Source organism: Narcine bancroftii, chromosome 8 (assembly GCF_036971445.1).
Source record: "Narcine bancroftii isolate sNarBan1 chromosome 8, sNarBan1.hap1, whole genome shotgun sequence".
NCBI classification, from domain to species: Eukaryota; Metazoa; Chordata; class Chondrichthyes; order Torpediniformes; family Narcinidae; genus Narcine; species Narcine bancroftii.
Genome location: NC_091476.1, coordinates 97,605,849 through 97,894,206, shown reverse-complemented (window position 1 = coordinate 97,894,206; position 288,358 = coordinate 97,605,849). Strand labels below are relative to the sequence as shown.

Genomic DNA, 288,358 nt, shown 5'->3' with positions numbered 1-288,358 from the left:
ATCGACAATGAGATAGACAACAGACTCGTCAAGGCAAATAGCGCCTTTGGAAGACTACACAAAAGAGTCTGGAAAAACAACCAACTGAAAAACCTCACAAAGATAAGCGTATACAGAGCCGTTGTCATACCCACACTCCTGTTCGGCTCCGAATCATGGGTCCTCTACCGGCATCACCTACGGCTCCTAGAACGCTTCCACCAGCGTTGTCCCGCTCCATCCTCAACATCCATTGGAGCGCTTTCATCCCTAACGTCGAAGTACTCGAGATGGCAGAGGTCGACAGCATCGAGTCCACGCTGCTGAAGATCCAGCTGCGCTGGGTGGGTCACGTCTCCAGAATGGAGGACCATCGCCTTCCCAAGATCGTGTTATATGGCGAGCTCTCCACTGGCCACCGTGACAGAGGTGCACCAAAGAAAAGGTACAAGGACTGCCTAAAGAAATCTCTTGGTGCCTGCCACATTGACCACCGCCAGTGGGCTGATATCGCCTCAAACCGTGCATCTTGGCGCCTCACAGTTTGGCGGTCAGCAACCTCCTTTGAAGAAGACCGCAGAGCCCACCTCACTGACAAAAGGCAAAGGAGGAAAAACCCAACACCCAACCCTAACCAACCAATTTTCCCCTGCAGCCGCTGCAACCGTGTCTGCCTGTCCCGCATCGGACTTGTCAGCCACAAACGAGCCTGCAGCTGACGTGGACTTTTACCCCCTCCATAAATCTTTGTCCGCGAAGCCAAGCCAAAGAAAAGAAGAAAGCATCCGCTACAATATCAACAAGTGAGATGGAGAATTAAACTGACAGGCAACTGGAAGGACAGGATTAGCTAGCTGTTGGGGAGGGTTTAAACTAGTTTGGCAGGGGCGTGGGAATCAGAGTGAGAGTACAGAGAACACCTAGGTTGGAAGGAATGGAGTGAACTAAACATAAAAATAAATGAAGGAGGGAGGAAGGTAGGGTAGTTGGTAACAAAAGGAGTACATGTGGAGGACAGATTCTCAAGTGCATACATTTTAATGCAAGGAGCATTGTAAATAAGGAGGATTAGCTTAAGGCATGGAAATATGATATTGTTGCCAACTGTGAAATCTGGTTGCAGGAAGGGCATGTTTGGCAGTTAAATATTCCAGGATTCCTTTGTTTCAGGCATGTTGGAACAGGGAGAGATAAAAAGTGGAGGAGTTGCATTGTTTATTAGTGAGAACATTACAGCAGAACTGTGGCAGGATGGTTTGTGGGATCGTCCAACAAAGCTATTTGGGTAGAATTAAGGAATGGCAGAATCATTAATACATTTTTCTTCAGTATTCACTAAGGAAAAGACTATTTAGCCAGATGAAGTGAAGAAATATGGTAGGGAGCTCGTGGATAACATAAGAATTAATGAGGAGGTAGTGTTGGTTATATTGAAAAAAATCAAAGTGGATAAATCTCCAGGTCCTGACAAAATATTCCCTAGGACCCTAGTGAACAAATAGTGGGACGTTGACAGAAATATTTAAAATGTCACTGGTCACAGGGGAAGTGCCGGAGGGTGGCTCATGTTGTTCTGCTGTTCAAAAAAGGATCCAAAAGTAAACCTGGTAATTATAGACCTGTACGTCTGATGTCAGTGGTGGGTAAATTAATGGAAAGTGTTCTTAGAGATGGTATATGCAACTATTTGGAAAGTCTGATTGATTGAGAGTAGACAGCATGGTTTTGTACGTGGTAGATCATCTCTAACAAATCTTAGTTTTTTGAGGAGGTTACTGAAAAGGTTGATGAGGGAAAGGTAGTGGATGTTGTCTATTTGGACTTTAGAAAGGCTTTTGATAAGGTTCCCCATAAGGAAGATGGAAGCATTAGGTATTAATGATGAAGAAGTGAAATGGATTCAACAATAGTTAGATGGGAGATGCCAGAGAGTAGTGGTGGAAAATTGTTTGTCCAATTGGAGGCCGGTGATGAGTGGAGTGCTTTATACTGGATCCACTGCTGTTTGTCTTATATATGTATTAATGACCTAGATGATAGGGTGGCAAATTGGATTAGCAAATTTGCAGATGATACAAATATTGGTCATGTTGTGGACAGTGAGGAAGATTATCAAAGCTTATAGGGTGATATAGGACAGTTAGAAGAGTGGGCTGAAAGATGGCAGATGGAGTTTAATACTGATAAATGTGAGGTGTTACATTTTGGTAGGACTAATCAAAATAGGACAAACACATTTAATAGTAGACAGTTGAGGAGTGCAGTGGAACAAAGGGATTTAGGCGTCATGGTGCATTAATTCTCTGAAGGTTGAATCACATGTGGATAGGATGGTGAAGAAGGCATTTAGTATGTTGGCTTTCATAAATCAGAGTACAGAACAAAGAAGTTGGAATGTTATGTTGAAATTGTATAAGGCATTGGTGAGGCCAAATTTGGAATACTGTGCGCAGTTTTGGTTGCTAAATTACAAGAAGGATATAAACACAATAGAGAGAGTGCAGAGGAGATTTACGAGAATGTTGCCAGGGTTTCAGGGTTTGAATTACAGGGAACAGTTGAGTAGGCTGGGACTTTATTCCCTGGAGCGTAGAAGGTTGAGGAGTGATTTTATAGAGGTATTCAAAATTATAAGGCGATGGATAGAGTCAATGTGGATAGGCATTTTCCACTAAGTGTGCGGGACATTCAAACAAGAGGGCATGGATTGAGAGTAAAAAGGGAAAAGTTTAAGGGAAAGATGAGGAGGAATTTCTTCACGCAGAGGGAGGTGGGGGTATGGAATGAACTTCCGGCTGTGGTGGTAGAAGCAAGATTGATGTTAATATTTAAGGAAAGGTGGGATAGGTATATGAATGAGAGAGGAGTGGAGGGCTATGGGCCAAATGCAGATCAGTGGGACTAGGTGGGAGAAGATGTTCAGCACAGACTAGTAGGGTCAAACTGGCCTGTTTCTGTGCTGTAAATGGTTATATGGTTATAATAAATGAATCAGAAAACAAATGCTCCAATGAAGGGCATAAGTCTCTGTTAACCCAGATACCAAATTAAACTTGCCTCTACATTATCCATATTTCTTTCCCCCACCATATCACATTCTAGGCACTGACTACTCCTTAGTTAAATAATTCTTCCTCCCACTTTATTATTTGACATTTCCACCCTGGTAAAAATACAATCTGCTGTATCTCTGCCTCTAGATGCTTCTGTCTGATTTCCTCTCAGCTTTGATTCCTGAGAAAGTTTGTCCAACATCTCCTGACAACAAAAACACTTAATTCAGGCAACATTCTGGTGAACCTATTCTGTACCTTCTCCACATCCTTCCTGCAACGAGGTGACCAGACTGCATGGTTAAGCATTTATTCCCATATTAAGTGATTTGCTCAGCTTAAGTTTTATATATTTCCTCAATGATTATGCAAATAAAAGAGGAAATGAAAATGCATATCACATTCCAAGGAAGCCTCATTCAAACAGGTGGAAAAGCACTTTTTAGAAGGAAAGTCATATTTGCAACAAACTAAATTTAGACACAGATAATAACTGCCTGACTTTTCTTCCAAATGCGGCTACAGGGAAAGAAAACATGGGGTTATGGTCCAATGCCTCATCAGAAATTAAACCCCTTGCTCTATAAATAATGAAAGAGATACAAAAGAAAAATAGGGCATGCAACTGATCCCAGCTCGCTAACTCGCTTGTGAATCAAGCTGCTGACAGAAAGTTTAGAGGAGGTTATGGGCAAAGAGCCAGGACAAAGAAAGATAAGCAGCAAACACAAGAGGGAACCCTGGATTAATATTTTTTATTAAATTTTGCAAGAATAACACAAAATGCTCAAGCCATGTTTAGCAAAATATAGAGGTAAAAATGAAAAAGAAAATATACAAAACAAAGACATGTAAGAAAATCTGTTAAATATAAACTAGATATCATAACAACCAAAGAGAAAAAGGAAATTAAAAAGGTAACTGAAAATAATAAAACAAAATAAATTGATACCATATTCCAAATTCTACCCCCTTCGCTTCCAAAGTTATTTGGTGATTATATTCAATTTCACTACCATTAAAGAAATCCACAAACTCACAAGATCTAAATGATCTTACAGATGATGAAAAAAAAAAGACCTGCATAAGCTTGAAATTAATTCCACTGAATTAAAACATCCACTATTTCCCCAAAGTTAGACACACCATCACGTCATATAATCACTGAGTGTGAGGAGGAGAGACAGCATCTTTCCATCTCATCAATATTGATCATCTAGCAGTAAGGGAAGCAAAAGAGATTACGTGGGATTGAGACCGCAGTTAATTTCAAATCAATTTCCTGAGCTGATCCCAAAAAAAAAAGAGCAATTAGATGATTAGGTATAAGATTTGCATTTAAGAGCTGAAGATATGGTATGAAAAAAAATTTGAAAATAGAGGAACAAGACCAAATCATATGTAATTAAAAAAATAGTTGTGAACAAAGTGAAGCCAATGAGAGTAAAAATACACTTGCTCATAGAGGCAGAGGGAATGGCTGAGGTACTGAGTACTTTACATCAGTATTTTCCCAGGAAATAAAAGATATAATGACTATTCTGGATGGGTTGAAAGCTGGTAAAGGTGGAGGTACAAAAAGGGCCAGCTCTGCTTATGGCAGATAAATATTCTGGCCCAAATGGCATGCATCTTTAGTTCTGAGGGATCGAAGGGTCGAGACTCCAGAGACCTTGGCTGTAATTTTCCAAACATCCAAGATTCAGGAGTGGTGTCTAAGGGCTGGAAAAGTGTAAGTGTTCCAGCCTTGTTCCAAAACAGGATGTAGAAATAAACCCAATTTCTCCAATACCACATTTATTTGCATGGAGAACTGACCAACAAACTGACATACATTGTAGTAGGCCCGAAATCTCAACCACAGTCCACATTGAAATGCGTCATCTACTGAAAAATACACACAGTTTGCCAAGGATAATGTGAACTTTGCACTGAAAAAAAAGTGATGACTTTAATAAATAAATCCAAGATCTCTGAAGACCTATCCTGGCGACTCCATGTCACTGGAATCGTGAAGAGGGCACACCAGCGGTTAAATTTTATGAGGTATTTGAGGAGATTTAGTATGTCACCAAAGACTCTTGCAAACTTCTACTGGTCTACCATGGAAGATGTTCTGATCGGCCACATCATCTTTTATAACCCTGCATGGTGGTGGCCGGTGCACAGTGAACTCGACCAGCGTCATCACTACCAGGAGCAGTTACTCAAGAAAGCAGCCTCCAGGACCCTCACCACTCTCTTCTCACTCCTACCATCAGGAAGTACAGGAACCAATGCCCAGCAGCACTTAAAACAAAAGTTTCTCATCTTCCCCTCTACCGTCAGATTTCTGACTGGGCAATGAACCACCTCACAGTAATTTATTTTGCTTTTATAAATGTAAATTATAGCGATTTGCACCTGCAATGGGGCAAAACAACGTCGTTTATGACAATAAAATCTAATTCTGACTCAGTCAGTGCAAGTTAAAGCGATCAGGACACTTCCAGAGAAGTCCCATCCCACTCCAACTCGCATCAGGTGACATCCCACCACCGATCATTTAGTCGTGGGGGGTGGATGAACACATTCGAGCAAATCAGTTGAAGGTTCTCGACCCTTTAAACCCCATTGTAGAAGAATGCCGGTCACTTGGGTGGCTTCCCATTAACACAATCAGGTCACACCTACAGCCAACAAACTATTCAGACTGAACTTGGTATCTTTCGGAGGTGGGAGCTTAAAAAGCGGATAAAGGGTCAGCATTGCGGTTGGAAGAGAGTAGGGAATGTGAGAGAGAGGGAACCCGTATTCCGAAACACAACGCTCGGTGGGGAGAAAGGAGTGGGGTGCGGGTTGGAGGGTTTCTTTGGCAAAAAAAAAAGGGTGCAGAGAGGATGGGGAACACGAGGAGTTCGGGGGAAATCTGCGGAGGGTGTCCGAGACAGGGGGCAGAGACCCGCAGAGCAGCCGCGGTTGATCGCACGGAACAAAGCGAGGGCGCCACTCCCATCCGTGGGACAAACTGCACGGAATCGATCACTTTTTAAAAAAAATATATAAAAGAAAATTGCGCATTTTTTAAATGAAACGAACCAAACAATGAATGCACTAACGAGGAGAGCATACCGTCAACTGTCCCGCTGGCCGAGCCTGCACTCCACCCTGCAGCGCAGGACGCTATCCTTCTCAGGCGAAGAGCTCGTCCGTTAAGAATGAAGCGGCCGGCTGCCCCCGGTTTCTTATCCGAGAATTAGTCACCCGATAAAGCAAGGCTACTCCCTGCTTCCCACTCCTCCGTAATGGATCGTTGCAATGCAAAACCACAGCATCTGGCTGTAGATGAGTCCGGAAAATGGGATGTTCTAAATGTTCACCACTGCCTCCCCCCATCCCCCCCTTTATCACATGGTATTGAAATACACAAACAAAAGGAGACTGTCCATCGTATTCCTTATTTGAATAGGGAGGATCGTGGCGGCTGTCGAACTGAAGGCACGACTTTCGTGGTCCTTTTCCAGTTCTCAGTGAATCTGCAGACGCTGTGATTTTAGTTGGAAAAAAAAACACACCGAAATGCTGGAGGAACTCTTGCAATGTCTGGAGGAGGGCAAAACTCGATTACTGAGGTTTCTCCCAACACAGGGTCACTCTAGGACACACATGTCAAACTCTGGCCCGCGGGCCAAATTTGGCCCGCCATATAATTATATTTGGCCCGCCATATAATTATATTAGGCCTGCAAGATCATTTCAAAAATGTATTAGAGGTGGCCCACCCTGCAGCGAGAGCCGATGCTGTTTTTTGGTAATGTCACCCCCACCATCCTCCCCCTTCATTGCACATCCTTCCCCATTGTAACACGAGAAATTGTAACACGAGAAGTCTGTCGCTGTCATCAGCCGACAAGCCAGTTGGAAGGCTCCCTGCACAGCCAGTCACTTCTCCCACCTGTCGAGCGGTGCGGCGGATGGGCGAGCGCCTGTGATTGCCTGTCAGCGCGACGGACATGGCAGGCTGCGCACGGCCCCCGGGCAGCGCGAGCCCCGCGTGACTGGCACCGGACGGCCCTTCCACAGCGCGAGCGCACTTCTCCCGGTCGCCACGGCCTTCAGCGCTTGCACCCGCGCGGACCCCAGGGACGGCTGGTTCGGCCCTGCACGTGAAGAGAGAGATGGTGGATGTCCGCAAAGGCTGGTCGGCAGCGCGCTGGGCCTGAGTGGGTGGGTAAGCAGGGGTGGGCAGAGGGTGTAGGTGAGGAGAAATGGGCAGGGGAAGTTATGGTGGTGCGAGGGGCAGTTAGAGGGAGGGATAAGTAGAAGGAGGGGTGGATAGGGAAGAGGTAAAAGGAGAGGGGCAGGGCGAGTAGGGGAGGGGTGATTAGAGGGTGAGAGACGGGTAGAGGGAGGAACAGGTTGAGGGAAGAGGCAGTAGAGGGGCGTGTATAGGATGGGGTGGGTAGAGGCAGAGCGAGTGGAGTGAGGGGTGAGTAGAGGTTGGGTAAAGGACTGGTCAGGTAGAGGGATGGTGGGTCGAGGGTGAATAGAGGCCTAGAGCCTGAGGAGTGAGCAGGAAATGCTGAGTCCTGATGCAGGCCAAAATGGACACAGCCTGTGAATGCTGACTACATCTCCACAGGGACCAAATATGTTTCCCTCAGGTCAAGCAAAGGGTGAACTTGATCTACCTACTCCTGACCTGTAATATTATCCTCCTAAAGTTTAACATTACATATGTTGAAAGAAGAGAAAACATGCAGATGTTGTTGAAAATTTTCAATAAATATTTAGTTCGGCCCTCGACTTAGTCCAAGTTTTTAATTTTGGCCCTCCGTGAATTTGAGTTTAACACCCCTGCTCTAGGACAGTGGTTCCCAACCTTTTTCTTCCCACTCACATCCCACTTTAAGTATTCTCTATGTCATTCGTGCTCTGTGATTAGTAAGGGGTTGCTTCAGTTGGGATGTGAGTGGGAAGGGAAGGTTGAGAACCACTGCTCTAGACCCAATTGTTACTGAAATATTTTGCTTGAGAAAAATTGTCATTGCCCCATTTCCTTTGGAGTCATGAAACCGTGCACATAACGAGTCAATTAGGTATGATTAAAACAGTGGTTTTCAAATTTATTTATTTACACCCACATCCCACCTGTCGCAATCCCTTACTAATCACAAAGCACCTATGGCATAGGGAATACTTCTAGCATGTTGGACAGCAGGACTGCAAGCTCACCCCTTGATGTGGAGCCTCTGCCAGCAGAGCCGGGACTGGGAGGGACGAAGGATGTGGTCAAACTGACCCGATGCTATGGTTGAGCTGTGTGAATAATACTCGCCTTGAATTATTATTTCTCTGTTGGACACACCCAGACAATACTGTGGCTTTGACTTCAGACGCTGGCAGGAAACCCAAATTGTATTTTGCTCACGCAATCTTCAGTTGTGCCTTTGCACTAACTCGCCAGTCCCCCAGTCTCATTCCATTTACCCTTGTGTTGTCTCTGAGTGACGTTACCCAATGGTGTTGATACAGTGGTTCTCAACCTTTTTCTTTCCTCTCACATACCACTTTAATATTCCCTGTGCCATTGGGTGCTCTGTGATTGGTAAGGGGTTGCTTAGCGTGGGATGTGGGTGGGAAGGGAAGGTTGAGAACCACTGCTCTAGACCCAATTGTTATTGAAATATTTTACTTGAGAAAAATGGTCATTGGCCCATTTCCTTTGGAGTTCTGAAATCAAGCAATTAGGTACAATTAAAACAGTAATTTTCAAACTTTTTCTTTCTGCCCACATTCCACCTTAAACAATCCCTTACAGAGCAAAATTTAAAATTTAAATCTTACTTTATCAACTTTTCCAAAACTTCTGTTATATTTTGCAGAAAAACTATTGACTTTTATTCAAAGATGTTAAGGAAAGAGCATAATGCATTTTAAGCCCTGAACCCTAATGGATGCATCAATATTTTAATTGATGCATGAACAGATATAATTTGCTTTAAGCATTGGCGTCACTAGGGGGGTGCGGACCGCACCGGGTGACACCATCATGCATCAATGAGGCTAAAACTCTATGTTAATTAACTTTTTGAACTTTTTAATGGGCTCCGGCCAGAGCCGCTACCTCATCCCCGCCCCCACCCTCCAAGCTCAGCTCCGCTGCCGCCACTCCAGACGTACAGGAATACACACCTTCTACGCTCAGTACACTTGTACACTTGGGCCATGGTGGGGAGGGGGATGTGGGGGGTGACACCATGAGTTACGTGGTGTCACTAACCCTAGTGATGCCTCTGGCTTTAAGCAAGATAAATATTGCGTATTTCAACAGCTGCTGGTTTTAACATAATAAAAAAAACCCTTCCCTTGAATAGTCCTAATTAAATATCTTCAGCCCCACCCCTACTACATGCAATTCTCCCTCCTCTGAAGTCTTTGTCCTGATCATTTCTGATTCATTCCTACCTTCTGTCTCTTTCTCCTCTATTGCTGGCTCCATGATATTTCTGTTTCTCCCCTTCCTCTCTTACCACTCCAATCCCCTACCTCCCCTCCCCTCACCTGTAGTACTTTTGCATTTCATGTTTGAACTCTTGTTTGATTTGAATATGAAAATAACATGACCAATGTTAACTGAATAAACAGCGTATGAATTTAAAAAGGTATATGAACAGGAAACGTAATCAGACAAGTTGCAGATTGTCTGGGGATAAAAGGTAAAAAAATGAAAACAAAACAAACACTGCAAACAAGGTCTCAACCAAACACAGTAAAAGTCCTAAAATCCAAATTGCTCGGGTATTGGGTCGGTCAGGACTTTCAGGTTTTCTGGATTCTCGGCGGTACTTTGAAAATACAAATTTAAGGAGAATAAAGATGAAAAGGATGTTTTTTTTAATATAAAATACAAAGTACAAAAAAAAAACCCAAAGAAATATTTATTCATTCATTTCCATGACACCTGTGTATCTATGGCACTATGGTACGCACAGAAAAGGCTGCTAAATCGAAGAAGTTTGAGAGTTTTTGAGATCCAGATTTTCGGATGGTCTGGATTTCTGGACTTTTATTGTATAAAACTTCACATCTGCAGCCACTAAGATCCAAAGTTAGAAGAATCGGTGCAGTTTTGAGAGGAAGAATTAATTATAACCAAAGACTTGTTGATCCAAACCAAGGCTTTTATTAGCAAAAGACAGGAGCTCTTCACAGGTGGCCGACCAGTCCGGAATGATCTGACCTGACTAGGGACACAACTCTTTAAGGCCCAGACAGTAGGTGTAGCTAAGCTCTCAGCCAATCGCTGTAAGCACAGTCATTACATACTCTAGATACTGTAACTATATACATTGGTGATAGGTCTGTACTATCTCAGTGGCTGAATTCTTTTCATTCAAATGCAATTATCCTAAGGAAGGTACATAATTTATGTGAACAGCAACCACCCTAAGATGATAGCAGCTGGAACAATTGAATAAATATGCACATCCTGAATCCTGTTCAATCATATGGTTGTAATATGAAAGTTAATTAGTAACAATAAAGCAATAAAAAATAACCTGTATGGTTGGCAATTATCAATACCAATATACATTTAAAGCAATGAAAAGTGATACTATACATTGTTGTTCTCAAAAAAATTAGGATATAGTTCTTGACCTTTTAATATATTCACCAGTAAATACCCAGGGGATGTGTGGCTCAGCTAGCAGATGTCCTCACCGGCATCTTCAACATCTCCCTGAGAGGTGCCATAGACCCAACCTGTTTCAAAGCCACCACATTGACTACCCGCCTGTCGCGCTCAAGTCCATCGTCCTGAAGTGCTTGGAGCACATTGTCTTGGGGCACATCAAGCTCTTGCTGCCCCTGTTACTAGACCCCCTGCAGTTCACATACTGACCCAACTGCTTTGCCATCGCCACTGTCTTCCATTTAGCCCTCACCCACTTGGAAAACAAGGACTCGTATCTTCAAATGTTGTTTATTGACTTCAGTTCAGTATTCAACAATCATACCTCAGTATCTGATAAGGGAGTTGAGCCTGATGGGTCTAAACACCTCCTTCTGCAATTGGATTCTTGACTTCCTGTCAGGAAGACCTCAGGTAGTCTGGATCAGTACCTCTAAGACCATCACACTTACCACAGCACCACCATCCCCCCCACCAAGGGTTGTGTTCTTAGTCCACTGCTGTTCACTCTTCTGACCCATGACTGTGCAGCTAAACTCAGCTCAACCACATTATCAAGTTCACTAACAACACAACTATAGTGGACATGATCAGTAAGAATGACAAGTCAGCGTACAGAGATGAGGTGCAGTATGTAACGGACTGGTGCAGAGCCAACAACCTGTATATGAACATTAAAAGAAAAACAAAAGATATGGTTGTCGACTTCAGGAGGGCCCGGGGAGATCACGCTCCCCTGACCATTGACAGCTCCACGGTTGAGGTTGTCAAGAGTATCAAGTTCCTTGGAGTGCACCTGGGGAGAACCTCACCTGCTCTCTTAACACCACCTTCAAAACCAAGTAAGCCCAGCAGTGTTTCTTCTTCCTGCTTCCCACCCTCCATCCTCACTACAGTCTACAGAGGATGTATTGAGAGCATCCTGTGCTATTGCATCACTGCCTAGTTTGGAGGCTGTACCTCCTCACAAGTCACTGCAGAGGATAGTGAAGTCAGCGGAAAAGATAATTGGGGACTCTGTTCCTACCAGAAAGGATATCTGCAACACTCCTGCAGGTGAAAGGCAATAAACATTATAAAAAAACTCCGCACACCCCTCATATAAACTGTTCTTCCTTCTGCCATCTGGTAGAAGGTACTGTAGCACTCAGGCCCGTACGTCCACATTGGGCAATAGCTTTCTCCCCCCAAGCCATCCTGAATTCCCAGAACATTTGTGGATAGAGTACTGTCCCTGGACTGTGGAGTTACTGTATACGTCTTAATATTTTAAATGTGTTTAACTTCTATTCTAACTTATATTTATGCAAATATACTCTGTGGTTAAGGAGAAATGCTACGTCATCTTTAGCATGTGAGCAAGATATGAATGATAAATAAAGGTGACTTGACAGAGTTAGCTGAACAACGTTGGTCAGAAAGATTCTGTGTGAATCAGGTTGAAAAAAATAAAGATTTAGCTAATTAGGTCTGAAGTAGCAGTTGGTCATAAAAAGACAGTAATCTAACAAGCAATGATGCAAGTTGAACCAGCATCCTAGCAACATATCCACCTTTGATCCACAGTGTAACTATTTCTATTGATAACAGAAGTTCAGGCCACATTACATTCGTGCTCAGAGGGACCTTAATATTTTTTTATATGTGGGGGAAAAAAAAACACAGGTACTGATAACTAATAGAAAGTCACACCGTAAATGTGATAATTAGCTTCCACTGTTTATGCTGGACTGTGTGGTCCCAACTCATAGACTAAAAGTTTTCAATGCCATCCCAAGGAGTTCTTCACCTGTTGGAGCATTCTTTATCCAAGGATTCACGTGAACTCATGGTAATATTACATTTTCTCAAGAAAGCTTTAAATCCTTTCCTCTGCACACCAGGACAATCACTTTCCATGACATAGCTCCGAATAAAGTGTCTTTATTTGGACTCTGTGAACAATGTGGTCTGCTCAATTGAGCTGACCAACTGCAATAAAGATCTCAGTGCCGAGAACGATAGCTGAGAGAGGACACAAAGTTGATATGTTATGCCAACCAGCGAATCCAGAGGATTTTGCAGACTTGTTTATGATATCCTTCCATTGCTTTGAAGTTGGAGATGTAACAGACAGCAGATGCTGGAATTTAGAACAAAAGAATAAAGTTCTGAAAGAGCTCTGCAGTAGAGCAGCCTCCGTAGAGGTTCCGTGGTCAACATTTTGGGTTGAGCCCCTAGGGCAGGACCCTACATCGCACAGATGCTGCTTGACCCGCTGAGTTCTTCCAATAGTTTATTTTTTGAGTGACCTGAAAGGCAGGACCCACTGGTACATGTTAGACCATTAATTCTATGTCAGGTTTGAGCTCCTCGTCTTCAAGCATTCTTTCCCTTGGACATCCAAGGACTGTTCTGATCCAGTGAAAGAATGGTGAATTTAAAATCAATATCTGCTTTCACTGCCACTGGCCCAAAGACAACCATTCCTTTCTCTAATGAGGCTTGCACTGCTCTTTCAATATGATTATTTCAGAAAATAAAGGGCATCAAAAATAAAAGTGATGGATGATACCCTGTCATGCCCACTTTCTGAGAAATGAATCATTGTACCTGGGCTTGTCAAGCTGCCGGCCATTTTAGGTGATTATGATTGCAAGCACCCCTCAGTGAAATATCCCATGGGATGATGCTTGAATACACTCTGTTGATCTACCATGAGATAGAGGTTGGCATCAAGGAGGATATTCAGCCATTTTGAAGAGAGTTCATGATTGAGGCTGTTCAGAGGAAAGTTATTGGTGTAAGAATGGAATAATATTCCAAGGACATTCCAGTTAATTTTTTTTTTGGGAAAGGTTTATGCCTATTACACATGCATGGTCCACATGAAGCTGCAGCTTAGTACGTCATAATTTGGTTAGGTGATGATAAAAACAGAGAGGACCTCACCAATCACAGGGAATAACCATTTGGAACCCCGGTACATATGTGGAGATGGCCAGCTCATCGGTTCCAAACATTCTTTATTATTGTTCTCATTCTCAATATGGTTTGCTATACTGTAAATGACAGCATTCTCCTCACAGAGAAAACCATGAAGACATCAGGATTAGTTTTGCAGTGCATCATCTCACAGAGGAATTGGCTTCCAATGACATTATCTATCTATTTATCTATCTCCCCAACTATATATTTATCAACCTTTTTTATTTGTTTACTTATTTATTTGTTGACATATCTATTTGTTTGTTTTTAAAATGTAATTTATAGCAATATTTGCATTTGTAATGTTGCCGCAGAACAACAAATTTCGTGACATGTTCATGACAAAAAAAATTCTGATTCTAACATTCTGCAATTCCAGAGAATTTAGTTCACAACTTTAGTTTTTGCACACTTGTAGCATTTCGAAATTTTGAAGTCACCTTGAAACCCAATGTCTAATCCAAACACTGAAAGAATTTTTTTTAAAAAGTAACTCTTGGACAATTGATTTAATTATTCAGTAAGTCGCTGGATTGCATTGATCCAGTGTGTGTTCAATTATCGAATGCAAGAAACATACTCGTCCCTTGTTCGATTTCCTCTCATTTTGTCTTACTCATCCTGCTTCTACTAACCTAATATGACTTTCAACATGTGGAAACCATTCATTCTATTTTACTGGTATGATGAATTCCTTTGATAATTGAAGTTGGGACATCACTGTTGTTAATATCCCATCTTCTAACAATATTAATGAGAGAGAATCAAAATGAAGGATCAAGTCTGCTGTTTAGTCTTTGTTTTACCTGTGTGTTTATTGCAGGAACTTTTCAATGTTCTTTGCCTCAAATGGGGCAAAACCATCCAAGGGTGATGGAGAAGGATTCACATAATCTCTTTATCCAGTTCCTGTTTAAAATGCATTTTCTTTACTTTTCGATTCACTCATGCTTTTGCAACATGTTTCAACGATTTCCCATTACTGGAATTCCTGCTCAGCAGAAAGATATTAGACAAGAGTAATGAGTTCAAAAGAAGGGTGATGACTGATGAAAGTTGGATGAGTTCATTTTTTAAAAAAAAAACCACAAACCATTAAACTCTTATGTTGCAACTTTCCCCATGCTTCTGAATCATTATTTTTATGCAGGGAATCCAAGAACACAATTTTCGTTTTCTGCACTTGATTTAACCAACTGTCAAGGCCCTACAATGAGATCCAATGTCCTGTAGGAAGATGAAAACCTGGAAGGGGTTTTCTTCTGGTCCAGCACCAAACCTGTGGCTAAGGACATTCTGAATATTTCTGCCAGAGCCCCTGCAATTTCTACACTAGCCTTCCTCAAGGCCCCAGGGAATATCTTGTTAGGCCCTAAGGATTTATCTATCATTATTTTCTTTAAGACAGCAAACACTTCCTTCTCAGCTCCATGACCTCACTTGTTTTCCTTACTTCCCACAACTCTGTGTCCTTTTCCTGAGTGAATACTGGTGAAAATAAAACCATTTAAGACCTCTCCCATCTTTTTTGGCTCCACACAAACCGACCACTCTGATCTTCAAGGGGTCCAATTTTGTCCCTTACTATCCTTTTGCTCTTAATATACCTGTAGAAACCCTTAGGATTTTCTCACATTGTCTACCAAAGCAACATCATGCCTTCTTTTAGCCTTCCTGATTTTTCTAGAGATTTTACTTTCATTTTTGTACTCCTCAAGTACCTCATTTGCTCCATGTTGCCAATACCCCTGTTATACATCTCTCTCTTCTTCCAAACCAGATCCCCAAATCCCTTGAAAACCAAGATTCCCTATGCCTTCTAACTTTTCCTTTGATCCTGACAGGAACATACAAACTCTGTACTCTCAAAATTTCACCTTTGAAAGTCCTCCACTTATCTCGCACATCCTTGCCCAAAAACAATTTATCCCAATCCACACATTCCTGATCCTTTATCATATCCTCCAAATTGGCCTTTCTCAAATTTATAATCTAAACCCAAAGCCCAGACCTATCCTTCTCCATAATTAATTTGAAACAAGTGGCAATATGATCACTGGACGCAAATGTTCCCCTACATACACTTCTGTCACCTGTCCTCTCATTCCCTAGCAGCAGATCCAGTATTGCACTCTCTCTAATTGGAACTTTTATATTGATTTAGAAAACTTTCCTGAACAAATTTGATGAACTTCAAGCCATCCAGCCCTTTTACAGTATGTGAGTTCCATATGTGGAAAGTTAAAATCTCTTGCTATCACAATCTTATGTTTCCTGCAACTATCTGCTATCTCTCTACAGATTTGCTCTTCCAATTCTTGCTGACTATTGGGCTGTCTATAATACGACTCCGTGAGTGTGGTCATACCTTTTCCATTCCTCAGATCCACCCATATAGCCTCAGAAGACAAGGCCCCTGGTCTGTCTAGCCTGAGCACATCTGTGATATTTTCCCTGACAAGCAATGCCACTCCTCCCCCTCAACCATTCTGTTTAAAGCAATGGAAGCCCAGAACATTGAGCTGCTGGTCCTGCCCCTCCTGCAACTGAGTTTCACTAATGGTCTCAATGTCTTAATTTCACATGCCAATCCAAGCTCTAAGCTTGTCTGCCTTTCCTACAATACTCCTTGCATTGAAATAGATGTACCTGAGAACACTGCCACCACAGTCAACCTGTGGACTTCTATTGGTACATGCAATTTCAATATCATCTTTTCCCTCTACCACTCCTCTATCAGCTCTGCCACTCTGGTTCCCCTCCCCCCTGCAAATCTAGTTTAAACCCACCAGAGCAGCACTAGCAAACATTCCCACAAGGATATTAATTCCCTTCCAGTACAGATGCAAATTTTCCTATCGGATTAGGTCCCACCTTCCCTGGAAGAGAGCCCAATGATTGAGAAGCATAAAGCTTTGCCTCTTGCATTATCCTCCTATTTCTAACCTCACATGCACATGGCATGGGTAACAACCCTCAGATCACTACCCAGGAAGTTCTGTCCTTCATCCTAGTGCCTAACTCCCTGAACTCTCCTTACAGGACCTCCTCACCCTTCGTACCCACATCATTGGTCCCTACAAGGACCACAACATCTGGCTACTCGCCCTCCCTCCTGAGAATGCTGTGAACTCGATCTGAGATATCTCAGACCCTGGCACCAGGGAGGCAACATACCATCCGGGATACTCGATCTCTTCCACAGAACTTCTTATCTGTCCTCCTAACTATGGAATCCTTTATCACTACAGCTCACCTCTTCTCCTCCCTTCCCTTCTTAATCACAAGACCAGACTCTGTGCCAGAGACCTCATCTCCGTGGCTTGTACCTGGAATGTCCGGCCCCCCTCCACCCTGCCACCAACAATATCCAAAATGGTATACCTGTTTTTGAGGGGGACTGTCACCCACCTACCTTCCTCCTGTCTTCTAGGTGTGATAGTCTCCCTGCAACTCCTGTCTATTATCCTCTTTGCTTCCCGAATGATCCAGAGTTCATCCAACACCCACTCCAATTCCTTAACTTGTCTTGTCAGGAGCTGCAGCTGGATGCACTTCTTGCAGGTGAAGTAGTCAGGGATACTGCTGGCTTACCTGAAAATCCACATTTTGCAAATATGAGCATTCCCCTGCCTTGGCTGTCATTCCCACTGTCTATGACTAGATGAACACAATATTTGATATTTTTAAAACATGCACTTACCTGTGCCTACCTGCTGAATCATTTTTGCTCCTTGAATAGGGTGGTCATTTCTGACATAAGCTCTGACTATTCTTGGCCACTTACCTGTTCTCACTGAAGCCTGTTGAGCCAAAGCCTTACCATTCTGACTCAGTCCACTCTGACAATGGTCGCTCCCCCCTTTGTCTTCAACTGTTGAACTCAATCGAGGTGGCCTAGCGGTTAGTGTAATGCCTTTACAGCACCAGCGATTGGGACTTGGGTTCGAATCCTATTCCAGCTGTAAGGAGTTTGTATGTTCTCCCTGTGTCTACGTGGGTTTTCCCCGGAGGCTCTGGATTCCTTCCACTGTTCGAAACATACTGGGGGTGTACGTTAATTGGGTGTAAATTGGGTGGTACAAACTCATATGTCAAAATGGCCTGTTGCCATGCTGTATGTTTAGATTTAAAGTCTACATTGTTTAAAGAATTAAAAATTTCATTCACCCAGTCAACTGCCATCTGCTGAGTCTCTCCTTTTTCAATTCCTCTGTCTTCAACTGTTGACTTGATTGCCTGATCATCCATAGGATGTCAGAGGACTAGAGGGTAGCTCACATTGCTCTGTTGTGAAAAAAAAAGCTCTAAAAGTAACCCTGGAAATTATAGGCCTGTGAGCCTGATGTTAGTAGTAAGTAAATTATTGGGAGGTGTTCTCAGAGATCAGATATACAATTATTTGGATAGCCAAGGACTGATTAGGGATAGTCAACGTGGCATTGTGCGTGGGAGGACTTATTTAACCAGTCTTATAGAGTTTTTCGAGGAGGTTGCCAGGAAAGCTGATGAAGGAAATGCTGTGGATGTTGTCAACGTGGATTTCAGTAAGGTCCTACATGGGAGATTAGTCAGGAAGGATCAGACGCTCGGTATTCATTGTGAAGCAGTGAACTGGATCTGACAATGGCTGGATGAGAGAAGCCAGAAAGTAATGGGTAGATGATTGCTTCCCTGACTGGAGGCCTGTGGCTAGTGGTGTGCGACAGGGATCATTGCTGGGGCCATTGTTGTTTATCATCCAGATCATTGTTAGAGATGACAATGTGGTAAATTGAATCGGCAAGTTTGTAGATGGCACCACAATTGGAGGTGTTGTGGACAGTGAAGAAGGTTTTTAAAGCTTACAGAGGGCATAAAAATGGCAGATGGAATTTAATGCAGACAAGTGTGAGGTGCTTTGTATTTTGAAAGGATGTACCCAGTGAATGGTAGGGCACTAAGGAGTGCAGTAAGAACAGAGGAACCTAGGAATATGGATACATAATGTGGTGGAACATGGTTATACGGGCATGTTCCCTACTGAGCTAGCCAAGCTGGCCCGCCTGCTGAACCAGTAGCCCCTCCCCTTAAGACCCTAATAAAGGCTGAGGGCCCTAGACTCCTTCTTCAGACCTGCCCTTGGATTTGAACCAGGAGTATGCTGAGGCATGCTTGGATCTTTAGATCAATAAAGCCTTTGGTCATTGATTGCGCTACAATTTATTGATCTAAAGTTTTAAACGCTATGGACAAGGTAATTCAGTTGGAGAAGCTGGAGATCGACCCAAAAGACCCAGAGGTCTCCGTGAAATTCATCATGTGGCTACACTGTTTGAAGGTCTACATGAGGCATCACAAATCACAACAGACAACGATGAATATGACCTACTATTCACAGCAGTAGGCCATCGCGCATACCAATTGATCCGCAATTGCAAAGGGTATGAAGAGGCAGAGGTCCTGCTCTGGCAACAGTACGGAGCACTGAGGAATGCTATGTACGTGCACTTCCAGCTTGGCTCCCGACGCCAAGGCACAGGTAAGTCAGTTGACGAGTTCGTGAGGACCATGTGGGAGCTGGGATGAGACTGCGGGTGCCGGGATATGACGGTGGTAGAGTACCAGGAGGAGTTCATTCGCAACGGGCTGGTCACTGAATTCCTCTCCCAACACATTTGTGAATGACTCCATGAGAAGGGCGATTGATCCCTACAGGTGGTCGCGCAGATGTCCCGGGCCATGGAGATAGCTTAAAGAATCCAGAGGCCTACACCATGGGCCGCATAGCCCCCAGATACACAGAATGGGCAGCACCATCTTGGGATTCGTGGCCCCTGACCCTGATGGCCGTTACAACTGCTGAGCACACGAACTGCAACTACTGTCGCCACCGTGGCTCAAGCATCTCCAGTCATTATTTCAGGTTGTGGAGAACCAAACTTCTGGGCCCACATCATGCCAAGGAGGGACATCACTGCCGGCTTCACTTCTGGATCCCACCTCATGCTATCCATGGGGACGGCCATCTTCACGATCTCCTGGGTGGTCATCTTGGCAGTCGCCAAGTCAACGACACGGCAACAGCTGGTCAGACAGCAAACCTCAATCGTCGTGGACCAGAGTCAACCACATCAGCTGGGACGTTCCATGATGGACGTAGAGGTAAACAGTCAGACCACGGGTTGCCTGTTTGACACGGGGAGCATACCGAGAGTTTCACACCCATGAGCACTGCCAAACACTACTCCCTGACTGTGTCCCCCCTGCGAAGTGCCGCGTAGCACTAGCCTCCGAGTCCCTCTCAACAGAAATCTGCGGGAAGTGCTCCATGAACCTAACCGTGGGTGGGGGGGGGGGGGTGATGAAATACAAAAATTTCATGCTGCTGGTGATGCTCCATCTCTGTGCCCCTGTCATTTTGGGACTAGTTTCCAGTGCCAGTTAAAAGGGGTGCTGATGCATTTTGATGAGCCCCCCATTCCCCGCTCACTGTCAAGAACGACTTGTTCCGAGAAGTCCCGCTCTACCAAAAGGGGACCAAGAGGGAGGCTTTTGGAGAGGCCCAATCGTGCAACTGGAGGTGGGGTACCACTACCCACTTGCAGCCTGGCCACCCTACAGGTCTCTCTTCCCCCCACTGTTCCATGATCTCACCCTAGGCTGTAGGCCAATGGTCACTAAGAGTAGATGGTACAGCCTGGAGAACAGGGGATTCATTAAGTCCGAGGTGGAATGGTTGCTGAGGGAGGGTATAATAGAGCCCAGTAATAGTCAATGGAGGGCACAGGTGCTGGTGGTAAAGGGGGCAGAGAAGAACCGGATGGTGATTGACTACAGTCAAACCATCAACACGTTCACCCCACTGCACACCTACCCCATGCCCCAAATTGATGACATGGTGAATGAGATCACAAAATACAAAGTCTTTTCGATAATAGATCTCAAGTCAGCATACCATCAAATATCAATCCGCCCAAAGGACTGGCCCTACACAGCATTTTAAGCCAACTGTCGACTGTACCAATTCTTACGGGTCCCTTTTGGCTTCACAAATGGGGTGTTGGTGTTCCAAAGGGAAATGGGAGAATGACAATGGGTTAAAAGCCACTTACCCATACTTGCATAATGTCACTATATGCAGCCATGACCAGAAAGAACATGGCGACAAACTGCAGAGGTTCCTGGCCACTGCAAAAGCCCTCAACCTAACCTACAACTGGAAAAGTGTGTGTTCAGCATGGAGTGGCTGGTAATCTTGGGGTATGTGCTGGAGCATGGTGTGATTTCCCTGACCCTGAGTGTATGTGCCCCTTCCTGGAATTACCTCTACCACAGAACCCCAAGGTTTAAAAAGGTGCCTGGGTCTTTTCATATTACGCACAATGGGTCCCCAACTATGCCGACAAGGCCCAACCCCTAGTGAAAACCACGACCTTTCCCCCATCAACGGAGGCCCATAAGGCCATCGAGAGCATCAAGGATGAGATTGCCAAGGCAGGAATGCACGCCATCGACAAGTCAGTCCTGTTCCAAGTGGAGAGTGATGCCTCCAACTTTGCCCTGGCCTTCACACTGAACCAGGCAGGCAGACAGGCCAGTGGTATTTTTTCACGCATTCTGCAGGGCCCTGAATACAGGCACTCTACCGTGAAGAAGGAGACACAGGCTATAGTGAAGGCCATGCACCACTGGAGGCACTACTTGGCCAGCAGGCCATTCACCCTGCTGACAGACCAGAGAGCCATCATCTTTATGTTTAATAACAAACAGCGGGGTAAAATTAAGAATGACAAGATCACGTGGTGGAGAATTGAGCTGCCACCTATAATTACAAGATCTTGTACCGGCCGGGTAAGCTCAACGAGCCACCAGATACTCTGTCCAGGTGAACCTGTGCCAGGGTGCAAATAGATTGCCTCCACACCCTCCACGATAGCCTCTGCCACACCAGGGTTACAAGACTCTCCTGCTTCGTGAGGGCCCATGACCTTCCCTACTTATTGGAGGAAGTCAGAGAGCTGACACATAATTGCCTGGTCTGTGTGGAATGCAAGCCGCAATTTTACAGGCCAGAGAAAGCGCACCTCATCAAAGCCACTTGCCCCTTTGAACGTCTCAGCATAGACGCCAAGAAGCCCCTCCTGTCTATGAATCAGAACAGCTATTTCCTGAACATTGTGGACAAATACTCGTGCTTCCCATTTGCCATTCCCTGCCCAGAGATGTCCACAGCCACGGTCATTAAAGCACTCCACACCACATTCACTCTGTTAAGGTATCCTGCGTATGTGCATAGCGACCGGGGTTCAGTGTTCATGAGTAAGGAGCTGCAATGTTGCTTTCTCTCCAGGGGCATAGTGACAAGTAGAACCACCAGCTACAACCCCCGAGGGCATAGCCAAGTTGAGATGGAAAATGGCACCATTTGGAGGGCAGTCCTGTTGGCCGTAAAGGCGAGAGGAATGATGTAAGAGGTACTTCCAGAAGCATTGCATCCTACCAGGTGTCTACTCTGTATGGCTATGAATGGAACAACCCAAGAAAGATTGTTCTCTTTCCCTAGGAGATCGGTGTCAGGAACAATGCTGCTGGTCTGGCTGACGGCCCCTGGGCCAGTGCTCCTCTGGAAGCAGGTTAGAACCCACAAGGTAGACCCACTGATGGAGGAAAAGCACCTCCTGCATGTGAATACCCAGTATACACTGCTAAGGTCCTGAGATGGATGGGATGGCACAGTGTCCATTCGGGACCTGCTGTGAGCAGGAATCCCAGTGCGGGTGAAGCACCCTTTTTGGCAGTCACCACCCAGGTTGAGGACATGGAGATCCCACCCCTAGCACAGCCCCCAGAATGTTTCCCCATGCTGGAGTATTCCCCTCCCACGGACCTGGGAGACATGGCCTCCAAACAGCCAGCCCAGTGACCGAGTGATCAGGCCACCGGAGCAAGAGGCACAGCCAACAGGACTGCGGAGGTCCCAATGATTGGTAAAACCACCGGAGAGACTAAACCTGTGAACATTACTGTGGAACTCATGGACTATAAAGACAATGCCTTGCATCACCCCGCCAGACTCTATCTAAAAAGGAGGAATGAATGTGGTGGAACATGGTATTGCAGGCATGTTCCCCACTGAGCTGGGCTGGGTGGCCCGCCTGTGGAACTGGATGGCCCGCCTGTGGAACAGGAAGCCCCTCCCCCTGACCCCTAATAAAGTCCAAGAGCCCTAGTCTCCTACTCCATGCCTGCCCTTGGACTTGAGCCTGCAGCATGCTGAGGCATGCTTGGATCTTTAGATCAATAAAGCCTTTGGCCCTTCCTGTCTGTGAGTGGTTATTGATCGCGCTGCACTTAATTCCCTGAAAGTGGTGGCACAGGTGGATAGGTCTGTAAATAGAGATTTTGGCATATTTGCCTTCATAAATTAAAGTATTGAGTATAGGAGCTGTGATGTTATAGTAAAGTTGTATAAGATGTTGATTAAGCCACATTTGGAGTATTGTGTGCAGTTTTGGTTACCCAACTATAGGCAAGATATCAATAAGATAGAAAGAGTGCAGAGAAGATTTACTAGGATGTTGCTTGGACTTGAGGAACTGAATTACAGGGAAATATTAAACAGGTTAGGACTTTATTCCCTGCAGTGTAGAAAATGAGGGAATATTTAATAGAGCTATTTAAAATTATGAGGGAGGTTAGACAGAGTCAAGGTAGATAAGTTTTTTCCACTGAGGGTAGGTGAGACACAAACCAGAGGGGCAACATGAGGAACTTCTTCACACAGAGAGTGGTGGGATTGTCAAATGAGCTTCCAGTTGAAGTGGTAAATGTAGGTTCAATTTTAACATTTAAGAGGAATTTGGGGGGGAGAAAGCAAAATTATGCCACTTACGGGAAGGGATAATAGTCAATGTCAAAGAAATACTGAATTTAAGTGGATGCAAAATGGGATAAAATATCTATATAATAATATCTATATAATAATTTACAGAATTTATATCAAATTTTCTCCCTCTGCTTCGGAAAATTGAAGAAGATTTAAACAAGTGGATGACTCTGCCAATAACATTAGTGGGCAGAGTTAACTGTATAAAAATGAATGTGATGCCAAGACTTACTTTTTTTTTCAAAATTGCCTATGTCATTACCTCAGATTTTTTTTCAAGATTCAAATAAATATGTCATTAAGTTTCTTTGAATGGTAAGGTGGCGAGAGTCTCCATTGAAAAATTAACATGGGATTATGCTTTGGAAGGATTATGGCTCCCAAACTTTAAAAAATATTATTGGGGAGCCCAGATGAAGTTTATCTCCTCTCTCTTTGAGGAAGCAGGTAAACCACCCTGGGCAAAAATTGTATTGCATAAAGAAAGGGAGAGGATAGCAGGATATTTTATATATAAATGCGACATTAAATTGTTAACTGGAGTAAAAGGCATCCCTCTATTGAAACATGTAATTACTGTTTGGCATAAACTAAATCAACAGATTGGGTTTTAGGTGGGGTTATCACCAACACTGGCTCAAAATAGGTTAATACCTGGACAGCTGGTCTCAGAAAGGGATCAGGTGTATTGAAATTGTTATGAGCAGTGGCAGTTTATGTCAGTTAAAAAATAAATGTGGTTTGTTAATTAATTCTTTTCTCTGCTATCTTCAATTAAGATCTTATTTAAGGGACAAATTAGATACATTAATGGCCTTACCGAAATGCAGTGACATGGAGAATTTGATTCGAAAAGGGAACGGAGAGAAATTTATTTCACCAATGTATTTTTGACTTCAAGCAGAAACCCCTGAACAAAGGCTACATAAATCCAGACAGAGATGGGAATCAGACTTGGATATAATATTGGTGAACAAAACTGGTCCGATTTATGTCGAGACATCATGACAAATGCAATAAATATAAGGTTATAGACTGGTGCAAAATAATTTTGCGCATTAGTTTATATCTGCCATCGCAAAAAATAAATATATTTAAATCAGAAATATCTGATCAATGCTTTAGGTGAAGCTTAGAGATAGGAACCCTTCTACATTCAACCTGGTCATGTCCCAAAGTGAGTACTTTCTAGGAAGATTTAGGAAAATTCTGAGAACAAATTGCATGAATTCAATTTCCACAAAACCCAGAATTGTTTTTACTGGGCAATATTGCAAATATAACACCTAAAATGAGGCTGTCTAAATTCCAAACAGAATTTGTAAAGATCTTATTGGCAGTGGCCAGGAAATATATAGTACTTACCTGGAAGTCTGATTCCCATCAAGGAATGAGCCTCTGGAATGAAGAAATGCATAGTTGTGTTCTCCTTGTGAAAACAGCTTATAATCTGAGGATAAATATGACATTTTAAAAAACTGGCAACATGTTTGCAGCATATAGATGCAACTCTTTAACTATACCCCCCTCACCTTCAAACCCTTCATCCACACTTCTCTCTCACAGATCCAGGAAAGTTCAATATTAAAGTCTGTTTGGTAGGTGGTGAGCTCATGACAAAATTTTCTTTTTTTTTTCCTCTTCTATTCTTCACTCTTGCTGTCTTTTTTTTTCCCTTTTTTTCAAATCTATTTTTCCCTTTTTCTGTTTTTTTTTAATATATTTTTCGTTTGGGAGGATGGGGAGTGGGGAAATGTATGGTTATAGTCAAACATGTAAAATGTGATATATTGACTAATATGAATCTTTGATATTGTATAATTTTCTTTTGGTTATCATGTTTGACTTTAGAAACTATAAATAAAAAATAATTTGGACAGTGACATGGATGGGAGTGGTATGGACTGAGTGCAGGTTAGTGGGACTAGGAAAAAAAATTGTTTTGGCACAGATTAGAAGGGATGAAGAGGCCTGTTTCTGTGCTGTAATGTCCATGTATGCTCAAAAACCACAAAGAGAAGATGTGTGGAATTGGACTGAAAATTGAAGATCAGGTGGAAAACAGAGAGATGGAGTTATTGGGTCTCCATAAGATTGGAAGGATGGAGGGCAGAAGAGGAGTCGAGGCCTAGGGTTGATCAGCCATAATCAGATTGTATGATGGAGAAAGCTTGAGGAAACTGGTGGTCAACTCCTACCCAAATTTTCTTATTGCTATCTGGTCTGGCTGTTATACCACCCATAACTTGGCAACATTTTGAAAGGTAATTTCCTATCCAAAATGGTTGGTGTAGTGGTTAGTGCAACACATTTGCAGCGCCAGCAATCAGGACCAGAGTTTGAATCCCATGCTGTCTGTAAGGAGTTGGTATTCTCTCCCTGTGTCTGCATGGATTTTCCTCAGGGGCTCCGGTTTACTCTCACCATTTGAAACATGCTGGGGGTGCAGTATAACTGGGTGTAAATTGGACAGCATTGGCTTGTGGGACAAATTGGCCTGTTAAGGTGTAATATGTCTAAATTTCAATTTATAAATTTACATTTATAAGAATTGGTGGAGGCAAGTTAGCACAAGAAGCTATTTTGCTCTTATAAATCATAGCTGATTAGAATCTGAATTACTTCAATCTACAATATGTCAAGGCACCAATCAGAGAGAGTACAATACTGGATCTACTATTAGGGAACAAGACAGGATAGATGACTGAAGTATGTGTAGGGAAACAGTTTTTGTCCATGGATAATAATGCAATTAGTCTCAAGATAATTTTGGATAAGGATAAGTCTGGTCCACAGATTGAAATTCTAAATTGGAGAAAGACCAATCTGTGGAAATAAGGAAGGAACTAAAAGTGTGGATTGGGCTAGGTTGTATTCTGGCAAGGATGTGTTCATTAAGTGAACAGCCTTCAAAGGTGAAATTTTGAGAGCACAGAGTTCCTGTAAGAATTAAAGGCAAAGTTAATAGACATAAGGAACCTTGGTTTTCAAAGGATATTTGTGAATCTGGTTGAGAAAAAGAGAGAGGTGGACTGCAGATATAGGCGACAAGTAGCAAATTAGGTACTTGAGGAGTATTATAAAAAGTGCAAGAAAAAAATTTAAGAGGGAAATCAGGAGGGCTAAAAGAAGACATGAAGTTGCTGTGGCAGATAAGGTGAAGGAATATCCAAAGGGTTTCTACAGGTAAATTATGAACAAAAGGATAGTAAGGGACAAAATTGGTCTTCTTGAAGATCATAGTTGTTGGCTATGTATGAAGCCAGAAGAGATGGACGAGATCTTACATGTTTTTTTTTAATTTTGCATCTTTATGTGCTCAGGAAACTAGCACAGAGTCTAAGGAAGAGAGGCAAACAAGCACTGAGGCCATGGATCTCATACAGATTAAAGAGGAGGAGGTGCTTGTGTGTTAAAGGTGGATAAATCCACAGGCCTGACAAGGTATTCACTCGGACCTTGAGGGAGGCTAATATAGAAATTGAAGGGAGCCTGTCAGATATATTTAAAATGTCCTTAGCCATGGGAGGCTAGCTCATATTGTTCTGTTGTTTATAAAAATGCTCCAAAAATAACCAAGGAAATTATAGGCCAGTGAGCCTGACATCAGTAAATTATTTGCAGGTGTTGTAAGAGATCAGATATACAAGTATATGGATAGTCAGGAACTAATTAGGTATAGTCAACATGGCTTTTTGCATGGTAGATCATGTTTAACAAATCAGAGTTTAAGAGTTTTACAGGAAAGTTGATGAAAGAATGGATGTGGATGTTGTCTTATGGAGTTTAGTAAGGCTTTTGATAAGGTCCCATATGGGAGGTTAGTCAAGAAGTTGCAATTGTTCAGTATTCATGGTGAAGTAGTAAATTGGATTTGCCATTGGTTTTATGGGAGAAACCAGAGAGAGGTAGTGGATGATTGGCTCTCTGACTGCAGGCCTATGACTAGTGGTGTGAATTAAGTATTGGTGCTGGGTCCATTGTTGTTTGTCATCCAAATCAATTATCTAGATCAGGGGCGGGCATCTTTTTACTATGTGTGAGCTGGATGGTAAGTCAGTGGATGAACGGTGGGCCGCGCTGATGCTACCATAAATGAAGTAAATGCTGAAACATAGACATTATGTAAGTTTTTGATTGTTTCTGCTTGAAGTACGTAATGTACAATGTATGAACATAACTGAAGATAATTTACCAAAAAAAATCCACAAAGTTCAAGCAAGAGATCAAGCGTATTCCTTCCAAAACACGACAACAACGAATTTCAGGTCTGGAAATGCACCAAAAATCACAAGTTAGTCATTAAAATGACACAACATAAAAAACACAAAAAAGTCAAAAAGGATAAAAATTGGTCACAATGAAAACAAAATAACTAAAATAAGGTGGAGTCATTAGGTATAAATAAGGAGGTAGTGAAATGGATTCAGCAATGGTTGGATGGAAGGTGTCAGAGAGTAGGAGTAGAAAATTGTTTGTCCAATTGGAGGCCGGTAACTAGTGGAGTACTTCAGGGATCGGTCCTGGGTCCACTATTGTTTGTTATATATATTAATGATCTGGAAGTAGGGGTGGAGAATTGGATAAGCAAGTTTGCAGATGATACAAAGATTGGTGGTGTTGTGGACAGTGAGGAAGATTACCGCAGATTAAAAGGTGATTTAGGAAGGCTGGAGGTGTGGGCTGAGAAATGGCTGATGGAATTTAATACAGATAAGTGTGAGGTGTTACATTTTGGAAAGGCAAATCAAAATAGGTCATATGCATTAAATGGTAGGCTATTGAGATGTGCAGAGCAACAAAGGGATTTAGGAGTGAGTACCCTCAAGGCTGATACTCAGGTAGATGCTGTGGTGAAGAAGGCATTTGGAATGTTGGTCTTCATAAATTGGAGTATTGAATTCAAGAGTAGGGGGGTTATGATGAAATTGTACAAGGCATTGGTGAGGCCAAATTTGGAGTACTGTGTCCAGTTTTGGTCACCAAATTATAGGAAAGATATAAAAAAAATAGAGAGAGTGCGGAGAAGGTTCACGAGAATGTTGACAGGATTTCAAGGTTTGAGTTACAGGGAAAGGTTGTCCAGACTAGGTCTTTTTTCTCTGGAGCGTAGAAGATTGAAGGGGGACTTGATAGAGGTGTTTAAGATTTTAAAAGGGACAGACAGAGTAAATGTGGATAGGCTTTTTCAATTAAGAGTGGGGGAGATTCAAACTAGAGGACATGGTTTAAGATTGAAGGGGGAAAATCAGTGGGACTAGGAGGGTGGGAATTTGTTACGGCATGGACTAATAGGGCCGAACTGGCCTGTTCTGTGCTGTAAGTGGTTATATGGTTATATGGTTAACCCCAAAACAGACAGCAGCTCAAATCATTGGGAAATTTGATTTCATTTGTTGTTTCAAAGCATTTTGATATTTGATATTGGGTGACATAGTTGTTGATGCCAATAGCAAGATATCATCTCAAGGAGTTATGGTATCAATCTTCCCACCGGTATGACAAACTACTTAGAGGGAGTGATAACATCATCCCTTGATGGATATAAATGTTTCAGACATGCCTTTGGAGTCCTGCAAGCTGTCATTTAAACAGGGTTGCTTTTAAATAATTCTAACAATAGTTCTGGAGTTTTAAAAAATAAAGAGTAACAATAAATTTTGTTGCAAAACTGCAGACATAAATGCATTTGTTGAATACAGCACCTTGAATCTTTCCCAGCAAAAGCTATGGTGTATTCCTCTTAACTTCTGCCTTTGATCCAGACCTGACGCTTCTTTTTAATTTCTCTGCACTTTTAAGGTGTGTTCTGAACTATGACTATGAGTTAAATCCCATTGCTGAGTGAACAAAATTTGCTTTCTGCTAAATGAGTTTTGCTTGCAGCCAGAGTCGGATGAAAGAACCTTGCAGCGTCCCACACATGAATATCTGGCTTTGCACCTTTTTTAATGGCTCAGGAAGAGAGGAGGGGTGGGAGTGGGGAGAAGGGACTTGGGGGAGCAGGGAGAAGGGAGAGGAGGTGGCTTGGGGAAGAGAGAAAAGGGAGAGAGGCGGCTCAGGGGAGCAAAGAGAGAGAGTGGCTCAAGGGAGTGGGGAGATGGGGTTGGGTGGCGATGATTCAGGGGAAGGGAGGGGATCCTCGGGGTCACTCCAAAGCATTTGCCCGGCTCCATATTCACCGGTGGATGAGTGGCCTGGGACTAAGAGGAGGACAGCTGGCCACTGATGCCCAGCTTGTCTCAGGCCCATCTTGAGGGTGAAGTATGTTCCTAGGAGGGCCAGGGTGAGTTATTTTTCCAGGGGCAGGAAGTGATATGGTTGATGATCGATTCCTTAATTTTAATATTTTATTTTTGGGTTTTTTTCAAAAATACACATAAACATTTTTAATATATGGTATATTAAACTTTTTTCTTACAAACACCATAAAAAAAAAACAGTCCTTCCCCAGCCCTCACATACATGCACTGTTAGAGCTTACATATGTCTTAAGTACATATAGTACAGTAGGGGAAGCTACTTTTTATATATAATATTTACTTTTATAACTTTTTTCCCCTTTATAATACTGTATCTGGTCCCCTATGGGGTCCAGGTATGGCTGCCAGTCAAGCGTCACATTTATTCTTTAAGTTATATGTGATTTTTTTCCATATGTATACAGCTGTTCATTTCCACAGTCCATCGTGCTACAAGAAGAGGGGAGTCAGACTTCCAAGCGATCACAATACATTTTTTTCGCTGTGGTCAGTACTACTTTTATAAATGAGAATTTGTTGATTTCTATAAATTTTCCTAGTAGGTATTGCTCCGGGTCACCCGTGAATGCCACTCCTATTACCCTGGTTAATTTTTCTGTGATTTCTTGCCAAAATGGAATCGCCTTCATGCACAACCATGTGGCATGTAGAAAAGTTCCTGTCTCAGTTCCACATCTGAAGCACATCCCTGAAATTTCAGCTATTGATATCTGTAACCTTTGTGGGATAAGATATAATTGGTGTAAAAAAATTATACTGAACCAGTCTATATCTTGCATTTATGGCCACTGGAATCACAGTGGACACGACGAAATACCACACAAGGCATTTGCAGAGTAAATCAAACGGATTTTTTCTTCACCACTCGGGAAACCTTTTAAAAGCCAAAATCATGCGCTTGACACACACTGACGTCATAATGCGCGGACTTCACATGGCCAGTTCAATGCCTCCTGGAAGTTGTAGTGCCACCATAGTGCCACTACACATTTATAATTGATGTGATGGTGTCCTTAAACGAATCTGATCAGCTTCTTTCTGAAATCACCACATCAAAGCCCAACTTCCATCTTTCTCTTAACCTCTGCAACTCTGGTTTTAACTTTCACTCTGGAGTGCATAATACATTTTTGTTATAAATTTGGGTATATTCTCCATCCAGACTGTTTGTTCAGTTAGGGACAATGTTGGTCCCCATCTTTCTCTTAAGAACGATCTAAGCTGGAGAAAACAGAAGAAGGTCCCATTAGCCACTCCATATTTGTGTTTTAATTGTTCAAAGGACATAAGAGTTCCTTCCATGTAACAGTCCTCAATATTTATCTTGTACCTTTGTCATACCACAAATTTAATATTCTATTGGCTAAATTCACAGGCAATAACACATTCTTACAGCAGAAGGTTCTGGGAATACAGATACACTCTGAAAGTGAGAATTCTCATAAAGAGAGCTTTTGACACATTAACTTCATTAATCAAAGTACTGAGTACAGGAGTTGGATGTTATGGGAAAGTTGTATTAGACTTTGGTTATGCCAAATTTGAAGTATTGTGTGCAGTTTTGGTCACCAAACCACAGGAAAGATATCAATAACATTTAAAGAATGCAGAGAAGATCTACTAGGATGTTGCTCGGGCTTGAGGAGCCGAGTTATAAAGGTTAAACAGGTTAGGATTTTATTCTCTGCAGCGTAAAAAAATGAGGGGAGATTTGATAGAGGTATATAAAATTATGATGGGTATCGATAGAGTAAACGCAAATAGGCTCTTTCCACTGAGGTCAGGTGAGACACAAACCAAAGGACATGGTTAAGGGCAAAAGGGGAAAACACAAGCAATCATGGGGAGAAAATACCAATTCCTACAGTCAGCTCCGGATTCGAACCTGGGTTGCTGATACAGTAGGCATTGTGCCTACTGCTACAATATTGTAAATTAGTTTTTTTCTTGAAACCAGCATCGGGAGCTAATTGGGCTGATCCACTGATTTTGGGGGAACAATGAAATTAACTATTATAAAATCTTGCAGCGGTTAAGAATAAGATAGTATGATCAAAATGAGGGTTTTCATCTATCACATTCATTTTTTTTACATAATTAAAAGAGAATTCAAAGCTCAGCAAGGGGTCATGGATAAATTCATCATTCATGCTCTTCCAACTGATGTTTTAAATTTGGAGTGGATTATAAAAAGTTGTGTATGGGAGTAGAGTTTGAAGGAAGCAATGTGTTGAAGGGGATGATGTGGTACAACAAAACATTAAACACTCATTGGGTTGTACCTTTTGTGATCCTTGATCAAGATTTTACTCATACACAAAGATTCATGCCAAACTCAGAAATAATGTTTTGAAAATACAGTCAAAACCCTGGTATCTGGCACCTATGGGGATTGGTGGATATCTTTTTTTTCTGGTTGCTTGAGACTTACTCTTTCAATGCCTAATGTACCATCATTTTAACTGTTTAAAAGACAAAAATACTATAGTGTATTGACACTGAACAAACTTCACTTGCATGAATATATAAACCTTAAAGCATTTTACTTTTTTTGGTCGCATTCTCTAAAAATATTTAACCATTGCTACATCTGCAGGTTTCTCAAAGACAAGCAATAACAATAATGAAACCCACCTCTTCCCACCCAAGTTTACAGATAAAGCCTCAGACCGGTGACTCTTACAAAGCAGACATAAGGAGACACTTTAAAAGAGTCTTCCCAATGGTGAATGGCATCAACCAGTTCTTCATTCTGGGTGACACCATTGTTGTTTCACACAACTTTATTTAAGCAGCTGCTATGAGCAAAACTCAACCAAGGCACTCCGCTGGCTGAATATTTGCTCCCATCTTCACCAAAGGTCTATGTGTTACTTCAAAGAGCATTCATTTTCAAAAATTTAAACATATATTTTCTACTTCTTTTCCTCAATTTTTTTTTGCCGATTGCTTGAGGCTGCAAGTTGCTTGAATTCCGGATACCAGGAGTTTTATGGTATTCTGATTCAGGTTAAATGGCAAGATTAGTAAGGTGGGAAAAATAGTCAGAAGGCATTGACTAAGTTATTGAATATTCATACTTCTGAATAGAACTCATGTTCATTTGGACAGGTACTTGAAAATCAAGAACAATCAAGATCAATACTTTATGAAATAAACTGCAAGATTTATTTTTTTAATTCTGGTTTACCATGTACAGAATTAGTCTGATTACAAGTTAATTAAAAACTAATTGAAATGAAGTAATGGAATATTATAACTTGGGCATGTTTTTTCCCGGCTGATGTTTCGGTCCTATTTCCACTTACAATTTCCCTACTTAAGCTATTTACATCAGCTAATTGGCAGTAGGCACACACGATCCATTCCCAAGAGAAACATGCAGCCAATGAATAATGGACCAAATGCTGCACACATGCCCAAACAATTATAATGAGCAACATGAATATTGCATCAAGATCAGTATATAGATACCCAAGGGATGCTTGCTTTCAGAAAGGTGGCCTTACCCATGGTTTACTTCATCTTCTTGGGGAATTTCAGTTTGTTCTTTCCAGAAGACTGCCTTTTGTTGCACTTCTTGCAAACACTCTGGCGTAGAAAAGCTAAAAGCAATAAGGAATTTACTTGGACTAAATCGATTGAAATTACCTATGCTTGAGTTTGATATGAAGGCTGATGTCCAGCAAATATGTAACTTGTTTTTTTTTAAATATTTTATTTCAAATTTTCTCCACACATGTAGTAGTCAAATTTAATATAATAGTACAGATTACAAAGGGGAAAAAAAACAATCACTTTTAATACCTGTTCCAAAAACAATTTAACTTGTATCCAAAAAGTCTTAACTTTAGAACAGGTCCAAATTAAATGAAAACAAGTACCTATCTTTTCTCTACATCCAAAACACAAATCCAAGAAATTAAATTAAATGTCTTTAATTTTTGAGGGGTTAAATATAATTGATGTAGAAAATTATATTGTACTAATCTATATCTTACATTTATAACCTTAGTCATATTATCATTTCATAAAATTTCTCCAAACAATTTCATTCATCTTCCTATTTAAGTCAGATTCCCATTTTAATTTTGATTTAGAACATTTAACCTAGACATTTTATTTTGTAATAACTTATACATTTCAGAAATAAACTTATTTGTTTCTTCCTTAGTAAGTAATAATTCCAAAGCAGATTGTCTAGGTAATTTTAAACTATGACCTAATTTTTCCAATAAAAAAAGTTTTTACCTGATAATATCAAAAATGAAGTATTACTGGGAACTTGAAATTTCTCCTTCATCTGATTAAAAGATACATACTTCCCTGCTTCAAAACAATCTTCAACTTTTTAAATCCCCAATCGATTCCATATCTTTAAAAACTAATTATTCATCGTAAAAGCAAAAATTTTATTTTGATATAGAGGCATCTTTGCTGAAATCTTTCCTTTTCTACTTATCTGATAATCAATTTTATTCCATATTTCAATTAAATGTTTCAATATTGATGGATCTTTACCAATTAACAATTTTGAATTCCATTTATAAATAAATTCTGACATAGACATCTCATCAATTTTATCCAACTCTATATTTGCCCAAATTGAAGGTTTATTTAAATGAAACATTTATAATAATTCTGAAAATGTGGAAGTTGTAAATCACCTAATTCAAATTTCCAAGTTAATTTCTCTAAAAGTACCCTATTCATTTTCCCTTTCCATAACAATTACCTGACACTTGAATTAAGATCTTTAAAACATTTTTGAGGTAATAAACAAGAAATAGATTGAAAAATAGTGAATCCTTGGAAAAATATTTATTTTTATACAGTTAACTCTGCCTATTAAGGTAATAGGTAAGTCATTCCAACTATTTAAATCATCCTTAATTTTATTAAATAATGGAACATAATTTAACTTGTACAAATTATCTAAATTTATATCAGTTCTAATACCTAAATATTTAATTGGATTTTGCATCCACTTAAATTGAGCTACTCATTTACATTGATCATAATCTCCTTCTACTATTGGCATAACTTCACTTTTATCCCAATTAATTTTATAACCAATGTTATGACCCCAAAACCCAGCAGCAATAGATATTCACCAAGACAAATGATTACTTAAATGAAAGTTGTTTTTAATTTTCTTTAAACATGAAAACAGAATCAGACTTTAACTTATCACTATTAATTAACCTAACTTAATCCCCTTCTAATTCTAAGCACATGTGTATGTAATGTGTGTGTAAGTTTATAAAAGTTCTTTGATTCACAGTCCAATCTCACTTCTCTTTCCTCCAAGTTTACTGGTTGCAGGCAATTCTTATACTGTGCACAGAATTTAATCACCAGGCTTTGGTGTTTGAAAGATAAATGATTACCAGTCAGGAAGGTTCTTGTTGGTTTTCAGAGAAAGATTTGTTGCTCATTGAACACACACAACTGATTCTGTTTATTCAGCCACTTTATTGTCTTGCCAAAGAAACTTGACCTATCAGGGTTTTCCAGATGATAACCTTTTTCTTTCAGGTCATCACAGATTTCTTTTTTGTTTTTCTTATTTAAAGTGAAACATTAGCCAACCAGTCCTCTCCTCTTGCATGAACCAAAAGAGTTTGACCAGGCTGAATGAAGCACTCACAACCCATCTTCTAAATGGGGTTTTTCAACAAGATTTCCAGCTTGTCCTGTTCAGGTCCCAACTGCTGCTGGCTATAGCAGTACAGAACTGATCTCTCTCTCTCTCTCTCTCTCTCTCTCTCTCTCTCTCTCTCTTTCTCTCCCCCTCGCTCTCTCTCTCTGAGAAAAAGCTGTTTAGCTCTCTCTGCTTGTAAATCCACATGACCCTCTTGGAACAGCCAGCTGCACACCCAGACAGCCAACAGCTCTGAACTACTCCTCCAATCTCTCTCTTTCATCTGTTGCTTTTCAAAACAGCAATCCATTAGTGAAGTTTCTTGGGCACTACCCAAAGCTTTTGCAAAGGCCCCTAGAGGTTGCCCTGTCTGGCTTGAGCAGAGCTCCAGTATTTTAAATGAGATTGTTTTGAAGTGTTTGTATGTGACCTACACTAAAAATTCTGCACCATTTATCTCCCAAAAACATATCTATAATGCATCACACCAGATATTCTGTCATAATCTTGTAACTTTTTATATAAAGGAATTAAATAATTTTCAGTATCTGTAATATAAATCAATACATCACCCGCAAACAAACTAATTTTATACATCTCCTTATTAACTTTAATTCTTTTAATACTAAAATCTTGCCTTATTGATTGTGTCAAAGGTTCCATTGCTAAAAACAATTAAAGCAGAAGATAAAGGACATCCCTTCTAGTTGATCTGGATAATGAAAAAGAAGAAGATACTTGTCCATTGGTAACTACTCGAGCCAAAGGATTTATATTTTAAACTTTAATCTAGTTCATAAATATTGGCCCCAAATTGAATTTTTTGTAAAACCTTAAATAAATAATTCCATTCTAATGTATCAAAAACCTTTTCAGCATCTAACAATAAAACTAATGCTAAATCCGATTTCTTCCTCAGTACTTTCTTGATAGTGAAGTGATCTGGAATTTCCCAGATGAGGAAAAGCATGACAAAAATTTCAACCTTTTAGATGCACTGTTGGATTTTTCAACAGCTGACAGGCCATCCAGCATAATGTTCTTTACCTCCTCCACCTCCTCTCACTCACTTTTCTCTTATTTTATCCAACCTCCCACACCATCACCACCACCCCCAACCCCACAAAGAGGTCTATTTGGTCCATCTCCAGCCCTTCTCACCCCCTTTTAAGTTTCCTATCTCCCTCTCCCACTTCAGTTTTGAAAAAGAGTCCAGAACTGTTTGGTGTCCATTTCTCCCCAAGGATGCTGCCTGACCCCAGGAGTCACGTGATGGAGTAGTGGCCGGACGGTGAACTCCAGCCCTCTCCAGAAAAGTCGGGAAAAACAAGAGAAAATACAAAGGCACAGAAATAAAAGTTAAAGAAAAGTGAGTATAAAGGTGGAAAGAAGATGGCGACAAAAAAAGAAAAATCAAAATCAACGGTAAGAAGAGAGGAAGAGAAGACAACGGAGGAAGAAAGAGAAGGCCTTACCTGTCCGAAGAGGCCCGATGTGGAGAGAGAAGCCCGCTTCCTCAGGTCGGTAGAAATAGGACTACAAAAATGGCTCGCAGAGCCGAGTAAAAGTGCGCAACCACGCATGAAAAAAAACACACCGACGGGAGGGGGGACCAGCTGGGGAGTCGATCTCCACAGCCGGCAACGACAGCTGCAGAACACCTGCAGCAAGAAGAGACCACAGAAAACAATGAAAACAAGAAAGAAGAGAAGAAAAGGGCAACAAAGAAACAACAGATGGCCAACCCAGAGGAAGAAGAAGAGGAAGAATACAGTGAAATAGATGAAGGGAAAGGCAAGGTAAATGATATACTTTCTCTTGTTAGAGGATACATGGAGTCATTTAAAGAATGGCAAATGCAGGAATTCAATGATTTAAGAAGAAGAATAAACAACACAGAAGAGAAAGTGAATAAAATAGATATGACCTTAACAGAAATGGGAAAGAAAATGGACAAGATGGAAGAGCGGGCAGTAGCAGCAGAAATGGAGGTAGAAGACTTAAAAAAGAAATTGGAGGAATCTAATAAAAAAACTAAAGAGACACAAGAACTACTAGCTCAAAAAATATAATGGAAAATTATAACAGAAGAAATAACATAAAGATAGTGGGCCTTAAGGAAGATAAAGAAGGCAAGAATATGAGGGAGTTTATAAAAGAGTGGATCCCTAAGACCCTAGGATGTCCAGAACTACAGCAAGAAATGGAAATAGAAAGGGCACATAGAGCATTGGCCTCTAAACCACAACCACAACAAAAACCAAGATCTATTTTAGTAAAATTCCTAAGATATACTACAAGAGAAAAGGTACTGGAGAAGACAATGGAAAAAGTAAGAGAGGGCAACAAACCACTGGAGTATAAAGGGCAAAAAATCTTCATTTATCCAGATATAAGTTTTGAACTCCTAAAGAAGAGAAAAGAGTTCAATACAGCAAAGGCGATTTTATGGAAGAAAGGGTATAAATTTATACTAAAGCATCCAGCGGTATTGAAAATATTTATTCCAGGACAACAAAACAGACTATTCTCGGATCCAGAAGAAGCACGAAAATTTGCAGAACAATTACAAAAATAGACTGAGGGATGAAGACGGGTAATGAGAGTAAAAAATGATCACAATTGATATGTATGTGGGTAAAGACAAAAATAGACTGAGGGATGAAGACGGGTAATGAGAGTAAAAATGATCACGATTGATATGTATGTGGGTAAAGAGGTATAAGAGTGAATAGAGACAATGTGCATACGTGAATGTATCTGTACTTAGAGGAAAATATAGATAGTATAGACAAGAATTAATAAGGGAAGGTAATGGAATAGAGAGAATAAGGAGGGAATTAAAAGAGTGACCTTTGTGACATATGAAAAGTGAAATCTTTTCTGGGGGGGGCTGGGTGGGGGGAAATAGCGGTCACTGCAAAATCAGTTGACGCTTGCGAGTGGATTCGCAAATCCAAATGGAGAGGGGAGATGTGGTTGTCCGACAAGGGATAAAGGACAACTCAGGAGGGGAAGGGGAGATTGGGGATAAAGAAGATAGAAATAGGAGAAGAAGGAAAATGTTGGATGTTGTAGGAATGTTGTCTTATAAAGAGTTGAAAATAAGAAAACAGAAATGGAAAAGGAGGAAAGGTAATGATGGAAAAACGGAAAGAGAAGATAAACAAAATATAAAATGGCTACGCTGAACTATATGACTTTAAATATTAACGGAATACATAACCAAATTAAAAGGAAGAAACTACTAAATTTACTGAAAAAGGAAAAAATTGATATAGCATTTGTCCAAGAAACACACTTAACTGAATTGGAGCACAAGAAATTAAAGAGAGATTGGGTAGGACATGTAACAGCAGCATCGTATAATTCAAAAGCAAGAGGAGTGGCTATATTAATTAGTAAAAAGGTGCCATTTAAAATAGAAGAGGAAATAATAGATCCAGCAGGGAGATATGTTATGATAAAATGTCAGATATATTCGGAGTTTTGGAATCTACTTAATATATATTCACCTAATGAAGAAGATCAAAAGTTTATGCAAGATATCTTTTTGAAGGTAGCTAATACGCAAGGGAACATACTAATAGGAGGGGATTTCAACCTGAATTTGGATCCAAATATGGATAAAACGGGGAAAAAAATTAACAGGAAGAACAAAGTAACCAAATTTATAATTAAATCAATGCAAGAAATGAAACTTTTGGATATATGGAGGAAACAAAACCCAAAAGAAAAGGAATACTCATACTACTCGGCTAGACATAAAACATACTCAAGAATAGACCTATTTTTGTTATCAGCTAGTATGCAGGATAGAGTAAGAATAACAGAATATAAAGCGAGAATGCTATCGGACCATTCACCCTTAATATTGACAGTAAAGCTAGAGGACATCCCTCCAAGAATGTATAGATGGAGATTAAACCCCATGCTATTTAAAAGACAGGATTTTAGAGAATTTATTGAAAAACAATTAAAAATGTATTTTGAAGTAAATACGGAATCAGTGGAAGATAAGTTTACACTATGGGACGCAATGAAAGCATTCATTAGAGGGCAAGTAATAAGTTATGTAACCAAGATGAAGAAGGACTATAATCAGGAAACAGAGCAGTTGGAAAGGGAAATAGTAAACATAGAAAAAAAATTAGCAATGAAGGAAGATACAACTAAAAGAAGAGAATTGGCGGATAAAAAAATAAAATATGAAACATTACAAACATATAAGGTAGAGAAGAATATAATGAAGACAAAACAGAAATATTATGAACTAGGTGAAAAAACGCACAAAATCCTAGCATGGCAGCTTAAGACAGAGCAAGCTAAGAAAATGGTATTGTCATCAAGGAAAAAAGACAAACAAATTACATATAATCCAAAAGAAATTAAGGAAAACTTTAGAGAATTCTATGAACAATTATACCGAACTGAAAACGAAGGGAAAGAAGGGAAAATAGATGAATTTTTGACTAAAATTGAATTACCAAAACTACAAATAGAGGAACAAAATAAATTAACAGAACCATTTGGAACAGTAGAAATACAAGAGATAATAAAAAAATTACCAAATAATAAGACACCAGGAGAGGATGGATTTCCAATAGAATTCTACAAAACATTTAAAGACTTATTAATACCGCCCCTCCTGGATGTAATCAACCAGATTGATGAGACACAAAACTTACCAGATTCTTGTAAAACAGCAATAATTACAGTAATACTAAAACAAGGGAAAGATCCACTCTCACCAGCGTCATATAGACCAATATCTTTGCTAAACACAGATTATAAGATAATAGCTAAACTATTAGCAAACAGATTAGCAGAACAGGTGCCGAAAATGGTAAATTTAGACCAAACTGGATTTATCAAAAAAAGACGCACAACAGACAATATTTGTAAATTTATTAACTTAATTCATGCAGTAGAAGGGAATAAAGCACCTACAGTAGCAGTTGCTTTAGACGCAGAGAAGGCCTTCGACAGAGTAGAATGGAATTATTTGTTCAAAGTATTGCAAAAATTCAGTTTACCGGAGAAGTATATTAATTGGATTAAAGCATTATATAAGGGACCGTTAGCGAAAGTGACAGTAAATGGACATGTATCAAAGCAATTTAACTTAAGCAGGTCAACGCGGCAGGGATGCCCACTATCACCTTTATTATTTGCGCTAGCTATAGAACCACTAGCAGAATTGATAAGAATAGATAATAATATAAAAGGAATAAAAATAAAAGACAGGGAATATAAAATCAGTCTATTTGCGGATGATGTTATAGTGTACTTAACAGAACCAGAACTATCAATAAAAGAATTATATAAGAAATTGAAGGAATATGGAGAAGTGTCGGGTTACAAGATAAACGTAAATAAAAGTGAAGCAATGCCTATGAATAATGCGGATTTCTCAAAATTTAAGAAGGAATCTCCATTCAGATGGCAAATGCAGGCAATAAGATACCTAGGTGTACAAAAAAACAAAAATCTAGGCCAATTATATAAACTCAATTACAATCCACTAATGAAAAAATTACAGGACGATTTAGAGCATTGGAAAGATCTACCACTAACACTGATAGGAAGGATAAACTGTATTAAAATGAAAATTTTTCCAAGGATACTATACTTATTTCAGGCATTGCCAATACAACTGACAGAAAAATTCTTCAAAGAATTAAAGAAAATAATAAGGAAATTTTTATGGAGAGGGGGGACACCGAGGATAGCACTAGATAAATTAACAGAATGGTATAAACAAGGAGGCCTACAATTGCCAAACTTCAAAAATTATTATAGAGCCGCACAATTAAGATACCTATCAGATTTTTATCAAACAAGGGAAAAACCAAACTGGACGAGATTAGAATTAGATAAAATAGGGGAAAAGATACCTGAACACATATTATATAAATGGGACGAAAAATTGGTACAACATAGAACTTCTCCAGTATTACATCATCTCCTCAATATTTGGAAGAAGATTCATGTAGAAAGAAATAAAATAAATTATCAATTACCAAAGCTAATATTGACGCAAAATAAGCTACTCCCTTTTATAATAGACAACCTTTCCTTTAGAAAATGGGAAAAAAAAGGGATTAAAAGAATAGAAAATTGTTTTTCAGGAAGTCGATTCTTATCCTTTGAACAAATGAGAGATAAGTACAATATAACTGGAGATACAGCGCTGGCATATTACCAACTGAGATCCTACTTGAAAGATAAATTAGGAAGCAATTTGAGTTTACCAGAGGGAAGTAACCTTGAATATGTGATTACAGATACAATGTTAATCAAAAGATTTATAACAAATATGTATATTAAACTGCAAGAAAAGGAGAATGAGGAAACAAATGGTAAAACTAAACAAAAATGGGAACAAGATTTAAATATAAAGATAAAAAAGGAAACATGGGAGAAATTATGTTCTGGAACGATGAGAAATACAATAAATACGAGGCTACGTATGATACAATATAATTGGTTACACAGACTATACATTACACCGCAAAAGTTAAATAAATGGGACCCAACAGTATCTGATAGATGTTTTCGATGTAAAAAAGAAATGGAAACAACAATTCATGCAATCTGGACATGTGAGAGAGTAGAAAAATTTTGGGACGATCTCAATCAGATATTAAATAAAATAACAGAAAACAATATACCAAAGAATCCAGAGATCTTTCTCCTAAGTAACATAACAAACAAAGAATTTGGAATTGATTTGGAGGATGCACAAAAAAGATTTGTTAAGATAGCCCTAGCCGTAGCAAAAAAATGTATTATGTCAACCTGGAAATTGGAAGATAATTTGAAAATACAACTATGGTATATAGAAATGAATAAATGTATTCCATTAGAAAAAATAACATATAGTTTAAGAAATAATATTGAAATATTCGAACAAGTATGGGAGCCTTACATTAAATACAATAGCGAAAACCTACCGGGGACAAACATTACCTAAGTTGATGGAAGGAGAAGAAAAGAAAAGAATGGACTCAGTAGAATTTCTGGTGTATTTTTGTTGAATGACAACATTGTCTGACTGGCTTAATGCAACCTAGATTGTATACCTAAAATGGATGAGAGGGGGTGGTGGGGGGTGGCTTGGGAGGAGGGAGGGGGGGGGGGGGAGAAAAAGTCACTGTATATGTGTGAAAAAGAAAAAGTGTATATCATGGCTAATGTGATTTATGGTGTGAAAAAAAAAAATTAAAAAAAAAAAAAGGATGCTGCCTGACCCAATGTGTCCCTTTTCTTCTCACTGGTGCTCAAAATTGCAGCATCTACAATTCCTGGACTTCTCTCAGCAGCTTGCTTGCTTACTGCTGCCAGTAACAAATAGGACCATTTGGCTATTGGTCTGCAGGACCATCTTATGGAGAGTAGGATAATCCATTAAACATTCAGATATCAAGAGTGAGAGTATCTAATGTGAACGTTTCAATTATGCCCATTTAACATTTCTTAATATTATAGCTGGAAGTTAAAGATATTTAATTAATCCAATGCAAGAACAGGAAGAGATAACTGGAAACTTACGGTGCTTCTAAATATCAGAAGATTAAGAAAGGCGGAGTCCATTTGGCCCTCTTTACTTGTTTACCAACCCATGTGCCCACATTGACATAATAACCAAAAAAAAATTGATTTCCTTTCTGAAATTACTCAGAGAGTTTAGTTCCAACAGCAATTGTGATAATAGAATTTCAAAGATTCACTACCTCTCTGGGGAAAAAAATCTGCTCTGAGTCTGAAAAGTATTACCATTCTGAATATAAAACAAAATTGTTTAATAGGATTGCTTGTTTATTCTATAGAGTCTTTCTCATAAATATTAATGTCAGTTTATTTCCATTCTATTTAATGATATTGCGACTCGCAGTTGAAGCATTTATTAAAGCGTTTACAGGTATGATCAGTGGAATAACTAAGCATTTTAAACAACCAGAAAGCAAAACATGGGCATGAACTATCTCACCTGCATATATTTTGAGATATTAATTGGCAGCTACCAAATGGAGACTGAAGGTTTACATTTTACAATAGATCTGCAGGTTATTTTCAATTCATTTATTTATAGATTCTGAACATTGCTAAGGGAAGCATTTATTGTCCATCCATCATTGAATGCCCTTGAGAACATGATGGTGATCCATCTTGTTGAATGCCTGCAAATTATTTGGCTTCTGTGCAGCCACGACCAGAATCTTGACCATCAAGGATGAATGAAGTATAAAACAAATGATTTTTTAAGATTATGAAGAACACTGCAGTACTCTATCATAAGGTATCTTTTTGCTCTGGATTAAATGTTCTGGCATCTAAATTCTTTCTGATTAAAGATCCAAATTATAGGCATTAGAGGAATAAATCCACCCACATAGAGTTCAGGGGAGTCATTGCAAGTGGCCCTAAAACCACTTGCTCCGTATGCAGTGCATGCTATCAACAAAGTACATTGCAGTTACTTATGTAGGCTTCCCTGACAGCAGTTACCAAGCCTGTAGTATTAAGTACCAAAGAAAAGGGCAGCAGGTACATGGAATGCTTTCTTCATGACTCATTCCAATCACAACCATCCTGACTTGGAAATATATCATCATTCCTTTATTAGCATTGGGTTTAAATTCTGAGTTGCCCTTCCAACACCACAATAGAAATTTCAACAACAGTTCAAGGTCAATTCATCACCATTTTCTCAAGGGATAATCAAGACAGATAACAAATACTGACTTTGCCAACAATGAAAGGTAAAGGCAAAAAAGGGAACAAATTTAAAAAAAAATCAATCATCCCACATTTTGAATGGACTATGCCCCTGCCTCTAACTGTGTCCTGCCATGGCTAAAGTAAAATCCAGCCCAGAATTAAATATTGCGTATTTAATACTGTAATAAAATCATCCTAAATGATACAACAAATCTCCCTTTTGTGCATTACCTTGTTCTCATTGCCTGCACTGGCCTAATGTTGCTGCATTTTGCTATTTCTTTGGCTGTAGTTTGATGGGTGGTGGTGGGGGAAGAGATCACACAATTTCAGTGGGAGAAATGGCCTCATGCACCTCCAGGTGTGCCTTTCATGCCTGATTAATCACATTCAAAAAGATTACAGCTCAACAGGGAGGTCATTCAGCCCATCAAGTCTGACTCTATACAGAAGCACTCAGCAATCCAACTCCCCAACCCTTTCCAGCTCCTTTCTGAATAATGCCATTACACTTTTCATATGTCAGGCACTTTAGATGCCAGCTACATGCTATGTGGAAAGTATTTCTCATATTTTACTGTATCTAGCACTCATTTACATGAATCCTCTATTAATTCGATCTTCTATTTAACCACATCGTTTTCAACAATCTCCACCCTTCCCACCACTCCTGATTCTATCACCCCCCCCCCCCCCCAAACACACTAAAATGAATTTACAGCAGCCAATTTATCTGTTTATCTGCTTGCTTTTTGGGATGTGTGAGGAAACCTGAGCAGCCGAAGGAAACCCATGGGGTCATGAGGAGAACATGGAAACTCCATACAGTGGTCAGGGCAGATGCTGCATGGTCAGGCACTGTGCAGCACAATTTGTCAGACCAATCACTTCTACTCTCCATCTCCTGGCCTCATGAACATTCTGCTCTCCATCTAAATGCAGCATGGTGTAAGGTAAAACATCATGAGATGGGAATGTGTAGGGAGTTACCCGGTACAGGGCTGTAACAAGAAGGGGAGGTGTCCTTGTACTCCTGTTAGGTAAAACATCATGAGATGGGAATGTACAGGGCTGTAACAAGATGTGAATGCATCCTTGTACTTACAAGATAAGAGAGACATTGATGGATTGAGAGGCAGGAAGCTAGCAGGGAAAGGATAGCAACAGTTTTAGTCATTGGACAAGTAATGATATGATGATGTTCTAAGCACATATCCAAGGGTATAAAAAATCACCATTTTGCTGATAACGGCAGAATGCATTCTCCGACTAACAAGGTTGGTCACAAGTGTTACAATCCGGTAATAAAGCACAAAGAACCCTGATTTCGACTCAGCCTGGTGTTTGTCTCACTCATTCATGAACAAAGCAGACCTAACAATGGCTAGCCTCTTACAGCACCTGCCACCGAATCAGCTGCTGACTGTATAAAAAGTTTGTACATTCTCACTGTGACCTGCATGGGCTTTCTCCAGGTGCTCTGGTTTCCTCCCACACTCCAAAAAAAAAAGTACAGAGTTGGTAGTATGGTAATTGGGCGGCTCAAGTTTCATGGGGGAAAAGGGCCTTCGTTCATGCTCTATCATTAAAATTTAAAATATATAAAAAAATAATAAACCCTTCCTGATTTGAAATAATTCTCTCAGACTCCAGATCCAGAAAGAACACTCCAGCTTTTCTAAACTATCCATATAACTGAATTGTTTCAAGCCTTGCACTGCTCTTCAACTCACAATCATTTCTGCTCCCATCACATTTTCCTGTGATCTGGCAGCCAGACCCCATCAAGGACTGAAACCATTTGCAGCAGTGTGAACTGACTGATTTCTAGGTTACAGCAAGGGTAACTGGGGGAATGACATAAGCTGCAAGCTGAAATGAGTACTATGGATCTATCCTCCACAGATGCCCTGAGCCATTGCCTCCATAATTCTTTGAGCTCTGGTGTTCACACTCACAGTGGGAGGAGCTGGAGCTTCTGCAACAGCATTCTGTGTATGGAATTGAAGCTAGAACATTGTTGAGATTTTGCATGATGGTCACATCCCCAACCTGGTTCAGAGCAAGATGAAAGGGTTGACTAAATAGAGAGAGATGCATTCTTACATCCTCTCCTGTTTGTAAATCGGAGCAGATTCGTAGACGTTGTGTCAAGTACATAATCTGGATTGAGAGAGGTTGTTAATCATTGTGCATTGGTATTGCAATGCTTTGAATTTATCACGTGACCTTTTGACACCGAAACCTGGGCAAAATTGTTCTTGAGAAAACATCAATGTTAAATTTTCATTCACATGACAGAAAGAAGGAGGGTGGAATTCTTCACATTATATGTGAGACAAAAAAAATACAAAAGGTTCTCTGAAAAAATTTGCAATATATTTATTTTCTCCAGTAGATGGTGATATTGTATTCTGTAAAATTAAAGAGTTGTCCTTCATGATGCTGCCACCACCTGTACATAACAGAATTCAGTTGGAACAGTGTTGTTAATTTTGCTATGAAACAAGAAAGTCAGCAGACAGTGCAATTGTAGTTAATGCACTAAAAGGCTGGAGGAACTCAACATGTCCCTCGGTATCCACATTAATCTTGTTCCATTTTTCACAAAAATCTTGTGTTTGCACCTTTCTCACTGTATATCTTTGCGTAAAGCTTAGAAATATTTTCACTTGAGTAATTAATGAAGTGTTCAGTGAGATGCTCCAGCACAAATCCACCATCATCGATCTGCTCGTTTATGTGTCAGAAGATGTGCCCAGTTTTTTAACCGAGCTTTCTTGTACCAATTGTAACTGAGTTGTTAAAAAGAAAGAAAAGAAAGAACCCCCCTTAATTAATGTATCACTCTCCATTTTGTTAATTGAAGAACATAACTGCACAGTACAAGCCCTTCCGCCCATAATGTTGTGCTAACCTATGTGAAACTGCTCCAGATAATCCAATTCTGCCCAACTTCACCCGTAACCCTCTATTTTTCTTACATCCAAGTGCCTAGCTAAGTCTTCTGAACTTACCAGCCTCCACCACCACCCCTACCAAAGCATTCCAGGTAACTACTGTGGTGATATGTAATTACACCACTAAGTCACCGGTGTCATCCAGGTGACCTTGTATATAAAGCAGTCCAGAGCTAGAGTCTAGCCTTCCAGGTTCGTCTTGCAGAGAGAAAAGACCTCTTAATGTACAAATTAGTTTATTAAAGCTGTCTTCTACTCGCACTGCTGGTCTGGTTATTGTCAGTTCAATTTAATAAAATAATATCATAGCTACTAGGATTGAAGCTGCTTCTGCTCCAATGTGCATTCCCGACCACCTGGAGACTCTTCCTGAGGAATGGAATCTGGGGACGACCAGCACACACATGCATCCGAGGACAGAGACAGCAAGGGACCGCTGTACTGGAACCGTGGTGGAATGCGGGGAAGACCACAGAAGTACGATAGGGCAGGTAAGAAATGGCTAAAAGCCCTGCCTGCCCATGGGTTCACCGGTACAGGTGCCGCCAACCCTAAACACCGGTCTGATCAGAAAGGGGCCACCACAAGCGCGGGTGGAAGGATCTCCACAAGTCGTGCAGAATTCCTGACCACTTCAGAGCCAGGGAAAGCAGACATGGCTACCGTCACTCCCCCAGCAGCAGTTTCCCCAGTACCATGGAGACCTGATGCTACCACTGGGATCCCCCCCTAAGCCCGCTGTAAATGTCCCAAAGCCAGAGATTCAGCCAACAGCCCCAAGCATCCAGGTTACTCCTCCAGCAGACACAAGCCCCACAGAGGCTCTACCAGCATCTCCAAGTACCCCAGGGTCCGCCCTTGCTACACCTAGACCCAGAGATCACGTGGAGACCGGGAACAACCCCTGGTGTGCCCCCACATTACCTAAGGGACCAGAGACTACAGCTTAGCCATGTGATGCGACCAGGCAGCAGAAATATATTGCAAACTTCAGAAATCCCGGAGCCGGCACGCACTTCGGCCGCTGGCAGAGATACTTTCTGAATTACGTGGAGGGTGCTGAGGCATCAGATAAAGAGCTATTAATGCTGCTGTTAGCGCAGCTGGGAGACCACCCTTACTCCCTTATATAGGATGCCAGGTCCTACCAAGAGGCAATGAGCATTTCACAGAGGCATTACAGTAAGGGGCATAGTGAACTCCACTCCCAGTACAGACTCATGACCAGGTCACAACAAGTAGGGGAGTCTGCCAGAGATTTTATACTCTCTCTGAAAGACCTGGCGAGAGGCTGCAACTTTAAAACAGTATCAGCTCAGGAATATGCGGAGGACCTTATTACGGACAGAATTGTTGAGGGCATACGGTCCACTGAGACGAGACATTGATTGCTGGAGAAAGGAATGGTGGGGCTAGATGAGGCAGAGACTATTGCAGAAGCTTTAGAAAGCACCAGGAAAGAATTGGAGGAGTATTCACAGGACCCTTGGGCTGGGACAAACATCACACTGCTGGACCCTCTAGCCCCATGAAAAGAAAAGTTTGCTGCCTCACAGGAATTCACAGCAGCAGCACACCTTGAGGGTCCCAAGTGCTTTTTCTGTGGACAAAGAAAGCACCCCAGAGCCCTCTGCCCTCCCAGAGAAAATGTCTGTTCCAACTGTGGAAAGCGTGGGCATTATGCAAAAGTCTGCAGAAACCCCAAGGCCACAGCCAAGGCCCATTCTCATGCTAATGAGAGGCGGGAAAGCTCTTCTTTCTCCAGAAGAAGAAGAATGCCATGTGCAGCTGGCCATCTTGGACAAATGCTACAGAGCATAGGACACAGTCTTCAGGAGATGAATATGACGCCGAGTACTATCGGATGGAAGGACACGAAGGACACGCCAGACTTACTTCCCTACGCATGAATTAGGCAAGTCCACACAATTTATCTGATGCCACTGTGTGCATCAAAATTAACGATGTGAGGGTAAATTGCTTAATAGATAGTGGAAGCACTGAAAGTTTTATTGACCAGGGGTTAGTCAACTGCCTTGCCCTCCCCACATGCCCGAGTGAGCACCGGATCCTGTTATCTGCCAGCAGCCTTAAGGCTGAGTAAAACAGTTTTGCAGGGTTACTCTAGAAATCCAGAGCACAAAATACAAAGGGTACAAATTACTAGTACTCCCTCACCTCTGTGCCCTGGTACTATTAGGGTTAGATTTTCAGTGCCAGTTAGAAAGCATTACAATAGTGCACAATGGGCCTCACCCCCCACTACGCCTTACGAAGAAACAACACTGCAGCCTGTCTGTCCTGAACATAGAATCCCCTCCGCTGTTCACACATCTGACCCCAGAATGCACACCAATAGCCACAAATAGCAGGAGGTACAGCCCGAGGGACAGAGCCTTCATTAGGACAGAGGTGCGCAGGCTACTACAGGAGGGCATCATAGAGCAGAGCACCAGCCCCTGGAGAGCCCAGGTGGTTGTAGTCAAGTCAGGAGAAAAACTGTGCATGGTAGTGGATTACAGCCAGAAATTTATGCCTACCCCCTGCCACGCATAGCAGACATAGTCAACAACATTGCGCAGTATAAGGTGTTCTCCACCATAGACCTGAAGGCAGCATACCACCAACTGCCCATTAGAAATAGCGATCGCATTTACACGGCATTTGAGGCAGACAGCAGGCTGTATCAATTTCTGCGACTCCCCTTCAGTGTCACCAATGGAGGATCCCTGTTTCAGAGAGAAATGAACCGAATGGTAGATGAGTTCCAACTGAAAGCGGTGTTCCCCTACTTAGATAACGTGACAATCTGTGGTCACACTCAGCAGGATCATGACATGATTTTAAAACGCTTCTTCCAGGCAGCCGAAGAAAGGAACCTAACATACAACAGGGACAAATGTGTCTTTAGCGCCAGGAAGTTTCCAATCCTAGGCTACATAGTACAGAATGGGGAAATCAGCCCAGACCCAGCCCATATGCATCCTCTCCTAGACCTCCCAGTGCCACACATGCTGAAAGCACTAAAAAGGTGTTTGGGACTATTCGCTTACTACGCCCAATGGGTCCCCAACTACGCCGACAGGGCCCGCCCACTTATAAAAGCCTCAGTTTTCCCACTGTGCCCAGCAGCCACCAGAGCATTCAGGGACATTAGGGACCATATCGCTAAAGCTACCATGCGGTCCATAGATGAGTCGATCCAATTTCAAGTAGAAACGGATGCATCCGATGTGGCTCTTGCAGCCACCCTAAACCAAGATGGACGACCGGTGGCCTTTATCTCGCGAACCCCAGAGGGGTCAGAGGTAAGACACTCAGCAGTAGAGAAGGATGCCCTAGCCATTGTGGAAGCAGTAAGGCACTGGCAACATTATCTGGCGTGCAAACACTTCACCCTGTCACGGACCAATGGTCTGTGGCTTTTATGTTCGATAACCAGAACAGGGGGAGAATTTAGAATGACAAAATCCTGCGCTAGCGGATAGAATAGTCTACATTTAACTGTGACATTCTATAACGCCCTGGGAGACTCAACGAGCCCCTGGACGCACTGTCCAGAGGCACTTGTGCCATCCTTAACTACATGTCCCAGTTGCAGAGCTTACACAATGAGCTGGGCCACCCAGGGATCGCTAGACTGTTTCACTTCCTTAAAATCCAAAATTTCCCATTTTCGGTAGAGGAAGTGAGGTCAGTGAACAAGAGCTGCCCCATCTGTGCGGAATGCAAACCGCAATTATACTGGTCAGACCAAGCCACCCTGATAAAAGCTACCAAACCTTTTGAGGGCCTCAGCCTCGATTTTAATGGACCGCTCCCGTCCAATAATAGAAATATCTATTTCCTGAATGTAATAGATTAATATTCTCATTTTCCCTTCGCAATCCCGTGTTCTGTTTTATCAGCCATTGTTATAAAATGCCTTCAACCCATCTTCAGCATATTTGGGTACCCGAACGACATACACACAGACAGGGGTGCTGCATTCATGAGCTCAGAAGTACAGCAGTACCTGCACGAGAGAGGGATTGCTACCAGCCGCACTACAAGTTACAATTCCAGGGGGAATGGATAAGTCAAAAGGGAAAATGCTACTATCTGGAAAACGGTCCTCTTGACTTTAAAAGCAAAAGACCTGCCTGTTACTAGATGGCAAGAAGTGTTGCCAGAAGCCCTACACTCTATATGTTCTTTGTTGTGTACTGCCACTAAAATGACCCCACATGACCGTATCTTTTCTTTCACAAGGAAAGCCACGACGGGCCCAGTGCTGCCTAAATGGATGAGGACACCAGGACCTGTTCTTCTCCGGAAGCACTGCAGACCCCTCAAAGCGGACCTGCTGGTGGATCAAGTGGAGTTAAGGCACGCGAACCCTCAGTTCGCCTTCGTCACATTCCCAGATGGAAGAGAAGACTTGGTGGCCACCAGGGATCTCACGTCGGCCGGATGTGTGAACAACGCAGAGGAAACACAGATGTCTACGGATCAACAAGGAGCGCAGCAGCAGTCACTAGAACAGTCGTCCATCGAGTCACCCCAGAGGACTATACCACCCACCCCGGAAATCAGGACCCTGGGTATGCCTGCCCCACAAAATATCACCACCCCAGACTTGATGGCAGGACTTAATCCCTTACAAGAGGATCCCCAGCCCACACGGCCACATGGCCATCTATTACTTCCCACTCCCACACCTCCACCAAGAAAGGCAGACCACACTCCCCACCCCTATACCACTACTGAGGAGGTCCAGAAGGCAACGGAAGTCACAAAAAATTTTGGACTTATGAACTTACAAAAAATGGAAGGAGGATGGGGGCGTGGGGGGGGCAGGGGGAATAACTATTTTTTAAGGGGGGATGAATAAGGTGATATGTAATTACACCATTAGGTCAATAAGGGTCATCCCAGTGATCTTGTATATAAAGCAGTCCAGAGCTACAGTTTAGCCTTCCAGGTTTGCCTTGCAGGGAGACAAGACCTCTTAGTGTACATATTAGTTTATTAAAGCTGTCTTATATTCACACTGTTGGTGTGGTTATTGTCAGTACAACTATCATTCTCTCTGTAACAAAAAAAGTACCTCGGACATCTCCCCTAAAGTTTCCTCCAGTCACCTTAAACAGATATCTTCAGGTATTTGCTGTTGTCACCCCAGGAAAGAGGTGCTGGCTGTTCACCTGACCAATGCCTCTCATAATCATTCTGTCCCCGCTCATTCTCTGTCGCACCAAGGAGAAAAGCCCCACCTCAGTCAACCTTGCTTCAAAGGAAATGGATAACATCCCAGATCTACATAAGTTCAGTTATGAGGAGAGAATGAATAAGGTGGGTTTATTTTGCTTCGACTGGAGGAGGCCGAGGGGGAATGCAATATTAGGAAGGGGATAGACAATGGGAAATTTCCCTTGAGCCAGGAAAGCTGGGTTTAGGGTAAGTGGTAAGAAATTTGGAGGGATCTGATGAGATTGTTTTTTCACTGTGAAGAAGTTTAAAATCCGGAATACGTTTCCTGAATGGGTGTTGGAGACAGGTACCTGCACACCATGCAAGAAGTTTCTGGACAAGCACTTGAATCATTCAGGGATTGATGCTGCAGACCAGGTGTCAATAGACAGTTGAGAATTTTCATGGTGGGACTGGAAGTCCTGCTTCTGTGCTGCATGACTCTATGATCCTGTGACTTGATATGGTTGATGCCATTTATTGACTGAGTTAGTTACTGCAATGAACCCAATATTTTTTTAACCCATCTCAGCAAATAAAACATAATGATTGGCAGCACGGTTAGTGCAAAGCTTTGACAGCTTCAGTGACCCAGGTTTGAATCTGGTGCTGTCCGTAAGGAGATTGCTCGTTCTCCTGTGTCTGCGTGGGTTCCTTCCAGGCGAGCTGGTTTCCTCCCATGTTCCAAAATGATACAGGGCTGGTGGGTTGATTGGTCACATGGATGTATTAGGGTGGTATGAGCTCATGAGCTGAAAATGTGCTGCAACTCTAAATTTAAAAAAAATTATGAAAATTATGCTAAACAAAATATTTTCACTAATTGTTGAAAATAGTGTGCATAAATTTTAATATTCTTTATTTTATTTAAATATTGAGATATTTAGTAAAAGGGCTTCAATTTAAAACAGAGATGTGGAAACATTTATTTAGCCAGAGGGTTGTGAGTCTGTGGAACTTGTTGCCACAGGTGGCTGTGGATGTGATTTTGTTGGGTGAGATTGACAGGTATTTGATTAGTCAGGGCATCAAGGGTTACAGGGAGAGAGCCGGGGAGTGAGGCTAAGTCGGGAGGTGGATCAGCTAATGATTAGAATGGTGGAGCAGATTCGATGGGCCAATTGGCCTACTTCTTTTCCCATATCTTGTCATTTGTTTCATGTTTTATAAGTATCAGAGATAACCACATTTTGGAAGAACCAATGAGAATGAATGTTGTTTCTCTTACCTGAAGGACCTCAGTGCTGAATGTTTATAACAATTCCTAGTCACAAATGTCAAAGTCTAATTTCCTTACATTCACTGAAAGTCTGAGGCATTGAATTTAATTTCACAAAATGTCACAGTGGGATTTGATTCACATACCTAATGCTAATGTACTGCACCTTCAATATCTGTATGTCTGGTGCATAAAACCCTCTCAAAGAACAAAGTGAACAGGAACATTGAATGAACAAAGATAAACTGGAGGGACTCACCAGGTCAGCCAACATCCAGGGAGCGAAATGACCCGTTGTCGAGATCCAAGATTCCTTTATTGTTATGAAATGATACAAAACCTAACACTACAGGAAATTTCCTTCTCCCTGCCGTAACCATATAACCGTTTACAGTGCGGAAACAGGCCATGTTGGCCCTTCAAATCTGCACCAGTTCACTTGAACAACTCTGCTAGCTCCCCCCTCCCGCTGTCCGCCCATAACCCTCCAACCCCCTCACCTCCATGTACACATCCAACTTTCTCTTAAATGACAGAAGGGACCCTACCGCAACTATCTCTTTTGGAAGTTCATTCCATTCTGCCACCACTCGCTGAGTGAAAAAGTATCCTCTAATATTTTTCCTAAAGTTTTGCCCCCTTACCCTTAACTCATGCCCTCTTGTTCCAACCTCCCCTGTTCTCAGGGGAAAGAGTCTATTTACGTCTAGTCTATCTATTCCTTTCATAATTTTAAATACCTCTATCAAATCCCCTCTCATTCCAATTTATTCATTCCAATGAATAAAGTCCCAGTCTCCTTAATCTCTCCCTGTAATCTAGATGCTGTAAGCCAGGCAACACACTGATAAATCTTCTTTGCACCCGCTCCACCTTATTTATATCCCTTCTATAATTTGAAGACCAGAACTGAGCATAATACTCCAAACCTGGCCTCACCAATGCCTTAAACAGTCACAGCATCACTTCCCAGCTCCTATACTCTATACTATGATTTACGAAGGGCAGCATACCATATGCCTTCTTAACCACCCTGTCTACATAGGAATCCACTTTCAATAAACTCTGTACCATAACCCCCAGGTCCCTCTATTCCTCTGTGGACCTCAATGCCCTCCCCTTAACTGCATATGTCTTATTCTGGTTATTTTTACTGAAATGCAGCACCTCACACTTGTTTACATTGAATTCTATCTGCCATCTTTCAGCCCACTCTTCCAAATAAACCAAATCCTTCTGTAATCCAAGAAAACCTTCCTCACTATCCACCAGCCCACCTATTTTTGTATCATCCACATATTTGCTTTCCCAGTTAACCACTCCCTCCTCCAAATCATTTTTTTCTTTGGCTTGGCTTCGCGGACGAAGATTTATGGAGGGGGTAAAAAGTCCACGTCAGCTGCAGGCTCGTTTGTGGCTGACAAGTCCGATGCGGGATAGGCAGACACGATTGCAGCGGTTGCAAGGGAAAATTGGTTGGTTGGGGTTGGGTGTTGGGTTTTTCCTCCTTTGCCTTTTGTCAGTGAGGTGGGCTCTGCGGTCTTCTTCAAAGGAGGTTGCTGCCCGCCAAACTGTGAGGCGCCAAGATGCACGGTTTGAGGCGTTATCAGCCCACTGGCGGTGGTCAATGTGGCAGGCACCAAGAGATTTCTTTAGGCAGTCCTTGTACCTTTTCTTTGGTGCACCTCTGTCACGGTGGCCAGTGGAGAGCTCGCCATATAACACGATCTTGGGAAGGCGATGGTCCTCCATTCTGGAGACGTGACCCATCCAGCGCAGCTGGATCTTCAGCAGCGTGGACTCGATGCTGTCGACCTCTGCCATCTCGAGTACTTCGACATTAGGGGTGTAAGCGCTCCAATGGATGTTGAGGATGGAGCGGAGACAACGCTGGTGGAAGCGTTCTAGGAGCCGTAGGTGGTGATGGTAGAGGACCCATGATTCGGAGCCGAACAGGAGTGTGGGTATGACAACGGCTCTGTATACGCTTATCTTTGTGAGGTTTTTCAGTTGGTTGTTTTTCCAGACTCTTTTGTGTAGTCTTCCAAAGGCGCTATTTGCCTTGGCGAGTCTGTTGTCTATCTCATTGTCGATCCTTGCATCTGATGAAATGGTGCAGCCGAGATAGGTAAACTGGTTGACCATTTTGAGTTTTGTGTGCCCGATGGAGATGTGGGGGGGCTGGTAGTCATGGTGGGGAGCTGGCTGATGGAGGACCTCAGTTTTCTTCAGGCTGACTTCCAGGCCAAACATTTTGGCAGTTTCCGCAAAGCAGGACGTCAAGCGCTGAAGAGCTGGCTCTGAATGGGCAACTAAAGCGGCATCGTCTGCAAAGAGTAGTTCACGGACAAGTTTCTCTTGTGTCTTGGTGTGAGCTTGCAGGTGCCTCAGATTGAAGAGACTGCCATCCGTGCGGTACCGGATGTAAACAGCGTCTTCATTGTTGGGGTCTTTCATTGCTTGGTTCAGCATCATGCTGAAGAAGATTGAAAAGAGGGTTGGTGCGAGAACACAGCCTTGCTTCACGCCATTGTTAATGGAGAAGGGTTCAGAGAGCTCATTGCTGTATCTGACCCGACCTTGTTGGTTTTCGTGCAGTTGGATAATCATGTTGAGGAACTTTGGGGGACATCCGATGCGCTCTAGTATTTGCCAAAGCCCTTTCCTGCTCACGGTGTCGAAGGCTTTGGTGAGGTCAACAAAGGTGATGTAGAGTCCTTTGTTTTGTTCTCTGCACTTTTCTTGGAGCTGTCTGAGGGCAAAGACCATGTCAGTGGTTCCTCTGTTTGCGCGAAAGCCGCACTGTGATTCTGGGAGAATATTCTCGGCGACACTAGGGAATCACGTTGCTCTCCATTGCAGGCAAAATCTTCGCTAGGATTCTACTAAATAGAATAATACCTAGTGTCCAAATCATTAATATAGATGATAAACATCAAGGGACCCAGCACTGATCCCTGAGGCACTCGCTTGTCACAGGCTTCCAACCTGACAGACAGTTGTTCACCATGACTCTCTGCTGTCTATCTTCCAGCCATCTCTGAACCCATGTCACAATCTCTCTACTGATCCCTAGTGACTGAACCTTACTTATGAACCTTACCTGCAGAACCTTATCAAAAGTCTTACTAAAATCCAAATAGATCACATCAACCACCCTACCTTCATCCACTTTTTTTGTCACCTCCTCAAAAAACTCAACAAGGTTCGTCAAACATGACTTTCCCTTCACAAACCCATGCTGGGTGCCCCTAATCAATCCAAATATGCATATATACTATCTCGAAGAATACCCTTCATAACTTTCCCTACCACCGAAGTCAAACTTACTGGCTGATAATTACTTGGCCTGCATCTAATGCCTTTTTTTAAACAACGGAACTACATTTGCAACCCTCCAATCCGACGGTACCACACCCTCCTCCAGTGATCTTTGAAAAATCACTGTCAGTGTCCCCACTATTTGCTGCCTGACCTCCCTTAAAGTCCTGGGAAAAATCCCATCAGGACCAGGAGACATCCACCTTTATTGACCCTAGAAGCTCCAAAACCCTCATTTTACTAATCCCTATCCTCTCCATAACTAAGCTATTTGCCTCACTTATCTCATACATCCCAATGACCCTTTTCCTCGTGAATACAGACGAGAAAAAATTGTTCAATATCTCTCCCATCTCATACGGTTGCTCACAGGTCCCATCATCCAGTGAACCTACTCTATCCTTAACCCTCCTTTTAAAGTTCACATATCTGTAAAAACCCTTTGGATTCACCTTCACCTTAAGGCAGATAAGGAGTCACCATTGGTGTAGCCTGGTAGCCCTTACAGTGCGAAGGAAAGAGAAGCAAAAAAGAATCCCTGCAGAGTCACTGAGTGTCCATTCGTTCCCGCAGCCTCTGCAGCTGCACAGAGTCCTGTTCGATCCATCAGCCGCTTGAGCCCCAGATCCAAACCAACAACACAATCAGGAAACCTTCAATGCCCCATGCACTTTGAGGGCTCTTCATGCTCTCGTCATCCTCTTGAATCCTGACTCTGATACCCTGTTCCCAAGAGCCAATCTCCAGCAGCCTGCTGCCCGTGTGGGCCCACCGACCCGAAAAGTTGCTCACGGCCTGTGTGGGTTCCTCAGCCACTTGCTGGTTTGCTGCTGTGGTCACTATCCTGTCGGGTCGTCTTTTCTGCTCCTCCTTCTCAATGTGGCATGTTCTTCCCTCTCACCGCCACCGCCCCCCCCCCCCACCCAAGTTTCTGGTGCTCTGCGCTGGTCTGCTGCTCCTCAGAGACTGCAACTCCTTGTGGCTGCCGCTGTTGAGGACAAGTGCTGCCATCTTGGGCACAAACACGTGATTTTAGTTTAAAAACTGCGTCGACTCCTTTAACGAGTCATTTAAAGCCTTTTCGGAGTCACTGATATTTGGACTGGATAATTGAACTCTTCAGGGCAGCGCTACATCTCTGCTGTCCCGAGTCCACACCAGCGGCAGCGCTGCCACTACAGGGCCAACATTTTTTTTGTGACTGCTTTGAACAGGAGCATTACTGGATTAGATAGCATCTCGGGAGAGAGAAACAGAACTGATGTTTCAATCAATGGTATTTCATTAGAGCTTGTTGCTTTTGTCCGGTTAACTCAAGTTTTCTCTTTCCAAAGATATTGTCTGAGATTGCATGTGCTCCCAGCATTTTCCTTTATTCCAAATTTCCAGCAACTTCAGCGACCTGTACCTCATTATTCCAGCATTGTCTTTCCTCCCTCCTCTCCATTCATTCATCTCCTCTATTTATACATCCCCAGTATAGATGGGACACAGTTCGGAATCCTTAGCCTCCCTCTCTCAGCCATTTGGAACACTGTCTCTCCTGGTATCCACCTTATCAGAGACACATACTTTGTTATACTTATCCCACCCCCTTCATCAGAACTTAAAACATATTGGTTTCCTCATTTGGCCTTCTTCCAATGAAAAATCATCTACCTGAAATGGTAACTCTGTCTGACCATAGATGTTTTCTGACCTGTTGTTTCAGAATTTTCTGTTTTTATTTCAACTTTGTTGCATCTGCAGTTTTTTTTCTGCATCTCAGGTAAGATGAGTGCAACTCAATTCTCCATTTAACACAGTCTTATCTCTCTTAATAGGGAGGACAAACAAGGCACAATTGCCTTTTCATTTCTTTTCCTTGCACTCTTTCATTTTGTTAGTGAAGTAATAATCCGGAGGGGTGAGCAACTGAGTTTTTTGAGTATCACGGCATTTATGGTTTTATCGTGTTTTAACTGCTTCACTTTCTCATGAAGTCATTTTCTCAGCTGCTTTAAATTTCAAGATTCAATTTATTGCCATGTAATAAAGGCAGTGTCACATTACACAAAATTGCTTTTGCCTGCTGTAAGGCAGACAGATTCGCCTGAAGCTCCTGTTACTGTCGGAAAAAGAGAAGCAAGAGTCACCGAGCGTCCGTGGATTTGCCTCCAGTGCTCCCGCAGCCTCACAGATTCAAACCATCGGTAAACTGAGCTTGAGATTCAAACCTCTGATGTTTCGGAACCCTTCTGCATCCTCCACACCTCTCGCATCCCTGTTCCGATACTTGGTACCACTTCAGCCAGTTTTGAGCCAGTCTCCGGCAGTTCGCAGACTGGTACAAGTCCCCCTGACCGCAGTCTCCAGCAGCCCATGTGTGTCTCTCGCCTGTGTGGTCTTTTCAGCCGCAAAACCCCTCACCGGTCCGCCATAATGGTCACCATCCCGTGGGTCATCTCCTCTGCTTCTCCTTCTCAGACAGGGTTGGTCTCCCCATTTTTATGGTGCCCTGCACCAGTCCTCTGCTTCCCTGGAGTCTGCAAATCCTGGTGGCTGCTGCCAATCATAGCCACTGCCATCTTGGGGGCAGATCCTGCAGTCGCTGGATTTTAAATAAAATCACCTTCGGCTACTTTAGTAGGCAATTCAAAGCCTGTATGGAGCTGGCAGCAGTCAGACTGGGCAGGAGCGCTGTGTCTCTGCTCCCCACTCCCCGTGGTTCCACACCAGTGGCAGTGTCCAGCAACACCACCAATTTAGGGTTTCCTCAAAACAAAACTAAGCTCAACATTGGTCAATAGAATCTCACAATGGCTGGGAAATGGGAGGTGCAAAATACCTGCTCAGGGAGTTTCAAAGTGGAAGGGATCTCACCTTGACAAAGCAAGAACACTGAATCAATCCACTGTACTATTGCACATTGAGGAGTACAGTTCAACAATCAAGTGGTTTGCACCATCTATTACAGCAGCAGTGACCCTGTGCTGTCTCAGAATCAGAATCAGGATTTATGGTCATGAACAAGTCACAAAATTCGGTTTTGCAGTGCAAACATTCATATAAACCTCTCTTACAACAATAATTTTTTTTTAAATAATGCACGAAAAGTAAGGCAGCGTCTTTGGTTCACTGATTATTCAGGAATCTGATGGCAGCGGGAAAGAAGCTGTCCCTGTACCCCCGAGTGATCGTCTTTAGGCTCCTGTATCTTTTTTTGATGGTAGCAGAGTGAAGAGGGCATGGCCTAGGTTGTGGGGGCTTTGAGGATAGAGGCTTAATTTTTAAGACACTGCCTCATATAGATGTCATTGATGGAGTGAAGTCTGGTGCCTGACAACCCTCTGGAGTTTTTTTCTTGTCCTGATAGTTGGCACCTCCATATCAGACCAGCCAGAATGCTCCCCACGGTACATCTGTGGAAGTTCATGAGAGCCTTCGGTGACCTACCGAATCTCCTCAAACTCCTCATATAGTTGCTGGCGAGCCTTCTTCATGATTGCATCGACATGGAGGCTCCAGAACAGATCCTTGGAGACGTTAACACCCAGGTATTTGAAATTCTTGACCCTCTCCAGTATGAGGCCTCCATGAGGTCTAGGATGTGCTCCCCTAGCCAACAATCATCTCCTTGGTTTTGCTGACGTTGAGTGCAAGATTGCTGGCATGACACCATTCAATGCGCTGATCTATCTCCCTCCTGTACGCTTCCTCATTGCCGTTTGTGATTCTGCTGACAACTGTGCTCTGATCATCAAAATTGTAGATAATATTGGAATTGTGCCTGGCCACACAGTCATAAATGTATAATAAATAGAGCAGTGGGCTAAGTACACATCCTTGAGGTGCCCCTATGTTGATAATCAATGAGGAGAAGACATTGTTTCCAATTCATACTGTCTGTGGTCTTCTGATGAGGAAGTCAAGGATCCCTGTGTCTGTGTGGGGTTCCTTCGAATGCTCCAGTTTCTTCTCACCCTTTAAAAATGAATGGGATTTTGTAGGTTAATTGGTGAATTTGGGTGGCACAGGCTGGAAAGGCCTGTTACCATGTTGCATCTCTAAATTTAGCATTTAAGTTAAAAAAAATATATATAAACGCAATAAAATCAACATTAAATACATTTGCCATGAGGTTATCTTCTTTGTCTCAGTTCCCTCTGGAATTCTATTATTCTTGAAATCTCACAAAGTCCAGCAGGGCGACTAATTGAACATAGTGAAACATCAAAGTCTGCAGATACTGTGATTGTAGTAAAAACACACAGAAAGGCAGGAGGAAATCAGCCAGTCCCAACATGAGATGCCTGCAAAAATATTTGTGGTTGCAGAGATGGTTTGAATCACCCTTCAAATAATCTCTTTTCCCTTTTATCTGCACAGGTGCGCTCTGGAGATAAGAGTGTTTGCAGATAGAATCCTTAAACCTGCCAGAAGATTTATGATCTGCAGCAATCCGTGACCCTGTTTTCTTCTGAGACATACACGAGCTGCAGCAATCACATCGAAGACCTGAAGATATAACACCGATGGTATTTCTGCAAAGTCTCCAAATATGATGGCAAAATAAGTGAATCAAGTCCATGCCCTCTCCCACAACTGTCTTCACAGTCAGCTGACTCACATCCACAAGACTTCCAAAATAGAAACTCTATACTGTGATCTGGCATGGGAGGAAATTGCCAGGTGGACATAACAAAAGATTCCAGGATGATCTCAAAACCTCACTGAAAAATGCAGCGTCTCCACGAACTCATGAGAATGATTGTGCCCCAATGGTTCAGAGTGAAGAAGAATGGTTCAGATTGGCATGGACAACTTAGAGTTCATGTGTTAAGTGTGCACACAAGCCCAGCATAAATGCTAGACAAAGTACACCACCTCCTAAACTATCCAACCACTTTCCGGGCCAAGCATATCTAACTCCACCTGAAAGAGTGTCTAATAATATCCTAGACTGAGAGAAAGAAACATGTAATCCTCCATCCCAGATGACTGCTTGAAAGAACCAGAAGGTGGCAACAATTAGGGACAGAAATAGCATGAGCTCGGGGCACTACTGCATGGGGAGGCGCCGCTTGAAGGGGGGGGCACCACTTGAAGGCTTCCCCCCCAGCGCCAACATACATCTGTTTCTTCTCCACTCAGTACACTCATCCTAGCATTTGCGCTCAATTATACAATGCCAAATACAACGTGGTGGCCACCAAGGCCAGCTCTGGCAAGACCTCCTTGTCACCGTATATTTTGACACATTGGCCACCCCTGTCAAAGCCGTTATTTTCCGTAGATATTCCCCCTGCACAGAAAGGACCTACAATTTGTCAAATACTTTCTTTCATGGCATGTGGGCAATAAAGACAAAGGCTTGTATTGGATGCTTCTATTTGCCCTTGGAATGAGAGACTTGGTGGTCTAAGAGTTAAGCGTATCACCGATAAACTGGATGGATAAGATGACAGTTGACCTTCCCATGCTAAATTACTTCATTTTCTACATTGGTCATAATTATTGATATAATTTAGATACAGCATGGTAACAAGCCCTTTAGGTGAGCTCATTGACTTTATCCACTTTGCTGCCAACTTCCACCCTGACCTCAAATCCACTTGGTTCATCTTGAGCAACACTCTCCCTTTCCTCGATCTCTCTGTCCCCATCTCAGGAGACGTGCTCTCGACAGACATCTTCTATAAGGCCACCAACTCCCACAGCTACCTTGACTCCCTCTGTGACTCTTTTGTCCACCTACCCCTGCGGCCACGGAAGATGCTCCTTTCCACCCAAACATCCTCCCTCACCACCATTTGCGTCCCCAAACAGTCCATTCAAATGAAGCAACATTTCACATGAATCTTCAGGAGTCATCTACTGCATCCAGTGCCCCCTCAACGTCATAATTCTGGGTGCGATTGGAAGATTGCTTAGTTGGGCACCTCGGGTCTGTCCATTGCAATATCATGGATCTCCCGATTACACCCTTTGCAATTCCCTGGGTTTGAATTCAGTGCTGTCTGTAAGGAGTTTATATGTTCTCCGCATGTCTGCGTGTGTTTCCTCCGGCTGCTCCCCGTTTCAAAAATGAATGGGAGTTGTAGGTTAATGGGGTGTATTGGGGTGGCACAAGCACATGGGCCAAAAGGGCCTGTTACTGTGCTGCATGTCTAAATTTATCTAAATTTTACAGCAGAGCACCCAAAGGAAATTCACATGGTCACAGGGAGAGTGTCCAAAGGTCCTAACAGACAGCTTCGGATTTGAACCAGGGTTGCTAGCTGGCACAGATATTGCTTCGCTTCCTGCTTCATTGAGCGAGGTTAAGCTCCTCACCTGCTTGTGTCTCCGGATTGTGAGTCCAGCCATGTAGCTACCCTGCTAAAGTGTCCCACAAAGGAAAATGGATTTGCGCAGTAAAGAGTGCTGAAGAATGACGGGGAAAAAAATATACTTTGTGCCATAGGGGTCACTGGATGTAAGAGTAGGACTCATGGCTTCGTCTGGATCCTCCATGATCTTTCCACTCCTAATATGGGTTAAATCAACGTGATCCCAACAACTAACTTGACAGGGAAAAGATTGAGTGAAGTCACAACAATATCCTAATGAAGCTTTGTTGATGGCTTGGCTGAAGCTGTGGACGAAAAATTAGAAACTATTGCATCAGACTATCAAACTGTAATCCATTCTATTCTCCTTTATCTGTGCTTAAATAGAAATATTTTTTAAAGAATGTTTCCTCCCAGATGTTCCAGTTTCCTCCCACCTTCCAAAAACAACCACAGTTTTTTGGTTAATTGTTGTAATTGGGCGGCCAGGGCTTGTGGGCCAGAAGGCCTGTTACCGTGCTTCATGTCAAGATTGAATTGAAAATAGACACATTTGCGGAGAAATGGGTTGTGCATTCATTGAATGGGCTGAGAGCACATTGCAGTAATTGTGCAGCATAGACCAACTCCTAGGTTGTGGAGGCACTCCTGATTCTTCAGCTCACTTCCTGTTCTGGCCAACTCTCTCTCCATATTAAACCCAGCTTACTGTCAGCCTGTAGCTTTCTGCATCTTAATATTTCAGATTCACAAGTGAATAGTTCTTCAACATGGCAGCGCTGCCCATGGAGAGTGGGGAGCGAAAACCGCACCCTGCAGACTGAGACCACCCGCAAATTGGAGGAACAACCCCTCATTTTCTTTCTAAGCAATGGATGGGATTCTTCAGTTTCCTTTCAAAACATGCCTCCACCTCCCCCCCCACCTCGTTCCTCTGTCTCCTTTTCTCTCATTCTGCCCCCCTCTTTCTCTTCCTTTTCCCTCAGAGACAACATCAATTCTCCCCTTATCACATCCTTTTGTTTGTTGGTGGGGACTCCTCCCCCTCCCATTGTTCCCCTTTCTCTCTCAGTCTTTATTGAGATGCCCTCCTGCTTTTTGCTTATACCTTGAAGAAGTGCTCAGGCCTGGAACATCGGACATATACACTGCAAAACCAGCTGAGTCCCTCCGGCATTTATTGTGTGTTTTCACTGCAATCACAGCATCTGCAGTACTTATGATACGTGTTTCACTGATTGTATTGAGCTGAGATTGGCAAAAAGAGAGAAAAAAGCAGAAAATGTTTGATATTCAGCATCTTAGCCAGCATGTGTAGAGGGAGATGAGGCTTCATATTCATCCTTTTTTGATGAATGCTAAGTATTTCCAACATTTCTTATTTTTTTCCAAACCCCAGCATCAAGAGTGTTTGTTTTTCATTCCCCCAAATGAGCAATGTTATTTCCTGGAGCGATGCTCCCTCTGCTGGATATGTACAAGATTACAACACAACATAACAAGTTGGGCAAGTGCATCATCTGGAAGGAGTGAATTTTGGAAAATACCATGTTTTTATACAAATCCAAAGAAATACACTTATGTTACATTCTTGTAGCAAGTATTATTTTGGAAGCAATAATATAAATGGGCCAGTAATCCAGATATGAGTTCTAATGTAATCTATAGTATCCTGGGATTTATAGACAGTTAATTAATCTCAGTAAAAGTGCATTTATAAATAATCAGCTCTTCTTTAATGTGCAGTGTTTAATATCTGGGAAAGAGATTTAGTTAGATAGGATAGAACTCGATAAGTTCTGGAAAGTGTATGCTGATGCAATCGTGAAGAAGGCTCGCCAGCAGGTATATTTCATTATGAGTCTGAGAAGATTTGGTATGCCACCAAAGACTCACAAATTTCTGCACCTGTACCATGGAGAGGATTGCTCCTGGTTGCATCACTGTCTGACATGGAGGTGCCAATGCACAGGACAGTAAAATGCTGTGGAGTTGTAAACTTGGCCAACGCCATCATGGACATTACTCTTAACTCCATTAAGGAAATCTTTAAGAGGTGGTGCCTCAAGAAAGCATTCTCTATTATCAAGGATTGTCACCACTGAAGCTATTGTCACTGCTGCCATCAGGAAAGAGGTACAGGAGCCATTGTTACAAAAAAAAAATCAACTTTACCCCTCTACCATCAGATTTTAAATGGACGAAGGATCTATGGACACTACCTCACTTTTTTCTCTTTTTGTATTAATTATTTACTTTTTAAACATTGTGTTTACGAAACTCTCATTTATAGCAATTCTTCACCTGTAATGCACAATACTGTTGCTGCAAATCTACACATTTCGTGATACGTTCATAACAATAAGCCTGATTCTGATCTGCTGACTGGTCAAGAAGCCCATCAAACAAAACCTCAATGACCGTTCATTACTGTTCAGTGTTCACCATTTGAATACAAATCCCACAGCAAAATGATCCATAGCTAGTCTGGGTCCACCAAAAAAATAAAGATAAAACTTTATTTTACACCAATTTAAATTGTGAATATTTATTTATCTATCTATCTTTTGTGTTTATTATTTCCTTTTCTATCTTGACAGATTGTTAATTTAACGTGGGCTATTGTAGAATTCTTACTTACCCATTTGGCTGTGGCAAGTATGAATTTCAGAGCATCTCTTAAGACTTTACATAAACTCCAATCAGGAAATGGTCCATGTTGCCAAGTGAACGAAATAAAAATATCAGTCAAACCTGAAGAAAAGACTTTTCACACAGGAGCTCGAGATGTCCCCTTTAGCCATGACCTCCATATCTATTTCCCAGACCTCTGCTCTCCTCCCAGTTGGAGAAGGAGTGAAGTGCCTCTCCTCCACACCTTCCACCCCACGAGGTTTTGCATTTAATGAATCATCCTCCGCAATCTCCATCTTTCCTTTCATTCTCCTTTCAGCTTTCCTTTCTTTTTTTAAATACTTTTGATAATTTCAGTAACTATAAATGTATACAGTCGAATTATGGAATGTGCCATGGAACAAAAGATTTTTAAAAACCCTAAAAGCATAATCATCCTAATGAATTCAAAAGGACAACCATAATAAAGAAATGACATACTGTAATAAATTTAAATTTAGCAAAACCCCTAAACCGTACAGTTATATTTAAAATGAAAAAAGAAAAAAAGGAGAAAAACCCTGTCATTAAAACCCCTTCCATTTGACAAGATATTGGTATTGAGTGATGACAACACAGAAACCCACAACACAACATCAAGGTTTAGAACTGTCTTAAAACTTTAGATTATGGTAATGGTCCATAAAAGGGCCCATGCCTTTGAAAAATTAGCATTTGAATCTTAAATGGCATATCTAGTTTTTTCTAAGCTTAAACAAGACGTAACACCACTTATCCATTGTGTATGTGTAGGCGGAGTGCTATCTTTCAATTTGATCAATATTGTATGTCTGGCTATCAATGAAATAAAAGATAAAATTCAGCCTTGAGATGAAATCAATGAAGCATCATCATCGGATATTCCAAAAAGAGCAATTAAAGGCAAGGCTCCAATTTAAACTTAAGAATCACCGATAGTGTAAGAAAAAAATATCTTTTCAAAATTTTTCCTTTCATCTTTCCATTGCAATCCCATGATCTTTTCATTCATCTGCCCCCACCACTTCTCACGGCACTTGCCCATGTCACCATCTACCTTTGGGTCTTTCTCCTCTTTCATTTCCCTCATGAACTGACCATCAAGATGATTCTGTAAATAATGAAATCATCACTGGCCCCATCCAATCATAAATACAGGTAGTCTCTGAATTATGACTGTAGTGAGGAACCGAAAGATTGGTTGTAGCTGGGGTTCGTTTGGTCGAAAGTCAGGGAACGGGGACCTTGGGCTGCTGCGGGGAATAGGGACCTCGGGCTGCCAGGGGGAATGGGGACCACTGTATATAGTACTTTTAATAAAATATATACTTGTACAGTAGTTTAATTTTAAAAATTTTAAATTAATTTTGGTCGTATGTGCAGATGGACTTAACTTGTGTAGGTTGGAAGTTGAAGACTACCTGTATTCTTATTATCTGGCCAATCTGTTCCACACCCCTTCTGCAACTTAAAAGATGTTCCACTTTCCTGGTTCTACTGAACTCAACCTGAAATCCTAACTCTGTTTATCTTTCCACCTGCGCCACCTGAATGACTGCATTTCCAGTTTAGTTGCTTTTATTTTTTGTATCAGGGAAACTGTGTGGTCAAAGATACCAACTGCAGTCAAAGATACCATCTGCACTCAACATAAGCAACACCAAGGAGATCATTATGGAGTTCAGGAGGAAGTCAGGGGAACATGACCTCATTGAGGGCCTCAGTAGTGGTGGTTCAAGAACTTAAAATTCCTGGGTGTCAACATCTCCGAGGATCTATCCTGGAGCCTCCTCATTGAGGCAATCATAAAAAGGCTCACCAGTGGCTATACTTGGTGAAGTGTCTGAGGAGGTTCGGTATGTCACCGAAGCTTCTCATAAACTTCTACAGATGTACCGTGGTGAGCATTCTGAATGGTTGCATCACTGCCTGGTACGGAGGCACCAACTCGCAGGACAAGAATAAACTCCAGAGAGTTGTTAACTTGGCCTGCGACATCACAGGCATCAGACCACTCCATTGAGGACATCTACATGAGGAGGTGTCTTAAAAAAGCAGCCTCTATCCTCAATGACCCCCATCACCCAGGACATGCCCTTTTCACTCTGCTACCATTGGGAAAAAGGCTCAGGAGCCTAAAGATGAGCACTCAATGGCACAAGGGCAGCTTCTTTTCTGCCATCAGATTCCTGAATAATCAATGAATCAAAGACACTGCCTGTAGCTTCGTGCTACTCAAAAGAAGACACACACGTAGTGTAGTCAGGTTAAGCTCTGAGTTTTATTAGGGCTCAGGCCCGACTTTTATACTTGCACTGTTCCCGCCATGGCTCCCTTTGGCTGATGTCACAACATGTATATCGAAAGCGGATTTCTTGCGCGAGGATACTTTCCTGCATAACATTGCCCTTCTTCCCCATGTGCTGTCAATGTGTGTTAGCTGCGCAGCATGGCCAGTGCCATTTTGTGATCACGAGCCTTGAATCTGCCCTTGCTGTTCACCTGCCGGTTCACTTGTTGGGGCCAGTGCCACTCTGCGGGCTGCTGGCCTTTGGTCACACTCACCTCCCGTAGTGCTGGCTTGATTTTTGCGGTGGTAGGCCGCCACATGACCCCCCCTGAATTGGCAGTATTGTTCTTGGTGCCCGGAGGGAAAGTCTGTGCAGCCTTCGGTGGCCTGCCTCTTCAGCGTGGTGCTGGTATCTCGACCAGACCTGTTGGGTCCAGGTGTGACAGCTTCAGCCTAACTGTGGTGAAGACTTCCATCTTGCCTCCAACCTCCAGCTCGAACATGGCCCTGTTATTGTGGATGACCCAGAATGGACCCTCGTTTGGCCTCCTTGGGTGCTATCCGGATGCCGAATAGTACCCATGGTAGCTCATCTACCCAGTTGGGGCCTTAGAGTCTGGCTGCCATCCAGGTATATGAAGGTGCCGCCAGGTCTCGGCCCACTGCATCCATGGGTCACTGAAAGGTCTGTGTGGTGTTCTTCAGCCCGAACAGCATTTGGAGGAATTCGAAGAGGCTGAACAGGTGTACTAGGATCTGATGATATCCCCACGAGGTCCACCTTGGAGAAGATTCTTGTCTCATGTAGGATAGCTGCAAAGTCCTGGATGTGTGGCACAGGGTACCAGTCTGGTGTTGTGGCCTCGTTCAGCTGGCAGTAGTCACCACATGGTCTCCAGCCCCAGTTGCTTTGGGTACCATGTGCAGGGGAGAAGCCCATAGGCCGTCTGACTGCCGTACGTTGCCGAGCTCCTCCAGCTTCCTGAATTCCTCCTTCACTAGCTGGAGCTTCTCCAGAGGAAGGCGTCTTGCCCGAGTCAGGATGTGGTGCCATACTAGTGTTACGAGCCCAGAGGACCACAAAACCCAGCAGCAATAGAAATTCACTAAGACAAATGGTTACTTAATCAAAAGTTGCTTTTAATTATTTTTAAACATAAAACAGGATCAAACTTTAACTTATTACTATTAATTTAACTTAACCTTACTTAATGCCCCTTCTAGTTCCAAGCACACATGTATGTAATGTATGTGTAAGTTCAGAAAAGTTCTTTGATTCACAGTCCAATTTCACTTCTCACTCCACCAATTTCACTGGCTGCAGGCAATTGTTATACTGTGCACAGAATTTAACATTTATGAATTTCACTGACTTTGGTGCTTGAAAGGTAAATGGTTACTGCTCAAGAAGGTTCTTGTCAGTTTTCAGAGAGAGATTTGTTGCTCGTTGGACACCCACAACTGATTCCTTCTGAACAACCACTTCAGCGTCTTGCCAAAGAAACTTTCCCCATCAGGGTTTTCTAGGCGATAAGCTCTTTCTTTCAGGCTACCACAGAGTTCCTTTTTGTTTCCCTTATTCCAAGAGAAACATCAGACAGATAGCACTTCCAGCCATCCGTCACTCTGGAGCTTCTGTTTCAGTTCCAACCAGCTTTTCCTGCTTGTTTCAGCTGTGACTTTCTCTTTCCATCTCTCACACTTGCCCAAAAAACCCTCCTCCTAATGAACCGGTATATCAACAGGCAACAGTCTCACCTATAAAAGCCAAGGATTCAACAGGATTCTGCGGCAAAGTTCTTGCTCCACCTTCAAATTAACCACCAGAGCATAGCTTAGTCCTTTTGTTCTTCAGCCACCTTAATTTAAAGCAAACTCCATTTCAATTTGTGATAGGTTTATTTTGGTTTGCATCTCCCACATTAAACCTAGTCAAGTGAAATGCAAGTTCAGTCTTGATCTGGGAGCATCCTACTGAACTCTCAGCAGCAAGAAGAGAAGATTGGATGGGACAGAATCTCATTCTGCAAGGATTCAGCAAGATATTTTCATTGCAACAAAATGAAGAATGCTGAAACTGTTGTCACGTCTATTTTCAACATTATTCCCTCCATAGGAAACGGTAAATATGTCGGATGGCCATGTGGTGAAATTAAGTGAAAAAGATGAAGAGTGCCTTATCCCTGGAGCCAGGATTCTTCACCACTATCTGAATGGGCACTTCCATTGGCTGACTGTACCTGTGGCTCCACCTACAGGCTCCTGAATAAAGGTGACTATTCCACAGCCCCCTCCCCAGCTGAGGACAGTCGACCAGCATGGAAGCACCTCCATTCTCTTGTGAATAAAGGCCTGTCAGTTTTGCATAACTTCCAGTCTTTTGGAATTATTGATGGTGCATCAATTTTATTCACAATAAATTTTGACAGTGGAGCAGACCCTGAAGCAAGAGAAGTGGGAAATCGACCCTCAATCGCCTGAGGCCTCCACCAATTTCAAACTTCGGCTGCACTGCTTCGAGGTGTTCCAGGCATCATCAGCCATCGTTTATTCAGAGAACAACAAAATACAGGTACTGCTCACCCAGGTTGGGTGACCAAAAGATGATCAGGGATGCCATACGTACCTGGAGGCGGTGGACATCTTGAAAGCCCAGTACCCGAGAAAAATAAATAGTCAACACAAGGCACCTCCAAGCACTGAGTATCTCAGGGCCCTGCGAATGCTTGGACGGGCCTGCGAAGGCAAGGATGTGACGGCCACCTATGTCGCAGGCGTCAGTTCCAGTTACATCCATCAGAGACTGTTAGAGCAAAGTGAGCTCAACTTGCCGAGGGTGGTTGAATTGGCAGGCACACTGGAGGTGACCCTCCAGAACATGGAAGCCTACTGGTCGACTACGCGGCGGCCTCATATTTGCCCTGGGCACTTCTAATTTGGGATACATCACCACTGTCACATCTCACCAGTGATCCAACCATGGCAGCCATACACCACGAGTGCCAAATGCCACCGTCGCCATATCCCGGCAGCGACTCAACCGTGGCCACTGTTTTCTGTGAACACCTTAAGAGCTACTTCTGCAACCTGGGAAAGGACCCGAGGAAACGCTGCCCAACAAAAGATGCCATTTTCTCCAGCTGCAGGAAGAAGGGGCACTCTGCAAAGGTGAGTTGATCCAAACCATCCCTACCCAGCAGTGCTGTGTGCGGACCATGAGGGCTGCCATTGTGGATGCCACCATCCCCAGGAACCAACAGCAGCATGTGCGAGTCATGGGGCCACCATCTTGTGCACCATCTTTGAGACCCAGCAGTGCCAAATGCGAGCCATCAGGGCTATCTTCGACGTCACCCCTCGACCAAACACACAATTACTCCACTGCAGTGACCCGACATTGAAGAGTGCCCTATCCCTGGTCCATCACGTTGGACCAGGGCAGTCCTCATCAACTCGCCAGGTCAATGACGGACATTCAGGTAAACAGCCACGTGATGGGTTGTTTGTTCAATAGTGGGAGCACGGAGAGCTTTTTTCACCCTGACGTGATACAACGCCTCTCTCTTGTGGTACAACGACTTCTCCCTGGCTGCCACACCTAACCAGGTGGACAGACCCATCGCTTTCTTCTCCCGGATCCTCCAATAAACCAGGTCTCCTTGGCCTCAAAGTCATTTACAGCTGATGTCCGCGGCTACTGTGTTGTGACCCAGACTGTGAGGACTTCAAACTTCTAGTGATGTTGCAGCTATGCGCTGCCATACTACTGGCACTGGACATCCAATGTGACCTTAAAAGCATGATAACAGAATACAGTGGGTTCCATCACCCCCTCACCATTTGTAACCAGAAGTTTTTAAACCTCCCCCCCAACCCCCACCCGCCAACAACCCAACCAGCCAGTGTGCATGAACTGTGGACTCTCAACCCCCAAAATCACCCCTCCACCGCTGTTTGCCAAGCTCACCCCTGACTGTAAACCCATCACCACCAAAAGTAGATGCTCCAGTGCTAAAGATAAGCCCTTTATTAGGGCAGAGGTGCAATGGCTACTCAATGAGGGATCATTGAACCCAACACTCACCCTTGGAGAGCACAAATGGTAGTGGCAAGAAACAGGGAGAAAAGTCGAATAGTCATCAACTACAGACAGACCATTAATAGATACGAACAGATGTGAACCCCCTCCTCTCCCATATATCCAACATGGTGAATGAAATTGTGCAATATCTGGTATTCTCAACCATTGACCTAAGGTCAGCATAACCACCAGTTCCCCATCCACCTGGAGGACCGCCAATATACAGGTTTCGAGGTGGATGGCTGCCTCTATCATTTCCTCAGGGTCCCCTTTGGCATCACCAATGGGGTCTCAGTCTTCCAGTGGGGGATGGACTGCATGGTAGACCAGTATGAGCTTCAGGCCACATTGCTGTATCCATACAATGATGCCATCTGCAGCCATCCCCTGGAGGACCATGAAGCCAACCTCCAAAAAATCCTCCAGACTCCTCAGCCTCCACATACAACAAGGATTAATGTGATTTTCACACTACCCACCTTGCCATCCTCAGCTGTGTCATTGAGAACGGAGTCATTGGCCCCAGCCCTGACCATATGCACCCACTTTTGGAACTCCCCCTCCCCCACAGCCTTAAAAGCCTGAAAAGGTGCCTGTTTTTTTTTCTCTTACTCTGCCCAGTGGGCCCCAAACTATGTGGACAAGGCCCACCCTCTCATTAAATACACCTCTTTCCCCCTAACACCGGAGGTCCGTGCTGCCTTCATCCCCATCAAAGCAGACATCACTAAGGAAATGATGCACACCATGGATGAATCCACCCCATTCCAGGTGGAGAGCAATACATCCGACTTCTCCCTGGCTGCCACACCTAACTAGGTGGACAGACCCATCGCTTTCTTCTCCCAGACTCTCCAAGGCCCTGATATTAGACACTCCTCTGTTGAAAAGAAGGTCCAGGCCATTGTCGAGGTGGTACAGCATTGGAGGCGCGACGTGGCCGGCAAACAATATACCTTGCTGATTGACCAACATGCCATCCTGTTCATGTTCAATAATTAGCAGTGAGGTAAAATCAAAAATAACAAGTTATTGAGGTGGAGAATTGAACTTTCCACCTACAAATATGATATCTTGTACCGACCTGAGAATTTCAAAGAGCCCGCAGATGGTCTACCCTGCAGAACCTGTGCCAGCGCCAAAATTAACCATTTACAAGCCCTCCATAATGATCTCTGCCACTCTGGAGTCAACACATTATTTCATTTTGTCAAGGCACGCAATCTGCCTTACTCCATCGAGGAGATCAGGTCAATGACCAAAAACTGCCAGGTCTGTGCTGAATGCAAACCACACTTCTTCCGGCCATATAGAGCGCAGTTGATAAAGGCCACCTGCCCATTTGAACGACTGAGTATCAATTTGAAAGGATCCCCCTTTTCCTTGGACAACAATGTGTACTTCCTCAACGAGTACTCACATTTCCCATTCACCATGCCATGGCCAGACATGACAGTGGCCACAGTCATAAAGGCCCTACGCAGACTCTTCATCCTGTTTGGCTTCCCCTGCTATTTTTATAGCGACTGGGGGGGCCTCCTTTATGAGCGATGAGCTGTGCGTGTACCTGCTGGCTAGCGGCATCGCCACAAGCAGGACCACTAGCTACAACCCCCAAGGGAATGGACAGGTAGAAATGGAGAATGGTACGATCTGGAAGGCTGTCCTCCTAGCCCTGTGGTCTAGAGGGCTTCCTGTCTCCTGCTGTCAAGAGGTCCTCCCACATGCGCTCCACTCGATAAGGTCACTCCTATGTCCTGACACTACTGAATAAATATTTTCATACCCAGATACAGGGACCACGCTACTGGCATGGCAGAGGTCCCCAGGGCTGTTCCTACTCTAGAAACATAATTGAAAGGGTCCATCTCCTCCATGTCAACCCCCAATATGCCTATGTGGCGTACCCTGATGGGTGCGAAGACACGGTCTCTATTAGGGATCAGGGGCTCCACAAACAATTTCTGATCACCCCGCACCCCTTTCACCTCTCGCCACCCACAATGCACCAGGGTCATGGGCAGGTTACCTCAGCCCCAATGGATGGCATACTAGACTCGACGTCACGCACCCACAAAGCCAACGCTATGACAGTCGCAGCGGCAAATCAGACTGCGCGAGAATCTTAATTTGTGATTGTATCTCATGCACTTCCACCTTGTTGGACTCTTTTTTTAAAAACAAGGGTTGAATGTGGTGGACCACAAACTGTGTATTAATCTGTTGGGGCACACCCATTGGCTGACTCTACCCGTGGGTCCACCCACAGACACCTGAATAAAGGTGACTGTTCCACGGCTTCCTCCCCAGCTCAGGGCAGTCAACCAGCATGAACGTGACTCCATTCTATTGTGAATAAAAGCCTGTCAGTTTTGCATAACTTCCAGTCTTTTGGTGCATCGATAACTGTAGTCATTACATTCATAACCCTATGCAAACCCAGATAAGTGATCAAAGAATATGCCGTACCATCTTAAATTAAAATGGAACGAGGCAGACTGTCAGCAGCCAAGGAAGGGAGGCAATGTTCGCATTGGCTCCCTTTGCTGCAAAGAAAATAAGTAGAACACAAATTGAACTGAGATCGCTTTAGCAGGATTCGGTTATGTATTTTTTTAAACTGTTGCCCAAAACCATGTTCAGAAGAATGAGAAACAGCAGGTGTTTTCTTGGATTGCAACCACCCCAGGCTGCTACTAATCTAAAGAAAATAGATTGATGCCTTAGAGCTTCCCAGACAATGAAAAAGAGGGTCACAATCATTAGTAGCTGGCAATTTAAGCCATTTAATCACACATCCAAATTATTTACTGAAGTGCATTTTTGGGAGCAAAGTGAACAGGTTAATAGCACCCACATCAACCGTCAGTAAATGCAGGTTGAGATGAAATGGCTTATCAGGCAGGTGGTGCTGTTCATCCCTGATCCAAGCTAGTTATTAATCATATTGTTTGGATTCTTTATTTCTTGTAGCCCAGAGGGAAGATTAAAGAACCAGAGAGAAGCAAGGTGAATGCAAGCAATTATTCAAGATTTTAATTACTTTCAGTTCATGCTGAAACCTCAGAGATTGATGTCAGTAGCAATAAGAATGGAACTTGAATTCCAAGCTATTTGATTGAAGAAATAATTGCTGAATCTTGGTAGACTAACGCTTAGGTTCAGTTTGTGTGCTACTTTTGTATTTTTAAGCCAACATGAATCATGTGCCCATTTTCCGAAGACTGGGGAGCTGAAATCAATGGAAGTGTGATTTCTGTTATTATAGAAAAGCACAAAGAAGAAAGCAAGAATATAGGATGGGAACATAGATTGAGAAATTCAAGGGACAGGCAGCAACCATGGAGATAAGTGGACAATGTATCGGGTTTGGGACACTCTTTGAGCACTAAAGGATGGAGATATTGGCGGGGAGGGACAAAGAAGTGATAGGATATGTACAAATGAAGGTGGGTAAGGTGAATAGACAAGAGGGGAAGAGACTGAGGGATAGAGAGGAGAAGGGCACTGAAAATATAGGAACAAGTAAAGGACAGATGGAAAGGGGTAAGAGTTTTCTGAATCAGGAAATGTCAATGTTTGTGTTGCCTGAATGGAAAAGATGTGTCCTTCCTCAAGTTTATGGTTTGCCTCACCTTGGCAATGGCTGAGGCAAAGGACAGGCTGTCCAAAAGAATTGAAATGGCTGGATCTGGGACCTCCAGCCAGTCCCTACAGATGGAGACCAGTTGCTCAGCAAATCAGTTGCCCCAACTTGCAATTGGCCTCATCGATGTAGACCTACAGGCTGGTAAAGCTCAATGTTTAAACCTTTCGGCTTTGAATGAGTCACTCTGTGGAATCAGAACCAAAGAACAATTGCGGCCTTTGAATATGAAAGCATAAAGAAAGTTAAAACACACAATGCTGGAGAAACTCAGCAGGTCAAACAGTCTCTTTTATATAGAAAAGGTATAGGCAAAGGTTTGAAATCCTGAAGGTATGGAAAAATGTTGGCAGGTGTCCGAGCAAAAGAGTAAGGGGGGGAGGTGTGGTCAAAAAAGGCAAGAGGTTATAGGTGGAGAACGGAGGGAGGGGTCAGCAGTGATCAAGGGGAGGATGAAGGGAGGGAGAAAAACTGGAAAGGGGAAGAGAAGTAGGGAGGGGAAGAGGAGAGCTGGTTAGCTAAAATCAGAAAAGTCGATGTTAATGCCACCTGGTTGGAGAGTGCCCAGATGGAAAATCAGGTGTTGTTCCTCCAATTTGTGGGTGGTCTTGGTGGGATAATATACAAGACCATGGACAGACTTGTGAGTAGGGAAGTGTGACACAGAACTGAAATGGTTGGCTACTGGGAGGTCTCTATCACTGGTGCAGATGGAGTGAAGGTGCTCAATGAAGCAATCTCGCAGTCTGTGCCCAGTCTCTTCAATGAAGAGCGACCACAAAGAGAGCACTGCATGCAGTAAATCAGTCCTGTGAATATACTTGAAAGGCCCGTTTGGGCCCCTGGACCACGGTGAAGGGAGAGGTGTGGGCACAAGCATGGCACCTCCTGCAGCCACAGGGGAAGGTGCCGGTGGGGTGGGGGGGAGGGGGGGGAATGAGATTGATTGGGAGGAATGAGTGGATAAGGGAATCCCTATGGAAGGAAGAGAGAGGAGGAGAGGGCAAGATATGTCTGGTAGTGGGATCCTGTTGTAAGTGTTGGAAATTCTGGAGGATAATGTGTGGGATGCAGAGGGTGGTGGAGTGGTAGGTGAGGATAAGGGGGATTCTATATTTACTGAGGGGGCCAGGGCAGATGAGTGGGAAATAGATGAAATGCGGGTGAGGGCTGAGTTAATGGTAGTGGAGGGAAAGCCACGTTTGTGGAAGAAGGCAAACATTTTGGAAGATCTGGAATGGAAGACCTGATCTTGGGAACAGATACGGCAGAGGTGGAGAAATTGAAGGAAGGGGATAGAATCCTTGCGGGGACAGGGTGTCAAGAAGTGTAGTCAAAATAGTTGTGCGAATGAGTGAGATTGTAATGTATGTCAGTGGAAAACGGATCTCCTGAGATGCACACAATGCTGGAGAAACTCAGCAGGTCAAACAGAAGTTGATTGGGATCTTACTGACTGGGATCTTTTGCAAATATCAGGGAAGTGTAAGCTCTCACGACCTCTGCCCCCAGCTTTTGAGCAACTGAATGAAATTCTGGACTCTGGTGAAGATTGACATGGAAGTGAAGTATCAGTATACCACTACCACTAAGACACCAAATGATTCAGATCACCGTCAAGAGAGAAACTTAAAAATAATTCCTCTGATATTATGAAACGTAGCATTCAGTTAAGATTTCTTATTCTTTGTAATTTAAGTATCGTTGGAATCAGGCCACTGAAATTCTGCAGAGGCGTTATTGTCTTTGGAGTTGCATTCATAGTAACATGGAGAATAATGGAAGATTTTTATTGTAAATTGCAAATATTTTTAACAGTCATTTAAATGCCAGGATGTGACTGCTGTGAAATCACTGTAGGCTGCAGGTTATTTATAGGGCATGCTGTTTTGGTTCTATGTTGCAGGATTCCTTCTGTTTTCAGACCAGCTTGGTGCAGAGGGAGGCTAACCATGCACTTCCTATTCTTCATTGATGAATTAATCTCCACTGCAGCCTTACTGATTACAGTATTATCAAAAAAAAAATTTTCTGAAAATTTGAAAAAAATGAGTCAATATAATCATGAAATTATCATGCACTATTCTATTTAATTCAATAGTACAGAGCTGAATTTAAATATAATTTATATCTTTATCTGCTTCTCTGCTGCCAATGTATAACCTAATTGACAGGTAGATGCATTGTGTTTTGCAAAGCTGAAAATGTCTGGAGTAATAGGCTATTTAGAGGAAAATAAAATGAATCTAAACAGTGCCAGAATCTCAAGAGATTGTGCAAATCTCCTATTTTGATTATTAATTTACCCCTTCAAGCGATGTAATCTATTTTAGTGTACTGTTCTCCTCTTCCAATGTTTTCTTGCCTGTTTATAGCATTCAACCTTGGGCAATGAATGCTTTTCTGTACTTCATCTGGAAATACCCTGGTAATCACTGTTAATTGGAAATGAATAAGGTTTGAGCTTTCTGTGCAAACAGTAAGGATTGAACTTAGTTTTCATGTGAATGCACCGAGATCATGTGATTGGCTCCCAAAATAAAATGGGAGCCATTATCTCTACATATCATAGCAGTTGTCTTTGTCTCCAATGCATCATGTGTCACTCTTTAGAAAAACAATGGCATTGTCTGCTTCATAATATGCACTTTGTAATTCCCCATTCATTACTTACTATTGTTCTTGATGCAGGTACTTCACATTTCCCTGTTATGAATATTGTTTTTGCTTTTCTTTACAAATGCACTGTAAGACTGTTCAATAATATGATGGTATACAATGTACTACGCTTATCTTTGTGAGGTTTTTCAGTTGGTTGTTTTTCCAGACTCTTTTGTGTAGTCTTCCAAAGGCGCTATTTGCCTTGGCGAGTCTGTTGTCTATTTCATTGTCGATCCTTGCATCTGATGAAATGGTGCAGCCGAGATAGGTAAACTGGTTGACCGTTTTGAGTTTTGTGTGCCCGATGGAGATGTGGGGGGGGCTGGTAGTCATGGTGGGGAGCTGGCTGATGGAGGACCTCAGTTTTCTTCAGGCTGACTTCCAGGCCAAACATTTTGGCAGTTTCCGCAAAGCAGGACGTCAAGCGCTGGAGAGCTGGCTCTGAATGGGCAACTAAAGCGGCATCGTCTGCAAAGAGTAGTTCACGGACAAGTTTCTCTTGTGTCTTGGTGTGAGCTTGCAGGCGCCTCAGATTGAAGAGACTGCCATCCGTGCGGTACCGGATGTAAACAGCGTCTTCATTGTTGGGGTCTTTCATGGCTTGGTTCAGCATCATGCTGAAGAAGATTGAAAAGAGGGTTGGTGCGAGAACACAGCCTTGCTTCACGCCATTGTTAATGGAGAAGGGTTCAGAGAGCTCATTGCTGCATCTGACCCGACCTTGTTGGTTTTCGTGCAGTTGGATAATCATGTTGAGGAACTTTGGGGGACATCCGATGCGCTCTAGTATTTGCCAAAGCCCGTTCCTGCTCACGGTGTCGAAGGCTTTGGTGAGGTCAACAAAGGTGATGTAGAGTCCTTTGTTTTGTTCTCTGCACTTTTCTTGGAGCTGTCTGAGGGCAAAGACCATGTCAGTAGTTCCTCTGTTTGCGCGAAAGCCGCACGGTGATTCTGGTCACTCCTGTTCTGCTCCGAATCATGGGTCCTCTACCGGCACCACCTACGGCTCCTAGAACGCTTCCACCAGCGTTGTCTCCGCTCCATCCTCAACATCCATTGGAGCGCTTTCATCCCTAACGTCGAAGTACTCGAGATGGCAGAGGTCGACAGCATCGAGTCCACGCTGCTGAAGATCCAGCTGCGCTGGATGGGTCACGTCTCCAGAATGGAGGACAATTGCCTTCCCAAGATCGTGTTATATGGTGAGCTCTCCACTGGCCACCGTGACAGAGGTGCACCAAAGAAAAGGTACAAGGACTGCCTAAAGAAATCTCTTGGTGCCTGCCACATTGACCACCGCCAGTGGGCTGATAACGCCTCAAACCGTGCATCTTGGCGCCTCACAATTTGGCGGGCAGCAACCTCCTTTGAAGAAGACCGCAGAGCCCACCTCACTGACAAAAGGCAAAGGAGGAAAAACCCAACACCCAACCCAACCAACCAATTTTTCCCTGCAATCGCTGCAACCGTGTCTGCCTGTCCCGCATCGGACTTGTCAGCCACAAACGAGCCTGCAGCTGACGTGGACTTTTTACCCCCTCCATAAGTCTTCGTCCGCGAAGCCAAGCCAAAGAAGAAAGAAGATACAATGTACTCAGAAGATATGGAGATATTTTGACAACTAAAAGGAAGTCAAAGATTGTGGGAGAGGTTACAAATGGTCTCATGGTCCACTCACTGGATAGGGATGTTCCTGTTCCTGGCATACATGTGGACATCACTCTGAACTTTCTGAGTGTCTGTGCCATTTACAATAGCTGTCATCCAGGGAAAATACAGCAAATCTTACAACTGATGAATGGATTGTACAAATCTAATATTATCAACAATAAATGCAAGAGAAATTCAAAGTTTATTTCAAATGTTGAATGCTTCTCCGCAAAGTGTAGAGACCTATTGTCATGGAGTGATACTGCACGCAAATAGGCCCTCCTGCCACTGAGTCTGGACAAACCACCAGCAATTTATATGATCTCATATCCCATTTTTAATTCTCCCCAACTCCTCCAAGGCTCTCACGTACACATTGGGGATAATTTACAGTTGCAAATTAAACAACCAACCCACATATCTTTGGAACCTGAAAGAGCAGAAGGAACCCCATGTGGCCGTAGGGAAAACACGCAAACTCCACAAGATTGAACATGAGTCTCAGCCATTGTGAGACTCAGTGACGTCACAGAAAGTAAAGGTTGAAATCAGTGGCTCTCCAAAGACCCATTTCAGCACCCTCTATACTAAGTGTAACTCTGTAATTTCTACCTAGTGGCTGTATAATTTCTGAGTTATATTTATCACGTCTGATAGAAATGAAGATTGTTTGCTTTATTTTAATTCACTTCATTATGCCACATGGTTGCTATCTAATAAGTGAGACGATGCCAATCTTCCTTGAGCTAAACTGATATAATTTGACATCCCATCTAAAATAATGTTGGAGTGTAGTTTAGGGTGAATACAATACTGACATTCAAAATGCAAACAAATGAATAAAACTTTACCTTCATGATATGTTCACAAAATTCTTGTTAACTGCATATAGATTTTCATCAACAATACTAATGAAAGCTCGAGAAACATAAAAACAAATGTATAATCATCCACAATTAAATCTTGCACAGTACATAACTGTAATGAGTATCTTTATCGCATTCCTCAACTAAACCTTGCTTCGATGATAATAGGATTTAAAGATTTAGTCCTGCATAGTTTCTCAATATAACCATTATACTTGTATGCATCATTACCTCCTGAAAGAGCTACTGCCTCATTCCTTCATTATTTCAGTTAACTACAAGTGCTCAAAGATCTGACTGCCTTTGTATCTTTTTTGTATTCACTTTCATTTTATTCCTGAATTTTCCTTCACGACAGGCAAATGCACCAGACGCAGTCTCAAACACTGAGGCCTTTGGAATAAGACAATCAATCTCCTGTAAAGGTCATCTAAAAATAAATGTTTTCTACACATTTTGCTCATGCAGAAGAAATCTATTCAAAGTATAGGTCATGTCCCGTACCATTGCCATGAAATTGGTCTACAAAGTATATGTTTTAATGGCACTCTTCACACTGTTATACCCTTTCAACAGCTGGCTAACTTGGGAACAAGGTTATCCCTGATTTCCTGCCTCCTGACTCCATTCTGTGCTCTACAAGAATACATTGAGAGCCTTAAAGTTAGGAAAGATGTACAGTGGCAAGTTTATGTAGAGGTGGCACAGTTAACATAATGGTTAAAGCAATGCTATTGCAGCGCCAGCTACCTGGTTTGTACATTCAACCCCTGTCTCTGTGGGTTTTCTCTGATTTACTCCAACCCTTCAAAATATATGGGGGTTGTAGGTGTACTTGGGCAGCTCGGCCTCATGGGCCAGAAGGGCCTGTAATGTCTAAATTAAATTAAAATATTTTTTTTAAAACATGGTAGGACCTTCAGCCAATGTACTCAGACCCAGGTTTTGATGCCAATTGTAGTTTGGCATTGCTCTCCAGAGAAGGAATTTCAAAATTTGACAATGTGACTTTTGCTCATGAATATGCAGCGTATCGAGGGAGGAGACGATGTAAAAAAAGGTCTTTCTATTTGTGCATAAAGAGCATTGAAATGAGCAATTTAGTGCCTGTGCATCATCAGCAGGATTCAAGAGAAGGAACAACTTCTTTATGAGTAAGGTAAGATCTCAACAATATTCAAGCTTGACCTGATAAAGAGGCAGATAGCATTTACACAGCATAGTTAGTGATTACCTAACCATTTCCGATCAGCTTTCAATGGCATTATCAATGCCGAGTCATTCTCAATATCAGTGGTTCTCAACCATTTTCTTTTCCACTCACATACTACTTTAATTATTCCCTATGCCATAGATACTGTGATTAGTAAGGGATTGCTTAAGGTGGTATGTGGGTGGAAAGAAAAAATTTGAAAACCACTGTTTCAATTGTACTTCATTGACTCTTTATGTGCACGGTTTCATAAGTCCAAAGGAAATGGGCCAATGACAACTTTTCTTAAGCAAAATTTTTCAGTAACAATTGGGTCTAGAGCAGTGGTTCTCAACCTTCCCTTCCCACTCATATATCACTTTAAGCAATCCTTTACCAATAACAGAGCACCTATGGCATAGGGAATACTTAAAAGTGGTATGTGAATGGAAAGAAAAAGGTTGAGAACCATTCATCTATACCCAGATACCAAACACAGGATTAATTACTGCAAATGCATCAGAGGATATTCATCCCAAATCTTTCCACTATTTGAACCATTTCCACCATCTTGTCTAATTACAATGTGAGTAAAAACACAGAAATGCTGGAGGAACTCCTATGCAGTGAGCATAGGAGGTAAAGATATAATACTGACCTGTGTGATTTTACCACAGCTACAGGGTCTGCAGACTTTCATGTTTCACTCTAATTACAATGTGAGGACATCTTTACCTAAACACTACATTGACTCAAGAACATTGGCCCTCGAACATCATTATGCTTTATAGTTCGTTTTCTATAGTATTTTGATGCACTGCATTTCTCAACCTTGCAAAATGTGCTGATGGTACAACAGTAGTTGGCCTCAGCAGCAACAATGATGTGTTTCAACACAGGAAGGAAGATGGAAGGTTTGTAAGATGGTGCAAGAACAGCAAACCCAAGACTTTACATGAACAAGACAAAGGAGATGATTGTCGACTTCAAGAGGATGAAGGTTGATCATTCTTCATCTACTGCAACCGATGCTTCTGTTGTGATCTTTTCTACATTGGAGAGACAGGACACAGGCTGGGTTATCACTTCACTGGGCACCTACAATTTGTCCGCATCCATGAGAGGGAAATCCGAGTGTCCACCATTTCAACTCTGTGCCGCATTCCCTTGCCGAACAACAGTTCTGTTGTGGAAAGAGTGGAGAACACAAAGTTCCTTGGTTTTATATAAGGGACAACCACGCCTCCTCATGAGTCAGGAAGGTGCAGCAGCACCTATAATTCCTTAGGGGGATGAGGAGGCTACCGACCCCCACCTTGGCATCTCAAATTCATGGGCTCCCTCTCCAGTGATACTCTCCTCTTTCTTGATCTCTGTATCCATCTCAGGAAACAAACTTTCCACGTATATTTTATATAACCCAGCAACTTCCACAATTACTTTGACAACTGTTCTTCAAACCCATAGGTTTGTAAGGATTCTTTTCCTTTCGCTCAATTCCTCTGTCTCAGTTACATCTGCTCCCAATATGAGGTCTTCCATTCCAGATCATTTGAGATGTCCTCCTTCTTCAAACAATACGGGCTCCCCTCCACCACCATCAACTCAGCCCTTACCCACAATTCTTTTATTCCCTACATATGTGTCTTGGACCCCCTTCCCCGAGAAGCAACAAGAACAGGATTCCCCGTGTCACCTGTAACATGATCCCACCACCAGACACATATTCCCCTCTCCTCCCTCTGTAGGGACAGTTCCCTCTGTGACTTACTTGCCCACTCATCCTTTCCTAATTACCCCCTTGGCACCTTCTCCTGTAACTTGCACCCACACCTCCTCACTCACCACCATTTGGGGGCCCTAAAGTCCTTCCAAGCGAAGCAACACTTGAATTGTGAATCTGCGTGAGTCATCTACTGCAACCGATGCTTCTGTTGTGATCTTTTCTACATTGGAGAGACAGGACACAGGCTGGGTTATCACTTCACTGGGCACCTACAATTTGTCCGCATCCATGAGAGGGAAATCCGAGTGTCCACCATTTCATCTCTGTGCCGCATTCCCTTGCCGACATGTCTGTCCGTGACCTCATGCACTGCCAAACCAAGGCCACCTGTAAATTGGAGGAACAACATGTAACATTCCGTCTGGGCACTCTCCAATCGGAAGGCATTAACATCAACTTCTATGGCTGATAGACCACTCCCTGTTCTCCCTTTCTTCCCCATCCCCTGCTGTCTCCTTTTCTCTGGCTCTCTCCTCCCTTCCCTCTCCATTCACAAAGCTATATCCCCCGCGCTTTTTGTTTTCTGTTTTTCCCTATTTCCCACCTATTACCTCTGGCTTGTGGGCTTGTGGTCCTCCCCCTCACCATTTTATTCAGGTGCTCATACCTGGATGAAGGGCTCAGGCCTGAAAATGTTGATTATTTATCTTTCCTATATATGAAGTATGCTGTTTGACCTGTTGATTTTCTCCAGCATTTACCACCATCTTGACAACCTATTATAGGAGCACAGTTAAGAGTGCCTTGTGTGGTATGTTAGATGCAAAGCATCAGACCGGAAGTCAATACAGATAATCATTGAAACAGCCGACAGGATTACTGGGATTTCCCTTTCCTCTATAGATGACATTTACCAGGAGTGCTGTCTCAAGAGGGCTCAATGTATCGTGGAAGACCCCTTTCTTCTAGGACACAGATCCTTCAACCCATTACAATCAAAAAGGGACAGCAGCATCAAAACCAGGCTGGGGAATAGCTTTTCTGTAACCATGACATTCATCCTGAATATTTATATGTATTTTGATTATTATGTGATTGCTATGCACTGTGTTTATTTGTACGTGGACCATGGTCTGCAGAGATGCTGTTTAATTGGGTTAAATTTATTATTTTAAAAAAATTTGGACGTATATCTTGGTAACAGGCTATTTCAGCCCACGAGTCAATATCACCCAATTTACACCCCATTACCTGGCACATTTTTTGCAAAGTGTGAGCAAACCGGACCCCCCATAGAAAGACCACAGGGAGAACATAAACCGCCTTACAGACAGCCTGGGATTCGACCCCAGTCTGGTCATGATTACTGGCATTGTAATGGCATTGCACGAACCACTACGCCAACCATAGATTGTATACGGTTTCATCACAATTTACAGTACAGTAGATGAAAAATCAGTTGACAATGAACTTGATCTGTCCAGGGTTAATCGCTCAGCACTCACCTTTGAGCTGTTGGATGGATGCTCATCATCAGAGTTGGTGGAGTCTGAGCGGTAAGACTGTCTCAACTGGCTTCAGCGAGAACAGGCAAGAGGCGAGGGATAGTAGGAGTCAAAGAACAAAAGGGCCACTCTATTGAGGAACAAAAAGGATTCAACAGGTAGGCACAGATAAGGGCAGGTTTAGATATCATATTATTTTTCCTCTAGTCATAAACAGTGGGAATGGCAGCCAAGGCAGGGGAATGCTCCTCTTGCAGAATGTGGGTCATTAGGGAAGCCAGCAGTATCCCTGATGACTTCATCTTTGACAAGTGAATCCAGCTGTAACTCCTGACAAGCCATGTTAAGGAACTGGAGCTGGAGTGAGATGAACTCTGGGTTCATTCGGGATGCAGAGGGGGTGATAGACAGGAGTTACAGGGACACTATCACACCCAGGAGGGAGGAGGAGAGTAGATGGATGACAGTTGGAAGAGAGAAAGAGAAGAGGTAGGCAGTGCAGGGCATCCCTGTGGATGTTCCCCTCAATAACAAGTGTACTATTTTGAGTACCGTTGGGGGAGAGATAACCTACCTGGGACAAGCCACGGTGATCAGGCCTCTGGCACAGAGTCTGGTCCTGTGGCTAAGAACAGAGGGAGGAGAAGAGGTGAGCTGTAGTGATAGGGGATTCCATAGTTAAGGGGACAGATAATAGGTTCTGTGGAAGAGATCAAGTAACCCGGATGGTATGTTGCCTCCCTTGTGCCAGGGTCCGGGATATCTCAGATCAAGTTCATGGCATTCTCAGGAGGGAGGGTGAGCAACCAGATGTCGTGCTCCCCAATGATGTTGGTAGGAAGAACGGTGAGGTCTTTTCAGGAGTTAGGTGCTCAGTAGAAGGATAGGACATCCAGGGTTGTGATCTCAGGATTGCTACCTATGCCATTGGGCTCTCTTTCAGGGAAGGTGGGACCTTTTCCAGTAGGACCATTTGTATCTGAACTGGAAGGAGATTAGTATCCACGTGGGAAGGTTTGCTAGTGCTGCTCTGGTGGGTTAAACTAGATTTGCAGGGGGATGGGAACCAGAATGAAAGAACAGTTGGAGGAGTGGAGGAGTGAAAAATATGATGTGAAAATTTCATGTACCATTAGAAGTCAATGGGTTGGATGTGATGGATCTATTTTCAGTTGCATCTATTTCAATGCAAGGAGTATTGTTGGAAAGGTGGACGAGCTTGGAGCATGGACCGGCACATGGAATTATGACATTGTGGCCATTAGTGAAACTTGATTGCAGGAGGGGCAGCTTAATGTTCCAGCTTCCATTGCTTCAGGCACAATAGAACAGGGGGATGAAAGGGGGAGGAGGGAGGAGTGGCATTGCTCATCAGGGAAAATATCACAGCTGTGCTCAGGCAGGACAGACTAGAGGGCTCATCTACTGAATCTATATGGGTGGAGCTGAGGAACAGGAAAAGTATGACCACACTCATGGGGTTGTATTATAGACTGCCCAATAGTCAATAAGATAGCAGAGACCTGCCAAAAACACAGGTTGTGAAAGTTGGAGATTTAAACTTTCCACATATTGCTTGGGACTCCCATACTGTAAAAGGGATGGATGGCTTGGAGTTTGTCAAATGGGTTCAGGAAAGTTTTGGCAGACAATTAATGTAAATTCTAAGGATTTATACAAGTATATTAAGAGCTAAAGGATAGTAAAGGGCAAAATTGGTTCACTAGGTGTGACAGTAGCTGCCTTTGTACGGATCCAAAAGAGATCTTAAATGTTTTTTTAACAGTCTTCACTCAGGAAACAGGCAGTTGTGGGAAGTAAGAAAAACAAGCAGTGAGGTCACGGAACCTATACAGATTAAAGAGGAGGTGGTGTTTGTTGTCTTTATGCACATAAAGCTGGATAAATCCCCAGGGTCTGACAAAGTAGTCCCTCAAACCTTGAGGAAGGCTAGTTTAGAAATTGTAGATATATTTAACATATCCTTAGCCACCGAGGAGGTACTGGAGGATTGGAGGGTAGCATATTTTGTTCGGTAGTTTAAAAAAGTCTCCAAAAGTAACTCTGGAAATTATAAACCAGTAAACCTGATGTCTGTAATAGGTAAACTATTGGAAAGAGTTCAAACATATCAGATATACAAGTATTTGGGTAGCCAGAGACTGATTAGGGATAGTCCACATGGTTTTGTGTGTGGTAGGTCATGTTTAACCAATCCTATAGAGTTTTCTGGAGGTTACCAGGAAAGTTGAAGAAGGAAAGGCTGTGAATATTGTCTACATGGACTTCAATACGGTTTTTGACAAGGTCTCACATTGGAGGTTAGGAAGATTCAGATTTTAGGTATTCATGGTGAAGTAGTGAACTGAATTTAACAATGACTGGATGGGAGAAGCCAGAGAGTTATGGTGGATGATTGCTTCTCAGACTGGAGGCCTGTGACTAGTGGTGTCCCTCAGGGATCAGTGCTGGGACCATTGTTGTTTGTCATCTATATCAATGATCTGGATGATAATGTGGTAAATTGAATCCGCAAGTTTGCAGTTGACACTAAGATTGGAGGGGTGAAGGAGGTTTTCAGAGCTTGCAGAGGGATCTGGACTAGCTGGAAAAATCATCTGAAAAATGGTAGATGGAATTTAATGGAGACAAGTGTGAGGAGTTGCATTTTGGAAAGACAAACCAAGAAAGGACATACACAGTAAATGGTAGGGTACTGAGGAGTGAGGTAGAATAGAGGGATCTGGGAATACTGATACATAATTCCCTAAAAGTGGTGTCACAGGTGGAGAAGGCTGTAAAGAGAGCTTTTGGCATATTGGCCTTCATAATCAAAGTACTGAGTACAGGAGTTGGGTGTTATGTCAAAGTTGTATAAGACATTAGTGAGGCCAGGTTTGGAGTATTGTGTGCAGTTTTGGTCACCTAACTACAGGAAAGATATCAATTAGAAAGAGTGCAGTGAAGATTTACCCGGATGTTGTCCAGACTTCAGAAACTGAGTTGCAAGGAAAGGTTAAACAGGTTAGAACTTTATTCCCTGGAGCATAGAAGAATGAGGGGAAATTTAATAGAGCTATTTAAAATTATGAGGGGGATAGACGGATAAATGTAGATACAAACCAGAGGACATGGGTTAAGAGTGAAAGGGGAAAGGTTTAGGTGGAACATGAGGGGGACTTCTTCACACAGAGAGTTGTGGGAGTATGGAATGTGCTGCCAGCTGAAGTGGTGAATAAGGGTTCAATTTTTACATGCAAGAAGAATATAGACAGATACATGAATAGGAGAGGTATGGGGGGGGGGCTATAGACTGGGTGCAGTTCCGAGGAATAATGCAAAATTTAAAAAAAATTGTTTGGCACCGACAAGAAGCTGAAGGTGCCTGTGTCGATGCTGTAATGTTCTATAGTCCTCACTCAGATAACTTTTCCAGTCCTCCTTCAATAGGTGGCTTTGTGAAATATCAAGCTGCCAATATTGATATTTTTTCCAGATATCAAAAGTCTTCTAGGAGCTGAGCCCAAACCACAGGAATGAACATGCTCATCTTCTCTGATCATTTCCAAACTCTGCTGGTAAGGAAAAGAATGTGGTTGATAAGGCTTTATTTCATGGGTAGAAATCAATTTTTGGAGTGTGTTTCACCATTCATATATATCAGGTCAATGTTAATCAACTGATGTTATTTTGTTTTCACTATGATTGTTTCATTCTCATTTATTTTTGGTTTCCATGATACGTGAGTTTATTTAGTGGATGGCACTGTCAAATTGATCTGCCACAGATCACAGCATTTGTGTCCTGCAATATGTTTACTGCAATGCCATTCATCAATGGCAGCTGAAAACTATTTCCCTTTAACTCATTTAAATCATTAATGTACAGATTAAGGAGCCATGAATCCTTTTATTCATGCTGAAGATTTTGTTTTTAAATAACTCCTTTTCAATTTTTGTATTTTTGGTTCTAACTCTGATTAGCTGCAATATGTTCAAATAAATTTAAAGATTCATTTTGATCCATCTCTGCAAAAATCAATCCTTCAAATGAAGCTCATCATTTCCCTTTGAAAGTATCCTTGCAATTCAATAAAAGTAATTAATTTTCCTTTTTAACAAATATAATCAGGCATTTTCTCAGCCACAAAAGTATAATTAGATTCTACTCCAAAAAAATTATGTTTTCTCACTTTCTTTTCCCTCCAAAAGTTGACATCCATTCTGTCGTCAAACATCTTCCTTTCAATGGAGATTTTCTTCTCCATCATTTCAGTTTGAAAAAGTAACTGCTTCCTTTCCACAGCACCTTTTCCTTTCCACCTGCAAATCCTTTCCTTTCAAGTAGTTATCCCAGCTCCTTTCAATGTCACAGTTGAATCTGTCTCAATTACATCCTGGAAATGCATTCCAGGTCCCAAATGTTACTGAAAACATTATTGATCAGATTCCATTTGTTTTCTGCCAGTCACCTTCAGTCTTTGTTCTCTGACTCATGATTCCTTCACCAATGGGAAGTTTCCCACTCTCCAATCAGTTCAGACCCTTTGTCAATTTAAATACTGCCATCAGATCTCTCCCTAACCTTCTCTGTTACCACAGCCCCAATTTCTCCAAACTATCCATGTTCAGATTATTCCTGTTTAAAGCTCTTCCTTAAAATATGTCATATTGCTCTTCAACTCTTCTCCCTTTTCTTTATGGTGGTGATTGTTTTGCCATTTTTCTTCTGCTGCGTTTTAAAGAAATATCAAATAGACAGAGTACATAGAGAGTAGAAATATTGCATCCATGCTGGCCAGGAGGCATCCAGTCACATTAATCTGATTTGTTTTCACACCACCCCATTAACTCTTCGCACATATTTTCCAGTCACCCATTGCACTGGGGGTTAATTTAAAATAGACCATTAACCTCTTTGGAACATGGGAAAAAAATGGTGGATCCAAGAGTAACATACAGGATCACAGGGAGAATTGTCAGCCTTCAGGATTTTTTTAAAAAACACTCTGCCTACAATATCTCCCAGGATATAAATTACCTTGCAAACATTATATACTCTTACAAGACAAGAGCTGAGAGTTTCAGCCAGCACAGAGCCCATTTCAAGAATGGATTACCTTACTTCATTTTCTTTCACCAATTTCTTCTTCAGGGACCATTATGGATAAGGAAAATATTAACCTGAATTAAATCTCAATTGCAATAATAATGCCTTCATCTTAAATTAAACAAAACTCCAATCTATTTTATTCACATCAAATCACTTGCAATGCCTTGGGCCTCTTGATGGTAACTTTCATTTGTACATGATTTAATCATGAGAACATCACAACTTAACTTCTGTGTTCCTCTTGGTGAGATTTTCATTACCACCATTCAATTTTTGTTAAGTTAAATTTCAGACAGCACTCATTTCTGTGGATTACATTTTCTTACAACTCAATGTGAGAAACAATATATTATTTCCCACACTTTCATTTGTGTTTACTGCCAGATCCTCACTATAACAGCAAGAGCCCACTTGGTCCCCACTGATTCTGGGTCAGGTGCAACTGCAGTACTGTGCTTTATGAATTAAACACTTTTGGGGGGAAATTTCCTCAAGGTACTTGAGGTGTTATAAATCCTCCAACATGAAGATGATGAGGGCCTGAACTCCAGTATTGATTTGGAGCATCTTTTAAATTAGATATCAACTTAGTAAAGATATCACAGTCTGCATTACATATGGCCAAACCATCAGTAAATTATCTATTGAAGCCGATTTAAAAAGTTAGCACAGCATATTTGATAGCCAGCTCTATAATCCCCAAGCCCTCCTCACTGTGACCAGAAGTCCAGGTCAGCTTTCACTGCTCATTTGTGAGGTTTTTTTTTGTACACTGTCAAGACTTCACCCACACCAATAATTCCTTCCAAGTGTTCTGACCTCTTAAAGGGACATCACCAAAGAAAATGGAACCTTTGATGTGTGTGTGTGTGTGTGTGTGTGTGTGTGTGTGTGTGTGTGTGTGTGTGTGTGTGTGTGTTCTGTTGTGCATCAGTCTGTGTATGTGTGTGTGTGTGTGTGTGTGTGTTTTCAGTTGTGCATCTGTGTGTGTGTGTGTGTGTGTGTGCATGTTCTATTGTGCATGTGTGTGTGTGTGTTTTCTGTTGTGCATCTGTGTGTGTGTGTTGTGTGTGTGTTTTCTGTTGTGCATCTGTGTGCATGTTCTGTTGTGCATCAGTGTGTGTGTGTGCATGTTCTGTTGTGCATCTGTGTGTGTGTGCATGTTCTGTTGTGCATCTGTGTGTGTGTGCATGTTCTGTTGTGCATCTGTGTGTGTGTGCATGTTCTATTGTGCATGTGTGTGTGTGTTTTCTGTTGTGCATCTGTGTGTGTGTGCATGTTCTGTTGTGCAACAGTGTGTGTGTGTGCATGTTCTATTGTGCATGTGTGTGTGTGTGTTTTCTGTTGTGCATCTGTGTGTGTGTGCATGTTCTGTTGTGCATCAGTGTGTGTGTGTGTGTGTGTGTGTACATGCATATGCATAATTACACATCTCTGCGTGTGTGGCCATTCTACAGAAAATTTATTCTATACTGTACAGCTTTGTGAGCATCTCAGTGCTTCAACACAAGTTTAAAATCAGAGCAATTAGATTTAAAATTATGAGTGAAAACCAAAGTATCAAACAAATTTGATGCATTAGCCCTTCACAAAAATAATCCTGTTGTTGCTGGGGAAAAAAAAAAATCATCTCCTTAAATAAATAGTTGTTTGGTTCAGATTGAAAATAATTTCTCGATTACATTAAGGAAACCCCACAGGGAAACTCTTTGTAGCTCACTAACTTTTCATTGTGGAACCTGGAAAGAAACCTTTCAGCATTGTGTTTCTGTAATGCGTTCATTTTCTCCAGGCAATTTTGATCCATTTCCCTTCCATTCTTGTATCTTCCTGCATTTAGTATCTAATTACAGAAAAGGCGGTACCGCACGGATGGCAGTCTCTTCAATCTGAGGCGCCTGCAAGCTCACACCAAGACACAAGAGAAACTTGTCCGTGAACTACTCTTTGCAGATGATGCCGCTTTAGTTGCCCATTCAGAGCCAGCTCTTCAGCGCTTGACGTCCTGCTTTGCGGAAACTGCCAAAATGTTTGGCCTGGAAGTCAGCCTGAAGAAAACTGAGGTCCTCCATCAGCCAGCTCCCCACCATGACTACCAGCCCCCCCACATCTCCATCGGGCACACAAAACTCAAAACGGTCAACCAGTTTACCTATCTCGGCTGCACCATTTCATCAGATGCAAGGATCGACAATGAGATAGACAACAGACTCGCCAAGGCAAATAGCGCCTTTGGAAGACTACACAAAAGAGTCTGGAAAAACAACCAACTGAAAAACCTCACAAAGATAAGCGTATACAGAGCCGTTGTCATACCCACACTCCTGTTCGGCTCCGAATCATGGGTCCTCTACCGGCACCACCTACGGCTCCTAGAACGCTTCCACCAGCGTTGTCTCCGCTCCATCCTCAACATCCATTGGAGCGCTCACACCCCTAACGTCGAGGTACTCGAGATGGCAGAGGTCGACAGCATCGAGTCCACGCTGCTGAAGATCCAGCTGCGCTGGATGGGTCACGTCTCCAGAATGGAGGACCATCGCCTTCCCAAGATCGTATTATATGGCGAGCTCTCCACTGGCCACCGTGACAGAGGTGCACCAAAGAAAAGGTACAAGGACTGCCTAAAGAAATCTCTTGGTGCCTGCCACATTGACCACCGCCAGTGGGCTGATAACGCCTCAAACCGTGCATCTTGGCGCCTCACAGTTTGGCGGGCAGCAGCCTCCTTTGAAGAAGACCGCAGAGCCCACCTCACTGACAAAAGGCAAAGGAGGAAAAACCCAACACCCAACCCCAACCAACCAATTTTCCCTTGCAACCGCTGCAATCGTGTCTGCCTGTCCCGCATCGGACTGGTCAGCCACAAACGAGCCTGCAGCTGACGTGGACTTTTTACCCCCTCCATAAATCTTCGTCCGCGAAGCCAAGCCAAAGAAAGAGAAGAAAGAAAGACAGAAAAGGCAAGGAACAAATCATTTTCAGGCCTAGACAAATAAACCAACCTGAAATGATTCAATTTGAGCTGTAATACATGTATGATGACATTATCATCATCAGTCTAAAATGTAAGAGGTTGTTTTGCAAGTGAGATTAGGGAGGGATAATGTTTGAGAAGGAAATTAAAAGAGGGAGTGGTGAAGTCCAAGATTACCTTTTGAGAATTAGCTTGCAGTGGCCCGTTAGCTGCAGGTGCATTAGCTTGCAGTGGCCCGTTAGCTGCAGGTGCATTAGCTTGCAGTGGCCCATTAGCTGCAGGTGCATTAGCTTGCAGTGGCCCGTTAGCTGCAGGTGCATTAGCTTGCAGTGGCCCGTTAGCTGCAGGTGCATTAGCTTGCAGTGGCCCGTTAGCTGCAGGTGCATTAGCTTGCAGTGGCCCGTTAGCTGCAGGTGCATTAGCTTGCAGTGGCCCGTTAGCTGCAGGTGCATTAGCTTGCAGTGGCCCGTTAGCTGCAGGTGCATTAGCTTGCAGTGGCCCGTTAGCTGCAGGTGCATTAGCTTGCAGTGGCCCGTTAGCTGCAGGTGCATTAGCTTGCAGTGGCCCGTTAGCTGCAGGTGCATTAGCTTGCAGTGGCCCGTCAGCTGCAGGTGCATTAGCTTGCAGTGGCCCGTCAGCTGCAGGTGCATTAGCTTGCAGTGGCCCGTCAGCTGCAGGTGCATTAGCTTGCAGTGGCCCGTTAGCTGCAGGTGCATTAGCTTGCAGTCGCCCGTTAGCTGCAGGTGCATTAGCTTGCAGTGGCCCGTTAGCTGCAGGTGCATTAGCTTGCAGTGGCCCGTTAGCTGCAGGTGCATTAGCTTGCAGTGGCCCGTTAGCTGCAGGTGCATTAGCTTGCAGTGGCCCGTTAGCTGCAGGTACATTAGCTTGCAGTGGCCCGTTAGCTGCAGGTACATTAGCTTGCAGTGGCCCGTTAGCTGCAGGTGCATTAGCTTGCAGTGGCCCGTTAGCTGCAGGTGCATTAGCTTGCAGTGGCCCGTTAGCTGCAGGTGCATTAGCTTGCAGTGGCCCGTTAGCTGCAGGTGCATTAGCTTGCAGTGGCCCGTTAGCTGCAGGTGCATTAGCTTGCAGTGGCCCGTTAGCTGCAGGTGCATTAGCTTGCAGTGGCCCGTTAGCTGCAGGTGCATTAGCTTGCAGTGGCCCGTTAGCTGCAGGTGCATTAGCTTGCAGTGGCCCGTTAGCTGCAGGTGCATTAGCTTGCAGTGGCCCGTTAGCTGCAGGTGCATTAGCTTGCAGTGGCCCGTTAGCTGCAGGTGCATTAGCTTGCAGTGGCCCGTTAGCTGCAGGTGCATTAGCTTGCAGTGGCCCGTTAGCTGCAGGTGCATTAGCTTGCAGTGGCCCGTTAGCTGCAGGTGCATTAGCTTGCAGTGGCCCGTTAGCTGCAGGTGCATTAGCTTGCAGTGGCCCGTTAGCTGCAGGTACATTAGCTTGCAGTGGCCCATTAGCTGCAGGTGCATTAGCTTGCAGTGGCCCGTTAGCTGCAGGTGCATTCGCTTGCAGTGGCCCGTTAGCTGCAGGTGCATTAGCTTGCAGTGGCCCGTTAGCTGCAGGTGCATTAGCTTGCAGTGGCCCGTTAGCTGCAGGTACATTCCATGATCGGTCTCCAACTACCCATAGAAACTGACAGGCATGCTCTCCAGTAACTGAGTACCAATAGCAATCACCACATTTTGAACATGATGCCGCAGTAACCAAACAGAGAAGTATTCTTGTGCAATCTAATTGCAAAGAAGCACTGAAAGACTTGTTTATACAGGAATTAAAGCGCACTGCAGGGTTCCGACACTGGGGAGGATCTCATTTTGAGCATGTTATACAATGCATACTCAAGACCAACCGTTTTTCTCCATCATCAGAGAAAATAACTAAAAAGGGATTGGTGACAAGGAAAGCATTTGTGGACGTTATTGTGCTGTTTAGATTGACTTGGAACAAGGCAAAGAGAAGGGCACTTTAAAAATGTCAGTGATAATTTAAGTGAAAAGAATGTGAACTTTCAACACAAAACATGGGGAAAATATTAAATAGGGATTATACATGTAGCATCCAATAACTTCAAATTTACCAGAATCTACACCACAGATGATATTGGAGTTTACTGTATTTGTCATTTGGACAGGAATAATGTGATGCGAATGCCATAGTCACTGACACAGCCTGTAACTCAAGTTCTTTCAGCATTGATATTCCATTGTTCATCACAGCAGCAGTATGCATTTGCAGCCATTGACTGACAACAAATTCTTTCTCAGTGGTGATGCCTCTCCACGGCTGAGTTGCTCACTGATAGTTACTGTCAAGCCATGTGCAAGAATATATGGCCAGGGGCATCGTCATGGAATGTTGCCAGGGTCTATCGAACTGCACTAGCAATGTGCAAATGCCTTCAGGAAAAGAGGGACAAGGAGAGAGTAAATAAAGCCAATTATGAACAGAAAAATATTTTGCTCCAAAGGTGGTTTTGTAACCAGAGATACTGGCTGTGATGTAGGCAACCGATTTGAGGATTTATAGCAGGAGCTACATTAATATCTAATCCAGGAGGAAATCTGCAATTAATTGTTCTGACCCTTTCATAGAAATGAATATGAGGCTTCATGAAAGAGGTAGAACATGGATGATCAGGTCCGAAACATTAGTTGCTTTTAAATCCTATATATCCTGTGTGACCTGCTGAGCATCTCCACCACTTTTGTATATTGCACTACAGTTACAGAGTCCAGACTTTCTCACTTAGCTGATGGATGGTGAAACATTGCACCATTGTGCTGTTATTTCTGAAGTACACAGGTGCCATGCAACTTGAAGAATTCAGAAGATCACAACTAAAAATGCCTCTGTGAGATTGTTTATTCCCTCTCTTGTATCACTCTTGCAGAATCCCTGTCACACTGAACATTTATTGTCCTTGATTGTATCCAGTCAAAGCTACAGCCAAATCCCGCAATAGTAACACAGAACTTATAATCCTGATTTACAAAATTCTCCATGCCCTTGGCCCTACTCCATCTACCACCCCCAACCAGGTCCTGCAACCTTCTCAAGCACGTTTGCCAGTGTATTTTTCAAAATTTTAGACTCTTTGAATCCCTTGCACTCATGCTATCCCCTTAAACCTTACTGCACCATCTTCAGTGGCTGCTTCTAGGCCTCTGAGTACGATTGGATACCAGGGGTATCTATTGGATACTGTATTATGAGAGGTCTGCAAAAGTCATGCATTTATAAGCTGGTGTCAGCCTGCTTTGGGAAAGTGCCAGAGAATTAAAGTGATCAACATTGTTATAAAAAGCCGTGAGCAATCACTGAAAAAAAATTGTAATCATTTTCAAATCACAAAAGGCCATAAACTGATTAATTTCACACTGCGTTTAAGACTGACTTCGTCTGGGAATCAGTGCTGCAGATTTGAACTGCAGGGCTCTTTCAAGTGGGGTTCCCTCTCAAATTCTGCTCGATTTCCTTTTTATCAGAGATGATGAGCAAAAAAAAGGTAGGGGGAGCATTAGGGGGAACTTCACATAGAGGAGTGGGAGTGTGGAACGAGTTGCCAGCTGAAGTGGCAATTTTAACATTTAAGAGAAATTTGGACTGGTACATGGATGGGAGGGCTTTGGACTGGGTGCAGGTCAGGAGAATAATAGTTTGGCACAGACTAGAAGGGCCTGTTTTCTATTCTGAAATGTTCTATGGCTCTAAATACATGGGATGTTGGGAGATCCACAATGCAATCGTGAGACCAGGCCACAGGAAGGTCTGCGAGAACAATTTCAACACTGAAGAGTGTTGTGAAACACCAAACATTTTATTTTTTGGTCAAATGAAACAGAACAATGTTCAGGCATACAATAGATTCTGCAGTAAATCCCAGAAAACAATAATGGTTAAACATCAAACAGTCACTCTTTCTAACCCAGCCCATTCCCCTTCCCATGTGCCACACCTGACCTTTGAGCTCCTTCCTTTCCAACACAAATTATATGTCCAGGAGATTTAGCAATATACTTGAATTCCATTCGATTTAGTAAAAGCCATTCACTGCTTACGATGTGTCTCCACAACACTGCAGTTGTTGCTTAATACACACAAGTCATCTCATTTCAGTCAGGGAACAAACCTCCATGCTTCAAGGATCCAGTCCCCAGACTGAAGCAGAGGATGCTGTCTCTGCTGGATCCCACTGCCCCTTCATCCACACCATCTCCCTCTACCCAGCCCTACTCCCTCACACTCTCCCTACTCATTACTCCTCTACTGAGCCTTCCCATTCTTCCCACCCCTAGCCCCTTACCCTCTCAGCTCTTCCCCAACTTGCCTCTGCCCCTCAACTGCACACCTCTCCTCTCTGACATCCTCAACCCTCTATCTCCTCCCCATCCTCCACTATGCTCTACACTCCTCTCACCCCCTCCACCTCACTGACCCATTGAACCCCTGCTGCATTTTCATAATCCCCTATAACTTTCCCCTCTGAGACTGAATACTCTGTCCTCTGTAGAACCATCACCTACTCCAATCTTCCCCTCTTGGATCGCAGTGCTATCCATTCTCACTGCACCAATCCCAGACTCACGATCAAACCAGCAGACAAGGGTTGTGCTGTTATAATCTGGTGCACTGATCTCTACCTTGCCAAGGCTCTATATTGACCCCAATTGTCAGTATCTCACTTTCCTATATCTGTCTCCTGTTCCCCACCCCCTTCCCTTTCTTCTATCAGAAACATCTTTCAGCCCTCTCCCCATTTCACTTCTCTGCTCATTTAATTTCTACCCTCCCACTTATTTCTATCTATTTGCTTTTACCTGTTGACCTGTGTTTCTCCCCTATCTCCTCCAACTCCTTCAAATTTATATTCTGCCTGATTTTTTGCCACTTCTGAAGAAGCACTCAGGCCTGAATCATTGGTTGCCTTTTCCTTCCTATGGATGCAGCGTGACCTGCTGAGTTTCTCCAGCACTCCCTTGCTTCCGGCTGTTGGTCTCCTATGCACTGAGACCAATGCCAACAAGAATGCTTCATCCTCTGATGGAGCACATTACTACCTTCTGGACAACACTCTACAAATGCTAGCTTGTGCAATTTCTGCATTACGTCTTAAATTTTCAGCCCTCAGACCTCATTCTCCCCTCTCTTTTCTGCCGGTAATTTAACATGTATTTGCCTTGTATTAATGCCTCCCTTTGCTGGTTTTCCAGAAGACCACAAACCCCCCTTTTTTTGCCTTGTAATCTCCTTTAGCCAAACTTTACCTTTCATAAATTGGGTCCTATCTTACTTCCTTCTCTTCCCCAGTTCTGAAGAGTCCTCGACCTGAAGCATTAATTGTTTCCCCTTCCAGCCATGGTGCCTTTGATTACATAATGGCCTGGTGATTATTTCCACTATTTCTTTCATATTTAAAAATTTCCAGTATCTGCATTTTGCCCCACGGAATGTTGTTTCATTTTCTATCATGAACTTTTAATCTTAACCATTCTTCACTGTAACTAAATTGCACAGAAATCACAGTGAATATTTGTGCCACAGCAAGAATGTTACCCGATTTATCAGATATTGTCATTTTAAAGGCCAGATATGCGTAGATATTGCCTGTCATCCTCACTGCTATAATTTCCTTTTATCCCCTTGTGGTGCAATAGTTGACTCTCACCTTTAAATTCTTTGGATCTATTTTCTCTTTAACTCTAACTATAATTCAAATTGACCCTTGTGTAATTTGTGGTGAAGTTACACAACTCTCACATCTTCTCCTAATTCATATTCATGATTTATCTTTGCTGATCTTCTTTCCACTCATTCTGCTTCGACGATTTAAGTGAAAACTAAAAAAAAAATTAAAATTAAAATTGTCACCAGTTCCTTCCAACAGCTTTAACCAATTCGGAGTCATTCAAGTCCCGTTTCCCCCCCACCCCGCCAAAAGTTCAGCCCAATTTTTCTTTGGCTTCTCACCATTGCATTTATGTCTGTTCTTTGTTTTATTATGCCCAAACATTATCCCCTTTTCCACCAGCATCCCACTTAATTGGCTGTGCCATGTCCAGGGATAGGAAGCCCTTAGTGCTGTTTCCACTGGATCACCCTTAACTGGGACATAGCTCATCGCCAGGGATCGGAGTGTTCTACCTTCAAGTGGAAACAGGTGACTTTCTGCTGTCTCTTTTCCGCTGGTTTAATCGGCTGACACCGGGGATATGAATAGGGGTCGAGGTGGTTAACCCTTAGCGTGAAATTACATCATTTGACACCGGCATGCTGACAGTTTTCTATTTCCACTGGACACTGTTCCAGTTAATTCCTGGGTCAAGGTGCCAGTGGAAGAGGGGCTATATATAAGCACACATCTCAGATCTCTGAGAATACATTAAAAAAAACAATCAGTTAGACGATAATTAGAAAACCTGCATTTAATGAACAAATGGCAAAAATGATAAGATCAAGAGGAAATAATCCATCAACAGTCACTTCTATAATGATGTAGCAAGCAAACTGCATAATACCAGCAATAAGGGCCACAGAGAAAAAATAGATTCATGCCCAAATAGTTATTATTTTTGAAAAAAATATGCACTTCCGATCACTTTAACTAAAAACATTAAGCATTGAGCATGACCCTGCAAATTAATAATTGGACCGCTTTTATGCAATATCTCTCCCAATTATTTTTCAACAAACTTACTATTTTTAAGATTTGTTTGAACTGACGGCAGTTTTTCTCTTTATAGTTTATATTGTTTATCTTGCATTATTCAACATTTATCAACATACGCAAGTATGGCCATTCTATTTAGGTGAAAGGCTAGCACTTCAGTAGATCAGCTTATTCAAGCCAAATTCTATATTTCAATATTTATGGTTCAACCACAATTACCTTCTTGTCACAATTATTGTCAAACGCAGCCTATACCATTCTTGATGAATCTCCATACTCTCTTAATATCAGAAAAGCTATGTCTAAGAAAAACCCAATTCAATATTTTCCCATCTTTTAAAATGAACTTTCTCCAAAAGCATTTATCAGTCAGAAAGACCAAAAATGGCATCATTCAAATGGATAAGGTAAGTGATTACTTCCTGAGACTGAAGGCATACACAGGCACATCCAACATTGTGCAGATATCAGGCCTTTGGTTATTTGTATGCAGTAAAAACTGAATGAATTTGATGTTTCATTGATATCATTTAAAATGTAAGAGATAACTTATTGTCTGTTCAGACATAAAATAGATTCTGTAGTAAATCCCAGAAAACAATAATACACACATACGTTTAGAATTCACCACTTGCAAATTATGTCTTTTACTTACGTTGAATGAACTACTTTATTTTAAAGAAAGATTATACTAGCAGAGTGTTTTTATCATTTTGTTCATTGTGCATTACAATTAACATATATTTAAAATCCTTCAGCAAAACATTTCTGGGACATGGTTGGAAGCCCACAATGGGTGATAACCAATCAACAGGCCATTTAATATTTTTCATTATTTGTTGACATAATGGTGCTTGAATTTTCCAGGGATGATAAACACTAAGTGTTTCTCTATAACTAATCCTTCATCTAGTATTTTAATAGAGCTTTACACCAGCTATTTCAATTGAGTTGATGTGCACCAAAATAACAGATAGCATGCATAATCAATTATAAATTTACTAGGGAGTTACTGCTGATGGCAACACAAATTGCTGTTCTTGCAAACAAACAAAATTAGATATCCCAGGTTAAAATATATTAACCCAAGTGCCCCATTTCTTTTCAATAGTTTTCACTCTTTTTTGTTTAACCAAACTCGCTTCCAACAAAGTCTTAGTTGAGCCATTTAAAACTAACTCCATGTTACTGTCTGGTTGTATTGTCCAGTTTCTTTTCATTTTAAGTGGATTTGTGCAGAAATTTGATCTCTTTATCTGAAACAATTTTCGGAGGTGATTAGCATCTCTGAAACACAAATGGATAGGAATTTATAGTGGTTTATAACCCTGTCCCTAAATTTCGATGGGCACTTCTTGTTTTTCCTTATGCATTGTTCAGTAGCTGAGGTTTTTCAAATTCTTCAACACATTTCAATGGAGTGCCATTGTCAAGCTGAGAACAAGAAGGGTCAATGTGATCACAGGACTCCAGTGAATAGAACCTAATCAGAAACAAAAAGATCAATAAGTATGAAGGAAATGCCTCACCTTGGTCATGAAATAATAACATTTTAATACTTAATATTTGTGGAATAAACTGACTAATCCATTTCCATTTTGTGATAAGGTGACTGACTGTATGACTTTACAATCTGTTTCTATTCAGCTAACTGGGATATTAATGGGAATATAGACAAGAAAAAGTAAATGGATTTTTAGAAGCAAAATCATTATGACGGACAGTTTAATCTTATGGATGCATTTTGCTATGTGAGAGTCTAATTTATGTTTGCAATTTGGAGAATTTGTGGTATTAACACTTGTCAGAAGTGAATTCACTGCGAGTTGTGGAGAAGGTTAACGAGATCTGCACAGCAAAAGTAGCTTTTAATTCAACTCACACTACCAACAGCACATAAAAACATAAAAATGTGAAATTAAAATGGAAATGTGGAGCCACATCACTTTGCAGATACTTTGGCAGAAGACCAAGTAACAATAACTCCAATTATAAATGATTTTTGCATGGAAATTTACCTCTGGTCAGTAGCAATGAACAATCTGCCTGTCAGTGACAACATGCAATGTGCGGTTCCAAAATTCAGTTCTGATAAGTTAAATGAAAATACATTTTGGACACAGTGCAAAACAAGGCTGCTATCATATGACATGTATAGCACTGACAACTGGGAATAAATTCCGAAGCAACTATTTATAATTCCACAATCATTCATTAACCTCTACTGTAAAATGAGGAGGAGAGCCAGAATGGGAAATGTCATTGGGTCATGGAGTTCTACTGTAAGGAAAAAGCCCCTAAGACAGTGGTTCTTAACCTTTTCCTTTCCACTCACATATCACTTTAAGTATTCCCTATGCCATAGATACTCTGTGATTAGTAAGGGGTTGCTTAAGGTGGAATGTGGGTGGAAAGAAAAGTTTAAAAACCACTGGTTAATCGTACCTAATTGACTCGTTATGTGCACGGTTTCATAACTCCAAAGGAAATGGGCCAATGACAATTTTTACTCAAGCAAAATATTTCAGTAACATTTGGATCTAGGGCAATTATTCTCAACCTTCCCACTCACATCCCACCTTAAGCAATCCTGCACCTAATTGACTCGTTATGTGCACGGTTTCATAACTCCAAAGGAAATGGGCCAAGGACAATTTTTCCTCAAGCAAAATATTTCAGTAATATTTGGGTCTAGGGCAGTGATTCTCAACCTTCCCACTCACATCCCACCTTAAGCAATCCCTTACTAATCACAGAGAAACAATGGCATCGAGATTACTTAAAGTGGGATGTGAGTGGAAAGAAAAAGGTTGAGAACCATTGCATTAGGCCCCAGAAATTGTTGCTGATAAATCAAATCCCATTTGCCAGCATTTGACCCATATCCCTCTAAATATTTCCAATCAAGGTATGTCTTAATGTCTTTTAAATAGTCCATAGTCCCTTCCTCTCCAGATTTCTCCATATACCAACTGTGTGAAGATGATACCCATCAGTCCCTTTGAAATCACTCATTTTAAATCTATGCCCCCTTGTTTTAGATGTCCCTACCTTGAGAAAAAGATCTATGCTCCTGGTGATTTTTCAAAATTTCCATCAAACTCCCCTCTTTAGCCTCCAGAAATTCCAGACAATAAAGTCAGTCTATCCTGCGTCCCCTTGTAATTCAAGCCCACTACTTCTGGTAATATTTCCTGGGAATCTTTTCTGCACTTTTTCCAGCTTAGTGATATGGTGCATATCATATGAAAATGAGCTTCAATTTGTGCCTGAATATTGAACAGTTTACATTTTAACAGTGCCCAAGTGTAGGAATATGAACTGGGGAATGCTCTGAAGCTTTGTGTGAATCCCCAAAAGGGCTGTGGGGAAGGTCTAAAGATGAGGGACTGCAGCCATTGAACACCAAAGGGGAAAACCCAATGGAACAGTCTCTCAAAACCTTCATGAGTGCATTGTTTAGGAGGAAATATAAGTGGCTTTGACAGAGAAATGATGGCCCAATGAATGTAGAGAAAGATATGTACCAATTATATATATATATATATATATATATATATATATATATATATAATATATATATATATATATATATATAATATATACACACACACACACACACACTGCTTGATGAATAAAGCATTTTTGAATTAAAAAAATAACAATGCACTATTTTCAAAATGTAAACAGTTTTGTTATATCAAAATACTTGCATATTATCCTACTTCAAACCTTAAACGTGCCTTACACATGAATTGAGTTCACTTCTGATATGTGCAGCTAATGTGTGACGTTGGCAGTCTGTGCCAATTATTTTTCTTTCAGTTGCAGTCAGGCCATAAAATATGTAGGAGCAGAAGTGTAATTTCAATGATTGAAATCCTAACACTGGGCATGCTTATTTTCAGGAACAAACAGGACAAAGCAAAGCTTACTACTGCTTTTTTTTTGGAGGCATGGCAACAAGCCACATTCCACACAAAAAGAAAGGCCAAGTTTGTGAATTTTGGAGATCTCTGAAATTTTTGTTAATATTATTTCCTTCTTTTAAGAATGCCAAATCAAATGAAGTTTATTATCATCTGATTGTACAAGTGCATCTCAATGAAGTGCTCTCCAATCCTCGGTAGAAAACACGCAGACACACAACCAGGCATAACACACATACAGGCAATACATATATAAATATTGCTTTGTAAATATGAGAGTCTCGGATAGTTAGTGTGAGAGTTCCTTTGGTTGTTCAGCATTCTCACTGCCCTTAAGAAGAAATTGTTCCTCAGACTGGCGGTGCTAGCTTGTATCTTTTTTTTCCTGATGGGGAAGGAGTGGGGAAAGGAGATCCCAATTTTCCCCTCTGCCACGCTTGTGGTCCTGTGGATTGACTTTTGATCCATTTCTCTGCAGAAACCGTACCACACTATGTTGCAGCCAGCTAGGGCGCTCTCAATAGAGCTCCTGTAGAACGTTGACATGACGGTGGACGATAGCCTTGCCTGCTTCAGTCTTCTCAGGAAGTACATTCATCTTCCTGACAAGCAAGGAGAAGTTATGTATCCACAATAGATCACTAGTTAAATGGATTCCAAGGAACTCATTCTCCACACTCTCTCCACTACAGAATTTTTGGTGTGTAGTGGAGGGTGTTTTTTTTATTATTTTATTTATAAATTTTATCCATACATGTAACAATAGCAAAATACAAAATACAGACATCAATTATCAGTTCCATTATACATGATGGTATAAAACCCCAAACTCCATCCTCAACAAAAAAAATCCAATATAGAAAGAAATGATGATAGAAAAAAAACGAGAGAAAGTAAAGAAACCTGATTGCCAAGAAAACACTACCTACCACACAATTCTAACCATTTAGATTTGTTTTAGTTCTTTCCAAGGAGGTTAACAAGGTTTTTGAAGTTTAGGGAAAACATCTATACATTAATTCCCACAATTTGTAAATACAGGCACCAAATTATCAAAAATACATATTTTTTTCTTAAATTATAAGTAATCTTTTCAAGGGGAACAGAAGGATGCATTTCTGTGTTCCATCACTCCATACCTGAATGAAAGTCTAATTTCCATGTTACTATATATTTTCTTGCTACTGCTAATGCAATCTTTACAAATTATTTTATTAATTTCAATTTCGGTCTTATCCCTACAATATTACCTAATAAAAATAACAATGAATCTTGTGGGAATTTACTTCCTGTAATCTGTTCTAAAAAAGTTCCTAAGTTTATCCATAAAAGTTTCACTTTTAGGACAGAACCAAGTAGAATGCAAAAAGGTATTTATCTCCTGGTCATATCTAAAACATTGATCCGATAGATCTGACTTCAATCTATTTAATTTCTGTGGTGTAAGATATAATTGATGTTGACAATTATATTGAACTAATCTATATCTAACATTTATTGTACTATCTTGACATAACTCTGACCAATACGCCTCCATCTCTGTCTGGACCTATGGATCCCATGCTTAGGAGTTGACTTTTGAAATAAAATGTACATGGCTTATGAATCAGCATCTCCACGTCACAACATTTCGGTAATGACATTGCTGGACCCAATTTATCTCTTAAATATGCCCTTCATTGATAATAACAAAAGAGTGTATTGCTTTATACCACATGTTTATTTTAAAAATTTTTCAAACGACATTAAATTTTCCTCCTTCATAACAATCGACCAGAATACCCCGATGTAAAGCCACACATTCTACCTGAATGCAGCTGTTGAGAGGCCACCTGAAAGTGCAAAACCCAGCCCTGAGGAGTACTCACCCAACCCTTCTCAGGGAGGTATAATCTCCACATCCGAGCAATCCCCAAGGCACCTGAAATCAGTAGCCTAAAAGCAGCTGCTAAGGAATGGGCTGATGTCAATCAGCCGGCGACCCAACTCCCCGTGCCTGACAAGCCCCCCTCCCTCTGACCCTGATCCCTGGTTTGTTGGGGCTGGGGTGGCCAGCGCGGGACGTCGGGGCTGGGGCAGGTGACGTGGGATGTTGGGGGTGGGGCGACCGGTGTGGGACTTTGGAGCTGGGGTGGCCAGCACAGGATGTCAGGGGAGGCACTGGCCACCCTTGCCCAAATTCCCGAGCTGGCCACCCCTGCCCTGAAGTCCACACTGGCCGCCACAGCCCGGACAGTGGGCGGGGCTAAGACCACAATCGACAGGAACTGGCATTCGCTTCAAGGTGCCTCTCCCTGCTGCAAACCTTTCAGGTGCCAGAACAGCGCCTTCAGCGCTGCCACCTGACTGTCGCTTCAGACACACCCGCAGCCAACTCTGGAGCTGCGTTCCCAGCTATCCCACCTGAAAGCGGCTTATATGTCTAATTCCTTTAAGAGACCAAATATTTTAAAATTTATTATCCATTGTAAATGGACTAAGTCAATTTTGAGTCAGAGGCATTTTAGATAGCACAACCCGCCTCATTCCAATTTCAATGTTTCAGCAAAAGGGTTTCCCTCTCACCCAATATTAATTTCAAATCCCATTTATGAATAAAGTCTTCTGTTGTTTTCTCTCTTAATTTATCAATTTCTATTTTAATCCATCCTGAATGCACTCCCTCTTCATAAAAAATGAGACAAGAAATTCATTTGAGCTGCTTTGTAATAATTTTTAAAATCTGGAAGCTGTAGGTTTCCTAATTCAAATTTCCATGTTAATTTATCTAAAGAAACCCTCAACATCTTACCCTTCCAGAGAAACTGTCTTATATATTCATTTAATTCTTGAAAAACTCTTGTGGTAATGGTATTGGCTATGTTTGAAAAAGATACTGTACTCTTGGTAATATATTCATTTTAACACAGTTAACTATGCCCAATAATAAAGCTGGCAATAAGGGACATTCTTGTCTCCTAGATCTAGTTAGCTGAAATTGTGTAAAAAAAACATTTCCATTTGTTACATCATATAAAACTCTGACCCAATTTGCAAATATTTTTCCCAATCCAAATCTTTCCAAAACCTTAAACTATCAAACACCTTTTCTGCATCTAAAGACACTGCCACATTTAAATGTCCCCTCTTTTGTGTCAAATGTATTATACTAAGTGGTCTAGTCACATTATCCACAGACGGTCTCTTTTTTTATAAATCCTGTCTGATCCATATTTATCAGCTTTGGTAAAAAAATTCGCCAATCTATTTGCTAACATTTTTGTAATCATAATCTGCATTTAACAATGAAATAGGTTTATATGATGATGGTTTTAAAGAGTCCTTTTTTTGGTATTACCGTTATTATCACTGTACAAAAAGATTCTGGGAGAGTGTGTATCTCTGATGCCTAGCTTAATACCTCCATAAAAGGAGAAATCAACAAATCTATAATTCTTTAAAAAAATCTCAGATGGTGTGATAGTATGGGATCCTATTACCACAGTATATATTTGTATATATTTACATATAATGTTAGTGATTGGTTGAGAGCCGTAGCCACGCCTACTGGCAGGTCATAAAGGGCTGCTCCTTACCAGACCCAGGTCAGTCTGGACTGGTCAACCTCGATGTACTACGCTCCAGTCTTTTGTTAATAAAAGCCTTGGTTTGAGTCAACAAGTCTTTGAGTCATTTGACGCGCTACAGATAGGAAACCATCTTTTCCCATCATCTGCTTTGTAATGAGCTCAATGCCACCCCCCCCCCACCCCCCCACGTCTATTGGGGTGAAGGAGGGATCCGGCTCCACTTGCTCTTCCAAATTTAATTTTGGTAACCTTATTTGTGACAAAAAAATCTTCTATCTTATTTTCATCTTCATCTCTTTGTAACTCCAATTGATACAACTTAGAATAAAATTGCTTAAAAGCTTCATTAATTTCTTGAGGTTTGTAAGTGGTCACATTCAAATCTGTCTTAATTGACAGAAGATATTATGAGCCCTCTCACTTAGTTCATAGCATCTCTGTTTAGCTCTCATTATTACTTTCTCTGTTCTATGTTTGTAATGTATTATATTCAAGTTTCTTATTAATATGTCATCTGTTTCTCTTCAGAAGTTTGCCTTCTTAAGTCCTTTTCTAAATATATAATCTCTTCCTCCAGTTGTTCTACCTCTTTCATATAATCCTTCTTAATTTTAGAATTATAGCTTATAATTTGTCTTCTTAACTATGCTTTCATCACATCCTATAAAATAAATTTATTATTAACCGAATTAGAAAGTCTTGAAAAAAAATTTGAATTTGCCTTCTGACAAAAATTGTAAAAGTCTGCTCTTTTTAATAGCATTCAGTTAAACCTCCATCTATAAATTGATTCTTCTTTATCAGACATTGTAACTGTTATTAACAAAGGAGAATGGTCTGATAATATTCTTCCTTTGTAAGTGGGTGATTATTCCAGATCCTCCTAAAGTCCACAATTATCTCCTTCGTCTTTTCCATTTTCAGACTCAGGTTGTTCCTCTTGTGCCATTTCACAAAATTTTCCCACCTCTTCTCTGTGGTCTGACTCACCACTGCCATATGCAAACTTCACTGTAGGAGCTGGATCTGGTGATACGGTTGTGAATCGATAGCGTGAACAGAATTGGGGTGAGCGCACAGCCCTGAAGAGTGCCAGGGCTCAGTGTGATGGTGCTTAGTATCTTGCACGAGGACTCCCAGGTCCCTTGATGGTGATGGTGCTCGACTTTTGCTATTGACCCAGATTGACTGGAAGTCTAGAATCCAATTTCAGAGAGGGATGTTGAGCCCCAGCGAGGAGAGCTTCTGGGGAATGATCATATTAAATGTCGAACTGATGTTGAGGAATAGCGGCCTGGCATACGAGGGCCTGGTGAATGTGCATCCATGGCCATATACAAAAGTACAATGTACAAATGTGCTAAAATTCTTGCTTGCTGCAGCCAAACAGAACAAATTATTCTGAGAGATGAAATTCATGTTGGTTCACGTACTTTGCCAGTGGAATCACTCTAGTGTTTTGATGTGTCTTTGAAGTGGTGCCTGTTTTTTTTACATTTAAACATACAGTAGTTACAGGCCATTTCAACCCAGGAGCCCATGTTCCTAATTACACCCAATTGATCTACAACCCCAGTACATTTTGAATGGTGGGGGGGGGGTGGGAATCTGGAGCCACTGGGGAAAACCCACACAGACACGGGGAGAACATATAAACTCCTTACAGACAGCGTGGGATTCAAACCTGGTCCCGATCATTGGCGCAGCAACAGTTTTGCACTAACCACTAAGTCAACCATACCACTCCAGAGGAGGATAGAGATAACTCCTGCCAGATAGGCAATGAACTTCCTGAAGGTCTCAGACCTTTTTCTTCATTCTTTCCCACAACCAAGGGTTTTAGTGTTCATGAAAGATGATCAAGAATACATTTACCACCTTCACTGAGAGAGGAATTTGATGTAGTTCATCAAGGTGTGGGTGGGAGAAGATGTTGGTTTCAAAGTGATGAATGGATTGCCCACCCTCACATCTGCTACAGTGAATGAAACCAAGATGCATTCACAAACATTATCGACCCACTGGAGGCTGATCACTGAAAGCTATCCACGTCCAGGATTGTATTCTGATGGTTGGCAAGTAACATACTCACAACATTTTGAGATATTTGTTGCACAAAATGTCTCGATAACCCTCAAGAGCATGTGCAGCTTTACAAACGATCACTTTTTTAAAAAAAAAGTCATACCTTGGAAGTTTCCAGTCATTCTTCTTAATGAATGCAAATTATTATTGGAAGAATATTATGAAGCTGGAAAGGATTCACAGGAATATGACTGTAGTTTGTAGCCTTGAATTATCTGGAGAGGCAGGATAGACCGACTTTCCTCCTTGGAGCACAGGAGGTGAGGGGGAAGAGAATTCTTAGAATAAAATTATGAAAGGCACAGATAAGGCAAAAAGGTTTTAGTCTTTTTCCCCAAGGTAGAGGAACCTAAAACTGGAGGACGTAGATTTAAAGTGAGAGAGACAAGATTTAAAAGAGATCCGGGTGGTATTTTCTTCACGGAGAGGGTGGTGGCTGTTTGGAGTGAGCTGTGAGTGGAAGTGGAAGAAGCAGGGATACATGTAACATTCCTAATTATGCACCTGTTTGAATGTCTATTGAAATGCTTAGTCAGGAATAGGCCAAACACAGGCAAATGGTGCCATCTTGCTCAACATGGAAAGGTTTAGAGCACTGAAACAGCCCCTATGACTATGCTAATGGCTGGTCGGTACAGCTCCACTACATGACCATCAAATCCATATAATGTGCAAAGGGTTAGCTTGCGATATATTTTACTCAGGTCTCTTCTGTGCTATTTAAGTTCTCAGTCTCTAAAGTTTTGACCTTTGAAGGCCACCTTTTCAAACTTGAACATTTGGCTGCATGAATCCAGTACTTCACCATATGTACAAGAGACTGCTAGTGAGTATAGAAGCAGAAATATACTGCTCCAATAGCTCAGTGGTAAGGGCACTGTTCTTGTAAACCAGATATCACAAGTTCAATCCTTGCTGGGGCCTTTTTTCAGTGAGGGTCACGTGGCGACTCTCTGTCTTCCTTACGATAGACAAAGAATTTCATGCAAGTCACATTCTAAATGTAGTATTACGTAACAATAATGGAACCTTTACCTTTATGTGGAAAAGAGCAATTGGAAAAGAATAGTGAATTGATCATTAACATATAATAAGAAACTGAAGGACTCATTGGGTCAGGCAACATCCATGGAGAGAAGTGGTGGGTCAATGTTTTGGGTCAGGACCCTTCTGAGATAAAACACTGACTGATCACTTCTCTTCATGGATGCTGGCTGACCTGTTGAGTCTGCCCAGCTCTAGATACTAGCCTCTAGTTCTTTGGGGTTTCTTCACTAAGTGGACATTGGTCAGGAAGAGTTCCTAAGGCATCGGTTCATGGTAAATCACAGTGGTAGAAGCACTTGCTACTTTCCACTTAAATTCGGAAGCAAAGATTTAGAGAGATTCGAGGGGCAACTTTTTCACCCATGTCTGGACATGAGCAGGAGGTACAATTACAGAATTGAAATGATATTTGGACAGATACCCCAGTATATTTGTGGGAAGGGTTTGGAAGTATACAGAGCAAATCCAGGCAAATGAGAAAGCACACAATAGCCACTTGGTCAGCAAGCACAGTTTGGGGTGAAGGGCCTGTTCTATATCATACGATTCCATGAGTTCTGGTTCTGCCCTAATTTTATGATTGCACTGTTCAGACGAGCCCAGTGATTGGAGTTCTCACAGTCTGTGTTTGTTAACCAACTCTGCACTTTGGACATGCAAAAAAAACATTCTTGAAAAACAGTGACTGATGCTCACCTGCACCACTGACCATCCGTGCAATTCCAACATTTTCATTCAAGGCATTCAGCTGGCTTATGGACAATGCTGCTTTCTGTTTCTCAGTTACAGCGCCATAGTTTTCTATTCCCAAGTTTCTCAGTTGCGCATTTGTCATAGCCTGCCGTCAGAAGGGAAGAGACGTTTCTGTTAGCAAAATCAGACTAATAATTGGAGCTGAAACAAAGCTGAAGAAAACTTTCCACTGATATATTCCCCATTTGTTATAAAAACCCAAGCAAATTATTGCTGAAGCAAAATGCAAACACAAGTACGTACTTAACCTACGTTGCAACTAGTGGGAGGTTTTAAGTTTCAAAAACTGCTAGAGAAACTCAATGGATCAAGCAGTATCTGTAGGGGGTGGGGTGGAGATGGTCTGAGGCCCTGCATCAGGAAATTTTAAGACTCAACCTGAAACATCGACAATGCTATTCTTCCCCACAGTTGCCGGTTGACCTTCTGAGTTCATCCAGAAGTTTGTTTTTCTTCTAAATTCCAGTAGCTGTATTGTTTTATGTCTCCTGACTCACTTACTGCTGGTTCATAGAACAAAGAAAAACCATGTGTCTTTGTCATTATAATAATTTAAATAGAGCCAGTGAAGTAGATTTCCTATGCAAGATGTATTGTTTCGAGCTGGTTGGAGCATCAAGAAGAATACTGAGTGGAAAGGATCAAATGCTTATTCCTGAATTGTTGCCCTATTGTTACAGAGTTCTGTGTTGTGTATTGGCCTATGTGTTGTGTGGTTTTGTGTTGGAAAGTGACAATTTGCCTTGGAGAGCCAAGGTGAAGGTGGACTGCTGAGAGAGTGGGAGACGGACTGAGCAAATGCAGAAAAATAATCTAAAAATTTCTGGACTTGGTGCTGTGGAGTGGAAGAAGGCCCAGAGCATGAGTCATGGTCTGGAGAACAGTTTAGAATGTTGAGATTTCAAAAAGGGATGAACATTCAGAAGGCAGCCAGAAGGATCTGGACCAAGCCAGTTGTTCCTCTTTCTGCAAGCAACACAAGAAGACAACTTCAAATTTTTGTACTCTCTCTCTCAAAGATCTTTTGGCTTCAGTTTACCAAACAAAATGAATTTTGTTTATGATCTTTGCTTCAGTTGAGATCAAAGTTTTGTGAATCTTGTGTGTTTTGTGTTTGTTTTGTGTCTTAAGTTTTTCTGTGGACTGGTTGGAAATATAACTTAGACTTTAATTACATATGTTATATTTACGCTGGGGAATTTATTAGTTTTACACTGTTATAGAAATTTGCATAGTAACCAGTGGGCATTGTTATAAAAGGGGGGATTTTGAATTAAAGTTTGAAGGTGAATTTTTGTTAATAAAGTCATTGTTCATCTTTACCCCTGCGTGATATGCCTCTTTGTGGTTGCTGGTTTGATCCTGTAACACTATGGATATCATGTTTTCTTTATTGCTATAGCAATACCTTGATTGATCAGAGAAAGGTGGAGATTGATGGCAGGTGAGCGTGGAGGGAGGTGGTGAGTCAATCATTCTCTCATATAACACATAAAGAATAGTCCAGTCACAGACAACATTTTAAATGATTGCATCCATGTTAAATGATAGCATCCATTTCTAACGTATCTTTTTAATCCCTCTCTGTTTTACTGGTTGCAGCATCAATTAGAATCTTTCCCGCCATTTTAGATTGTAATAAGTTGCATTGGCTATCATTGTTTCCAGAGCCAAAAAAACCCCACCAAAGGAAAACAAGTTGTGAATGCCCATACCACTCAGCTTGCAACTTTTTCCCTCGAAGGTGAATGCCCCAGGCTATATAGTGGTCTCGTTCCACTGAGTTGCCCAGGGTGCTCACTTGCTGATCTACAGCTCAACTCCGAGATTTTAGTCAGGCCAAGATCTTGAAATGGTCGGGTTTCTCCGCTGCATGAATGATTGGCCAATCAGCATTCACTTCTGGTCAGTCCCATGAAATAAAAATCAATCGCAAGGCATTTCAAAGCACATTAAAAGTCACAGATATTTTGCAACTTTGTTGATAGATTGGTACTATATTCCTTTCCACATGTTTCTTTTCCATTTAAATTTCTTTGCAAAATACTGTTTTCCAGAGAAAGAAATACGCAGAAGATACTTGCCGAAAAAACTTTAGGTGGGAACCTGGAAACGGCTAGTTGTGTCAGGAATGGAACTGCAGATGTCATCAGATAGATTATCTCTTCTGCATTTAATGCAGCTGTGAATTGAAGAGGTACAAGGTTGTTTTTAATCAGACAATTCAATTATTTCCCTCATTTGAACGACAGTACACTACCTACATTCTGCAGCACCCAAAATGATCAGTCTCTGGTTTTGATGTTGGAAAGCTATCCATCTTATAATTCCCCAGCTAATTTTCTTTATGTTGGAATGCTGGAAGCTTAATCTTTCCTATCAGTTCTCTTAAATTAAGCCCTGGCCAAAAGCACAAGGCTGTGGAATTCACTTTCATAGTTATTGGATGAGGCAGAACCAGGATTAATGTGGAAATGTGTGGGTTGAGTGAGGAATCATTATTATAAATATTTGCCTGCCTAGGGATGAATGAATGGAAATGAAGCTCAAAAGCCAAACACCCAAGTTCTTTATTATTAACTGCAAATGCTGTGATTGTCATAAAAACACAAGAACGCTGCAGGAACTCAGCAGGTCTCACATTGTCCAGGGAAGGTAAAGATATATAATTAACATTTTGGGTCTGAGTTCTTCTTCAAAGGCTTCATACCTTAAAGAAGGGCTCAGGCCCCAAACATTGGTTATATATCTTTATCTTTTATGGACACTGTGGGACCTGCTGAGTTCCTCCAGCATTCTTGTGTTTTTATTATGAACCAGATTATCTTTGATATAATTATTACCTGCTGCGATTCCTATCTCTTGTAGCTCGGCTCCAGTCCATTTATCTACACTCCCAAATACCTGAACTGCTTTTTTCTTGAAAGCAACGAGAGTCTCAAAATTGGGACACATTTTGTTGCCAATATCCTTGGCTGCAGAACTGTGGAATACAAGCAAAACAATCCATGAGAGGGCGTCTTTGCAATGCTCAATGCAGATGATTTTCATTCAAATTTGAAAAGCAATGAAACAAACTACAAGCTCAACTGTTCTAAGAATATAAATAATTTTGACACACGAGTTCATTTGTGTGCAACTGTAGGGAGCGTGCAAAGGAAATTTATGTTATTTTGAACTTTCTCCATTTATTTACCACTGCTGTTGGTCGAGAGTATGGATGAACTGAGGAGAGTAGAGGGCCAGTCTTTCTCCCAAGTCAGTGGAGGGAAGATAGTGAAGCAGACGTAAACTATTATTTTCATTGAAATTTGTAGCTCTGCATTTTTTTTTTAAATTCTATCACAGGATTTGGAAGTCTTTGGTATAGAGGGTCTTATTATTCATTTCCAAACTCTCCTTAAGGAAAAAAAAGGCAGCGAGCTGTCTTATTGAATCACCACAATAATTTCAGTGGAGAATTTCATCTGTGTTGTTTCAGTATTCTTAGCCAGCAGTTGGTCAAAATATGTCAGAATGTTGCGGACCTGCATTGGCGAAGGCATCGTCCCAGCTCTTCCGTCCGGGTGGTTGGGGAAGGAATGTTGATGGTCCTTTGTCATTTATTTTATCAAGAATGCACACTACAACCACTGTGCACCGTAACTGGAGAGAATTAATATTCAAGGTGGTGGATGGGACACATAAAAACAAGATTGCTTTGACCTGGATGGTTTTGCGGTTCCTAAGCACTGTGGGAGTTGCACTTATCTGGGCAAGTTTTCCATCTTAATCCTGACCAGTATCATTTAAGTCAGTGGAAAGTCTTTAACCACTCATAGTAATTTATGATGTATCTATGGTCCAATCTCCTCTTACAGTCACTCTCTCAATATGACAGTACTTATATGCTTGGTCAATTGCACTCTCCCCCACCACCCCTCTATGCATAGCCCACCCTGTCATCCTATTTCCCTGTGTGTTAATGACATGGGGCATATTAATAGTTGAATGACCAAAATTTGTATAAAAATTGGAACAAACTCAACAATACAATTCACATTGACTTGCTCGCTGATGCTTAAAATGAAGTATTGCTGCTCAGGTGAGGTGCTGGACAGGTGAAGTTATGGAACTTTACATTAAAGAAGCTCATCAATGCTAAAAGGGGGAAATCAAGAAAAATTCTAAGTAACATTTAGTATAGTAAAACTTTGGTTATCCCAATTTCAAGCAACCAGAAGTAAAATTGTGAAAAATAATAAATAGGTAAAATATATGGAAGTTTGAAATTAGTGCACCTCACCGTGACTTCACCAATCCATTCAACACACAATCTCAAGCAACCGGAATATCCACTTATCCGGGGTCTATCCGTGGTATCCATAGATACTGGATACCATGGGTTTGAGAATAAATGTGTACAATGCTGGGAATGAGGTTGATTTGAGCACAAGGTTGGTGTTTGCTCTGCTGTGAAGCTATGCTTGTCAAATTATGTTGTCAAGGCTGAATAGGAATGTTTACTGGAGAATTGGCTTTTATTTATAGAATCACGTCAAAGAAAGACCAAAGAGATTGTCACAAATTGGGATGGGTAAATAATGATAAAGAGAAACAGATTTTAAAAACCCCACAAAATACAGAAAAATAAATTTTAATGTTCTTTTTCATCTCATGATTCTTGGATGCTTAATCCTTTAATTAGATTTGTTTAACCAATTGCAGTTACACAATGACAACTTGCCAACAGCACTTCTGCCCCAGTCTGTCTGTGTGAGAATGGCAGGATTCTCTTCCCTCTTTGCAATGTCAATCTTATGAATTGTCATTCCCAGGTGGTGTTGGATGCACAATTTGTTGAATGTCTTCAAGACCTAAATCACACATTTTTGGAATTCAAGGGGAACCAACTGATTTGGGAAACAAAGAGGTAGATTGGTCAAGATCTCTTCATGTGATGGAGCAGACTCAAGGTGAAGGACAGATTGCTCTCTGTTCACTTCTTACATTGTTTGCAGATGAGACGGTTCTGTTTCTCCTGTGGAGAGCTCTAGATTTCATCATGATTGAATGCAGTGGCATTTTATCCCACAACTTTTCAACTTTGCCCCAAACAGTATGTTTTAAAATTAGAATCCCCAATGTTACCCTACACACTTTGGCAGAAGTCTGTGTGATCTTGGCATGATTCAGACCTTTTTGAGGGAAATAGTTGAAAGGGATGGTGATGATTTAAGTTTCTTTTACCTGTAGGCACTGTTGTTGATGCTCTTGATCTGATCAGAAGTAAACGTACAAATGAAGTAACCCAGACCAACCAGTTCTGTGCTACTGAGGTGGTTGTATGCACGACCAGAAATAAAGTTGTTCACAATAGTGTTTGCTCGTGACGAATACTTTAAAAGAAATAAACACTCTGCAAATCATCATCATTCAAGCAAGAATTTAAATACACAGCTATAAATTCGTCACTAGATATTTTTACATGGTATTCATTGAGAATCGATCATTGTAAATGCAATCAGTATTTTGAAGGGTTCTGATCAAAATAACCCGGAAAATATGGATCATTTACAATCTACAGAGAGTTGATGACTTTTCATCAGAACAAACATAGAGTTAGATTTAAGCAAAATGGGCAGGTTGTTGAAGGAACTCTGTCAGATTAAAGTTGGAGAGAAGGGTGAAGGTGCCTGCTGTATTTATTTCAGTCAATGCCCCTTACTTCATTAACTATGGACAGAGGTTACATTTTTTTCAAGTACATGTTTAGAACATGGAACAGAACAGTACAGGCCCACATAACCTCATAACCTTCTACCTCTTAACCCTCTATTTTTCTTTCATCCATGTGCCTATCTAACAGTCTCTTAAATGCCCCTAATATTTCAGCCTCCAGGCAAGGCATTCCAGGCACCCGCAACTCTCTGTGTAAAAGAATTTAACCCTGATGTTTCCCCGTAAATTTTCCACCCTTCAAATAGATGTCCTCTGATATTTGCTATTCCCACCCTGGGATAAAGGCGTTGACTGCTTACCTTATCCATGCCTCACAGAATCTTATAGATCTCTATTAAGTCACCTCTCATCCTTCTTTGCTCCATAGAGAAAAGTCCTAGCACTGCTACCCTTGCCTCACAAAAGTTATTTTCCAATTCAGGCAACATCCTGGTAAATCTCCTCTGCACCCTTTCCATAGTTTCCACATCCTTCCTATAATGAGGTGACCAGAAAGGAACACAATACTCTAACCGTGGTCTCACCAGAGATGTGTAGAGTGGCAACATGACCTCTCTCCTCTTGTACTCAATCTTCCCTTCTTAACTCTCCTATCAACCTGCACGGTAAACTTGAAAGATGCATGATTTTGGACAACACTGTTCCACACTGTTAAGCATCTGATCATTAACCCTGTATTCAGCCTCATACTTAATCAGGATTGAACTCCCTCTGTCATTTTTTCCACCCAACTCTGCATTCTATCTGTATCCTTTTGTAACCTTCGACAACCCTCAGCACTATCCACAACTCCTCAACTTTTGTATCATCTGTAAACTTACTTACTCATTCTTCCACTTCTTCATCTAGATCATTTATAAAAATCACAAAGAGCAGGGGTCCCAGAACAGATCCCTACTGAACTTCACTGGTCTCTGATCTCCAGTCAGAATAGATTTTATCCACAACTACTCTCTCTGCTTTCTTCAGCCTTGGATGTGATATACCCCAGATTGCTGTGGGAAGGGAGGGATAGCTGGGGCATTGGCTATGATCTTTGAGTTCTTCTTGGGGAGGTACCAGGTGATTGGAGATTGGCGTGTGGTCACCTTGTTTGAAAAAGGTAATTAGGAGAATCCTGAGAATTATAGACCAGTGAATCCTAAATCAGTGCAAACTATTGGAGAGGATTCTTAGAATTTATGAGTATTTGGAGAAGTACAGTCTCCCCAAGGATAGTCACCATGGCTTTGTGAAGGGAAGGTCATGCCTCATAGGCCTAATTGAGTTTTTGAGGAGGTAACTAGAGAACTTGTAAAGGAATGCAGTAAATATGGTGTATATGGATTTTAGTAAGGCATTTGACAAGGTCCCCCATAAGAGACTAATTCAGAAAGTCATGAGACATGGAATCCATGGAAATTGGCTGTGTGGATAAAAAATTGGCTTGTGTGTAGAAAGCAGAAAGTAGTAGTGGATGGAAAGTATCCTGCCTGGAGGTCAATGACCAGTGGAGTTCTGCAGACATGTTCTGGGACCCCTTCTTTTTGTGATTTATATAAATGGCCTAGATGAAGAATGCTTGGATGCTTCACAGTATGGATGAACAGAGGACCATGGGGTCCAAATCCATACACCTCTCAAGATTTCCATACAGGTTGTTAGGAGAGTTAAGAAGGTTTATAGAATGCTGGGCTTCATTAAAAGTAGGCTTGACTTCAAGAGTCAAAAGGTCATATTCCAACTCTAAAAATATCTGGTGAGACCACACTTTATTGTAGTCAGTTCTGGTCACCTCAGTAATAGGAAGGATGTGGAAGCTATTGAGAGGCTACAAAGGAGATTTACCAGGATGTTGCCTGGATTGGAAAATAAGTTTTTTGAGGCAAAGTTAGAAGAGCTTGAACTTTTCCCTTTGGACTGAAGAAGGATGAAAGGAGACTTAATAGAAATTCTGAAAGACATAGTTAAGGTGGACAGCCAGTGCCCTTTTCCCAGGGCAGGAATGGCAAACACCAGGGGGCATCTGAACAAAGTGAAGGGAGGAAATTTTAGGGGAGACATTAGGCACGTTTTTTTTAAAATACATAGAGTTGCGAGTGCCTGGAATGCTTTGTTAGGGATGGTGGTCAAGGCATCTGAGAGACTCTTAGACAAGCACATAGAGAAAAGAAGAATAAAGGGTTATGAGGCAGGAAGGGTTTAGTATTTTTTTAGTAAGAATATATAGGTCGCACAACATCACGGGGTGAAGCACTTGCACTGTGCTGTAATGTTCTATGTACAGGCAAGCCAATACTGAATCCACACAGCCAAGGTTTCATAGATTCCATGTCTCATGACTTTCTGAATTTGTCTCTCATGGGGGACCTTATCAAATGTCTTACTAAAATCTATATACATCACATTTACCACCTAACCTTCAGCAATTTCATTTGTAATCTCCTCATTTAAGCTCATGAGGCATGGCCTTGCCCTCACAAAGCCATGCTGATAATTCCTGATAAGACTGTACTCCAAATGCTCATAAATGTTATCCTTAAGTATTCTTTCCAATAGTTTGCACACCACAGATGCAAGACTCACTGGTCAATACTGTGTATACGCATGTAATAGTTGAACTTTACAAACAAAGCCTTTGCCTGAACGAAAGGATTATCGTTAAATGACCTGAGGTGGCTGAGTGAGCTGTGAATGCACAATGAGAAGGCTCAACTTACCTCAGCCTTGGCCCATTCCTTGTACTCTGAGATTGCACCAATGTTATCAATGTCGGGTTTAGTGAAATACTTCTGGACTTCCTCATCATTGAAGCCAAGTGTGATTTTCTTCAGAGAAGCAAGCACATAATTGTTGATGTTTATGCCATAAGCCTGAAATGACAAAAATCAGACATGGTAATAATATTAACAACTTTAATGAATGTTATTAATGTAGTAAAACATCCCAAGGCATATGCAGTTGTATAATCAGGCAAAATTTAATACCGTGGTCAAAGCAAGATCTGGAAACCTCATGATAGTGATCAAATGTTAGGATCAACTTAAAGGAAAATGACATGAGAGATAGAGAAGATCATCAGCTTTAATCCTGCAGCCCATCTTCATAAGAGTCAATGCCACAGTTGGGTTAGTGAGGACAATGTTAAGTTATTTTACACCTTGTGTCAGAGGACAGCCACTCATGGTGACTTGCCCCTGTGTTTACATTTCACAAATGAGAGAAGGCAGTGTGTTAATCAGGAGATCCTTGCTTATGTTTGACCAAATAAAGTGGCCACTTTAATTTTCACTCCCACTCTGACCTCACATGTTACTTCCTGCATTATTATAAGGAGGCTCAATGCTTGCATGAGGTACTATGCCTGCATCCTCTATCTGGGCATCTTGCAGCCTTGCTAATGAATTCAAAAACTTCAGCAAAATCTGAATCTCTTATTGGTTTTACTTGATCAGAGATATTGCCTCTATCCTACCCATCTCTCTTCCAAACCCCTCTGTTGCTGAGAATTAACTATTACTGATTTTGGTTCTGAAACATTAATACTGTTTCTCTTTCCACAGATGCTGCCTGACCTCTTTAGTGCTCCCTGCATTTTCTGTTTTTATTTCAATACACTCAAGTTACAAGAATGAGAGGTGATCTCATTGGAACATACAAATTCTTAAGCACTTGATATATGCAGGAATCTTCATTCACTTCCACAGATCTCTTTTTCAGAACTAAAGTTGACATATTTCTTCACCTCAAGGATTCTGACCCTATGGGTTTTTCTGCCAACAAAATCCATGGATTCATAGCAACTGAGTATATTCAAGGCAGGGTTCAATAGTTAACTCAACTTTATTTAATGTTCATACCATGCTTGTATGGTAGGATGAGATAGCATTTCTCCAGGACCACGGAGCACTTTCCTCCCTGATGGCATGGGAGGAAAGGTTCTTTCCTGCTCTGAACATGAGAGCCAGAGTGCTACAGTACTACCTGCCAAATGGCAGGAGGGAGAACAGTTTACGTGCGGGATGTGTGGAGTCTTCCACAATGTTTATTGCATTCCACCTGCATCCAGTGCAGAAGATGTCCTCCATGCAAACAGGAAGTTCCTCAATGGCCTTTTCCACTGACTTCACTATACTCTGCAGGATCTAGCAGTCTGAGGTGGTACAGCTTCCAAACCAGGTGGTGATACAGTTGCACTGGATGCTCTCAAAACATTCTCCGGAGAATGTAGTGAGGATGGAGGGTGGGAGATGGACTTTCCTCAGCCTTTGCAGTAAGTAGAGGTGGGCTTTCTTGGCTATGGACCTAGTGTTATGGGAGAGATTCTTCACAGTTTACTCCGAGGAACTTGATACTCTTGATGACCTCAACTGTCGAGCCGTCAATGGTCAGCAGAGTATAATCTCCCCGGGCCCTCCTGAAGTCAACAACCACCTCTTTTGTTTTTGTTTTTATGTTCAGATACAGCTTGTTTGCTCTGCACCAGTTCATTAATGTCTGCACTTCATCTCTGTATGCTGCCTCCTTGTTCTTACTGATAAAGTCTACCACTGTGTTGTTGTCTGCGAACTTGATGATGTGGTTCGAGCTGCATGTGGATGCACTATCATGGGTCAGCAGAATGAACAGTAGTGGACTGAGCACGCAGGCCTGAGGGGGAACTATGCTCAGTGTGATGCTCTTGAAGGTGCTGCTTCTGATCCAGACTGCCTGAGGTCTCCCTGTCAGGAAGTTGACAATCCAATTGCAGAGGAAAGTGTTTAGACCCAGCAGACTCAACTTCCTTATCAGGTACTGAGGTACAATCATGTTGAATGCCAAACTGAACTAATTGGATTTTTGATTTTGGATAGATATTTGGATTTTAAGGAAATCATTGATACTGGGTTTGTGCAGGAAAGAGGTAGTGAGGTAAAAGAATAGCCATCAAGGTGAATCATAAAAACCAGACTGGACGAGATTAGAATTAGATAAAATAGGGGAAAAGATACCTGAACACATATTATATAAATGGGACGAAAAATTGGTACAACATAGAACTTCTCCAGTATTACATCATCTCCTCAATATTTGGAAGAAGATTCATGTAGAAAGAAATAAAACAAATTATCAATTACCAAAACTAATATTGACGCAAAATAAGATACTCCCTTTTACAATAGATAATCTTTCCTTTAGAGAATTGGAAAAAAAAAGGGATTAAAAGAATAGAAAATTGTTTTTCAGGAAGTAGATTCTTATCCTTTGAACAAATGAGAGATAAGTACAATATAACGGGAGATACAACGCTGGCATATTACCAACTGAGATCCTACTTGAAGGATAAATTAGGAAGCAATTTGAGCTTACCAGAGGGAAGTAAACTTGAATATGTGATTACAGATACAATGTTAATCAAAAGATTTATAACAAATATGTATATTAAACTGCAAGAAAAGGAGAATGAGGAAACAAATGGTAAAACTAAACAAAAATGGGAACAAGATTTAAATATAAAGATAAAAAAGGAAACATGGGAAAAATTATGTTCTGGAACGATGAGAAATACAATAAATACGAGGCTACGTATGATACAATATAATTGGTTACACAGACTATCATTACACCACAAAAGTTAAATAAATGGGACTCAACAGTATCTGATAGATGTTTTCGATGTAAAAAAGAAATGGGAACAACAATTCATGCAATCTGGACATGTGAGAGAGTAGAAAAATTTTGGGATGATCTCAATCAGATATTAAATAAAATAACAGAAAACAATATACCAAAGAATCCAGAGATCTTTCTCCTAAGTAACATAAAAAACAAAGAATTTGGAATTGATTTGGAGGATGCACAAAAAAGATTTGTTAAGATAGCCCTAGCCGTAGCAAAAAAATGTATTATGTCAACCTGGAAATTGGAAGATAATTTGAAAATACAACAATGGTATATAGAAATGAATAAATGTATTCCATTAGAAAAAATAACATATAGTTTAAGAAATAATATTGAAATATTCGAACAAGTATGGGAGCCTTACATTAAATACAACAGCGAAAACCTACCGGGGACAAACATTACCTAAGTTGATGGAAGGAGAAGGAAAGAAAAGAATGGACTCAGTAGAATTTCTGGTGTATTTTTGTTGAATGACAACATTGTCTGACTGGTTTAATGCAACCTAGATTGTATACCTAAAATGGATGGGGGGGGTGGGGGGTGGCTTGGGAGGAGGGAGGGGGGGGGAGAAAAAGTCACTGTATATGTGTGAAAAAGAAAAAGTGTATATCATGGCTAATGTGATTTATGGTGTGAAAAATAAAAAAATTTAAAAAAAAAGGTGAATCATACAAATCTGCATCTCCTTCTTGTGTGTTTAAGTGCATTGATGAAATTTGAGTGGATTGTATAGCTTCATTAATTCCTTTATATTTTCCATTGCCAAAGATGAATTTCAATATGTCCATACCCCTTTTTTTTAAACCCCATAATTGCACTGCATAATGCATTATTCTGTAGCTAAAGTTCTAGTCTATAAAACCACAAGGTGTAATTACTCTACTGGGTAAGTTGGCATATTTTCTTCTGTAAAGGTCATCAATGAATCAAAAGGGTATTTACAGCAATCAGTACTTTGATAATCACCACTCTGACGCTGTCTTTCTCTTCCAGATTTATTTAATTAGCTGAATTTAAATTATCTGCCCTCCATGATGGGATTTGAACTCACTCCTCATCATTAAGTCAGGATTCTCCAGCAACATTACCATGACATAACTCTGGGTCACATTGATACTATTTTTTTAATATACACAGAGAGTTTAACAGAGTGTTTAACAAGAACACATTTAGATGACTGCTTTCAATTCCTGTGCAACTGGGGCATACTCTGGCTTCCGAAGGAGTTCAGCACACGTTTACCAAAATTCATCTTGCTACTTTATGAAAACTAATAAAGTCGGTCACATTCCCTTCAATTTCGTCAGTTGAAGGCTGAGTGAATTGAGGTATTGAACATTCAACAATCAGGAGATTCAACAGAAAGACAAACCCAGTATCAACAGAAAGAAAGTATTTTCTCTGGTTAAAGATTTTAGAGCATCGGGTACACTCACCATGAACACAAGTCCATTGAGAAGAGAAGCAAGCACTGGCCACCTCAGGCTCGAGGTAAAACTTTTTCTCAAAGCAAAACGCTGCAAGACATTCAGTAGCAAGGGCTAGCAGATTTTTTTAAAAACTGGATAAGGATGAGAAAATAAACATAGAAACATAGAAGATAGGAGCAGGAGTAGGTCATTCGGCCCTTCGAGCCTGCTCTGTCATTCAATGAGATCATGGCTGATCTTAAAGATGCATGAACTAATTTAATGGTGGGACAGGTTAAAGAGATTGGCCTTCTTCTTTCCCTATGATCCTGCTCTCTGTGTTCGCTCCATTGAGATCACCTGACTTAATAAATATAAATGGTGAAATGATTCTCCTGAATCCATTCATTAGTATTTTGATGAATTATGCAGCAGGAATTTGAATTAAACTGTCTCCTGCCTCCTTTTAATTAACCCTCTTTCAGCTATTCCATCATATTAAATTATTCACTGTGCTTTTATTTTTGTTAAAATTATGATAAGCAACTCAGTGTTAAATTAGCCTCATTTCTGAAAACCTCTTCAGTGAATGAAGGGGAGGTTCATATCAGATTGAACAGTTCTTTGTGATTTTCATAAAATGATTCCCATTGCCATTCAAATCAGGTTGCTTTATTGCAACAGCCATTTTATATCATCATAATCAGATTCACAAACTTAATAGCAAATCCAAATCACATACTCAATTAGCTACAAGTTATTGCCCTGAGCTGCCTGTTATTTTTGTCAATTGCTTCATTGATGTTTTCTGCCCTAAACTGCATCTACACCTCATTATTCATTTCCATCTCCTCTTGTCACTCTAAACTGCTTCAACGTCTCAGCGACCCTCTTCAGAATGCCATCTGAATGAGACAGAACTGACAATTATCAAGTCATTTGTTTATCAGGAATATACAGTAAAATAGGGAGCTTTCAACTGAAGTTGAGTGGAATGTGTAAAAGCTGACTGATACCACCAGCCCTGATGAGGTACAAGTCTGGTAGCTATTGTATTTGTCACATGAATAAGTGGGTTGATTAAGGAGGTGCATTTATGTTGGCAGAGCATTGGAATCTGCATGAGCAATCAGGAATCCTCAACCAGTTAGTTATTCTGCACTGGGTCTTTCTTGGGCTTGAAAGTCAGTGGTTTCAATCAACTTTGCATGGAAGATCTGTTGATCAAAGGCAACCTTCAGCCATGCTTGAACATATGGTCTAATGAGTTCCTAAGTCTAAGCAATGATGTCCTTTAAGTGAAAGTTGGTACCATGGATGAAAGCAATAGCATTCCCATAACGTGGCCTTCAAATTCATGAGGTCACACAACTGTGCTTATGGGGGTTGGGCAGCAAGGGAGCATCCTGCCAGTTGCAGTTCCACATGTACTGCGGAGGGCAGGAAGACATGGAGCATAGCTCAATATCCATGTTGACACCTCGGAGTAGTTAAAGAAATGGGGCAGGTCTTAGTCAGAGAATGGAGAGATGTAGTACAACTCTGAATATCCAATATCGGATTATCCAAAATCCTAATTTATTCAATTTTTTTTTTTTACTCAGAGTGGTCTGTTCGCCTTTGAAATTTTTCAGATAAATGAGGATATCCAAAACAATCAGAAATTCTTAGTTATCCAAAACTTTTTTTGGACCTCACAGATTGGGAAAAAAAAAATTAACCCAATATGAAATTAGAATGACAATCATCCTCATTTCACCTAACTTCTTCCCCTCTCTTTTTCTTCTTTACCTTCCTCAATTGACTTCTCTCTCCAACTCTCCCTCTCAAACTGCGTGCCACTATCTCCCAGCTGCAAACCGTCAGAAGAATCCGGATGCAGATGACACAAAGCTGAGTGGCAGTATGAAATATTAGGAGGATGTTATGAGAATGCAGGGTGACTTGGACAGGTTGGGTGAGTCAGCAAATGCATGGCAGATGCAGTTTAAGGTGGATGAATGTGAGGTTATCCACTTTGGTGGCAGGAACAGGAAGACAGATTACTATTCGAATGGGTGTCAAGTTAGGAAAAGGGTAAGTACAACAAGAAATAGGTATCCTTGTTCATCAGTTGCTGAAAGTTAGCATACAGATACAGCAAGCAATGAAGAAAGGTAATGGCATGTTGACCTTCATAACAAGGGGAGTTGATATAGGAGCAAAGTGGTCCATGGTGAGACCAAACCTGGAGTATTGTGTACAGTTTTGGTCTCCAGGTTTGCAGAAGTACATTCTTGCTATTGAGGGAGTGCAGCATAGGTTCATGAGGTTATTTCCCAGAATGGCAGGGCTGTCATTTGTTGAAAGATTGGAACGACTGGACTTGTATACAATGATATTTAGAAGGATGAGAGGGAGATCTGATTGAAACATATGATTATTAAGGGATTGGACACAGTAGAGGCAGGAAAAATGTTCCCAATTTTGGGGGAGTCTAGAACCGGAGGCCATAGTTAAGAATAAGGAGTAGGCAATTTAGAATGGAATGGAGGAAAAATTTTTTCACCCAGAGAATTGTGGATCTGTGGAATGCTTTTCCTCGGAGGGCAGTGGAGGTCAGTTCTCTGGATGCTTTCAAGAAACAGTTAGATAGAGCTCTTAAAGATAACAGAATCGAGGGATATGGGGAGAAGGCAGGAATGGGGTAGATTAGCTATGAGCACAGCGAATGGCAGAGCTGGCTCAAAGGGTTGAATGACCTACTTCTGCACCTATTGTCTATTATCCCTTAAGGAGAGTGGCCTCCCAGGCAGGAGCAGGACAGGCATTTGCTTTTCCCTGGCACTGGCAGAGAGGTTCCAGCGTGGGGGGATTATGAATAACGAACAAGGCCATTGATCCTGCATTGAATCATCGCCACCCACGAGGTGCTGGAGCGGCCCGGAGGTGGCAGACGCAAAGCCGAAACAGCATCTGCTGGGACGAGCCCACAGGGATTGGTGGTAGTGGTAGGGACGTGCTGGGGATCGGCAGCAGGGGTTGGGAGGTCTTGGTGATCGTGTTGGCATTGGGGACTTGTCAGGGATTGGCAACGGCCAGAATTTTTTGTTGAGGATTAAACATTGTTGTTTGTTTTTGTTTAAACACTGATACAAGTAAAGTACTTTGCTGTTGTTACTGGGCTGTTTTTAAAAAATGACCAGTTATCCAAAAAAATTCAGTCATCTGAAATAGGACCAGTCCCAACCATTTCAGATAATCGGATTTGTACTATAATTGAAGTAAGATGGGAGAAAATATCACATACAGCAATGAGTTCATCAGAAAAGGCTATGACTACCATCCACAACTTGCTTGGTCAGTGAAGGTGAAAGTGTTTCTGGAGTAAAAGTGAAGAAAAATAAATCAAAAGAGACCTGAACAAATATTCCCTCTTCAGTGACTTTTTTTTGTATAGTCTCACCAAAATAAAAGCAACAACATTCAGGCTAAGTGTTTAACACCCTCTGAGGTATGTCATTGTATTGCAATTTCGTAAATTTGATCCATATCCTTATCATATTATCATCACTGCATTCAAACAATCCTCATTGGTGTGACTATATGTCTTAGAGAAAAATTGTCATTGGCCCATTTCCTTTGGTGTTATGAAACCTGGCACATAACGAGTCAATTAGGTACAATTAAAACAGTGGTTTTCAACCTTTTACTTTGCATTCACATACCACTTTAAGTAATCTCTGTGCCATAGGTGCTCTGTGATTAGTAAGGGATTATTTAAGGTGGTACGTGAGTGGAAAGAAAAAGGTTGAAAACCACTGTTTTAATCATACCTAATTGACTCGTTATGTGCATGGTTTCATAACTCCAAAGGAAATGGGCCAATGACAATTTTTCTCAAGGAAAATATTTCAGTAACAATTGGGTCTAGGGCAGTGGCTCTCAATTTTTTTTTTCTTCACTAACATATCTATGGCATAGAGATTACTTAAGGAAGGATGTGAGTGGAAAGAAAAAGTTTGAAAAACACTGTATTAGAGAAGACAGTACCAATTACAATCACTATAATTGTAGCTCAGGCAACTGGTGGAGAACTTCCATTATCTGATACTGACCCCAAAATCTAGAAAAATGTAATGGCAACATTTAACATTAGATTTGGCATGGAAACGAGATTGTGCTGGAAGATTCCTTGAGCCTTCAATGGGGATGCAAGCTATTTACTTTTCTGTCCGTAGCTCTCTTTAACAGTTATCACATTTCTCATGCAACATCTACAACTTGGACAAAATGCAAATCAGATGGTTCAAACACGAGCAATGTTGCTTTTCGTCTCTAGAAGTGATTATCAATATACTATATTGAAAATTTAACAGCTTTGTAAGCACTCACTTTCTCCTCTGTTGACCTTCCCACCCTTATCCTCTCAATATGAGGCACCATTGGTACAGATGGTGATTGACACATTCAAAGGCTAATGCCATTCAAGTGGTTCCTGAGGTTATTGACCAATGGTATGTAAGTGAACAATAATTCCAGGAGTTCTGCCGCTCAAGGAAGGATGCTGGCAGAGCATTCTCCATCCAAGTGTTTTGCAGCCACATAATTGAAAGGGCAATGAAGATCATGTTAAAGCAGCCTGGAGATTCTCCACTGGTTTTCATCTCCTTACCAGGTGCCATCATTAACTTAGATTGAAAGTTGGTTACATTCCTTAAATAAAACAACCAGCATGTGAAGCACTGAAAAATTAATGAGTTAATGGGACATTTCAAATGCAAGATTTGAATTTTCACTCAAAAAAGGCCATTCTGAAATACAGTTTACAATCTGAGGATCGATGGGGTAATCTGGATTTATTGACTGTTCCTTGCACAATGAAAAGTGGAGCAATGATAGGAGACAGAATTTTAAAACTCACTGTTTGAAGTCCAATCAATTCTATTCTCACATTTGCCTGGGCAACAGTGCCAACATGGATGGGCAAACCCCTTTTTGGAAGCTACATTTGGAATGAGCAAATGATTCTCAATAGAACAATGAGCAACTCTGATTATGGCTGAAGAGGAACCATTGACCATTGATTTGAAGGGAGAGGTTAGATAAGTAGGCTACTCCTCCTCCTCCTCAAGTGTGTTCAAATCCATTAATTATTCCACTCAAGTCCTCCAGGTTTAGTGATTTCCTGTGATGACTTTGTTTCTGACATCACAGGGATTCATCACTCCATCCAAGTGCAAGCTCCCTGCTTGTCATCCAATCAAATTTTCCCAAATTAGGCAAAAACACCAATCATGAGAATGTATTGGGCTTCTTGTGGATTTTATTAGGTGGTTTGTGTGACTTACTGACTTATTTAGTGCTTTTGAGGTCAATACAACCAGGACGTTGCTTCACTCATGATATTGTACTACTCACCTGCAATGCCTTTGCTTTTAAAGCTTGCAGCTGTTTGCTGCTGAAGCTTGTAACCTCTGTCAGTGTGTCCAGAGAATTTATAAAGTCTTCAACTGACATACAATCCAACTGGTCCACCGTCCACTGACTATTTGCTTCACCGAGAGGTTCAATGTTATCCAAGGTGGGGATTGCTGTAGAGTCTAGAAATCAAGCAAATAAAGTATAAGAAAGACGACAGTTTTAGGGATATTTTTCTGCAGCTATTACCTTAAAACATTCAAATCTCAGCTGCAGAATCCAATTTGAATAGAAATGAGGTGCAAAACATGTTCTTAAATCAAGCAATAGAGGAGAGGCAAATCATGATTCATGCATCTCTTCTATTGGAATACTGAGTGACAAATTAGAACAGTTCTCCAGATAGATAACAACCACTCAAATCCAACTCTGACTTTCATCTTTCCAACATAACCCCATAAAACTGCGACTGCACACACTTCCTCCAAACCTCTGAAACTCTCCATGACCTCCCTCCAAGAGAAGGCTGAAATTAGCTGTCCTTCAAAGCCCGCATTCTGGGAGTTATCTACTAAGTTGCTTTGTACATTTTGGGCAATAAACACATTTAAATCAATGATGGTAATAATTCAGGCCAATCTTTAAGTGGCTTCTTCTCAACCAGTTTATGAATAAACAGATCACACGGTCCAGATCCAAAAATTAAGCATTGGTAATGTAATTTGTGTCTTCTGAGGGTTTTACTATTTATTTGATTATTATTTTGTGTCTGAATTTGACAGAAAGACCAGCATTTGTTGCCTATCTGCAATTGTCTTTGCACGGCCAGTTAAGAGTCAAACACACTGATGATTCTGAGGTCATTCCAGGTGATGAGGATGGACGATTTCAGCCCCCGATGGATATTAGGGATTGTAAGATTCTTTGGAGAGCTGCATCAAATGCTGCAGCGACTCTGTTTTGAGTGAACATGTCAGGCATTCTTCACATTCTCACAGTATCAATATCGATGAAAAAGCAGCAAGAGATCCAGGAGTAGGGTCTCAACTATATGCATGACTGAATAGATAGATCTTAAACATCCCCTATTCCAATGGGAGTTTGGTTTGGACACCCAGGTGCACTTCCCACAGACATATTTGCACCATTTTTTTTCATTTAGAAATAAGAGCAGGAGGAAGCCATTCAGCCCATCAAGCCTGATCAGCATTCAATGAGATCATGGCTGATCCGATGATAGGCTTACCCCCACCTATCTGACTATTCCCAAAACCCTTAATTCCCCTACTATGTAAAAATCTATCCAACTGTCTTAAATATATTTACTGAGGTAGCTTCCATTGCTTCAATGGGCAGTAAATTACACAGATTCGCCGCCCGCTGGGAAAAGCAGATCCCTCTCACCTCTGTCCTGAATCTTGAGGCTATATCCTCTAGTTATAGTCTCCCCCACCAGTGGAAACCATTTACCTACCTTTATCTTATCCATGCCTTTCATAATTTTATGTTTCTGTAAGATCCACACACATACTTCTAAATTCCAGAATCCCAGACAATTCAATCTCTCAAAATAAATCTAAATTTAAAATTTTAATTAAAAATAGACATACAGCCCCTTTCAGCCCACAACCGCATGCTGTCCAAATACCTCCAATTGACCTAGTATGTTTTTGAACAGTGGAAGTAAACCAGAGCACCTGGAGGAAACCCACGTGGACAGGCGGAAAACGCACACAGAGCACAGGATTCGAACCCTGGTCCTGATCGATGGTGCAGTAACGGCATTGTATTAACTGCTACACTAAGCATGCGAAACGTGTCGCCCTCTACACTAACAGTACCATCTTATGCACTTTATTGTAGAGAGATAAATTGAATGATACAGTTTAGAAATCCAAAAATTTGAGCTACTTTGTTATCATTATAATAATAATATATAAATGAGTTAGTTTTTAAAATTATATTGCATTGACTTGGAATTAATGGAAGTGATATGGATTTTTTTGTATTATCACCTCTGTGTCCCCTTTCATCAGATGACTGATTTTAATAAGCAAAAACATACTGAAATGCTAGAGGAACTCAGCCTGTCTTGCAGCATCCATTGGAGATATTGCTAGTGTTTTGGGCCTGAGTTCTTCTTTAAGGAATAAGCAAAATACCGTAAATCTCAGGATAAGACAGTGCTGGCTGGGGGAGGAGTCCAGACCAATAAAAGGTTTTAATTGGATAAGGGGAGAGGTGAGAATTGATATTGTCTGTCTGACAGGAGACAAGGGGAAAATGGAGAGAAGCAGAGCTAGAGGAAGGCAATGGGCCTGGGAGGGGGAAGGGTGGTGGAGGAAAGAAATGGGTGGGTTTATCGAAAGCCCAGAGAAGTCGATGTTAATACCATCGGTTGGAGGGTGCCCAGGCAGAAGATGAGGTGTTGTTCCTCCAGTCTGTGGGTGGTATCAGTCCGGCAATGCATGACTGATTTTAATCCCTGTGGTGACCAGCTAAGAGATGTAACAGAAGGAAATGCATTCCAGAGGCCACCATGACTGACCTGCATTCCTCTGACAACTTTTCCATTCACCCAAAGATAAATCCTAGGTGGCAAAGCCCCTCCTGCCCCTGAGCCAACACCCCTCGTATTGTAGCTGCAGGGCTGACATCTCCTTTCTGATTTCCTCCATGATATTACTGCTCACAAGGTGATACATACCTAGTGCATGTTTTCTCTTCTTGGAGTCGGTCTTCTGGGTCAGGATTTTGAAGAACTTCCAACGAAGTGAAGAGAAGTCAGCTGATGTGTCAAGACCAGGAGGGATGAAATCCCTGGCAGGCTTATGAGAGGAGAGGATTTGCTCAAGAGCTAATCTGATCTCTTCCTAAGGAAAAAGTCAAATTTAAAAATATTAAATTGCATATTTACCATAAATAACTGATATTTGTTGATAACTAAAAATGTCATTTCCGGGCGATACAATGACTGGATATCAATTAGAAAATAGAGAGTCCCATAAAGACTGGGTAATAATTTAAATTTAGACATAAAGCATGGTAACAGGGCCTTCCAGACTATGAGCCTGTGCCCCCAATTGCACCCAAATGACCTCCAACCCTGGTATGTTTTGAAGGGCGGGAGGAAATCGGAGTGCCCAGAGGAAACTGACACAGACATGGCGAGAATGTACAAACACCTTACAGACAGCACTGGATTCGAACCCCAGACAGCTGGTGCCATACCTAACCGCTATGTTCACTGTGCCACCCTAATCAGAATCATAGAGAGTATTCACATCACATAGAGATCAAGCATCTTGTCGCAAGTACCGCAACACAGCAAGAAAAGTTGTTGCATGAGCAGTCCAGTTCATCTATTTATACATGGTGCAGCAGGAGAACACAGTACAGAAGGTCAGGATACACAGAGAGATCAGTTAGAACAGAGCAAAAATAGAAATAATTTTACTTATGTCAGGTTCTTTCATAAGTCTGATAATGGACAATGAATCACAGTTATAGAACATGGAAACAGATTCTTTGGACTAACAAGACCACACAAACTATCCATCACCCACTCACTAATCCTAGACCAAATTCATTTTATTCTCCCCATTTTCCTATTGAAACCCCTGGATTCCACTTTCCATCTCCACCTGAATCAATTTAAAGTGGCCAATTTACCTACCAACCCATATCTTTGTGTTGTGGGAGGAAACTTCGCACCCTGGGAGAAACCCATGTGATCACAAGAGAACATGCAAACTCCACACCATGAGCAGGATCAAAGCTGGGACACTATAGTTCTGAGGGAGTCAGTCCACAAGCTGTGCCACTGTTTCTCCCCAGATACATCACAGTAGATCAGAATGATGGTTGGATGTGTAGGCAGAAAAGAAAACAATGAATTTATATGAAGGTTTTAGATAATGGTAGTTTGAGCTCATTGAAAGTGCTGCATTCATTTAGAAGGCAAAAAAAAAAATATATTTTCAAAGGACAGGAAATCTTAATAATGATGATGGCATATATCAAGGCCAAAGCAAAACTTGATGATGCAAACTAATTTATCCACCTAATGCAATTATGAAGCTTTCTTCTCATTCCTTTGAGAAAGGGCAAGGTTTGTAACAAAACTAAGTAGCACTTCCATCACTTACCCCCCCCCCCTCCCCACCCATGAACATTCAAACCTCTATGATGCCTTTTTCACAGGTATGTACTGCACCTCTGAACAGGTGACTGCATTTTTGGCCGGATATTGGATTTTATTTCCTTTTATTTGAACTCAGTACCTTAGAATCTTCAGTGCTAAAGTCATCGTAAAAATGTAAATTTTTCACGTAATTTAGACATAAACATGTCCTACCGACCCATTCCCACTCCCCCCGCCCATACACTAATTAACATAATTTCTGTCCTTCTTTGGAGTGTGGGAGGAAACTGGAGTGCCCCTGCAGACACAGGGAGAACATATAAACTACTTACATACAGCGCCGGATTCAAACCCCAGGTCGCTGGCAGTGATAGCTTTGTGCTATCTGTGCCTCCCAAAATAAGCTTGAGAACAAATGTTATATTTTCCTCAGATTCTCGTGGCTGATTCTTGTATGTGAATGTGCTAATTTTCCCTGGAGGTGAGGTGAAACTCCACACACCCGGCTGGGGGCCCAGTGCAGTGGGAGGATAGATTAATGATTCAGAGGTAGAATGTCATAATCATATTCTTGTTGATTACTCCAGGGGCTCCAGTTTCCTCTCACCCCTCAAAGTAAAATAAAAAAAATACCAGGGTGTAGGTTACTGGGGTGTAACTTGAGCAGCACAGACTCACCTGCTACAGTGCTGAATGCCTACATTAAAAAAAAATCATTGATAGGTTTTACCAATCAAAACATGACACATAAAACAAGTCAGATTTTTGTCATTCAATATTTGTGACTAAATCTATAATTCTGATATCAGATGTTGAGGTTAGTTCTGGAGTCTACTCACGTTGTTGGGGATGAATTGCAAATCATCTTTTGTTAAAACTGTGAGCAAGCTATCCAACAAAATACATTCATCCACTGTCCAGTTTGGAAGCGATCTAGATTTAACAGAAAAATGTATTGACATCTCGTTCAAAGTTAGAGTGTAGAAATAGCCAAGCAACCCCTGACTACATCTTACTTAATTAAAAGCCAAACCCACTTACGGAAAGGAGGATAAGATTTGTTCTCTGAGAGCATTTTTCATTTCCTCACTAAATTTTCGACAGACACGGAATTGAGAAACTATTGCGAGGAAGACAGTTGTGTTCAAGCTTTTGATGTCTGCAGCACTGAATTGGCAAACCAGGGATCCCAACCTGATCCCTTGGTCTTCAGTCAACAAGGAAACATTCGAGTTCTGTCAACGAATAAGAAAATAAAATCAGCAAATAAATGAAATTTTAAAAAATAATTGAACTTTTTTTTCTGTTGCATAAAATTCAAACATCACAAATTGTACCTTCTGCAGCAGGGCAGTGTAGAAGTGAACATCATGAAATTAGTCATTTGAATATGAATAAATGTTTTTAATTACACTTTCTGCCTAATTTCCACATCATTCAAACAAATTTCCTTCACTCATCTCTCTGAAAATCTTAAATGTTGACAAGAGTCTGGACCTCCATAATAGCTCATAATTCAGTTTTTAAAAATTCCTCTAATTTCCAGTCCTAAATCTCTTGGACATCGCATTGTATCGCTGACCATTAGCTGCTAGAAAATAAATCTGCCTCCATCTGCTCACTCAACTTTCAAAATCACTGCTATTCTCACACCAGATGCTATCCCAGGGCTCCAAAATTCTGTGCACTGCCTGAAGCTCCAGTATTCTTCCTACCCAACTTTACAAAAGAACAAATTAAGGTGTTACATTATAAAGAGATGAATCATTCTTGGCCCTCGTATGCACAGATCATGTGGATTCTTGAGGCTGTTTTCATAGCCTTATCTATAGTTCTATTTAACATGCTGCGAGCCCTGCCCCAGAATTCAACTAGGGGCTTTCAATCTCTAAGAATCATTAATTTAAGGAATTGCAAAGAATGGAAACTAGTCCATTGGTCTACCAAATCTATGCCAGCCATTAGGGCATTTACATGAATTCTTCCATGGTATTTTATGCTACCTACATTCCAATCAAATTCTCCAGATTTTACCTTCACCTCCACAGTAGGGCAATTTATAGCAGACAGTCAGCCTGCATGTCTGAGATGTGGGAGGAATCTGATGCATAGGGGAATACAAATTCAATTTAAACAGTCCTGACCGGAGGTGAGGATTAAAGTTATTCTATTTATTGTGCCAGAATTACTTTATAACTATTACTTCCTCCTGAACAAACGTTTAATCTGGTTTTGAATCTCCTACGAGGTGGACGATTGGAGAAACGTTCACTATCACACTCCCTAATGTGCTTGTCGCCTCTTCAAAACATTGAATAACCATGTCAAACATGGTTATTTAATTATAGGAGAAGTGACACTCTTTGGTCTTACTGAGCTCTTCCACTATTAAATTTAATCCAGCCTAAACTAACAGGAGTTTCTTGAAAGGATTTCAATCACTGCCACATTAATTCTCAATTAACTTGGCTAACGGTTCATAATAACATGGAGTCATACAAAACCAGAAATAGCCAATCAGCCCACCAGGTATGCATTGACCATCAACAACTAATTACTGTAATTTCACATTTCCTGTTATTTAACTCTCCCAACATTGTCATCAGATTGAAAGCCCCATACTTGCTGGATGCATCACACCACACGCGGTATGGGAGCTGGCCTGCTCAAGATCAGAAAAAGTAACAGGACACATCACATCCCAGTCACACTCTCTTCTCCTTCCTTCATTTGGGGAGCAGGCTTAAGAGTGTGAAAGCACACACAATATTAGGCTTAAAAATAGTTTCTTCCCTGCAGTCATCAGGCTCCTGAATGAACCCCATAACATGCTGCCCTCACTGGTGTTAATTGATCTTTCTTTTCATTGTAATCCTATATTTTGTAAATTGTGTTCTTTGCCCTTCTGAATGAATGTTATAGATAATCTGCTCACCTGTTTGCCCACGAACCTTCTCTCTGCACTTGTATTTTGATACAAACGTAAACTGAATGCAAATCAAACTTAAGTTGAACACACTGAATTTAAACTGAACTTAACTTCTCTCCAACCACCTCCCCCTCCCCCCAGAACCTACCACTCCTCTCCACACTGGGCAAAAATTACAATGTCCAAATTACATGACAGCGTAAATGCTTTTCGGACGTGTGAAGAAATTAGAATTCCTGAAGGAAACCCACGCGGTCACAAACTTTATCCAGAGTGAACCAGAGGCCAAGATCTATTTATCGATTTATCTATCTGTTTATTTATTTATTTGTTTTTTTGTAAATGTAGGTCGGCTTTTTCCACTGAGGGGAGGTGAGATACAAACCAGAGGACATGAGTTAAGAGTGAAAGGGGAAAAGTTTAAGGGGAATTTCTTTACACAGAGAGTGGTGGGAGCATGGAACGAGCTGGAGTGGTGAATGCAGGCTCAATTTTAACATTTAAGAGGAATTTGGACAGGTATGTGGATTGGAGAGGTATGGAGGGATATGGACTGGGTGCAGGTCAGTGGAACTAGGCAGAAAACTGGTTGGGCACAGACGAGAAGGGCCTGTTTCTGTGCGGTTGTGTTTCTATGTAATCACTGCAACTTGCTTCCTTGCTTTTATACTCATGGCCCGAATAATTTGGAAAGCCCCCTTTCAATGATCTTCCTTTACCGTGCAACGTAAGCAAGGTACCGCCGTGAGGACTGCACCTTCCTTACTGTCATGACCTCCTCCCCCGTTCCTGGTCCCCCATCCCCAGTCCCTCCCCCGTGTACCTGTCCTCCCCAGTCCACCCCCTGTCCTCCCCCTCCCCTCCCCTCCCGGTCCCTGCCCCTCCCCTCCCCTACCCCTCTTGGTTCCTGGTCCCTCCCATCCCCCTCCTGGTTCCTGGTCCCTCCCCCATGTCCCTGTCCTTCCTAGTCTCTCCCCTCTCAACCAGAGGCCAAGATTGAACCCAATGTGAGGCACTGTGCCACCATAGTGGTTCTAAATAGTAAATAGGCCTTCGAAATCCTGCAGGAAGGTACTTTACAACTCTTTGAAACTTTGGGTTCACAGCTGTGGCACTTTCATCCCCTTCTTTCTGCATTTATGCAATAGAGTAGGGAGATTAGAACTGAAGCAAATGAGGCCATGATACTGACAGCTGAAGGACATGGATGGACTCAGGAGAAGCAGGTGGTATAGATCAGGAAATGAATGATGTGTAAAAGCACATTAGGAGCTGGACCACATTGTTTGAGAACCATTGATATAGCAAGAACATTTAAAGCTGCCAAACCATTCATTTTCTGCCCTGGTTTTGATGCGACAGCAGTTAAAGCCAAATCAGAAAATCGATTTTCATTTCCAGCTTTGAAATCAATATTTTTCATCCTTTTAAAGAGGTTTTGCCTATCCTGAGGGATTTGTCATGCTGTAATTGTTTCCATGATTTGTGAGAAACTGAATCAGAACTTTGTGGTTGGGGGGGTGGGTGGTGGTCAGTGCTCAATTCGGATCCCAATTCGGAACAACACAAAGATTATTTCAATCCCTCATATTGGTCATCCTTCAGCTATCCCACATGGAACCCTGATAAAGTATGCAATGCATGACAGGGGCAAATGGCCTTTCCATTTCAAGTCTGTTGAGAAAATGGTCCTTTGCATTTTCATCCATTGAATGATCATGGTTTACATTGATCCTTATATGACTGAAGACCATTACGATTATAATACAATTTGGCGATCCAAACAAAATCAGATAAAGGTGGACGTTTGCAATAGCAATCAAACACGCTGTAGAGGCGTGCAAAATATAGCACAGGAAGTTCTTCAGCTTCCACACCCCACCTCCCCATTCTTTTCCAACTACTAAACATCTATTGGCACTAATATTCTCACATTTCTATCACCTCCCACCAGATTCTAAAGATCAGAATCAATTTACAATGCCCAATTCAGGGTTAAACAAGAAAGTTTGCAGAAGCTGGGGTCAAGTGCAATGCACAAACATTCTGGAGAAACAGCAAGTCACAGGGAATCCAACGATATTTGCTGTATCCTGCAGAATTTCTCCAGTATGCTTGTGTGTGACAGCAGTCAATTAGCTAACTAACCCATATGCCTTTAGGATGTGAGGGGAAAACACCACAAAAAGACAGGAAGAACATACAAACTCCACACTCACAGCTCTGAAGATCAGGGAAGAACCAATCAAACAGAGCTATGAGGCTGCAATTCCACCAACTGTTCAGGCACCACTGCATTCTTTTACTTCAGTCAAGACCTCTTTTCACTTCGGTTCTCAGCAAGTCCAAGAATCCATGCAGTTGTATTTGTGATTCTGTATGTAGTTCATTATTTTCCTTATAATTTTGCAGGGGGTCTCAAGTACACATCATCAGTTATTGTTTTTTTTCAAAAATCAGCTTCATTTATTAATGGCTTTTGCAACATGGTGTGCAAAAGCACACACTGATTATATTCTGAAAGTAGACATCATTTTAAATCCAATTCAGAGCAATGGAGGTGTGAGCACAAAAGTGATTTCCTCACAAAGTTACAGATGAATCAGGTTAGCCAACCTCATAGTAAATGTGTTATTTGTTCAACTTCCATCCAAAAATTGACGTGATTTGCACTTATTCTGATGTGCTGTTGCAAATTAGAATATTTCTCCTCAACTGTTAAATAAAAGATTAGGTGTGACTGATTGCACATTGAAGACTTGCAAACACTCCATTCTGAATTAAAACAATTAGGCTTTTTGAAGGGAATAGGTTATTCCAAGCAGTGTGAAACTCTGCACTTTGTTGAGTTTTATGGATAACTAATTTGTCTCTGAACTGATTGTAGATGCCAACAAAAAAACTCTCTGCTGATTGTGAATTTATACTCATCAAAGTATGTGTTGTTCTTTGAGATCAATGGTGAAAATATAGGTCAAACCATCAGAGAATAAAATGGGTGCAACAATTCAGGAGCCCTGTTCACATTCTGTCTCCTTTTTTATTCCATTGGTGATTTGTTCTCCTACCCAATTCATATTTTGACTCCAGTATGTCTTAGTCTCATCAATGATATTCTGTGGCATAATCTTCAGATACCATGTTATAAGTGTGACAAAAAGGTGTGTCATTTCTCTTTTCTTTTTGACTACCGTGGAATGATATAGGGCAGAGCACGGCCATTTGACCCATCTTTGCCAGACATGAAAGTGCCAGAAACATTGGCCAAAGTTTGAAACTTTCTCTATATCAAGGCTGCTGCCAAGATTGATTCATAGAATTTACAAACATCTTCACACCAGACTATTTAACATTGGCACACAGCTCACCAAGAAACAAAAGATGGTTCAGCTGTTTCACAGTAGCAAATTTGCTGTCTTTCAATAAATAATAATTGATACAGATTTTTATTTAATTTAGGCATACAGCATGGTAACAGGCCTTTCGGTCCATGAGCCCATGGTGCACAATTACACCCAATTGACAACCTCCCCCTTTAAGTTTTGAAGGCTGTGAGAAACAAGAGCAAACTCTCACAGACATGGGAAGAACTTAAAAACTCCTTATGGACAGCATAGGATTCAAACTCCATTTGTTGGCACTGTAAAAGCTTTGTGCTAACTGCTACACTAAACGTGCTGCCATTTTGTGATGTTGATACTAAGATATTGCTGAGTAAATCCTTGACCACACCTCTGAGAACTTTGTGGTGCTACTTACTATTTATTTGCTTATATGTGAATTTCCAGCAAGGGACATGAATAGAGAAGATTTTTTTGTGACATGGGGCAAATGAAAGCAAATCTTTTCCCTCTCCCAAACAAGCCCCATCTGCCCGGAGCAACTGGTTTCAAGGCACCAGTGGCCCGCCTTTGCCCCTTCTCCTGTCAGGGAGAACAGCTTTGCCGGACAGAAGATCTATACCACATGTGAAGGCCAGGAGCTGGGCTTGGCTGTCAGAGGCTGTTTGAGTCACACGCCACGAAGAGCATTTGTGCAGCAGTGGGATCTCATCCCCACTCCCACCTTTCGGCTGTGACAACCTTTAGCACTTCCTGGTACTCAACAAGTCTTGCATTCCACTTCAACTTAATTTAAATAGTGGTGTGTCAGATCATGGAACTACCAAATCCAACTAATTGGATTCACTTCACTAACTTGTAATGAGATTGAACTGGATATTTTGACTTACATTAAATGGAACCATTTATTCTCTCAGGTTGACAATGTCATGTGCATTATGCAATATGTGATATGGTATTCAAATTTCCCTGTTCTTATTGGAAAAGTCCATGTGTGCTCCTCCAGGACATTATATTTCAGGATACTGACCAAATCAGTACCACTTTACACCTTGGTCTCATGCCCTTGTATCATTGCAGCATTCGGGAACATATTTATTATCTAATCACCAGCGAGAACTTACTATTACAATTTTAAAACAAAAAACAATCATTTAAGGTTCAAGGAGTATTCAGATAATTAATTTATTTTCAAGTTTAGATGCCTTCAAATCATCAAGTCCTGCTGATTTTTTTTGTTAATCTCTACATAAAATCTTGGAAGAAAGTGAATATCTAGTTAGTAGCGCTTTAAATTAATGATTCAGTAAGGCAGCACGATCTCCACATTTTCCATGTAGCTATGCTGAAATAATAATACTCTATGTACTTTCCTTGCTCTGTATTTTTTCTAAATAACTTGAGTCAATTAAAAAAAAAGGCATGAAATTATTTTGTGCTTGGTGTGTCCTTGAGATTTTGCTTTTTTCTTGGTTGCATTTTGGACAATTGGAATCAAACCACTCAAATGTGTTGCTGTAGATAAAATCAAACGTGGCCAGGATAGAGGAGCAGATGGTTATTGATCACAATACTTGATGCCAAGGAACAGCCAAGCCAAGGTGTTAAGCTGTCCAAAATGTACAGAGAACCTCCAAAAAAGATGTAATGAACTGACCATATGTAAATTTACAATGGAGATATTTCTGATCTTTTGTCCTGGATAATAACTGCAGATGTGTGGATCAAGGAGGCAAGCCCATTAGGGAAGATTCACAGATCATTAGAAATAGCTGATGGATATTCATTCCTTCTCAGTGGAAATAAAATGAGAGAGGAATGGATTTTGTCTCTTGTCTATCCAGAATTATATGACAACAAACAGAATATCTATCCCATGGTCTGTCTTTCGCCCCTCTGATATTAATGCTACTGAACATTATTTCATCACCTTATTATCATTTCAAGTCAGGTCACTCCAAAACAGACGATAATGAATTGCAAAAACCGACTGTCTATTTAATGAAATATAAACTGTAATTGTTGCAAACTATAAGTCAGAGAATCTAAAATGGAGAACTGAATAGTCTCCAGATGGACATATTTTTACTCGTTCTGTTGGCACATACTTTTTACCAAATTATCTATTATTGGCATCTCAGAATTGAAAATTTGGGTAACATTACAATTCTAATAGGGAGTGACATTAGCAGAATTGAAAGCTAGCAACAAAATTGAAAGACATCAACTACTGGAATCGTTTAAATGCTTTACAATATTCAACCAAGTAAAGAAAGTAAACCTCTCTCTTCTCCACACCCCCCACTCCCACCCCCCGTATCATCACCTATGGGGATTGGGGATTGGTAGATGTTGATTAAGTGAATATCCAATTGCTTGAGATTGTGTGTTGCATGGATTGGCGAACTAACTGCCAGGGGCCACCAATTTTATACTTTCCTACTGGTATTTATTTTCTGCAATTTATTTGCCAGTTGCCTGAGGCTACTGGTTGCCTGAATTCTGCATAATGGGGATCTTACTGCATAGCATTACTGCCACTTGTTTAATTAATTCAGATCTCAACATCATCCTGAGAAGATGCGGCAAATCATTAACACACAGAAAAGAATGAAGGTCCTTCTATAGGACTGATGCTAACTAAAAGGAAGTCCTGAGATGTCACGTTGAATTTTCAAACAGCCTTTCTCATCCCTCATATATATTTAGTGCTTCAATGCAGAGACCATTGGTCCAAATTAAAACAGCTGGTAATGATCCTGCATATTGATCCAGTTCTAGGGTCAATTCACCTCTTCAAACCCATTGTTACTTCCCAAGTCCTTGTGCTCTCTCAAGTTTAACAGTAGGCTAAAAAAATATTTTCAGAACATGTTGGTATTCCACCTTGTTTCTCCATCTGAGCAGCAAAATTTTTAATTCTGAGATCTAATGGAGTGGAGAGATTTGAACTGGATGACCTGAGGGATGTTAGACATAACAAGGATGTGTCTGATAGGCCTACACTCTCACCAAGATAGAACAGCTTTGCCCTCGCCTTTGATGTGGGTTCTTTGTTGCATCACAACATGTCTGCACTTTCCTATTCATGAGTAAGTGAAACTATTCAAATCTACTTTTCAATGATTCTTGCTCTATTCCTTCAGTTTCAATCTTTTGGCACCATGAAGCAATATGTAGTTTGGCTGTAAGCTTTGTTATCATACTTTATATTTTTTAATATTTTAATTACAAATTTTAAAGCACTAATAATTATATTACATTCAAAAGTTATTTCAAAAAGTTATAAATGTGATATATAAAAGCTTGCTTCCAACCTCCCCTAACCCCCCCCCCCCCCCAACTGCAAAGGCCCCTAGGAAGATTAAAAAAAAAAGAAAACAAGAGATTAGAGAAAGAAGTACCAGAAAATGCCAAGAAATAGAACAGTCTAATCCATTAAGGCTACCTTCGAAAACCCAAGTGGAATTAAGTGGGAAGCAGCTATGAATTCTGCATGCCATCTTTCCATGCCTAAATCTGTATCTGACTTCCATGATATTGCTATACATTTCCTAGAAACTGCTAAAGCAATTTGTACAAATTCAATTTGAATCATAGTTAATTTTAATTTGGGACTTATAACCTTAATATTACTCAATAAAAATAACATTGGGTCATACTTTATGCATGGGATTGCATAGTTTAACAAAGAAGGTTGGCTCACAAATTATTGCATGAAGGTAAAAAAAATTTTAGAGGTAGAAGTGAAGCCATTTCATTTGGGATTGAGCAGTGTGGAAGGCACCTGATGCAAGGCAGATAAGATTCCAGGGTTGGGAAGGATCAAGAATTGTAATTCTTAAAATGCAACAGATTGAATGCACCACAAAATGTATTGGAGATTGACCCAATACTTGCAAAGTTTAAAAAAAGTGGTTGGAAGCTTGTAGAGTGAGGTAAAAGCTTGTGAACCGACTTAAGTGTCTATTTCCTCAACCATTGCTACCTTTGCAATAATAATTGAAAATGATGGATGTGGTTGAAGTAGATTGACAAAAATAGAAATCCCAAGATTGCTGTTTTGTTAACCACCATATAACACCCCATGCTTTTACTATTATTTAACACAAAATATATGCAATAAGCTTATGTTTGAATCACATAATTTCTCCAATACTCACTTGGCACTCCATAGCATACTTGAAAATCTCTTTCAATCTATCTGAATCTTTGGGCAGCACTGATATGTTGGCTTGGCTTATCACCTCAACGACATTCGAGCACAAAGACTGTGGAATTTTCCTCAATTCATTCATATACCTGAAATGTATAATTTATGTCAACCATAACCAGTATTTATGTACCACTGTTCAGGCAGGGGAAAGAGGAATTTGGAAATAACAGACATCAAGATGATAAAACTGCTGTTCCAGCATTGACCTCATCAGCCAACTTCTAAAACCCAAGTGGAATTAAGTAATTCTTGACTAAGAAGAACTGCCAAAGATGAAGAATATAAAAAAGTCTAATATGTCGCTGCAAAAGAGGTAGAAAGTAGAGAATAAAAAGGCTTAAAAGGATTGAATAGTTAAGAAGTTGTACAAGAGGTTGTGTGCAAAATAATCATGGCTGTTTCTGAAGAGTTGGAAGATTTCAGATTTATAAAGATTCACATTCTCAGAGAGAGTGTTGTACAAAGCTGAATGGGCTAACACTTAAACAAAACACATCATTCAAAGAAACCTTCACATTTTTTTTTAAAGACCTAGTGTGGAAGGTCTGCAAATGTATTTGCAGCACATTTCCAGGAAAGAGGCCTTACTTCATTTTAGAAATAAAATGTGCAGGAACTGGAATCCTGAGTGAACATAGAGAGGCTGGAGGCACTCAATGGGTCAGAAAGCATCCATGAAGAGAAATAAATGGTCCCATTCGTGTTGATTCAAATGGATATATATGTAAAAAAAAAATGAAAAAGTCTGTTTAATAAGAGTTTGATTTCAAAAGATCCTTCCATTTATTTCCATGTTTCCTTAAATAAATATTACTCTTCCATGAGAACATTTCCATGTTCACAACTAACTCATGTATGGGCTCAAGGGGCGAAAAGGCTTGTTACCATGATGTACGTCTAAAATTTAAATTTAAAAGGAGGTAACCAAATTCAGCAGCCAGGACTTGTTCATTATAAATCCATGCTAGCATTCATTGGCCAGCCATAAATTTGGAGATGTCCTTTATAATGGTTGAAGAGCAAGATGTTTACGAAATTCCTTCCTGCCCCTTTAACCAAGACATTAATCTATTTTTTGGTTCCTTCTTCTGATGACCAGCTGCAGATTTAGTAATGCTTGATTTGCTCCACTGTCCTGGAGCTATTTCACCTTATCTGAATTTACATTTACAAAGGTCTTCTATCCATTTTAATATTCTGTGGAATAAAAAGGAGGAATCAATCAACTTTTAATGCCCTACTATCCCTTTTTACTTCAACAATATAAAGATTTCCATTTATAACACGAAGCTGCAATATTATATTTTCCTCTTCAGTTATTGGTTGAAACCTTTGCTCTTCTCACAAAGGTGAACATGTTTTCCAGTGGCCTAATATCAAGGCTACAGTGAAGTTGACATGTTCATGAAGTCCATTGTTGGTTCCAAAAATATATTCAAAATGATCAACGCAAATTCTGCATGTCGGAGGTTATCATGTAATAGCTTGGTACCTGCTCTCTCATATCAAAATCATTAAAATTCTATGTTTTCTACCTCCAATGGGCAATGAGTGAGGACAATATGAATGGTGTGTTATTCCATTCTTTAATAAAATGATTCCAGTTTGTTCTTATTATGAGTTGCTATGGAAACATTTTAATGACATGCAGTGCATCCATGCACAGGTGTAAATTCAAGGTTAAATTCAATCATCTTTAATGCCATTGGGGGAAAAAATGATGGAGGTGATGCAGTTCAACATTAATTGAAAAATACACCTTATCGTGTTTTAGTGACACTATATTAAGCTCGTGTACTCTAATTCTCAAGGCAAACGCCGACTCATTTCAGAGGTCCAAAAATAAAATAAACAAATCTTCCAAAAAACCCCAACGCGATGATGTGAAATTCATGCATAGAATGTTTCACATTTTTGCCAGACGAGCATTGAGACTTTTAAGTGGTGCTTGCTGTTTATGACATACAAATATAGTTCTCAATTCTTAGTGAGTACCACAAGCATAAAATGTCAATTACTAAATTTATGGGATGAAAAGGAATGTTGTTGTGACGAAGTTGGTATCCGACTTTGAACAGCATGATTGACGAGCAGTGAATGATATTGTTTGGAATATGACAGACCATAAGATATAAGAGTAGGTTCTTCAGGCCGGCAAGTCCTCACCATCATTCTCCTACTCAGCCCTACTCCCCTGCCTTCTCCTCACAATCTCTGGCATCCTGACTATTCAGATAACTATCAATCTCTGTCTTAAAATATACATAATGACCTGGCAGTAAATTCCAGAGGTTCACTCCTCTCTGGGCAAAAGAAAATCTTTTGCATCTGTTTTAAATGGGCACCTTTCTCTCCTGAAGTTGTGCCCTCTTGTCTTCATTTCCCTATCATGGGGAAACAACTTTGCCGCATCTACTTTGTCCAGGTCTTTCAACACTTAAAATGCTTCAGAGGTCCCCACTCATTCTTCTGAATGCCAACAAGTACAGTATAAGAGCCGTCAAACTTTCTTCATGTGCTAATCCCTGCTTTCCAAGAATCATTTTTGTGAACCTTCTGATGCCAGAACAACCTGTCTTAAATAAAGAGCCCAAAACTGTTCCCTGACAGCTCATAAGTGCCTTATAAAGCCTTAACATCACATCCCTGCTCTTATATCCTATTCCTCTAAATATGAATGTCAAGATTGCATTCAACAAGGACACCCAAGTTCTTTTGCACCTCCTAATTTAAATTTTTCTCCCCATCCAAGTAATTGTCTGCCCTTTAATCCCTTCTACCAAACTGGATGACCATATACATTCCAACACTGTATTTCATTTGTCATTTCACTGCCCAGTCTCCTAATCTATCCACCTCTCTCTGCAGCTTCTTTGTTTCCTCCTCACTCCCTTGCCCTCCACCTGGATACGAGCCAATGAAAGCAGATCTTGGTCTCCAATGTATTGAGCTTCTCATCACTGACATTTACCACATTCTCCTGGTGTCTAAGTGGGTTTCCTCCCACCATTCAAAACGTAGCGGGGTTTAGGTTAAATGGGTGTAAATTGGGCAGTACGGACTCGTGGGCCAAAATGGCTTGCTACTGTGCTGGATGTCTAAATTAAAAATTAAATTAGCTTTCATCTTTGAAATCCAAAATCAAAGCTGATAAAATTTGTCATATTGGAAAGTACCAAATGTAAATGCCTATTGGTGGCTGTACAGTACAAAGTTATATTGTTACATTTCTTGTTAGTCTTGTACAGAAAACCCACAGCAAGTTGAGAATATAAAATGGAGTGTACGATGCACTCGTCCAGTGTTGGGCCAAGAGAAAAATTGATGGAATTTAATTGTGCACATACATGGCAATGGAAAAAAATATATAATTGACAAAATACAGTAAAGCCCCTGATATCTGGCATCTATGGGGATTGGTAGATGTACTTTCTGGTTGCTCAAGATTTACTCTTGCAGCGCCTAACTAATAAATTTAAGGTTACACTCGGGCAAAGTGTTTATTGGGTATGTCATGGAGACTATGAGATTTCATCAGGATCATCAACCAAAAGGTCATCAAGGTAAGCTGATAATGTGGATGGCTGTGGTTCTGAAGCAGATGATGTGGATGTACTGGTAGCCTTTGGCCTGCTTTCTTGAATATTGTACAACCATCAGCTTGTTTGAAGATCCTTCTCCTCTCAGGTAAAGCATGACATTCAGCCACATAGCACATTGAGAAGTTAAGAAAGGCTGCTATCCTCCAAAGGCAATGACAGTTTCAAATGGTGCATTAACATTTTTCCAGGAGACTTTTTCACCCCCCTTTTTCCAGTCTCTTACACATCTTCGTATTCTGTTTAAGGGTGCATACTACACATTTGCCTGGTTGTTTTTCTTTTGGCCTGGTAATAGTTAGAGGGAGAAATTTGGCCAAAATAATGTTTTGTGAAATGGAATCTCTGTTTATGTTGGTCCCAAGGTGGAAACTGGTGGCAGATGCTCCCTGGCACACGAGTGGTGTATTGGCAAACTAACAGCGAGGTGCACCAATTTTAAATACTTTTTATTTAAACAGATTATTTTATTCTTATTTGTTTTCATTTTTATTTATTTTCCTTGATTATTTTTAAACTGGCTATTTGAGGCTGCTGGTTGCTTGAATTCCAGACACTGGGCCTTTACTGTAAATACATAGGCCAAGAAAATTTGGCTATTTTACACTCACATTAAGGAGGCTGCATCTTCTATTAAATCTTCAAATCATCCAAAATGGCACCCTGACTAAATCAACCTGTGTCCTACTTATATTTACAATTAAATTTGGCCCTGCTCGAGGATCGTTTGACAATACTGATTGGACTTACGGATAATCATAATCTCAGGCTTCATATGGGAAACCAGCCCATTTTAAGGAGGTTAACAGTTAATCTTGCATTTAACTTTCCCCTCCCCTGATTGGAGTTCCACAACAACCGACATTCTTGACCCACAACCCCACCAACTCAGAATCCCCACATCCCTCTTTTTTCTGGAATGTTTATAGTAGATTCTGGCCCATTACACATCCAGACTGTTTTCTAATGACTCAACCATGTTCACAATGAACACATTTACCAGAGGCAGAATTCTTTTTTTTTAAACTTTATATCTTTGTTCAAAAAACAAATAATATATGACATATACAGCAATTAAACATGAACATTTTTTTATATATATAAAAAAAGAGAAAAAAAAGAAAAAAAAACCCCACCCCTTCAGCCAACTCTCCTAAGGAGAGCGATACAAAAAGAAAAAAGAATATTAAAAAAGTTAAATATACATATCAAAATCTAATCAATATAAATTGAAATGTAAATATTCTAACAGCCATTTATTAATAAAATTATAATTATCATGCAAAACATATTTTTTTCCATTATTGAACAATATTTCATCTCATTATGCCATCTATTAATATCAATCACATTTGTATCTTTCCACGTACCTGCAATACATTTTTTCACTACGGATAAAGCTAAATATACAAAAACAAGCAGAGGCAGAATTCCATGTAATTTTTCATCAGGCCCTGAAACTGATGGAAGACATTTCAATTGGATTCCTCTCCTGACATTTACAGTGCTTGCATCCTATTTTCTGTCAATCATCTCTCTGTACCAAAAGCATTTCCATGTATGCTCATATCTCTTTCCATCACTGATTCTTTGCTTGGTTGAAATTTGGTGGTAGTATCTTTTGCCAGATGGAAGTCCCTCGACTGCTCCTCATCTATTTCCCTCATGTCTGATCTCTCCTCTTGGAGAAGACAGTTCCTCTTGTCCTCATATTCCACATCACCAACCTCCACAGACAAGGGAGGATCCTGCATAATTTCCACTAGTTTAATGAAATTCCCTTCCTTTTCTCCTTTAACATTTCCAAGGGACTGTTTTCTTTGTGATTGCCTGGTTTATTTCATCAATCCCACCAACCCCTCCCTATCTAATGGCACAATCATACAACTGCTGATAATAAGATTGATCCTTTTAGCTCTTTCCTTACAATTTATTATCAAAACTCTTCCCCCTGACTCGTATGCAGATTCTGAACTAAATGACAATTTTTTAATTAACAAAAATTGCCACATCTACCTTTAATTTTTAATGTAAGATAACATGTTTCCTTCTCATCAGATGATTGAGCCCATTCACATTAAGTGCTGCAATAATTAAATTTGCCATCTCATTTCACTACCATCCCAACCCATGTAGCAGGACCCCCATCCACATAAAACATAATAAAATTAATCCTTCTGAACAATAATAGAACAAATAAAGAATAATTTTTTTTTAAAAAATGAATAATAACCACCCCACCCCCTCAAAAATACTTACTTGTACTACCCCTCCCCCTCTACTGTATGGGTAGTGACTTAATTGTTATGTTATGTTATGTTATGTGACCAATGGTTTCGGTGAGAGATACAGTGAGATTTTGCATCTCTCCCAAACAGAATTAAAACGGTGTGTGTATGTATATATATATATATATATATATAATTCTCAAGTATAATGATAAGCTTCTTCCAAGTCCTTATTTATTTGATAATCATCAATGAATATCTCTTCAGAATCACGGCTCTCCTTCTTTTGCGACTCATCCGTCTGATCTTCCAAGGTTTTCTTCCTTCTCTCTTTTCGTTCTCTATTATCCTTCTTTCCAAAGGTACCATTTGATTTCTGCATTTGAGAAGATGGAGACTGCCCCTTTTTTAAGGTCAGACAAAGAATTGGCAAATACCAATGCACCTCCATCACAAACAAATTGTGTTTCATACTCTCCATAAAAGACCTTTAATACAGCTGGGAGTCTGAAAGTGAATGTATAATCCTTCTGCCAGAGGACTGCTTTCGCCGAATTAAATTCTTTACGTCTTTTAATAATAGTTTGACTAAGGTCCGCATAGAAAAACACTTCTATCTTTAATGATCAACAGACCTCCATGTTGTCGAGCCTTCTGAGCTGCCAATCATAAAATTAACTCTCGATCTTGGTAACGAAGACACCTTACCAAAATAGATCAGGGTGGTTGACCCGGTAACAGTTTTTTCCTAATCGCTCAATGGGCCCTATCTAATTCCAGCCCATTTGGAAATAATTCTGATCCTAAAACTTCTGGAATCCATTTTTTGAATTTTTTTTTACTGGTTCAGAGTCTTCAAAATCTTCCAGAACTCCCACCATCTTCATATTGTTCCTCCGGCTCACATTTTCCAGAGTCAATTTTCTTTAATAAATCATTTTTGTCTATTCTCCATCCAGTGAAAGAATCATCCAAATTATTCAATTTCTGTTAACATTGATCAATATCACAATCCTCAAGTTTGTCTTCCATCTTTTTAACATTTTCTTGTACTTTTTCCATCAAATTTTGCCACATCCTCTTTAACAGTCATTATATTCTCCATGACATTGCCTGTAATTGCTGTGCAAAAATAATCTTTGTATTTCATTTTAGGCCGACCATAAGCTGGAGATATTTCTTCATCAGCTTCTTCCTCCTCACTAAACTTCAGTTCTTCTTCAGGACTTTCAACTTCAGCCCACAGATCTCCTGCTTCTAACACTTTATCCGGTCTTCCCTTCCCCTCCACCTACCCTGGATCACTGGGTCAGCAAGCACCAGCCCACCCTCCCCTCCCCAGTCTCCGTGGAGGAGCATCTCTTGATGTTGTCGCCACCTTACACGGAGCTCGATGACAGTGGTACCGCTGTCGCTTTCAGAATGAATGCATGTCAATGCTGGGGGAGAGGAGGAGCACCAGAAGACCTGGAGGAAACCCAGGTGGTCACAGTAAGAACAAACTCCTTAAAAGCAGCGCCAGATTAGAAATGTTCTAACCACTATGCTATTCAGTTTTTTGTTTGTATTCTTATCATCTAACTACGCTCATTACTCTGCTTTGTTTTCTCTTTGCCTTCCATTTCTGAAAAAGAACTTCCCCCTGGATTATAAACTCAATTTTTCCTTTCACAGATCTTGTCTGGCCTGCTGTGTGTTTCCAGCATTATCTGTTAAAATTTCCATTCACATCAACTCTTTCAGTCTCTCACAGCTCAATAAGATCACCTCTTATTCATCTAAACCCAACCTACTTAATTTGTGCTCATCAGTCAACTCCTGTAACTCAGGAATCAATCGAATAAGTCTTTTTTGGCTTCATTGAGAAAGTTTACTGGTGGAACAGGATTTTATTTTTGAAGGGGTGGGGGGTGAAAGAAGTCAAAGTAACAAGTCACTGAACAAACTAAAAGAACGGTATTGGCATCAAGGAAAAAGGACAAACAAATTACATATAACCCAACGGAGATCAATGAAAACTTCAAGGAATTATACAAACAACTATATCGAAGTGAGAACGAAGGGAAAGAAGACAAAATAGATGAGTTTCTAGCTAAAACTGAACTAACAAAATTGCAAGAATAGGAGCAAAATAAATTAATAAAATCATTTGAAATAGAGGAAATACAGGATATATTAAAAAAAACTACCAAACAATAAAACACCGGGAGACGACGACGGACTCCCAATAGAATTCTATAAAACATTTAAAGGCTTATTAATTCCTCCTCTCCTGGAAGTAATGAACCAGATTGAAGAAACACAAAACATGCCAGGTTCATGCAAAACAGCAATAATTACATTAATACCAAAGATGGGGAAAGATCCACTAACACCAGCATCGTATAAACCAATATCTCTACTTAACACAGATTATAAGATAATAGCTAAACTATTAGCAAACAGATTGGCCGACTGTGTACCAAAAATAGTAAAACTAGATCAAACTGGATTTATTAAGAAAAGATGAACAACGGACAATATCTATAAGTTGGAGTCTCCAGGTGGCACTCATGGAGTGAACACGTTTTGGTTTTTGCTCCATAAAATATACTATTTTTAACCTGTATCCACCTTTGAACTAACTTCACAGAAGTCAGAAAGATCTTTATTATTTCTCTAATTATACTTGAGTCTGAAAATTTTGAAGAAATGACTGAAGGAAAAGCTACACGAGCTAAAACCCGGGCAGAAGAAGGTAACGGCCGAGAGAAGAAACAACCAGACATTAAACTAAGTGAGATGACCTTCACTGACTTTTTAAAATTCTTTCGTGATGAATTCAAAGACAATATCTGTAAGTTCATTAACTTAATTCATGCAGTGCAAGGAAACAAGACGCCAACAGTGGCAATTGCCTTAGACGCAGAGAAAGCCTTTGACAGAGTAGAATGGAATTATTTATTCAAAGTACTACAGAGGTTCAACCTATCAGAAAAATATATTAATTGGATTAAAGCATTATATAAGGGACCATTGGCGAAGGTGACAGTAAATGGATATATACCAAACCAATTTAAATTAAGCAGGTCAACGAGGCAGGGATGTCCACCATTTCCCTCACTGTGCGTGCTAGCTATAGAACCACTGGCAGAACTGATAAGAAGAGAAAATAAAATAAGAGAAATAAAAATAAAAGAGAAGGAATATAAAATCAGTCTATTTTCAGATGACATCATAGTATACTTAACAGAACCAGAAATATCAATAAAAAAATTACATAAGAAATTGAAGGAATATGGAAAAGTATCGAGGTACAAGATCAACGCAAATAAAAATGAAGCGATGCCAATAAATACAGGTTTCACAAAGTTTAAGAAAGAATCATCATTTAAATGGCAACACAAGCAATCTGATACTTAGGTATACAACAAGATAATAATCTGGGCCATCTATACAAACTAAATTATCAGCCATTAATGAAAAAAATGACAAGACGACTTAGAACATTGGAAAGATATACCACTAACACTGATAGGAAGAGTAAATTGCATTAAAATGAATATCTTCCCAAGGATACAATACCTATGCCAATCATTACCATTCACCTAACAGAGAAATTCTTCAAGGAGCTAAAGAAAATAATAAGGAAATTCTTATGGAAAGGGGGGAAGCCGAGGATAGCACTAGATAAATTAACAGAATGGTAAAAATCTATCAGAATTTTATCAAAGGGAAAAACCAGATTGGACCAGATTAGAGCTAGATAAAATAGGGGAGAAGGTACCTGAACATATACTATATAAGTGGGATGAAAAGCTGGTGCAACATGGGAATTCACCAGTACTTCACCATCTGCTCAACATTTGGAAGAAGATTCATGTAGAAAGGAATAAAACAAATTATCAACTACAAAAATTAATATTGATGCAAAATCAACTAATCCCTTTCATAATAGATAACCCTTCCTTTAGAGAATGGGAGAGAAAAGGGATCAAAAGAATAGAAAATTGTTTTTCGGGAAATAAATTATTATCTTTTGAACAAATGAAGTACAAATATGGAATAACTCATGGTAAAATGTTTGCATACCACCAACTGAAAACCTACTTGATGGACAAATTGGGAAGCAGGCTGAGGTTACCAGAAGGAAGAAATTTTGAATATGTGATTACAGACACAATGATAATTAAAAGATTTATAACAAACATGTACATCAAACTGCAAGAGAAAGAGAACGAGGAAACAAGCTGTAAACCCAAACAAAAATGGGAACAAGATCTAAACATAAAGATAAAGAATGAAACATGGGAAAAGCTCCAGAACTATGAGAAATACAATAAACACGAGGTTATGAATGATACAATATAATTGGTTACACAGGATATACACCAGACCCCAAAAGTTAAATAAATGGGACCCAACAATATCAGACTGATGTTTTTGCTGTAAGAAGGAAACAGGAACAACAGTATGTGCAATTTGGGCATGTGAGAAAGTGGAAAAGTTTTGGGAAAATCTAAATCAGGTATTAAATAAAATCACAAAAAGCAACATACCAAAAAATCCAGAGATCTTTCTTCTAAGTTACATAAGTAAAGAACTTGGACTCGACTTGGATGGAGCACAAAAAAAGATTTATTATGATAGCCCTAGCTATAGCAAAACAATGTATTATGTCAACCTGGAAATCAGAAGATCGCCTGAGAGTACAGCAATGGTACATAGAAATGAATAAATGTATTCCATTGGAAAAAATAACATATAATTTAAGAAATAACATCACAGTATTTGAACAAGTTTGGGAACCGTACATGGAACACAACAGAGAAGTCCTACCGCGGACCTCCACCCCCTAAAATGACAGAAGGGGAAGAAAACAAAATGAACTGACCCAGTATGTAAAAATAGATGACACAAATTCCTTGTTTATTTTCATTGTGTGATGACATTGTTTAATGGGTTTAATGTATCATATGTGTTGAACGTTTAGTGAGTGGGGAGGGGGGGTGAAGGAGGGAGGGAAGGGAGGGGGGGGAGAAGGGGAGAAAATGACACTGTGTATATTCAAGAGGGAAATGTTTGTGTGTATTATGGTGTAGTATGGTTCATAGTGTGAAAAATTTTTTTTTAAATTTTATAAAGTAACAAGTCACTCATTTGATGGAACTATCAGAAGGGAAAGAAAAGAAAGAGATGATTCTGGAGTTAAACAGGGACAGTGTCACAGTGATAGTAGTGCAATACACAAACATTCTGGAGAACCTCCTGAGATATGATCCTTTAGTTTTGAAGGTGCTTATGTGCTTTTGAAGGTGATGTTCAAGGTGCAAAAAAAAACTGTTTTCCACAGAGAAATGCATTTCTTAAATCAGATTGGTCAAAGGGAAGTCAATCGTTGGACTGCTTTTCTAAGGTGAGCTGGGGGGGATAATGCATGGATTACTTACTGAGCAAAAATTATGTACGAGGCCAGGAACTCATCAATATCTCCCTCCATGATGGTTCTGAAGTATTCCAGTTGGCTGAACTTATTGGTAGAACAGCGAATCTGCCAATTACAAAAATGTCAAGAAAGGTGTTGCCTTAATGATCTGTAACATTGTAAATTATAAAACTTTGCCAATACAACTTTTTTTTTAATTACAAATAATGTAACATTTAAATATTGCATATCAAACTTTATGATCTTTAGTTGTGGCTTTATGTTTATTCAGAAGAGTTACACCAACAATGTTACATAAAAGAAACATTTAACACTCATTTAAAAGTCCATTTCATAGAATAGAATCACACAGAAAAAAAATGTGGTTCCTGTTTTTATGGAAACATTTCACAGCAAAAAAAAATTAATGGTGATTTAATTTGCAATAACAACATGCAAGCTCTGAGAGTAATGTGAGAAAATAGAAAAAAATTACATATTCATCCAGAGGGATTGAATTATGAAGAGAGCAGGCTGGCATTTTTATTACACACAGAATTAAGCAATCTCAGGCCATTAGGTGTATTCCACTTCCCAGGTATTCAATACCATCAGTTCCACGTTCCTCCCTTATTTCCCTCTATCTCTGCAAATTATTCACACTTACACATGGCTGGAATCTCCCTTTTGAGTCATTTTCCCTATTAATCCATGCCAAGTGGCAATTAACCTATCAGCACATCTTTGGGACAAGGAGCAAACCCACATGGTCAAGGAAAAAATGTGTCAACTCTGTCCAGACAACACAGAAAGCCAGTGTTGAACCCAGCTCTCTGGAGGTGTGAGGCAGCAGCTCTACTCGCTGCACTATTTTGCCAGCCTTGCTCCCTCCCCCTTCTCAATGCCATTTCCACACACCCGCTCAGCGCTGCCGCCAACCCCTACGGCTCTGCCGCTAACTACCACACCCCTGTCAGCACCTCTACTGATCCCCCCTCCCCGCCCCCACTAATCCCACACTGCTGTCATAAATTTGCCCCCCCCCCAACCTGGCTCAGTGCCATCACTAATCTCCCACCATGCTCAGTGGCACCATTAACCCCCCCCTACCATGCACAGCGTCACCACTAACTGCACAACCACCCCGCTCAGAGCCCCCATTAACCCCCCAACCCTGCTCAACACTGCCACTAAGCTTCCCACTACCCCAAGTCAGCGCCCCCACTAACACCCTAGTTCCACTGTGTGGGTGGGGGGAATGGTTGCTCGGGATGTGACCTGCAAGCCAAGGGGGTTGCAGCCCGAAAGCCCGAAAAAGTTTGGGAACCACTGATTTAGATTGTGGAATGAATGGTTTTATAGCCAACTTTGCAAATGATATGAGGAAAGTGGAGGAGCAAGTAGCGCAGAGGGAACATGGAGACCACAGACGGATTTAGACAGATTAGGAGAAGATGCAAATGAAATACAATGTCAGAAAGAGTATGGTTATGAACGTTAGTAGAAAATATAAATGATCAGTTTATTTTCTAAATGGGGAGAACATTAAAAATATCCAGGTACAAAGGGACCTTGAGTCCTTGTGCAGGATAGCCTGAAGATAAACTTACATGTTGAGTCAATGGTAAAGAAGGCAAATGTAGAGCTGGCATTCCTTTCAAGAGGAATAAAATGAAGAGGGATGTGATGATGAGGCTTTATAAGCCACTGGTGAGACCTTACGGAGTATTGTGAGCAGGTTTCTGCTCCTCATAAAGGATGTGCTGACATTGGGATGAAAGGGTCATCATATGGGAGAATTTGACAGCTCTTGGCCTGTATTCGTTGGAATTTAGGAGAATGGGGGGGGGGGGTGGGAGATCTAACTGAAGCATTTCAAAAAGTTGAAAGCGATGAACAGAGTAGATGGAGAAAGTTGGTTTCCTTTAGTTGGAACAAGAGGGCACAACTTCAGCATTTTCTTGGAACAGAAAATTTCTTAAGCCAGCTGCGGGCAAATCTGTGAAAGTGTTGTCACAGGTAGTTGGGGAGGCACGTCATTGGGTGCATTTAAGGGAGAGATTGATAGGTTCTTGATTAATCAGGCCATGAAAAGTTATGGGGAAAAGTTTGGGCAGTGGGGGCTGAGTGGGAAAAATGGATCAGTTCATGAATAACCAGTGGGGCAAACTCAATGGGTTGAATAGCCTATTTCTGCTCCTACAGCTTATAGTCTTGTGGGAGAAAATGTTCTTGAGGCAGGATTGCCAACGGAACAGGCCAAGTGGCCTTCTTCTGTGTCAGTGTGATGTGGAACACAAAGGCTACAGGTTTTCAAAGCAAGTTTTGTTTCTTCAGATTCAATAATCTCTGTAATTGGATCCTGGACATTCTAATGGAAAGGCCTCTGTCCGGGTCATTTGAAGAATATCGAGCACCATCACGCTGAACACTGGCCACCTCAGAGTGGTGTGCTCATCCTGCTACCGTTCATGCTACTGACCCACGACTGCATTGCAGATCCAGCTCCAATAAGGTCATCAAGAATAACCATATATAATAACCATATATAACCACGTACAGCACAGAACAGGCCAGTTCGGCCCTACTAGTCCATGCCGTAACAAATCCCCACCCTCCTAGTCCCACTGATTAGCACCCGGTCCATACCCCTCCAGTCCTCTCCTTTTTCCTTAAAATTTTCCTTAAATGTAACCAATGATCCCGCTTCAACCATGTCTGCCAGAAGCTATTTCCACATCCCTACCATCCTTTGCGTAAAGAAATTTCCCCTCATGTTCCCCTTATAATTTTCCCCCTTCAATCTTAAACCATGCCCTCTAGTTTGAATCTCCCCCATTCTTAATTGAAAAAGCCTATCGACATTTACTGTCTGTCCCTTTTAAAATCGTAAACACCTCTATCAAGTCTCCCCTCAATATTCTATGCTCCAGAGAAAAAAAACCCAGTCTGCACAACCTTTCCCTGTAACTCAAACCTTGAAATCCTGTCAACATTCTCGTGAACCTTCTCTGCACTCTCTCTATTTTGTTTATATCTTTCCTATAATTTGGTGACCAAAACTGGACACAGTACTCCAAATTTGGCCTCACCAATGCCTTGTACAATTTCATCATAACCTCCCTACTCTTGAATTCAATACTCCGATTTATGAAGGCCAACATTCCAAATGCCTTCTTCACCACACCATCTACCTGAGTATCAATATTGAGGGTACTATTTACCATCACTCCTAAATCCCTTTGTTGCTCTGCACATCTCAATAGCCTACCATTTAATGCATATGACCTATTTAGATTTGCCTTTCCAAAATGTAACACCTCACACTTAACTGTATTAAATTTCATCAGCCATTTCTCAGCCCACACCTGCAGCCTTCCTAAATTACCTTTTAATCTACGGTAATCTTCCTCACTGTCCACAACACCACCAATCTTTGTATCATCCGCAAACTTGCTTATCCAATTCTCCACCCCTACTTCCAGATCGTTAATATATATAACAAACAATGGTGGACCCAGGACCGATGCCTGAGGAACTCCACTAGTCACCAGCCTCCAATTGGACAAACAATTTTCTACCACTACTCTCTGACACCTCCCATCCAACCATTGCTGAATCCATTTCACTACCTCCTTATTTATACCAAATGCCTCCACCTTTTTTCCAAACCTCCTGTGGGGAACTTTGTCAAAAGCTTTACTAAAGTTTAAATAGACAACATCCACAGCTTTCCCTTCATCAACCTTTTTTGTAACCCCCTCGAAAAATTCAATAAGGTTTGTCAAGCATGATCTACCCCTGACAAAACCATGCTGATTACTCCCTATCAATCCCTGTACCTCCAAATATTTGTAAATACCATCCCTCAGAACCCTTTCCATCAACTTGCCCACAACAGACGTCAGACTCACGGGCCTATAATTCCCAGGTTTACATTTGGACCTTTTCTTAAACAGCGGAACAACATGAGCCACCCTCCAATCCTTTGGCACTACCCCCATGGCCAGTGACATCCTAAATATCTCTGTTAATGGCCCCACTATCTGTCCACAAACCTACCTGAGTGTCCTTGGGAATATTTTGTCCGGTCCCGGAGATTTATCCACCTTTATCTTTTTCAACACAGCCATCACTACCTCCTTGGTTATCCTTATATGCTTCAAGACCTCCCCACTATTTTTTTTTACTTCAACTGGTTCAATATTTTTTTCTCTAGTGAATTCCGAGGCAAAGAAATCATTCAAAATTTCCCCCATTTCCTCTGACTTCTCACACAGCCTACCCTCGCTATCTACAAGGGGTCCAATTTTATCCCTCACTAATCTTTTACTTTTAATGTACTTATAGAAACCCTTTGGATTTATTTTTACTCTGTCTGCCAAAGCCTCTTCGTGCCTTTCTAATTTCTTTCTTAAGATTCCTTCTACACTCCTTGTAGTCCTCCTTCAAATTCTCAGCTCCCTGCTCTTTATACCTCTTGTACACCTCCCTTTTTTTCCTAATCAAATTTCCAATATTCCTTGAAAACCAAGCCTCCTCATGACTTCCAGCCTTTCCTTTGATCCTCACTGGGACATATCTACTCTGTAGCCTCAAAATTTCTTTTTTGAATATCCTCCATTTTTCATTTAGATCCTTACCTGAAAATATCCTGTCCCACTCAATACTCCCCAAATCCCTTCTTATTCCTTTGAAATTTGCTCTTCTCCAATCCAGAAACTCAACTTTAGGCCCCTCCTTGCTCTTCCCTAAAACTACCCTAAAACTAACAGAGTTATGATCACTAGACCCAATTTGTTCTCCAACATTAATGTCCGATACCTGACCTAGCTCATTCCCTAACAGGAGATCCAGTATTACACCGTCCCGAGTCGGTTCTTCTACTAATTGATTGAGAAAATAATCCTGAACACATTTAATGAACTCTAGCCCATCCAGCCCTCTAACTGTATGGGTATCCCAATCAATGTGAGGGAAGTTAAAATCTCCCATTATCACTACCTTATGATTCTCACACAAATACGTTATCTCCCTACAAATTTGTTCCTCTAATTTTCTTGGCCCATTTGGTGGTCTGTAATACACCCCTATTAGCACCCTCATGCCTCCTTCACCCCTCAATTCCACCCAAACAGCCTCAAAGAAAGAATGCAGGTGACACAACAGTACTTGGGCCTCATTGGCAACAATGATGAGTTGCACTACAGAGAAGAGGTAGAAAACCTTGTGAAATGGTGTGAGAGTAACATGGAGAAGACAAAGGAGATGATCATGTACTTCAAAAAGACCAGGAATGAACACCCTCCTCTACACATGAACAACTCTGTAGTAGAGAGAGTGAAAAGCACTAAGTTCCTTGAAGTTCATTTAACTAGTGACCTATTGTGGACACTCAAAGTCTCCTCACTTGTCAGGAAGGGGCAACAGAAACAGTATTTCCTGAGAAGACAGAAGTAGACAAGGCTACCGGCCACCACCATTATGTCAACCTTCCATACGAGCTCTATTGAGAGCATCCTGGCTGGATGCATCACAGTGTGGTAAGGTTGCTGCAGAGAAATGGTTCAGGTGTCAATCCACCGGATCTTAAGAGAGGCAGAGAGCATTACTGGAATCTCCGTCCCCTCCTCTGACGTGATCAAACTAGATCGCTGTTTAAAGAGGGGACGCAAAATCATTGAGGACCCCTTCCACCCTGCATACAGCATCTTTCAGCTGCTCCTGTTGGGGAAGAGATATAGGAAGATCAGAGCCAGCACCACCAGGCTGAGGCTTCTTCTCACCATCAGTGAAAATGCTGAACAACGAAAGGAACTGCTCACACTCACCATCCGAGACTCTTACAAGTAGAAGACAATATTTAATTATTTATTTGTATTGGTAAAATACTTATCCTGCACATCAATCTTTTGTTTGTATGCATATTATGTCTGGTTGTGCATCTGAAGGTTTTGCACCGAGATCCGGAGAATGCTGTTTCGTCTGATTGCTTGTACAATCAGATGATGATAAATAGGTTCTTATTTGACTTGACTATACAATTGAATGTGAATTTGGCTGCTATGGAAAGCAGCTTCACTTGAAATTATAGACACAAAATTACCTGATCAATGGAAGCATGGGGGTTGGTTGCCACAGCCCTCACAGCATCAAGTTTCAGGGACTTGATCAAATTGCATGACATTCCTTTGACAGCAGTCTTCAGTTTACTTTCATTGGAAAGATAAGAAAATACATTTAATCATACACAAGAAGTTTAATTCTGCAGCAGTTCACCGGAGGCTTAATCGAGCTGGCTTGGGAGGTTCTGAGGGACGTCAAGACATCACAATGTGATGACGTCATTTGGGACATGCTGGGTCCCTACTGCATGGGCAACAGACAGATCTCCATATCAACTCTGCCCTGGCTTATGCCCTGGAGAGACCTCTCCAGCTTCGCTTTACAGAAGCACAGAACCCATGGTCAACCCTGACCAACAGAGGCCAAGAAGTGGCTCAAATTTCTTTGAGATGCCCAGGTCCCATCTGATATGAAACAATTATCATACCTCCCACAACCATCCTGCATTGCACCTGACCTGTTGAATGCAAAATTATTATTAATACATCAGTAACAAGAACTTTGAAAATAGTAACAGGATTGGGCATGGCTAAAAAGGAGGCCATGTATAACAAATCATTTGGAATGTGAAATTGTACCTAGCAGTTTAGTTAACGATAGGCAAGTTCATATTACATTTGGATCTTTGAAAGGCCTTTGATCAGTGTTACACAACAGATTAGTCGACAAAATTAGAGGGCAATGACATGGTGGTAAAATATGTAATGGATTGAGGAAAAGGAAACCTAGGTGAGGAATAGAAGCACTGAGCAGTGTGATGCAACAGCAATTTTGCCAGGACTCGAATTGTTCAAAATCAATTTGGATGAGGAACTCAAGTGTGTCATGTCAAAAGTGTGTAGGTCCAAAGCTGAATGACAATAAGGGGTTGTGATAACGAGTGGGCGATATTGACAGCTTTGTCCATGGGTGACAAACTTTAATGAGAGAAAGTGTGGTCCTCTAATTTGGTGGAAGCAATAGAAACTTAGAATAAAAAAATAATAAAATGCTGTTGGGGTGTTAAGGCACCTGGGTGTCCTATGACATGGAGCACTAAGTCAGCAAAAAGATACTGCAAACAATTGGGAAAGCAAATTTTGGCTTTTATTTGTAAGAAGGCTTGAGTGCAGCTGTAAAGAAATGCAGATCTAATTAAATGGGTACTCTGAAAATACACCTGGAGTATTGTGCACAGGTCTGGTCTTCCTACCTAAGAGAGGGCACGCGCTTAAGCCTGATTCAGTTGGTAGTTATCACGTCTCTGACGATGAAGATTGTGATGTTAGACTTTATCGCAGACAAGCTTATACAAGATGGAGGAAATGCTGCAATATTTCAGCCACAAATTTGTGCTATTGCCTTAATTCCCAACACTCGTGGTAGAAAAGGGAGTTCAAATGTTCCGTAAGACAATTTGAGTTAAAGAGGTTTCCTTTGGTTTTCCTGCTTCCCGATCAGTCATTATGTTATTGTCGTGAAACTCAAATATTGGCACACGCTGTGACTGTAGTAAAAACAGAGGTGCAGGGGGAAAGTCAGCCGGTCTCACAGCGTCCATAGGAGATAAAGATATATTACTGACATTTCAGGCCTGAGCACTTCCTCAAGGTATGGTTATTGTTTTTCACGGACAATTCATATACATTGGAAGTCAATAAGAAGTTTGTAACTTACTATGTTGAAACCACTATTGTGTATGTAAATGACATGACAACCTTTTATGTTTGACCCTGCTCCCAGTGGCTGGCTCGTGACTCCTCCCCTTTCTCCCCCATAAAGGCCGGCAAGCCACAAACCTGCCACATCACTTATTATATTTAAATTGCTTTAATTAAAAGATTCAGATTTATTTCTTTGGGTTTGAATGAATGTCATCTCCTTAAAGCAATTATTATCAATCAACTTGGAAATGACAATAAAGTAAGAAATGCTGGAAGCTCTGATAACTAGTTATTCTTTGAACCAGATCTGTCAAAATAATAAGCCTCAATGTCAATCTCAAAGAGCTTTCTTGGCTTACCTAATATTTTCAGGATTTTTGAGTTCCCCTTCAATAAGATTAATTAGAACAATGGACTAGAAAAAAGAAATAGAAAGATAAGTTGGTTTCAGAAGCAGAGGGAAAAAAAAAATTCAGTTCAGAAGTGCAGATTCTCCTCCTGAAAATAATTCAGAAGAATTCTTATGCGTATCTTCAACAGTAACACGATGAATGTGTAACACACTTTAAAAAAATGTTATCCATTTTACCACTCCACCACTTCTTTTGAGTGTGTGTTGGGGGAGATGGGGGAGGGGGGTATATTTTCTATAAAGTTTAAATAGTTTTTGGGCAATTTAAAGGCTCTTTGGAGTCTATTATAAGTGTGTTGCATATTCACTTTGACCTGACACCCCTTTAATTTTGTTATATTTTCCCTTTTGATCCATTCTCTTACCTGACCCAAGTTCCAAAGTTTGTTTTGGCTCAGTAACTCTACACTGATATTTTTTGCCTGTTTCAGCTTGTCCACTGGAATTGTTGTCAGAAGTGGTCCAGGAAGCAAATATAGAGCAAAATTAATGTCCTCCGTCTCCAAGATCTATATAATTAAAAGAGGTTTCATCAGTTCAGGTTTCTGTGAAAAGCAAGTCAACCATATACGGACATGTTTCCCACTAGTATATAGCTTGTTATGTTTCAAATGGTCACAGATTCACTAAAAGAGTGAAATCCTTCCAATCCAATATGCTGTTTGTGTCACAATGGCACAAAAGGGCTATTTGCTTGAGCCCAGATGTGCTGAAACATTTCTTGTTGCCACAATGATTTCCCTCATTTTGGATTAATACCAATTTCTAGGCCAAAGCACCCAAAAAAAGTTAGCTAGGTGGTAAAAGAGGCAAAGTAACCTTGAGTGGAGATCATTGATTAAAACCAAGAAAACAAAACATTGGGGTATTCCCTTGACACAAGAATGTTTCAAAGTCATGTATCCAGAGGTCAGTGAAAGGGTCATTTTGTTCTTGGAATCAAAAGATGCCATGAAGTTAGGGGTACCATACAGATTTAATATTTAGCAATAATTCACAAGTAGAATATTTATTAAAGAATAAGAAGATCTGCAAAATAATTTACCACAGAATTAGGGAAAAGGACAAACATGTCTGTGTGTCTCTATTGTTATGTATATTGCCTTCGTGAATATGATGTCATCACGTTAGGTGTGATAATTTCATCACTCATGTATACTGTGTGCTGTGGGGAACAATTTTAGATATGTATTAGACAATGAAAGAAGCATCACGTCTCTGTGTGCAGTGTATTTCTAAACCTAGGACACATAACAGATTGTTGACGAAGATTGAAATGAACCTCCTCTATGCTCCAAACATTAGAGTGAAGATTTAAAGAGGAAATATGAGATCATCCAGACAGTGAACCCCACAAGCTCAGTTACAGAGAACAAATAAGACTCAAAAGAGTGGAGGCACAGTTTGGAAAGTTTGTGGGCTCGGAGGAAAACTAATATGACTTGTCTAGAAAGATTTGATCATTGCTGTCTTCACTATAATATTGATGAGACTGAGCCTTTTTACCAAAAACAATCATTGTTTCTAAGCCAAATGGGAAGCCATACATTTCAACTGATAAAATCTCAGATATCGCCTGACGAGGAACAAAAATTTAGGCAGAGTTTTGTGCAATAATAGAGGCATATCTAAGTCCAAAACCACCTGTTTCGGCAGAAAGATAAAGATTTTATTACAGAAAACAGAACAGGTGAATTGGTAAGGAAAATTTGGCTGAATTATGTAAACTGTCATGATACTGTGAGTTTGGTGAATTCTTAAACCAGTGGTTCTCAACCTTTTTCTTTCCACTCACATACTAAGTAATCCCTATGCCATAGGTGCTCTGTGATTAGTAAGGAATTGCTTAACGTGGTATGTAGGTGGAAAGGGAAGGTTGAGAATCACTGCTCTCGACCCATTTGTTACTGAGAAAAATTTGCTTGAGAAAAATTGTTAGTGGCCTTTTTTCATTTGGAGTTATGAAACTGTGCACATAACAAGTCCCTTAGGTACAATGAAAAAAAAGTTGTTTTCAATTTTTTTTTCTTTCCACCCACATACCACTTTAAGCAATCACTTACTAATCACAAAGCACCAATGGCATAGGGAATACTTAAAGTGGTATGTGCGGAAAGAGAAAGGTTGTGACCACTGGATTAAACAAAGCATTAAGAGACCGATTAGTAATGTGTTTCCAAACCGCAGTGCTAGACAATGATTATTAAGTTAAAAAATAAAGAGGAAACATTTAATTTAGCACATGATACAGCCTTGCATTTCGAGATAGCTAATAACTTGGACGTCAGCCAAAATGAAACACTAGTGGTGGGCAAATTCTCCCAACAAGAGTGTTTTCACTGTAGAAAAAGCAACCACAGTAATGGTCATTTCAGAAGATCTAGATGTCGTCTATGTGACAGAGAAGGGCACATTAGAGCCAAGTGTCCAAGAAACAAAGGTACAAAGGACAAAAAAAACACCACAATAATAGTGTCCCACCAGAGTAAGATGGGTGGAGAAGAATGAAAGCCCCAGCACTGAAACAAATGATCTGGAGGAAGTCAAGACAGTAGAAGTCATGTATGTTTGAGGATTAAAGTGAGGGGGGGGGGGAACAAAAGGGATTATTTTCAAGGTGAAAATCTACAATTAATCTCTTCAAATGGAGTTGGACACAGGGCAGTAGTTTTGTTAAAGCCACTAATCTTAAAAAAAAATGACTACTACCTCACCTCACCATTAAAGAAGCCAGTACGGTGTTAAAAATGATCATGGGGAGAAAGACAAGGTGTTTGGAAAATCCAACATAAATGTGAAATATAAAGAATGAACACTGAAAAGATTATCCCTCTACGTCATTGACACCAAGGCACCAACGTTGTTCAGAAGAAACTGGCTGTCACACATTCAACTAGATTGGATGGAAATTGGATCCAGAATGAACTTATGCCTGGAAGATAAGACCAAGCCAAAACTGGAGCCAGTTCTCAAGAAGTTTTTGAAAAAGGCCTGGGAAAAATCCAAGGAGTCAAGGCAAAATTATACCTGAAATTAGATGTTGAATCCAAGTTCTTTAAGCCCTGAACTGTACCATTTGCAATAAAAGATTAAATTGCAATGTAACAGACTGAAAAACGAGGGAATACTGGAAAGAATCCAATACAGTGATAGCTCCCATCATGCCAGTGCAAAAAGCCAAAAGAGAAATCTGAATTTATGGTGACTATAAAGACAGCATTAACCAAGATTTGCAGGTACTAGAACTTCTGATGCCCAAAAGGCCCTGAACAGGGGAAAGAAATTAATGAAGCTGGATTTAACACAAGCATATCAACAAAGAGAACTGGATGAATACTCAAAAAAATATGTAGCAATCAATACTCATTTGGGATTATTCACCTTTACCCAAATGCCATACAGAATATCAGCTGCCTCGGCAATATTTCAAGCAGCCATGGACATTAATGTACATGGCATTAATGTAGGATGTTACCTCAATGACATTATAATCATAGGTCAAGATGACTCTGAGCATCTACCCAACCTACAAAAGGTCCTAACCCAACTGCAACAAGAGTGTATTTATGGTACCTATTTGCTTGAGAAAAATTGTTATTGGCCCATTTCGTTTGAACTTATGAAACTGTGCACATAACGAGTCCATTAAGTACAATGACAAAAAAAGTTGTTTTCAAATGTTTTTCTTTCCACCTACATGCCACTTTAAGCAATCACTGACAAATCACAAAGCACTGATGGCATAGGGAAAGGCATAAGCACTCTACCCAACAAATCGAGCCAAATTGCATTCGTTCCTGGGTTTGGTTAACCATCATCAGAAATATTCCAAATATGTCAATGCTGTGCAGCCCACTAAAACCAATTGTTAAGACCAGAAATGGTGCTGGAATGAAGAGACTAGTCAATTGATGGATTGCTTGAAAGAACTATTAATGTCAAACCACAATATTCTCATCCACTATGACCCAGAAAAAGAAGTGACCCTTGTGGTGGATACTTCGCCAGTGGGATTAGGAGTGATGTTGTCACAGGTAATGGAAAAAAGCGAACAACCTATGGCTTATGCCTCCTGCTCTCTGATGACTTGTGAATGTAATTATGCATAACTGGAAAAAGAAGACGTTGCCATAATATTTGGTGTCAAACGATTCCATCAATACTTGTATGGTAGAAAGTTTATCTTAGTAACAGACAACAAACCACTTAGTTTGATCCTTCAGCCTAAAAAGGAAATTCCAGTGCTAGCAGCAACAAGAACTCAAAAGGTGACTCATGCTGCTGGCCGCATACAATTTGAAACATAAACCAGCAACACCAAATAACCACACTAATGCTCTATCTACCGGAGACTGAACAGAAAGATGAGATAATTAAATGGATGGTGGCGGCTACAGACAATTGAAAGACTGCAAAGTATATTTGCATTATAGAGATTGCTTATTGAACTGGTTTCAGATAATGGTCCACAGTTGGTATCAGATTCCATTAAGGAATTCCTATGCAATGACAATACATGACATGTCATGTCAGCACCCTACCACCCAAGCACTAACTGGGAAGCAGAATGCTTTGTACAGACTTTCAAAAAGGCCATGAAAACTAAGAAACTCCTAAGCGTATTAGAGAGTCACAAAAATCACAGATTTCTTGCTTGGATATAGAAACACTCCACACCCCACAACCAAATGAACACCAGCTGAATTGATGTTAGGATGTAACTTAAGAACAAGACTTTCCACAGTACATCCAAACATTGGCCTTTGCATGGAACAATCCCCGTCTCCAAGTAAATCTACCAGATCTCTAGAAGTGGGAGAGTCAGTACTGGTATGGGTCTACCAGGACAAGAGAGAGCTGTGGGTGAGAGGGGTTATTAAAAATCTATCTCTTTTTTTTGCATTTTATTGGTAAATCAATGCCACCCCTTTATCCAGATATTACAAGCACTGCATTAATCTACAATTCAGGCTGTTCACACAAAACATGTTACAAATTGAAGCATGGTTCTCTCTATCGGAACAGTCAAACCCTTGGAGAGCCAACCATTGCTGGAGTCCCTCCAATCTTCCCGTGAACACTGAATGCTCCTCTTTTTTTTGAATTTTGTTTATTTTTCACACTGTGAACCATATTAACCAAAATACACACAAACATTTCCCTCTTGAATATACAGTGTCATTTTCTCCCCTTTTTCCCCCCTCCCTCCCTCCTTCCCACCCCCTTCCAAACCCATTAAACATTCAACATATACAATACAATAAACACATTAAAAAATGTCATCACACAATGAAAATGTCATCACACAATAAATAAGGAAATTATGTCATCTACTTTTACACACTGGGTCAGTTCATTTCGTCTTCTTCTCATTCTAACATTTTAGGGGTGGAAGTCAGTGGAAGGTCCTCTCTGTTGTGTTCCATGTATGGTTCCCAAACTTGTTCAAATAATGTAACTTTATTTTTTTAATTAAATTTTTTTTTCCAATGGAATACATTTATTCATTTCTATGTACCATTGCTGTACTCTCAGGCTCTCTTCTGATTTCCAAGTTGACATTATACATTTTTTTGCTACAGCTAAGGCTATCATAATAAATCTTTTTTGTGTTTCATCCAGTTTGATGCCTAATTCTTTACTTTTTGTATTACTTAGAAGAAAGATCTCTGGATTTTTTGGTATGTTGCTTTTTGTGATTTTATTTAATACCTGATTTAGATCTTCCCAAAATTTTTTCACTTTCTCACATGCCCAAATTGCATGTACTGTTGTTCCCGTTTCCTTCTTACAGCGAAAACATGTATCTGATAATGTTGGATCAGATACAACATTATTTAACTTTTGGGGAGTGATATTTTGCCTGTGTAACCAATTATATTGTATCATAAGTAACCTCGTGTTTAATATATTTCTCATAGTTCTGGAGCATAGCTTTTCCCATATTTCATTTTTTATCTTTTTATGTTTAGATCTTGTTCCCACTTTTGTTTGAGTTTAGAGTTTCTTTCATCGTTCTCTTTCTCTTGCAGCTTGATGTACATGTTTGTTATAAATCTTTAAATTATCATTGTGTCTGTAATCACATATTCAAAGCTGCTTCCTTCTGGTAACCTCAGTCTCCTTCCCAGTTTGTCATTTAAGTAGGTTTTCAGCTGGTGGTATGCAAACATTGTACCGTGAGTTATTCCATATTTGAACTTAATTTGTTCAAATGATAATAAATTATTTCACAAAATGCAATTTTCTATTCTTTTAATCCCTTTTCTCTCCCATTCTCTAAAGGAAAGGTTATCTATTGTGAAAGGGATTAGTTGATTTTGTGTCAATAATAATTTTGGTAGTTGGTAATTTGTTTTTTTCTTTTCTACATGAATCTTCTTCCAAATGTTGAGCAGATGGTGCAGTACTGGTGAACTTCAATATTGCACCAGTTTTTCATCCCACTTATAAAGTATATGTTCTGGTACTTTCTCCCCTATTTTATCTAGTTCTAACCTGGTCCAGTCTCGTTTTTCCCTTGTTTGATAAAAATCTGATAGATATCTTAATTGTGCTGCTCTGTAATAACTCTTAAGGTTTGGTAGCTGTAAGCCCCCTTGTTTATACCATTCTGTTAATTTATCTAGCGCTATCCTCGGATTTCCCCCCTTTCCATAAGAATTTCCTTATTATTCTCTTTAGTTCATTGAAGAATTTCTCTGTTAAGGGAATTGGTAACGATTGAAATAGGTATTGTATCCTTGGGAAGATATTCATTTTAATGCAATTTACCCTTCCTATCAGTGTTAGTGGTAAATCTTTCCAATGTTCTAAGTCATCTTGTAATTTCTTCATTTCTTTGGCTTGGCTTCGCGGACGAAGATTTATGGAGGGGGTAAATGTCCACGTCAGCTGCAGGCTCGTTTGTGGCTGACAAGTCCGATGCGGGACAGGCAGACACGGTTGCAGCGGTTGCAGGGGAAAATTGGTTGGTTGGGGTTGGGTGTTGGGTTTTTCCTCCTTTGCCTTTTGTCAGTGAGGTGGGCTCTGCGGTCTTCTTCAAAGGAGGTTGCTGCCCGCCAAACTGTGAGGCGCCAAGATGCACGGTTTGAGGCGATATCAGCCCACTGGCGGTGGTCAATGTGGCAGGCACCAAGAGATTTCTTTAGGCAGTCCTTGTACCTTTTCTTTGGTTCACCTCTGTCACGGTGGCCAGTGGAGAGCTCGCCATATAACACGATCTTGGGAAGGCGATGGTCCTCCATTCTGGAGACGTGACCCACCCAGCGCAGCTGGATCTTCAGCAGCGTGGACTCGATGCTGTCGACCTCTGCCATCTCGAGTACTTCGACGTTAGGTGTGAAAGCGCTCCAATGAATGTTGAGGATGGAGCGGAGACAATGCTGGTGGAAGTGTTCTAGGAGCCGTAGGTGATGCCGGTAGAGGACCCATGATTCGGAGCCGAACAGGAGTGTGGGTATGACAATGGCTCTGTATACGCTTATCTTTGTGAGGTTTTTCAGTTGGTTGTTTTTCCAGACTCTTTTGTGTAGTCTTCCAAAGGCGCTATTTGCCTTGGCGAGTCTGTTGTCTATCTCATTGTCGATCCTTGCATCTGATGAAATGGTGCAGCCGAGATAGGTAAACTGGTTTTGTGTGCCCGATGGAAATGTGGGGGGGTTGGTAGTCATGGTGGGGAGCTGGCTGATGGAGGACCTCTGTTTTCTTCAGGCTGACTTCCAGTCCAAACATTTTGGCAGTTTCTGCAAAACAGGACGTCAAGCACTGAAGAGCTGGCTCTGAATGGGCAACTAAAGCGGCATCGTCTGCAAAGAGTAGTTCACGGACAAGTTTCTCTTGTGTCTTGGTGTGAGCTTGCAGGCACCTCAGATTGAAGAGACTGCCATCCGTGCGGTACCGGATGTAAACAGCGTCTTCATTGTTGAGGTCTTTCATGGCTTGGTTCAGCATCATGCTGAAGAAGATTGAAAAGAGGGTTGGTGCGAGAACACAGCCTTGTTTCACGCCATTGTTAATGGAGAAGGGTTCAGAGAGCTCATTGCTGTATCTGACCCAACCTTGTTGGGTCCCCCAAAGTTCCTCAACATGATTATCCAACTGCACGAAAATTTCTTCATTAATGGCTGATAATTTTTAGAGATGGCCTAGATTATTATCTAGTCTAATACCTAGGTATCGCATTGCTTGCGTTTTCCATTTAAATGGTAATTCTTTTTTAAACTTTGTGAACTCTGCAATATTCATTGGCATCGCTTCACTTTTATTTACGTTGATCTTGTACCCCGATACTTCTCCATGTTCCTTCAATTTCTTATGTAATTCTTTTATTGATAATTCAGGTTCTGTTAAGTATACTATGATGTCATCTGCAAATAGACTGATTTTATATTCCTTCTCTTTTATTTTTATCCCTTTTATTTTATTTATTAAAAATCTATCTCAAGGCACAGAACAATAGACAAGAAGCAAATACCTTACGCTCTGAAAATGTATAATACCTGCATCTAAATCTACAAAAGGATAAGGTTTGAATTCAATTAACAAAATTAAATTTATACAATGCATTGGTTAGGCTATCAAAGTTCTGGGCCTAGTTTGGCATTACTACCCAAAAAATCTGTATGCAGGAGTCATCTTGATCCTGATTTCTGTACGTGTGCATCACAGTCATTGATTTTGGAGCCAGAACATGGGCTGTATTTATGCTACTGAAGTAACACAAATCCTTTCATTTGAAAGAAAGTCCTCACCTATTCCATCAGCGTTGGTGATGGGTTTATTTCAGTTAATTTAGTTAATCTTGATGTCTGCTGAATTATTAAAATATTTCAGGCAACTTTATTTGGTATTTTTTAATTTTTAAAGTAAAATGTTAACTTTGGGAAGAGCACAAGATCGGTTTTGGATAACTCTGACAAACAAACTGACAGGATAAACTGCCATCAGCTGTGGTGCTGATTTCAATGTTTTAAAATGAGAGGTTGAATACTGAGAGAAATGTTCTGAGTTGTAATCAGGTGACAATAAACTTGACATTATCTTTTTAAAAAGAAGAGGCTGACAAGGAAAGAATTTCTCAAAAAAAAAAACAAATACCCACTCATTTTCATTATAACAGTCAAGTTCAAGTTAATTTGGTATAAGGAGCTCATTTGTTTCAAGTTAATCAGTTTGGATTTTCAATCTTAACATGTTCAATCTCTGGAATTGTGTATTGAACCCTCGCTGAGACATGCAGTTTGTCAGTTACCAAATCCATGGGAATACTTGCCCTTTCCATTATTGACTTCTGCTGCACTGGCAACATGGCGTTTGTAGTTTCTGCCACATCCTTTTGAGAAAAAGTAAACCGGAGCTGCTGCCCTTTGAACTTCTCAAATGTTTTTACACCAACACCAGAGACAAGAACACCAAGATCATTCAAATTTTCAGCTTTGACCTGTAGAAGGGAAAGCATATAAATATAAAACATTGTACAAACTCGATTTAAAAAAAAAGACATTTTATTCACTGGAACAATAAAATTGAATATTCCAGGATGAATCTATTTAATGCAGTGATTTCCATCTTTGCACTGTTGACCAGAAACCTTGTTCCTTCACTGTATATTTTTTTTTACATAGAATTATATTAAAGGCAATGTGCCATCCCATAAATAATTTCAAAACATATTTCTCCAGGCATAGTCTGGAAGTCTCTTCTTTAACCTGTCCATCTGCTCAGTTGAAATGGGTTAGGTTGCCAATTTAATTTTTTGACATTACTGATTATGCGGCTTTTAAATGGTTGTGCAAAGATTCAGTCCCTGCGATTTGTTTCATGAAATGTATGAAAGCTATTTGCTTTCAATTGTGCTTTTCATGGAGGAAAAGAAGACTTGAACTTGTGCAGCAAGTCAAGGTGGTTACAAGTTCTCTAGAGTCAATTTAATCGATTTTAAAGTTAGTTATTTTCTAACTGAGCAAACAGTCTGATCCGAGTTAGACAAATCTGCAGGTACTGGATCTATGCAATATAAAGAAGTGCTGGAGGGTTAGGGTTAGGTCACACAGCATCCATAGGAAGTAAAGGGTTAAGTACTTCATCAACTATAGGCAGAAAGAAAAAAACAGGCAGGTGCCTGAATGAAAAGGCATGGGGAGGAGGAGAGTGGAGAGGAAAAATTGGAAAAGGGATCAGGTGGAGGAGCACAGGCTAACATGCACTACCAAACCAAGGATATCTGCCGATAGGAGGACAATACAGTACATTTGGCTTGGGCATTCTCCAACCAGGTGGCACTTATATCAACCTCCAATTTCTATGAAACCCCTTCTTTCTTTCCATATCCCTCTCTGTTGCACTAGCACCCCATATCCTCCCTTTCTACTCCTATCAGAGAACTACCTTTTTCCCCTATCACCTCAGCTTTTTGTTTCTCTTCTACCTTCCCACCGATGATGTCTTACCTGGAAGACAATGATTCTCCCCCTGCTCCTTCCTTCCTTCCTCCTCTCCTCAACCTTTGGATTCAAACACTTGCCTGCCTTGACAAATGACTTAGGCATGAAGTGTTTTTTTTTACCCTTTACTTCTGATGGATGCCCCGTGACCCTTCATCAGCACAGTTGTGCTTTGTGAACCGACTGATCCTGCTACTGGATTCAATTTCCGGTTTCTGCACTTTGTCCTTTGCCTTTGTCCAAAAAAAATAATTATAGCCTCAATTAATGTGCATAAAGGAGCTTCCCAAATTATGCAACTATGCCTGTGAAGTTTAATCTCAATGAATGGTAGAACAGATTTAAGGAGTCAATGGCTTATTTGCTTAACAAGTTATGATCAAGTGCAATGAAGTGGAATTAGACATACAGTAAGGATATATATTTTATGAATGATACTCACTTCTTCAATTGCTTTATACTTATTGACAAGGACAGCGATTTGACTTTTGGACCATCCCTTGACATTTTTCAGTTCACTGAGCGCACCTGCAATGGCCTCCTTGGAGATAGAGGACAGTTCACTAACATTCAATCCAACCACTGAAGCTCCCAGTTCTTTTACTCCTTCAGCAGTCAAACTATTGGCATTAATATTCTCCACAAGAATCCGATAGATCTGTAGGAACATGTTTGTGTGAAATGATAGATAAAAACACAATGAGGCTTCTGCATGAAGAACAGATTTTTAAAAACTGTTTGGGCTTTGAAATGAAACATATCCTGTATTCAAGTTCAACACTGGCAATGAAAAGAAAGTTGGTGATATCTTATTCATTACTGGAGACTTAAAGTCACATTTAGTGTATTCACCTCCTTTACGTTCCTTGTACAGTTGAGCAGTTTGTTCCGCAATGCTATTACCGCTGCCTCCTTCAGCAATTTCAGTTTTTTCGCAGGGTAGAAACATGCCAGTTGACCAAGCCTACAGACAAAGGAGTCAAGTAATATTGGGGTTACTCTCTGAATGCGATTTGGACTTAGGAACAAAAACAAAACTCCTTTTCTAAGGCAAAAGAATTAGTTCAGCATCAACGGCAGTTTTCCAAATGAACCAGAACCCATTTCTTTCCAAATTAATTATTGCATAATTGTGCTTTAGTAAATTCAGCAAGTTTTCACAGCAAAGATGATTGGAGCCCGAATTTCTCCTTTCCACATAATTCTGTGTGTACTCAAATTTACAATCTCACCACGCAGGTATAATATTCAGCAGAAGCCAGTCAAATCCTGGCTACATCTGCGATGATGCCTTCCATCTGGGCACACCCCAACCAGAGAGAATTTACTACGACTTCTCCAGTTTCCATTAAACTCCTCCCCTGAGTCTTTCTCTCTTTCCTTAGGCTCCCACTGCCTTCCCTCTCTATTCAGAGAGCTCACCCCATCCTCTATCACTTCAGCGGTTTTCTCTTCTGCTCTTCCACCCATATCTACTTTGACCTCTGACCTGTTAGCCTGTACTCCTCCCCCTGCCCCGTCCTCTCCCTCCCACGCTGTTATTCAGGTGCCTGTCTGCTCTTTGCTCATAGCTTGACAAAGGGCTCAGGCCCGAAAGATTGGTTACCCTTTCCTTCCTATAGATACTGTGTTCCTTCAGCATTTTTGTGATTTGCACAAAAATCACAGCACCTGTAGAATTTCTTGTTTATCTCTTCACATTGGTACATTGCTGTGCAATGAGATCAATAATTCTCATGCTTCCCCTATTACATTTTACCGCTTAAATGCACATGCTTTTGATAGTAATCTAGATTTGATGGCGGACTCCAATATCTAGCGTGGATAGACATTTAATTGATGGCAATTTCCCATGAAGCAATGTAAAAGCAACAAGTATTTTTCTGACAGCAATCAGTAAAAGAAAGACCTTTCTCTTTGCAACTCAGATCATATCCAAGTGAGGTGATAATAAACTTGAGAGAGTAACATGTCACATTGTTAATGAATGCTGGTAGTAAATTGAACAGCTTTTCACTGTCAATGGTGTTTTAAATGTACAGATACAGTAAAAGTTAAAAGGCGGCTGTTAGTTAAAAAAAAAATTTAAATTGAAAAATGAACAATATTCTTACTTGTCAATTGTTGCAGGCTCACTGATGTAGACATTATCACATGTGTAAAGTCCTTGGAAGAGAATGTGTGCTTGCACCAGTGTGAGATCAAAGAGCTGGTCTAAAAGCCTGGATGAACTGTTGAGGAGCTGACATATCTGTGAATAGTCAGATTTTTCAATGTTTAGACAAATATGATGCACGAAACTGTTCAAGAGGACACACAAAAAATTAATAGAGCTAATAATGTGAAAATAGTTTAATAATTTCCTAAAGTTGACTTGCTTCAATGATTTGTTCCTTGGAAGGCAATACCAAGTGATCTGCCAAAGGACTAGATCTTGGGCTTTGTTTATTATTATCCTTTCACCACTTTGACAGCAGCAAGAGTGTGATAGCTCATGCAAAGTAAGACAGAAGTTGATTTCTTTTTCATAGAAGTCGCAGTAGAAAAAGACAAACCACTTCACATGACCAAAAGTTCAAAAAACTTTGGAAAGTAAACACAAGAATGTCAGTATGTTCCCTCATTGTCCGTGTGGGAGACAAAACTTTTTAATGACTTGCAAATAGAAAAATGTTTTGTGAAGGTGGATAACTTTATTGACATAATCACTTGCTTCTCACTGAGCAAGAAGGGATTATTATTAGCACTATTAATATCAGGGATCCTACAATTTTTTTCCCTAGCTCAGCCAAGCATCTTTTAATGCAGCTCAACTTCTTTCCATTGAACTGCACTGCATTTTCCTTCCTGAATGTACCTTAGCCTCATGCATAGAAAAGAGTAAATTGAGGCCAAGCAACAGTTATTTCTTGATTATTTGTCCATGTACTCTTCTGACAGCTGTTCTGCCACCTCATTTCTTCACTGGTTTACAATCAAGTCTTTTCTCAGCCAACAAGTAGCATTGAGTCCCACAAAATTCCTGACACTTCAGCTGTGTCTTGGACAAGGTTTTGGGCTCGTTGTGTAGGCCTGTGTTGATCTGGACTACAATCTGCTTCCCCAATCTTGCAGAACAACAGACTAGATAATGCCTCAACATTGTACATAGACTGGTTGAAGTCACATCTCTTCACCTGCTCTGATCTTTAAAACGTACAAGGATATCCCATTGCAAAATGACCTCTTCCTTTCCTCTTACATTTTCATTCTTCAAACTCACACCCTTCTCCTTTACAGCCTTGAAACCTCTCCCATTCCTCTATCCTCTTGCCCTTCCTCACATCTCCTCTTCCCTCATGTGCAGCACTGGTAACAAGAGCATCTTGTAACTGAGTAAATCATCCCAAAATATTTTTATATATATTTTAGATTATATCTTTATGTATTATCATGTACTTTGTATTGTGTGTGTATATGTGTAAACTGCACAAAAGCTGCTCCGTCAGGTTGTCTATACACAGTCAGATGATAACAAAACTTCAACTTACTGTGCTCGTTTCACCTTGTGCAATGGCCTTGAAAGTTGAGGTGGGTGCTTGCACAACGAAACGACCAAGTATCTTCAAAGCATCAAGGGTGATCCAGTGGCCTTTACCCTTTCCTTTATCTAAGAAGTAGTACAGAGAACTAGTCAGGATTCTGATGAATGCAACAGCCTTAAAACAGGCAAAATAGAGTCTGACATTAACATTTTAATAACAGCTTGCCCTTGAAATGCAGGACAGAACTCGAATGTTTTTAATTTCCTCAACACATATGAAAGAATTGCAGAACCAGGTTATTACTTTGGATATGTATTTGCCATTAAAGAAGCCAATAATCTCAGTTCAATCGTGTTTGGGAAGCTCTGAAGAAGATCAGATAAAACAAAAGGATTCAATAAATTATTTGTATGGCTTAGGTAAATATATATGCCAGGAAAGAGAAAGCCTTCTCCTTTTCCATAAATTTACAAGTTTATATGTACTGGCAAACAATACTCAGTGTGTTTATCTGAAAGACTAATCTGGAGGATTTTACCTCACTATTTTAATGGTGAAAGTTGACAACACTTTTTGTGCGATCAGGTCACGAGGCATATTTTGCTCATTCTCTGTGTCTGCATGTCTCTGTACTAAGTGTACATACCCCTGTATGCTGAATGTTTGCCCATGCACTGTATATATCTGTCCATATAGCATGCACTATTTGCTTCAGTCTTATGTACATTTTCACATGCACTACTGTAACTATCGATAGACAGTGTATGCCTTCTCCAGTTCTGTGTATATTTACACATGCTCTGTACCTGTAGGAAGTGTGTATATCTGCTCCAGTATGGTGTACATTTTCACACACACTATGTATATCTGCCTAAGAACAAAAGTAATTGGAATAGCATATTCGCTCGCCCTGCCTTCCGGAAGAACCCAGGCTTCACCTTGCCACTGCACATACAAAGTGAACAAGGTCCCTTTTACCACTCAGTTGAATGCTGCAATAGGGGAACCCATGTTTAAAACATGATTTTGTCCATTGCCAGGTGAATAAGGGTTTTGAAACATGAAACAATTCAAAGGCCTTTATGTCCAACAATGCACTTTCTCACCACTGCATTGAAGGATCATTGAGTTCAAGTCTTTGGTGTGGGATTAAATGGTGATATTTAAGGCAAGGTAGTAGCCTCTTTTAAATTGCAGCACCTGGGTAGCCCTCCTGGGACACAGGTGCAATTACTGGAAAAAAGGTGCTGGAATATATATTTACCTAAGCCATACAAATAATTTATTGAATCCTTTTGTTTTATCTGATCTTCTTCAGAGCTTCCCAAACAGAGGGATTGATCCATTAAATCGCCAACCTGGCTGTTAGGCACTATCGGTAGCCCAATAATGACGCAGACAGAAGACTGAGGGGAACGATAGACTTTATTGAGCAAGAGACTGCAGGCCCGGGTCTAGGCTTGGAAAATGAGCGGGAAGGAGAGGGGACTCAACCTTCATGGCCAGGGGTCACATGAGAAGGATCAAGGGAGGAACTAAGGCAGGGAGACACCCGGAGGGTGGGCCAGCCAGTGCATACAGCCATATCACCACACTGGTGATTTAAGGGGGATCCCGCCCCACAATGACACATCACTGGAAGTACTGCCAGATGCTGGCTGCCTGATGACGCATGCACCAGAATAAGCGGTTCGGCCATTTTTGTTTTCACATCACCTCCGGATGCGACCTAGGTAAGTTTAACTGGGTTCCCAGACTACCTCTGAGGTAGGTCAGGGACCCAATTGGATTCCAACAGACCATTTCTAAGTGCCATGTAACTAGGGCGCTAACTGGGCAAATTGCACTGCAGTTTGAAAGGGCCTAATGATTGATGTTTACATTAATGGTGTATAACACATATAATGGAGTAAGGAAACAAAGGGGTGGGTAGTGAATTTATAGAGAATACCAAAGTAGGTGGGAAGGCCAGATGAATGCAAATGGTATACAAAATTGAACATCACAGATGGACTTATTTGGAAAAATGTTGGCAAATGGATAATGATATCAACAAATGCAAAGTTACTGATTTTGAAGGGACAAAATGGAGACAAAACTGCAGAATGCTGCAGCAGAACAGGATTTGAGATGTCAAAACTCAGAAGACAAGGAGACAAATGTATTAAGGAAGGCTAGTAAAATGAAAGGCCATATTTTGAGGTGGTGCATAAAAGCAAGGATGATTTATTACAGCTATCAAGGCACCGGTGAACCACAACCTAAGCACTGAGATTACCTTTGCTCCCTAATTAAAGAAAGGCATTATTTCAATGGAGATGGCTCAAAGATGGTCCATTAGGGTATTCCCAGTTGTGGAGGGTTGTGTCATGAGGAAAGTTGAAACAGATGGGGGTGCTACTTATCAGGGTTTAGAAGAGTGAGATTTGATTTTATTGAAACATTTATTCATCATATCTTTGGGGCTGGACAGGTGAAGTTCTGAAAGAACGTTTCCTCTCAAGGAAAAGTTCAGAACCAGATGAAATCCTCCTAATATAATTTTGTGCCCACTTAATACCATAATGAGAAAGATCATCTTCTCACATAGAATTGTGAATCAGTGGAACTCCTTGTCACAGAGAGCTGCGTAGGCATAGACCTTATATTCAGGCAGAGATAAACAGATTTCTATTCAGTCAAAAAGCAGGAAAGGGGACAAACAAACTTGAGGCCTGAATGGCATTTGCTTGTTCCTCCTTATGTGGCTTTGTTTATGCATAGGTCTGATGGGATGAAGACAGAATTGCACATTTAGTATTGATTTCTATAAATGAAGTCATTCCTTAAAGGTTAAGTGTATCAAGAGCAAATACAAGCAGCAGCAATAACAACTGCAAGTATGTTATTCACAAGATTTCAGTACATAAAGTTTCTAATTACTGTTTCATTATAAATATGACAATGTATGAAGATTTCACCAAAAAAGTGCAAATTTATCTATTTCTCACTTTTGTGCTGTGTTTGTTGTTAAAATGAAATTGATTTTCCTATTTTGATGGAATTTCATTTTGAAAAGTGCGTAGAATAAACACATCATGAGGTCAATTCGAAAGTAATTGCCAAGAGTAATCCTGATGCATTCATTCCACAGATTCTGCCTCTGCGGACAGCCAGTCTCTCAAGATGGGGAAAAAAAAGACGGGAGAAAATAATTGCCTTTGTCCTGCACTAAATTGCTGAGTTGAAGTGTGATATTTTAAACTTGACATTTTAGATGTGATGCTAAAATCTGAGAGATGGGCACCATTTTGAGATTTTTATACGCGTGTTGACTGAATATTTCTATTGATAATGTCCAAGTTCGCTGTTTTGTTACCTTGATCTCTGTTTCCTTTATGGTCTGGGCCTTTATCATTGGTTTCTACCATGGTGTTCATTCCAAATGGTCCTGATCCTTTTGTGTAAATATCTTCTGTCCACTTGTAAATCTGCTTCCTGGTACCAGGAATAAGATTATCATATTCTTCATTGAAGACCTTCATTCTGCAATGAACAAAAAAGTTACTGAACAATACAATACACAGTAAGAACAAATAAAACAATTTTGCTCAATCAAAGTACAAGTGTTATTAAAGGCAATATAAGTGAGGATTATCATCATGTTCTACCCACAAAAGATTGAACCAGTCACTAAATACCGGTGTGAGCACCACTCCATCCCACACCATCCAATGGCAGCTCCCAAAGCACTGAGATTCACCAGCGTTACAGTGTGGAATCTACCACTCTGAGTACACACTCACCAGGTACGTCATTAGACCAGAAGCTCCATTCATTTGACCAACAAATCCCATGAATTAAGAGGAAAAATTGCAGTTAATTTGCCATTTTTTTAAAAACTTATTTTATAAGAAATTTAATACCATATCCATGTATACATATTTAATAAAGCTACAAGAGGAAAAAAACACGTGGTGCATATAAATATCTCCCTCCCTTCCCCCTCCCCCACAAAATATATTCAAAGTTAAAAAAAGGGAAAAGGGAAAAAAAAGTTGGGAGAATGTCAAAAAATATATTAAAAACTTCAATACTAATGTAATGGAACTGGGGGGGTGTAATGGAAGATTCTAACCGTGTTTTTTTTTTACTTTTGCAGCCTTTGCTTCTGCAAGGCTGAGAACCTGTTTATTTTTTAGAATCAGCAGACATAAGCTAAATTCCACCGAGGGGCCAGAGATGCAGTTATCTGACGAAAGGACATCTGTGTACCAAGAACATTTAATCTTCCTGCTTGTTTTGGTCACAGACTATCAGAGACCTAGCCTTGATGCAAAATAAACCATTGTATTCAAAATGATAAGCTGAAAATTATGTTATTCGATAGAAACCTAGCATGCTAGCTTGCTCGCTTATCTTTCTTGCTGTGCTGGGAATAAGTGCTTGGGTAAGCAGTTTTTGGGTAATACAAGCCATGGTCCCGCTGCTGAAGTTTGAGACTCTCCGAGAGGTGGCAACATCTCTCAGCAAGAAGAAGATCTTCTAGAGTCCAGCCAACGTCCCGGTCAGGGGAGGTGGAGAAGCTGCCACCGGTGCCCTGACAACCTACTACAAGTGTGCAGTCATTGCCTCGCTTCGTCAGTTGGGACCAGTCCAAGCGTTGATAAGTATAGTTGGGAAGGGCTTACATATTGTAGTTTGAAATCAGCTTTTGAATTTGTAATAAACATTTGTATAATCTGAACTGCTCTCGGTGTGTGTGACTATTTTCTTTTGGTAGCTCAAACACTGTGACCAATCTAAAACAAACAAAGTGAGAGGTACAAGTTTACCCAAGACGGGGGGGGGGGGGGGGGGGGGGGGGTGGTGTGGTTACCAACAGAATGGGTTTTCAGAGAGTCCTTCAAATTTTCAAACTCTATCCCTAAATCTGTATCCGATTTCCCAGTGATTGCTATGCACTTCCTAGAAACAGCTAAAGCTAGTTGTAAAAATTCAATTTGATACATAGTTCGCCTTAATTTTGGTCTAACCACTTTATTTATTTATTTTTTTGGCTTGGCTTTAATAACATTGGCTCCTGTGGGAGTTCAATCCCTAATATTTTCTCCAAAAAAATTCATACCTCTAACCAAAAAGGTTTTAGTTTAGGGCACATCCCAAGTACAATGCAAAATCAAATCGATTTCCTGACCACATTGAAAACATAAATCTCTAATAAGATTAGAATCAATTTTTTCAATTTTTGAGGAATTAAATATAGTTTTATTTAAATCAACACAAAATAATAACAATAAATCACAATATATGTTAATATGTTGTATATAAAAAGAAAAACTAAACCAAAAACCCTAAAACTTAACCTAATCTAATCCCATAACTAATCTAAATCTATTATAACATAGCTACATATCAAGTATAATTGATATATAAAATTATATTGAACTAATCTATATCTAACATTAATAATTTTGTCATATTTTCTTTGCATAGTTGCATCCAATCATGTTCATCTATTTAAATCAACCTTCCATCTTTATGAATTCGTAATTTAGGGGCTTCTTTTTGAAGTAATCCATTCTTCATTGATCATTGAAATCTACAGAAATTGGACATTCATCTGACAGAATCTACACCAATCATTTCCACTAATCCGATCTTTTATTCTCCCCTTACTCTCTTCACTCACTCTGGATTCTACTGCTTTACTTACATGTTAATTGTAATTTGCAGTAGTTAATTAGCCTCCCAGGTCACATCCCTTTGTGATGTGGGAGAAAACTGGAGTATCTGTAGGAAACCCACACGGCAAAAGGAAAATCATTAAACACCATGCAGACATCACTCAAGGTCGAACTTGAACCCAGACTTTTGGCACCATGAGCAGTAGTTCTACCATCTGCACCACTGTGCATTTGTTGGGTGTTAATATTTTGTCATTGATTCATTTTTTTGTTTAAATGTTTCGTATTGAAAAAGCTTTTTTTATTTCATAAAGCAATCAGAGACAAAAACTGTCAAAAATGCTTCTCAGTTTGATAGAAGACAAAATTTCACCCATTGCTTTCTGCTTAAAGTTAGTCTTTGATAAGGCCTCAGTCATCATTATCTAAAGTCTAATCGCTATTAAGGTCTGACAACACTTCGCCAGACACCTTCCACAGTCAGTCAGTGGTTTGGTTTATTTATCAGGCCCAGATATGAGTGGATTGTGACAATGAATCACATTAGCCACATTGCAATCAACGGTCCTCCTCCATCCCCCTCCGAATAATCAAACCGCATGGTTTTCATGCAACATGCAGGTTTTGAACTGAAATTCATAGTTCTTTGGAGCTTCACAGAGGGGAAAACTCGGTGATGATTAATATAGACAAGTACGCAGTTGCGTGTTGATTAAAATAAAATATTCATAAACTTGTTGCTTTGTTCCCAAGGATGCTGTTTAACCTGTTGCTTTGTTCCCAAGGATGCTGTTTAACCTGTTGCTTTGTTCCCAAGGTTGCTGTTTAACCTGTTGCTTTGTTACCAAGGATGCCGTTTAACCTGTTGCTTTGTTCCCAAGGATGCTGTTTAACCTGTTGCTTTGTTACCAAGGATGCTGTTTAACCTGTTGCTTTGTTCCCAAGGATGCTGTTTAACCTGTTGCTTTGTTACCAAGGATGCTGTTTAACCTGTTGCTTTGTTCCCAAGGATGATGTTTAACCTGTTGCTTTGTTCCCAAGGATGATGTTTCACCTTTTGCTTTGTTCCCAAGGATGCTGTTTAACCTGTTGCTTTGTTCCCAAGGATGCTGTTTAACCTGTTGCTTTGTTCCCAAGGATGATGTTTAACCTGCTGCTTTGTTCCCAAGGATGCTGTTTAACCTGTTGCTTTGTTCCCAAGGATGATGTTTAACCTGTTGCTTTGTTCCCAAGGATGATGTTTAACCTGCTGCTTTGTTCCCAAGGATGATGTTTAACCTGCTGCTTTGTTCCCAAGGATGCTGTTTAACCTGTTGCTTTGTTCCCAAGGATGATGTTTAACCTGTTGCTTTGTTCCCAAGGATGCTGTTTAACCTGTTGAATTCCCTCAGCAATTTATTTATTTTGCTCAAAAGTCTTGAATTTACAATTTCTTTCATCTTTGTTTCGACATTAAAAATCAAATTGAAAAATTAGTCAATTTTAAAAATATTTATTTTTTTCAATCAGCATGGTAGAAGCCCATTTTAACCACTGAAGCTCATACCACACAATTTCCCTACCAGCTTTGAATGTTTTGGAGGGTGGGAGGAAACCAGAGCACCCACAAGAAACGCATGCAGACACAGGGAGAACGTACAAACTCCTTACAGGCAATGCCGAATCGAACCCAGGCTGTTGGCCCTGAAATTAAGTTGTGGTAACCACTACATTAGCCGTAACATCTATTTTCTAATGCATTCTGCTATGCTTAGCCAATACAGAGCATTTTCTGCAAAGGTAGCATTGTTTATTGGCTAACTCGTATCATCTTTGCTTGCGTCGAGAGAAGAGGCCTCTGGGAGTTTGTGGACTGTGACTGAAGGTACAGCAGGTCATATCATCCTAACAGTTCCATTCCAAAATACTAAAAGGGTGGTGCGGTTAGCGTAGTGGTTAGCGCAAAACTCATACAGCAGCAGCAACTCAGGTTGGCATCTGGCGCTGTCTGTGAGGAGTTTGCACACTCTCCCTCTGTCTATGTGGGTTTCCTTCAGGTGCTCCGGTTTCCTTCCACCTTTCAAAATATATATAGGGGTTGTAAGTTAATGGGAATATTTGGGCGGCATGGGCTTCTGGGCCTGAACAGCCTGTGATCGTCCTGTATGTAAAATTTTTTTTAAAAGAGGCAAAACAATAAACAGAAGAATTTCTTGAGACCCCAACCATCCTTCATGTTTGCTTTTTATTCATCCCATCCAAACTATGATCTTTAATAATCAAAAGACACAAGTTTGAGAAACTTGCAAGACATAGAAAAAAAGGGGCAGGATAATGTAAACATTTAAATATACATTTTTGCTAATTACAAGTAGGCATTCATTTTTTAAAATGTAATTGCAGATAGATCTGCTACACTTACATCTCCATCAGATTGGAAAGGCTGACATTTAAGTTGAATGATCGGACACAACCTGGACTCAGGGTGCTGATTGATTTGTTCAACGTTGTAAGATAATCCATCACGTGTCCAGCAGCACTGAGGTGGTTTCTGAGATTCACTTCCCATCCATGACATCTGCCCGACCTCTGTGATTTAGAATGCCAAAGCAGTTAAATGGAACTGTTTCAGACATCTTTGGTAATTCATTCGCAGCAGTGTATCCGACAGTATATTATTGCTTTAAATCAACAATTCACAGTTTGAGGACATGAATTTATCTCAAAGACACCAATTCTTGGACACAATTGCATGTGTGTTACTAGGCCATTGGAAGCTAGTGGGACCTGCACATTTATCTGCAGTAATTTGCTGGTGCAAAACTATTTTTAGTAATTTACTTAACACTGTAACCAAAGGTCCCAAAATTAAACTATGAAATGGGTTCGCACAGTTTTAGAACAGTGCTGGTGGGCTTGTGTAACATTTTAGCAGTGGGAATTAGGAGTCAACTTTCCCAAGTTATTAAAATCTTTTTCTCATCTCTCATGAAGTAGCCCTTAAAGAATTCAATCATGAATCAATTAGCCTTCCAGTCAAATCTCAAATGGAGATGAACCATAATTGTCTGTACGGTTCTCAATGTCAACATCAGGGTCACCTTCACTCTTAGGAACCTTGTTTCAGGAACCTTGTGGACAGCCTCTGCTGAGATATTCATTGTAGGCAATTCCACAGGATAAATGAGGACTTGCTTCCAGTATTATATATTCTGTGGTGGCTAATGAGGCTACTTTGTTACCGGTAGAAGGGTCATAAGATGCAGACAAGTGAGCGATTTCTGAAGAGGAATACTCCTTCTGTTGTTTTTACTGGTTTGTGATCTACTCCTGATATAGGAGTTTAAGATTCCTGACAGTTTTCTCTCCAATTTGAATCAGGAGTCCATGGAGATAGGAAAAAAGATTCGCGTATGAAACTATCTGGTAATCTCTAAACACAATGGAGCTCAGAAATAGAGTCTCTGTTTCTCCAAGCCTGGTCCATGTAAACAACATAATCCACTCAATATGGGTACTAGAGATGATGGCCTGGGAGAAGACGACGTTCATTTGTTTATCCTTCTGTGAAATTGGAGGATTTTGTGGAGAGACAAGTGGTACTTTTCTAGTGGCTTGAAATACCCCATGCAAGTACTCTGTGCCCTGCGATTTTACTGTGGGTTCAGTGTCAGGTATGAGATCGTCTTCAAAAAGCTTTTTCCTCAATTCAGCAATGGTTTTGCTGGCACCTTTCATCATCTGCATTTGTCTTCTCTGAGAATTGGCTCGTGAGATACAGCCAATGGTCCACGATTTCCAGGATGGCACGGAAGTCGTTACTGAGGGTGGACAGTGTGGTGCATCAGGGTGAGGCAAAGAGTGAACCTTTCTCATTTGGTTGTTGACTATAAAGCACATATTGTCACGGACTTCATGAAAATCAATCTCTGAATGCATGCCACTACGTGCCAATTAAGGATCATCAGACTTTGATGGATGTTTCCATGTCTGCAGCATTCTACAGTATGGCAGACATCAAGATCAGCTCTATGGGTAAAGTTAGAATCCACAAATAATGGTGAATGTTTAATATTTGCACACATGCCTGCAATGGTTATTTGGAATAGCTGCACTGGGGCTGCAAGAGAATGCATTCACTGAAGGCATCGAGCCCTTTGGAAGTCTGCCTCGCAACATGGAAACTGCCTCTTTGGGCACTGTTCTCAATCTTATGTGACATCCTCTGCCCTGCAGAGAGACTCCTCCACCGCCAACACCCCAGACTCTGTGGACATGCCTGTTCTTTGCAACGGTTCGGTTATAGAACACAAGTTGTACTGTGATGCTACCTTTTCAGGATTCCATCTAAGGAGAAGTGGAGAGACCTTTGGTGTCAACTCTTCTGCCAGACACCTCTCTTCTGTTTTGTCCTGCACTCATTTCTGATCTGATACACACGAAACCACTTGTTTTTATTTTGTTAGAATTCTTCTAATATTTCTGCCACTTAAATTTGAGAGAATGCTGGCTTGGCTTGGACTCACTCTCCTTGCCTTTTCAAATGGACACAGAGGTGCTATTTTTAGATCCACTTGAACTTCTGTAAACAGACAGGTGTTGAAGTCACCTGGTGCTGGTGTTACTGGAACTTCAATTTAATTGAAGAGTGTGACAGGGAGTTGTGCAGAAATATTCATATGGCTGTAGGAAAGCGGTGTCTTGAGTTTTCAATTAAGGTTTGGTTTGAGTCTTCAGAATTATATATAGCTTTTTTTTAAATTTTGGCAAGTGAATGGGCCCCAATTGTGATTCAGATCAATGTGCTTGAAAATTTTGTCAGAATTTATTACTGCTGCTCATTTCAAGTGGATGAGCTGGGTGCCAAAAACCAGTGTTGTGATTCGGAAAAAAAACTTTGCACCAGTTGTTAACTCTCCCAGAAACATGCACAATTGGCTACTATCACATTGACACGCATTACAACAGGTTATTTTCAAAGGCAAACAAGAAAGATTGCAGATGCAGGAAAACTGGAAAGACACAAAATGCTGGAAAAATTCAGTGGGTCAGGTTGAATCCATGAAGGCAATATTTCATCAACAATAGCAAGAAAAGGGCAGGAGCCCAACTCAAAGGGTGAGGAGAGGGGAATAAAGATGTGAGGAGGAAGAAATTGTGGTGACAGGAACAGGCAGAGGACTGAACAGGATACATTCTGAGAGGAAAAGGGGAGGGTGAGAGATGGTGGAGGGGGGAGGGGTGTACGTGTGACAGATAGAAAAGGAAAGGTAGGGGAAAGAGGAAAGGAAGTGAAGGAATAGGGCTAATGTGTCTTGCTGCAGGTTCTTTTGAAAGTTGCACAGATCACTTTCTAAGTTTGAGTAACATTAAATAACAGTGCTTGAGCCAAATGTTCTCTTTTTACCATTATGTCACAATTTAAAAGGCTAGTTAACCCACTCAGAGAAAATCCAGACCCGAAAGGTTGACTGACCAATTCTACCCATGGATGCTGTCTGTTCTGCAGAGTTCCTCCGGCAATTCTTTATTTGCTAATTAACCACAAATCTCACTGAGCCAACTCACGAGAAATTAAATCTGATATCTTCTTGAGGGGTGGAAATTCTCACTCTATTCTTCACGATAAAATTAGATATCAACTTTAAAAACGGATAAAGAATTTCTCTGCAGTTAGGAATGGACACCACCCCCACCAATCTGGATTCAGAAGGAAGTCAACTCTGTCACCAAGGAAACTGGCTTGTGAACATTTCATAAAATCTCTCCATGGAAGGAGCTGAAAGCTTTCTTCTTGCTGAGTAACAGTTACAGAAATCCAACAGTATGCAGCTTGAATTTGCTGCTCAGAATGAAGTCTAGTCCAAGGCTTTCACAATTACTTATTTAAAGGAATTATGATGGCTATCAGTTAGCTGTGGAGCTACATTTTCTGTAGGCTAAACGTCACATGTATTTTAAAAAATCTGATTGAATTGCATGCTATTATTATCTTATTAGGCTTGTCGGCAGTTTTCCTGGTTTTATGAGCAGTGCAATTACCAAGTGATTATTCACTGTTACAAAACTGCAATCATTATATTGTAATCAACACAACCTGACATGCAAAGTGCAAGGTTGTTGTTAAAATTCCAGAAGTTCCAGGTGTCATCAATAATTAACCCTTACAGTGCTTTCAATTGTTCTGTTCAATGTTTGTAGTGGCTTCTATTTCATCAATTAAATATCAGAAAGGTATTATTGTTGAAGGAAGCATCTTGAACCTGAGAGATTCATCAGGGCAACATGGAAACCAAAAGCACCATCTATTTCCCTCCCAACCCCAGACTCTTCCACTTTCATCCTTCTCTGATATTTGCTCAGTTGCCATCTCATTCTTTGGAATCTCTGCCGTCCTTCCGGAAAAAAAAACCCTCTGGTTAGGGTGGCCATTCCAAAGGAGGACATGGTCATAGGTTACCATGTACTATGTATACATATAGAGTTTGATACTAAAGCTATTCATATCTTTGTTACCCACACTCAAGTAGATAACATATTTTACCATCCAGCTGGATGGCATTAACTTCTCTAGTTTCTGCTAGCTTACTTCTCGTTCTTCCTCTCTCTCTCTCTTCTCCATCCTATCTTCTGGCTCCCCACCCCCTTCCCTCTCCATTCATAGAGCTATCCCCCTTCCCCTTGTTTGCTGGTGTGCCGTCCCTCCCTTATCCACCTATTACTTCCAACCATTGGGACTGTGCTCTTCCCCCTTGCCCCCCACCCCACCATTTTGTTTGGGCACCTGCTGTCATTTTGTCCATGAAGGGCTCAAGCCCAAAACATTGTTCAAGTTCAGTTTGACCTGCTGAGTTTCTCCAGCATTATGCTTTTACTTCAATCTCAGTGTCTGCAGACTTCAGTGTTTCACTTCCCTATATTTCACCATCCTTTACTCATCATAGACAATTTTTGCTGAAATTATTCTTGCTTATCAAAACTTCCTGTCCTAAATGGTCAACTGTGAACTTCATACCTATCCCCACCTTAAAGTGTTTTGTTCTTGTGGTCACTTTCCTTTTATTCATTTCATCAACTGATTCATCTTCACAATCTAGTTTCTTGATTAAGAGCTTCCTTAATCACTTTTTAATCATAAATTTTCATCACATTACCTAATGTCTCCGTTCATTATACCTGGGTTATAAGCTGTGGATATTTCCCAATACTGAAGCAGCAGTAGAAATGAAAGCTCTTGAAAATGTAATTGATTTGAGATCTCTTACAGGATTAGGTGATGAGCAAAACACCAAATATATTATTACGACATTAAGCAGCCAGTTCCAAGCTTGATCTTTAATCTACACAAGGCAATTTTACACAAGGCAATTTTACACAAGGCATTGGCAGGGATGCTTCAGCTCTGTAATGTGTCTCTGAATCTGGGCAAGGCTAGATCAGCCTGTATCCCTATTCTTGCATCACTATCTAGTTACTTGAACTGTCATTTAGGTGAGTGAAGGGCAGGCGAGTTAAAAAAAAATCAGGCTCAAGGGTGAGCAATATATGAATAATGTTCAAGTTCACCCATCAAGATTGATAACATTTCTGAGATTCACTAAACAATTGGTTAGCCTCTTTAGGATAGGTGGGGTTCCTGGTGCCAAAATTGTTTAAAACTCCCCATGTTCCTTGTTCACTTGTTTAAAGGTCCATTCACTCACAATTCCCCTACATTGTTGACATACATTGGTTCCTGGTTAGGGAATGCCTTGATCTTATAATTCTCAGCCATGTTTTACAATATCTCTCCGATCTCTCCCCTTCCTATCATTATAATCTCTGCTGCCATGATTTCTCCATGTACTTATTCATCCTCAAATTCAATTACACCCATGTTCTCAGATACCAAGATTCCAATCTCTGGAAATAGTTCCCTGAACCGCTTTTGTCTCCACCCTGTTTTACTTCTTGAAGATGATCCTTGAACCGGTCTCCTTAAACAATTTTTGTCTCAAAATATTTCTAGCTCAATTGTCAAACTTCTATCAATAATATTCATGCAAAGCTCCTCAGGACTTTTCATCATGTTCATGGTGCGAGACTAATGCAAGTTTATGTGGTGTCATCCAATAATAGTGGACTGTGGAGCGCACATAATTGCGGCAGCACACCAGCCCCGCTTGTCACGTGCAGTCAGCAGAGCAGTCGCGGCAAAGATGGCGTCGCAGGTCCTTCTCTTCCAGTACAGACCAGAAGTATGTGTACACACTTACATCAGCGTGACGCGAGTTCCGGTACACAAGGGCCAGGCTCTGGGCGGCTTTAAAGGCTGCAGGAGGAGCTTCAAAGTAAATCAGTAGTGCTCAATGAGCTCACAGCCTGTGGACTCTGTTCTTTTCAGTGCGCTTGCGCACAACCCACTACAGGACTTCCAATTAGATGTGAAGCATTGACATAATGTATTTGATGTGATGCCTTCACTCGGATGTTAATGAGCATGAATGGTAAGATCCTTCTCAATTCAGTTTACTAAACACACATGATTGAGAAATTCAGTATTGTTGACAATCAAGTAATTCTTTTATTGAGAAATCCTTTGAAGCAAAACTGCACCAGCCAACTTTTAAACAAGTAAAATCAAGGCAAGCAGCAAATCAGGGAGGTGGCAACTGGATATTTAAAGAACCATTCCTCTTCATACATTCTTTCTCACATTCCTAAAATTAGCATCAATTATTTTACCTCTTTTGGGTCTTCTCCACTTCCTTGAGAAACCACTGTGAATATCAAACAAGATATGAATGTTAGAAAAAATGAATGCAGTTGCTATTCGTGTGTTATTGGTCACTGATTTATTGTATAAGGATGTCTGCAGAGTTGTATGTTGAACAGATTCAGAAGTTTTTTTTAATCTTTTAATCCATAGAGTAAATTACCGAGACAGCACTCAGTGACAGTTTGATGGATGCTAACACTACCTGAAGAGGTGGGTTGAAGTTGTTACATCATCCCAGTGGCTGATTTTAGCTCCAGAAACCCATCCAAGACACATATTCTTAGCAAAGGAAGACTGTTCAAGAAAATTGACTGGTATGAAAACCTTTCTGCTTGCACCAGCAAGCCTTTCTGACATTTTAGAGATTTAATATGAAATACAGACCGGCATCAAAGCAAGAATTATTTCAGCTTCCTGTGGACTTTATTAACTTTCAAATAAATCTCACTTTATATGTTGATGAAAAGCAGTGGTTCTCAACCTTTTTCTTTCCACTCACATACCACTTTAAGTAATCCCTATGCCATCGATCGGTGCTCCGTGATTAGTAAAGGTTTGCTTAAGGGGGTATTAGACTGGGAAGGGAAGGTTGAGAATCACTGCTCGAGAACCAATTGTGACTGAAATATTTTGCTTGAGAAAAATGATCATTGGCCCATTTCCTTTGGAGTTATGAAACCATGCACATAATGAGTCAATGAGGTACGATTAAAACAGTGGTTTTTCATCCTTTTTCTTTCCACCCACATACCATCTTAAGCAATCCCTTACTCATCACAGAGCTCCTATGGCATAGGGAATACTTAAAGTGGTATGTGAATGGGAAGAAAAAGGTTGAAAACCACTGATGTAAAGCATCCTGTCAAGTTACCACTTTCCACTAAAAATGTAAATAACGTTTCCCCAAAATAATAATCATCAGAGAAATGCACCTGACATTAAATTGGTTGTGATCAACAGGACAGCTCTCAAAAATTGTTGCAGTAATAGTTCACATTAGCTTCTTTTTTTCTGTCCCGGCTTTCTTGCCAGTGATGTTCTTTTAACTGGTTCTCTTCAGCAATATGAACATTTAATTTCCACAGGAAATTCTTTTCAGTGGTGTTTCTGTACCTTTCATGTCTCACTGGCTGTGTAGACTAATCAAGTGTGAAGAATTAACATGCAGATTCCAAGTCAATGTTGGTTAAAATTCTTACGTATCCAAACAAGAAAGATCACAGTATGGAATTATTTCACACTTGAACTCGAAACATGATCAGATTTACAAAGTAAAAGCACAATGCTGGAGAAACTCAGGAGATACTCCAGCGTGGTGTTCCACAGGAAGCTGTTTTTAGTTCAATCATAGTGTCTGCAGATTTTCATGTTTTACATCATATTTTCAAAGTCAGAAGTCCCCTGGTGCTCATAAAGTGACCATATCTAAACCATAGGTGCCTAAAGCTTCCTCTCTAGTCCATCATGCGGAATGTGTTACATAGTGGTATCATTGGCCCACTGTATTGCATTCTCTGCCAAAAAAAATCAATCCACTGAGTCTGAAGGAATGAATTTCTGAAATGGAGTGCAGGGGAATGGCACGATGATACGTATAGCACTTCTTATGTTACTGTCGCGTGATAAATTTCAAGACAGACAATTTTAGCAGGTGGACATTTTATTCCCTCCCCCCTCTACTTGGCTGTAGATGTTTTCAGATTGATCTCCCATCTCATCCTTGATTTATATAGAGGAATTAGCAATCCAATTGTACAATTTTTGGAATTTATAAAATTTTTAAATTTAGATGCACAGCAACAGGCATTTCCGTCCAGCCCATGTATGTAAGAATTAACCTACATTCCATGAACTTTTTTATAAAAAAGGTGGGAGGTAATTCAGAGCACTCAGAAGAAACCCTCACAGACACAGGGAGAATGTAGGAATTCAGGTTGCTGGCACTATAATGGTGTTGCGTTAACCATGTCATTCCGCTAATGCTAGCACTGCCAATCAAATGAATGTTCAATTTCTTCAAGGTTGTTTTTGTACTTTTTTTTTTAAATTACTTTCCTGAGTATGAAAGTCTTCACTTGGGTTCCTCTTAATTCTTGGCCCAAATGCTAAACAAATTCTTTCAGAGTCAAATTGACTACGAGTTGAGTTGAATACAGTTGTACAATGTCAGCAATGAGATACACTGTAAAGTGATTTGGTAAAAGTAGCACTACAAGACAAAAAAAGTCCTCAACTCTGCTTGGGTGGCCATTGCAAAAGTATGTCCTCCTTTGGAATGGCTGCCCTCTGCCAGAACTCTACAACATCACACATCATCAACACTTCTCAAGCTGAATGTCTTATTTTACCTGTTGTCCGACCGATCAGGTACACAAAGAGAACGAAGACGACGGCATGACATTTCAGTCCCATTTTGTCGACTTTGACATGAACCTGGAAACCTTTATGAAATAAAAATTAAAATAAGTAATTTGCATGTCAAATTTTATCCTCCAGCTACTGTAAATTGACATTTACTTTCAATAAGTGTTTAACTGTACTGATACCAGTTTTAAAAAAAAGTCACTTAAGTGAAACTTCATTTGAATAAAGTTAAACAAGAAACTCTTCAGTTGATGTGGCTGACAAAGGGCCCAGGCCCGAAAGGGCCCAGGCCCGAAAGGGCCCAGGCCCGAAAGGGCCCAGGCCCGAAAGGGCCCAGGCCCGAAAGGGCCCAGGCCCGAAAGGGCCCAGGCCCGAAAGGGCCCAGGCCCGAAAGGGCCCAGGCCCGAAAGGGCCCAGGCCCGAAAGGGCCCAGGCCCGAAAGGGCCCAGGCCCAGTTCCAAAACCAGTATATTCATATACCAATTCCCTTACAAAAAAAGTCTTTAAAATTGTGTTACTCATTTTATTTTTACTTTTGAATTATCAAAAAAAAAAATGTAGCCTTTAGTTTGAAGCAACAGCCGCTATGAAAAGACTCCACACAATTATACAATAAAACAGATATGCATTTCCTCAATATTGGTGGTTGACTGCATCCAAAAATCAAATAATTATTTTGTTAATGCCTGCAATGTGGTAAGTCCTCATACAATGCACAAAAATACTGGTGAAACTCAGCAGGTAATTCAACTTCCATGGGAATGAAAGGGTAACCAACAATGCAGACCTGAGCTCTTTGACATGATCAAAAAGCAGGCAGGTGCCAGAATAGAAATGTAGGGGCCAGAATAAAATGTAGGGGCATGGTGGTGTGGGGGGAGGGGTGAGGGAGGAGGAAGAGGGTGTGGAGAAGGAGAGAGTCTTTGTGGTTTCAGAGCACTTAACACCCAAAAGTAAATGTCAGAAATCTATTGTAACCAAAGATGTCAGCTGATTTACTAGTGTTCAAACTGAACAAAAAGCAACAAGAAAAATGTACATAAAATCTTTTTTTGTTGTTGGAGGAAGAAATTTGGTTGTAGGGTAAGAATTGAGCAGAACATTGGCAGAATTACTGATTTTTGGATAAAAAGCAGAAAACAGCAGAATCTGAAATAAAAACAATGCTGAGGCAGCTCCTGTGGAAAGAGAAATCGATTTAAGTTTCAGTTCGATGTCGGGTCTTTATCTGAAAGATCTGATGATTTCTTCAACTCTGCCAGCTTCAGTTTCTCTTTCCACAGATGTTATCTTACCTGCTAAATAGTTCCAGCCTTTCCTGTTCTTAATACAGCATTTAAAAGTCATCATGTATTGTGGTGGTACACCACCGGTCTACTGCAGGGGGCAACCTCTGTACTTGCAGGAGTGTAAGGGGACAGGACAACCCCTGGCCGGCTGTCAATCAGTTGGCCTGAAGGGATCAAGCCTCACCTGGTCAGGTGTCAATGCCAGCCTCCCGAGGCCTCACTCAGAGTTGCAGCAGCCACAGCCAGCCTGACTCCATGGAAGTCTTTGTGGATTAAAGCCTGTTGTATAGTCTTTATCTCTGTGTGTGTCTGATTCTGGCTAACAGTGCATCATATGTATTTTGCTTGTACTTAGAGTGGGTGATGGGTTCATGTCTCACCTGGAAATTAACATTGTGCATTTTATAAAAATGAATAAGAGTGGTGGGATTCAGTTGTGAAGTGTAATGATCTCACTTGGGGATGAGAGTGTGATGAAGGCTCTCTCCAAAAATGAGAAGCACAACTTCACTCAGAGCAAAGTCATTGTGACTGAGATCTGAGTCTAGCTGATGTGACTCTAAACATACAAATCTGCAGGGTTAGATTCTGAAGTCTGGAGAGAGATCCACAGGGAGATTTGCAAGATAATTGAGTTGAATTGTAATGGCTGTGGCCAGCATTTCCAAAGAGAATCCAAAGTGCTTGCTGTTAAGGGCATCAGAGATTAAAGTCACCTGTTTGAGACAAGCCCCGTGATATGTGGGCCCATTTGTCACTCCACTCTATGACTGAGTGCCTCACAATTGGGAATCTGGCATTGTGATTCTGAATTGGCATTGTATGGAGATCTCCATACATTTGATGGAGAGTCCAGACCAGGATATCAAGAGAAAATATAGGCAGGCCTTGATTGAACACACATGGTAGAAGAGTGAAGCTCAATGATGCACCCAGAATTTACTGCAAAAACAAACAAAATAGGATTAAACCATTAAGAAGCAGTAAAAAACCCCAATAGTCTCACTCACACAATGATTCCTTTATTGATCCACCCTTTAAGGTCTGTATGGAATGTCAAGTGAAGGGTAACACCTCTGGTGGTAGTGATGGGGGGGGGGGGTGGGGTAGGGATTACTGTGGCCTTTTCGGGCAGCTCATCCAATTTTGGTCCCCACCTGGCACTCAGCTCTCACTTGTGGCTCCAAGTAGCTGTAGTACATGAAGTGGCCACACCCCGGTAAACCAGTTAGGCAGACGGGCTAATCCAGTTGAGGATAGCTGATGGGTCTTCAGCCCTCAGTGAGGTAGGGATCTGTCTATCCCAGTATGTGAAATCTGGCCCTGACAGATTAAGCAGAAGAGACCGATCAATGGTCCAACGGTCAAGAAGGCAAGCCCAGCAGGATTTGTGGAGCATTAAGAATATGACAAAACACTTAGATGTCCTGGTCATCCATTGCAGCAAGAGAGGTATCCAGTCGTATTGGTGGTCAATGCCACTGGATCAAGGTCTCTTCTGCCGAGAGAATGGGATCACCACGGTGCAATGGCTGTTCCACTTAAAACTCCATCATACACAGTTTCTGTTGTGAGATTCATCTCAAACCCAGCTCATTAAGACCTGCAGCAATGGGTAAAGCAACAGGTGGAGATGGCCACTAGCAGTTGTAGCCACAAAGCTGCATGCAAGTGGCCTTTGGACCAGTGATTGTTCCTCTCTGTACCCAGCGCAACAGGGTGACTGGGCAGTCAATTTTAGGACAGCACTACCTACCCTATGAGAAAAGGGGTTAGAAAAGATACCCCAAACATTGCCTGCCTTACATCAGTATTGGAGGCTGGTAGATCATCTCTTTTGCAAACAAGAAAAATAAAATAAAAATAAAAAATTTTTGGAGCCTAGAATGTCCAGACCTTGCTGGATAGACACAAGACCTGAAAGATGAACAGTACTCATAGCAGCTGAACTTCACCGTTATCACATTGACATAGCTGCACTCAGGGAGACCAGGCTTGCAGACAAGGGTTCATTACAGGAAGCAGTGAGTGGATATACATTCTTTTGGAAAGGAAAACCACAAACTGACCACCAGATCCACGGAGTAGGCTTTCTAAAAAAAAAATGCTCTGCTGGAAAACGTCCCTACCCTACCCACTGGAATCAAAGAACGCGTCTTGAAGTTCCACTTTTCTCTCATTAAGTCCCGGCATTTCACCAGTCATTGTCTATGCACCAACTTTTTTTTTTTTTTTTTTTTTTTTTTTTTTTTTTTTTTTTTTTTTTTTTTTTTTTTTTTTTTTTTTTTTACGTGGACCAGATTATTTGGACAACGCCTGCCATCAACAAACTTGTCATCTTGGGCGACTTCAATGCTAGGATGGGGAAAGATAGTGACAACTGGAATAGAGCCCTTGGGAGACATTGACTGAGAAAACCAAACAGTAATGCCCTGTTGCTTCTGAGTAAGTGAGCCGAGCACAACCTGTGCATCACTAAAACAATGTTCAGACTTGCTAACAAGTACAAAACAACTTGGATATATCCTAGGTCCAAACACTGGCACCTACACAACTATGTCATAGTACGCCAGCATAACCTTCAAGATGTCACCATCACCCAGGCCATGCAAGGTGCTGGTTGTTGGACAGATCATAGGTGATTCGGTCAGTCCTTAACCTGCATGTAGCCGCTTTGCATCGTAAGCAATCAAAAACTGTCAAGATCATCATTCAAAATTGGCAGAGTGCAAGATCCAGGTAAAGTCCAACATTTTCAAGATGCACAGTGAACTCTCTGGCAATTCACCGATCATGGGAACCTGTTCAGAGATGGAGACTGCAACAACCATACTCAGAATGAAAACTCGATTGCATCAAGATTGTTTTGATGAAAGCCATGAGTCCACTTCAGCAGCCCTTTGGGCCAAGAACAAGCCTGGCAAAATAACCAGTCATCTGTCTCAAAGAAAGACTAGTTTAAACATCTGCAGTCCAAAGTACAGGCAGAACTCAGAGATGAGGTTCAAGTGGTGGCAAAGAGAAGCTGAGCAGGTGGAAAGCTATGCAAACATGCATGCCACCAGTTTTTCCAGAGCCATAAAATCAGTTTAGACCTGTCACCTTCCACTGATGAGATCAATAAAACGATCTTGCAGATGAACTCAAATAAAGTAACAGGGCAGGATGGTATTTCTGCCGAGATCTACAGAGCTCTAAGCATAAATGCATTACAGGCATTCCAAGACATCCTCGAAGACATCTGGATCACAGAGGAGTTGCCTGACAACTTCCGTGATGCCCTAATTGTGACTATCTACAAAAATAAGGAAAGCAAATCAAACTGCAGGGGTATCTCACTGCTGTCCATCGCAGGCAAGATTTTCTCCCGCATCCTTCTGAGGAGACTTATCACTGTCTCAGAATCTCCTGGGAACGCAGTGCAGCTTTCAGCCAGAACATTTGCCTCGAGACATGTTCAGGAGAAGTGCATTGAGTAGAACAAGCCTCTTTACTCTGCCTTCATTGACCTGACAAAGGCATTTGACATTAAACAAGGAGACTCTCGGGATCATCCTGAGATGTTATGGATGGCCAAGTCATAAAGATGATTCAGCTGCTCTACGGTGCAATGACAGGACAGGTCCTCTGCAGTGGTCATACATCAGCTGCATTTGCTGTTTCTCATGGGCTGTGTACTGGCTACAGTCTTGTTCAATCTGTTCTTCACTTGCATGTTGTCATGTGTTGTCCAATGTCTGGATGAGGGAGTGTACATCAGGTACTGACTGGATGGCTCTCTCACCTTCACTGCTTGAACACACAGACAAAGTGCCTCTACACTGTCATTCAAGAAACACTCTTTGCTGATAACTGTGCACTCTTAGTGCACAAGGATTGTGATCTGCAGTTAATGCTGAACAAATTCTCAGACGCTGCTAAGCTCTTTGGCCTGAGCATCAACCTGAACAAGATTGAAGTACTCCGTCGGTCTGTGCCAAACACCAACACCATAGAATTTTTTTTAAAAATCACTGCTGACGACACCCAGCTGACAAATGTAAACAGCTTCAAATATTTGGGGAGCATCATCTTGAATGATGGGTCTTTGGACAAAGAAATTGACTCCAGGATCAGCAAGGCCAGCCAGGCTCTTGAAAGACTGCATACCAGAGATGCTCAATCAACACAATATCTGTATTTTCACAAAGCTGAAAGTCTACAGAATTGCGGTCATCCCTTCACCCCAAGATGGATGTGAGACCTGGACTCTGTACCAAAGACACATCAAACAACTGGAGAAACTCCGTTCCATCCTTGACATCCATTGGCAAGACCTGATCTCCAATCTGGGGGTCTTGGGTCACGTGAAGTCCACCAGCAGAGTCCAGATGCAGTGGGTGGGACACCTCATCAGAATGAATGACCACTGTATGCCTTGCCAGCTGCTCTATGAACTGAAGACTGGAAGGAGATCTCAAGGTTGTTCATGCAAGTACTGTAGAGAAGCTGTGAAGGAAACCCTATGTCACTGTGACATCCAGCCAAGAGAATTAGAAGCTGCGGGTGCTGACAGATCCTGTTGGCGAGCCCTGTGTTATGAAGCCTACACCAGTTTTGAAAACAGGCACTACCAAAAACAGATGGAAAACCGTGAATGGAATCACAAAGCAGAAGCCATAGTTATTATAAAAATGGACTTCCACTGTCCCCATTCTGCGCTTCCAGACTGGAACTGCAGACACCTTCATGTCCACAGAAAACAGCACCACAACATGTATTCTTCGAACTGTAGGAGGACCAATAAAAATGCATTCAAACCCATCACTTTCACATCAAGATCTTTTTCCCATACTGTTACGAGCCCAGAGGGCCCCAAAACCCAGCAGCAATAGATATTCACTAAGATAAATGGTTACTTAAACAAAAGTTGCTTTTTATTATCTTTAAACATGAAAACAGGATCAAACTTTAACTTATCACTATTAACTTAACTAATCTAACTTAACCCACTTCTAATTATAAGCACACATATATATAATGTGTGTGTCTAAGTTTAGAAAAGTTATTTGATTCAGAGTCCAGTCTCACTTCTCATTCCTCCAAGTTTACTGGTTGCAGGCAATTCTTATACTGTGCACAGAATTTTAACATTTATAAAGTTCAGCAGGCTTTGGTGCTTGAAAGATAAGTGGTTACTGCTCAGGAAGGTTCCTGTCAGTTTTCAGAGAGAGATTTGTTGTTCACTGGACACCCACAACTACTTCCTTGTTACCAGCCACATCAGTGTCTTGCCTAAGAAACTTGCCCCATCAGGGTTTTCCAGATGATAACCTGTTTCTTTCAGGTCACCAGAGTTCCTTTTTGTTTCTCTTATTTCAAGTGTAACATTACGCAGCCAGTTGTCTCCTCTTGCATGAATCACAAGGGTTTTGACTAGGCTGAACTAAGCACTCACAACCAGTCTTCAAAAATGTTTTTTTTTTCCATAAGCTTGTTGTTGCTGCTAACTGTAAACTGCAGATCTCTCTCTCTCTCTCTCTCTCTCTCTCTCTCTCACCCTCTCTTAGAACAGCAAGCTTCCATCCAAACTGCCTGTGGGTCCAAACTACTCCTCCAATCTCTTTCATCCATTGCTTTTCAAAACAACAATCCATTAGTGAAGTCCCTTGGGCACTCTCCAAAACTTTTGCAAAGACTCTTGGAGCCAGCCTGTCCAGCTTGAGCAGAGCTCCAGTATTTTCAATGAGATGGCCTTTAAGATGATTATATGTGACCTACTCTTTAAAAAAAAAACCTAAAAAAAACCTACCCCAATTTATCTCCTTTCAAACATATCTATAATCTGTCACAGTAAAAATTGCATGATTTTCAAAGGAGTACCTTTGCAATGTAAGCAAAACCCACAGCCAATGGCCCAGTTTACAAAGGGTCTCCAAAGGCAATGTTCTACACTGCAGTTGATGACAACATGGTCAGATGTCAGTTAAACAACCACCTCTGGTCAAAGTAGAACTAGGCATTCACTGGTTCTTGTTCATGCGAGGCAAAGATCTAGCATGCTTATGCATGGTGAGGGAACACTGTACCATTTATTACATTATTACAACAGCGATTAATGACTATCATATGCACACCAATGGCATCTGTTACTTCCTTGAGGCATACTACTTTGTAAGAATTTATTGAGCACCAGAACAGAAACATATCCAAGAAATTTGATGCTTTCAGTGGCTTGCTTCCAGGGTTCAAACTCTGTGCTGCTGAGTCACCCATCTTCAGTGTTTCATGGAGCAATGCTCGATATCTGCTCTGGCCAGATGTGAAATGCAATCTAAGCAATTCAGCCCTAATTAATAACGAAACACTGAGGGAAACATAAAAATATACAATGTTAAGATTGTAGCAAAAACACCCAGAAATGCTAGAGGAACTCAGCATCCACAGCATTGGAGCATCCACAAGAGGTAAATATATATTACCAATGTTTCTGGCTTGAGCCCTTCTTCTAGGTAGAAATAAATGGAGGTAAGCATTTAAATTAAAGACTAGAAAGTAAGGGGGAACAACATGGTGGGGGGGGGGGGGGTGAAAGGAGTCCAGACACAACAGACAAGAGATGTTAATTGGATATGATAAATGAAAGGTGACAATTTATTTTGGCTCTGTGAAAGGAAACAGAGGGAAAAGGGAAGAGAGGAAACAGAGCTGGGGGAAAAGTAACAGGAATAAGATGGGGGGGGATGGGTGTTTTAACAGAAACTGGAAGTCAATGTTAATGCCATCCAGGTGGAGGGTGCCCAGAAGGAACACGAAGTGTTGTTCTGAACCTTCCCCCCCCACCCCCCCCTTTCTGAACCTTCCCCCCCCCACCCCCCCCCCCCCCCATCACTCTCTTCTTCTCCCACCCCTTTTCCTTGTCTCCTTTCACGGAGATAAAATCAATTCTCACTTTTCCACATCATATCTAATTCACACCTTTTGGTTGTTAGGTGTGGACTCCTCCCCCTCAGTCTCTAGTCTTTAATTAAGATGCTTGCCTGCCTTCTGCTTATACCTTGAAGGGTTTAAGCCTGAAAAGTCAATAATATATCTCTACCTCCTATGGACGTTGGGACACTGGCAGAGTTCCTTCAGCATTTATGTGTGTTTTTTACTAATAATGAAACACAAAGCCCTTGTGCATCAGTAGAAACAGGAGAAGGGAGAGAAGAGTACAACATCTCAAGCCCCTTGCAATCCAGTTTCGATAATGCAGCATCGTGCACCACAAATTAACATGACCTTATCGATATCCAGTTTCCTTCCCTATTTTTTTTTTTACAATATACTCCAAGTTCTTGACCACATTGCCTGACCTGTTGATTTCCTCCAGCATTTTGTTGAGCTTGTCGTGCGTGCCTTTGCCCTCTGGAATGATCTGTTCTTAATGACTGTTCCCTTTTCTGGCTGCTTATATTTACTTATTGATTTACTCATTAGATAGAATTTAAAATTTCCCTTTGTGAGTTTTAATTCTTCATTTTGCCACATTCGTTAGTAGAAACGTGACTATTGTGCCACACAGTCATTGATTGGTAACATTAAAAATAAAGGTTAGCACGACGCCTTTTCAGTGCCAGCGATCAGGACCTGGGCTCGAATCCCGTGCTATCTGTAAGAGTTTGTACATTCTCCCCGTGTCTGTGTGGGTTTTCCCCAGGGGTCCAGTTTCCTCCCCCTGTTCAAAACATGCCAGGAGTGTAAAAATTGGGCAGCGTGGACTTGTGGGCCGAAATGGCCTGTTACCGTGCTATATGTCTAAATTTAGATTTAAAAGGTTCTATTGCTTCCCAGTCAAGGAGAAGTAGTAAATTATAGTTTCTAACATTGGCTAACAAAGGACTAAGATCACACTTTTGTAGAAATTAGTCTCATTGGTGCATGTTCATCAATGTCATTTCAAAAGCGAATGTCCTTTGTAAAAGTGTTGTGATTGGAGCAAAAAAATGTTTAAAAAAAAGATGAAAATTGGTGAGAAGACTTGTGTCTAAACAGGATTGTCAATGGCGGATACATGCTGCTGCAGTACAATTTCCTGCATTAGTTGTACTTCACATCACAAAAATTACATCAATCAAAGTCAGAAATTTCAGATATGTGTTTTAGATGAAGTGTAGAGGTTGGAACCTTTATTCACTCCATCTGGCTATGTACGAGAGTGAGACCCTTCTGGGTAGAGTATGTGGGGGATATCTTAAAAAAAAATTATCAAAGTGGAGTTTCCACAAGACCCAAATGTGTTCCTTCTGGAAGATATTCACGGAGTACAGTTTAGTTATCCAAACACCAAATTCAATTTGTGAAGATCACTTTGTCGGTAGAAAGGAAGTGTATAGTGGGTTACATCCAAGTCCAACTCTCAACTTAGTATTACATGATGGAGTACAGAAATGCAGAGTTGCATTCCCCTGGAGAAGATCACTTATAACTTGAGAAAGAAGTGCAACATGTTCATTGAAGTGTAGCAGACATACCTGGTGCACAGATATGTTCTATACAAACCCACACCCCCCCCCCACCCCCACCCTCCAGAAATAAATTAAGATGCATTCCATCCTGTCAAGTAAATAAAAAAGAGACTGAATTAAGTTTGTGGTACAGATAACGAGTGTTTTAACTTTTAGTTTTAATTTTTTTCCCTTTGCCTTTTATGGTTTATTTAATATCTGGGGATGGATATTATATTGTGTGAAAAGAAAATGTCTTGTATTGTTTGCATATATCTGCTTCAGTCTTTTGAAATATTCAAAAATATCTATCAAACATATTTGTAATATTCCAACAAACCACAAGAGGAACTATTCTTTCACAACCTCAACCACATCTTCAGAAATGTAATGCATTATTGAGCCATTTCCATGTCAATATTCTGCTTTTGTGCCAAGTTGAGTGCAATGGATCAAAGTCGTGAGTTAGCGTGGGTCATCACTAAGACCTGAACCACTTTCAGTATCCTGAACTATTTAGTTTGGTTGAATAAAGCACATGCTTACGAGAGAAAACCCACCCATCTGATGAAATAGACCAGTATAGATTTTGTTATTCAATGTCAAATAACCACCAATCTTTTCAAGTTGGAGTATAACCCAACCCATGGAAACACATGTTGAAGACACTAATCAATCAAAATTTATCCTCTTAAAGCATCTCAAGATCACTCCACATCAAACCCCCAGTGACTACAAAGCAAATGCTCCCTAGACAATATTCCCACCAGAATTCAGCTTAATTTCTCCATCTCCTAAATCCCCCATGTCAAAAAAAAATGAAAGATTGCAGGTGATTGAAATGTAAAATAAAAAGAGAAAAGGCTAGAATTAGTCAGCAAGTCATGCGGTATCAAAACCAATTAGAAATCAAACATAAATTTGTGGAGAAGAAGTAGGAGTAGAGAAAACAAACAGGACATCTGTGTTAAATTGGAGATCGAATATGACCTGCTTTCACTCTCTCTTAGTCTGCATCTCCTGACAGGTGTTCCCTTTTTTGAGAAGTCTGCAGAGAAGAAAAGCTATTACAGTGGGCCAGAAAAGCAAGGGAAAAGCAGCAGGGATGTTATGGATTGGGAGACTTCTGTCAACTCTTATCAGGTTATGGAGTACTGCAGCTGCTATGGCAGGCTGCAGCCTGGGATCAGGAACCAAAAGCTTTGGAGCAGGTTGCTGGTTGACGGTGCCTGGTTTCTGGGAACCAGGAATCAGGTCCATGATTCATGAAGAGGCCAGGGGCAACAGATGGTTCCTAACGCTTCAGGGATTTGGAGCAAGGGATCAAGGCAGTGCAATTAGGGTCCTTGAGCTTGGCTCTCCAGTGAACAGAAGTTATGGTGGTGGTGGAAGCTGCTCCATCAAAGGATATGATGAGATCAATGGCCAGTCGATATCTCTGAAGGGATTCTCTTCTGCTTCTGCCCTGGCCCCCTCCACCCCCAATGTGCAATAAGACAGGATTCTCCTTGTCCTCAACTACCACCCCACCAGACTCTGTATCCAACATATCCTCCTCCGCCATTTCTGCTGCCGACTACACTATTTCACCATCAGACACATTTCCCTCTCCAACCCTCTTGGTCTTCCGCAAGGACAATTCGCTCCATGACTCCCTGATCCATTCCTTTCTCCCTACCAATTTCACCCTTGACACCTAACCCTATGACTTCAGGAGATGCTCTGCTTGCACTCCCTCACCACCATTTGGGGCCCCAAACAATCCTTCCAAGTGAAGCATCCAGTACTACCACTGTGGTTTCCTCTATGTCAGAGAGACTGGGGACAGACTAGGAGATCACCTCTGAGCACCTCAATAACGTGGATATCCGAGTGGCCACCCATTTCAATTTCCCACCCCATTACCTTGCTTTCATGTCAGTCCATGATCTCATGCACTGCCAGACTGAGAGCATCTATAAAATGGAGGAACAACACCTCATCTTCCATCTGGGCACTTTCCAACCAGATGGCATTAACATTCGACTTCTCCAGTGTTTTTTTTTTTAAAAAGAAACAACCGCTTCCAATCTTCTTTTCAGAGCCAATATCAATTCCTACCTTTCCACATCATATCCAATTAACACCTACTGGCTGTTAGGTCTGGACTCCTCCCCCTCCCATTCCTCCCTCTCAGTCTCTAATCTTTAATTAAGATGCTTGCCTGCCTTCTGCTTGTACGTTGAAGGCTCAAGACTGAAAAGTCAATAATATATCTCTACCTCCTATGGACATTGAGACACTAGCTAAGTTCCTTCAGCATTTCTGTGTGTTTTTACTAATAATGAAACACAAAGTCCTTGCGCATCAATAGAAACAGGAGAAAGGAGAGAAGAGTACAACATCTCAAGCCCCTTGCAATCCAGTTTCGATAATGCAGCATCGTGCACCACAAATTAACATGACCTTATCGATATCCAGTTTCCTTCCCTATTTTTCTACAACATACTCCAAGTTCTTGACCACATTGACTGACCTGCTGATTTCCTCCAGCATTTTGTTGAGCTTGTTGTGCATGCCTTAGCCCTCTGGAATGACCTACTCTTAATGACTGTTCCCTTTTCTGGCTGCTCATATTTACTTATTGATTTACTCATTAGATAGAATTTAAAATTCCCCTTTATGCTGTGGTAAGTTTTAATTCTTCATTTTGCCCCATTTGTTCAGATTTCTGAACTAGAGTAGAAATGTGACCATTGTGCCACACAGTCATTGATTCAAAGCATTAAAAATAAAGGTCCTATTGGTTCCCAATCACAAAGAACTAGTAATTTATAGTTTCTATCCTTGGTTAACAAAGGAGGAAAACCATCCATTGTTCATCTCATTAGTGCATGTCCAAAGATGTCATCATTGTCATTTCAATAGGGAATATTTCCTTTGTAAAAGTGCTGAGATTTCAGCAAAAAAAAAAAAAGGCCCTAAAGCATCGGTAATAAATATTTACCTCCCATGAATGCTGCGAGACCGACTATATGCCTCCAGCATTTTGGTGTTTGAACTCTTCTATTTCTTGTTTTAATAATAGTACTGCATTACTTTCCAACTCTTCGTTTGCTTCAGCAGGGCAAACAAAGCAATTATTTTCAGGCATCTTGTCTGTTGTGCATTGATACGAACCCGGAGGACCCCAAACCCCAGCAGCAATAGATATTCACCAAGACAAATGGTTACTTAAACAAAAGTTGCTTTTAATTATCTTTAAACATGAAAACAGGATCAAACTTTAACTTATTACTATTAACAACTAATCTAACTTGCCTCCTTCTAATTCTAAGCTCATGTGTATGTAATGTGCGTTGTGACGGAGTATATAGATATGTTTTTGGGAGATAAATTGGGAAAGGTTTGTTAGAGTAGGTTACATACAACCACTTTAAAACAGATACTGGAGCACTGCTAATGCTAGACATATCAGTTCCACAGCTTTTGCAAGAGCTTTGGAGAGTACCCAAGAGACTTGACTAATGGATTGTTGTTTACAAAAGGCAACAGATGAAAGATCTTGCTGGAGCCACAGATTGTCTGGAATTGTTCCAAGAGGGTCATGTGCATTTGCAAGCAGCTGGGACTGGAATAGGACAAGATGGCAAGCTTGTGGAAAGCTCCACTTGGAAGATGGCCTGTTCAAAGCCTTTGCGGTTCATGCAAGAGGAGAGGACTGGCTGTCTAATGTTTCACTTGGAACAAGAGAAACAAAAAAGGTACTCTGAGTTGACCTGAAAGAAAGAGGTTATCATCTGGAGAACCCTGAAGGGGGCAAAGTTTCGTCAGCAAGACACTGGAGTGTCTGATTATAAAGGAATCAGTTCTGGATGTCCTGGAACAACAAATCTCTCTCTGAAAACCAACAAGAACTTTCCTGAGCGGTAACCATTTACATTTCAAGCACCAGAGCCTGATGAACTTTATAAATGTTAAATTCTGTGCACAGTTTAAGAATTGTCTGCAACCAGTGAACTTGGAGGAATGAGAAGTGAGATTGGACTGTGAACCAAAGGACTTTTTTTGAACTTACACACACATTACATTTACATACACGTGCACTTAGAATTAGAAGAGGGTTAAGTTAGGTTAGTTAAGTTAAAGTGTGCTTCTGTTTTCATGTTTAAAGACAATTAAAAGTAACTTTTGTTTAAGTAACCATTTGTCTTGGTGAATATCAATTCCTGCTCGGTTTTGGGGTCCTCTGGGCTCATAACAGTGCAAGTTTAGATAAGTCCTTTGATTCACAGTCCAATCTCACTTCTCATTCCTCCAGGTTCACTGGTTGCAGGCAATTCTTATACTGTCCACGGAATTTAACATTTATGAAGTTCACCAGGCTTTGATGCTTGAAAGGTAAATGGTTACCACTCAGGAAGGTTCTGGTCAGTTTTCCGAGAGAGACCTATTGTTCCTGGATACAAACAGATTCCTTTTAATCAGCCACGTCAGTGTCTTGCCGAAGAAACTTGTTTTCCAGATGATAACCTCTTTCTTTCAGGTCACACCACAAAGTTCCTTTTTGTTTTTCTTATTTCAAGTGAAATATTAGGCAGCCAGTCCTCTCCTCTTGTATGGACCACAAGGCTTTTAACCTGGCTGAACTAAGCACTCACAATCCATCTTCCAAATGGGGTTTTTCCACAAGCTTGACAGCTTGTCCTGTTCCAGTTGCAGCTGCTGACTGTGAACTGCATAACTAAATGCTCTCTCTCTCACACACAGAGAAAAGCATGTTTTACTCTCTCTGCTTGCAAAACCACATGACCCTCCTAGAACAGCAATCTCCATTCAGACAGACTACAGCTCTGAACCTAATCCTCTGAGTCCTTTCATCTGTTGCTTTTCAAAACAACAATCCACTAGTGAGGTCTCTTTGGCACTCCCCAAAGCTTTTACATAAAATATTCAGAGCCAGCCTGTCTAGCTTGAGCAGAGCTCCGGTATTATAAATGAGATCTGTTCTGTGACCTACACTTAAAAAAAAACCCTGCCACACTTTATCTCCCAAAATCATATCTATATACAATATAAAACACAACATATTCTGTCACAGTGTGCACTCATACAGTTAAAACTCAGAGACATGATTCTTTCTCATCCTTTACTTTTATTAGACTAACCTGGCTACTGACACATAGGGGTTTTTTTGGGTAACATGATGTGGCCGTCATGATGCTCAGCAGAGGGCGGGGTTAGGGTTATACCCAACACTCTTTCTCTCCCCACCCCCACCCCTGTGGGATAAATGCTGACTGGGCCCCTTCAAACGAACAAGATTACATCAGGCCCAGGACTACAAGTGAGAATTAGAATACATCTCTTGAGTAATTATAAACGGGAAAGTGTTCAATAATATTCAGGGCACATAGTCCTTTAAGTGTTCATGTGTTTTTTTTTCTCTTTTGGATCACCTCAGCATGGTTTGCTGTGCCATTCTTTGCTCGAGACCTGTATGAACATGACAATACATAGAATCTTGTTCTGTCTACCACTCCCTTGTTTCTGCAAGTTAAAATGTTTGATTAACTTTTACTGTTTTTACATTGCCTGGCCCTACCAATTCTTTCCATCACTTTTCAATTATATTCCAAAATCCACATTGACTCAATAACCCACCCAACCTATTTCACATCAAGTGCTGGCTGTTAAAAGAATCATATCAACTGAGGATGCTGGAATATTGAGCCAACAAGTAGCTGCTGGAGAATCCCAATGGGTCAGGCAGCGTCCATGGGTAGAGATGGTCCATCAACATTTTGATTCGGGACCTTGAGTGGGAAGGGGAGAGACAAACACAAATGCCTGCAGACACCCTGATTGTAGCAGATACACATATATGCTGTAGGAACTCAGTAGATCATTCAGTGTTTAGAGAAGGTAAAAATACATTACCGACGTTTTGGACCTGAGCCTGGATAAACTATATCCAGGTGTGGAAGAAGATCGGGAAGTGTGAAGAGGTGATTCGGTTTTGGGCAGAAAGTGGAGAGAGGTGATGGAAGAGATCATTGGGAATGTGATTGAAGGTTAGACAGAAAAGTAAGAACAAGAGCAGTTGGAGAAGAGGTGGAAACTGTGGAATGATAAAAAGGTGGGATCAGGAAAAAAAACCAGTGTTTATGATGCCATCAGTTTGAATTTCAAGGAGGAAATTCATGCATTAGTTCTCAAGTTTATACTTAGCTGCCCCCTAGCAATGGTCGAGACCCAGAATATGTGTAGGAATACTGAAGGGAACTGAAACATTTCGGCACTGCGCATTCAAGTTCAGACCTTCAAAGTTCAGCCAAAGGAGAGTCCTAGGGATGGAGATAGACACTGCTTCCAAGCACAGTACAGAAGGATGAGAATTGATTTGGTAAGCAATGTAAAAGAATATTTTTGACCACAAAAGGGGCAAAATAATATCTTCCAAGAAAAATTATGAATGCACTTCATATATTACTCGTTGAAAAATATGAGTTGACACACAGCCCTCAAAGAAAAATAAATAAACTATAATTCAGTGTAAAGGAATTGTAGTGAAATTTATTTTTCTATCCTGAACTTTGTATTCAAGTCTTAGCAATGAATAAATAACATGACACAGATATTATGATACAGGAACAGATGCTTCAGCCCATGATTGTACCAATCAGGATGCTCATTGAAACAGCTTATCTGCCTGCACAGGTGTCTATCTAAATACCTCAAACATTGCTACATAGCTACTTTATCCACTTCCCCTGACAGCACAATCCAAGCACATACAGCTCTCTGGAAAAAAAAACACTTGCCTTGGACATCTCCTTTACACTTTCCCCCTCTCTCCCTCAACCTATACCCTCTCACATTCCTCCCTGGGAAAATGACCATCTATATCTCACAAATGTATTTATATCTGTCAGGTCTTCCCTTAGCCTCCGACCCTCCAGAAGAAAACAATCCAAGTTTGTCCAACACTCACTCTCTCATTCAGGCCACATCTGGTAAACTTCCAAAGCCTCCACATCTTCCTCTTTTGTAGCAGTTCAAACTCCAATGTGGCCGAACCAAAGCATTTTTCACGACAGCAATGACTTTCCAACCTTTTTACTCAACACTCTGACCGATGAACACGAGTATGCCTGATGTCTTCTTTACCTGTGACTTTCAAGTAGCCATCGACCTGCACACCAAGATGTCTCTGAATATTGTTCCTTCTCATTAATTCTTCAATCCCCATTTCACCCTTCTAATTCCCTATTTTAAATCTCTCCTCCTTCCTCTATATTACAAGATGTCTCTGAATATTATGTTCTTTCTCATTAATTCTTCTATTCCCATTTCACCCTTCTAATTCCCGATTTTAAATCTCTCCTCCTTCCTATATATTACTCAATTAGTCTTTCCAATGGATGAGACTGTCTCAAGTGTTTTGAATTTTGCAAACAATTTTTACTTAAGGTCATACATCAATATGATGCTGAATTATCAGTGATTTGAAGGTTCTTCAACTGATGTTGTTACATGCACTACATCCATTACTCTACAACATGAAATTACCTGATAATATGGAGATTGTTACATGAATGTTAAGAAGCAATAAAAAACAATTTTAAACATTAGAGTGGCTTTTGGGACATCTAGAGGCCAGAGACTAATTTGCAGTTTGCTGTTAATATGTTGAAAATGGAACAGTCATTATGGTATCTCATTGGCTAACAGTGGTTAGTTAGTGCCTTAACTCTGTAATGTTTGCAATTTAGTTAATGGAGAGGGAGAAGAAAAGCAGATCTTGCAAATTCAACAGATTGTGAGCTTGCTAATGTTGCTGGGAAAAGTAATCAGAGTCGAGAACCACCAAAGGACATAAATACTGAAATGACTATTACATACTTGAGAGGCACAAGTATTGCAGTGATTTAAAAAAATAAAGAATTGCCTTGTTTATCAACTGCAAAAACAGAATATTCTCATCTTGAAAGGCATCCACCATTTAGTTCAGTATACAAGATTGCAGGAGAAATTCAGCATTGTTTACAGTAGTCGCTACTTCTGTTGTCATGAGAATGCCTTTTATTTGGTTTTAAGTCACAGTGAATATCTCATCAAGACCCATCCAAATAATCTGATCTGAAGTAAGCAATCTTTTTAGAATCAAAAAGAAAATAATCTAGCCATGCCTGTAATTAAAATATAAATTGCAATTTTAATGATGAACTGGAGGCAAATTTATCTGTGGAAATGTTCCGATTCACAAAATGTGCAGAAATTAACAAATTAAAATCAGAAAAAAAGCATTCACTTACTATAAACTATATTTTTTATAGTTTTATTTCTATCAGTTGATTTTTCAGTTGCAAACTGAAATCTTTTCCTAATCCAGCGGTTCTCAACCTTCCCAGCACCCCCCCACCAACTCACATACTACCTGAAGTAATCCCTTACTAACCATCCTATGCCATAGGTGCTCTGTGGAGAGTAAGCAATTGCAAGGTGGTATATGAGAGGGGCAGAAAAAAATAAAGGTGAGAACCACTGTGCTAATCAGAATGCAGTTCTCTGACTTTGAGCATTAACCTCATTAAATTTAAGTGATATAAATGACTTAGCATCACATTCAACAGATAGCTAAAGAAGCAGCAGTAATTTGTTGATAAAGTCTGCAAACCATTGAACAAATTTAGGAGAGATGGTGGAATGGAATTCTCAGGGAAGGATTCAAGGAATACATAGTCTGACTTGGAAGGCCACATTCATGTGTCCCAGAGGATCTACTTGCATAAAGGTGGCCACACCTTCCCTGGGCTGTCAACAAGGTGAAGAATAACTACCCAAAAGTCTGAAGAAACTCAGCAGGACTGGCAGCGTCCATATTTCACCAATGTTTCAGCCCGGTCATTTTTCTTCAGAAAAGGTTACGAGCCCAGAGGACCCCAAAACCCAACAGCAATAGATATTCGCCAAGACAAATGGTAACTTAAACAAAAGTTGCTTTTAATTATCTTTAAACATAATAACTAGATCAAACTTTAACTTATTACTATTAACTAACTTAACTAAATCCTCTTCTAATTCTAAGAGCACGTGCATGCAATGTGTGTGCAAGTTTAGAAAAGTTCTTTGATTCACAGTTCAATCTCACCTCTCATTCCTCCAGGTTCACTGGTTGCAGGCAATTCTTATTTTTTGTAAACAACAATCCTTTCGTGACGTCTCTTGGGCACTCTCCAAAGGTTTTGAAAAGGCTCTGGGGCCAACTTGTCTAGCATGAGCAGAGATCTAGTATTTTAAATAAAATCTGGTTTAAAGTGTTTGCATGTGACCTACACTAAAAAACCTTCCCCAATTTATCTCCCAAAAACATATCTATATTCTGTCTCAATATTATTTGCTTTTGAGCTGCCTTTACCCAAAGGATAAAGGCAATCTTGAGTGAGGTATCCCTCTTCAATTAAAAATGATCGGCAAATGAATTACCCTGCCATTTGTATTACACAAAAGAAAGGGAACCCATTGATCAGAATAGTGGGCAGAATTCATAAGTAGCATTTAAATACTGCATATACTGGTGTAAAAGTCAATCTTATGAGAAAGTTGATCATCTATTTTTGGTCCAAAGATATCTGAAATTTTCAAAATATCACCTATAAACCTGGTTTCTCACCTCAGCTCCGGTTGTCTGTAGGCTGGAGTCCAAAAGACTTGGTCATGAACTCTCAACTTAGCTCTGGCTGCCCGCTGATTGGAATTCCCAATGCCTCCCACAGAGCAGATACTTACCACAGTCCCGAGCATAGCAGGACATGCGTTTTGATGCATAGGCTCTGTATTATGACTTCATTTCATTGTTTTTGGTTGTTTATTCACTTAGAGATAATTTTCGACCTGCTACTGATATGATAGTTTGATTCTAGTGGGAATTTCAGCCCTTCAAAATTACCACCAATGTAATAGTCAACCCCATAAATATAACATTAAAAATTGTCTACAAAATTTGACTTTTGAGTATATACGGAACAGCTACTTTTAAATGATTTTTTTTATTGCTTCATTTTGAATGCAGTAAATCCTGAACATCCTTTTTATACATTGATTTCATATTGATCCAAAATCATGCAAGGTTGCTTCACTTGGAAAGAGCACCACACAAAATCACCATCTCTTATTAGCTACTAGGACCACAGTGATATGGATTACCCTACCTACAGCCTGCACCTCAAAGTACATGGAAGATACCACCCATGATTCTGAACGGATACTCCAAATTTACTTGAAGGATAAACAAACGGACATTTCAGCCCTTAGCCAGGTCAGTAAAGGGAGATGCACTCAGCTGGAATGACACACTGTTTGCATGCTGAGTGTCAGATTCCAAAAATATCACGAGGACAGGTTACCAGGTAGGAAGAGGAGGAGATTCAAGGATGTGCTCCAAGTCTCCCCAAAAAAAAATTAAAATGCAATTTTGATTTCTGGAAATTTGAAGCTCAAGACTACTCAGTAGAGAAGGAAATTTTGGAATAAAATTGCAAACTTCAATTCCATGCTTCAGAAGCACAGAGAAATCCAAGAAACAAGGACCCCAAAACCCACCAAGACAAATGGTTACTGAAACAAAAGTTATGTTTAATTATCTTTAAACGTGAAAACAGAATCACACATTAACTTCTCACTATTAACTTAACTAACCTAATTTAACCCCCTTCTAATTCTAAGCGCACATATATGTAATGTGTGAGTAAGTTCAGAAAAGTCCTTTGATTCACAGTCCAATCTCACTTCTCATTCCTCCAAGTTCATTGGTTGCAGGCAATTCTTATAGTGTGCATAGAACTTCACATTTATAAAGTTCACCAGGCTTTGGTGCTTGGAAGGTAAATGGTTACCACTCAGGAAGGTTCTTGTTGGTTTTCAGAGAGAGATTTGTTTTGCTGTTCCAGGTCAACCACAACTGATTTACTTCCATCAGCCACTTTAGTGTTTTGGAGATGAAACTTGCCCCCTCAGGGTTCTCCAGATGATAACCTGTTTCTTTCAGGTCACCAAAGAATGCCTTTTTGTTCCTCTTATTCCAAGTGAAACATTAGGCAGCCAGTCCTCTCTTCTTGCATGAACCACGAGGGCTTTGACCAGGCGGAACTAAGCACTCACAACCAGTCTTTCAAAATGGGGTTTTCCACAATATTTCCAGCTTGTCCTGTTCCAGTTCTTGCTGCTGACTGTAACACTGTAGATCTGATCTGTGTATGTCTCTCTCTCACACACAGAAAAAAAACCTGTTTGACTCTCTCTGCTTGCAAAACCACATGACCCTCTTAGAACGGCAAATTCCCCTCCAAACTGTCGGCAGCTCCGACAAGCTCTTTCAACTGTTGCCTTTTTGTAAACAACAATCCATTAGTGAAGTCTCTTGGGCACTCTCCAAAGCTTTTGAAAAGACTGAGGCCCTGTCATGTCAAGCATTATCAGAGCATCGATATTTTAAATAAGATACGATTTAAAGTGTTTGTATGTGACCTACACTAATAAACCCTGCCCTAATTTATCTCCCCAAAACATATCTATATTCTGTCACAATGCCAAAAAAACAAAATTTTCATCTGCTTATCCCATCAAGTACATCCTGCTCATGCAAGAGTTGAAATGCATTTTAATAATTCTTATTCCCAATTCTTATTTGCAAATTTTATTTATCATTTAATGATTCTGTATTTATGAATTTTATCTCAAATGAATTTTTTGTATTTACTCTTATTTTATTAATTATTTTGGTGGGAATAATAATGTTCCTCAATGTAGTTGCACTGCTGAGGGTAATTGTGGGCAAATTTGTTACTGGGCATTTTATTGGATTCTTTGGAAAATAAATTATTTATATTGTCAGTATTTTTGGCGACATTGCATTGGGGCTGATCATGTGACCAACGTAGTGTTGCTGAGATTTCATTGTATAAATTCTGTTATTTTGCATGCTTAGGAGCAAAGGTGCAGAAATGAAAAAAAAAACAGAAGGCTATTGATGTGTTATATTGTCTTATGCAGGTAAATGTTAACAATTTTTGCTTAGTCTCTGTTTAGTCACTTAGCCCTATGCAGTATTAAACTTGCCCACCAGGTGCCACTGTTTTTGCTTTTCGTATGCAACTTTTTTCATGGTTTGAAAAGATTTGTTGAAGTAACTTAGTTGAAAGCATTTTCCTGTCAATCTTAATAGCTTTCAGCTAATATTGCATATACTGGTTTGAGTACATGCTAAAGTGTTTAAGTACTTGTGCGCATTTTGAGAAAAAGAATGAAACCTGATCCAGAGAGTGTCGGTTCCACCGCTGACAGAGCAAATTTGCAGAAAAGAAGTAAATGCAAAAGATAATTGATGTGTTATATAGACTTCTGCAGAGAGCAAATAAATGCTGGGGAAAAAAAAATCTTCCATGAGCCCAATGCAAGCCTATTATTACACCCCAACTGTGGAGAAGAAAATTTCCACATTGGCCTCAATCACCTCAGCCTCCAGGTATGCAGAGTTCAAAAGCAAGTCATTCCCCAGTCCTGATACACCACCCAAGAATGCTCAGTACTCAGCAGGGGCTGGCGATCAGCATTGGGGTGATAGGAAGGGGGCCACAAGTGTTCATGACCAACAGACAGTTAGCATTTCCATTCCAACGAACAAAGGGGGGCACATTTAGTGCCATATTATCACAGCACCAGAGAACCGGCTTCGAATCTGGAGCTGTCAGTGAGGAGTTTGAACATTCTCCTCATGATCCATGTGGGTTTTTTTTCTGGATGCTCTGGTTTCTTCCCACCCTCCAAAATGAATAGGGTTGGTCGATTAATTGGGTGGAGTATGTTTCATGGCCAATAAGGACCTTCTACCATGCTATATCATTAAAAATAAAAAAAAATCAATAGGTGAGCAACAATATTTCTTGCTTACCCCTACCTGGTGGCAAATTAATAGTTACACAGCTTAAGCAACATGTTTAGTCTACTTATTTTCTCAAAGAGATCACCAAAATCAAAAGAAAGGTTTGTTATTGGGCAGACACAAAAATTTCCAACATTAAAACAATTTTGAAATTCATTTTCATGACTGTGGTTATACAGAGAAACAGTAATGATATTCAAAAGAAGAAACATTTCTGAAGATTTTTTCATGCTTTCCTTAAACAAATATGCATAATAATTGAAAGCCAACGAACTCGAGCTTGCACGGACTCTTGAGTGTATTATTTCTCTCAAACTGCAGTCACAAAGCAATCTAGATAATCAGAATTGCTCACAAGGGCTCTGTACCCTGTTCAATGGTTTTGACATGAAACACTGGTGCCAAAAATCAGTCTCATTCTTCATTACACTAAAAAAATATTTGCATGTGTAGCTTGTTACAAGTCTGCTCTCCTAAATTATTGCAAATTTGGCTACAATTCAGAGATGAGCATTTTCTTGTTGTCTGATTAGACATCAATGTTGGCGCTCTCAATTCCGCTGCTCCCTTATTACTGCACATCTGTAAAAACATCATGGGCAGTGAGTGGCCCGCTTCTGCACACTTCCCACATTAACTACAGAGAACAGCTGTAGACGTTGTGACTGCTCAAAAGAAGAGGAAGTCTAATTGGTGTACAAGGCACAGGCGAAGCAACAATTCAAGGGCATAGAAAAAGAATCATGATGTACAACAATGTAAATGAAACACACATGGCCAAACACTCACCACAGCCTGTACTTAGTCGCAATCCCCTAACTCCCCCCTCCTTCGATCATTGTCTCACATGGAGCAAGTGTACATACATATATGCAATAAAACGATCATGTCCCCCTCTGACACTGAAGAAACAGCCAGAATGGAATGGAGAAATGAACTTTTGGGCCACTACTCTTCCTAATGGGCAGGAGGACCACCAAACCACTGATTAAATGAGTTTCCCTGGAATATTCCTGGCTCATCTGAAGAGAGTCAGTCGGTGTCCCTTGGGTCAGGTGAGATGAATTTTTGATCTACCTCATGAGATACCTGGTTCTGAGCTGATCGACTGTTTAAATGACATCAACATGTAATGTTCAACAGATTGGACTCTGCCAAACAATAATTATGTCCTAGAGTTGGAAACTTCAATTTATATCACAAAGAATACAAATGTGATCAAGATAATTGACATCATTTGGTAGACATCTGATGGGGAAAAATATTGAGTGAGAATAGCATGGAGCCTGGAAGTGGCTAATCGTGTTTCACTCTTGATCAAATTTCACCAGAACTGGTCACTAATTTGTTTTACTATGGTTTTCATCGCATTGGGGCAGCACAATTGCTAAGCAGGGAGATTTGCTGTCTCTCTGTTCCAGCACCTGGGATCAATCAAGACCTGTGGCATATTTCCCACATTTCACCCCCCCCCCCCCAACTCAGTTTCACTAGTTTAATGCGATGACAGGTAGTTGACAGAAGAATCATGGGCAAGGTGATGGGGAAGTGAGAAAGAATAGATTGCAGGGAAATGTGAGGGAATAAGATTGATGGAACTGCCTTGAGAGCTGGCAGGGGCTCATTGGACTGAACAATCTCCTCTACCATGAAAAAAAAATGCAGAACAATCCAATTTTCAGCAATTCTCTGTAGATTTCTGTGCATAATCTTAATGTTTAAAAACACAAGACAATATTGACCGGTTTTGATTTGGAAAATCTACATTGTAAATTTATACTGGTATTGTGAGAAATACAAGTTTTCTGTTGATCCCTGCTGATTAATTTAAAAGCCGACATCTATTTTAACCACATCATTTCACACAACCTTGGCTCACCCATTTATTTCACACATGTGAAACGAGAAGTCATGTTAAAACTCAGCAGTCTTTTTTATTTGTTATACTTTCTCCTCGATGCTGCAAGAAGGTAACAAAATAGAATGTTGCTTTGGTGTTGCAGTATTATTCAAATAAAATTCCCCATACGACAATCATACAATCTTCAGCAGTTCTTTAAAGTATCCATTTAATCCCTTTCTCTTAACTCTGGAAACAGTTGTGTGCAATGGAGTATACCCACCCCAAAAGTGCCTTTTGATGACTCATTTGCATGCAGTAACAAGAATGGATTGTTTTTAAAGTATCCATCCATTAGGAATTACAATTTAACCGGCATATTTTTAATCTGATGACTTTCCAGGTGTAAGATTCAACTGAATTGGTTTCCACCTCTAATTCAGGCATGGTGGAAGGCATGGTGTTAAAAAAAAAAGCTTTTCCTTAACTCACCTTGCACTCTATTGCCAATTGAATGGTGGCCAGCCATCGGGAAGAGTTGTCCCATCTTTATTCTGGCAAAATTATTCTTTCGCAAACCTGCGTCAAATTTCGCTTTCCCCTTCTTTGCTTTAAGGAAAGGAAACCCACTCCACACCACGCTTTGGAGTGGGTCAAGTTTCCGTCACGCTGCCTCATTAATCCACCACTGCCCCCTCTCTAATTCAGTGACACCCTTTCCTGGTCAAAATCGTCCACAGCTGGGGTTGAACCGATGTTTAATTAAGCTTTATCATAACTTATAGAGTTTTTTTTTGTTGCTTCCATTTCTAAAGCGAAGATTGCTGAATTCAGTTTCAATCAACTTGTTCTTCATTATCCAAAGCCAAGCACTAGCTAATCTCTGTTCTTTTACCTTAAACCAATAATTATAAATTTATTTGTAACAAAATTTCTTAAAAAAAAGAAACAATTTTGCTTTGAAATGAAACTGAAAGCCAGAAAGGATACTCATTTGCAACGTGCATCTCCAGATGACTTGTATTTCTAAAGAAAAGGCTCTTCATTAAAACTCCTTCAAACTTCTTGTTGGTTTCCCATTAATGTCTCCTGAGAGTGTCTTTGGGAGCCAACAACCGACCGACCATGTCAGCTGGATTCACAGCAATGTTCTGAAGAGCCCCCCCCATGTTAAGATATCAGTAAACCGATGGCAACGTTCTTTAGACAGAGGCTGCATTATATGGAAATTGTGCTCTTTCAGTAGATTCTGTCCCTCTGCAGATGCACGTCACTGAATTTGCTCATTTGGAACACATCTTTGAAATCTGCTTTTCAAAATTGCTTTTCTGAACCGAACGAAGGTTGCAGTTACCTCCAACTTACCTCCTGTTAAAAGTCAATTTTCAGAGATAGTTCAGACCTCTCAGTTCAGCCCTGCTGTGGATCAATATTTCCTTCCACCTCCCGTTCGGGTGGGTTGGAATGCAGAAAAGAGAGCTTTATATTCTCTCACAATACTCGCCACTTTGATACACAGGTATCCGTTGCCAAACTGTAATCATCTTTAAACACCTCCCATTTTTGCAATCTTCAAAGCATCACGTTAACATTGACACCAAAAAAGTTATTGTGCAAATGAGCTGACATCCGTAGTCTCGGTGACTTCCTTTTCTGAGGTGGGTGTGACCAAGAAAGCCTTCAAAGTTCCTACCTGTTGACTTTAGAACAGCTTTGTCTGGTTTCTCAGTGCCCCCTCCTGATGCTGGTGGAGTAAAAACCTAATTGCCATCGGACGTTTACCCCTCCATTTCACTGGTTGGGCAAGCGTTCCATCTGCACCTCAGCCTTCAGCTGTCATTCTCGCCAAGATGTCATCAGCCAATGCAAACCAGGTTTTACACAGTTACCAGTGCAGAGAATTAATGTTTCTGGTCTTGGGGCAAGAAAGATCGACAAGTTTTCTCTCCTGAAGTTGTTAAATTTCCAAAATGTAATGCAATGTGGGTTTAAGCATTCATATTTTTCTTCTATTCTTCATTTTCCATTTTGCTTTCATGCAGGCAAAAATGATTGCAAGCATTATTCGCCGCCTTATGTAGACAAGAAGGAAAAAAATAAAGATTCTGTGTTACTTTCAATGCTGGTTCTCGTTTGGAAGTTGTAGGTTTTGATTGGAGGGGCCTGCCCAAATTTTTGTGTTTACCACATGCGGGTGTGGAAGCCGTGAGTAATTTATTTCCGTTTGTGTCTAATTAACAGTAGCATCCTTCCATTACTACATCAGCTGCCGTTCCCCTTTGCAATTAGAAGACCGTCCTCTTCAAAGTGTTGATCAATGAGGTGTCAACTTGAAACTTCTGGACTCATAATTGGTGTTCCCAAACTGAAAATACATGCCAAAAGGTTGCCCACCCAAAAAAAATCTTCCAGTGATAATAAAGGTGTATTCTGGTGGCCAAATAAGAGAGGTATGTTTTTTTTATCTATAATTTCACCTCCTATCATCCTCTGTCCACCTTTCATAACCTTCCTTTCCACTTGAACAGGTCAGCAAAGAATCACGACCACCAGATGGAATTCAATCCTTTCAAGGATCTCAGCAAGTTGTGGCAGGGTTAGCATTGCGGTCAGCACAATGACATTACTGCACTAGTGACCTGGGTTTGAATCGGTTTGGACATTCTCCCCATGTGCACATAGGTTTCCTTCAGGTACTCAGGTTTCCTCCCACATTCCTAAAGCATTCAGGGTTGGAAAATTTATTGGTCACATGGGTATATTTGGGCAGTGCATGCTCATGGGCCAGAAGGGCCTTTTACTGTGTGGGATCTCTCAATTAAAAATAATACAACTGAACTTGGTTTAATTACTATTACAAATATGTAAGGAAGGCTATTAACAAATTTGAAAGAGTCACTTGAGAAATAGAAATATTCATAGGGAATGTTTCCATCCATATTGAATATGCAACAAATGCAGTCATTATAATTTTTTTAATAAATTAATCTGAAAATCTATATGAATTCTCCATTGATTCTTTTTTAGCTAGTATTGTAAGGGGCCATTAGTGGATTCTGATATAACTCTTGATATTATTGACATTGCTTTACTGAAGAGCAACTACATTTTGATGTCACATTAATAATATGTATGTAAATCTTCACTTTCCCCTTTCCATTCAGGCTGGATGTATTTGTACACCTGCCAAAAATAGAGTCACTTCTCATCAATCCTTTGGGTGAGAATGGTGTTTTGTCTGGGCATTGTGGCAGTGGTCCAAACTCACTCAGCAGTGTGGTCTCACATGAAGCATCAACAACTGGCAGGCATCCCAAGCATTTACATTCAACTGTACTGTACTGTTTGTCTGACAGATTCTAACTAATTGCAACTGATGTTAATACCCATCTCCACACCCTTAATAAGGTCGCGTGAAGGGTTTGTTTGTGTTCACCACAAATATCTTAAAGATATTTGTTCTTCTTAAAAAAATCCAGCCTTTCAAATATTTTAAAAACGTTGTCACTGCTTTGTCGACAACCAAGTCTTCTTATTGAGTTATGATTCACATGTCTCTCTCGTGGAAGAAGACCACGATGGAAAAACAATTGGACATTCTTCTCTATTCACTAATAGTGTTGCATCCAAAGAAATAATTTCCTAAACTTCATATAAAGAAGAAAAATAATGTATAAGTAAGAACTAAGGAGGGGAAGAAAAGGGAAGAAAGAGAGTAAGGGGGAAAAAAAAAGGGGGAGCTTTGTTGTAATCTGAAGATAAAAGTCTTTTCTGGAGGGGGTTGGGTGGGAGAGAATTACAGTCACTGCGAAATCAGTTGACGCTTGCAAGCGGGTTTGCAATTCGAATGGAGAGGGGAGTTGTGGTTGCCCGGCAAGGGATAAGGGGCAACTCAGAGAGGGGGCAGGGACATTTGGGGTTAAGGGAATTTTAGATGTGGGAATAGTAGAAATATTTTGTTTTAGAAGTGTTGTCTTACAGTGCGTTCAAAAAAAGAAAACTGAGAAATGGATATGGGGGAAAAGTGGTGGTGAGGAAGCGGAAATGAGAAGTAAACAAAGTATAAAATGGCCATCTTGAACTATATGACTATAAATATTAACAGAATACATAACCAAATCAAAAGGAAGAGGCTGTTAAATTTACTGAAGAAAGAAAAAATTGATATAGCATTCGTGCAAGAAACACATCTAACTGAAGTGGGACACAATAAATTAAGGAGAGACTGGGTAGGGCACATAACGGCAGCATCATATAACTCAAAAGCCAGAGGAGTAGCTATATTAATCAATAAAAATGTACCAATAAAAATAGAGGAGGAAATAATAGATCCAGCAGGGAGGTATGTAATGATAAAGTGTCAGATATATTCAGAATTTTGGAATTTGTTCAATGTATATGCACCTAATGAAGAGGATCAAAAGTTTATGCAAGATATCTTTTTGAAGATTGCAGATACGCCAGGGAATATACAGATAGGAAGGGACTTTAACCTTAATTTGGACTCAAAGATGGATAAAACTGGAAAAAAAGACTAGCAGAAAGAACAAAGTAACCAGATTTATGGTTAAATCGATGCAGGAAATGCAACTTTTGGATATATGGAAGAGACAACACCCAAAGGAGAAGGAATACTCATATTATTTGAGAAGACATAAAACATACTCAAGGATTGACCTGTTCCTGTTGTCAGCCCACATCCAAGGGAGAGCTAGAAAAACAGAATATAAAGCTAGATTGTTTTCGGATCACTCACCCCCGGTTGTTAGCAATAGAGCTGGAGGACATCCCATCGAGAACGTATAGATAAAGATTAAACTCCGTGCTACTTAAAAGACAGATTTTAGAGAATTCATTGAGCGCCAAATTAAAATGTACTTTGAAATAAATACGGAATCAGTGAAAGATAAATTTATACTATGGGATACAATGAAAGCTTTCATCAGAGGGCAGATAATAAGTTATGTAACTAAGATGAAGAAGGACTACAATGAGGAAATAGAAGAGCTGGAAAGGGATATAGCAAGTACAGAAAAAGAATTAGCAACAAGGGAATAAATAACAAAAAGAGAATTGGCGGACAAAATAATAAAATACGAAACACTACAAACGTGCAAGGTAGAGAAGAACATAATGAAGACAAAGCAAAAATATTATGAGCTAGGAGAAAAAATGCACAAAATACTAGCTTGGCAGCTTAAAACAGAACAAACTAAAAGAACGGTATTGGCATCAAGGAAAAAGGACAAACAAATTACATATAACCAAACGGAGATCAAAACTTCAAGGAATTCTAGGAACAATTATATCGAACTGAGAATGAAGGGAAAGAAGACAAAATAGATGAGATTCTAGCTAAAATTAAACTACCAAAATTACAAGAGGAGGAGCAAAACAAATTGATAAAATCATTTGAAATGGGGAAAATACAGGATATATTAACAAAACTACCAAACAATAAAACGCCGGGAGAGGACGGACTCCCAATAGAATTCTATAAAACAGTTAAAGACTTATTAATTCCTCTTCTCCTGGAAGTAATGAACCAATCCGAAGAAACACAAAACATGCCAGATTCATGCAAAACAGCAATAATTACAGTAATACCAAAGATGGGGAAAGATCCACTAACACCAGCATTGTATAGACCAATATCTCTACTCAACTCAGATTATAAGATAATAGCTAAACTATTAGCAAACAGATTGGCCAACTGTGTACTAAAAATAGTAAAACTAGACCAAACTGGATTTATTAAGAAAAGATGAACAACGGACAATATCTGTAAGTTCATTAACTTAATCCATGCAGTACAAGGAAACAAGACGCCAACAGTGGCAGTTGCCTTAGACACAGAGAAAGCCTTTGACAGAGTAGAATGGAATTATTTATTTAAAGTAATACAGAGGTTCAACCTACCAGAGAAATATATTAATTGGATTAAATCATTATATCAGGGACCATTGGCGAAGGTGACAGTAAATGGATATATATCAAACCAATTTAAATTAAGCAGGTCAACGAGGCAGGGATGTCTACTATCTCCCTCACTGTTCATGTTAGCTATAGAACCCATGGCAGAACTGATAAGAACAGAAAATAAAATAAGAGGGATAAAAATTAAAGAGAAGGAATATAAAATCTGACTATTTGCAGATGACGTCATCGTATACTTAACAGAACCAGAATTATCAATAAAAGAATTACATAAGAAATTGAAGGAATATGGAGAAGTATTGGGGTACAAGATCAATGCAAATAAAAGTGAAGCGATGCCAATGAATAATACAGATTTTACAAAGTTTAAGAAAGAATCATCATTTAAATGGCAAACACTAGCAATCCGATACCTAGGTATTCAACTAGATAATAATCTAGGCTATCTCTACAAATTAAATTATCAGCCATTAATGAAGAAATTACAAGATGACTTAGAACATTGAAAAGATTTACCACTAACACTGATAGGAAGGGTAAATTGCATTAAAATGAATATCTTCCCAAGGATACAATACCTATTTCAATTGTCACCAATTCACTTAACAGAGAAATTCTTCAATGAGTTCAAGAAAATAATAAGGAAATTCTTATGAAAAGGGGGGAAACCGAGGATAGTGCCAGATAAATTAACAGAATGGTACAAACAAGGGAGCTTACAGCTACCAAACTTTAAGAATTATTAAAGAGCAGCACAATTAAGATACATATCAGATTTTTTATCAAACAAGGGAAAAACCAGAATGGACCAGGATAGAGCTAGATAAAATAGGGGAGAAGGTAGCTGAACATATAATATATAAGTGGGATGAAAAGCTGGTGTAACATAGGATACTCTAAACCAGTACTGCACCATCTGCTCACATTTGGATGAAGATTCACGTAGAAAGGAAAAAAAGAAATGACCAACTATCAAAATTAATATTGATGCAAAATCAACGAATCCCTTTCACAATAGATAACCTTTCCTTTAGAGAATGGGATAGAAATTGGATCAAAAAAATAGAAAATTGTTTTTCGGGAAATAAATTATTATCTTTTGAACAAATGAAGGACAAATATGGTATAACTCATGGTACAATGTTTGCATACCATCAACTGAAAGCCTACCTGAAGGACAAATTGGAAAGCAGGCTGAGGGAAGGAAGCAGGTTTGAATGTGTGATTGCAGACACAATGAAAATTAAAATATTTATAACAAACATGTACATCAAACTGCAAGAGAAAGAGAACGAGGAAACAAGCTGTAAACCCAAACAAAAATGGGAACAAGATCTAAACATAAAAGATAAAGAATGAAACATGGGAATAGCTCCGGAACTATGAGAAATACAATAAACATGAGGTTACACATGATACAATATAATTGTTTACACAGACTATACACCACATCCCAAAAGTTAAATTAATGGGACCCAACACTATCAGATAGATGTTTTTGCTGTAAGAAGGAAACGGGAACGACAGTACATGCAATTTGGGCATGTGAGAAAGTGGAAAAGTTTTGGGAAGATCTAAATCAGGTATTAAATAAAATCACAAAAAACAACATACCAAAAAATCCTTGTACTGCATGGATTAAGTTAATGAACTTACAGATATGGGTAATATAAGAAGTAAAGAACTTGGCCTCGATTTGGATGAAGCACAAAAAAGATTTATTATGCTAGCCTTAGCTGTAGCAAAAAAATGTATAATGTCAACCTGGAAATCAGAAGAGAGTCTGAGAATACAGCAATGGTACATAGAAATGAATAAATGTATTCCATTGGAAAAAAATAACATATAATTTAAGAAACAACATCACAGTATTCGAACAAATTTGGGAACCGTACATGGAACACAACAGAGAAGTCCTACCGTGGACCTCTGTAGAGCTCGTCGAAAGAACCAAAGACTTGTTGATCCAAACCAAGGCTTTTATTAGCAAAAGACAGGAGGTGGCCGACCAGTCCGGAATGATCCGACCTGGCTAGGGACACAACCCTTTAAGGCCTAGACAGTAGGCGTGGCTAAGCTCTCAGCCAATCGCTGTAAGCACAGTCTAGATACAGTAACTATATACACTATATACATTGGTGATAGATCTGTACTATCACAACCTCCACTCCCTAAAATGACAGAAGGAGAAGAAGACGAAATGAACTGACCCAGTGTGTAAAAGTAGATGACACAATTTCCTTGTTTATTTTCATTGTGTGATGACATTGTTTAATGGGTTTAATGTATCGTATATGTTGAACGTTTTGTGGGTGGGGAGGGGTGTGGGAAGGAGGGAGAGAAGGGAGGCGGGAAAAAGGGGTGAAAATGACACTGTGTATATTCAAGAGGGAAATGTTTATGTGTATTTTGGTCAATATGGTTCATAGTGTGAAAAATAAAAAAATTAAAAATCATTTCCTGTGACAATAGTCCAGTTGTGGCCTGGTGTTTCGGGGACACAATTATGAGTATAGCTGCGTGAATTTGAACTACAAGCAGCAAAACAACAGGTATCACATTGTAGAATATGCATATATTCTTGCCCAGTCAATGACTCAACAGGTGCCAGTTCCTGGACTGGTAGTGTGGCCATGTCATCTTGAGATTTTTTCTCTGATAAAGCAGACTGCCTATTATGAATCCACCATGATGAAGTATTGGTCAGGAAGAGGACGCCAATGAAATAACACATTCCTACTTCTTCCTTGTGCATCACACCTTGGAGCATTGCTTGTTTGTACACTCTGACGTGAAAATCCTCCAGCGGGACCAATTTATCTCCAGTGGGGATATGAATGAATTGGGACAGACAGTGGAGCACCCTCCACAAATTTGTCGCAGAAATTCCTCACCATTTAATGTCTTCTCCTATTGGCATGCAACAAATAATGGGCCCAATCAGAACTAATCTCAATGCAGTCTGGTTTTAAGCAAGGCTGCATCATTGCCCTGGCTTTTTTCAGTTTCTCTCACTATTAATGTACCCCTCACTTCCAACAAACATGCCATGACAAGAGAGATAGTTTTCAGAGCTAATAATAGCAGAATCTGGTGATTAATTTACAGAAGCATCAGACAGTAGAGGTCCACTGAAAATAATGAACCACACCCCATGCGTTCAGATTGACCACACAGCAAAGCAAATGCTGATCAAATTCACCATGGTGTTGGTCTGGCTGCGCAACTTGTGCTTGAAAAAACAGCTGGTGCAGAAAGATCAAAATCTCAAACCTGGCACAAAATTTATTGCATCTGGCAGTTACTTAATGATACCTGCCCTGCTACATGCTTCTGAGTTGTGGGTCTTTCTACAAGCATTACGGAAATAACCATCCAATTTGTTGTGCAGTCAACAGGCCATCAGCATTTAAGGCTTCAGCCAAAAGGTTAGAGTGGTTGTGGCAGTGCGAATACAGGTAGTCCTCAGCTTACGACCGTATTCCGTTCTGACCTCATAATGGACGAGATTCAGAAATTCAATGTATCCATTTTATCGTTCCTCAAATACAACCATGGCTAGCTCTTGCGAGAGGTCGGCCACCCCTGCAATAGGTGCTATTTTCCATAGATAGGCCCCATTTTCACCTCAAATTTAAAAAAAAAATCAGTTGTATGAATGGATGACTGTAAGTCGCATAGATTGTGAGGCAGGGGCTGCTTGTATAACAAGTACAACAGTCTAAATGAACAAGGAACTGGCCTGCTCAAGCATCAACTTTGCTACCTGCGAAAATCTGGGAAAACTCTGATAGTCAACAGAATGGATCTCAGAATTTGTCTTCTATCTGTTGTATGCAACACAATCACTTAATCACAAGGGCCTCCGCTTATAGAGAGGAGGTGGTAATGCTGGGAACTCTTCTCTGATCAAGTTGTCAATGATCAACTAGATTATAGATCCTCCTGCTTAAAGGATCTCCCATTTAACTTTCCTCTTTTGGTGACCTGGTGTGTGTGTGTGTGTGTGTGTGTGTGTGTGTGTGTGTGTGTGTGTGTGTGTGTGTGTGTGTGTGTGTGTGTGTGTGTGTGTGTGTGTGTGTGTGTGTGTGTGTGTGTGTGTGTTTGCTTGTGTGTGGAATGCCTTTGCCACTACAACTCATGCCTAATTCAGTCTTAGAAAATCCAATGTTGAAATACTAGTTTTAAACTGATGCAACAAGCAGACTTTAGATGGATGCAAAATGCAGGCTGTAGATTGATGCAAAGAAGTTCATGAAGTAGATGAGAGAGATGGGGGTGATAGACTGTTTATTAACTCACAAAATCCTTGTTGAGTGGCTTCCAGAGAAATATCTTTTTCTTTTAGCCATGGTGAGATTGAACAATTCCCTTCAGAAGTGACTATTCCTTTGGCACCATGGGATTCAACAAGTTCCCTTTCAGAGTGAACTTTCTGTTTTTGGTCACAGAGTGGTATTCTCATTCCCCTTTAACCTGGAGAAATCAGACAAATATTCGATCACCACACAAGGCCACATTCAGCACAGTATCCCTTCAAAGGATGCTTCTCCAAGTGCTATCTCCTTAAAATGGCCACTACTTATTCCTCTATAACATGGGGAAATCAGACAGATTGTCTATAACCACATATGAGGCCACTTCAGTGCTGTAAACTTCCAGGAGCTCTGATGCACAGCACTGCTTCCTTAAAATGGCCTCTATAACACAGAGAAATCTGAAAAATTGTCTATTATCACACGAGACCACTTCAGCACAGCACATCCCTTCAAAAGATGTTTTTTTCAGGTCCTGCTTCCTTAAGATGGGTCCTGACCAAAAAAAAACAACTGTGTCCTCAACCCGCTGGTCACATGGTCTCTGCACCTGGGTTTTCCAGGGCCACTTCCTCTCTCTTCAGATGTATCCAATTTAGGAACACACCCTCAGCCTGCCTGTCAGCTCACAGCCAAACTCCAAAGCCTGCAGGGTTTTGTTAAATTTGTTCTCTTAAAGTGACAGTCCCACCCAAATGGAAAATTAACTGAAAATGAGAACACATAATAGTTGCTAGCTGATAAGATGTTGGATGAAAGAATGATGTCTGATTATAGTTTTTCCACATCAACTCTGTTCATAAACCATCCAAGACTGAAAAACATAACGATACCGGTAAACATTTGTTGAAACTGTACAGCTTCTTAGAGTCTGTCATTCTGATCAAAAGATTTTGAAAAAGAAATCTCTTCCATGGTTTTTGTCTTTCATTCAATACGATACCAGTAAACAGGTCACAATGGAAGTACATGCTCTCTCTTCTGACAATATTTCATCAGATGACTTATTCCTATTCAGTAATTAAAAAGCAGAAAGTACCCTCTCAAAATTATCTCCATTGTAGATCTCCATTGTACCCAAATTGAATTAAACCACAGTATAGAAAGATTATTGAAGATGTGTTACTATCATGGAAAAACAGGGCAGCCAAAATTCACATAGTAATTGTCCACTGGACTGGCTGTTGTACCACAAGAGTGTTTATCCTTTCAAAAGCATAAAACCCCACCAACAAGTAACAAAATTCAAGAACACAGGAAATTATATTTGGTTATTTTTTTAACCACATGAAAGTATATCTTCTGTGTAATTACTACCTGAGAAATTTTGATACAGGAAGGAAAGAGAGAATTAAGTAGAGAAGCACAAGAACAGCAGATGCTGGAATCTTAAGCCCATAATGAGAAATGTAGAATTTCTTCAGTTCCTTTCACGGACAGAGGATAAATGAAGAACTCTGCTGGTGTGTTCCACTTTTGATGATAAAAGCTCTAAAGTTTTCATACTCCCTTCAACCACAAGTTAAAGTTCAGATGATATATCTTCTGAGAACATCAACTAAGGGATAAATGCTCCTCATCTAATAGGGAAAGTACAGCCCCTTTCACACCTGCAAGTGATCTCAGGAATTAACAGCCAATTGGCCTAAAAAAGGGTCCAGTGTGGAATGAAACGTCTCAACACCGATGTGAAATGATGTTATCTCACACCAAAGATAGACTGCCTTGATCCCTACTGCAATCCCCAGCGTCTTCGTAGATAAAATAGGGGAGAAGGTAGCTGAACATATAATATATAAGTGGGATGAAAAGCTGGTGCAACATAGGAATTCACCAGTACTGCAGCATCTGCTCAACATTTGGAAGAAGATTCACGTAGAAAGGAAAGAAACAAATTACCAACTACCAAAATTATTACTGACGCAAAATCAACTAATCCCTTTCACAATAGATAACCTTTCCTTTAGAGAATGGGAGAGAAAAGGGATCAAAAGAATAGAAAATTGTTTTTTTGGGGAATAAATTATTATCTTTTGAACAAATGAAGTACAAATATGGTATAACTCATGGTACAATGTTTGCATACCATCATCTGAAAATCTACTTGAAGGACAAATTGGGAAGCAGGCTACAGACACAATGATAATTAAAAGATTTATAACAAACATGTACATCAAACTGCAAGAGAAAGAGAATGAGGAAGCAAGCTGTAAACCCAAACAAAAGTGGGAACAAGATCTAAACATAAAGATAAAGAATGAAATAAAAAAAATGAGCTATGCTCCGGAATTATGAGAAATACAATAAACACGAGGTTACGCATGATACAATATAATTGGTTACACAAGCTATACACCACGCCCCAAAAGTTAAATAAATGGGAACCAACAGTATCAGATAGATGTTTTCACTGTAAAAAGGAAACAGGAACAACAGTACATCCAATTTGGGTATGTGAGAAAGTTGAAAAGTTTTGGGAAGATCTAAATCAAGTACTAAATAAAATCTCAAAAAATAACATACCAAAAAATCCAGAGATCTTTCTTCTAAGTAATATAAGAAGAAAAGAACTTGGCCTCGATTTAGATGAAGCACAAAAAAAAGATTTATTATGACAGCCTTAGCTGTAGCAAAAAAATGTATAATGTCAACCTGGAAATCAGAAGAGAGCCTGAGAATACAGCAATGGTACATAGAAATGAATAAATGTATTACATTGGAAAAAATAACATATAATTTAAGAAACAACATCACAGTATTCAAACAAATTTGGGAACCATACATGGAACACAACACAGAGGTCCTACCGCAGACCTCCACCACCTAAAATGACAGAATGAGAAGACGAAATGAACTGGCCCAGTGTGTAAAAGTAGAGGACAAATTTTCTTGTTTATTTCATTGTGTGATGACATTGTTTAATGGGTTTAATGTATTGTATCTGTTGAACATTTAGTGGGTGGGGAGGGGTGTGGGAAGGAGGGAGGGAAGGGAGGTGGGAAAAAGGGGTGAAAATGACACTGTATATTCAAGAGGGAAATGTTTATGTGTATTTTGGTCAATATGGTTCATAGTGTGAAAAATAAAAAAAAATAAAATATTTTTTTTTAAATGATGTCACTGATAGAAGATAGAACAGTCCTAACTCCAGGGATGGTTCCTTGCAAATGTGAATCCTTACAAGTTAAGATTGGTCAAGTGTGAACAGCAAAAATGCCATTCCTATCCTGGGACACTGAATGGCCGAATTAGTGGGACGCAAGTGTAAAGGGACTTATGACTTCACAAAAAAGTGCAATGGAAGCTTTTTCCATCCACTGCAGACAGTAGATAAGGTCTGAGTTTGTATACCACACTGCAAACAATAGCTCTACTGATGATAAAGCACTCAATACACTATTAGACTGCCATCAGAGATAACATGGATTTAAAATCAAACTCAATTTTCTTACATAAAGAATATCTGAGTCCTGGCATTTATAGCAATGAGGTACTGCTGCAAGGTATTTTCTGGCTTTGTGATTTAGCAACAATACTTGATTCATTGTTTTGCATTACATTTGGTCAGGGCAGTACAATTTTGAAGTTGAATTGGAGTCTTTCAATTTTGTGCCTCCACAATAATGTAATGTAACTAGAAGGAAACAAGGAACACAAACTTAAGCAATGAAGATCCAAGCCTTTTGCGCCACCACAACAAGAGGATTGAGAAAGCTGTTCAGGATCAACACTCGAGCCTGACTTTGCATGATCATCAAGCGGATATAAATTTCTTAATGCCAGTAATAAATATGCCTTTTACCTCTTGACAGCAAACGATCAAAAGTGGATATTTCAAGTTTCTGCAGGCTGGTGTTAAACCTTTATCTGCTCGGTACAATTTAAATTACCTTTGTCACAAGTTTGTCTTTCAACTCATATAACTTTCATTTTCTTTCTCTCTCTCCTCTCATTTCACTCGTGGAAGAATCTGAAATGAGAGTGAGTTTCATGATTATGGCTTAGTCATTTAAAACTGAAGCGCAAAGGAACATTTTCCTCACAGAGGGTGGTGAATCTCTGGAATTCTTTATTCCAGAGTTGAGAGGTTCAGTGATTATAAGCAGTACATATATAAAAAAAGAAAGATTAGTGAATTGAATGCTGTAAGGAAATTAGTACAAAATGAAAGGTGAGACAGGTTTCAGAGCCAGATGGCTTACTTTTCCCCTTATTTCTTAGGACAGTGCTATCTAAATGCTGTGTTCTCCAGACTTTCTGATGACAAAGAAGGAGACCATTCAGTCCATCTCATCTAGGCTGGCTCTGAGAAAAAAATGGCATCAATTTTGTTCCCTTCTTTCACATACCCATCAGCTCCCATTGATTGTCCTTGAACCCAACGACATGGCAGCTAATTTATCTTTGTCAGTGAACCTACCAACATGTCTTTAGGACCTTGGTGGAAACTGGAGCCCTCGGAAAACCCGCACAATTGCAGGAGTAGTGTGATATTCCACACGGACAGCATTCAAGGTCAGCACCAGGAGCTGCAGTTCAGCAGCACCACCTGCTGTGTCACCATGTGGCCTGTTGAGCCCTTTGTTCTTTTCAGTGCAAATGAGGCCTCAGTTCTTGGTCCAAGCAGCATCCTTCATCCTGTAGTTATCCCCTCCTTACACTGAAAAGTGGCAAAGCAGCAGGTATGGATGGAATCCCCCCAGAGGTCTGGAAGGCTGGCGGCAAAATTCTGCATGCCAAACTGCATGAGTTTTTCAAGCTTTGTTGGGACCAAGGAAAACTGCCTCAGGATCTTCGTGATGCCACCATCATCACCCTGTACAAAAACAAAGGCGAGAAATCAGACTGCTCAAACTACAGGGGAATCACGCTGCTCTCCATTGCAGGCAAAATCTTCGCTAGGATTCTACTAAATAGAATAATACCTTGTGTCGCCGAGAATATTCTCCCAGAATCACAGTGCGGCTTTCGCGCAAACAGAGGAACTACTGACATGGACTTTGCCCTCAGACAGCTCCAAGAAAAGTGCAGAGAACAAAACAAAGGACTCTACATCACCTTTGTTGACCTCACCAAAGCCTTCGACGCCGTGAGCAGGAAAGGGCTTTGGCAAATACTAGAGCGCATCGGATGTCCCCCAAAGTTCCTCAACATGATTATCCAACTGCACAAAAACCAACAAGGTCGGGTCAGATACAGCAATGAGCTCTCTGAACCCTTCTCCATTAACAATGGCGTGAAGCAAGGCTGTGTTCTGGCACCAACCCTCTTTTCAATCTTCTTCAGCATGATGCTGAACCAAGCCATGAAAGACCCCAACAATGAAGACGCTGTTTACATCCGGTACCGCACGGATGGCAGTCTCTTCAATCTGAGGCGCCTGCAAGCTCACACCAAGACACAAGAGAAACTTGTCCGTGAACTACTCTTTGCAGACGATGCCGCTTTAGTTGCCCATTCAGAGCCAGCTCTTCAGCGCTTGACGTCCTGCTTTGCGGAAACTGCCAAAATGTTTGGCCTGGAAGTCAGCCTGAAGAAAACTGAGGTCCTCCATCAGCCAGCTCCCCACCATGACTACCAGCCCCCCCACATCTCCATCGGGCACACAAAACTCAAAACGGTCAACCAGTTTACCTATCTCGGCTGCACCGTTTCATCAGATTCAAGGATCGACAATGAGATAGACAACAGACTCGCCAAGGCAAATAGCGCCTTTGGAAGACTACACAAAAGAGTCTGGAAAAACAACCAACTGAAAAACCTCACAAAGATAAGCGTATACAGAGCCGTTGTCTTACCTACACTCCTGTTCGGCTCCGAATCATGGGTCCTCTACCGGCATCACCTACGGCTCCTAGAACGCTTCCACCAGCGTTGTCTCTGCTCCATCCTCAACATCCATTGGAGCGCTTTCATCCCTAACGTTGAAGTACTCGAGATGGCAGAGGTCGACAGCATCGAGTCCACGCTGCTGAAGATCCAGCTGCGCTGGGTGGGTCACGTCTCCAGAATGGAGGACCATCGCCTTCCCAAGATCGTGTTATATGGCGAGCTCTCCACTGGCCACCGTGACAGAGGTGCACCAAAGAAAAGGTACAAGGACTGCCTAAAGAAATCTCTTGGTGCCTGCCACATTGACCACCGCCAGTGGGCTGATATCGCCTCAAACCGTGCATCTTGGCGCCTCACAGTTTGGCGGGCAGCAACCTCCTTTGAAGAAGACCGCAGAGCCCACCTCACTGACAAAAGGCAAAGGAGGGAAAACCCAACACCCAACCCCAACCAACCAATTTTCCCCTGCAGCCGCTGCAACCGTGTCTGCCTGTCCCACATCGGACTTGTCAGCCACAAACGAGCCTGCAGCTGACGTGGACTTTTACCCCCTCCATAAATCTTCGTCCGCGAAGCCAAGCCAAAGACACTGCAATACATTTTAATAAACTTTGACATCTTCGTACATTGAGTTTTTATGGATTGACCCATGGCCTTTCAAATTATTTAATTTTTAAAATGCTCATTGCCATCTGATTGTACAAGTACAACCCAACGAAACGGTGTTCTTGGGTCCTCGGTGCAAAATATGCAGACACACAACTGGACATAACACACATACAGAAAAAAAATACATATGCAGGATACAAATACAAATAAATATTTTTTTCTTAATGTATAATCAGATCATTCCCAATATCAGTATGAAATAATTAATGGCAATTTTGAAGTTGAATTGGAGTCTTTCAATTTTGTGCCTCCACAATAATGTAATGTAACTAGAAGGAAACAAGGAACACAAACTTAAGCAATGAAGACCCAAGCCTTTTGCGCCACCACAACAAGATATTGTGAGTTCCACTAGTTTTTGTAACCAAGGCCATATAATAGCATGAATATTTCAAAGCATTAGGTGATTGAACCATCATGATAAGTAACATTCATCAGAGGTAATCCCAAGAGATGATATGCCTGCTAAATTAAGCAATATTCTGATCTACCCTAATCAAAATGAAACTTAATTAGAAGGTTATTAGAGATTCATACTTTAGTACAAGCACTGATCAGAACAATTAGATTCCAAACTAATAAATTCAATGGTCTGCCTAATTTGGCCTTTAGAATATTATGCATTATTTGGTAGAGCAGGTTTCCATGTTTTGAGGTGAAATTTTTAAGGTTCAATACCGTCTTATACACCGACACACAGTATTTATTGTGAGCTTCAAATTGGCATATTTTGACATTTTCGATTCTTTTCTCTGCATTCTTGTACTTCACCTATAAACACAACAAGCTCTTGAAAGTCACAACACACAGTTCAGTAGAATTCAATTTTCACTTTGGCAGTTTGAACAATTATCGGGAACTGAAATATCAGCAACTGGAGCTCTTGTTAAAAAGTCAATGCACAGCCAGCACAGAAAGGACAATAAAATCACTAACTTTGTTAACTGTTGTCTTTTGGCCTTTGCAATCACTAAGGGCATTGATTGAGGGAAAATCATTCCAATATTTGGAGAAAACCTATCTCACTCATACCTGGTGTATAATTGCAAATAATTATATGGTTAAAATGAATAAGAGGTAATTTGGAGGTAAGCAAGTTATCAGCAGATGTTGAGGTCTAGAGCAAGAAAAAAAAGTGCTGGAGAAACTCAGCAGGTCATGCAACATCCATGGCAAGCAAAAGGCAGTCAATAGGCACTTTGAGGTGGCCAATTGCCCCGCATGTAAAGCCGCATGTTTAGGCAATATGCGGCTGTTTTAAAGCCACCTGAATGTGCAGGAGGCGCTCTTGAGGCGAGCTACATAACCATCCTCTGAGGGGGATGATCAGCTCAGCTCAGTAGCTCCCTCAGCCACCTGAATGCAGCTAGGTGAAAGCGAATGTTAAAGGGTCAGGCTGCTGATCATAGCAGACACTGGGCAGGAGCCGGAGTGCGCTCAGAGCCACATTCTGTGCAGCTGTGTCCTTCAGGTGGCCAGCGTTGCGCTTTAAATGCTGCCACCTGAAAGGCAATTTAAAGGGCTGCTTCTGGTTCTTCAGGCCCATTCTTAGCGTAGAATGTACCTGAAAAAGCCTATTGGTTCAAGCCTGAACCCTTCATCAGGAATGCCAAAAAATAATACAAATACCCAAATAAAAAGATGGGGATGGAGGGGCCTGGGGTGGAACAGAAGGTGGCAGGTGATAGTTGGGTTGGGGAAGAAGAGAACGATTTGGAGGCAAAAAGGAGAGAGGTCTAAGAATAGCTCTCTGATAGAAGAAGGAAAGCAAGGGGCTGGGGAGCTGGAAGAAGGGAGATGGAAGGATGAAGGAATGAGAAAGACTGGGAAGAGATTGGAGTTTATAATGAAAAAGCACACAAATGCTGGAGAAACTCTGCAGGTCAAACAGTGTCTTTATGTAACAAAGTTGAAGATACATCACCAACGTTTCGGGCTTGAGCCCTTCATCAAGGTGTAAGATGTCTGATCAAAAGTGGGGGAGGGTGGGAGATGATAGGTGGAGGGGGAGGAGCCTAGGCTAGGTGGAGAGAGAAAGGAAGCAGGAACTGGAATAACTAGTGTTGGAATATAGGGGTTAATTAATCATAGAAAATATGTAGAATATATGCTTATGTACTATTCAGTTTGTATACATGAATCCAGTACTATGTAACAATTTAATATTTACCTCATGGTGAAGGGAAAGAGTAATGTAAGTAAGGGGCAGCCACAGTATGTAGCAAAGTTGGCTGATTACTGTAGGTTTAGAATTGCCTGGTCCCAAAATACAAAAGAGAGAATATGTATGAAACAATTTAGTAGGAATTAAGGCAAAAGGAGGTGTTGATTAGCACAGGAGACGATGCCCAGACAAGAACAAAAAGAATCCTGACAGAGACTGTCAGAAACAAAGAGAATGGAAACTAACTCAGTAAGAAGGCTAAGACAGAAGGAGGTGTTGAATAGAACAGAAGAATATGGCCAGATGAGAACAAAGAAATAATTAGAAATATCTGGGGTATGAATTGATTTCTGATCAAAACAACAGGATATTCTGGCCTGAGGATTAAGATGGGAAGCTCTACACCCCAGAATAACTGCAGAGCAGGAAATTACTTGTGATAAATCTTATGCAAGAAAGCCAACTTTTGTTCTGTATGATAATGAAATCTAGCAAAGGAAGCCAACTTGTGTTTTGTATGATAAGGTTGAGCTATATAAACTGTTGAGACTGGACAGTGGAGGTCAGTCTTGGGGAATAGCTCACTGAGCAGGTGACCTATGAACTAACGACTGAACCTGAGCTCTGTTAAGCTTTATTCTTGTGCTATGTAATAAACTGATGGTTGAACCGAATACCTTCTCCTATCACTTCATTCAACGAGCACGCTGGACTCAGACGACACATAGACTAAATTGAGGGTAGGGCAAAGCCAGAGTCCGACAATTGCTAAGGGGGGGGGGGCAGGAAGGGGGAAAAAGCAAGCTGATTTGTGGAATACAGTGAACTCATTGTTCATGCCCTTGGGTTGGGGGGTACCCAGACCAAAAATGAGGTGTTGTTCCTCCAATCTGCAGGTGGTCAGGGTGGGTTAGTGTGAAAGGCCATGAACAGACATGTGAGCTTGAGAGTGTGTCTCAGAATTGAAATTGTTGGCTACGGGGTGGTCGGTTTTGTTGCAAGTGGCGAGGAGATGCTGGGCGAAGTAATCTCCTAATCTGTGACTGGTCTCTCCAATGTAGAGAAGGTCACAGAGGGTGCACCAGATGCATTAAATTAGTTCTTTGGAAGTATAAGTGAAGTGCGTTTTCTGAGTTAAAGAGGGGAGGGAAAAATGCTTCTGTCAGTGGGATTCTGCTTATAGGTGGTGAATATTGCAGAGAGTAATATATTGATATAGACAAGTCCCAGTTCTCCCTTATTTCACAGGAACCATTTCCATGCCCACCTGAGGCTCCCTCCCCTCATATTCACTACCTCCCCATTTTGGAGGGTCGCCAGAGTGCCATCGTGGCAGATCTTGGAACATGTAGTCATTTGTTGGGTTTGCAACAGCTCGGGCACACAGGAAGAAGGACGTGTGTCATGGGACTCAGTTTATTCAGTCATCACCATCCAGGCACACATACCCATCCTCCAACCATGTTGTGGCAGGCTACACCAAAGGAAAACACAGGCACAGTACTGTTTGGGGCAACACAGCTTTATTCCACTCGCACAAACATCTAGGCTACTAGCTGTTCTTACAGTGATCCTGGGGAGAGAGAGAGAACACACAGTTAGCCCGATCTTGGCGGGGTGTCAGCGAGTCTAGCAGGGTTGGAGTGGGGGGCTTGGCACTGTGGTCAGGGTGGTATTCCCAAGCTTGTTTCTAGTGTCTCCATTACCTCTGCCACCCTCAAAGCCTCTTCCAGGGACACCATGCTTTGTTCTAACAGCCGCTGGCAGATTTCATTTGACCAGACCCCTGCCACCAGCATGTCCCTCATCAGGTCCTGCACTATTTGCTGTGGGGTCCTAGCACAGAAGTTGCATGGGCTAGGGCTCTTATTGAGAGCACAAAATCCCAGAAGGACTCCCCTGGTTGCTGTCTTCTGGTCAGGAGACTGTGTCTTGTGTGTACTTCGACTCCGCCTTGGAGATAGTGGGGCTGGAGCATGTCCATAGCCTCCCTGTATGAGGTGCAGTCCTGGACTAATGTGTACAGGAGGTCTCCCAGATGGGCTACCAGCAGCATGAAAAGGTCTTCCAGGTACGCAGACAACATCATCACACAAGCTTAGTTCAGGAAACAATGTTTCCAGCGGCTGAAGTGTGTGCGCACGCCAGGGGCCTGGGGGTCTAGTTCCAGGTGTTCTGGTCATAGCATCATTGAGAGGTGCTGCCGTTGATTAATTTCTAGGTGCCCTGATCGCGCGGGGGCTGGGGACTGCTGCCTCCACTGATGGACATGGGGTTCCCTGGCGTTACCTGATAGGCATCTGCTGAGGGTCCGGCATCCTCTTTCTTATTCCCGTGTCTGAGCCAGTCTCCGCCAGGTTTGGGGGGGCTCGCATATGTCTCAATCATGAAGGATTCATCCCCCTCCTCGATCTCCTCCTCATGCTTGAGTGGGATCACCCAGGTCGGGGGTGATCTTTGCCTGCTGGCCATTTTTATGTGAGTGGGATAAATTGTGGCAGGCTGCGCCAAAGGAAAACACAGGCACAATACTGTTTGGGGCAACACAGCTTTATTCCACTCACATAAATATCTAGTTGGCTGCTAGCTGTGCTTACAGTGATCCCGGGGTGGAGAGAGAGAGAACATGGTCGGGACCTCGGCTTTATACCATGAGCCCTTTGGGCTCACCAGGTGGTCGATGTCATTATGCTGGGTGTCATGTCTCTAGGCCACCTGTTGGCCAAGTGATGTATCACAGCATATCATCACACATATGTCAATCCCCTCCCCCCCAATGGACAATGGCTTGGACTTTCCCTGGCTTCAGCTGCAAGCCAGACCAGAGAGCTGCTTGCAGCTGGTGTGTTTCAATCAGATTGGAAGCTGCATCCATGATTTTAATTTCTAGGTTGGTCACTTGCCTTTGGGCAATCTGCCCTGTCTTTTGTAATGCCAAACAGGGATGCTGCAAGGATTCTATCTCCTTATCTTTCTACGCACCCTAATAACTTAACTCGGACATGATACCACACTAACGCAGATATCAGTAACCATAGGGCTCCCCCACAACTCCCTCTGCCCTCAGGAAACCCCAGTAACTTCAAATGGGAGACCATGTGGTGCCATATCCTCTGTCTGTAGGGGTCCAAATTGTTGACCCAATCGATTGGCATAGCATGACCTGCTAGCTATGCTGGCAAGCAGCTGAACTCCTGATGGTCATTGGTCCACCCAGGGGTCCAACCCTAGGGTCTCTTCCCTTCTGTGGGTCGCCTCCTGCTGCCTCATTGGTGAGAAGGTACACAATCACACATACACCCAACAGGATGCCCACACACACTTGTTAACACAATCTCCCACGTTGTTAGTACAATCTTCCACTTCTACATGGTTAAGATTCTACATGTCCAGCTAACATTCTTTGAAACCTGCTCACAGTGCCAATTGTCATGTTGGGAAGAGTATCAGGTTCAATGGGTTCAAGTGCTACTGTCACATGCAACTTTAATTTCACCTTAAAAAAAAGGTGAGAATGTTAAATGGTACTCGATCATTATTTCTGTTAAGCAACATTATAGATACTTTCGTCGGACCTTGCTTAGACTTTGACAATAGTAAACCTATACTCGACATGCTCACACAATTGAGTACACACACTACAAACAGGGACTCTAACACACACCCTACCAACTCTGCAAGTATTAATCTTTCGCAGTACTATGGCTCAGCTTCACCTTACCCATTGACACTTCCAGCAATGTCCACAGTAGTGCCCTGGCATGGAGCAAAGTCAGGGGCTTAGACCACAAGGCAGAGAGAAAGAAGGTGCTGCGTGTTGGTGTTAGATACGGTGCTAATCTATGTTTCTAGCCAATAATGACCATAGGTGATTTAAATTAGCCAACCTTGATTGACAGGTGATGTGATTTTCAAACAAGTTTCAGACAGGGAGGACACGTGACCACCCACAATACACACATTCTAGACAGGCAGAGAGGCCACGTTTCCTCCACACATGACATCATATCATGAGATTTTCCACCTCTTTGCAGTGCGACTCATCGTTGTTGCTGATGAGGCCAGCTACTGTTGTGTCATCTGCAAACTTGGTGACACTGTTGGAGCTGAATCTGGCGAGACAGTCGTGGATCAGTGGCATGAAGAGGAGCGGGCTGAGCACATAGCCCTGAGGTGCACCAGTGTTCAGCGTGATGGTGCTCGATATTCTACTACCACAGATATAGTTATGATAAAATGAATCAGAGATAATATGCAATGCAAAGTTTACAGGCAAATGATGAGAATAAAAATAATACATCGATAAACCTCTTTTTCCAGTTGAGGGAGATTCTAGTCATGTTTGCATTTCCACTCATTCCTGTTCTCAGTGTTATAATTTTATATTAATTAAAATTTATTTGCAAAAGTCACAATTCTCCTCCTTATCAATTATATGTCTGTGCCTTTCAAACTACAGACCAGTTGAGTCTCGTTAATATGGAAATGAGTTCTATTCAAGAGATATGGAAGAGATAATTGTTTTTCATCCATCACATAATTAGGGGAAAATAAATAGTACTAAGAAATAATAACTCATTGTGTCAGGCAATTAAATCATCAGAAAAGGTGTTGCAGTTCAGCAGTCTGCAAACAAGTTTCCCCATCTGGATTGGAAGCAACCAATCGGCCTTTCTGATGTCTATTGTGAATAGCAGTCACTGCGAAGAAATCAGTTGACACTTGCAAATGAGTTCACAGTCCGAATGGAGAGGGGAGTTGTGGTTGCCTGGCAAGGGATGAGGGGCGACTCTGAGAGCGGGGGTGGGGGGGACACTTCGGGTTAAGGGAATTTTAGATGTGGGAATGGTTGAAATATTTTAAGTTTTAGAAGTGTTGTCATACAGTGCGTTCAAAAAAAAAACTGAGAAATGGAAATGGAAAAAGGGGAAAGGTGGTGGTGAGGAAGCAGAAATGAGATGTAAACAGAGTATGAGATGGCCATGTTGAACGACATGACTATAAATATTAACGGAATACATAACCAAATCAAAAGGAAGAGGCTATTAAATTTACTGAAAAAAGAAAAAAATAGATATAGCAAAAGGTGTCTAGTGTGAAAGTAAAATCAGCTTAACGCCATTGTCAGATGACGTCATTTCAAGCCAAGGATTGACAACCTCGATCCCTGCTACAATCCCTGGCATCTGCAGATGCTGTCGTGACAATCAGGCAAGTGCAAAGCAGGTAATTGTGTTCTGGGATTGAAATGACCCAAGTTTTTTCAGGAGTGCATGAAGGAAGATAAGATTAAAATGAAGGTATTAACTTTAGCATGGGAAAGTCGCAGTGGGAAGGAGAGAGAGAGAGGAAATAAATAGCAATAAATAGTGATAGCAAACAATTTTTAAGCAGAGTGGGAAAGTTGGTAGCGCTATCGTGCACGCTATATATAGCGTGGGAAAGTTGGTCGCGCTATAGTGCACGCTATATACGGCGTGGGAAAGTTGGTCACGCTACAGTGCACGCTATATACAGCGTGGGAAAGTTGGTAGCTTTTTCCCACTGTCTTTATAAATTGCGTTGCCAACTTTCCCACGCTGTTTAAAAATTGTCCACTATTATTATTTATTTCTCGCACTTTCAAACGGTCCCTTATAAAGGTTTATATAGGTCGACAGAACAGCAACAGAAGCTGACGAGCTCATACTGTCCTGCTGGACATAAAGCTTAATTATGTTATAATTAGGCATGATTAATTTTGTTCAAATATAAGATCATAATACACTGATCAGGGTTGAGGGCAGGTCCACCATCACTTGATGGGTCATGACATCACAGGTAGAAGGTAGAACAGTCCTATCCCCTGGGATGGTTCCTTGCGAGTGTGAAAGCATTCAATGTCCCAGTTAGGAGTGGTCAAGTGTGAAAAGCCAAAGCCCCTTTCCTATCTCAGATCACTGAACGGCCAATTTAGTGAGACGCTATTGTGAGGCACACACCATGAATGCTTTCTTTTTTATTTGGGTCCCACCATTGCAAGGAAGCCCCAGCAAAAGAAGGTGCTCTACAGACCACAAAGTTAATTGTTGATTTCAAATTCCATTATAATATGTCCGATAGATGTCATATGCTGGACCCACTGGTCAACAATTTTTTTCAAAAGGTTTGGTTCCTGAAAAAAAAAATTGGAGATTATGATAGACTTCTGCAAGTTGAACACAAAGATAATTTCAGATTTGCTGCATCACGAAAGAAGTTGGAGAAACATTAAATTAACTTCTATTGAATTTAGCATGTTTACTTCTGAGCCAAGCTTCCTGGTTGAGTACACATGTTGCACATGTGAGGAAACCAGGGTTTGTCGGTCACCAGTCTTAAAACTGGAGCAGAGCTCATAGACTTTCTTAATAACTGCAGTAACGTTGCGTCTTTGAGCCTTAAGCGTATTCTCGCCACAAATGTAACAGAATGCATTGTAGCTGTTGCGAGTTTGACGAGAAATTTCTGTTGTATTAAATTTTCCTGAAGGCAATAAATGCTACTATTAAGTACACTCACTATGTTATTGCCTGAAAAACATGTGCATCAACGTGCGTTCAATCTATATCAATGTAATCTATATATGTGATTTGTTTTTATAGCCTGTCTGTATCTATCCTGACTAAGCATGCCCAGGCCTAAGACAAGATTTGCAGAATACCTGCACTGATTGCATGCCCAGGCATGCTTAAACTGACAAAAATCAACTTGCTTTGTGGACTTAAAATATGACAGGAAATCATAAAAATATGTTACATCTAAAAATTGGTGTATGATAGGAACATCTTAAGGTGATTTTCGTGATCAGCAGTCCAAATTCCATAAAATGCATTCAAACATGTTCAGGAAGCAAAATCTTTGTTGTCCAGTGTTTTTTATTATCATTGATTTTATTGGTTGTTGTGAATTTGGAAACTCAAACCTGGGATAGTTCAATGTGAGGAACAATTCAGTGCTAATTGCCCGTGGGTGCATGCTTTGGTTCTGGGTTAATTGGTCACATGGGTCTAATTGAGCGGCATGAGCTCATGGACCAGAGGGGCCTGTTACCGTGCTGTATCTCTAAAATTAAAATTAAATATTTAAAAAATGGTCACAGTAAAAGGAACATTGTATCTGTTAATAACATGATGAGGTGACATGGAGTCACAGCTAATGATACTTCAGTGCATCACCAAATTCTCTATTCGACTCCTCGACTCAAATAATGAAGGCATACATCTCAAAGGAATGAGAGAAGGTCAGTGTGAATTCACAAACTTGTGAATTTGTTTGGTTGCTCAGGTACTGTGAAGAGGATGTTACAGAGTCCAGAGGACCCCAAAAACCAGTAGCAATAGATATGCACCACAACACAAATGGGTACTTAAACAAAAGTAGTTTTTAATTATATTTGAACAAGAAAGCACAATTAAACTTTAAGTTATTACTTAACCTACTTAATCCCCCCTCTAATGCTAAGCGCAGGTGTGTGTAATGTGTATTTAAGATTAGAAAAGTTATTTGGATCACAGTCCAATCTCACTGGTTGCAGGCAATTCTTGTACTGTGCACAGAAGTTAGCATTCACCAGTCTTTGATGCTTAACAGGCAAATGGTTACCACTCAGGAGGGTTCTTGTTGGTCTTCCTTTTGTTCCAGGACATCTGCATTCCTGTTTAATCATTCTTGCTGATTAAATTATCCTCCTTCAGGGTTCTTCAGATGATTGTCCTTCTTTCAGGTCACCTTTTAGACAGCCAGTCTTCTCCTTTGACCAGGCAGTCTTCCAAAAGTTTGCCAGCTATGTCCTTCTGGAACTGATTTCTGTTTCCTTCCTCTCTGTTTCACTCCCTCCCTCTCTGAGAGCAAAACTCTTCTCCTCTGCCTCCAAAGATCACATGCTCGCCCAGACAAGCTGTATGTTGAAACTTTGCAAAAGTCCTGCAAAAATTCTGTGTTATAAAATGTGTGTGTGCACGCTGCTCTAGCAATTCCTCCCAAACCACCTCAAAATACTCTGTCACAAGGGCCTCAGTGTAAGTATCCAGAGGCAGGTTGGTATGTGCCCACTGTCAGGACCCAGCTGGACTCCCACAGAAACTCATCACATGGCCCAAAATATCCTCTTGCCAAAGGGCAGTTGCAGACATTCTACATACAACAGGCTGAAGGGCCTGTACTGCGCTGTATTGTTCTGTGTTTTATGTTCTATGTAACTTATCCCACGTTTATTCTCACATTTATGTTTAGGATCTGAGTGTTCTTTTGAGGTGCAGGTCAGGGTAATTTGCTCTGATATATTGAGCACAAGGCATTTCTTTTACATATATCTAGTATTCAAAACATTTTAAGAATACATTGAAGTCATGAAGCAATTTAAATTACATTTTTACATTTATTAAATAAAATCAAGGCCATCTGTAAATTGGAAGAGCAAGACCTAATATTCTGTCTGATCACTTTCCAACTGGATGGCATTAACATTAACTTCTCCAGTTTCCTGTAGACCACTCCCCATTTTCCCTCTCTTCCCTATCCCTTTGTCTCCTTTCCTCTCATCTCCACCCCATTCCGTTTCCATTCACAGTGTGTAGCATAGATAAAAGCTCACACTCGACTGGAGGGAGAACAAACGCTTTTATTAGCTTACAACACAGGTAGGTTCACGAACAGGCTTCAGAGGGGTTCTGGGTTTTGGCGGGAAACCAGGGTTATATACGGACCTCAAGGGAGGAGCCAGGAGACGGGACCAGTCATCAGTACAGCGTACTTCCAGTGAATCCCACTTCACTGCACAAAGCCATCCCCCCACTCCCATTTACTGTTGTGCATTCCCTCCCTGACCCACCTATTATCTCTTGTCTTGCTCTCCCTGCCCCTCCCCCACCATATTTTTCAGGCACCTGTCTACATTTTGCTCATATGTTGGTTATGTATCTTTTTATCTTTGCTCTGTAAAGTTCACTGTATGATCTGCTGTGTTTCTCCAGCATTGAGTTTTTACTTCAATCATGCCATCTGCAGACTTTCATGTTTCACTTCATAAAGCAATTTGATACACAATGAGAAAAATGTACAAAATTAATCAAATTAGAAAAAGAGAAATTAAGAGATTTTAAAAATTACAAATGAAAGCAGAAAGAAATGAGAATAAGTGGGAAGTGAAGTAAGTATCTTTTGTCAAAGATAAAACTATTTCTTAATTGTGATGAGTAGGGGAAAAGCTGGTGGGCAGTGCAGAAAATGCGTGACGATAAAGACTGAATATTTGTTTAGATCTTCAATTTAGTAACAGGCCCTACTGGTCCATGAGATTGTGCCATCCAAATACACCAATGAACTTACAAACCCCATATGATTTGGAGGGTGGAGGGAAAAAACTGGAGTACTCTGGGGAAACCTGTGCAGGTATTGGATTCTAACCCAGGTCGCTGGCGCTGACATAGTATTGTCTCGACCAACATAAACTGAGCTGTGCTTGGTAAGTGGACACTGATTTTAAACCCTCCCTGCAATACCTTAAAATAACATCTGTCTTTTGCCAAGCAATAAAACTAATGTCTTCCATATGTCTGACCATTCAACAAAATAAGCATGAAAGAAATGAATTCCACTCTTGCCCGTGCTTTGATAAAACAAATGCGTCCTGCTTTTTTCCTTAATTACTAGTACTGAATGGTTGGACATTCGTTGCAACTTTCTTTTGAAGACAGATGGTAGCAAACAAGACAAACTAATTACAATAAAAGTATTTAACTGATCAGAAGTGGCACTGAAGATTTTTAAAGGTGTTGGATGGCATAGAGATTTGAAACATTTGCAAATGATTAAGATCAGTCTCTGTTAATGTCTCTTCTAGATTCAAAGAAAATTTATGACAGGACGGGGCCATAGGGACATTCTTGTACACACTGGTCAGTAAAGATCATATTCCTCAGTGCAAAGCCTAAGCATTGGTGTAAAAAAATACTGAGGAACGAGGATCTTAAGTGCAGCAAAGTGTGAAGTGTTAGTTTCTGACTTAATTTCAACCCTTTGGGATGATGCCAATTTCATAATGTATTGTAATGCGATCATTCAGCTGTAACTTCCATAACAAGGGTAATCTGTCAGTTTCAATACCTTGGAGAATGAGGCCACTTATTTCACTTCAGGTCCTATGAGAAATATAGTGTACAATTTCACTTGTGGTCATCGTATTGTTTATACGAAAAGATATAATGCACGGTCGCAGCATTCATTATGAAGTCTTTAATGCTTCATATGAAAGCACAGTTGATTTGACAGAAGTGACTGAGACAAATTGAACAGCTTTTGTTTAATTACCTGTCATAAAGAAGGTTATTAAATCCTTTGATTGAATATTCCCAGATAATCGAGGCATATTGTTTATGAACAAATCAAAATCACAAAAACAATTATTGATAAGAAGTCCTTTCATCTCTTTCTTCAGTAGAAAATTCCAATCTCATGATTTCTTCCACTAATTTATCCAGACTTTGTCATAACTTCACCAAGAATGGTTTTCCAGGTTCTGACCACTCTTTGTATCAAATGTTTCTGAGTTTCAGTCCCAGATGTAATATTTCAATATGCATCCTAAATGCAACATAATAATCTTTTAATATTTTACAGTTTCTTACCTTGTTCAATTTGACCACTTCCTATTTGCCCCTCCATACTCCTCCCATCCATGTTCCTGTTAATTTTTTTTCTTAAATGTGAAAATTTAGCCCGCATTCACCTCTTCAGATGGCAGCCAGTTCCATAATCCAACGACTCTCTGTGTTAAAGAAGTTCCTCCTTATGTTCCCGCTAAACTTTTCCCCTTTCACCATTAACCCATGTCTCAGGTTTGTATTTCATCTAACTTCAGTGGAATAGCCTACTTGCATTTACTCTATCTATTCCCCTCATAATATTAAATACCTGTATCAAATCTCTCCTCAAGGAATGCTCGAAGGAATAAAGTCCTAACTTGTTTAACCTTTCCTTACAACTCAGTTCCTCAAGTCCTGGCAATATCCGAGTACATCTTTTCTGCACTAGAACATAAAACATAGAAACAATACAGCACAGTACAGGCTCTTCAGCCCTCAATGTTGTGCCAACTTATACATTCCTTCCATAAAATAAATACTACCCCATAATATTCCATTTTTCTTTCATCTATGTCTAAGAGACTCTTAAATGCCCTGAATGTTTCTGCCTCCACCATCATCCCAAGCAAGTAATTCCAGGCACCCACAACTTTCTGTGTAAAAAAACTTACCCCTGAAGTCACCCCTAAACTTCCCTCCCTTAACTTTGTACACATGTCCTCTGGTGTTTACTGATCCTGCCATAAGAAACAGGGGCTGGCTGTTCATCCTTTCTATGCCTTTCATAATCTTGTAGATAATCTTCTATCAAGTCTCCTCTTCATCCTTCTACACTACAAAGAGAAAAGTCCCAGCTCTGCTAACCTTGCCTCATAAGACTTGTTTCACAATCCAGTCAACATCTTGGTAAATTTCCTCTGCATCCTCTCCATAGCTTCCACATCCTTCCTAAACTGAACAAAATTCTCTGTGTGGTTTTACCAGAGGTTTGTAGAATTGTAACATGACCTTTCCAACCCCACTATTAATGAATCCCAGCATCCCATAGGTCTTCTTAACCATCCTATCAACCTGTGCAGTGACCTTGAGGGATGTATAGGTTTGAAACCCAGGGTCCCTCTATTCATTCACACTCTTAAGTAACTGACCATCAACCCTCTACTCAGCCTTCTGGTGTATCCTTCCAAAATGCATCACCTCACACTTATCTGGATTGAAATCCATCTGCCACTTTTCTGCCCAACTTTGCATCCTGTCTATATCCTCTTGTAATCTTTGACAACCTTCATCCAACTCCTCCAACCTTGGTGTCATCTGCAAACATACTGGCCTTTATAAAAATCACAAAGAGCAGGGGTTCCAGAACAGATGTTTGTGGCTCTCCACAAGTCACTGACCTCCAGGCTGAATTCCATTACTATTTACTAATTTCTTCCTACAATTTTTTATCCACATAGCCAAGGTTCATCTGATCCCATAACTCATGATTTTCGGAATGAAGTTCTCATGGGATGTTATAGTTTAGCCCTGTCAAGGTACAAGAAGTACAACCAAACCACAAAGTACAACACACAGTGAATTTATTAGAGTCCTGCTAGCGGGAATGAGCAGTAATTAGGGTTGGGTAGACAAGGTCACCTCCCAAACACTGTTGATCCTCATTCAAAGTACACATTTACAGGGTACAATATTTAAGGTATTTTGCTGCATAAGATTAAATAACCATCCCTTTGAGGGGATTGTTTCAAGCTGAGATGTTACAGTCAGTAAAGACAGGACAGGAAAATGGTTATCATTGAATTGGCTCTTTCTATAATTAAAAGATATGGAATCGTGGCAGACATGATAAAAAGGGTCCTTTAAGACAGTGTTAGCCTGGCTCTTGGCACATGTAAATGTTGCTTCCCCAGTGATCTCCATATTCATTATTTTGAACAGGGTTAGTTGAATTCCAGACACTGAAGCAAAGCCATCTGCACTGTTGGCTGTTCTGCAGACTTTTGATGTTTCTTCACATTCTATTTGATAAGCTTGTGTCGGCAGCTGTTTTTGGGCGGGAACCTGTTTATGAATGGGCTGCGTCTGACAGCTCGTTATGTGTAACGGCAGGTAATAAGTGTTATTGTGTAGACCAGGAGATTGCTTTAGAAGATGTGATATAATGGATAGTTGTCTGGAATGTTGTTAGTTGCAGCTGACCTATCTGTGTGAGTGTCCCAATACCGATTTCTTAGTAATTCACAGCAATCATTTAAAAGTCGATTCTATCTTTCATAATACGGTTATAATAACATCTTAACTCTTATACACAGCACATTTATTTCATTACATTGTCATCCAATACCTCGAATGCCTCGCCAAAATCCATCAGACCACATCTACCGCCCTACCCTCCATCAATTTCTTTTGTTACTTCCTCAAAAAACTTAATTAGACTCATGAGGCACAACCTTCCCTCCACAAAGCCATGCTGACTATTCTTGAGTAGACTCTACTTCCCCAAATGCTCATAGATCCTATCTTTAAGAATCCTCTCCACTCTTTCAATCTCTTTAATATCTTTCCTGTAGTTAGGTGACTAAAACTGCACACAATACTCCAAATTTGGCCTCACAAATGCCTTATACAACTTTACCATAACATCCCAACTCCTATCCTAAATACTTTGATTTATGAAGGCCAATATGCCTAAAGCTACAACCCTACAACCCTATCTACGTGTGATGACACTACTATCAGGGAATTATATATGTGTATAATCAGATTCCTCTGTTCTAAAGCATTAGTCAGTGTCCTATCATTTACCTTGTATGCCCCACCTTGGTTTGTCCTTCCAAAAAGCAACACCTCAGACTTATCTGCATTAAATTCCATCTGCTATTTTTCAGCCCATTTTTCCAATTAGTCCAGATCCCTCGGCAAGCTTTGAAAGCCTTCATCACGGTCCACAATTTACCATATTGTTATCAAGATCACGACTGTGTGGCCAGGCACAATTCCAATGCCATCTACAAGTTTGCCAATGACACCACAGTTGTCGGCAGAATCACAAACAGCAATGGGGAAGTGTACAGAAAGGAGATTATATCAGCTCATTGAATGGAGCATCAAGAACAACAACCTTAAGCTCAATGTTAGCAAAACCAAGGAGATGATTGTGGACTTCAGGAGGTCAAGGGAACAAGACCGAGTCCTCATTGAGGGCTCAGTAGTGGAGAGGGTCAAGGACTTCAAATTCCTGGGTGTCAACATCTCTGATGATGTCTTGGAACTTCCATGTTGATGCAATCACAAAGAAGACTCGCCAGCGACTATACTTTGTGAGGTGTCTGAGGAGATTATATATTTCAGCGAAAACTCTCGAAAGCTTCTACAAGTGTACCGTGGAGAGCATTCTGGCTGGTTGCATCACTGCCTAGCATGGAGGCACCAACTCTCAGGACAAGAATAAACTCCAGAGGGTTGTTAACTCAGCCGGCGACATCACAGGCCCCAGACATCGCTCCATCGAGGACATCTACCTGAGGTGGTGTCTTAAGAAAGCAGCCTCTATTCTCAAAGATCCCCATCATCAGGCCCTCTTCACTCATCTACCATCGGGGAAAATATACAGGAGCCTAAAGACAAGCACACAGAGAGGCACAGAGATGGCTTCTTGCCCACTGCCATTAGATTCCTGAATAATGGATGAACTAAAGACACGGCCTTACTTTTTGTGCTCTATTATTCTAATTATTTTTTATTGTAATGTTGGTTATAACATGTATGTTTACACTATGAAGCTGCTACAAACACCGAAATTTCGTGATTCGCTCTTGACGATAAATCCTGATCCTGATTCTCATCATTGATATAGCTGACAAACAACGATGGTCCCACTAGAGGCACTCCGCTAGTCACAGGCCTCCAGTCTGAGAAGCAATCATCCACTACCACTCTCTGGCTTCTCCCATATCAGGCACTTTCAGGTGGCCAATTGACCCGCTTGTAAAGCTGCATATTTTGGCAAATATGAATGTGCAGGAGGTGCCTGCAAGGTGAGTTTGGTAACCCTCCTCCAAGAGGGATGATCCCCACAGCACAGTGGCCTCCCCAGCCATCCTCTCCCAGTCCCCACACTATCAGGCAACCGGCGTGGGCTGTCCCCACACTGTCAGGATGTTTCGGGAGTGGAGAGAAGGGAGCTGGCCAAAACAATGCCGGTACCCGACTTGAGTGCCTCCTCCCCCGCCGGCTGCTCCAGCCCCCGTACTAACCCGCCAGTGCTCCAGCCTCCTCCCCTGCTGGCCGCTCCAGCCCCCGTACCCCCCTGCCTGTGTTCCAGCCCCCACACTCACCCGGCAGTGTTCCAGCCTCCTCCCCCGCCAGACGCTCCAGCCCCATGAGTGGAATCAGTGTGGGGACGTCCCCGTGCTGATAGCCTGCACTGGGTGTTCCAGCTGATGGCCAGCCATCCTGAATTGACAGCCCAAGGGAGAGGAGCTGGAAGGCGCTTAGATGCGCATCCCGGTGCAGCTGTCCTTTCAAGTGGCCAGTGCTGCGCTTTCAATGCTGCCACGTGAACTGCAATTTAAAGGGCGGCTTCTGCTTCTTCAGGCGCATTCTTAATGGAGAATGCACCTGAAAAAGCCTGTAGCTTTACAGCTTCAGAATATTGGAGCTGATTTACAACCTGATTTCAATGGAAATACTTAATGTAATAGCCTGGGATTAGATCACTTTTTTTGACAATTTTTATGAGCAGCAGGATAGGCAGAACTTGTATGCTGGAGTGTTAGTCCATTAAAATTAGACAGTAGGATTTGAGCTTTGCTTTACAATAATCTACTTGCAGACATCTGCAATTTTTACAACATTGGAAACATTGAAAATTAAAAAAAATAGCTTATTAAAAATGGAATAAAAAGGGGTTTAAAACTTGAGCACTGAAAAAAAATTAACCTTAAGTTTATGGGGGAAAGCAAATTGTATTTTAAACCCAAGCATATTGATATCCCCAAAAGTGGGATCCCATTTGAACAAATTGCACATCGGATGTTACAGTATTCCCAACACAACAGTTGGAAAGGTGTGGTGACCTGTTGTTCTAAATCTTTATCTCCTGAAGCTTCACGCTAAAATCGGAAGAAGACAAAAAGCTTAAATGAGCCACAAAAGGCCACCACATCGATAACTTGTCCCATTACAAATACAGGCATGTTTCTGATGAGAGGAGAGTCGTAACCTTTCATTATAACTTATGTACTCTGATTCCTGCAGAAAATGGACCTCTAAAAATATATGGGGTTAATTGGTGTATTTGGGGCAACACAGGCTCATAGGCCAGAAGGGCCTGTTATCGTGCTGTCTCTCTAAATCTTAAAGTTCAATTAAATGGTGCCTCAGCAGAAACAAGATGCTTCAAGAACTCTGCAGGTCAAGCAGCTTCTGTGGACTTAAACGTTGTGAGTGAACATTTTGGTTTGGGAGCCTGTTTCAGCTCCTTTGTGCCTGCCTGCCACCTCTGATCAGGGGATCTGAGCAGATAAAACATAATGCAGGCTAAGAAATGCCAAGTAGACTGTTTTCAAAGAATGGGGGTGTCAAAACAGTACAGTGAGTGGAACCACTACCCTGGGGTGCCAGAGACCTGGTTCAATCCTGACCTTGGGTGTGCAGAGGTTGCACATTTTCCCTGTGGCTTTCAGGTAAACTTTATTTGTCTTAACACTCTCTGTTCTATAACTTCGATGAGCTTGAAAGTCAGTCAGCAATCCTTGTTTAAGAATTCCTATCTCAGCGATAACTAGCAGGAAAATGAATTGCTCAGTGTCACATTTTTATGTCTTGCATATTTCAATTGCAATAAAAAAATGCAAAATAAAACCCTGACATTTTGCAAGCTCCATTCACTTTTCTTCTGAGTCTGGAGGGTCCAGATACATTCACTGGTCTCCAGTAATATACTATGCATATATAACCGCACATCTGATAATTTTATATCATATATGTATAGAGTCTTTTTATGACAATGCTGTTTGCAAATCTTGCATCTGCATCTCTTTTTGTGTTCTTCATTTTGACAACACTGGATTTATATTAAACTAAATATCAGAGATCAAAATGTCAATAGCAATACTCTCAATGTGTTTCAATGTAAAATAAATCACTACAAATTTCTATTCATTACCCATCCTGTTATTCCCCAGATTTGGATATAAGTCCATCTGAAGATTGAATATTTTTCCCCCAGTTAACATGACAATGCAAGCCATTCGAGTAATGATGAACATAAGCAGTCTGCAATATTGCATCTGCATCAGATTTAATTGAAAATTCCTAACTCTGAATATCAATTTATGCAATTAGAAACAAATAAGTTACCCCAGGACATTTTCAAACCTTAAAATGCAAAATTATGACAGGAAAACTATCAAAAATTATGGACAAATGTAATAGTCTGAACCTTGAAATATATTCACTGTAAATTTAACCTTGGGGGTATCATCTACCTGCAACCCAGTTAGAATGGTTTTCTTCCTCTAACATTATTCTTCTTCTTCCATTAGTCCAGACACTGACTATTCACCGTCTTCTTTTCTGCAGTGATTTTTTGAGAATTCTGCCATTAGTGATGTGATTGGTATGAAGGTGAACTTGACCCGATTCAATCTATTAGCAACTGGATGGATGCAGAGCAGTGGTTCTCAACCATTTTTGCCCTAGGCTCACTTTAACTTTTTAACAAAATGTACACCTTACCATCAGCAAACAAAAGTTATATATTCAAAAGAAGTTTTTATTAAATCATTTAGTGCAAGTGTATTTCAATTCAATTAAGGTCAGGAATACACTGGAACGTATATTTCATATTCTGCACTCCTGTTATATTTCTACACTATTACTTCAATATGTCAACCATCTCAAACATATATTCAACAATTGTCATCACTTCACTGGAACCCAGATGCTGGCTTCAGATATTTTTTTTATTTGAGGGACTCATTTTGTTAGTTTCACTGCTACATCTGCATGTTTTGTAATTTCCAGTTGGTTTCTCTTAGCTTGTAGCAAATCGCTAACAGCACTGAAGCCACATTCTACTAAATAAGATGATGGAAAATGTATCAATCGTTCACTTGCTAAAGTAGTTGAGTTTAGGTATTTCTTTTCAATCTCATTAGTCAGCCACATTATGGTTCCTTTCACTTTGAACAGATTTTTCACAGATTCATTATGTTGCAACTCAGACAACTCCTCTTAGTATTGCATTGGAACTTCAGATAAGTCTACCAGCAATGGCTGAGTTAACCAAGATGGAAAATCCATTGCTTTTAAATCACAAAAGCTATTATTGAAGTCGGTAAGCAACATTTTTAAATGGTCAACAATGATGTTTGTAGCAACATTAATTGCCTCACACATCACAACAAATAGAATTGACTAAATTTCCTGCAGAAATATTCTTTTGGCATGTCTAGAAGTGTAATGAATCCAAATATCTTTGTTTTTGCTTTAATGAGCATCATATTTGCTACTTGGAGTTGCTTGTTCAATGTACAGTGCCTCAAATATGTCTGTCACATAAGCTTTTCCATCTGTTGTAGGCAAGAACTTCATTTCAGGTTTGTCCTTCAAAAACTCACTGAGGAGATCAAACAGTTCCATAAACCTTTTGAAGCAGTTTCCCTTTGACAACCACCTTACTTCATTGTGAAGCAATAACTCTCATGCTCTGCCTTTTTATCGACACAAAAATGCTTAAACCAATGTTCACATTTGGCATTAGTTTTGATGGCATTGACACATGATCACAGAATGCAGTATCTTCTGTAGAACAGGGGAAACTTTCTTGGCAACTAAGTTTTCTCGATGGATAACACTATGCACAACCAACATGTTTGGATTTTCATCTTTCATTAATTTTAAACATACTGTTTTATTTTACCCATCATAGGAGGTGAACCATCTGCAACACAAGATACAATGTTTCCATTTGATGTTTCATTTTCATCCAAATAATTTTTGAGCTTGCTGTAGATATCAACTGCAGTAGTTGTTGTTTCTAATGATACACAAAACCACATCTCTTCCTGATCAAAATATCTCACACATGCCAATAACAGATCCTCACTGTCCCACACAGTAGATTCATCCTGAGGTATTGAGAATTTTCATGATTTCAACTTCTCAATAAGCTTTTTTCAACACTTGATCCATGTAATCTATTCTGTTGCAGACAGTACTATTGCTCAAGGGCATTGCTCAGACATCTTTGTCATCCTTTTGCAGAACTGTTTTGAGAATCAATGATATTGTAGGTTTAATCGGTTCCTCCCCAATCGTATGATATTTCTGATGTTTTGCTATCAGCAGAGAAATTTCATAGATAGTTTCAAGAGTACGATTCGGGGCTGGAGTTTGCACAGCAAATAATGAAGTGATTTTTGATCTATTTTCAAACTTCTCTTTCAGTGATTTAAAATCTGCCAATTTCGAATTGGCATGGTTAGGATGTTTTACCCTCAATTGAGCTTCAAGACAGCCTGCTTTCATTGATTCATTTGTTAAAATCTGTTGGCATAATAGGCAAAAAGATGCAAGTTCATAGTGTACAGCAGGTGTAAATCCAAACTTCAAGAACTCCACTGAATATTGACGAACCTTTTGCTTGCTTGGTCTGCTCATTTTGAATATACAATAGTGTGAGCTCCCTGAAAAAGATTAATACAACAGCACGAACTCCCTAAAACAGATTAATCAATATTTTATTATGTATTATAATTTTAAAAATGTATTAAAAGTAATGATTGAATCAAAGGAAGAATATTGACCCTAAAAAAAACCATGAAAAAACACAAGCGCGGTTTCTGACATTTTTTTCTTGCAGAGAGTGTATCAAAACTGCACTCGCCTCATGCTTTACTTTCTGGGCTCCCTATTATTTTCCTATTTTGGCATTCCTCTCAGGGTGAGGACCCCCCCCCCCACCCCCCAATCAATACACGATACATGTCTCACTCACTACTGAACTGAAAAAAGTAAAGGGGTATGGACAAGACATGATTGTTGAGATAATTTTTAATCCTTATCACCAATTAGATAATTTGGAATGGATGATGATAAGACCAGTCATAAAAAAAATACAATTACAATGTTAACTAAGGATAAAATCAGTTAAAATAAGAGAAACAACAGAGAAACATTGGAAGAGCAAAAACACATTATGAAAATAAAAAGAACAAAATAATTTTATTGGTAGTAACCACAAATGTGTTGTACTCACAGTGTTGCCCAAATCAAACCTTTCACATTGTGATTGTATAGATTCTATCATCAATGTACAGATGGTAGTGTAGGATGACTGTGATTGGCTGAGAATGTAGCCACACCTACTGGGCAGGTCTTAAAGGATTGCTCCTAGCCAGACCAGGTCATTCTGGTCTGGTCGACCTACTTGTGATATGCTCCAATTTTTTAGTTAATAAAAGTCTTGGTTTGGATCAACAAGTCTTTGGTTCTTTCGACGTGCATTACAATTTTATTAACTAAAAATGAATTTTGAAGGGATGGAGCATATGCTACGGCTGGAACGCCTCGATATCGACCCACAGTCAGCTACAGCCTAGAATGACTAAGCACTGGGTGAGGTGCTTCGAAACATAGTTACAGCTCTCTGATCCTACCGTGATAGAGGACAACCATCGACTACTATTATTGATGACTATGGTGTTCCTGAGAGTCTACCAGAGTGTCCAGGACGCGACCACTTAAGCCGCAGGCATGAAGGTGCTGAAAGGGCTCTTTGAGCAACCAGTGAACAGGGTCTATGCTCGGAACAAATTTGCTACAAGGAGGCAACAGCCCGGTGAGTCCTGTAAAGCCTATATTCAGGCACTGAGGGCAATGGGCAGGGACTCTGCTTGCACAGACAGAACTGCTGAGGAGACCACAGACGATCTCATTCGGGATGCCTATGTGGCCGAGGTTCGATCGAATGAGGTGAGGCAGCACCTGCTAGAGCATGGGGGAGAAAACCTAGAGGACGTGATCCAGATCGCAGAGACGATGGAGGCTGTGGTCTTAAGTATGGACATGTACTCTCGGGGCTGGACCCCACACTCTGATGTGAGTAGGATGGCCTCCCTCTACCCTACTACTGCTGCTACGCTGCCCGATGCAACCCCAAAGTGTCATTTCTGCAGGAGGAACAAGTACAGCAGGTCCCAGTGCCCGGCGAGAAAAGCCAAGTGCCAAAAGTTCCTTAAAAACGGCCACTTTGCTGTTGTCTGTCACTCCAAAATGGCCTCCGTCAAACACAGTGCCTCATGTGACGCTCAATTGCTACCCTCCATTTCAAACACTTCTTCCTCAGAGCTCTCATCCAATGAGAGCGAGGGCTCCACCGCGCAGCAACGCCTGACGTCATGGGGCAGACGCCGATAGCGGAAGGTACAACCCACCATCGCCGCAATGACTTTCACCCTACCTCATGCACCAATGTCCGACCAGGTCCCAGCCCCGACCTCAACGGCCACCACCGCTGCCGACCAGGGACCCGCCACTGCCGCCGACTTGGGACCCGCCACCACCAAGACAGCTGTCCAGGTACCCACAACTGCGAGCAACGCTACCGACCCAGTACCCACTGTCTCTGGACACGCTGCCGTGACAGACGCTGCCAACCCGGTACCCATCGATGCTGCCGACCGGGGACCCACCACTGACGACCACCCCACCTCCGACAGCAAGCAGCGACCCCCAACACTTACCGTTGGCTGGCCGACATCCCCGGCAGGCTGCAGGCAGCAACAGCAACTCCTCGAGGCAGTCTCTTCAGGCCCAACTGTTTGCGTGACGTAATCACTTTGTGCAATGAGATAGGTAGAGTAAATGATGTAATCGTCAGAGACCATCTGGGAAATAACGATCATAGTATGATTGAATTTCTCATTCAGATGGAAGGAGAAATAGTTAGATCTAAAACTAATATATTATGCTTAAACAGGGGTGACTACCATAGGATGAGGGAGGAATTGGGCAGAGTGGACTGGGAGCACAGGCTAATTGATAAAACAGTTGAGGAACAGTGGAAGATTTTCAAAGAAATATTTTGTAATGCTCAACAAAAATATATTCCGGTCAGGAAAAAGGGCAGCAAGGGAGGGAAAAATTAACCGTGGTTAACAAAGGAAATAAAGGAGAGTATAAAATTGATGGCGCAGGTGTACAAATCTGCAAAGAGCAGTGGGAAACTGGAAGATTGGGATAACTTTAAGAGACAACAAGGGGTTACAAAGCAGGTAATAAGAAATGGGAAAAAGGATTATGAAAGTAAATTGGCACAAAATATAAAAACAGAAAGCAAAAAAATTTATAAATATATAAAACGGAAGAGAGTGGCCAGAGTTAACATAGGATCCTTGGAGGATGAGAAAGGAAAACTGTTAGCAAAAAATGAGGAAATGGCCAAGGCATTGAACAAATATTTTGTGTCAGTCTTCACGGTGGAAGACACGTCCAGCATACCCAAGTGTGGAGTTAAGGATGTGAATGTTGGGGAGGGCCTTGATAAAATAGTTGTTACAAAGAAAGTAGTGATGGAGAAACTAATGGGACTAAAGCCAGACTAATCACCTAGTCCTGATAATATGCATCCAAGGGTTCTGAAGGAAATGGCAGAAGTTATAGTCATATACCAAAATTCCTTGGATTCTGGGCAGGTCCCGGCAGACTGGAAGACAGCAAATGTCACGCCACTTTTTAAGAAGGGATGTTGGCAGAAGACTGGAAATGATCAGCCAATTAGCTTGACGTCTGTAGTTGGAAAAATACTTGAAGCCGTCATTAAAGATGAAATAGTGAAACTTTTGGAACGTAAGGGTTCAATCAGGCAGACGCAGCAATGTTTTAGAAAGGGAAGATCTTGTTTGACAAACCTGTTAGGACTCTTTGAGGATATAATGGGTGCGGTGGATAGAGGGGAACAGGCTGATGTTTTGTATTTGGATTTCCAGAAAGTGTTTGATAAAGTGCCGCACAAGAGACTTATCAGTAAGTTACAGGAAAGTGGAGTCCGGGGAAGTATATTGGCCTGGATTGAAAAATTGGTTGTCTGACAGGAGGCAGAGAGTCGTGATAAGTGGGAGTTTTTCAGGTTGGCAGAGAGTGGTAAGTGGGGTGCCACAGGGGTTGGTGCTAGGCCCACAACTGTTCATCATTTACATTGATGACTTGGAGGAGGGGACAAAATGTGGTGTAGCCAAGTTTGCGGATGACACCAAACTGAGTGGAAGAGCAAATTGTAATGAGGATGTGGAGAGTCTGCAGAGGGATATAGTTAAGCTGGATGAGTGGGCAAAGGTCTGGCAAATGGAGTACAATGTTAGTAAGAGTGAGGTTATCCACTTTGGCAAGAAAAATAAAAGAGCTGAATATTATTTAAAGGGTGAAAAACTACAGCATGCTGTTGTGCAGAGGGACTTGGGAGTGCTTGTGCCTGAATCACAAAAAGTTAGGTTGCAGGTGCAGCAGGTTATTAAGAAGGCAAATGGAATGTTGGCCTTCATCGCTAGAGGAATTGAATTCAGGAGTAGGGAGGTAATGTTGCAACTGTATAAGGTTCTGGTGAGATCGCACCTGGAGTACCGTGTCCAGTTCTGGTCTCCATATTTGAGGAAGGATATACTGGCTTTGGAGACAGTCCAGAGGAGGTTTACTAGGTTGATCCCTGGGATGAAGGGGTTGACTTATGATGAAAGATTAAATCATCTAGGATTGTATTCGCTTGAGTTCAGAAGAATGAGAGGAGATCTTATAGAAACATATAGGATAATGAAGGGAATGGATAGGATAGATGTAGGAACATTTTTTGAGCTGGCCGGGGAAACTAAAATGAGAGGACACAGTCTCAAGATTCGGGGGAGTGGATTTAGGACAGAGATGAGGAAAAATAGTTTTTCCCAGAGAGTAGTGAATGTTTGGAATTCTCTATCCAGGGAAGTGGTTGAGGCTGCTTCATTAAACATATTTAAAATTTGGTTAGATAAATTTTTACATGATAGAGGAACTAGGGGATATGGGGAGAAGGCAGGTAGGTGGACTTAGGTCATAAATCAGATCAGCCATGATCTTATTGAATGGCGGAGCAGGCTTGATGGGCCATTTTTAGCCTACTCCTGTTCCTACTTCCTATGTTCCTATGTCATCATGAAGGACTCCACTGTCCCCATTACAAGTCTCTGCATCAATAACCCTTGACCAGGACTCCCCCAACCTCTCACAAAAGCAATGGAACTGATTAAAGTGCATGGACACTATACCAATTGTTTATTTGACTTGGGGTCAACTGACAGTTTTATCCGCCCGGACCTCACCCACCATTGTGGACTGGCTATTTTCCACACTGCACAGAGAATTGCATTGGCGACCAGATCGCATTGACTGGGGTAAAGGGGTACTGCGTGGTGACCATGAAAGTCCAAGGCATCACGTTCACAGACTTCAAACTATTAGTCCTTTCCCAATTGTGCGCCCTGCACTGCTGGGACTGGATTTTCAGTGCCAGTTTCAAACCATTTCCCTGCACTTTGGGAAGCTTCACGCTCCACTCTCTGTCTGTAACCACTCCACCCTGGAAGCCTCTTGCCAGCAGCAGCCCGAGTCACCCGCCCCCGCGCCCTGGGGTCTCACCTGTAGTCTCTCCATTCTCCGAGTTGCTCCGCCAGCACTTTTCGCAAACCTCACCCCTGGATGGAAGCCTGTGGCCACCAAAAGTCGGCAATATAGTTATGAACACAAGAAATTTATCACAAGCGAGGTGCGCAGACTGCTGGACGAGGACATTATCGAACCTAGCTCGAGTCCATGGAGGGTCCAGGTGGTGGTTGTTAAAAATGGGGAGAAGCCGCGGATGGTGGTTGACTACAGCCAGACAATCAACCGCTTCACTCTTCTGGATGCTTACCCCCTTCCACGGATCACGGATGTGGTGAATCAGATCACCCAACACCGTGTATTTTCCACCATTGACTTACATTCGGCCTATCATCTGCTCCCGATCCGCCGAGAAGACCGGCCTTTCTCAGCCTTCGAGGCGAATGGGCGGCTGTATCAATTCCTCAGCTTACCCTTTGGGGTCACAAATGGCGCCACAGTCTTCCAGCGGGAAATGAACCTGATGGTGGACCAGAACGGGCTGACTGCTACTTTCCTGTATCTGGACAATGTCACCATCTGCAGCCATGACACGGAGGGTCATTTTTTCAGACTGCAACTCGGCTGCACTTGACCTACAGTTTCGACAAGTGTATCTATCGGACCACTCGGCTCGCAATTCTAGGTTGTGTGGTGGAGAATGGGGTGTTCATGCCGGACCCTGACCTCATGCGTCCCCTCATGGACATGCCTGCCCCCCCCCCCCCCCCATCCACACCCAGAAGGCACTCAGACGCTGCCTGGATTTTTTCTCTTACTATGCCCAATAAGTTCCACATTATGCCGACAAGGCACGGCCACAAATCAAGACCACTTCCTTCCCCCTGTCAACCGAAGCCAAAGCGGCCTTCGACCACATCAAATTGGACATCGCTGCTGCAATGTTTCACGCCATTGACGAGTCCATTCCGTTCCAAGTCGAGAGCGATGCGTCCAAATTTGCACTGGCAGCCACTTTGAACCAGGCCTGCGGGCTGGTAGCCTTCTTCTCCAGAACCCTCCAGGGTCCTGAGAACTGACACTCCTCTGTCGAGAAGGAGGCCCAGGCCATAGTTGAAGCAGTACATCATTGGAGACATGACCTCACTGGCAGTTGCTTTATGCTGCTGACCAACCAACGCGCGGTCTCCTTCATGTTTAGCAATACCCAGCGAGGAAAGTCCAAGAATGACAAAATCACCAGGTGGAGAATCGAGCTCTCCACCTTTAATTATGACATACTGTATCAGCCAGGTGTATTGGAGGATTTTAACCATGCTTTTTGCTTCAGCTTTAAACCATGTTTTTTACCAGGACACCAGTTAAACTCAACAACCTGCCAGTTGCGCTCTCCAGGGGGACTTTCACCAACATACAACTGGACAGGCTGCAGAGACTCCACGAGGAACTCTGTCATCCAGGGGTCACAAGGTTCGCACACTTTGTCAAAGCTCGCAACCTGCCCTACTCAGTCAAGGAGATTTGCTCCATGACCCGAGCCTGCCCAGTGTGCACTGATTGCAAGCCCCACATCTTCCGTCCAGAGTACACCCACGTCATCAAAGCTACCCACCCCTTTGAGCATCTCAGCATAGACTTCAAGGGCCCCTACCGTCGACCAACTGTAACACCTACATCCTTACGGCCATCAACGAGTACTCCTGCTTCTCGTTTGCTGTGCCCTGCACGGACATGGCTGCCTCCTCAGTCATAGAGGCCCTGCACAGCATCTTCACAATCTTCGGGTACCCCAGTTACATCCACAGTGACAGGGGGTCCTCGTTTATGAGCGCAGAGTTGCGGCATTTCCTTCTGGAGTGTGGTATTGCTTCAAGCAGGACCACCAGCTATAACCCATGTAGTAATGGGCAAGTCGAAAGAGTGAATGCCACCGTCTGGAAAATGGTTATGCTTGCCCTCTGGTCCAAAGGACATCCCATGAAAGGATGTTCTCTTTCCCCTAGGAAATCTGAATCAGGAACGACCATATCACTCATGGTGGCTCACAGTTCCCGGTCCAGTCCTCTTACGACGCCAGTTTCGGTACTCAAAGAATGACCCCTTGGTTGACCGAGTGACTCTGCTCCATGCGAACCCGCATTATGCCTACGTTGAGTACCCGGACAGGCGGGAGGACACAGTCTTGGTAAGGGACCTAGCCCAAGCTGGATCAGGTGCAGCAGTGCCTTTAACCCAACCCAACTATTCCTTCTCCCCCAGGTCATGTGCTTGAACAGAAGGACCAGCACCACCCCATCAGCTCAGGCCAGACAACACTGTTGGGGAATTGAACGAAGCAGTGGCCATCCCCTATGGGCCTGCCTGTGACACGACTCTGGCGACCCCAATCCCGGCACCACGATGAAAATGCCGGATGTCAGGCCCCTGACCCATACAGCCCCTAACCTCCATCCACCCCGGGTCAGTTCTCAAAGAAGGGGCGAATGTGATAGTACAGATTCTATCACCAATGTGTATACGTTCATTGGAGCGCTTTCATCCCTAACGTCGAAGTACTCGAGATGGCAGAGGTCGACAGCATCGAGTCCACGCTGCTGAAGATCCAGCTGCGCTGGGTGGGTCACGTCTCCAGAATGGAGGACCATCGCCTTCCCAAGATCGTGTTATATGGCGAGCTCTCCACTGGCCACCGTGACAGAGGTGCACCAAAGAAAAGGTACAAGGACTGCCTAAAGAAATCTCTTGGTGCCTGCTACATTGACCACCGCCAGTGGGCTGATCTCGCCTCAAACCGTGCATCTTGGCGCCTCACAGTTCGGCGGGCAGCAACCTCCTTTGAAGAAGACCGCAGAGCCCACCTCACTGACAAAAGGCAAAGGAGGAAAAACCCAACACCCAACCCCAACCAACCAATTTTCCGCTACAACCGTGTCTGCCTGTCCCGCATCGGACTTGTCAGCCACAAACGAGCCTGCAGCTGACGTGGACATTTACCCCCTCCATAAATCTTCGTCCCCGAAGCCAAGCCAAAGAAAAGTTTAGGATGACTGTGATTAGTTGAGAGTGTAGCCACACCTACTGGTAGGTCGTAAAGGATTGCTCCTAGCCAGACCAGGTCATTCTGGACTGGTCGACCTACATGTGTTACGCTCCAGTTTTCTAGTTCATAAAAGCCTTGGTTTGGATCAACAAGTCTGGTCCTTTCGACGCGCTCTCCACATCAACATAACAAGTTTATTTTTTCAAACAAACTTTTTAATTATTTCCCAAAATATTCTAATGGCCCACTGAAATATTCTTAAAACCCTCACCCCACCTTGAGAATTTATGATCTGAAGGGAAATAGCTTATGTCGTCATTGACTCAGAAAATACACGCATAATATTGCATCAATCAAATAATGGTAATCATTCATGTTGGGCCTCAAAGAATTGATTGTCACCAATAAATATGTGGCTGGAATGCATGATGCAAAGGGATTGAGGATTCATTTCCAAATCCAAACTGTATAAGTTATACTGATACTTCACTTGGGGAATGTTTCTGGTCAAGAAAGAGTTCAGGTGGTGTTCTGCCAATCTGAAGTTGAAATTTTTTATCTATCCTCTTATCTCTGCACTCAAAGTTCAAGCAAAATTTGGAAAAGAGAAGTATTGTCACAGCAAATCCATTAAGTCTAGATTGTGGTTTTTAATCAAAATAGTTGGCATGGTTGATAATTATTTCAACTCTAGATCTTAATAATGTACCTGTAATTTTATAAATAAAGGGATTCATAGAGCATGGAAATAGGCACTTTTGCCCTCTGAGTTCACACTACCTTCACACACATTATTTCTATACTCATCTTATTTTATTATCTCTTCATTCACAGCATAAAATGCCATGTAAGCTGCACTTTAAGTCCTCTGAGATAAAGTATTTCCAAGTAGAACATAAAAAATTACACACTTTAGAATCAGAATTTATTGTCATGAACATGTGAAAATTGTGGTTTTTTGGCAGCATTACAATGCAATTATTGTAATAAATTACATTTCAAAAATAAATAATTAGATGGAGAAAATAGGAGAAAGTGAGATTGTGTTTGTGGTTCATTGATCCATTCAGAAATCTGATGGCCGAGGAGACAAAGTTGTCTTTGTGCGACTGGGTTCTTATCTTCTGACTCCTGTACCATTTTCCTGATATAGAAGGGTGAAGATGGCATGGCCTGGGTAGTAGGGGGTCCTTGAGGATAAAGGCTGCTTTCCTAAGACTTCGCCTCTTGTAGATGTACTTGATGGAAGAATGGTGCCCAAGTTGTCACTGGCCAAGTTAACAACTCTCTGGAGTATTTTTTCTGTCCTGTGCAGAGGCACTTCTGCATCAGACAGAGATGGAACCCAACAGAATGCTCTCTATGGTACAACTGTAGAAATTTTCAAGAGTCTTTGGTTACAGACCAAATCTCATCAAACTCCTCATGATATACAGCCACTGGTGAGCTTTCTTCATGATTACATCAATATGGAGGCCCCAAGACAGATCCTCAGAGAAGTTGACACCCCGGAATTTGAAGTTCTTTGCCTTATCAATATATATGTATGGATGTGGTTTTAAATTTATTAAATAAAATGTTTTTAAAAAGTTAAGCGTCCAAGATTTTGGCCAAAATTTGGCCTCAATATAGGACCATTTGTCAACTAATTAATTTGGTGGGTTTTTTTTCCCAATCGAGTGCACAGATCTTGACTTTGCCAATACACAGACTGGTTACTAATTAAAACATTACCAGAAGCGCTCAGCAGGTCAGTTGGTGTCATTAGAGAGAGAAACAGGCAGTGGTGTTTCATCAAAAGGAGAGGTAACAGATTTTAGGTGTGAAGAAAAGAACTAAGAGGAAGGCTGTGATGGAATGGAGGGGGCTTGACGTGTTAAAATCATGGATTCAGAACCCAAACAAAAGTGGGAACAAGATCTAAACATAAAGATAAAGAATGAAAAATGGAAACGTTATGCTCCGGAACTGAGAAATACAATAAACACGAGGTTACACATGATACAATATAATTGGTTACACAGGCTATACACCACGCCCCAAAAGTTAAATAAATGGGACCCAACAGTATCAGATAGATGTTTTTTGCTGTAAGAAGGAAACGGGAACAACAGTACATGCAATTTGGGCATATGAGAAAGTTGAAAAGTTTTGGGAAGATTGAAATCAGGTATTAAATAAAATCACAAAAAGCAACATACCAAAAAAGTCCAGAGATCTTTCTTCTTAGTAATATAAGAAGTAAAGAACTGGGCCTCAATTTGGATGAACCACAAAAAAGATTTATTATGCTAGCCTTAGCTGTAGCAAAAAAATGTATAATGTCAACCTGGAAATCAGAAGAGCGCCTGAGAGTACAGCAATGGTACATAGAAATGAATAAATGTATTACATTGGAAAAAATAACATATAATCTAAGAAATAAAGTCACAGTATTTGAACAAATTTGCGAACTGTACATGGAACACAACAGAGAGGACTACCGTGGATCTCCACCCCCTAAAATGACAGAATGAGAAGAAGATGAAATGAACTGACCCAGTGTGTATAAGTAGATGACACAATTTTCTTGTTTATTTTCATTGAGTGATGTCATTGTTGAATGGGTATTGTATTGTAGATGTTGAATGTTTAATGGGTGGGGAAGGAGCTGGAAAGGAGAGAGGGAAGGGAGGGGGGAAAAGGGGAGAATATGACACTGTGTATTTTCAAGAGGAAAATGTTTGTGTGTATTTTGGTTAATATGGTTCACGGTGTGAAAAATTAAAAATTAAAAAATAAAACAAAAGTGAAACCAAAATCATGAATTCAGCAAGTCTCTCTGTATATAATGGCATTTTCTCATCTGAAACATTACAGATTAGTTCTTCCATATAATTAATTGTAACAACTTCCATGTTTGCTATTCTGGCTATCAGAATTAGGTGACTCTCTGAAGCTAACAGAAGCTCTGTCTAATTTTAACAACCTCATTTCCTCACTGTTCCATCTTATCATCTTTGACCTTTGGGGAGGAGGGGGGGTGTATCTCAGTGCACCTTCTTATGAAGGTTGAATATCGAAGCAGCTTGAGTCGTAAAGCTTATCCTGCTTTAATTGTGCCCCCTCCGCTTTTACTTCTAAACTGAATTGAATGAGACTGCACTGTATTTTGGGCCATGTCTCATAAGATTTCAACAATAGTCCATCCTGGGGAGGAGACACGCGATGGAGTAGTGGCCGGTAGGAGAATACCAGCCCTCTCCAGAAAAGAGGAAATAAAGTGAAGAAAATACAAAGTTCAAGAAACACAAAACATAACAAATAAAAGATAAAGTTGTGGAGAAAAGAAAGAAAATGGCAACCAAGAAGGAAAAAGTAAAAACAACGGGAAGAAAAGATGCCGGAAGATAAAGGAGAAGGCCTTATCTGCATAAAGAAACAGGGAGCCGTTGTGGAGAAGAGAGGCCGTTCCCCAAGGTTGGTGATGACCCCGCAGAGTCGCGACCTCCCGACTGCTGGACTGCAAAATTGGCTCTCTGAGCCAAACAAAAGCACGCAGTGTGCTCACTAAGGAAAAAGAGAACACCGACGGGAGGGGGGCACAACTAAGGAGTGAGCAAACACAGCGTGACCAGCTGAGGGATGCCCGACACCAGGGCTCTCAGCTGGAAGAAGAGGAAAGCAACAGGAAAGGGAGTGATAGGAAAGAAGAACAGCAACAGGAGGCCCAACAGATGACTATCCCAGAAGAAGAGGACCAACAGCAAGAAGCCAAGCAAGAAGAAGCCCAGCAAAGCGAGGCAAGCAACCAACAAGAAAGTCAGAAGAGACACAGATACAAGGAAGAGAAGTGGAATAGAGCTGGTCCAAGATTTTGACAGAAATAGGGAAAAAATTAGAAAATGTGGAAGAATGAGAAACGGCTGGAGAAATGGAAGTGAATGACTTAAGAAGAAAATTGGAAGAAAGTGACAAAAAAGTTAAAGATTCACAGGAGTTGTTAGCTCAGAAGATGGATATCGTGGAAAACTATAGTAGGCAAAACAATATAATGATAGTGGGCCTAAAGGAAGATGAAGAAGGCAAAAATATGAAAGAATTTATAAAAGAATGGATCATAAGGGTCCTGGGAATGCCAGAAATACAGGAAGGAATGGAAATAGAAAGGGCACGCAGAAACACTAGCTCCAAAACCACAGACACATCAAAAACCAAGATCCGTTTCAATAAAATTTCTGAGATACACAAGAGAAAACATACTGGAGAGGGCTAGAAATAAAATTAGAGAAGACAAAAAACCATTGGAATACAAGGGTCAAAAAATATTTTTTTACACAGACATAAGTTTTGAACTCTTAAAGAAGAGGAAGGAGTTTAATACAGCAAAATCGATCCTATGGAAAAAAGGTTATAAATTTATGTTAAGATATCCAGCTGTGCTTAAAATATTTATCCCGGGGGTGCAAAAAAGACTGTTCTTGGATCTGGAGGAAGCAAAGAATTTTCAGAACACCTGCAGGACAGAAGGAGAGATGAAGAGATGTAATAAGAATGAAGAATGACGACAAAATAAATATAAAGATGTAAAAATAATGTATAAGTAAGAACTAAAGAAGGGAAAGAAAAGGGAAGAAAGGAAGAAAGGGGGAAAAAAGAGTGTGAACTTTGTTATATGTGAAGATAGAAGTCTTCTGGAGGGGGTTGGCTGGGAGAGAATAACAGTCACTGCAAAATCAGTTGACGCTTGCGAGGGTTCGCAATCCAAATCAAGAGGGGAGTTGTGGTTGCCCACCACGGGATAAGGGGCAACTCAGACAGGGGGGGACATTTGGGGTTGTAATGGAGGATTTGGACCAGCTTATGCAACAAGGGATGCAATTGCATCAGAAGACATAATCTAAATTCCACCATGAGGCCCAGGATGCATATGAATTAGTAGACACATCTAAATTCCACCATGAGGTCCAGAGATGCAGTTGTCTTTTGTTGGTCGCAGACTGTCAGGAGACCTTGAAGATAATTAAATCATTTATTCAAAGAGATAAGCTATGAGTAAACAATTTTGGGAATATAAGTCATGGTCCCACTGCTGAAGTTTGAGACTCTCTGAGGGGTGGAAACGTCTCTCAGCAAGAAGAACTTCTAGAGTCCAGCTAACGACCTGGTCGGGGAAGGTGGAGAAACTGCTACCAGCGCTCCGACATCCCACTACAAGTGTGCGGTCATTGCCTCACTTTGGGAGTTGGGACCAGTCCAGGTGTTGATAAGTATAATTGGGAAGGGCTTGCATATTGTAGTTTGAAATCAGCTTTTGAATTTGTAATAAACATTTGTATAAACTGAACTGCTCTCGGTGTGGATGTCTATTTTCTTTCAGTAGCTCGAACACTGTGACCAATCTAAAACAAACAAAGTGATAGGTACAAGTTTACCCAGAACAATTGGCGTAGTCAGCAGGGTTGGTCTCGAGATGTTTCGTCGAAAGAAAGAAATGAGCCCTGAGCAGTTCTTGATTCCAGGATGGACTTCCAAAGACGATATGTTTGGCATGTTGGCCAATACCCTGCCTTTGTTGGGACCACCCATTAGTTGGGATGAGAAGTTAGATACATCAAGTGGGCCTCTGGGAGAGTGAGTTGCCACTCTCCTTCAAGAAAGTAAATTTCCTTTTAAAAAGGGGATGCTGATGGACAGTTTTTGGCTGCTGGCCACAGCCTTACGCTGCTCCGTTCAGCTTGAAGCAGAATCAGTTCAGCGAGAAGTAGAATATCAGCACAAGAGAGAGCAACTAGAGGAGGAGCTAGAAGCCCTGCGACAACGCTGTTCCATGATGAGTGAGATTGTTCACACCAGTCAGGACCGAGCCAAAGAATGGGAGGATAAGCATATCCAAACGATTTGCTTTGCAAGAAGAAGGGGTAGTGAGGCCCGCAACATTGCCCTTTAATAGCCCTGTTTGGCCGGTCTAGAAGCCGGATGGCTCCTGGAGAATGACAGTTGGCTATCGTTTTTTGAACAAATATGCCCCACCACTTGCTTCGGCAATTCCGGACATTGTTACCCTTATTGAAAACTTTACTACTGGAAACTCAGGAACATGATATGCTGTCATTGATCTCACTAACGTCTTCTTCAGCATTCTTATAGATGAGGTCTCACAGGATCAGTTCGCCTTTACCTGGAAGGGACGTCAGTATACCTTCACCCGCTTCCCTCAGGTCTATGTACACTCTCCCACTATTTACCACAGCCTAATTGCCCGTGACTTAGAGACGGTGCCAGTATCGCCTTCTCTCTCGATTCACCATTATATTGATAATGTGATGATCCAAGGGACCATGGAAGAGATGGTACAGAAAGCAGAACAAGAGGACGCCTGGTTTACTGATGGTAGCAGCCGGAGGGTGCAAGGAAAGCAGAAGTGGAAGGCAGTGGCTTACCATCCCAGGTCAGGAATTCACTTACTGGAGGAGGGGGATGGTGGCTCCAGTCACTATGCTGAGTTGAAGGCAGTCACTTTACCACTAAACTCCCATGATCACCCTCTTCGGCTGTTTACTCATTCCTGGGCTGTGGCTAATGTTCTAGTGGTATGGATGTCTGATTGGCAAAATAATGACTGGCTGGTACATGACCACCCAGTATGGGGCAAATAGTTGTGGCAGCAGTTTTGGGATGCTTCCCATCATCGTGAGATAACTGTATATCACGTTGATGCCCACACCAATGCGACGATGAACATGGCTCAACATAATGCAGTAGCAGAACAGCTTGCCACTATCAGCCGCGCCGATACCGTCCCCCTGGCTTGATGGGCACATGAACAGAGTGGCCATTTAGCGGAGAAGGGATCAGCTATGTGAGCCCGTACTCATGCCTTACCCATCCATCAGGACGATGTCCGCATGGTTGTTCGGACATGCCCAGCATGCCAGCTTGTGAAGTCCCGTACCGTCCCTCCTGGTCCGCAGGGCCAAATAAGATGGGGAGCTTGATTGGCTGAAGTCTGGCAAATTGATTACATAGGCCCCATGCCAGACTGTATGGGTAAACGTTACATCCTAGTAATGGTTGACACCTTTTCGGGCCTGGTTTTTGCTTTTCCCACCAAGATGGCCGACCAAGCTAGCACTATCCAAGGACTAAACCATTTAATTTCTTGTTATGATGTACCAGAGGAAATTCAGTCTGATAATGGCTCACACTTCTCCGGGAAGGCAACCTGTGATTGGGCAGCTGACAACAGTATTTTATGGGTCCTTCTTCTTCTTCTTTGGCTTGGCTTCGCGGACGAAGATTTATGGAGGGGTATGTCCACGTCTGCTGCAGGCTCGCTGGTGACTGACAAGTCCGATGCGGGACAGGCAGGCACGGTTGCAGCGGTTGCAAGGGAAAATTGGTTGGTTGGGGTTGGGTGTTGGGTTTTTCCTCCTTTGTTTTTTGTTAGTGAGGTGGGCTCTGCGGTCTTCTTCAAAGGAGGTTGCAGCCCATCGAACTGTGAGGCGCCAAGATGCACGGTTGGAGGCGATATCAGCCCACTGATGGTGGTCAATGTGGCAGGCACCAAGAGATTTCTTTAAGCAGTCCTTGAACCTCTTCTTTGGTGCACCTCTGTCTCAGTGGCCAGTGGAGAGCTCACCATATAACACGATCTTGGGAAGGCGATGGTCCTCCATTCTGGAGACGTGACCCACCCAGTGCAGTTGGGTCTTCAGCAGCGTGGATTCGATGCTTTCGGACTCTGCCAGCTTCGATGTTGGTGATGAAGTCATTCCAATGAATGTTGAGGATGGAGCGGAGACAGTGCTGATGGTAGCGTTCTAGGAGCCGTAGGTGATGCCGGTAGAGGACCCATGATTCGGAGATGAACAGGAGTGTGGGTATGACAACAGCTCTGTACACGCTGATGTTTGTGTGTTTCTTCAGGTGATGGTTTTTCCAGACTCTTTTGTGTAGTCTTCCAAAGGCGGTATTTGCCTTGGCAAGTCTGTTGTCTCTTTGTCGATCCTTGCATCAGATGAAATGGTGCAGCCGAGGTAGGTAAACTGGTTGACCGTTTTGAGTTCTGTGTGCCCGATGGAGATGTGGGGGCCCTGGTAGTCATGGTGGGGAGCTGGCTGATGGAGGACCTCAGTTTTCTTCAGGCTGACTTCCAGGTCAAACATTTTGACAGTTTCCGCAAAACAGGACGTCATGCGCTGGAGAGCTGGCTCTGAATGGACAACTAAAGCGACATCGTCTGCAAAGAGTAGTGGAATGACTGAACGGCTTACTGATGGAACAAATTCGTTTGTTAACACCACTGTGGACCCTGAAAGGGTGGAGCCATGTGCTGCAGCAGGCAGTTGACAATTTGAAGATTATAGATACGCAGGGGAATATATTGATAGGAGGGGATTTTAACCTTAATTTGAATCCAACGTTGGTTAAAACTGGACAAAAGACTAGCAAAAAGAAAAAGTAGCCAAATTTATGATTAAATCAATACAGGAAATGAAACTTATGGATATATGGAGGAGGCAGCACCCAAGGGAGAAAGAATACTCATATTATTTGAGTAGGCTTAAAACATACTCAAGGATTGATATGTTTTTGTTGTCGGCCCATATTCAAGGGACAGTTAGGAAAACTGAATATAAAGCTAGATTGGGATTTGATCATTCACCCCTCTTATTAGCAATAGAACTGGAGGACATCCCACCAAGAACATATAGATGAAGATTAAACTCCATGCTACTTAAAAGACAGGAATTTAGAGAATTTATTGAAAGGCAAATTAAAATGTACTTTGAAATAAATACAGAATCAGCAAAAGACAAATTTATATTCTGGGATGCAATGAAAGCATTCATTAGGCGGCAGATAATAAGTTATGTAACTAAGGTGAAAAAGGATTACATTCGGGAAATGGAACATTTGGAAAGGGAGATAGTAAGTAGAGAAAAGGAACTAGCAACAAGGGATGGTATAACAAAAAGAAGAGAATTGACAGACAAAAAACTAAAATGTGAAACATTACAATCGTAGAAGGTGGAGAAGAACATAATGAAAATAAAGCAAAAGTATTATGAACTAGGAGAAAAAACACACAAAATATTAGCCTGGCAACTTAAATCAGAACAAGTTAAAAGAACTGTATTGGCATCAAGGAAAAAGGATAAACAAATTACATATAATCCAATGGAGATTAATGAGAACTTTAAGGAATTTTATGAACAATTATACCAAACTGAGAATGAGGGGAAAGATGATAAAATAGAAGAGTTTTTAGCTAAAATTGAACTGCCGAAATTCCAACTGATAAAACCATTTGAATAGAGGAAGTATAGGATATATCAAAAAAGCTACCAAACAATAAAATGCCTTGAGAGGATGGATTCCCAATAGAATTCTATAAAACATTCAAATTCCGCCTCTCCTGGAACTAATGAACCAGATAGAAGAAACACAAAACTTGCCAGATTCATGTAAGACAGCAGTAATTACAGTAATACCAAAGACGGGGAAAGATCCACTAACTCCAGCATCATATAGACCAATATCTCTACTTAATTCAGATTATAAGATAATAGCAAAGCTATTAGCAAACAGATTGGCCGACTGTGTACTAAAAATAGTAAAACAAGATCAAACTGGATTTATTAAGAAAAGATGAACAGCAGATAATTTATTAATCCAATTCATGCAGTTCCAGGAAATAAGAAGCCAACAGTGGCTGTTACTTAAACGCAGAAAAAGCCTTTGACAGGGTAGAATGGAATTATTTATTCAAAGTATCACAGAGGTTCAATCTACCAGAAAAATATATTAATTGGATTAAAGCATTATATAATGGACCATTGGCAAATGTAACAGTAAATGGATATGTATCGAACCAATTTAAATTAAGTAGGTCAACTAGGCAGGGATGTCCATTATCTCCCTCACTGTTCATTTTAGCAATAGAACCATTGGCAGAACTGATAAGAACAGAAAATAAAATAAAAGGGATAAAAGTGAAGGAGAAGGAGTATAAAATCAGTTTTATTTTAATTTACAGATGACATCATAGTATGCTTAACAGAACCAGAAATATCAATAAAAGAACTACATAAGAAATTGAAGGAATATGGAGAAATATCAGGGTACAAGATCAACATAAATAAAAGTGAGGTGATGCCAATGAGTAATGCGGATTATACAGAATTTAAAAAAGAATCACCATTTAAATGGCAAACACAAGCAATCCGATACCTAGGTATTAGTTTAGATAATAATTTAAGCCACTTGTTCAAATTAAATTATCAGCCACGAATAAAGAAATTGCAGTAAGACTTAGAACATTGGAAAGAATTACTGCTAACGTTGATAGGGAGGGTAAATTGCATTAAAATGAATGTCTTCCCAAGGATACAATACTTATTTCAATCATTACCAATTTCCTTAACAGAGAAATTCTTTAATGAACTAAAGAGAAAAATAAGGAAATTTTTCATGGAAAGGGGGGAAACTGAGGATAGCGTTTGATAAATTAACAGAGAGGTACAACCAAGGTGGTTTGCAGTTACCAAACTTTAAGGTATTTATCAGATTTTTATCAGACAAGGGAAAAAGCAGATTGGACTAAGATAGAGCTAGATATAATAGGGGAGAAGGTACCGAACGGAACATATACTTTATAAGTAGGATGAAAAGCTGGTACAATATAAAAGCTCACCGGTATTGCATCATTTATTCAATATGTGGAAGAATGTTCACTTAGAAAGGAAACAAAAAAAAGTTACCAAATACCAAAATTATTATTATTTTTAATTTTTTTTATTTTTCACACTATGAACCATATTAACCAAAATACACCAAAATTATTATTGATGCAAAATCAGCTAATCCCTTTCACAATAGATAACCTTTCCTTTAGAGAATGGGAGAGAAAAGGAACTTGTTTTTTGGGAACTAATTTATTAACATTTGAACAAATGAAGTACAAATATGGAATAACTCATGGTACAATGTTTCCATACCATCAGCTGAAAGCCTACTTAAAGGACAAATTGGGAAACAGACTGAGATTACCAGAAGGAAGCAGCTTTGAATATGTGATTACAGACACAATTATAATAAAAAGATTTATAACGAACATGTACATCAAGCTGCAAGAGAAGGAAAATGATGAAATAAGTTATAAACCCAAACAAAAGAAGGAAAAAGATTTAAACATAAAGATAAAAAAAACATGGGGAAAGATATGTTCTGGAAGTATGAAGAATATAATCAACACAAGGTTACGCACGATACAGTATAATTGGTTACACAGGCTATATATCTCGCCCCAAAAGTTAAAAAAATGGTATCCAACATTATCAGATACATGTTTTCGCTGTAAGAAGGAAATAGGAACAACAGAACATGCAATTTGGGCATGTGAGAAAGTGAATAAATTTTGGGAAGATCTAAATCAGGTATTAAATAAAATCACAAAAAGCAACATACCAAAAAATCCAGAGATCTTTCTTCTAAGTAATATAAGAAGTAAAGAATTAGGCCTCAAACTGGATGAGGCACAAAAAAGATTTATTATGATAGCCTTAGCTGTAGCAAAAAAATGTATAATGTCAACTTGGAAATCAGAAGAGAGCCTGAGAGTACAGCAATGGTACACAGAAATGAATAAATGTATTCCATTGGAAAAAATAACACATAATTTTAAAAAAAGTCACATTATTTGAACAAATTTGGGAGCCGGACATGGAACATAACAGAGAGGGCTTACCTCGGACTGCCACCCTCTAAAATGATAAGGACAAAATGACCTGATCTAGTGTGTAAAAGTAGATGACACATATTTCTTTTTTATTTTCATTGTGTGATGACATTGTTTAAGGGTTTTCATTGTATTGTCCGCGAAGCCAAGCAAAAGAAGAAGATATGTTTAATGTTTATTGGTTTTGGAGGGGGGTGGGAAGGGGGGGAGGGATGGTAGGGGGTTAAAAAAAAGGGGTGAAAATGCCACTGTGTTTATTTAAGAGGGAAACATTTGCATGTATTTGGTTGATAAGGTTCACAGTATGAAAAATAAAAAAAATATTAAAAAAAAGAGAATGTAAGCACCTTTCACAAGTAGGGTGTTAATTGAACTGACTTCATAAAATGCTTGACCATTGTCTTGCTGGAGTCATGCTGTCTATCAAGTACTCTTTCTGTAAAGTGCTCACAGAAAGATAACAACTTGAAAGAAGAAAGAGCTCCTGTTGTTTTGCTCAGGAAGGTGGGGGTTTTGCAAGACAATGAGTCACATGCTCTCTTTGGAGTTTCGGTTGGAGAGTGAGAGAGAGAGAGAGAGAGAGAGGGAGAGAGGACAAGCTCTCTCAGTCAGTGTGTGTGTGTGTGTGTGTGTGTGTGTGTGTGTGTGTGTGTGTGTGTGTGTGTGTGTGTGTGTGTGTGTGTGTGTGTGAGGGGGGACACTGAACAGTGCAATCCAGGAAGAACTGATGAAAAGTTCCAAAAGCAGTGGATGGCTGGAAGTGCTATCTGTCTGATGTTTCTCTTTGAATAAGGGGAACAGAAGGTGCTGTGTCATAACCTGAAAGAAAGAGATTACCATCTGAAAAACCCTGCTGGGGCAAGTTTAATCAGCAAGACATTGAGGAGACTAATGGTCGTAAGTCAGTTGTGGACATCCTGGAGCCACAAATATCTCTCTCTGCAAATCCTACAAGAACCTTCCTGAACGGTAAATATTTACCTTTCAAGCACCAAGCCTGGTGAACTTTATACATGTTAAATTCTGTGTACAGTATGGTGATTGCCTGCAACCAGAGAACTTGGAAGAAGGAGAAGTGAGATTGAACTGTGAACCGATGAACTTTTCTTGAATTTACACACGTTACATTAACGTGTGCTTAGAATTAGAAGGGAAGAATTTGGATTAGTATATAGTATAAGTATAGAGTTAAGTTAAAGTTTGATTCTATTTTCACTTTTGAAGTTGATTAAAAAATAACTTTTGTTTTAAAAACCACTTGTCTTGGTAAATGTCTATTGCTGCTGGGTTTTGGGGTCCTTTGGGCTCATAACACTAAGTGAACGTGTATGTAATGAATGTGTAAGTTTAGAAAAGTTATTTGATTCACAGTCCAATCTCACTTCTCATTCCTCTATGCTTATTTGTTGCAGGCAATTCTTATACTGTGCACAGAATTTAACATTTATGAAGTTCACCAGACTTTGGAACTAGATAGGTAAATAAATGGTTACTGTTCAGGAAGGTTCTTGTCGGTTTTAGAGAGAGAGATCTGTTGTTCACTGGACACCCACAACTGATTCTTTGTAACCAGCCACTTCAGTGTCTTGCCGAAGAAACTTGCCTCACCAATTTTCTCCAGTTGATGAACTCTTTCTTTCAGATCACCACAGAATTCCTTTTTGTTTCTCTTATTTCAAGTGAAACATTAGGCAGCCAGTCTGCTCCTCTTGCATGAACTACAAGGGCTTTGACCAGGTTGAACTAAGCAGTCACAACCCATCTTCCAAATGGGTTTTTTCACAAGCTTGCCAGGTTGTCCTGTTCCAGTCCCAGCTACTGCTGCTGACTGTAAAACTGCCAAATTGATCTCTCTTTCTCTCAGAGAAAAAAAACTTTTACTCTCTCTGCTTGAAAAACCACATGACCCTCTTAGAACAGCAAGTTCCACTTCAGACAGTCTGAGGATCCAACAAGTTCTTTCATCTGTTGCCTTTTTGTAAACCACAACCCATTAGTGAAGTCTCGGGCACTCTCCAAAGCTTTTGCAAAGTTTCTTGGAGCCGTATAGTCCACTATTTTAAATAAGATCTGCGTTAAAGTGACCAACACTAAAATAACCTTCCCCAATTTATCTCCCAAAAACTTATCTATAATCTTTAACACAATCTCCTTACAAATGTGCTCCTCTAATTCCCTCAGCCTATTTGGGGTGGTCCATAATACACTCCTATTAATGTATTCATGTCTCTGCTATTCCTCAATTCTATCCAAATAGCCTCGCTGGACAATCCCACCAAACCATCCTGCCACATCCCTCCTGTAATATCCTCTCCAATAAGCAAAGCATCTCCTCCACCTTTTATTCCCCCGTTTGATCATGCCTGAAACAACGGAATCCTGGAATATTTAACTGCCAAATATGCCCTTCCTGCAACCAAGTTTCACTGATGGCCACAATATCTTATTTCCATGTGGCCATCCATACCTTAAGCTCACCCTCCTTATTTACAATGCTCCTTGCATTAAAATATATCCGCTTGAGAGACTGTTCTACACATATACTCCTTTTGTTGCCAACTACTTTTACCTTCTTCTGTTCCCTCCATTCCTTCCAATCTTGGTGTTCTTCCTCCGTACTCTCATTCTGATTCCCACCCCCCTGCCAAGCTAGTTTAAACCTTCCCCAACACCTCTAGCAAATCTGGCCGCCAGGAAATTGATCCCCCTCCAGTTCAAGTGCAGCCCGTCCCTTTTGTACTGGTCAGACTTGCCCCAGAAGAGATCCCAATTATCCAGAAATCTAAACCCCTGTCCCTTGCACCAGCTTCTCATCCTCCACAACTTCCTATTTCTACCCTCACTAGTGTGTGGCACAGGCAACAATCTTGAGATTGCCACCCTTGAGGTCCTGCTTTTCAACTTCTTCCCTAACTCTATATAATCCCTTTTCAGGACCTCATCCCCACTTCTATGTCATTGGTCCCCACGTGGATCACGACTTCTGGCTGCTCACCATCCCCCTCCAGAATGTTGTGGTCCCTGACCTTGTCACCGGGGAGGCAACATACCAACCGGGATCCCCAATCTCATCCAGCAAACCTCCTATCTGCTCCCCTAACCAGCGAGTCTCCAACTACAAGACCCCTACTCTTTTCCCAGTTCCCTTCTGAGCCAAGAGTCCAACCCCTGTGCCTGAGACCTGACCTCCATGCCACCCCCCCCGCCCCCCCAACAGGATCCAAAGTAGTATACTTGAGAAGCAAATTCCCTGCAAATGAAAGAGAAAGACTGGATTAGTCTTTTATTATCTTTCTTTCTCAGTGCCATTTCATTAACATCCCTTTGAAGATTCAAACAAGAATGCTTTTATATTCTGTTCAACTTAATGAGTAATTTTAACTTTGTCAAAAGTTACGGTACACTATTGCTTTCAAATGCTGTGAATAATTTGTGTCATGTTAAATAAAGGTGTGCCATTTTTTTTGAAGATGTCTGAATGCCAATTCATTCACAGTGTTGTCAACACTGATATTTGGCATTTCATAGGCGAGGACAGTCAGGTGTTGTTTTCCTCTCAGTAGGTTGTGCTCAAGATTGTGCTTGTCTCCTTCTCGTTACCGCACCCCCCCCCCCACCCCATCCACTTATCCTGCATATTTTTTTGTATAGAAGGTGCTTCCACAATGTATGTGGATCATTTTAAATGTATTCTATTAACTAATGAAGAGTGTGGGAAATCTACCATTGACTGAAAACTCCCAAGCACTGTGATACATGAAAAGCTTGAAATAGTGTCTGTTTTGATTGATTTGCCTCCCATTGTACTGAACTGTTTACCACCCAAGATCAGCAAAGATCGAATGCAGTCTGCAGACAGATTTACCAATCATCTGACCCTGTTTACAATTGAACTGTATGTCACTAACTGTATGACTTGACTAATCCAACACTCACCAAAGTCATTCTAATGTGAAGTTAAATGTTGATATTTCATCTGGAGTGAACAGTTCAGGATTACAGATTGCAAAAAGATAGAAAATAAACAGTTTTTAATCTTACTTTTTTTTTCTCACAATCATTAATAATTCTTAACAGGAAAAAAATCCTTTGATAAGTGCTAATTAATTGGGTTGCCAGAAATTTCTCATCGTTTCTCTTCTGACAAATGCCACCACTCCAAAAATTATTGACATACTTCGTTTTAATTTTGCTTCCAGCTCTTGAATCTAATTATAATTGCAGATTAACTCAATTTCCTTTGAATGTGCATCAATGCAGTTTTTTCTCCATTTACATGAAATTAACCAAAGTAGGCGATGGAAAATAATATTGCTACAAAACGGAGATTTATGTTGGCATAATTAAACTTGTCAGGAATATTGTAGTTGGGGAACTTTCATTGATTTTTGTTACAACAAAATCACTTGGGGAAGCAAAAAAGACGTAAATGTGGGCCAAGAAGTACATTTTGGCTGAGTTTCTGGTTGGAAATTCTATTTCATTGGTTGATGCATTGAGTTTTAACACTTACTGGAAAGATGGTCCAGAGATACGAAACTGAGAAAATTTACTGTTTCAAGAGGTCAGATATTTTTACTCTGATTAATTGTTAAAAAGCAGACTGCATCGTTTCCCCTGGGCGCTGACGACCATGCTCACAAATAAGGTTGGGAAGTAGTCATAACAAAGCAGCGTAAAAAGGGTGCCATGTAACTGAGGAAAAATGGTATGGCACGTGCACACGTTACAGTTCAGCCACCATTTCAGCTCCACACATATTCAGTCCTTTATCACAAATTTTCCACGTCACTTTGTCAAGTGCCCCCATGGGGATGAGGCCCCAGCAAGGAACAAGCTTGTGACCCCTTGGTTTATAAGACCAGTGCTCTAACCACTGAGCTATCAGAGCCTCTTGGAGAATATGTTATTCTCTGATAGAAATGGGTCATTTTTGTCCATCAAAAGGAACAAAAGACTTCATAAAATCGAAATTGAATTTAATTATATCTTAAATTATTTTTAAAAAATTACATTTTACATACAGGACAGTAGAAGATGATTCCAATAATTTAAACCCATGTCACCCAATTAACCCAATTAACATTTTAGAGGGTGGGAGAAAAATGGAGCACCCGGGGAAAACCCACGTAGACACAGGGTGAATGTACAAACTCCTTACAGACAACACCAGATTCAAACCCAGGTTGCTGGTGTTATCGGAGTGTCAAGCTAACTGCTACACTATCCATTCTGCCTTTTTTTTAAAAAACTTTTGTCACTTTCTTACTTATTTGGTGGGTTGAATATCTACACAACTTTTATAATCTACAAATTGAACTTAAATTTTATTTTGTGCATGTTTTTAAGGGACAGGACTCAATTTCAGTTGATGCAGTAAAATCTCCGTTATCTGGAATTCAAACAACCGGCAGCCTCAAACAATCAGCAAAAAAAAAAGAAAAAAATAGGTAAATAATTCAAAAGTTCAAAATTAGCATACCCTCATGGTTAGTTTACCAATCCACCATCTCGAGCATCCAACAAATTAACTTGTCTGGCATCCATCGATCCCCATTTCCAGGGGTTTCACTGTCTCACGTTTCTCACAAAACAGGTCTGAGATGATTGGGAGTGATTCATCTTTGTGCAGCTGATGTTTTTCAGCAAGAGCCACACGTGATAACTTCAACTTCATTTATACTGCAAAGCTGTCATATTCCCGTAGACGTGACCCATCTTGCATGTTCACACAGAGCCGAGAAAAGCTGGCTCCCTGTGTCCTTTCACACTGCAAACCGGCTTCCCGGACCAAAAGAGGCAGGACACGTATTGTAGCAGCATCGGCGACAACTGTGATGTAAAACATACATGCTTGGAAGTGTCATTGCTGTGCCCTCAAATTAGCCGTGGAACAACATATGCGTTTGATAGCCTTGTACATTATGTACAGTCTTAGAACTTAAACAAATCTTCTGTCTGAGCGTCCTAATCAAAATTATTAAGGAAGTTCATTGGTACTGATGAAGCCGTGACAATTTGAATTTCCTGTACTTACGTCTCATGCTAACAATGTCATCACGACATCATCAGTCCTTCCCGTTTCAACCCAGTAACATGTGTCAACCATTTTAGATAGGTCCCTCAGTGCTATGCTCCACCACTGAGACTACTCCCCTTGGAGGATCGAAGACAGGTAAGTCTGGACCCAATCCGCCTTCAATTTTTTTTTTTTACAGAGCTCAAAAGGCAGATAAAACTTTACACCACTGTGTAAAAGGGGGTTATGTCTCATCAACATGGAGCATTCAGTTAAAGGGACCCAACCAAACCACCAGCATTTTGCTGCATGCATGTATGCTTTGCTTTTTCATCGATGTGTGGATTTGTTACCTCATAACTGGGACTCAACATGCTTATTACAGATTTTGAAAATCATGTGCAACAGATTCTCTCTTAATAATAAGGGAGACACAGTTAAAGAATTTCATATATGTTACATTCTAAATCTAGTATTACATGACAATAAAGGAACCTTAATATATTCAAGTCCGTTTGGAGACAATTTACTTCTGTAGAATGAGCTACAATTTATATTAGTGGCATTAATTTTATACAATGATAAATGCTCAGCAATTTCCAAAATATTTACTTAAGTGCTTTTAGGGAAGTTGAGGATACTGTTTTTGGACCCAAAGTCTATGTCAAGATATGAAATTCAACCAGAAGATCCTGAACTACAATATTTATTATTAATCCTACTTCATTACATGACACCCACTTTTCAGTGGTGGATTCCATAAGGTATTATTCCAAATAAATAATCCTTGATGCACTACACAAATTCCTCTTTCATAGTGTACTAGCTTGTTTGATTAATTTAATCAAAATGCACCTTAAAATATTTTACCACCACTCAGGCCAAGCCCTCTTCACTCTGCTACCATCAGGGAAAAGGTACAGGAGCCTGAAGATGAGCACACAGCGGTACAAGGACAGCTTCTTCCCCGCTGCCATCAGATTCCGGAATAATCAATGAACCAAAGACACTTTTTTTGGTCCATTATTGTTATTATTTTATTTTTATTTTTTGTTGTAAGATGGTTATAACTCTGCATGTCAAACTGCATGAGTTTTTCAAGCTTTGATGGGACCAAGGAAAACTGCCTCAGGACCTTCGTGATGCCACCATCATCACCCTGTACAAAAACAAAGGCGAGAAATCAGACTGCTCAAACTACAGGGGAATCACGCTGCTCTCCATTGCAGGCAAAATCTTCGCTAGGATTCTCCTAAATAGAATAATACCTAGTGTCGCCGAGAATATTCTCCCAGAATCACAGTGCGGCTTTCGCGCAAACAGAGGAACTACTGACATGGTCTTTGCCCTCAGACAGCTCCAAGAAAAGTGCAGAGAACAAAACAAAGGACTCTACATCACCTTTGTTGACCTCACCAAAGCCTTCGACACCGTGAGCAGGAAAGGGCTTTGGCAAATACTAGAGCGCATCGGATGTCCCCCAAAGTTCCTCAACATGATTATCCAACTGCACGAAAACCAACAAGGTCAGGTCAGATACAGCAATGAGCTCTCTGAACCCTTCTCCATTAACAATGGCGTGAAGCAAGGCTGTGTTCTCGCACCAACCCTCTTTTCAATCTTCTTCAGCATGATGCTGAACCAAGCCATGAAAGACCTCAACAATGAAGACGCTGTTTACATCCGGTACCGCACGGATGGCAGTCTCTTCAATCTGAGGTGCCTGCAAGCTCACACCAAGACACAAGAGAAACTTGTCCGTGAACTACTCTTTGCAGACGATGCCGCTTTAGTTGCCCATTCAGAGCCAGCTCTTCAGCGCTTGTCGTCCTGTTTTGCAGAAACTGCCAAAATGTTTGACCTGGAAGTCAGCCTGAAGAAAACTGAGGTCCTCCATCAGCCAGTTCCCCACCATGACTACCAGGGCCCCCACATCTCCATCGGGCACACAGAACTCAAAACGGTCAACCAGTTTACCTATCTCGGCTGCACCATTTCATCAGATGCAAGGATCGACAACGAGATAGACAACAGACTCGCCAAGGCAAATAGCGCCTTTGGAAGACTATGGCTATGACGCTGCCGCTAAACTCTGAATTTCATGGGTTGTTCATGGCAATAAATCCTGATCCTGATTCTAATTATTTATTAACAACCATTTATTTTTATTCCTTTTTTTCATTTCTATCTATCCTTTTGGAACATTAAATAACCTGGAATCCTGATCATTCTTCAACCATATCCCTGTTATTAAATTAAACTCATTTACATCTATTTGTGCTCTCAACTCATCTATCCTGTTACACGTGTTGTATTCATCCAGATAAAAATCCTTAAGCTTTGATTTTTTTTTAACATAATTACTTACTCTGATTCCAATATCTGCTGCACATGTTGTCTTATATTTTCTGACTTTGATGTTCATTTATCACACAATAGAGACATAATATATTCCCCATAATACCATCATACAATGGAAATTAAGTTTTCCTTATTTATGACCATATTGCTAAAATCTCACCAATGCTGAATTAAAGACAAAAACTTTGAAAATACTCAATGATTCAGTAGGTCAGCCAGGATCTGTGGACAGTGAATGTTATCAGTTGTTTCCAGAGGACGAGATCTAAAAGCAAGGATATATTGCTGAGCTTTATAAGGGATTCGTCAGACCACATTTGGAGTATCGTGAGCAGTTTTGGGCCCCATATCTGAGGAAAGATGAACTAGCATTGGAGGGGGTCCAAAGAAGTTTTTTGACAATTATCTTGCGCCTGAGAAGATTAAACTATAAGCAATGCTTGATTGTTCTGGGTCTTTACTCGCTGGAGTTCAGAAGGATGAAGGGAATCTCACTGAAACCTACTGAATATTGAAAGACCTTGATGGAGTGGACAGGGAGAAGATATTTCTAGCAGAGAGTCGAGAGCCAGAGGGCACGGCTTCAGAATAAAAAGGACATTCCTTTAGATGAGGAGAAATTTCTTCAGCCAGAGGGTGATGAATCGGTAAAATTTGATACTGCAGTTGGCTATGAAGGCCAAGTCATTGGGTATCTACAAAGAGGTTTTTCAGGTTCCTGATTAGTAAGGGTGCTAAAGGTTATGGTGAGAAGGCAGGAGAATGGAGTTACGAGGAAAAACACGTCAGCCATGATTCAAATGGTGGGGCAGACTCAATGGGCTGAATAGTCTAATCCTGCGCCAACATCTTATGGCCTGATGTTCTCACGGAGAGAGGGATAAGGAGTTGGATGGAGATGGAGAGGATCAGAAAGATTTATGTTTCAGTTTGGTGATGGTAACTGGGAATAGTAAGAAATAAAGCAAGTTTTCTGCAGCAGATAAATATAAGAGTTGTGGGATTGGGATTTATTTTGGTGGAAAGGACAAAAGTGACCATCTGTGATAGCAGTGAGATCAGAAGCAAATTATAGGTTCAAGTGATGGTAGTGCAGGCATATAGATGGTAGGAAATAGACCTCTGTGTGGGTGCAAGTAGGAGTGAAATACAAAAATCTGCAGTCACTGTGATCGTAGAAAAAACATAGAGTAAGTGCTAGAGGAATTCAGCCGGTCTTTCAACGTCCATAGGAGGTAACGATATATTACTAATGTTTTGGGCCTAAGCCTTTCTTCAAAGTATAAACAAAGAACAGGAAAACATCTGTGTAAAGAATAAAGACTGAAAACTGGTGGGGGAGGAGTCCAGACAAACAAACGAGGTGAAGTGGATTTGATAAAAGGAGAGAATTGATTTTGGTTCTGTGAAAAGGGAAGAGAGAGAGTTAGAGATGGAGCTGGGGGTAAGGCTACAGGGGGAAGAAGAAAGGGGTGGGGTGGGATTGTCGGAAACCGCAGGTCATTGTTAATGCCATCCGGTTGAAGGGTTCCCAGACAGAAGATGTGGGGTTGTTCCTCAAATGTGTGGGTGTCTTTTATTCTAGGAGTTTTATATCTGTCACCTGTGGGTGATTTGCTGCTCGCAGACCCCTCTGCGTTGAGGAATGGCTGTGAGAGCACATGTTACATGTTCAGTGAAGTGAAACACAAAACTCTACAAATGCTGAGATTGTAGTGAAAACACACAGAAATGCTGGAGGAACTCAGCTGGGGAGGTAGTGCGATGACCCAGTTGGTAGCAGAAATGGCAGAGAGGATATAGTCATGTAATAGGTGGTAACATGTCCTCCTTCGCCGTTCTGCCACCTATTAGGTGATACCACCATCTGGCACATATTCCCCTCTCTTGCCCTCTTTGCCTTCCGCAGGAACTGCTCCCTCTAATGACTTCCCTCCTCATTAATCGACCCATTTGGCACCTACACCTGTGACTGCTGGAAATGCTCCGCTTGCACCCACACCTCATTCCTCACCACTATTCAAGGCCCCAAAAGGTCCTTCCAAATGAAGCAACATTTCACTTGTGAATCTGCGATGGTAATCACTGGATCCGGTGCTCGCATTGTGGTTTCCTCTACATCAGAGAGATTAGGTGCAGACTGGAAGATCAGCTTGTTGAGCACTTTGGCTCTGTTCACTGTAATACCATGGAACTCCCAGTGGCCATCTATTTTAATTTCCCATCCATTCCCTTGCTTGCATATCTGTCCATGGTCTCATGCATAGCCAGTCTGAGACCACCCGCAAATTGGAGGAACAACACCTCATCTTCTGTCTGGGCACCCTCCAACTGGATGGCATTAAAATGGAATTCTCCAGCTTCCATTCAACCCCCTTACCACTTCTTCCCCCTTTTGCCTTTCCCCCGGCTCTCTCCCGATTTCCCTCTGTCTCCTTTCTCAGAACTAAAATCAATTCTCACCTCTCCTCCTATCATATCCAATTAACACCTTTTGTCGTTCTGGGCCTCCTGCCTGTCTTCAGTCTTTATTCTGTCACCTTCTTGTTATATGCTTGTTCCTTGAAGGGCTCAGGCCTGAAACATCAGCAATATATCTTTCCCTCCAATGGATGCTGTGAGATGGGCTGAGTTCCTCCCACATTCTGTGTTTTTTAACTTGGATGCAAATGAGTGGCAATAACTGAAATCTAACTTTTCTTCTGTGATTTATAATTTTAACTTTTCCCAGTTATTAAATGTCATCAAGCTAAAACTTTAACAGATTTCTTACAACATAGGCACTGTTTGAGCATGACAATCATTTTATAAATATTATTTTAGATTTCAATTTTTGAATTCATTCTGGACTAATGACGCTGTTCTCCAAATGATGTCATTGTTTGGATTTAATTAAGGAATGGAAGTTGCAGTCTGTTTTAAATTAATTCATAACTTTGTAATTAGTTCACTTGTTTTA

General features: G+C 40.9%; 1 protein-coding gene across 4 annotated transcripts; it reads right to left on the bottom strand.

The window, feature by feature from the left end:
- Positions 1-99,987: 99,987 nt before the first annotated feature.
- LOC138741051 (otoancorin-like) lies at positions 99,988-220,737 on the bottom strand. 4 transcript variants are annotated; one of them, XM_069894527.1, is made up of 26 exons: positions 220,466-220,737; positions 213,472-213,608; positions 194,566-194,658; positions 192,184-192,218; positions 185,882-186,048; positions 181,173-181,339; positions 177,821-177,939; positions 176,405-176,541; positions 175,143-175,254; positions 174,733-174,948; positions 173,120-173,287; positions 164,211-164,354; positions 163,793-163,848; positions 161,771-161,876; positions 155,690-155,790; positions 144,381-144,519; positions 134,989-135,182; positions 134,787-134,880; positions 132,511-132,676; positions 129,804-129,985; positions 120,051-120,203; positions 116,860-117,008; positions 114,474-114,613; positions 113,715-113,812; positions 111,574-111,715; positions 99,988-101,730 (listed from the first exon to the last, which is right to left on the bottom strand). In XM_069894527.1, exons 2-26 carry the CDS (start codon positions 213,476-213,478, stop codon positions 101,660-101,662), a joined length of 3,156 nt encoding a protein of 1,051 aa, XP_069750628.1. In that variant the 5' UTR covers positions 213,479-213,608; positions 220,466-220,737; the 3' UTR covers positions 99,988-101,659. The 4 variants fall into 4 exon arrangements, with proteins under 4 accessions (XP_069750628.1, XP_069750630.1, XP_069750631.1 ...); XM_069894529.1 differs by lacking the exon at positions 213,472-213,608 and having other exon boundaries at positions 220,466-220,736; XM_069894530.1 differs by lacking the exons at positions 213,472-213,608; positions 220,466-220,737 and adding an exon at positions 219,593-219,669.
- Between the last annotated feature and the right edge of the window lie 67,621 nt (positions 220,738-288,358).

What these genes read in the sequence shown, in the direction of transcription:
- LOC138741051 (XM_069894530.1), bottom strand. Translation starts at nt 219,647, where the DNA reads ATGGGACAACTCTTCCCGATGGCTGGCCACCATTCAATTGGCAATAGA. An exon ending in AACTTTGGAACTTGGGTCAG is followed by an intron (nt 163,849 to 164,210) that starts GTAAGAGAATGG and finishes TCTTTTTTCTAG; the next exon opens with TCCATTGTTCTAATTAATCT. An exon ending in AAAAATCCTGAAAATATTAG is followed by an intron (nt 161,877 to 163,792) that starts GTAAGCCAAGAA and finishes TTCCAATGAAAG; the next exon opens with TAAACTGAAGACTGCTGTCA.